This window comes from Homarus americanus, unplaced genomic scaffold (assembly GCF_018991925.1).
Source record: "Homarus americanus isolate GMGI-L3 unplaced genomic scaffold, GMGI_Hamer_2.0 scaffold24694, whole genome shotgun sequence".
In the NCBI taxonomy this organism is placed as follows: domain Eukaryota; kingdom Metazoa; phylum Arthropoda; class Malacostraca; order Decapoda; family Nephropidae; genus Homarus; species Homarus americanus.
In genome coordinates this window covers 10,237,447-10,473,894 of record NW_024732780.1, presented here as the reverse complement: position 1 = coordinate 10,473,894, position 236,448 = coordinate 10,237,447, and the positions used below count along the sequence as shown (strand labels likewise).

General features: G+C 40.0%; 11 protein-coding genes across 20 annotated transcripts in view; 6 read left to right on the top strand and 5 right to left on the bottom strand.

Moving 5' to 3' along the window:
- Nucleotides 1-499: 499 nt before the first annotated feature.
- On the bottom strand, nucleotides 500-3,962 carry LOC121868975 (poly [ADP-ribose] polymerase tankyrase-1-like; the record flags this gene model as incomplete). Its single annotated transcript, XM_042370008.1, has 5 exons — nucleotides 500-670; nucleotides 777-1,051; nucleotides 1,268-1,363; nucleotides 2,996-3,095; nucleotides 3,438-3,962. Coding segments are annotated over 5 exons (1,152 nt in total), but the record flags the coding sequence as incomplete, so codon positions are not given.
- Nucleotides 3,963-3,989: 27 nt separating this feature from the next.
- LOC121868965 (ankyrin-3-like) lies at nucleotides 3,990-10,927 on the bottom strand. 2 transcript variants are annotated; one of them, XM_042369998.1, is made up of 6 exons: nucleotides 10,819-10,927; nucleotides 9,739-9,928; nucleotides 9,270-9,368; nucleotides 8,642-8,740; nucleotides 7,175-7,461; nucleotides 3,990-4,490 (listed from the first exon to the last, which is right to left on the bottom strand). In XM_042369998.1, the coding sequence occupies exons 1-6, from the start codon at nucleotides 10,822-10,824 to the stop codon at nucleotides 3,990-3,992; spliced, it is 1,182 nt and encodes a 393-aa protein (XP_042225932.1). In that variant the 5' UTR covers nucleotides 10,825-10,927. The 2 variants fall into 2 exon arrangements, with proteins under 2 accessions (XP_042225932.1, XP_042225931.1); XM_042369997.1 differs by having other exon boundaries at nucleotides 9,739-9,934; nucleotides 10,819-10,926.
- A 697-nt stretch (nucleotides 10,928-11,624) lies between these two features.
- Nucleotides 11,625-29,911, top strand: LOC121869110 (ankyrin-3-like). 2 transcript variants are annotated; one of them, XM_042370303.1, is made up of 26 exons: nucleotides 11,625-12,056; nucleotides 13,704-13,893; nucleotides 14,481-14,579; nucleotides 15,081-15,370; nucleotides 16,401-16,554; nucleotides 16,984-17,082; nucleotides 17,300-17,398; nucleotides 17,939-18,222; nucleotides 18,749-18,931; nucleotides 19,032-19,131; nucleotides 21,629-21,724; nucleotides 21,941-22,215; nucleotides 22,356-22,461; nucleotides 22,864-22,962; nucleotides 23,340-23,435; nucleotides 23,548-23,831; nucleotides 23,959-24,055; nucleotides 24,225-24,323; nucleotides 24,476-24,768; nucleotides 24,939-25,132; nucleotides 25,415-25,529; nucleotides 25,777-25,881; nucleotides 27,507-27,671; nucleotides 28,238-28,368; nucleotides 28,520-28,612; nucleotides 28,916-29,911. In XM_042370303.1, exons 1-26 carry the CDS (start codon nucleotides 12,027-12,029, stop codon nucleotides 29,112-29,114), a joined length of 3,975 nt encoding a protein of 1,324 aa, XP_042226237.1. In that variant the 5' UTR covers nucleotides 11,625-12,026; the 3' UTR covers nucleotides 29,115-29,911. The 2 variants fall into 2 exon arrangements, with proteins under 2 accessions (XP_042226237.1, XP_042226238.1); XM_042370304.1 differs by lacking the exon at nucleotides 18,749-18,931.
- Nucleotides 29,912-35,434: 5,523 nt separating this feature from the next.
- LOC121869109 (ankyrin repeat domain-containing protein 29-like) lies at nucleotides 35,435-39,054 on the top strand. Its single transcript, XM_042370302.1, has 5 exons — nucleotides 35,435-36,171; nucleotides 36,353-36,491; nucleotides 36,947-37,045; nucleotides 37,277-37,372; nucleotides 38,105-39,054. The coding sequence occupies exons 2-5, from the start codon at nucleotides 36,428-36,430 to the stop codon at nucleotides 38,362-38,364; spliced, it is 519 nt and encodes a 172-aa protein (XP_042226236.1). The 5' UTR covers nucleotides 35,435-36,171; nucleotides 36,353-36,427; the 3' UTR covers nucleotides 38,365-39,054.
- Nucleotides 39,055-77,233: 38,179 nt separating this feature from the next.
- On the top strand, nucleotides 77,234-92,490 carry LOC121869108. 4 transcript variants are annotated; one of them, XM_042370300.1, is made up of 5 exons: nucleotides 77,234-77,295; nucleotides 78,089-78,330; nucleotides 87,975-88,068; nucleotides 90,577-90,737; nucleotides 91,321-92,490. In XM_042370300.1, the coding sequence occupies exons 2-5, from the start codon at nucleotides 78,316-78,318 to the stop codon at nucleotides 91,423-91,425; spliced, it is 375 nt and encodes a 124-aa protein (XP_042226234.1). In that variant the 5' UTR covers nucleotides 77,234-77,295; nucleotides 78,089-78,315; the 3' UTR covers nucleotides 91,426-92,490. The 4 variants fall into 4 exon arrangements, with proteins under 4 accessions (XP_042226234.1, XP_042226235.1, XP_042226232.1 ...); XM_042370301.1 differs by having other exon boundaries at nucleotides 77,234-77,299; XM_042370298.1 differs by having other exon boundaries at nucleotides 77,246-77,295; nucleotides 77,896-78,330.
- A 1,057-nt stretch (nucleotides 92,491-93,547) lies between these two features.
- Nucleotides 93,548-119,382, bottom strand: LOC121869107 (acidic fibroblast growth factor intracellular-binding protein-like). 3 transcript variants are annotated; one of them, XM_042370296.1, is made up of 10 exons: nucleotides 119,198-119,382; nucleotides 117,803-118,001; nucleotides 116,768-116,887; nucleotides 114,446-114,553; nucleotides 113,069-113,320; nucleotides 112,314-112,571; nucleotides 106,360-106,377; nucleotides 101,077-101,237; nucleotides 97,966-98,003; nucleotides 93,548-96,391 (listed from the first exon to the last, which is right to left on the bottom strand). In XM_042370296.1, exons 1-8 carry the CDS (start codon nucleotides 119,280-119,282, stop codon nucleotides 101,159-101,161), a joined length of 1,119 nt encoding a protein of 372 aa, XP_042226230.1. In that variant the 5' UTR covers nucleotides 119,283-119,382; the 3' UTR covers nucleotides 93,548-96,391; nucleotides 97,966-98,003; nucleotides 101,077-101,158. The 3 variants fall into 3 exon arrangements, with proteins under 3 accessions (XP_042226230.1, XP_042226229.1, XP_042226231.1); XM_042370295.1 differs by lacking the exon at nucleotides 97,966-98,003; XM_042370297.1 differs by lacking the exons at nucleotides 97,966-98,003; nucleotides 106,360-106,377.
- Nucleotides 119,383-120,406: 1,024 nt separating this feature from the next.
- Nucleotides 120,407-128,058, top strand: LOC121869106 (mitotic spindle assembly checkpoint protein MAD2A-like). The gene is made up of 5 exons (XM_042370293.1): nucleotides 120,407-120,511; nucleotides 121,689-121,835; nucleotides 122,460-122,589; nucleotides 122,761-122,867; nucleotides 123,731-128,058. Exons 1-5 carry the CDS (start codon nucleotides 120,433-120,435, stop codon nucleotides 123,895-123,897), a joined length of 630 nt encoding a protein of 209 aa, XP_042226227.1. The 5' UTR covers nucleotides 120,407-120,432; the 3' UTR covers nucleotides 123,898-128,058.
- A 145-nt stretch (nucleotides 128,059-128,203) lies between these two features.
- Nucleotides 128,204-152,283, bottom strand: LOC121869105 (protein FAM91A1-like). Of its 2 annotated transcripts, none has more exons than XM_042370291.1 (17): nucleotides 152,104-152,283; nucleotides 148,212-148,296; nucleotides 147,099-147,308; nucleotides 146,441-146,622; nucleotides 145,863-145,966; nucleotides 145,358-145,517; nucleotides 144,898-145,049; nucleotides 144,009-144,228; nucleotides 143,340-143,434; nucleotides 142,702-142,899; nucleotides 142,288-142,451; nucleotides 141,563-141,711; nucleotides 141,178-141,238; nucleotides 140,218-140,611; nucleotides 139,509-139,664; nucleotides 138,745-138,814; nucleotides 128,204-137,768 (listed from the first exon to the last, which is right to left on the bottom strand). In XM_042370291.1, exons 1-17 carry the CDS (start codon nucleotides 152,173-152,175, stop codon nucleotides 137,643-137,645), a joined length of 2,598 nt encoding a protein of 865 aa, XP_042226225.1. In that variant the 5' UTR covers nucleotides 152,176-152,283; the 3' UTR covers nucleotides 128,204-137,642. The 2 variants fall into 2 exon arrangements, with proteins under 2 accessions (XP_042226225.1, XP_042226226.1); XM_042370292.1 differs by having other exon boundaries at nucleotides 139,509-139,661.
- Nucleotides 152,284-152,927: 644 nt separating this feature from the next.
- LOC121869103 (lysophospholipid acyltransferase 1-like) lies at nucleotides 152,928-179,712 on the top strand. Of its 2 annotated transcripts, XM_042370290.1 has the most exons (11): nucleotides 152,935-153,072; nucleotides 160,194-160,255; nucleotides 164,226-164,371; nucleotides 168,924-169,093; nucleotides 173,289-173,403; nucleotides 174,147-174,294; nucleotides 174,923-175,112; nucleotides 175,326-175,528; nucleotides 176,258-176,455; nucleotides 176,592-176,746; nucleotides 178,086-179,712. In XM_042370290.1, exons 3-11 carry the CDS (start codon nucleotides 164,250-164,252, stop codon nucleotides 178,285-178,287), a joined length of 1,503 nt encoding a protein of 500 aa, XP_042226224.1. In that variant the 5' UTR covers nucleotides 152,935-153,072; nucleotides 160,194-160,255; nucleotides 164,226-164,249; the 3' UTR covers nucleotides 178,288-179,712. The 2 variants fall into 2 exon arrangements, with proteins under 2 accessions (XP_042226223.1, XP_042226224.1); XM_042370289.1 differs by lacking the exon at nucleotides 160,194-160,255 and having other exon boundaries at nucleotides 152,928-153,072.
- A 15,083-nt stretch (nucleotides 179,713-194,795) lies between these two features.
- LOC121869102 (BTB/POZ domain-containing protein KCTD9-like) lies at nucleotides 194,796-203,012 on the bottom strand. The gene is made up of 10 exons (XM_042370288.1): nucleotides 202,834-203,012; nucleotides 202,292-202,413; nucleotides 201,486-201,622; nucleotides 201,055-201,163; nucleotides 200,468-200,619; nucleotides 198,991-199,214; nucleotides 198,441-198,636; nucleotides 198,006-198,139; nucleotides 197,200-197,361; nucleotides 194,796-196,773 (listed from the first exon to the last, which is right to left on the bottom strand). The coding sequence occupies exons 1-9, from the start codon at nucleotides 202,879-202,881 to the stop codon at nucleotides 197,236-197,238; spliced, it is 1,248 nt and encodes a 415-aa protein (XP_042226222.1). The 5' UTR covers nucleotides 202,882-203,012; the 3' UTR covers nucleotides 194,796-196,773; nucleotides 197,200-197,235.
- A 6,020-nt stretch (nucleotides 203,013-209,032) lies between these two features.
- LOC121869101 (circadian locomoter output cycles protein kaput-like) overlaps nucleotides 209,033-236,448 on the top strand; it is a 113,504-nt gene continuing 86,088 nt past the window's right edge. Inside the window, 2 exon segments of the mRNA XM_042370287.1 lie at nucleotides 209,033-209,277; nucleotides 227,400-227,448. Coding sequence (XP_042226221.1) covers nucleotides 227,408-227,448 — 41 coding nt within the window. The 5' untranslated portion in view covers nucleotides 209,033-209,277; nucleotides 227,400-227,407.

Here is a 236,448-nt window from a genome sequence, read left to right as displayed (position 1 = left end):
ATTTGGGAGGTTTTCAATTTTTTTCTTCAGGATTACATAAATTGTAAGGGGGGGGGGGGTGTATACCTCCCATCATCCACTGGTCTTGCTGCAACTTTAATGCCATATGTTTCCCCATCAAATATTCGTGTAACCTTGGAAAGCCTTGACATTGGCTTCGGCTTCATGACTTTCTAAATGACTGGCATCGGCTTTGGCTTTATGACATTCCAATGGCTTCGGCTTCAACATCGAACTAGGAGGCTTAACTTCAGTCCCAAATGTATCCTCCACAGACCCCCCCCCCCCCCAAGGATATTCACTGACCCAGGCATAAATAATAACACCCCTTCCCCCTCCTACCAAACACACACCACTCTCATTATCATTCTTAAAAACTCATTAACCTACTCCCGACATCTCAGAAATTCCATTGTGCCTTAAGTCTCTACTACTAATACGAACAAGAAACGCTAACAACACCACTACATAACATCTTGGTTCTTGCACCACCTCCAGTACTCATAAAGACACCTCACAACCACAACAACCTCTCTCTCTCTCTCTCTCTGGTGGGATACATACCTTCCTGACCCTTCTTGTAGGAGGAGGCGTTCACATTTATTCCCTCCTCCAGAAGTTTCTTGACGGAGATGATCATTCTCAGTGACACAGACCGCACTAGCAGCTCCTGTGGGGGAGAGTTGTGCTGTTCTGACGAGGCTAACCTTGTATATGATAATAATAACAATAATAACAAAAATACCAATAACAATATTAACCCACACATACAATACCTCCTTTCCTTTACGCTTCAGGTAAAGTGAGACAGCCTTAAACCTGGACGCCTTGGCCAGGTCCAATGCGGTCCTCGTGTCACCATTCAGGGTGTGGACACTCACACCGTGCTCAACCAGCCACTGAACCGCCTCAAAGTTACCGTTGTCGGCCGCCAGGTGGAGAGCCGTGGACTTGTCGGCTGAGATCACGTCCAGGTCACAGCCTAGGTCACTCAGCGCCTTCAACACATCCACGTGACCTCCATAGGCTGCCCAGTGTACCGCCAGACGCCCTGTACCGGGATAATGTACCTTGATGACGTACCATTGATGTATTACTGTACCGCCTGACGCCCTGTACCATAATGATGCACCAATACACAAGGTAGGAAGTGATGAATGTTGCACAATGTATATTTTAACAGAGAGAAGAAACAAAGGGTGAATACAAGACAACTCTCTCTCTCTCTCTCTCTCTCTCTCTCTCTCTCTCTCTCTCTCTCTCTCACCTCCGGCCAGAGCTTGTGGGTTGGCCCCCAGGTTGATCAGCTTCACGGCAGCGTCTTTGTGTCCTCCCCAACACGCCAGGTGTAGCGGCGTCAGACCTGTCAACACCTGTTATGTTGATCATTGTAATATATTCTGTAACTACCACGACCCTTACTACCACGACCCTTACTACCACGAACCCTTACTACCACGGTACCACGACCTACTATGACCCCTACTGACCCTTACTACGACCTTACTATGACCCTTACTACCACGACCCTTACTACCACGATCCTTACTAAAGTGACCCTAACTACTACCCTACTAATACCACGACCCTTACTACTACGACCCTTACTACCACGACCCTTACTTACACGACCCTTACTACCATGACCTACTACCCGACCCCTACCACGACCCTTACTACACGACTACTACCCTCTTACTACCACGACCCTACCACTACGACCCTTACTTAGGACCCTTACTACCAGACCACGAAACCTAATAATTGACCCCACTACCACGACCCCTATATACCACGACCCTAACTACCACCACCCTTACTACCACGACCCTACTACTACCACGACCTCATTACCACGACCCTTACCACGACCCTTACTACCACGACCCCTACTACGACCCTACTACCACGAGTACCACGACCCTACTACGACCCTTAATACCACGACCCTTACTACCACGACTACCACGACTACTTACTACTACGACACTACTACCACCGCGATTTACTACCACCTTACTACCACGACCTCTACTACGACTTACTATCTGACTTACTACCGACCCTAACTACTACGACCTTACCTTACCACGACCCTTACTACCACGACCCTTACTACCACGACCCTTACCACGCGACCCATTACCTACTTCACGACCCTACTAATACCACGACCCTTACTACCACGACCCTTACTACACGACCCTTACTACCACGACCCTTACACCACGACCCCTACCTTACTACTTACGACTCTTACTACTTACTACCACCACCGTTATTACTGCGACTCTACCATCGCGACTCTATACGACCCTACTTACTACCCTTACTACCACGACCTTACACCGCGACCCTTACTACCGCGACCCTAACTACCACGACCCATTACCACGACCCTTACTACCACGACTTACTACCACGACCCTTACCACCGCGACTCATCCACGACCTACACGACACGTACTACGACCTTACTATTCCACTCACCCTACGACCCTTACTACCACGACCCTACTACCACGACCCGTACTACTACACGACTTACTACCACTACCCGTACTACCCCTACTACCACGACCCCACGACCCTTACTACCACGACCCTTACTACCACGACCCTTACTACCACGACCTACCACGACCCGATACCACGACCCTTACTACCACGACCCTAATACTTACCACGACCCTTACTACCACGACCCTTACTACCACGACCCTTACTACCACGACCCTTACTACCACGACCCTTACTACCGCGACCCTTACTACCGCGACCCTTACTACCGCGACCCTTACTACCACGACCCTTACTACCACGACCCTAGTATCGGTACCTTACTCCTATGGCTCTCCCCCTTTACCGAGACTTTCAAGTGAAAATTATACTCATTTTATATTACTGTGATTAAAGACAACATAGGAGTTAACACAGTTGCTAAAGTTAACACAGGAGTGAGTGTCAGTGTGGTGGCTCTCTCAAGGTGCCTCACCCTCCTCGCCTGGGTTGGTGCTCCTCGCCTCCAGGTTAGCTCCCTGCTTCACCAGCGCCTTCACCTCACGAGTCTTGCCCTCCGCCGCCGCCACCAGTAGCTGTCAAGGAGTGGCAGGAGGAGGAGTTTAGATGATGCCACGCTCTTTACTCACTCACTGAACACGTTCTTAACCAAAGGAGTTGAATGTGTTGCTTAAATTACCAATAGTTTTTTCAACGGAGTCTAACCTGACCTAACTTAACATAATCTAACGTAACCTAATCTAACCCACAGATAGCATTAGGTTAAGTTTGGTAAGGTAATATTAGGTTAGCATTAAGTTAGGCTACCGTTAGATTAGCATTAGGATTAAATTACAACACGAAATAAACTGGGGTTCTTTACCTTCACGTGATCTAAAATAAACAGTATTCCCTATGGTAAGACAAGATGGAGTTACCTTGTTGTTAATGTCGTTGTCTGGCAAACATTCGGCTTGCTCGGCCTCCCTGGAGCGTTGTGGGTCACAGGGGGAGGTGACTTGGTCTCCTTCGTTCACTAATGCTGCACAATCCAGACCCCACACCTCGTCAGTTAGTATCGGGTATAGGTTGGTGCCTTGGCTTACACCACATGTGGGAACTGAAGGTTCTGCATGCACCCCGTTACAGGTAGGGGATGAAGGTTCTGGATGCCCCCCGTCATAGGTAGGGGATGAAGGTTCTGGTTGCCCCCCGTCACAGGTAGGGGATGAAGGTTCTGGATGCCCCCCGTCACAGGTAGGGGATGAAGGTTCTGGATGCCACCCGTCACAGGTAGGGGATGAAGGTTCTGGATGCCACCCGTCACAGGTAGGGGATGAAGGTTCTGGATGCCACCCGTCACAGGTAGGGGATGAAGGTTCTGGATGCCACCCGTCACAGGTAGGGGATGAAGGTTCTGGATGCCCCGTCACAGGTGGGGGATGAAGGTTCTGGATGCCCCCTCACAGGTAGGGATGAAGGTTCCCCCTTCACAGTGGGGATGAAGGTTCTGTATGCACCCCGTCACAGGTAGGGGGTGAAGGTTCTGGATGCCCCCCGTCACAGGTAGGGGGTGAAGGTTCTGGATGCCCCCCGTCACAGGTAGGGGATGAAGGTTCTGGATGCCCCCCGTCACAGGTAGGGGGTGAGGGCTCTGACTGTCCCATAGCATCAACAAACACTGGGGGTCTTGACGCCTTCACCACATCAACAGGGTATACAAAGACACCCCCAACAAAAGGCGCACGCCTGGGCTGACCTTCAACAGGTAGTGCAAATCTTACAGGCCTCACACTAAGTCCTTCTCCATCACCAATTGTTACTTGAAGTGGGTATTGGGGATCTAATTGACCCGACCTTACACCAGCAGTAGAATTTAGACTCGTGTGACTACCACCACCATCGATGTCAGCAGGTGTTGAGGGTTCTGGAGTCACAAGTTCTCGCTGACAAACAGTCTCATCTTCAGTATTTACGCGTGTTAGTTCCTCCTGCAGAATAATAATAATAATAATAATAATAATAATAATAATAATAATAATAATAATATTTGTTTTTCTTCGAGGTAAAATACCCTTGAGCAAATATTAACATTTAGTGTACAGTATAAAGATCTTGCCACAGGACAAAAACAATAATTAAGGGTTTATAAAACGAACATGGCGGCCAAAAGGCTAAAAATATACAATAAACAGAGATGATAAAAGTTATATATAGAGAAATTTGGGAGTGGGTCACTTGATAGACAAAAGCTCTCAGTATAAAATGATATAAAACATGGAGTAAACATACAAATTAACTACAGATCAGGTAGTGGGGAAACCTGTCCCATAAACTGCCCTGTGACTTCATAGACCACGCCAACAAATTCCTCCCCTGCTAAGAACAGTCCTGACCGTTCCCTCCATCTAGGTTGTGAAAGCCTGCACTCGCTTCACACACCCATCAGGTACTCCTGGTAGGTCTCTCAGTTCGGGGTAATGGAGAGAGATCTTGTTCCTCATTTGATGTAGTTAGGGATTTTCATTTCTCATCTGGGGGAGTAAGGGAGTACTCAGTTGTTGGCTGGTGGAGCTGGGAGGCCTTATATCTCTCCTGATGTGGCTGCGAGTCCTGTCATCTGGTGTGTGAGGTGGTGAGAGATGTGAGATGTGACCACTGACCGCCGGGCACATAACTTATCACTGTCCTACACTTATTATTTCGGAGTTGAAATTGTCACTTTTGTATATCAGTTGTAGGTTGATCGTCAATCTTGTTACTACATTGTTGATGGGAGGATGTTGATAAACAGTCATTTAGAGCCATTTAGACTGGTTGAATTTGATGATCTATAAGCAAGTCGATAATTTCTGATTTAGATTTCACTTTACATAAAGCTGTAAAGGAAGCATCACCATGCAGGTACATACAGTTGTCTATGAGAGAAGGACAGGCGGCTATTACACAACAAATCAACACTACTCTCTAAACACAAGTGACACAATCATCAGGAATTGTTAGGTCATATTGATACATAAACCAAGACAAGAAGAGATTATTACCTGACCGGTTTAGTGATGAGTTAATGATCTGTTGATGAAGACAGTGAAGTCCTCAGTCAGTCAGTTCACTATTGTATAGATATGTGAACACGCCTGACGCCAAGACTCTGTTACCATTCATTGTACCATTTATTCACATGTCTGTATTACTACATATCATCATACCATGTCTGATATCTATGCTTATGTCTAATGCCTATGTTCACTCACTAGGCCCCGATATACTATGTCTGTACCGCGCTAGTCGAGTAACTAGAGGACCTCAGTTATTGTCCTAGTGATGTCTAGCAACTCTCCTTGCCCAGCTAGACAACATCCCTCAGATCAGCCTCGGCCTACCTACGGTCCGGGGTCCCTTGTGCCCGCTTCTGTATCGGTCGGCTATCACGCCAAGTCTTGTACACTTATTGAATATACCTACTGCTCGTGCTCTGGAGTTTCAAGAACCTTGTCTAGGATTGCATCCACTACAACTATAATGAGAATCTCTCGCAAGTTAATGTTCAAACGTGTGTGTGTGTCTAGAGGAGGCGACCGTCACTGTAAATTATAAACAAATACTCACTTGACTGTTGATGCTACCAAACACTCGCTTGACTGTTGATGCTACCAAACACTCGCTTGACTGTTGATGCTACCAAACACTTGCTTGACTGTTGATGCTACCAAACACTCGCTTGACTGTTGATGCTACCAATCACTCGCTTGACTGTTGATGCTACCAAACACTCGCTTGACTGTTGATGCTACCAATCACTCGCTTGACTGTTGATGCTACCAATCACTCGCTTGACTGTTGATGCTACCAAACACTCGCTTGACTGTTGATGCTACCAAACACTCGCTTGACTGTTGATGCTACCAAACACTCGCTTGACTGTTGACGCTACCAAACACTCGCTTGACTGTTGACGCTACCAAACACTCGCTTGACTGTTGACGCTACCAAACACTCGCTTGACTGTTGACGCTACCAAACACTCGCTTGGCTGTTGACGCTACCAAACACTCGCTTGGCTGTTGACACTACCAAACACTCGCTTGGCTGTTGACACTACCAAACACTCGCTTGACTGTTGATGCTACCAAACACTCGCTTGACTGTTGATGCTACCAAACACTCGCTTGACTGTTGATGCTACCAATCACTCGCTTGACTGTTGATGCTACCAAACACTCGTTTGACTGTTAATGCTACCAAACACTCGTTTGACTGTTGATGCTACCAAACACTCGCTTGACTGTTGATGCTACCAAACACTCGCTTGACTGTTGATGCTACCAAACACTCGCTTGACTGTTGATGCTACCAATCACTCGCTTGACTGTTGATGCTACCAAACACTCGTTTGACTGTTAATGCTACCAAACACTCGTTTGACTGTTGATGCTGTTAAACCATATTTATGAATGCCGCTCCTCGCTTGATGTACAGTCCAAGCCACTTCTGAGCCACACAGACTGGCGGCCTCGAAATTCCTAACCGGTAACGTCACTGAATCCAATACACAAACCAGGCAATTAATCGGTGGTCAGCCAATGTGTCAAGCCAACACTCACCTATGCAAAAATATACAAAAGCTTAGGGTCACGAGTTGGTTCTCTCGATTTGCCCTCCACTAAGTACCTACCAAGACAGGATTATCGTCATGTGGGTCTTGAAGGAAAGCCACCACGTTGGTCCACCCCCTGCGCTGTGCCCTGTCTTCCGGAGTGCAACCAGTGATGTCCACGGCACCAGGAGAGAGTCCGACCTTAACCAGCCTGTAAACAGTGTCCAGGTGACCACTCTCAGCAGCAAGGTGGAGTAGGGAGGCCTCGTCTTGATCAAGGGTGGTGAGGCAGCAGCCATGGTCCTGGAGTATGTCTATGATGTTCCCGTGACCGCCTCTTGCTGCGTAGTGACCCACGGTCTGACCTGTGCCATAGTGTGATAGATATATTCAGTAAAATTATAATACAAATTTACAGTGACGTAGAATGTACACTGCAGTAGATACATAATGCAATTAAACAAACATTGGCAAATAGTAAATTTGACCTAGTATAGCCGACAAAGAGAGAGAGGGCGTTTATAGAAGTGTGTGTGTGTGTGTGTGTGTGTGTGTGTGTCCTCTCACATGTCGACACAGACTAGTTCTTGTCTGGTTGCTCAGAGCCTTGCAGATTTGTTGTATCAGACCGAGAAGTTATGTACATTTCCTTATCTTTAATATATTCATATTTACAAAAACTAAACTAGATAAAACATAATCCAACCTTCAGAATATAATTGATAGGGACGTTAAATATATACAGAAAAAAAATTTTTATTATAGCCAGAGGGACCCAAAAGTTGACCTTGGGTACGCCGCGATCATGTTGTTAACGATCAGCCTCGTAATAAAAGAAAATATTACTGATAGTGAGTTCAACCACTGGTTCCCATATAGCAAATAATGTCAGATTAATTATTTACACAATTACAAACTTTACTTTAGTCAGGGGTTTAAATACAGTTTTGCTTGGACTAAATGAAATAGATAAAGCTATAGATGTTTTATACACCATACACATAGGACAACTGAGAGATAATATGATGGAAAAAGGAAACTTTATCGAATGAGACGACGGCAATGAAGAATGTTCATTATATATCATAAAGATAAGATACAAGAGTCAACTGTCTTATCAAACGTTATCTCTCTCTCTCCCACTGTGTTCTGGCTCCCCATAACACATAGAATTGTTCTTCCAAGGTAATATATCAATAGTAAGTTTATCTACAGTAAGTTCCGAAAAATATTTATTCATTTTTTATTCTCTGATGCCAAGTGGTCATAGAAGGGTTACACGGATCTATTATCAAAAACATTTTTCTCCTTACCCATTTGTTTTTAAAAGTAGTGTGTGTGTGTGTGTGTGTGTGTGTGTGTGTGTGTGTGTGTGTTTGTGTGTGTAGAAGCCAAAATTACTATCATGACAATCTATGAACCATATAAAGATTTTTTAAAGTCAAAATGCATTCAGAACTAAACATTTATTCATTTAAGATCAATAAAAGGTTATATACAGGCTGTGTTACCCTAAAGATAAGGTCAAAGGTCAACGCAACTTACTTATTTTGTCCTTGAGGTTAACATCAGCTTCACACTCAATGAGGGATTTCACGATGTTGGTATGACCGGCCTCTGCTGCCAGGTGTAGCGGGGTCCGACCTGTGCACAAGACGTTCTCAATCTCTTCCACAGAGTTACAACGCTACCATAATAATCTTCAGTCGATATAACATGTACTATCCCAGCTTGTACAATCATGAGCCATTAATCCCATTTTCTTGTATAATTTTTACCCCAAACTCAACTAAACCTAAATGATCTCTAATACCTTTCCTACACTTATCTCTCGCGTCAAAAACGTAGGAACGAAAGACGGATTGTGGGTGGGTGAGGTATGAATAATGATATGGCTTGTGATTGGGGAGACTGGCTAATACTTCACACCGAAGAAGAATGAGAAGAAGAGAGGAGTGAATGTTTCATCATTTACGTATATGACAATTTGGATTTCGTGAATGAGTTACTTGCAAGTCTTGAAGTTATAGGTTGTATAGATCAGCATGAGGGGATGGTTTGTAGTACTGTTTGCCCTATACGTATTGCCAAAATTGCAAGATGCACTTCTACAACATTGCAAGATGCACTACAACTACAATATTGCAAGATGGCCAAACATAATGTCTCTTACCATGGTCATCCAGTACATTGACCTGCGCCCCCCTGGCCAACAGAAGCTCCACTATGTTACGGTGACCAGCCCGAGCCGCCAGGTGGAGCGCCGTTCTCCCTGTGTGAGGTGAAGTGGGTGGAGGTTGTAATTATGGAAATTGAAGATGAAATTATAATTAACACTGGCGCTGAATTTGAAGAAATAATTATAATTAAACTAAAACTGAAATTGAAATTCATTTTTAAATTAATATTAAAGTAGATTTCCAAGTTAAAATTGAAGATATAATTGTAAATAAAACTGGAATAGTAAATAAACTGAACAAAAGTGAAGTTGAAATAGCAACTTTGACTAGTTATTATCAGTTAGGGTCGTTTGATTAGTCACAAAAGGTTAGGTTAAGTTAGGTTAGGTCTTCACTTCGTGGACTATGATTCAGGACCTTAGTTGTTGAAGCGTAGTAACACATTAAAACATCAACAATTACCTTCATCTTGGTTGCTCGTCAGGTGGAGGTCAGCCCTATGGTCACACAAGAGTCTGACTAGCTGGAGGTTCCCAGTGATAGCAGCCTGGTGTAGGGGCGTCCTCCCTCCCGGCTCAGTCTCCACCCCGTCCACCGGCACGCCCCCCTGTAGCGCCTCCTTCACCGCCTCCAGGTCAACCTCCTGCGGAGTCTGATCCTGTGTTATGAGAATAATTTTAAGGTTAAGTGGGGTCCTATCCTATTCTAACCACACCTATCCTAACCTAACTTAACCCAAGGCTGTGGTCCGTAAGCTTACACATACTAAAGAAGCAGAGGAACACAAACAAATGAGGTCTCGAGCCAGTGTTTGTGTGTCAGTCATGAGTCCCAGCCGTGATCTCCACAGACCTTTAGTATTGTACAGTGTTGTGGGTCATTATTTAGAGTCTGGTATCACCCTAATAGTGTTGAGTCTTACTTCTATGTGGCCTTGTGTTAGATGTGTAGTTTTGAACCTATTTTCTATGTCGGGTGTTGTGCAGGTATCCCCGTCTCGCTTACTGTTGTATTTACTTAGATTAACATGTTAAGTTCATAACCATTCTTGGGTTACGGTTTGTTAGTTCAAAAGTCATTGTTTTTTTAAGTTAATAATAAGTACTTTTAAATTGATCTTCATCTTGATATAATCTCTCGGTGCTATGATAATTTACTCAAGTGATGTCTTGATAATCTGAACTAATCTGAATCAGCAGACGAGTAAATGATATTGATTGATCAGTCATTTACGTCTTAAGTCTAATGGTACTGTTTTTTTTTTTAATGAATCAACCACAAATGACTCCTGGCCATAACAAGGGAACAGATATAAGAGAACTATATACGAGTATACAATATGACCCAAGTAAATAAAAGGAAGATGATGGTTAAATAAAGGTGATACAACTAAGGTACCAAACCTATCAATTCAGGAGCTAACACTTGAGTATGATGATGATGGTGATGATGGTGATGATGGTGATGCACTATGTTGGCTAAGACACAAGTCACCTTCCCGTTCACTTCCTCACCCACAACACCAACCCAAATCGTACTCACCATCATTTTACTCCTGAAGATACAACACTACCTCACCGCCCAACCCGAAGAAGGCAAGGACTCCTGACGCAGTATACATAACAGTTACTGAGACTTTATCGGCACTGATAAATGGTCACCCAAGTTAACTCTGATAACACGGTGATAGTAGAGTTTTTCCTCCTGTCTGATAAGAGAGGTAGACTTTTACTTGGTGTTTTCAAGTGCTGATCGTCTGAACATAGTTTTTGGCTTTTGAAATTTTTGATTGATTAACTCTGTGTGTGTGCGTGTGTGTGTGTGTTTGTTGGTTCTCTATCTATCTGTCTGTCTGTCTGTCTGTCTGTCTGTCTGTCTCTACTGCTCCTACGTAGCAATACCTGACGGCGATAAGGAAGAAGGAGGGGCAGAGTGTAGTATCAGCTGCTTCCACGAATTCTGTTTTAGTGTTGAGTATTTAGGGTTTTGTTACGGCCATGAAGGGTGGTGTTGGGATAAATGGGTCCAGTTTTAATGGTGTCTAATTTTAATGGGATCCAGTTTTAATGGGGTCCAGTTTTAATGGGGTCCAGTTTTAATGGGGTCCAGTTAAAATGGGTCCAGTTTCAATAGGGTCAAGTTCTAATGGTATCCAATTCTAATGAGATCCGGCTCTAATAGTCCCCAGAGCTAGTGGGGCCAGGCTAAACTAATCTAATTTAACCCAGCATAATCTAACCTCTCTCTCTCTCTCTCTCTCTCTCTCTCTCGCGGTACCCCGGTTGAGAAAGGCTGATAAGAGATAAGTGTTATCAGTATAGACTATCAACGCACAAAACTCACTCTTCTCCTACACCGAGGTGAGTTTGTCGCCAGGTGTCGCAATGGACCGCAGTGAGTCAGTGATCGAGTGCTAGGTTTTGCCGAGTCAAAATCTGAAGCTCGAGATCACAGTGAGTCAGTGAAGTGAGTCAGTGATCAGGTGCCTCAGTGAACCAAATAGGGCTTCACGGACTCAATCCCTGAACCTGAAATGAGTCAGTATGCTAGTAGACCAAACGGAGCTTCGCTAACTTATCACTGTATTTTAGTGTTCAGTGGATCGCGGTACAGGAGGTGAATCGCGGTACGGGAGGTGAATCGCGGTACAGGAGGTGAATCGCGGTACAGGAGGTGGATCGTGGTACAGTAGGTGGATCGCGGTACAGGAGGTGAACCGCGGTGCAGTTGGTGAACCAGATGGAACAAAGATGTCGTCGAATTACTTTACGGAAACCCTTGTAAGTAACAAATACGGTATCATGACACTGCCTAGTGAGGTGTCAGCAGTGTTAGTGGTGTCAGGAGTGTCTTAGTGGTGTCATAAGTGTCTTAGTGGTGTCATAAGTGTCTTAGTGGTGTCATAAGTGTCTTAGTGGTGTCATAAGTGTCTCAGTGGTGTCATAAGTGTCTCAGTGGTGTCATGTCTTAAGTGTCTGTCTTAGTGGTGTCATAAGTGTCTTAGTGGTGTCATAAGTGTCTCAGTGGTGTCATAAGTGTCTTAGTGGTGTCATAGCCCCCTGTGTGTGTGTGTGTGTGTGTGTGTGTGTGTGTGTGTGTGTGTGTGTGTGTGTGATTTCAATATAAGATTCCCTATTTTGTCTTGTGTCTATTTCCATTGATTTTTTATATAATTTGGTATGAGAAAACTAAGCAGATTACATGTTAAAGTCGACCATTTCCTACGGCATCTTTCTGACGGGTACTGGACGTGTGTGTGTGTGGGTGTGTGAGTCGGGTACTGGACGTGTGTGTGTGTGTGTGTGTGTGTGTGTATACTGGACGTGTGTGTATGTGTGTGTATGTGTGTGTGTGTGTGTGTGTGTCGGGTACTGGACGTGTGTGTGTGTGTGTGTTTGACTGGTACTTGAACGTGTGAATATTTCCCGGCACAGCGCTCCCTCCTCCATAACTTACCACACTGTTCGAGTCCATCAATTATCTCTCAAACAACAAACACTACCGTATACTTTTCACTTACAGTACGTACCTAAAGTATTTACTTCTTCAAAACTTAACAAATTAGTTAGAGTTTAGTAACAATGAGTTGTGTACAGATGTGGCAGTACGATTATTATTGGACCAAATATTTGAGAAATTAGAAAAGTATTAGAAGTTGCCGCTGGTCACAACACTGGCCAAGATAGAGTACAGGGTTGCCTTCTTATGTACTAAATCTTTCGGTCAGCTCAATTTTCGTTGTAGACAGTACTGAGGCTACGTGACGGAAACATTACGTAGACGAGTGTAAATACATTTTTTGGCCCACATTTTCTCACTGATACAGAGGAGTTTTAATGGAGAAAATTAATCAGAATTACCTATTTTTTTGGCAACATATTGATTGGTTAACTATCATGTATTTTACTGCATAAAATAACTAATGTCTTTTTCGGTTTTACATTGCGTATTACTGTTTATTTCGGCTGTTTGTCTTGCCTGTCTGACTGTCTGTCTGTCTGCCTGTCTGACTGTCTGACTGTCTGACTTAAAGAGTTTTGGAGCCTAAACATCTGGGCTCTATATATTATAATAAAAAAAACCAATTCATTGAAAGAATATAGTGACCCAAAGGCTAAGTAAATGTACACAGTAAACGAGAATGATACAGTTCACACAGGATAACGAGTAGCTCACATAGTTAACAATAGTTTGGAGTTAACAAGCATGTATAGTATAGATCTGTGTGTGCGTGTATGTGTGTGTGTGTTTGTGTCTAATAATAATATACAAACTTACATGTGATTTAGAGATAATGATATACGTTCAATACATTTACAGCCTGTGTGTGTGTGTGTGTGTGTGTGTGTGTGTGTGTGTGTGTGTATTGGGGGGAAGGATAAGCTTACAGCACCACCAATCTCACGCTCGTGTTTTACTTTATCCAGGTCGCTTCCATCTACAAGAACAAGATAAACGAGGTGCAGAAGGCGCTGACGAAGGGAGCAGATGTGAATGGCGGGCCGTTAGCTAGTAAATGTCCACTCCACTACGCGACAGAGGCCAATAATATCCCGTTGGTTAAGTTACTGTTACACCATAATGCCAACTTAGAAGTGAGAAGCAGCTTTAACGAAGGTGAGAGGAGGAGGAGGAGGAGGAGGAGGAGGAGGAGGAGGAGGAGGAAGAAGAGGAGGAGGAGAAGGAGGAGGAGGAGGAAGAGGAGGAGGAGGAGACAACGCCCACCTTCTGTCTTAGAGTCGTCAAAAGTTCGCGTGAATTTCCTGATATTTAGCAAACTTCAACTTACTATTAACAACCCTAACCAAACCTTACCTATAACCTCCCCAGGTAGCATTAAGAAGTATGTAAACATCAGGTGAAACAAGTTAGGCATCTAATATCTAGGTAATCCATTCACGGCACCCCAGTCCACCTACCTGTACCTAACTTTACAGATGGTGGGGAGAAAGCGATCGAGTGCAGTGCCTGACTATACTGCCAACTTAATAGCCAATCAGAAATAATGACTCACTTTCAAATGATGGATTCTGACTATAACTGATTCTGATACTGATTCTTATTGAGACATTAAGACCATTACCGTTTCTGGGTGATTCTGGATGATATCGATTCTGATACTGATATATATTTACTCGTAATGACTAATCTTAATTGATATTGATTCTGATTCGAACTGATTCTGACTCTTACTCTCACACTAGGAGCGACGGCGTTGTTTCTGGCGTCAAAAGCTGGTCACCTGGACATAATAAAGCTACTTCTGGAAGCAGGGGCTGACGTCAACACCTTAGACGACCGCAGTAAGCGAACCACTGAACCACTGAACTCCTGAACCACTGAACTCCTGAACTCCTGAACCACTGAACCACTGAACTCCTTTTTTTGTTAACCCTTAGACGATCACAGTAAACCCAGTATCGAATCCCTGAACCCTTGAACTTCTAAATCCCTGAACCCTTGAACTTCTAAATCCCTGAACTCTTGAACCACCGAATCCCAAACCCTAAGAGACAGACAGACAGATAGATAGAGATAGATAGACAGACAGACAGGTAGATAGATAGATAGATAGACAGATAGATAGATAGACAATAATGTAATGGATTAATTAGATATATAATTTATCACTGTGTATGTGTGTGTGTGATAACTATATATTCGTTATCTTTTCTTTCTATCTAATTAATTATCATCGTCCTTCTCTTTTCACCATCACCTATTCCATTTTCTCTTCCCACCTTCTTTAAACCAACTTTCTCTTCCTTCTCCATCTCACATAAACCTAACCTAACCACCACCAGAAAACGGACTCGCTCAGTACGCAGCTAAGGCAGGCAAAACACAGCTCCTCAATCTACTATCCACATACGGTATCGACCTGACCATCTTAGACGAAGACCAGGGCACCTTGCTTCACCTAGCCGCTGAGAACGGTCACCTAGACACCTGTAACTTCCTGCTAACTAAGGGCCTGTCTCTCACCTATCTGGATAAGGTGGGACAGACACCAGCAGACAGAGCTCAAAGGAGAAATCACCAGAAACTCTTTAGGAATTTGAAGAAACAAGAAAATTTGTCAAGTTCTTCGATGGTTCGTAACTTTTGTGTTTTTCTTTGTGTGGAAGAATGAGGGAGATTTTCGGTTGTTATTAGTGATATAATGTGAAGTGTGTGTGTGTGTGTGTGTGTGTGTGTATCTTCTTTTTCTTCTTCTTCTTCTTCCTCCTTTCTTCTTTTTCCTCCTTTCTTCTTCTTCCTCCTTTCTTCTTCCTCCTTTCTTCTTCTTCCTCCTTTCTTCTTCTTCTTAAAGTGTCCATGCTTCTGACCCACACAGCAGTACCGACCATACAGCTACAGAGAAAAATATACAGTTTATGCAAAGAGAGAGAGAGAGAGAGAGAGAGAGTGTGTGTGTGAGAATTATTTGTAGAATTCCACCTCCTAATCGTAAATTCTATATAAAACCTCGTAGCAACTTGGCCACCCGGTACCCAAAAGCACCTATGGATATTCGGGCAGTGGTTGTTGTCAGGGGTAGATCACGGCTTTCTTACAATAATTCGTGTAATCCAATATTGTCAGGGGTTCATTATTTTTATATATATAATGAACGTGAGTGGCCATCAGAAGGCTTCACAGTGACGAGCTGACTATTCTCGTCATCTACTTTAAGTATCGTAAATAAACTAATAATCGATTACCATTGTATTCTAATATTTAATAAGAAATAACAATGAGCTAAGCGAGTATACATTAAACCAGTGGTGCGGGAAACAGTGAGAGCTGTATATACACACCTAGAGGAAGAACACCTCTGACAAGATTCAAGATAGAGTTTTAATTTATACGTTCCGTTTAACTACCATAACCCTTCAACGAACAGCTGGTTGGAGTCTTCATAGAACTTCATTAGAGACTCGTAAACCTTCCCTAAGATAAGCTAAGTATCTGAGAAAACTGTTAGGTGAAAAATAGAATTAGTACGATAGGTTGTAGGCGGACGAAAGCCTCCATTTTTTATTTGAGAAATTTATTAACAATTGTGTGTGTAAACAATTATTGAGAGAGTGAGAGAGAGAGAGAGAGAGAGAGTAACCACCTGACCTAATACTACTCCCTAGAACACACAGGGAGTAGACCCCAACAGGCCCTCCCAGAGAAACGCCCGCCAGCCACTAATCGACAATGCTGCCAGAGGTTTGATAAGAGCCGTAAAGACGACACTGGAAAATGGAGATGACATTCATGCAAAGAGCAACAAAAAAGATGACCATGGTGGGTAAACTATTGTATTTACCTCTTCTAATTAACTGAATCAATTTCTTCCTTTCTTTACTGACTGACTGAAGGATTTTTCTGTAGTTGAAAGTCCTGTTTAATCTCTGGGTGCGTAATTTTTTTTGTCAGATTTGGCAAACTTGTAGGGGAAATTTTTTTGGCCATGAGACTAAGTTGTTTTCTATGATAAACAATGGGGTGACTGCAATAAACGAGGCTCCTATATGACTAAGTTTAACGCCTTATTTCTACCTAAATTATCATACTAGACTCAAGACTTACCTGATATATCTGTCTTCCTTCCTAGTCTTACCAATTTTGCACTCAGTAGAAGTTGTTTAACCTAAAGGAAACACTGACTAAACTGAAAGACAAATCCACACCTTACACAGACGAGACACTAAAAGGTCATTGGTCACCACACAGGAGGACGGGCGCTGCACCTGGCCGCGGGAGCTGGTTATGTGGACGTGGTGGTGGAACTACTGCGACATGGTGCCAGAGTTAATGATGAGGACAACCTAGGTAAGGCACTCTTCTGTTGTTGTGGCACTTCAGTCATCATCATCATCATCATTAGTGGCACTTCAGTCACCATCAACTAATGTCATGGCATCATTATAACTCTCACCATCACAATATAAAAACTAATAATAATATCCTTACAGTTATCAGCCCTCCAGTGTGTGTGTTAGTACCTGTATATAATATATAATAAACTAACCTGTATAACATTACCCAGGGATGACGCCCCTACACCACGCCGCTATAAATGGTCATGCAGAAGTCCTGAAGAAATTATACGCCTTCAACCCTAACAAGGAAGCCGAGGACAAGGAAGGTAGAACACTTAAACTTGATTACAGTTTACCCTATAAACACATCTGCCTTAGAGAGAATTCCTTAGACGAAATTTTATGCGTCTGTCCTGTAAATTTCATTTTTTTCGAATTTGTTCTCGATTTTTTTTTCTCTTAGGTGATGCCACATTAGTGTGTAAAGTTGGAGTAAAATTAACCCTCCAGTTGTCAAAAGTTCGCTCCTTCCCAAAATGAAGCAGCAACGACCCCAAACGAGATACAAAGCAACAGTAAATTCGGAGACTCATTCCCGCGATTCAGTTTCAGCACGGGAGCGAACTTTTGTCCGCGACTGTATACATAGGCACATACATACACAAGGGCTAAATTAGTCGAGGGAGGTTTCACACTAATCCTCGTATTTTATAAGCTATTCTTACTTATTAAAACAGGTTCTAAGCCTTTCTTTATGGGACACTTGACAACTGGAGCCTATTAAGAGCAGGGTCTAATAGGACTGGGGTCCATTAGGACTGGGTCCCTTTTAACCTATAACCACATAAACGAGACGAACATTACAGGGCGTCGGGCAATCCACATCGCCGCTTCCGAGGGCCACTTACCAGCAGTACAGACGTTGTTTAGGTGGGGGTGTAGTCTCGACCCGCAGACCAAAGACGGGTCCACGCCGCTCCACCTGGCCACCGAGAACAATAAACTGCTTGTGGTGAAATGGCTGCTGGACCACGGCGTCTCCACTACCACCAAGAACCACCATCAGGAGACGGCCGAACAATGTGCCTGGAGGAAAGGATTCAAGGACGTCATGGACCTTCTGCAGCAGCGCAAAGCAACGTCAGCCCAGGTGAGATATCCTATACCTGTGTTGAATGGTTTATCATGAAAAGGCCCAGGTCTAAATTACCATACATTCTGAACTTTCATTTTATTTACTAACTGATCCTAAGTGAATTTATCTAGTTAAGTTCAGTGTAATTTTGGCTCTTAACTGAAACAAAGTAAATATATCAGTTAAGGGAAATGTCTCAATAGTTTGGCGATATTATTTTTAATGTTATTTTTGCCTTATATCTTAAGTTAAGCAGTCAGGTACATTCTCACATCTTCACTTAAGAGGAATATTTATCGTACAAAATATTACGACACACCTGCTAGAGAGACACGCATTACCTACAGTATACACGAACTATAAGTACTTTTCATATTCACTTTCAAGTCATTTAGTTTACATACAAATTCTCAATCATAAGGTAAAATAAAACATATGTTCTTAATACTCAAAATATACATCTGTTCTTCAACTTAAATTCAACACAAGAACTCCCTATCAAAAAATATTCGTCCACCATTCCACATTTCTCTTTACACAGATACAAACCGAGATACAATCTTCCTCGAGCTGTCATGTCACGAAAAGACAGAATTTACCCAGAAACACAAGTCCACGGTCTCCTGGTGGTGCAGTGGCCCTGACACCTAGTAGGGAGGCACCCCAACGACCTCAGTCATTCCCGAGTACAGCACAACACACCCGATTGAATCTGTCAGCCCAGGTAGAGAAGAGAATCCCTTTAAGTCTCTACCTGTCTGTTATTAATTATCTTCTATCTATACCTTTCAGTCTGAGTTTTTATATCATAGTTTATATTGCAGCTGTTAATGGCAGCAGCTGAGGGCAAAGAGCGTGAGATAGAACACTGTGTAAAAGGAGGAGGTAACATTGAAGTGTGCAGTACACAGCCGGGGGAGGAAGGTAAGTCTTGTGTTTAGCGTTTATGACAGCGAAGTCCAATGTTTCATAATTTGTTCATGTTCAACCACTGTACTAACATTGTAACATTTACTTAGTAGTAGTAATAGTAATAGTAGTAGTGTTATTATTTTTCAATACTACGATTTCAGTTCTATACTTATTTCCATAGTGTACTCTAAACCGATGTTAAGTGAACGTATCTATTTAGTGTAGAGTCAAGTTAATTTTGATATGTTTTTTATGAATTATTTGCTATGCTTTTAGTCCATTATTCAAATGCCTCCTTAATATTTTTCGGTGATTATATTTGGCGTGTGTTTAACCTTAACATAACACTCAATTACATTTCTTACGACTTCAGTTAGGAGGAAAAGTTAACAGTAAGAATCTCTTAAGAATCCAAGCATAGGAACTCAATGCTATCGTATCATGTTATCCTCAATCTTATACAGAGTTCAGAAGGTTTAAGCTATCCTGTAGAGCTCAGGAGGTTTAAGCTATCATGTAGAGCTCAGGAGGTTTAAGCTATCATGTAGAGCTCAGGAGGTTTAGGCTATCATGTAGAGCTCAGGAGGTTTAAGCTATCATGTAGAGCTCAGGAGGTTTAAGCTATCATAGTGCTCCTCAAACTAGATACGCTATCTTTATCAACATTCTTACTGCCTATAACAAACTTCGTCTCTTTGGTACTTCCGAAATAGCTATCCGGGTCATGACTATCAGTATGTTATCGGGCTTCTCCTATCCTCTACCTGTGTAATATCGCTTAACTTTGGAAGGGTTTAAAATAATCATTAACTCGACTGTGTTCTGAGCGATGTTGTTTGTGAGTAAATGGAGTCTTTGTATACATATCCTGCTTGAGAGTGAAGGTAATGGAAGGTAATGGGTTCGCGGTAGAATGAGTCATTAGTAAAGTTGTGTAGTAGTAAAGTCGCGGTATTAAGAATCATGTAGAAGTCGTGTAGTAGAGATAAGTAGTGGCCAGGGTCGTAGTATTAAGGGTCGATAGTAGTAAGGAGTCGTGGTAGTAGGGTCGTGTTAATGTAAGGGTCGTGTAGTAGTAAGGGTCGTGGTAGTAAGAGGTCATGAAGAGGTCGATGGAGATCATAGTAGAGGGTCGTGTTAGTAGTAATGCAAGTCCTTGTCGTGGTAGTAAGGTCGTGGTAGTAGGAGTCGGTAGCAAGGTCGTAAGGTAAGGTCGTAGTGGCGTGGTATTAATGAGGGTCGTGGTAAGTAAGGGTCGTAATGAGGTCGTAGGTAAGGGTCGTGGTAATGGGTCGTGGTAAGTGGGTCGCAGTAGTAAGGGTCGTAGTAATAGTAAGGGTCGTGGTAGTAAGGGTCGTGTAGTACGCGGTAGTAAGGTCGTGGCGTAAGAGTCGTGGTAGTAAGGTCGTGGTAGTAAGAGTAAGTAAGAGTCGTAGTAAGAGTCGCGGTGGTAGATCGTGGTAGTAAGGGTCGTGGTAGTAGAGTAAGGCTGGGTCGTGGTATGGGGTCGGGTAGTAAAGGGTAGTAGTAAGGATCGTGGTAGTAAGGGTCAGTATCGTGGTAGTAGGGTCGGGTAGTAATTGGTAGGTCGTGGTAATGAGGGTCGTGGTAGTAAGGGTCGGGTAGTAAGGGTCGTAGTAATATGGGTGGTGTAAGGGTGTCGTGGGTACTAAGGTCGTAAAAGAGTCGTGGTAATGAGGTCGTGGTAGTAGGGTCGTGTAGTAAGACTAAGTCGCGGTAGTAGAGTCGTGGCGTAAGGGTCGTGGTAATCGGTAGGGTCGTGGTAAGTAAGTCGTAGGCGGTCGCGGTAAGTAAGGGGTCGTGTAGTAAGGGTCCTTGATAGTAAGGAGTCGTGTAATGGGGTCAGTAGTAGTAAGGGTCGTGGTAATAAGGGTGGTGGTCAATTAAGGGTAGTAAGGGTCGTAGTAAAGTGGCCGGGTATGGTAAGGGTCGTGGTAGGTGAGGTCGTGGTAGTAAGGGTGGTGGTAGTAAGGGTCGTGGTAGTAAGGGTCGTGGTAAGTAAGGGTCGTGGCGTGTAGTAGTAAGGGTCGTGGTAGTAGGGTCGTGGTAGTAAGGGGGTCGTTCAGTAAAAGGGTCGTGGTAGTAAGGGTCGTGGTAGTAAGGGTCGTGGTAATCGGGGGGTCGGTAGTAGGTAAGGGTCGGGTAGTAAGGGTCGTGGTAGGGTCGTGGTAAGGGTCGTGGTAGGGTCGTGGTGGTAAGGGTCGTGGTAGGGTCGGTCGTCGGGTAGTATGGGTCGTGGTAGTAGGGTCGGTAGTAGGGGTCGGGGTAAGGGTCGTGGTAAGGGTCGTGGGTCGTAGCAAGAGTCGTAGTACTATAAGGGTCGTGGTAGTAAGGGTCGTAGCAGCAGGTCGTGGTAGTAAGGGTCGTGGTAGGGTAAGGGTCGTGGTAGTAAGAGTCGTGGTACTATCGGGGTAGTAAGGGTCGTGGTAGTAAGGGTCGTGGTAGTTACAGAATATATTACAATGATCAACATAACAGGTGTTGACAGGTCTGACGCCGCTACACCTGGCGTGTTGGGGAGGACACAAAGACGCTGCCGTGAAGCTGATCAACCTGGGGGCCAACCCACAAGCTCTGGCCGGAGGTGAGAGAGAGAGAGAGAGAGAGAGAGAGAGAGAGAGAGAGAGAGAGAGAGAGTTGTCTTGTATTCACCCTTTGTTTCTTCTCTCTGTTAAAATATACATTGTGCAACATTCATCATTTCCTACCTTGTGTATTGGTGCATCATTATGGTACAGGGCGTCAGGCGGTACAGTAATACATCAATGGTACGTCATCAAGGTACATTATCCCGGTACAGGGCGTCAGGCGGTACACTGGGCAGCCTATGGAGGTCACGTGGATGTGTTGAAGGCGCTGAGTGACCTAGGCTGTGACCTGAACGTGACCTCAGCCGACAAGTCTACGGCTCTCCACCTGGCGGCCGACAACGGTAACTTAGAGGCGGTTCAGTGGCTGGTTGAGCACGGTGCCGACATCGATGCCAAGAACAACAAGGGCGTCACAGCACTGGTCCTGGCGAGGGAGGGTGGACAGTCAGTAGCTTGCCAGTACCTGCAGACTGTCCAGTGTGAGGCAAGTGACTGTGTAGTGACTGTGACTGTGTAAATCCTACCCAACTAAACCTAACCTAACCTAAAGTCACGTAACCTAATTTAACCTACCATAACACTGTTGGCCAAGTACTGTTGACATACCCCTATTGTATTATGCAGGAACAACTGATGGAAGCTGCGGCGCTAGGTGAAACAAATATGGTGAATCACTTGTTAACTACAGGAGTGAGCGTCAATGCCACCAGCCACAAGAAGCCGATCAAAGGTAAACGCAAGACTATATATAACACCTGAACATTAACCACCCTAATATTATTGCGACTTAACCTACACTAACCTAACCTAACCCCCAGGTAGCGATAGGGAGGTTAATCTTCAGGTGAAATAAGCTGGGGTGTCTAATCCTCAGGTGATCCCAGATTTATATTCTTATAGTAAAATATGTAATGATCGCTTACCTTAGTTCTTTCTCCTTATAGTCTTCGGTTAGGTCAGGCCAGGTCAGGTCAGGTTACGTTACGTTGTCTCAGATTTGGGTACGTTAGGTTGGTAAGGTTAGATAATTATGATAGGTTAGGATAAATCAAGGTTAGATTAAGGTAAATTTAGGTTAGGTTAGGTTATGTTGGGGTCAATATCGCTAGTGGCTATGTTGGTTGACTTTCAGGTAGCCGAGCCCTCCACCAGGCAGCTGACGGCGGCCATACAACCCTAGTGAAGGTGCTGTTACAGGCTGGAGCAGAGCCGAGCGCCACGGATGACAACGGTGAGGCCACACACACACACACTATCAACATACCTCATTAAGTAATGGCCAAAAATAACAATTACTTCACATTTATATTTTCAAGTCGTCTTATTATTAACCCTTTTATCTTCTTATGAAACATTTGACTTTACATTCAACATTTTTCTATGATAAAATACATTCCATCATAACATTTAACGTTTTATGATGTAACATTTTTACGAAACTGTCATATCGCTGAACATCTTCCTACTCATATTATTAAACATTTTACCAATCGCATTACCAAACATTTTAACATTCTTGAACATCCTAACATTAGCAAACATCACAAGGTTACATTATTTTACCATTATTATTAACATCTTCGGTGGTTTAACTCTGACGTCACACAGGATTACAAGCTGTGCACCTGGCCACGCAAGCCGGACACCTGCCTGTAGTGAAGCTCCTGATGACGTGGTTACCTGAAAAAAGTGCTGTAGCTAAAGGTAAGATCTCTCTCTCTCTCTCTCTCTCTCTACGTCATTAAAGAACTATGTATAATCACAGGTAAACTAATAACTCACAGGTAAACTAATAGAGGTAAACTAATTCTCACAGGTAAACAGCTAGTACACTGGGCAGCTATCGGAGGCCACGTGAATATTCTCGACTACCTGAAGAAGGAGAAAGTGAACATCAAATCTCTTACCTGCGATAATGAATCAGCGCTTCACTTGGCTGCGGACAATGGAAACCTCGAAGCTGTCAAGTGGCTGGTCCGAATGGGTCTTAGTTTAGATCAGAAAGACCGAAAAGACTTCACACCAGATGATTACGCCCTGCAGGAGGGTCATAAGGAAGTGGTTGCGTTCCTTCGTCAGGTAGTTCTTCAGCAAGACAAGGTAAGATGGAGGGAGACGTGTGGTCAGTTGCGTTTATTTCATGTTGGTGATGTAATTGATAAAAGTTATCTAGGGTGTTAGTACCATGTATTATTTTATTATTATTATTATTATTATTATTATTCAGTTCCTAGACGCAGCAACTGAAGGTCTACTTAAGGTCACAGAGAACCTGGTCAACGACGGGGTCTACCTAGACTGTCGAAGGCATAGTGACAAGTTTGGTGAGTAACTGTGTGTGTGTGTGTTTACATTATTCTAAGTGTATTCTCCTCTTTATTACTATATTATGTTGCAATAATACTGTCTCATGTGTGTTGTAATATTATCTTATGTTGCAATATCGTTCTGTATGTTGCAATGTTACACTCGTTAGCCTTGTATCTTGCACAGGTCGGACAGCACTTCACTATGCAGCCAGGAACGGTCACTTGGAAATCGTTCGTTTCCTGCTGTCCAGAGGCGGTGACCCCGAGGCGGAGGACAACTTTGGTAAGTATCCAGTGTTGTCATGTCTGGGGTAACACCGTGGGCTTATCTAAGAGTAATGAATGGAGAAGTCAAATTTGGTTAAGGCTGAGGGCAGGTAAAGGTAAGACGTAAAGGTAAATCTCAGGTGTTCATCAATATTTACCTCGCCACAGGAAACACAGCAGTACATTGGGCTGCTGAGGGAGGCCACGTCCACATCCTGAAGGTGCTGCGTGACAACAACTGTGATTTATCCCCAACCAACAACTTCCAAAACACGCCTCTTCACTGCGCTGCCAGAGGTATGATTAAAAGCTTGGGAGCCCTCAAATGGCTGCTGGACCAAGGTGTGACACTTCGCCTGAAGAACAAAGACGGGTGTTTGGCAGTGGATGTTGCAAAGAATGTTGGGAATATTGAGGCAGAGAGCTTGATTCACCAATACTGGCATGACAACAGGAAAAAGGTGGGAATTTTGAGGTGTTAAGATAGTGTTAATACACACACACACTCACACACACAACTGGTAAAAATCATTAATCAATCCCATTTCAGCCACAAACTCATCTCTAAGCTTTACCCCTACAAGAAAAAGGTATTGTTGACTTTGTGTGATTCCCATAAATTTTCACACAGAACAAACCAGCCATAACTCACCACACGTCGCAACAACAACAGGAGAGAGATAGGTCGCCACGTCGTTCCCAGCAGGAGCAGCAGAAGCCAAAGGGACTAGCAAGCCTTGGGAACACCTGCTACATGAGTTCCATCATCCAGTGTCTCTACAACACCTCCTGCCTCACCACCTACTTCCTCGACGACTCCTGGAGGTGGGATCATCGCTCTAGGGGTGGGGTAGGGTGGGGTTAGGGTCTCATAAGCGAGTGTGTTAAGAGACCTCCATCCTCAACAGGTCTCCGTACTGTGAGACTCCCAAGCACAGACTTAACCTAACCTAACAAAGTATCCTAACCTTACCTTACCCATCCCCAGGTAGCATTAGGGTGTTCAATCATCAAGTGAAATAAGATGAGGAAGGGGGCGTGGGAGGACTCTAATCTTCAGGTGACCACTACTATAATAATTCTCCTTGTATAACTCTCATTCCCCAGGAAGAACATCAACAGGAGTAGTGAGTATGGTGGGCAGGTAGCAGAGGCCTTTGGTGTAGTCATCTCAGTGTTGCAGGCCCGGGGTGACACACACACTGCCATGAGGGCCTTCAAGGTACGCGACTGGTCATATTGTAGCTATTTACCATAACACCATCTACCATAGGCGTACAGGTGTCTAAAACATACAGATATCCACTATAAGAATACAGTTGTGCCACTTAATGTAGGTCTAAACAAGTGAAACCAAACTTAACTTAACCTAACCCTAAATTAACCCAACCAAAACAAACCCAACCAAGCTCAAATCATACCTAACCTAACCTAACCTGGTAATATATTGCGTTTCCCACCTGACACAGAGTATTGTGGGGGACTATGACACAATGTTCAAGGGATGTGATCAACAGGAGGCACATGACTTCCTCTCGATGCTCCTCTATGCACTGGACAAGGATCTGCTTCAGGTAGGTCCTCTCGTGTAATGTGTGTGTATGTGTGTGTAGTAGTAGTAGTAGTAGTGTTAGTAGTAGTAGTCGTAATGGTAATAGAAATATTAAAGACATCATTATTATCACCATTATCATCATTATTACTACTATTATCACCATTTTCGAATGGTCTGAAAAATGGCAGATGAAATTCAACGTGGACAAATGTAAAGTACTCAGTATAGGAGATGTAAACAGGGAAACCAGATACCAGATGAACAATGATGTTATTGAGAAATCCGACTGCGAGAGAGATTTAGGAGTAATGATAAGTAGGAACCTTAAGCCAAGTAAACAATGTGTTTTTGCTCGAAACACGGCTAATAAAGTACTTGGGTTCATACAAAGGAGTGTTAGTTACAAGACTAGCGAGGTCATCTTAAGACTATATCTTGCGCTTGTGAGACCTCACTTGGATTACTCAGTTTAATTCTGGTCACCGTATTACAGAATGGATATAGAATCCTTGGAAAGAATTCAGAGGAGAATGACAAGTGTTACGAGTTGGGGATTTAGAATATACTGTAGTTAAAAGTCTACCCAGATCCCAACAGGTAACAACAATAAAAAAAAACAAAGACAATCGGACTATAAAAGGGTAGACAAAGGATGAGAGCTTTTGTTGTGTATAATAAATTACCATAAATTCCTTAACAAAATATTCAGCTATCTATAATTTACCCTTAACCATACTTAACCTAAACATTAACAGTATATACATATTGATACAACATACAATAATTTGAAGCAAGTGGACGTGGGGGAGGCAATACAAGATTACAAATACTTAAGTGCGGAGCTGAGATGGCTGACGAGTAAGGCTGAGTATTGTAGAAGACGGTAGGTAGTCACTGTGCCGTAGGTTTCCAGGATAGGTGATCCTGTGGTCACTTCCCAGAGTGAAGTCCTCTCTCCTCGAACTCGAGCTGACAAAGAAGACTTGGAGGAGGTGACGCAACAACCAGGATATGGAGAAGGGAAACCCCGGAGTGGTAACTAAGACGAGTCATACTCGTGTTTCGTCCCTAGATGGCGTTGCTCGTGGTGCTGGGTAGGTAGATCATGACAATTGAGGGCGGGCTTCGTAACACAAGACTAATCCCGGGCATTAGGAACCTTGAGTACAGAGACAGGTTAAAGCGTCTTAATTTGCACTCCCTCGAGAGACGTAGAGCAAGGGGGCGATATGATAGAGGCGTATAAATGGAAGTCAGGGCTAAACAAAGGGGACATTACAAAGGTACTCAAACTATTCAACCAGGAGCGAACTCGTAACAATGGTTTTAAATTAGTCAAATTTAGATTTAGGCGGGAAATAGGTAAACACTGGTTTGGAAACAGAGTAGTGGATGAATGGAACAAGTTACCAAATATCATCATTAACTCGATTACACTGAATAGCTTCAAACATAGGTTGGATGCTTATATGAGCAATAGGGGTTGGGTGTAAATGGGACTGCCCAGTATGGTCCAATAGGCCCGCTGCAGTTTCCTCCATTCTTATGTTCTTATGTTCATTATCACCACCATTATCACCACCATTATCACCATTATCACCACCATTATCACCATTAACACAGCCATATATATCCCCCCCACAGAGGCCAGGTCAGTCACACATCTCTGAGCTCTTCATGGGCCTCCACCAATTAGTGATCACCTGTAAGGAGAAGAATAAGATCATCTCTCAGGTAGAGGAACAGTTCTCTAACCTCACCCTGGCAGTCGAACCGAAGAGAGGTCACTGGGACACCTGTAAACTGGAGGTAAAGAGGTCAAGTTGGGTCAATGGGGTCATCTTAAGTTATTATTAGTGATTTTTAGTCCAATTGACACGATTATTGTGTCACCTGTACAGACTAATTGACTTTACCTGGACAGACTAATTAGCTTCAAATTTGCACACTAATTAACTTCACCTATGCACATTAATTAACCTCACCTGTACACACTAGCCTCACCTGTACAGACTAATTTCACCTGTACAGACTAACTTCACCTGTACACACTAATTAACCTTACATGTACACACGAATTAATCTCACCTGTACACATTAATTAACCTCACCTGTACACACTAACCTCACCTGTACACACTAACTTCACCTTTACACACTAATTAACTTCACCTGTACACACTAATTAACTTCACCTGTACACACTAATTAACCTCACCTGTACACACTAACGTCACCTTTACACACTAATTAACCTCACCTGTACAGACTCAAAAACTAAAAAATCTTATAAAAATTAATAAAAAGTCAAGCTTCGTTTTGACGTTACATTCCTCAGCAGAGTATAAAGACATCCTATCCCCTCCCTCCTGCAGGATCTCCTAGCGAAGTACTACAAGCCTCACACCATCCAATGGGAGTGTCCTGACTGCCAGACGACCCACGAATGTTACAGTACCACTCAGATCCTTCAGCTGCCTCAGATCTTAGTGTTGCATCTGAGCAGGTGAGGAACTCTTGTATGTATGTATGTATGTATGTATGTATGTATGTATGTATTCACCAAAATAAATCAATAAAGAACTCGTGTCTAGTTTGGTCAGATTAATAACAACATTGATCATAACACACTTGTACTGGGGTGATTTATGTTACAGATTTAACCGCGACTCCAGAGATGGCGTCAAACTGAGGGTCACTTTCCCGCCTGACATCCCTCTCATGACGTCTTATATGAAAGAAGGATCCAGGTAACTTGATTTATTTACATATTTAACTTTTTAATATTATATCAATATTATAAATAGATTCAGGTGATTTATTTTCATATTTAATTTGTTTTTAATTTCAATGTAACGAAGAGCTGTGTTTACATAAATATTTTAGGTCTGTATCCTTTCGGTATGGCAGTTTAGGTTGAGAAGATATATCATTGATCACAACCAACCCATTACACCACAACTCCATAATACCACTATATTACTACACCGCTATACCACTATACCCCACCACACCATCACCAAAACTAACACCTCTCATTATTCTGTACACAGGGAGACAGCCTACAGTTTGTACGGTGTCTGCTACCATCAAGGCACAATGTCGAGTGGTCACTACACTGCCACCTGCCGGGATTGGGCCAACAAGAACACCTGGTTCAAATTTGACGACGAGAGAGTTACCAATCTGAGAAAGACCTTCCCATCCCACGAAGATGCTCACATTTTGTTTTACGAGAATGTGGGAGCTTAATTTAGCCTCTGAGAGTCTTACTGGTGCTCACGTCTTGTAAGGCTACACCGTCATTTGGGGCTCGTATAATTGTTGTATTAGAGCACAGACGCTTAAAAGAACACTCTCTCTCTCTCTCTCTCTCTCTCTCTCTCTCAGCTTACAATGTCAAAAGTGAACTACAATAGTATTACTTTTTGCACATACTGTAATCAAGATACTTACTTAAAAATGAGCTCCTATCATCTATACGTTACTTTATTGAGCCCAGAGACGTAATAAATGAGCTCCTATCATCTTTAACTTACTTTATTGAGCCCAGAGACGAAGTAAATGAGCTCCTATCATCTTTAACTTACTTTATTAAGCCCAGAGACGAAATAAATGAGCTCCTATCATCTTTAACTTATTTTATTGAGCCCAGAGATGAGGTGAAGCTGCCAGCGAATATGAAATGACCTTGATTGAATGTCCAAAGCAACACTGTCAGGTGTGTCATCTTTCAGTCAGCAAGTCTTGTGTCAGCCAGGAGGTCTTGCACTAGTGATTGACGCTTTATAAACCTCGTCAGGCTCTTTAATAATGCTTCCTCCCTGTTGAATGTTATAATACTTTACGCCTAAAATTACACAAAGGGTGCCCAATAAACTAGCACCCGAGTTACGTAATATATGAAGATGAAATGTAAAAAAAAATAATAATAATAATTCTTATAAAAAATTGTATAATTATTAAAACTGGATAAATTACCCCTAAATAATTATTGTTAAGATCATGATTATTGTTGATTTACTGACAGCTATTAATGTAAATAATTTTCATTAAAGAGTTAAAAAGAAAAATATGTTTGTATATATTCCTTCCAAGCTGTGATAAACCTGTGTATATTCCTTCCAAGCTGTGATAAACCTGTGTATATTCCTTCCAAGCTGTGATAAACCTGTGTATATTCCTTCCAAGCTGTGATAAACCTGTGTATATTCCTTCCAAGCTGTGATAAACCTGTGTATATTCCTTCCAAGCTGTGATAAACCTGTGTATATTCCTTCCAAGCTGTGATAAACCTGTGTATATTCCTTCCAAGCTGTTATAAACCTGTGTATATTCCTTCTAAGCTGTTATAAACCTGTGTATATTCCTTCTAAGCTGTGATAAACCTGTGTATATTCCTTCCAAGTTGTGATATACCTCATTAAAGTTGTTTTAAGTGGACAATAACGGAGGTGATTGATGTATACCTAAATAATGACGTGAGGGAGGAACTACACACCTCGTGAGGACAGAGAATAAAGAGGTTACATTAGCTGTACCGACTCTCACATTATTTCCACATTTCATAAGATTTATTTTAATTATACAATACACTACTAGTTTCTTAAATCGTTAGGGTTTATAAAGTTTTTATTGTATATTTGATTTATGTTTGTTTTTTCAATGGTTTAGTTGTGGATATTAGTAAAGTATAAATAAAGTTCTTCGGGGGGGGGTTTCTCTTGATAGGCGTTCTTAAATCAGTGAACTTTCTCTCCAAACACCACTGACTTCTTTTGGTACTCAGTGACATCACCCATGCCCCATTTACACCACTCATGCCTTAGATGAGGTATGGGTGATGTGTCTGAGGCATGGATGATGTGACTGAGGCATGGATGATGTGACTGAGACATGGATGATGTGACTGAGGCATGGATGATGTGACTGAGACATGGATGATGTGACTGAGGCATGGATGGTGTGACTGAGACATGGATGATGTGACTGAGACATGGATGATGTGACTGAGTACGGATGGTGTGGAGGCTGGTGATGTGATGGACATGATGATGTGACTGAGACATGGATGATGTGATGAGACATGGGATGGTGTGACTGAGGCATGGATGATGTGACTGAGGCATGGATGGTGGGACTGAGGCATGGATGGTATGACTGAGACATGGATGTTGTGACTGAGGCATGGATGATGTGACTGAGGCATGGATGAGTGATCGAGGCATGGATGGTATGACTGAGACATGGATGATGTGGGAGGCATGGATGGTGTGACTGAGGCATGGATGGTATGACTGAGACATGGATGATGTGACTGGAGGCATGATGATGTGACTGAGGCATGGATGATGTGACTGAGGCATGGATGATGTGACTGAGGCATGGATGATGTGACTGAGACATGGATGATGTGACTGAGACATGGATGGTGTGACTGAGACATGGATGGTGTGACTGAGGCATGGATGATGTGACTGAGACATGGATGGTGTGACTGAGGCATGGATGATGTGACAACAAAGAACTAAGATGAGGGACATAAAAGGACTGGATTATGGAACCCCCTATACCGTGAACCGTCCCTGGAGATGCTCTTTGGTGTATCGTTTTCCGTTTCGTTTCACTGAACCATAAAAGCCATCCCTCTGACTACTCCTAAAGTTAACAGAGATCTATCATTCTGTAGCTCTTCACAGTCTGCTTGGTTCTTCACTGAATAACTTAGCATCGTCTATTAAACATAAGGTTCCATAATGTAGGGTGCCTATCAGTTTAGCTAAGCAGAGTGTATGTAAATTGTAGAAATAAACTGATCCAATGGTAAACAGTAAGACAATTGGGCTAGTGGAGTCAGCAGTAGTTTATTTCACCTGAAGATTAGACACCCTAGTTTATTTCACCTGGACATGAGGCACCCTAGCTCATTTGACGTAAAGATTAGGTGAAATAAGTTAATGTCTAATTATCAGGTGAAATAAACTAGGGTGTCTAATATTCATGTGATCCTATTACTTGTTTTGATATATTACGTAGACTTAAAAAAATCCAATTAAATTCGGGATAAGGAAGATAAGATAATAGCAATGGCAAAACACAAGACCTTCTTTATCAGGTAGACTGCCTGCTCTCTCCTCAAGGTGTGTTGACGTGTGGACGATAGCACCAACATACAGTACACAGAAGACGTGAGAATACTTGTTGTTTTGGTTATTGAAGTGTAGTGAATAGTGGATGATATAATGAAGTGGTGAAGTGTAGTTGACAGTGTAGTGAAATAAATGATGTGCTTGTGGTTGTAGTGAAGGGAATGAAGTGGTGCAGTGTTTTGTGGTACGAACAGTCAAGCGAGTGTTTGGTAGTATCAACAGTCAAGCGAGTGTTTGGTAGCATCAACAGTCAAGCGAGTGTTTGGTAGCGTCAACAGTCAAGCGAGTGTTTGGTAGCATCAACAGTCAAGCGAGTGTTTGGTAGCGTCAACAGTCAAGCGAGTGTTTGGTAGCATCAGCAGTCAAGCGAGTGTTTGGTAGCATCAACAGTCAAGCGAGTGTTTGGTAGCATAAACAGTCGCTGAGTGTTTGGTAGCGTCAACAGTCAAGCGAGGTTGTTCAACAGTCAAGCGAGTGTTTGCAGCATCAACAGTCAAGCGAGTGTTTGGGCCAACAGTCAAGCGAGTCAGCATTCAAGGAGTGTTTGGTAGCATCAGCAGTCAAGCGAGTGTTTGGTAGCATCAACAGTCAAGCGAGTGTTTGGTAGCGTCAACAGTCAAGCGAGTGTTTGGTAGCATCAACAGTCAAGCGAGTGTTTGGTAGCATCAACAGTCAAACGAGTGTTTGGTAGCATCAACAGTCAAGCGAGTGTTTGGTAGCATCAACAGTCAAGCGAGTGTTTGGTAGCATCAACAGTCAAGCGAGTGTTTGGTAGCATCAACAGTCAAGCGAGTGTTTGGTAGCATCAACAGTCAAGCGAGTGTTTGGTAGCATCAACAGTCAAGCGAGTGTTTGGTAGCATCAACAGTCAAGCGAGTGTTTGGTAGCATCAACAGTCAAGCGAGTGTTTGGTAGCATCAACAGTCAAGCGAGTGTTTGGTAGTGTCAACAGCCAAGCGAGTGTTTGGTAGTGTCAACAGCCAAGCGAGTGTTTGGTAGCGTCAACAGCCAAGCGAGTGTTTGGTAGCGTCAACAGTCAAGCGAGTGTTTGGTAGCGTCAACAGTCAAGCGAGTGTTTGGTAGCGTCAACAGTCAAGCGAGTGTTTGGTAGCATCAACAGTCAAGCGAGTGTTTGGTAGTGTCAACAGTCAAGCGAGTGTTTGAATACGTCAGTCAAATCCACCTCAGCAATTTTTATGTCTTTACATCTCCGGATCAAAATATTTCACTATCACTGCACATGATTTACTTACTGAACAGTCGGTACTTTCATCAATTATTACGCTAAATTTATTTTTTCTAGTTTCAAAACCAAGTTTTGAGTTGCACATTCCCCTAAAGCTTGCACGACGACCTTGCACCTTTTCCGTTTCGTTACCGTTTGAGTGACTGTCTTGAAGATTACGAGATCATATGTTGCTAAACGAGTGAGGTTTTCTGCCACACCTTCTTCAACATGGACATTTGGGTGGGTGTTTTTATGGATATCAAATGATTTTTACCTTCAGTGCTTTGTAAAAATTAGAGTTAATTTTACCGCCACACCGCCCCGTTAAGTACAGTACTACGGTGTCCCTCAGGACTCGTTTAGTTTAAAACTCGGGTTGAAACACGACGACTCTCTTCAAGGGAAGATGTTGTTTAATAATACGGGCGTGAATGTTGAAGGGGATCATATATCGAAATATTTATGCATTCAATTATTTTACACTACAAACATTTTTTTCATGGATAACATATCTTAAGTTCCTGTTCACTAAAAACAAAATATAATCAATTTATTTAACATTAAAAGTTTCCTCAGGGATATGCCATATAAGATAAGCGATGGTGCTGCCATCTGTACCGTGAACACATTACTAAAATGGTCGAGTACCCAAACGCCAAATACGGCCTTTATTTTAGCCTTCCTCTCATTCCTTAACCCTCATTAGTCCTGCCATTTTCCACTGACGTCAGTCGAAGATGCCAGTTATTCAGTTAATCATTTAACTATAATGATGATTTTCATATTGATTTATTAATAACAAATATGCAATATTTAATGAGTTAATTATTAGTTATTCAGAAGTGATTATGTAGCTTGTTATTATTTATTGTAACTCATGAATTTAATTTAGGTTCGTAATCAACAAACAATTGTTTTGGTTACTCATATTTCCCCAGTTTCTGTCTGAGGAGTAGCTTAATGTACACTAGCCTCTCCTGTCAGGGATAATTCTCCATATAAACATCACCATATCCCTATTTATTATACGGTTTCAGTACAACCCAATACAATTTAGATTATTATACAATCTTAAACTAATTTTACCTTTTCCTGTCAGCTACATACATACATACATACATACATACATACATACATAAATACATACATACATACATACATCCATCTAAGGTGAGGACTGTCATCAGGTTAGTGATACAACACACGGCTACAAGTGGATGACATGACGTCATGCAAGGTGTGCACAGAGGAGTTCTCCCCCGGCCTTAATGAACCGCTGCTGCTCCCCTGCGGCCACACCTTCTGCAGGCAGTGTCTCACCCACATCCAGGCGTCTCCCAGCCCCCGCTGTCCCACCTGCACCACTCCCTTTCAGCACGTGGTCCTGCACAACCTGCCTATCAACGAAGACCTCATGACCTACGGTGTTCCTCCCCAACATGCGGCTCTCACCGACAGTACTGCCAGGTGTGAGTCACCTGTGTATGATTTTATTAAGGAGGTGAGTCTGTTACCTGTTGTGTCTCGGTCAAACTCTGCTGTGTTAATAGTGTAAATAAGGGAGTGACGAACATAATGTAAAATGATAAAGGAAATAGAGAAATTACACACACACACACACACACACACACACACACCTTACCTTTACCTTTACCTTAACTGGTCTAGATAGAAAGTCATTGTTTCATTCCTTCTCACTTGACCTCACTCTCTCTCCAGCTGTTCCCTCAAGCAGGACTACGGTCTCATATTATTTCTCCTGAAGACAGAGTCGGTCTTGGACGCTGCGGCAAAGAGAGTGGCCGCTCTCAAGGTCTGGAACCAGTATCTGATGGACAAGCGTCAGTCAGCGGTGTTCCTGGACGATTTACAGCTCCCCGACAGCAGTGCTCCACCTCACACCCCCAGCAGGAAGGACTGGCAGTCAGTCCCTAACACGCCTGTGCCGCACAAACGTTTTACAATCTCACCTTTTCCATCCCCGCCTTTGCGGACACCGACTGTGTTATCCAAGCCTGTGCCAACCACTGTGCCACCCCCGCCTGTGCCACCACCGCCTGTGCTATCCAAGCCTGTGCTAACCACGCTTGCGCCACCCCCGCTTGTGCCACCACCGCCTGTGCTATCCAAGCCTGTTCTAACCACGCCTGTGCCACCCCGCCTGTGCCACCACCGCCTGTGCTATCCAAGCCTGTGCTAACCAAGCCTGTGCCACCACCGCCTGTGCCACCACCGCCTGTGCTATCCAAGCCTGTGCTAACCACGCCTGCGCCACCCCCTGCCTGTGCATCCAAGCCTGTGCCAACCACTGTGCCACCCCCGCCTGTGCTATCCAAGCCTGTGCTAACCACGCTTGCGCCACCCCCGCCTGTGCCACCACCGCCTGTGCTATCCAAGCCTGTGCTAACCACGCCTATGCCACCACCGCCTGTGCCACCACCGCCTGTGCTATCCAAGCCTGTGCCAACCACTGTGCCACCCCCGCCTGTGCTATCCAAGCCTGTGTCACCCCCGCCTGTGCCACCCCTGCCTGTGCTATCCAAGCCTGTGCTAACCACGCTTGCGCCACCCCGCCTGTGCCACCACCGCCTGTGCTATCCAAGCCTGTGCTAACCACGCCTGTGCCACCACCGCCTGTGCTATCCAAGCCTGTGCTAACCACGCCTGTGCCACCCCGCCTGTGCTATCCAAGCCTGTGCCACCACCGCCTCTACCATTCAGGCGTTTTTTAACCACGCCTGTGCCACCACTGCCTACGTTACCCAAGCCTGTGCCACCACCGCCTGTGCCACCACCGCCTCTACCATTCAGGCGTTTTTTAACCACGCCTGTGCCACCACTGCCTACGTTACCCAAGCCTGTGCCAACCACGTCTGTGCCACCACCGTCTGTGCTACCCAAGCCAACCTCCCCTACTGACACAGTCCCTCAGGTATAATAATAATAATAATAATAATAATAATAATAATAATAATAATAATAATAATAATAATAATAATAATAATAATGAAATACTGCTGACACCATTACTAACACTACCTGCTACTAACACCACCACTACCTACCACTACTACCACCACTTCTACCACCACTACTAACATCATTGCTACCAGTCCGGGGAGAGAGGTCACCTGGGCATTAGGAAAGGAGCGCGTCTGGTGTCCTCCGTCAGTGGCCAGCTGGTAGGAATGTCACAGCTGGTGAGGATGAAGATTAAACTCACCACTACGGGACACAAGGCTCTCCCAGATGGTTAGTCTCTCCCAGATGGTTAGTCTCTCCCAGATGGTGAGTCTCTCCCAGATGGTGAGGCTCTCCCAGATGGTGAGGCTCTCCCAGATGGTGAGGCTCTCCCAGATGGTGAGGCTCTCCCAGATGGTGAAGCTCTCCCAGATGGTGAGGCTCTCCCAGATGGTGAGGCTCTCCCAGATGGTGAGGCTCTCCCAGATGGTGAAGCTCTCCTAGATGGTGTTTAAATATACGGTACTTACACCATTAAACATGTGTGTAGAATGAGCTTTACCATGTATACAGTTGGATATACATTTACGATTATCCATGAACATAAGAGATTTGTCAACATACCTATATATACATATACGTATATAGGATACTTTTAACGCAATATATACACGTGTGTGAGTATACAGCAGAGTCAGATGTATACATGGATAAACCAGTGTCTCTATGTATGTGTATCTGTACAGGTAGGAACTCACTCCACCTGGCGGCCGAGGACGGTAACAAACAGAAGGTGAAGAATCTACTGAAGGCAGGAGCTCGAGTCAACAGCTTAGACCATCAGGGTAAGAGTACACGGTCACCTGTGTGTGTGTGTGTGTAATTTCTTTTCCCATTTATTTTACGTAAGGTTATAATTATTTTAACAACGAACTTAATTTAAACACTTATTTTTCACATATTCTTCTGTTATATAATTTCTCCTTCATTGTATAAGAACTTGTGAATAATATTAAACATGAAATTTAATGATGTGTTAGATGATTGAGGTCTCTCGTATCTTCCCGCTGACGAAGGGTTTACGGCACTCCATCTGGCGGCCTGGGGAGGACACGAGGAAGTCATCACTGTCCTCTTGAAACAGAATGCTGACCAGGAAATATTGGCACAAGGTAACCTCATCCTTCCTTCCTTCCTTCCTTCCTTCCTTTCCATTGTTTCTTCTTCTCCTACTAGTCTTCCTCCTCCTCTTCTTCTACTTCTTCTTTTTTCCTTTCCTTCATCATCTCCTCTTCCTCGTCTTCTCTTTCTTTTCCTACTCCTCCTCGACGTCCTCTGTCTCCTCCTTCCTTTCCTCCTCCCTTCTCTCCCTCCTTTCTTTCTTTCCTTCCTTCCTTCCGTCCTTTCCTCTTCCCTTTTCTTTTCATTCCTTGCTTCCTTCATTATTTCCTTCACCTCCTTTAATTTCTTCTTTCTTTCCTCCTCTTCCTCACCTGTTTTCTTTCATCTCCACCTCTTCCTCCTCCCCCTTATCTGTTACTCTACGTGAAACAAATTTTATCTTCACTACACTTACCTTATACAACAGTCATACATACGACACCATTCTCTGAGCTTGGAATGTCACCTTTAATATAATGACAATGCTAATGATTTGTAAACACACCTGAATATACATTATATATGACAGGTAACTACTATGCATACGTGGGTTTGTGGTGATCTTATGAATTCTTTTGGTTTTGTTTATAAGTTGCAGAAGCATTATACCATACTTGTGCCTAGTTATACTTTCGAATATATCATTTATTTACACACAAATCTAATATATCAATGAGTAACGTATCAATCTATCAACCAATAATATATCATCAATCACTAAATACATCATTATCATTGGTCAGGTCGGCGGGCGTTTCACTGGGCAGCTGTAGGTGGTCACGTCCCAGCCATGAGAGAACTTGACAGATATGACAGGCAGAGCAAATTCTCCCTGACTGAGCACCACAAGACGGCACTCCACTTAGCGGCAGACCACGGCAACCTAGAAGCCGTGAACTGGCTCTTGAAACACGGGGTTGATCTGGAACTTGAAGATGAGAATGGTCTGACGGCTGAGGACTATGCCAGAGACGAGGGCATACTGCTGTGGTCACCTACCTGAGACAACAATACCTACAGCAGAAGCCAGACCTGCTAATGTAGTAGTGTAGTAGGATAGTATTAACATAGCCAGGTGTGCTAATGAGATTTCATACATCGCTTCACCTGTCCTTCCTCTTCATTCATAACATTCATACATTGTGTAAGTTCCCACTTGTCGAACTCTCATCATCATTCACCTTTTTCATCCTTCACTTTAATTACCTAGTATATATACCAACCTCTTAGCATATAAAAAATACCTAAGTGTTATCTTTGGTGTAGAAACCAGGCCCCTTCATCAATTATAATTAAGAAAATGAACTAAAAAAAACGTTCATCACAATATTTTTTTTAAAAGACAAAAAGATATCACACAAACTTTAGACTGAAGTGTTGTTCCAATACTTATTTATGTGATTTAATGTAGTTTTGTTTTTTTATATTAAATTTTCGTCTACACACACACCGTCAAGCACATAGTTTAGTCGTGGTAGTTTCCCCTTAAGAGTTACAAACCTTCTCTTTCCATTCACTATTACACAGAGGATCCCTGCTGTCCCATCACTACCACCGTTCTAGTCATGGGATGGAAAAACTTCACCTCCCTATCCTCTCTGCCTATCCCTTTTCCCTTCCATGTGTTTACAAAGTCCCTTGTTGTTTATGTTTACAAAGTCCCTTGATGTTTGTGTTTACAGAGTCCCTTGATGTTTGTGTTTTCGGAGTCTGTTGATGTTTGTGTTTACAGAGTCCCTTGATGTTTGTGTTTACAGAGTCCCTTGATGTTTGTGTTTACAGAGTCCCTTGATGTTTGTGTTTACAGAGTCCCTTCATGTTTGCCTTCCCAGAGCCCAGCAATCATAATTTCTTCCGAAGTATTTTCCAGGTTACATCAGTACATATTGTATAGTATTACCCTCAACTCACCCCTAAGAGTGTTTTAGAAAATGAAATACGAACTACATTGCCCAATACTATAGCTGTTAACTGATCAAAGTACCAAAGTATATTAAAATGAAAAAGTTGCACTGTGGAGTAGCGAGACTCATGAATGTTATAATAATATAACTAATTAAATGTTACTGTATCTTGCCCTTTGTTTTCGGAATAAATTGTTTATTTATCCTTCAGGGTAATTATAGTCAGTTCATGTTGTATGTATGTACTGTATGCATGTATAATGGCTGCCCCTCGAGTAACGAGGATGGCCGGCCCAAGGGCCACCTAGGTGTGAATTTGTTTAAGGTGTAGAAGCTGTCGCCAACAAAACAACCACACCCTGAGTTAACGAGCTGCATGACCCGTGTCTAGGAATAGTCCGAGAAGACCGGACAACTCGCCAACTGCACTGGCTAACCATTACCCCGGAACATGATCCGCAAATCGATTAACATCCAGTTTCCCAATTACTGCTGGGTAGACAGAGGCAAATGGCGTAAAGAAACTTGCCCATAGTTTCACCCTGCCCGGGGATCGAACTCGTGTCCCCTCGATTGCTCGGCGAGGATGCTGACCATTATACTAAACACAGTTAAAAGCATAGGTAGTAGGTATTAGGCAGCTACCAAACAGGTAGGTACTACCGCCTGGGAAGATATTGGAAGCATAATGTGTTGTCTAATGGTAGACCCTGCTGCCATATGGCATCACGAAAATTGTGACCAAGTCCCAGGTTGCTGACCTGACTTTCTGCCTCATTTACACACAATTGCAGGGTCCCAATTGTTTCTCTTACTATTGACAACACAACATACATAATGTATACCGTTTCTCTCTCTTGAATTATTTTTTTCGATTGTGTATGTATTATTATTATTATTATTATTATTATTATTATTATTATTATTTTTAATTTGCTATTAATTCTATTAATTGTTGTAATAAAAATAAGAGATATTATTATTATTTTTATTTATTATTATTATTATATTTTCGCCCCCCAGGCCCTGATGTGGGTCAGTGACCTGTGCCCAGGTGGGCTAATCCCCGTTAAAAAAAAAAAAAAATCAGTTATATGTCGTACTCTCTCTCTCTCTCTCCCTCTGCTGTTTCCTTTGAACCTTCCCCAGTTAAGATATAAAGCTAGTTACTCGAGTTATACACAACAAACTAGACTAAGGAATACAATGTAAATATTGCTCTTGTCATAGTTATACCTCACCAAACAATGTCTATTTTCTCTGAGATTAACGGATGTCATTTTATGGTAAACGTTACTAAATATACCAAATAAATGAATACATACGTTGTGTAATAATAGCTTTGAATATTATTATACTTTTATGAGTAAAATATTTCAGAAATATTTAAAGCTTTCTGGATAAAAAGTTTAGCGGCCAAGGATTAGTTTTGTTCAGTCAGGGCGTACTTGGAGGGGTCACAATGTGCCAAAGTGTTGACTGATTCCGTCCTGGTGTGTGGTCCCCGAGTCTAGTAGTGGTCCCGCCTGGTGTGTGGTCCCATTGTCCTGTGGTCGTCCCGCCTGGTGTGTGGTCCCCGGGTCTAGACTCGGGGACCACACACCAGGACGGAATCAGTCAACACTTTGGCACATTGTGACCCCTCCAAGTACGCCCTGACTGAACAAAACTAATCCTTGGCCGCTACACTTTTTATCCAGAAAGCTTTAAATATTTCTGAAATATTTTACTCATAAAAGTATAATAATATTCAAAGCTATTATTACACAACGTATGTATTCATTTATTTGGTATATTTAGTAACGTTTACCATAAAATGACATTCGTTAATCTCAGAGAAAATAGACATTGTTTGGTGAGGTATAACTATGACAAGAGCAATATTTACATTGTTTTCCTTAGTCTAGTTTGTTGTGTATAACTCAAGTAACTAGCTTTATATCTTAACTGGGGAAGGTTCAAAGGAAACAGCAGAGGGAGAGAGAGAGAGAGAGAGAGAGAGAGAGAGAGAGAGAACGACATATAACTGATTGATGCAGCCTGTGCTTTTAACTGTGTTTGGTATAATTGTCAGCATCCACGCCGAGCAAGCAAGCGGACATGAGTTCGATCCCCGGGCAGGGTGAAACTTTGGGCACAGTATGTATGTATGTGTGCATGTATGTATGTGTGTATGTATGTATGTATGTATCATGGTCTCAGAGAACATCCTGCGCTTGTGCTGTTATACAAGCGTTTATGTCCACTAATCAAAGTGGAGCGATACAGATTATATTCAAAGACTTAATTATAACGAATGCCAACCAATATGAACTGTAGCAAATCTACCCATCATTTTATTTTTCTGTTTGTGAGAAATTACTGTTGTTATTAGTGAAAAAAATGAAGTTCTGTTTGAGTTCATCTTCAACACAAATTACCCTCCGACAAACTTATCAATGGTTATTGTAGTGTCTTCTTTTCGCTTCAGTGGCTTATATAGCCATAATTTTAAGAAGTGGATGATACTAAATTATTATGGATAAAATTCCAAAAATAGTTCGAGGATGATGTGTTACTAAAATAGTCGATATATATGTATAAAACAAGGACAATATATTATTATTATATTTTTTTTTTGTACTATCTGGCAAATATTATGTAATGAATTTTTCATTTCTTTATATATAGAGAAAAGCTTACATCCCATGCCTTCCAATTTCCGTATACTTTTATTTATATAAACAGTTAAATATGTATTTATTTACTCGTTTAAAAAAAATAGTAGAAAGTAAATTTTAGCGTCACTTGGAATGAGTTTACCCACAACCAAGGTTCGATCACCTCGCCCACCCAGAAGCACACACGTTGCTGCCACTCGGAATCCGGTATGACGATTACCTCCACATACAGGAACACACAGCTCAGAGTCCACACCGCACACTAGGGGGTAATTAGCCTATATCCACTATGGGTACAAAGGTAGGTGCTATGTAGTATTAGACATTGAAGTAGGTCAAAAAAAATTTCAGGGGGTATGCTCATTTAGTCACCAACCCGTTTCGTCACCACTGTTTTCAACCCGTTTCGTCACTTCGTTCGTTCCCATCAACATATACACGAAATTAACTGTTGCTTGGGAAAGAAAATAATAAAAAAAATCACTAAGACAATATGTAAAATACTAAAATTAAAAAATAAATTAAAAAAGACATTGTTAATACACCTGCAATGGGAGAAAGGTTTAAGAACAAAAGAATTAAAAAATAAGAGAAATTAATATGAAAGAGAATGAAGAGACCCACTTCCTGCAATCGACACTGATGCCCTGGGTGGTGCTCTTAATATTTAGTTCCTCCATTGCATGAAAAGGCTGTTGATAAATATTTTAGATATTTTGAGAAGGAACAGTGGACAGTACTGCTTTAGTCTGCGTTTGGTGGAGAAGCTCAGGAAGTCTATTTGTCTACGGCAGAAGATGAATGTAGTAACTATGAGGAGAAGTGTGCTGTGCTGTGCTGTGCTGTGCTGTGCTGAAAGAGTATGTGTTGGTGCGTGAAGCTTATAGACTTAAAGTTTCGTAATTCACATAAGCATGACATTCAAGAGTGACTTAGAATTCGCAGGGGAGAAGGCTAATAAAATGTAAAGTGTGTGGACAAACATATGGCCACACACTTGAACACTAAGTACGTCCTCGGCTGTGTGAAGATAGAACCTCTTAGGGGCAGGTCCAAGCACACTGTGTGTAAAATGGCACAACACTTCATCTCTAATGGCAAGATAGCCGACATATTAAGATTACATCCACTTTTTTGCACTCAGTAGCTATAACATTCCCCATGTATAGAACCAAACACACAATGTGCTTGAATACTTCTCACGCAAATGTGAATAACAAAGTGTGCGGCCAGACATATTGCCTCACACTCCTGTTCTCACGCAGTTGTGAATAAGTTACCCTTTATGTATAGAACTAAAAGAATTTATTTGAAATACCGTGTAACATCCAGTGCCATAATATCCTGACAACGGGGGATAATTATTCTGACCCTTTGTAAACCATACTCTGTAATCCTTTTGCGCCACCGCTCACAGGATGAGTATGGGGTGCACAATAAACTAGCCGCTGTAAGTGGCAAATCTAAAAATTAAATTAACAATCGCCACCACCACCAGACTGAACATAACCAGTATACCATTATCCTGCCCTGGATACACACATACTGTATTCACAACTGTATCTAATACCTTACGCCAGTACAGTACAATACAGTACAGTAGTCTGTCGTCTACAAAAATAATAATAATAATAATAATAATAATAATAATAATAATAATTTCACAGCAGTAATACAAAGACAGATACAAGATATCATTCTCAACTTAAAAAAAATGAAAAAATATATATAGATTCTTATTACTTACATACACACAGACACATAATAAATATGAAATTTAATACACACGTGTCAGAAGAGAGCTATTGTTTGATTCTTGTAGTCTAGAGGCTATTGTTTGATTCTTGTAGTCTAGAGGCTATTGTTTGGTTCAATGTAGTCTAGAGGCTATTGTTTGGTTCATTGTAGTCTAGAGGCTATTGTTTGGTTCATTGTAGTCTAGAGGCTATTGTTTGGTTCAATGTAGTCTAGAGGCTATTGTTTGGTTCAATGTAGTCTATAGGCTATTGTTTGGTTCATTGTAGTCTAGAGGCTATTGTTTGGTTCTTGTAGTCTATAGGCTATTGTTTGGTTCATTGTAGTCTAGAGGCTATTGTTTGGTTCTTGTAGTCTAGAGGCTATTGTTTGGTTCAATGTAGTCTATAGGCTATTGTTTGGTTCATTGTAGTCTATAGGCTATTGTTCTTATTGTAGTCTCATTGCAGTCTATAGGCTATTGTTTGGTTCATTGTAGTCTAGAGGCTATTGTTTGGTTCTTGTAGTCTAGAGGCTATTGTTTGGTTCAATGTAGTCTATAGGCTATTGTTTGGTTCATTGTAGTCTAGAGGCTATTGTTTGGTTCATTGTAGTCTATAGGCTATTGTTTGGTTCGTTGTAATCTATAGGCTATTGTTTGGTTCTTTGTAGTCTACAGGCTATTGTTTGGTTCGTTGTAATCTATAGGCTATTATTTAGTTCATTGTAGTCTATAGGCTATTGTTTGGTTCATTATAGTCTACAGGTTATTGTTTAGTTCATTGTAGTCTACAGGCTATTGTTTGGTTCGTTGTAATCTATAGGCTATTGTTTGGTTCATTATAGTCTACAGGCTATTGTTTGGTTCGTTGTAATCTATAGGCTATTGTTTGGTTCATTATAGTCTACAGGCTATTGTTTAGTTCATTGTAGTCTATAGGCTATTGTTTAGTTCATTGTAGTCTATAGGCTATTGTTTAGTTCATTGTAGTCTATAGGCTATTGTTTAGTTCATTGTAGTCTATAGGCTATTGTTTGGTTCATTATAGTCTACAGGTTATGGTTTAGTTCATTGTAGTCTACAGGCTATTGTTTAGTTCATTGTAGTCTATAGGCTATTGTTTAGTTCATTGTAGTCTATAGGCTATGGTTTGGTTCATTATAGTCTACAGGCTATTGTTTGGTTCAATGTAGTCTATAGGCTATTGTTTGGTTCATTATAGTCTACAGGTTATGGTTTAGTTCATTGTAGTCTACAGGCTATTGTTTACTCGTGTCTCAAACTTAGCCAACTGTGAAAGCAAAAAGAAAAATAGACGCAAAAATAAAATGTAAAAATGCTCTGAGTTTCCTCACTTTATCTCTTCCTCTACCTTTATGTCTTATCACTCACCCACACATCCTGCGGAAGGTTCTTCATATCAGTGGTTCATTGATAAGAGAGATATAAACCGGAACTATGTAACGATAGCATCTTACTCTCCCTGAAAAAAAAAATTGTACTGGAAAAAATATCGAAATTTTGTCAAGGAAAAAAAAATAGTCGATGGAAATAAAATTATGTTTTTTTTTTATTGAGCAATTAAAGTTAAGTTAGGTTAGGTTAGATTAGGTCAGGTTAGGTTTTTTTTATGTTTGGTAATTCACATAGATTGGAAGTTGTACTGTGTGATCGATGGTGGTGGTGATAGTGGTTGAGGTGGTAATGGTGATAAGTGTTAATGTTGGTTGATGTGGTAGAGGTGGTGGTGTAGGTGATAATGGTGAGATTCGTGATGGTGACTGTGGTTGTTGTGGTGGTGTTGGTGGTGGAATAGGTGGTGGCAGAGGACATAATGGTGAGAGTGGTGATGGTGGTGGTGATTGTGGTTGGTGTGATAGTGGTGGTGTGATAGTGGTGGTGGAATAGGTGATGGTGTAGATGATAGTGGTTTGTGGCGGCTGAGAACTTCCTGATGCTCTCGACAACGATAACATATCACCTGCAGGAGGATGAAAAGACGTAGCTTACTATCTGGAACTGTACACCCCCCCCCAAACACCTCAGACGTCGACAACAACTATACACCCCCCTCAGACGTCGACAACAACTATACACCCACCTCAGACGTCGACAACAACTATACACCCACCTCAGACGTCGACAACAACTATACACCCACCTCAGACGTCGACAACAACTATACACCCCCCTCAGACGTCAACAACAACTATACACCCACCTCAGACGTCAACAACAACTGTACACTCACCTCAGACGTCGACAACAACTATACACCCCCCTCAGACGTCGACAACAACTATAACCCCCTCAGACGTCGACAACAACTATACACCCACCTCAGACGTCGACAACAACTATACACTCACCTCAGACGTCAACAACAACTATACATCCCCCAGACGTCGACAACAACTATACATCCCCTCAGACGTCGACAACAACTATACACCCCTCAGACGTCGACAACAACTATACACCCACCTCAGACGTCGACAACAACTATACACCCCCTCAGACGTCGACAACAACTATACACCCACCTCAGATGTAGACAACAACTATACACCCACCTCAGACGTCGACAACAACTATACACCCCTCAGATGTCGACAACAACTGTACACCCCTCAGACGACGACAACAACTGTACACCCACCTCAGATGTCGACAACAACTATACACCCACCTCAGACGTCGACAACAACTATATACCCCTCAGATGTCGACAACAACTGTACATCCCCTCAGACGTCAACAACAACTATACATCCCCCAGACGACGACAACAACTGTACACCCCCTCAGACGTCGACAACAACTATAACCACCCTCAGATGTCGACAACAACTACACACCCCCCAGACGTACAACAACAACTATACACCCCTCAGACGTAGACAACAACTATACACCCCCCTCAGATGTCGACAACAACTGTACACCCACCTCAGACGTCGACAACAACTATACATCCCCCAGACGTCAACAACAACTATACACCTCAGACGTCAACAACAACTATACACCCCCAAACGTAACAACAACTATACATCCCCAGATGTAGACAACAACTATAACCCCTCAGACGTCGACAACAACTATAACCTCAGACGTCGACAACAACTATACACCCACCTCAGACGTCGACAACAACTATACACCCTCAGACGTCGACAACAACTATACACCCTCAGACGTCAACAACCATACACCTCAGACGTCGACAACAACTATACATCCCCCTCAGACGTCAACAACAACTATACACCCTCAGACGTCAACAACAACTATACATCCCTCAGACGTCAACAACTATACATCCCCCAGACGTCGACAACAACTATACACCCTCAGACGTCGACAACAACTATACACCCCCTCAGACGTCGACAACAACTATACATCCCCCAGACGTCAACAACAACTACATCCCCTCAGACGTCGACAACAACTATACACCCTCAGACGTCAACAACAACTATACACCCACCTCAGACGTCAACAACAACTATACATCCCCTCAGACGTCGACAACAACTATACACCCTCAGACGACAACAACTATACACCCTCAGACGTCAACAACCACACCCCTCAGACGTCGACAACAACTATACATCCCCCTCAGACGTCAACAACAACTATACACCCCCAGACGTCGACAACAACTATACATCCCCTCAGACGTCAACAACAACTATACATCCCCAGACGTCAACAACAACTATACATCCCTCAGACGTCGACAACACTACACCCCCTCAGACGTCAACAACAACTATACACCCCCTCAGACGTCGACAACAACTATACACCCTCAGACGTCAACAACAACTATACACCTCAGACGTCAACAACAACTATACATCCCCCAGACGTCCAACACCATCCCCAGACGTCGACAACAACTATACACCCTCAGACGTCGACAACAACTATACACCCACCCCAGACGTCAACAACAACTATACACCCCTCAGACGTCGACAACAACTATACACCCCCTCAGACGTCACAACAACTATACATCCCCTCAGACGTCAACAACAACTATACATCCCCTCAGACGTCGACAACAACTATACACCCACCAGACGTCGACAACCATACACCCTCAGACGTCGACAACAACTATACATCCCTCAGACGTCAACAACAACTATACATCCCCTCAGACGTCAACAACAACTATACACCCACCCCAGACGTCGACAACAACTATACACCCCCAGACGTCGACAACAACTATACACCCACCCCAGACGTCGACAACAACTATACACCCCCAGACGTCGACAACAACTATACATCCCTCAGACGTCGACAACAACTATACATCCTCAGACGTCGACAACAACTATACACCCCTCAGACGTCGACAACAACTATACACCCTCAGACGTCAACAACAACTATACATCCTCTAGACGTCAACAAACAACTATACACCCCCTCAGACGTCGACAACAACTATACACCCTCAGACGTCGAACAACAACTATACACCCCCTCAGACGTCAACAACAACTATACATCCCCCAGACGTCAACAACAACTATACATCCCCCAGACGTCGACAACAACTATACACCCTCAGACGTCGACAACAACTATACACCCACCTCAGACGTCAACAACAACTATACCCCTCAGACGTCGACAACAACTACACCCCTCAGACGTCGACAACAACTATACATCCCTCAGACGTCAACAACAACTATACATCCTCAGACGTCGACAACAACTATACACCCTCAGACGTCGACAACAACTATACACCCTCAGACGTCGACAACAACTATACACCCCCCAGACGTCGACAACAACTATACATCCCTCAGACGTCAACAACAACTATACATCCCCCAGACGTCGACAACAACTATACACCCTCAGACGTCGACAACAACTATACACCCCCTCAGACGTCGACAACAACTATACACTCACCAGACGTCGACAACAACTATACATCCCCCCAGACGTCGACAACAACTATACACCCTCAGACGTCGACAACAACTATACACTCACCTCAGACGTCGACAACAACTATACCCCCTCAAACGTTAACAACAACTATACACCCCCCAGATGTAGACAACAACTATACACCCCTCAGACGACAACAACTATACACCCACCTCAGACGTCAACAACAACTATACACCCCCTCAGACGTCAACAACAACTATACACCCCCTCAGACGTCAACAACAACTATACACCCCTCAGACGTCGACAACAACTATACATCCCTCAGACGTCGACAACTATACACCCCCTCAGACGTCGACAACAACTATACACCCCCTCAGACGTCGACAACAACTATACACCCACCTCAGACGTCGACAACAACTATACATCCCCTCAGACGTCGACAACAACTATACACCCTCAGACGTCGACAACAACTATACATCCCCCGACGACGACAACAACTATACACCCCCTCAGACGTCGACAACAACTATACATCCCCCAGACGTCGACAACAACTATACACCCCCCAGACGTCGACAACAACTGTACACCCCCTCAGACGTCGACAACAACTACATCCCCAGACGTCGACAACAACTACACCCCCAGACGTCGACAACAACTATACACCCACCCTCAGACGTCGACAACAACTATACATCCCCCAGACGTCGACAACAACTATACATCCCTCAGACGTCGACAACAACTATACATCCCCCAGACGTCAACAACCATACATCCCCAGACGTCGACAACAACTATACATCCCTCAGACGTCGACAACAACTATACATCCCCCTCAGACGTCGACAACAACTATACATCCCTCAGACGTCGACAACTATACATCCCCCAGACGTCGACAACAACTATCACACCCCCAGACGTCAACAACAACTATACACCCACCCCAGACGTCGACAACAACTATACATCCCCTCAGACGTCGACAACAACTATACACCCCCCAGACGTCGACAACAACTATACACCCACCCCAGACGTCAACAACAACTATACACCCCCCAGACGTCACAACTGTACACTCACCAGACGTCGACAACAACTGTACACTCACCTCAGACGTCGACAACAACTATACACCCACCTCAGACGTCGACAACAACTGTACACTCACCTCAGACGTCGACAACAACTATACACCCCCCTCAGACGTCGACAACAACTATAGATCCACTATACACTATATTTATAGTGTTAGGACAGGCCAGGAATCCAATGCTCTGTTCGTTCATTTGAGGGATAATAAACATTGCATTGACTGGGATAATCCCTCCTCAATATTACCTTGTAATTCAATTGACAGTAGGAACTTTATAGAATCTAATCTCATTAAACATACCGAATCCGTTAACATGAATTTGAGTAATGGTATGTACAAACTGGATAATTTCGTAATTAAGAAGCTTTGTAACCAGGCGAGAAGGTTGGGTCAGCCACCCTCTGACCTGACTACCGACTGCTGTGGTGCTTTTTGAAGATTAGTAGTAGGGTCATTACCTAATACTTGACCATTGTGGACTTGATCTCACTCTCCATATATATATATATATATATATATATATATATATATATATATATATATATATATATATATATATATATATATATATATATATATATATATATATATATATATATATATATATATATATATATATATATATATATATATATATATATATATATATATATATATATATATTTGTTTGTTTTTTAGTTCAATTAAGATTCAGTAACTCGGTATAAAAACCCAAATTAAACCAATCCAGAGGAAGAATGTGGTTTAGACCATATCTTTACTGGGATCTCGGAGACTAAAATTTAAAACTTATAAAACAAAAGAACGTATAAAAGTCAAAATAAGACTTACAGTAACTAAACACACAACAAAAAATATAAACCAAAATCTTAAACAAAATCTCAGTATTGTTGAAGAGAAAACCTTAAGATATATAAGAACAATACTTAATAATTTAGTGTTGAGAAAACCTTACAGAATAAAAAGAGATTCGAAGGACAAAACTGATAATATGAAATAAGACTTAGAAACAACTTCAGAAACAAATGACAAACGAATGTAAACAAAACCATCTAAAAAAAGGAAATACAAGGAGATAGAAGATAATAATAAAAAAACGATAAATAACGGACGAAAAGATAAGGAAAACAGATAAATACACAAAAGGAACATCTATAAAAAAAAAAAAACGCGATATTTTTGAGGCACAGAAAACTAAGACAAAGATGTGTATTGATTATAGAAGATGATGTATAGAGGGAATAGAAGAAATGCATGATAATAATAGATAGGAGGCAAAGAATACAAGGGAAATATAGATCAAGTAAATAATGAGGAAAACACAAGACAGACAGACAGAAAGAAAGAGAAAGTGAGACAGAGACAGTGAGAGAGAGAGAGGAAACAATGAAATATACACATAAGAGTAGATGGATGTATGATGGAGGAGAAGGAAGAGAAGATAAGAATAAAAAACAAGAACAGAGATAAAGAGAAGAAGGATTAGGTTAGGTTAGGTTAGGTTAGGTCTCCTTTAAGTCGTTCAATATTTCGATTTCAGATCAGTAAGAGTGCAGCGACTGAGTGGGTACAACAGTCACCTCCTATCTTATGAGTCGTTGGTTCGATCCTGAATCTTTCCACGTCCCTTCAGCTGTCACTGGGCACCTAACTATACAAGTTGGGAACTGTCAGCTATGTTGCATCCTTTTAAAGGGAACTGACTTTGACCCTAAACTCACGGTCACACAGCTACTGGTATTCCTGGTCTGGGTGACTTTTGAGAGTGATTCTAATTTGCTCAAGAAGACCAAGATATTTCATACACCTTGATGTAATGCTCTTAGGACAACACAATCTGGTGCGTTGGTTACCGTCAGAGGTCAAGTAAGTGTTGGGTGATTTATTGTTATTTAGTCATTAGTTATAGATTCCATATAACAATTTATTTCGGGGTTTGTTATTGTTTTATACAATGTCGGATTTAGACCTGCGACATGGGCAGCCTCTTTTAGGAGCCCCCTTCATTATAACTACCCAAGGGTGGGTGGCGACTGAAGCAGCCTAAACATCTGTGAGTTCGGGGGCGCTGCTAAGCGACCAATTTTTGAACACTTCTGGAAAATTTTGAAGCCATGATGGAATAGATAAACATGAATTTAAAAGAATAAAAAAAAATAATCCAAATAAACAAACAAATAAAAAATAGCCCAGATATGTGGAGGCTGGGCACGGCCCTGAACCTTCTTGCCTCCTGAATCCGGCCCTGGTTTTATAATTATTATGATACAAGATTTTTTTTATCCCCAGAGTAAAGGTTACTATAGTTTCTCACTGCTTTCAACCGCCAGCTGACAAATGCTTAGTGAACACGGTCTAGATCAGTGGTTCCTTATATAAGGGGCGCGAGGGTGTCATCTTTTTTCTTTATTACGGAATTTTCTAAAACTCTCTAACTAAATGTTTATTAGTAGGTTACAATCTTCCCCTCATGCGTGAGTTAAGTGGATAAAATAGTTAGGAGGTTATGAGTTAATTGATCTTCAAAGTAATATAAATTTGAGAAAATAGGAGGAGGGGAAGACTGGTAAAAGGCCAAAGAGGAGCATCATGTGAAAAACTTAGAGCCTGGCTAGCTCACACCTGCCAGAGCCTCGAGTACCAGTGGACGGCTGGGCGAAAATCCAATGCTATCACTGACCCGCGGTATAACTACTACTACTTTCTGTCACTCTGAATCGAGTATGACGATCATCCAGCTATGATACGATGATATAAGTTATTAAAGATTTCACCTTCAAGAGTAAACTCTAAGGTGACAAGAGAGGCCGATACGGGAACTGCAGGACAGTCCACACATGATCCGCATGTGGAGGGCTACATCTACTTTAATGCGGAAGGGGGCGACAGCAAAGACTTTCTGGCACTAGCGCTTGTCTGCCTCGGTTTGCAGTCGGGCCAACTCGAAAGTAATCGTCTCCCAGGTGAGGGAGTCGATTTGGCACTTTTTTCAGGTTTGTCAGAAGACTACTATACCTTTTCAGTTACCCGCCAGCGTTACGTTTACTATTCGTTAGCTGACTATAAGGTACCTGCTCTGGCAGTTTACTGTCGTCCATCATTAACATGGTCAGTCCAGCGTAGTTGTTCATGGACAATGGTGGCCTGAATGCTCCTACAGTTGATGTCAGCAAGAATACTGGCATTTTTTTCTTGTCTTCCCAGCGAACTCGGAGGATGGATCGTAGATAATGTTGGTGAAGGTTTTCACGTATCAGTGACAAGTGCACACAATCGTTCTGAGATATCGCCAGATAAACACAAGTTCGGACCACACAGCCTGGTGTACTGACAGCCTCCCTGCTTCAGCTGTTACTTCCCCACCTGGTGTACTGACAGCCTCCCTGCTTCAGCTGTTACTTCCCCTGGTGTACTGACAGCCTCCTGCTTCGGCTGTCCCACCTTGCTGACAGCCTCTGCTTCAGCTGTTACTTCCCCACCTGGTGTACTGACAGCCTCCCTGCTTCAGCTGTTACTTCCCCACCTGTGTACTGACAGCCTCCCTGCCTAGCTGTTACTTCCCCACCTGGTGTACTGACCCCCCTGCCTCAGCTGTTACTTCCCCAAATGGTGTACTGACAGCCTCCCCTGCCTCAGCTGTTACTTCCACTGTACTGACAGCCCTGCCTCAGCTGTTACTTCCCCACCTGGTGCTGACAGCCCCCTGCCTCTAGCTTTTTCCTCTTACTGACAGCTTCCTGTCTCAGCTGTTACTTCCCCCCTGGTTTACTGACAGCTCCCTGCCTCAGCTGTTACCTCCTGGTGTACTGACAGCCTCCCTGCCTCAGCTGTTACTTAATCACCTAATGTACTGGCAGCCTTCCCTGCCCCAGCTGTTACTTCACCTCCTGGTGTATTGACAGCCTCCCTCAGCTGTTACCTCCATTCCTGGTGTACTGACAGCCCCTGTGCCTCCTTTATTTCTTCGCCTGGTATACCACAGCCCACTGCCTCAGCTGTTACTTCCCCACCCCGCACAGACACTCCCTGCCTCAGCTGTTACTTCCAAATGGACACAGCACTCCCTGCCTCAGCTGTTACTTCCCCCCACCTGGTGTACTGACAGCCTCCCCACCACTGTTACTTCCACCTGGTGTGCTGACAGCCTCCCTGCCTCAGCTGTTACTTCCTCTCTGGTGTGACAGCTTCCTGTCTCAGCTGTTACTTCCCCACCTGGTTTACTGACAGCCTCCTGCCTCAGCTGTTACTTCCTCTCCTGGTGTACTGACCTCCTCCCCAGCTGTTACTTCACCTCCTGGTGTGTGACAGCCTCCCGCCTCAGCTGTTACTTCCATTCCTTGTACTGACAGCCTCGCTGCCTCCTCTGTTACTTCCCCACTAGCATGCTGACAGACTCACTGCCTCATCTGTTACTTCCCCCCCACGTACAGACAGCCTCCTGCCCTCCTTCTTCCCCACCTGGTGTACTGACAGCCTCCTGCCTGCTGTTACTTCCCCAAATGGTGTACTGACAGCCTCCTGCCTCAGCTGTTCCCCCCTGGTGTACTGACAGCCTCCCTGCCTCAGCTGTTACTTCCCCCACCTGGTGTGCAGCCTCCCTGCCTCAGCTTCTTCTTCTCCTGGTGTACTGACAGCTTCCCTGCTCAGCTATTTACTCCCCACCTGGTTTACTGACAGCCTCCCCTGCCTCCTGACTGTTCCTCTCTCGGGCAGCCTCTTCTTCAGCCATTTCCTCTCCCTAATGTGCTGGCCTTCCTGCCCAGCTGTTACTCACCCCTCCTGGTGTATTGACAGCCTCCCCTGCTACTTCCTGGTGTACTGCGGCCTCCCCGCTGCCTCAGCTGGTACTTCCTCACCTGTACTGGCAGCCTTCCCTGCCCAGCATGTTACTTACCCACATGGTGTGCTAACAACCCTCCCTGCCTCAACTGTCACTTCCCCATCTGGTGTACTGACAGCTCAACCCAGCTGTTACTTCCCCCCACCACGTACTGTAGCTCCCTGCCTCAGCTGTTACTTACCACCCCCACGTACAGACAGCCCTCCTGCCTCAACTGTCACTTCCCCATCTGGTGTACTGACAGCCTAACCCTGCATTAGCTGTTACTTCCCCACCCCACGGACTGACAGCTTCCGTGCCCCAGCTGTTACTTCACCTCCTAGTGTAATAATAGCCCCCTTGCCTCAACGGCTACTTCGCCACCTGAGGTACTGACAGCCTCCCTGCCTCAGTTGTTACTTTCGCACCACGTGTACTGACAGTCTCCCACTACCATAGCACTTACTTCCATACATGGTGCACTGTCAGCCCCCCTGCCTCAGCTGTTACTTCCCCTTCTGGTGTACTGACAGCCCCGACTTACAGCATTTCACCTTGTAAACTGACAGCCTCCCCTGCCTCAGCCGTTACTTCCCCACCTGGTGTACTGACAGCCTCCTGCCTCAGCTGTTACTTCCCACCTGGTGTACTGACAGCTTCCCCTACCCCAGCTGTTACTCCCACCTGGTGTACTGAGCGCCTCCCCTGCCCTCAGCTATTACTTCCTCCTGGTGTACTGACAGCCTCCCCTGCCTCAGCTTATTTCTCCTGGTGTACCGACAGCCTCCCCTGCCTCAGCTGTTACTCTCACCTGGTGTACTGACAGCCTCCCTGCCTCAGCTATTTCCCCACCTGGTACTGACAGCCTCTGCCTCAGCTGTTACTTCCTCACCTGGTGTACTGACAGCCTCCCCTGCCTCAGCTATTATTTCCTCCTGGTGTACCGACAGCCTCCCCTGCCTCAGCTGTTACTTCCTCACCTGGTGTACTGATAGCCTCCCCTGCCTAAGCTGTTACTTCACCTCCTAGTGTAATGACAGCCTCCCTGCCCCAGCTATTACTTCTCCACCTGGTGACTGACAGCCTCCCTGCCTCAATTGTTACCCCCCACCACGTGTACTGACAGCCTCCACTGCCTTAGATCTTACTTCCCACATGGTGTACTAACAGCCCCCATGCCTAAGCCGTTACTTCACCTCCCAGTGTAATGACACAGCCCCTGACTTAGCTGTTACTTCCCTCCTGGTGTACCGACAGCCTCTGCCTTAGCTGTTACTGCCTCCACCTGGTGTACTGATAGCCTCACCTGCCTCAGCTGTTACTTCCCCACCTGGTGTGCCGACAGGCTCCCTGCCTCAGCTGTTACTCCACCTGGTGTACTGACAGCCTCCCCTGCCTCAGCTGTTACTTCCCCACCTGGTGTACTGACAGCCTCCAATGCCTAAGATGTTACTTCCCCACCCTGTGTATCTGACAGTCTCCACCGCCTCAGTTGTTACTTCCTCACCTGGTGTACTGACAGCCTCCCCTGCCTCAGCTGTTACTTCCCCACCTGGTGTACTGACAGCCTCCCCTGCCTAAGTCGTCTCTTCCCCACCTGGTGTACTGACAGCCTCCCCTTCCTCAGCTGTTACTTCCCCACCTGGTGTACTGACAGCCTCCCTTGCCTGAGCCGTTACTTCCCCACCTCGTGTACTAACAGCCTCCTCTGCCTAAGTCGTCTCTTCCCCGCCTGGTGTACTGACAGCCTCCCCTGCCTCAGCTGTTACTTCCCCACCTGGTGTACTGACAGCCTCCTCTGCCTCAGCTGTTACTTCCCCACCTGGTGTACTTACAGCCTCCCCTGCCTCAGCTGTTACTTCCCCTCCTCGTCTCCACTTCCCTTTGTTAATATGTGAGTCTATCACAGTAATGTGTTGCCACAAAGATTCAAGGTTCACGCAGCGTCTGCCAAGAGATTCACAGATAAACACGAGGTGGGCGGAGTTAAGAAGAGGTGTTACACTTCCTGAATGATGATTGGCTACCTGAGGTTGGAGGATAGTTATGCTATTGGTTGATATAATGATTATAAGAAGTCGGAGTATCTTTGGGGACTTTCATTGGAAAGGTAGTAATCTCTTCTCTTGTACTAGAATGTGATTGGTGGACAAAAATGCTTGTAGAACAGCACAAGTGCAGGATGTTCTCTGAGACCATGATATAGAGTGTAGTGATGTGTTTGTTCCGTCAGTAGTGAGACAGTAAGCACCAGCTTCTGTGGTGCTGGTGTTGTCTTGGTGGTGATGCGTCCACGTCTGCTGGTATTGTGTGTGGTGCTGTGGTGGTCCAGCCTGGCCATAAGCAGGGCCATGGAACAAGTTGTGCCGTGTCAGGTGTACCCCCCGGGCCACACCTGGGCCACACTGCCCACCGTGGTCAGTCTCCGGCCCACCACCACCACCTGGACCCTTGACCTTCACATCATGGATAAGGGGCGGCGTGTCTTGGCGTGTGTCCGTCTGAAGGCCGACGAGGAACATGTCTCCGTCACCCACAACTCAGGCGCTTGTGAGCACAACGCCTTCGCGACCACACTCTGGCCCCTCCACGCCTTCACCGCCTCCTCCTTCACTGACATCTACTTGGACTCTCGTAGACACATCATACATCTACAACTCTTGAGTCAAACAGAAACTGACATCATCTTCAGGAATCGGGAAGAACTGCCAGACGAAGTGATTGTCAGTGTTCCTGACCCGTTAGTCACCGTCAGCTACGAGTGTCCTGGCACGTGTAAACGTTTCCCAACACCTCGCTCACAACCAACACAAATACCCATCAGTGCAACAATCTTCGCAACATTTCACATCTATCCTTTTCAAGATAAGTTATCACTGAAATTCGTTGCGACAGTCAGTAGGTGCATAGGTGGCCAGGAGAGTGACACTGTGAACCTTCCTCTGTCGTTTACAGGACGTGAATGGATAAAGTTAGAAAAATTGGGTGTGAGTGACAATACATGTAAATTTCTTATTAATGGTGAACAAAAAACAATATTTTCTCTAAAGGATTCGTGTCAAAAGATTACCCAAGTGAAAATGTCTGTCGAGGGAGACTCACTGTGGACGTCCGGGTGTGACCCTCGACCTCCTCTGGTCACCACAACACCAACAGTGACACAGGAACCTAAAACTGCCACAAACGTTTCCAGAACAAATACAATGACAACAAAAGTGACACAGGAACCTAAAACTGCCACAAACGTTTCCAGAACAAATACAATGACAACAAAAGTGACACAGGAACCTAAAACTGCCACAAACGTTTCCAGAACAAATACAATGACAACAACAGTGACACAGGAACCTAAAACTGCCACAAACGTTTCCAGAACGACAACAACAGTGTCACAGGAACCTACAACACTAATTTTTGCCTTAAGAGTTATTTTTGGTGTCATTGTTGTTGTCGTGGTTGTCAGTGTAGCCAACTTGGTGCTGACGGCCACACTGACAACTGTTTAAGGTATAACCTGATGAACCAGACTCCCTCACTACTGTTTACACTGGAGATGTTTGTACCGGCAAGTGTAACAATGAAGGTGTGAGGAGCCACCTGACGGGGCTGAAGACGTCCCCTGAGGGAGGAGGGTGTTGTCTCCTTCAGGTCATTTAGGGACTTCTCTTGAGACCTGCATCCTTCCTCCGGGTTCTCTAGGTAACTTTACCCTATCTGAGTCATGCCCGGAGTAACCAAGCTGCCCAAGAAGTCATCACCACCTGAGTCGTGCCCACAGTACACAGGCTGCCCAACAGGTCATCAGCACCTCCGTGCTGACCTGACCTACACCACCAATCACTTGTTCATCAGAGACGTCCCAGTTTAACAGTTACGGAGACTGAAATATTGTCCTCTTGTGATCACTTGAAGATTCTCCCTCCTAACACTATTTGGAGGGTTAGGTTAGGTTAGGTTAGGTTAGGTTAGGGTGGTCAACATTCAGGTGATCTTTCTCTTATGCCATATACAGTTCCTTCATACCTATGTTAACAATCACTGACCACAACCCTGACCAACTCACAACTCACAATATCTACAACTTCAGGTCGTCACAGTGTCATGTCACCTTTTAAAATAATTGTTATAATATATTGAAGAGTTTGAGCATACAGTGTTACCTTCAACACGATACATCAGACTATTTGTATATATTAACACTTTGTTCTCGGCTCATTCCTGTGTACTGAAAGTAATTCTCTTGGTGTACTGACAGCCTCCCCTGCCTCAGCTGTTACTTCCTCACCTAGTGTACTGACAGCCTCCCCTTCCTCAGCTGTTACTTCCCCACCTGGTGTACTTACAGCCTCCCCTGCCTCAGCTGTTACTTCCCCACCTGGTGTACTGACAGCCTCCCCTGCCTCAGCTGTTACTTCCCCACCTGGTGTACTGACAGCCTCCTCTGCCTCAGCTGTTACTTCCCCACCTGGTGTAATGACAGCCTCCCCTGCCTCATCTGCTACTTCCCCACCTGGTGTACTGACAGCCTCCCCTGCCTCAGCTGTTACTTCCCCTCCTCGTCTCCACTTCCCTTTGTAAATATGTGAGCCTATCACAGTAATGTGTTGCCACAAAGATTCAAGGTTCACGCAGCGTCTGCCAAGAGATTCACAGATAAACACGAAGTGGCGGAGTTAAGAAGAGGTGTTACACTTCCTGAATGATGATTGGCTACCTGAGGTTGGAGGTTAGTTATGCTATTGGTCGATATAATGATTATAAGAAGTCGGAGTATCTTTGGGGACTTTCATTGGAAAGGTAGTAATATCTTGTCTTGTCCTAGAATGTGATTGGTGGTCAAAAATGCTTGTAGAACAGCACAAGCGCAGGATGTTCTCTGAGACCATGATATAGAGTGTAGTGATGTGTTTGTTCCGTCAGTAGTGAGGCAGTGAGCACCAGCTTCTGTGGTGCTGGTGTTGTCTTGGTGGTGATGCGTCCACGTCTGCTGGTATTGTGTGTGGTGCTGTGGTGGTCCAGCCTGGCCATAAAGCATGGCCATGGAACAAGTTGGGCCGTGTCAGGTATACCCCTTGGGCCACACTTGGGCCACACTGCCCACCGTGGTCAGTCTCCGGCCCATCACCACCACCTGGACCCTTGACCTTCACATCATGGATAAGGGGCGGCGTGTCTTGGCGTGTGTCCGTCTGAAGGCCGACGAGGAACAAGTCTCCGTCACCAACAACTCAGGCGCTTGTGAGCACAACGCTTTCACGACCACACTCTGGCCCCTCCACGCCTTCACCGCCTCCTCCTTCACTGACATCTACCTGGACGCTCGTACAGACATCATACATCGACAACTCTTGAATCAAACAGAAACTGACATCATCTTCTGGACTCGGGAAGAACTGCCAGACGAAATGATTGTCAGTGTTCCTGACCCGTTAGTCACCGTCAGCTACGAGTGTCCTGGCGAGTGTAAACGTTTCCCAACACCTCGCTCACAACCAAGACAAATACCCATCAGTCCAACAATCTTCGCAACATTTCACATCTATCCTTTTCAAGATAAGTTATCACTGAAATTCGTTGCGACAGTCGGTAAATGCATAGGTGGCCAGGAGATTGACACTGTGAACCTTCCTCTGTCGTTTACAGGACGTGAATGGATAAAGTTAGAAAAATTGGTTGTGAGTGACAATAAATGTAAATTCCTTATTAATGGTGAAGAAAAAACAATTTTTTCTGTAAGGGATTCTCGGTGTCAAAAGATTACCCAAGTGAAAATGTCTGTCGAGGGAGACTCACTGTGGACGTCCGGGTGTGACCCTCGACCTCCTCTGGTCACCACAACACCAACAGTGACACAGGAACCTAAAACTGCCACAAACGTTTCCAGAACAAATACAACGAAAACAACAGTGACACAGGAACCTAAAACTGCCACAAACGTTTCCAGAACGACAACAACAGTGACACAGGAACCTACAACACTAATTTTTGCCTTAAGAGTTATTCTTGGTGTCATTGTTGTTGTCGTGGTTGTCAGTGTAGCCACCTTGGTGCTGACGGCCACACTGCCAACTATTTAAGGTATAACATGATGAACCAGACTCCCTCACTACTGTTTACACTGGAGATGTTTGTACCGGCAAGTGTAACAATGAAGGTGTGAGGAGCCACCTGACGGGGCTGAAGACGTCCCCTGAGGGAGGAGGGTGTTGTCTCCTTCAGGTCATTTAGGGACTTCTCTTGAGACCTGCATCCTTCCTCCGGGTTCTCTAGGTAACTTTACCCTATCTGAGTCATGCCCGGAGTAACCAAGCTGCCCAAGAAGTCATCACCACCTGAGTCGTGCCTACAGTACACAGGCTGCCCAACAGGTCATCAGCACCTCCGTGCTGACCTGACCTACACCACCAATCACTTGTTCATCAGAGACGTCCCAGTTTAACAGTTACGGAGACTGAAATATTGTCCTCTTGTGATCACTTGAAGATTCTCCCTCCTAACACTATTTGGAGGATTAGGTTAGGTTAGGTTAGGCTGTGGAGCTCGTCAGTTAGGTTAGGTTAGGTTAGGTTAGGGTGGTCAACATTCAGGTGATCTTTCTCTTATGCCATATACAGTTCCTTCATACCTATGTTAACAATCACTGACCACAACCCTGACCAACTCACAACTCACAATATCTACAACTTCAGGTCGTCACAGTGTCATGTCACCTTTTAAAATAATTGTTATAATATATTGAAGAGTTTGAGCATACAGTGTTACCTTCAACACGATACATCAGACTATTTGTATATATTAACACTTTGTTCTCGGCTCATTCCTGTGTACTGAAAGTAATTCTCTTGGTGTACTGACAGCCTCCCCTGCCTCAGTTGTTACTTCCTCACCTAGTGTACTGACAGCCTCCCCTTCCTCAGCTGTTACTTCCCCACCTGGTGTACTGACAGCCTCCCCTGCCTACGCCGTCACTTCCCCACCTGGTGTACTGACACCTTCCCCTGCTTCTACTGTTACTTCCCCACCCGGTGTATCTGACAGTCTCCACCGCCTTAGTTGTTACTTCCTCACCTGGTGTACTGACAGCCTCCCCTGCCTCAGCTGTTACCTCTCCAACTGGTATACTGACAGCCTCCCCTGCCTCAGCTGTTACTTCCCCACCTGGTGTACTGACAGCCTCCCCTGCCTCAGCTGTTACTTCCCCACCTGGTGTACTGACAGCCTCCAATGCCTAAGATGTTACTTCCCCACCCTGTGTATCTGACAGTCTCCACCGCCTCAGTTGTTACTTCCTCACCTGGTGTACTGACAGCCTCCCCTGCCTCAGCTGTTACTTCCCCACCTGGTGTACTGACAGCCTCCCCTGCCTAAGTCGTCTCTTCCCCACCTGGTGTACTGACAGCCTCCCCTTCCTCAGCTGTTACTTCCCCACCTGGTGTACTGACAGCCTCCCTTGCCTGAGCCGTTACTTCCCCACCTCGTGTACTAACAGCCTCCTCTGCCTAAGTCGTCTCTTCCCCGCCTGGTGTACTGACAGCCTCCCCTGCCTCAGCTGTTACTTCCCCACCTGGTGTACTGACAGCCTCCCCTGCCTCAGCTGTTACTTCCCCACCTGGTGTACTGACAGCCTCCCCTGCCTCAGCTGTTACTTCCCCACCTGGTGTACTGACAGCCTCCCCTGCCTCAGCTGTTACTTCCCCTCCTCGTCTCCACTTCCCTTTGTAAATATGTGAGCCTATCACAGTAATGTGTTGCCACAAAGATTCAAGGTTCACGCAGCGTCTGCCAAGAGATTCACAGATAAACACAAGGTGGGCGGAGTTAAGAAGAGGTGTTACACTTCCTGAATGATGATTGGCTACCTGAGGTTGGAGGTTAGTTATGCTATTGGTTGATATAATGATTATAAGAAGTCGGAGTATCTTTGGGGACTTTCATTGGAAAGGTAGTAATCTCTTGTCTTGTCCTAGAATGTGATTGGTGGACATAAATGCTTGTAGAACAGCACAAGCGCAGGATGTTCTCTGAGACCATGATATAGAGTGTAGTGATGTGTTTGTTCCGTCAGTAGTGAGGCAGTGAGCACCAGCTTCTGTGGTGCTGGTGTTGTCTTGGTGGTGATGCGTCCACGTCTGCTGGTATTGTGTGTGGTGCTGTGGTGGTCCAGCCTGGCCATAGGCAGGGCCATGGAACAAGTTGTGCCGTGTCAGGTGTACCCTCCGGGCCACACCTGGGCCACACTGCCCACCGTGGTCAGTCTCCGGCCCACCACCACCACCTGGACCCTTGACCTTCACATCATGGATAAGGGGCGGCGTGTCTTGGCGTGTGTCCGTCTGAAGGCCGACGAGGATCATGTCTCCGTCACCCACAACTCAGGCGCTTGTGAGCACAACGCCTTCGCGACCACACTCTGGCCCCTCCACGCCTTCACCGCCTCCTCCTTCACTGACATCTACTTGGACTCTCGTAGACACATCATACATCTACAACTCTTGAGTCAAACAGAAACTGACATCATCTTCAGGAATCGGGAAGAACTGCCAGACGAAGTGATTGTCAGTGTTCCTGACCCGTTAGTCACCGTCAGCTACGAGTGTCCTGGCACGTGTAAACGTTTCCCAACACCTCGCTCACAACCAACACAAATACCCATCAGTGCAACAATCTTCGCAACATTTCACATCTATCCTTTTCAAGATAAGTTATCACTGAAATTCGTTGCGACAGTCAGTAGGTGCATAGGTGGCCAGGAGAGTGACACTGTGAACCTTCCTCTGTCGTTTACAGGACGTGAATGGATAAAGTTAGAAAAATTGGGTGTGAGTGACAATACATGTAAATTTCTTATTAATGGTGAAGAAAAAACAATATTTTCTCTAAAGGATTCGTGTCAAAAGATTACCCAAGTGAAAATGTCTGTCGAGGGAGACTCACTGTGGACGTCCGGGTGTGACCCTCGACCTCCTCTGGTCACCACAACACCAACAGTGACACAGGAACCTAAAACTGCCACAAACGTTTCCAGAACAAATACAACGACAACAACAGTGACACAAGAAACTAAAACTGCCACAAACGTTTCCAGAACAAATACAACGACAACAACAGTGACACAGGAAACTAAAACTGCCACAAACGTTTCCAGAAAAACAACAACAACGGGGGCATCTTCTTTATTGACTTTAACTAATATTATAATTCCAATAAGTTTTTCCTTTCCTTTTGTTGTCATATCGGTGTATTTCATCGTCAAATATTTCAACAAGAGTCAAGCTGTGACCAAAACATCATCAAGCACTGTAAACCCGAGGTCCAACCTGGGAGATGAGAGCCAGGGCGGTAACGTAGATACCTACAGGTTGCCTCCTGCTGTTCACGGCATTGTTGGGGACACAAACAGTAAGCCTGTGCTACAGTCTACCTTCTTCAACCACATCCAGCCTGATCGTTCCCTCATGAACTGTCCTTCACCAAGACCCCAGGAAGGACTATCACTACACCCGTGGACCACACACCAGGCGGGACCACCACTAGACCCGGGGACCACACACCAGGACAGATTCAGTCAACACATTTATGATGAACCTGACTTTGGCATTTGTGACTTCTCCATGACCTTACCTGTTGGTCCAGTTACTTCCCCACCTGGTATACTGAAAGCCTCCCCTGCCTCAGCTGTTACTTCCTCGCCTGGGGTACTGACAGCCTTCCCTGCCTCAGCTGTTACTTCCCCTCTTGGTGTACTGACAGCCTTCCCTGCCTCAGCTGTCAAACGTTATGACAGCATCAACAGCATGTACTCACCATTCGAGGAGAGGAACGGAGACCGTCTCAGTCAACATATTTACGAAGACGAAGTAGATGACAGCGTCCAGACCTCACGTTTGGTACAATGTTCCTGTGATGACAGCGGCCAGACCTCACGTTTCGTACAATGTTCCTGTGATGACAGCGGCCAGACCTCACGTTTGGTACAATGTTCCTGTGATGACAGCGGCCAGACCTCACGTTTGGTACAATGTTCCTGTGATGACAACATCAACGGCCTCTATTTTCCACCAGACGAGATAAAATGACGAAGGTGTATGTTCATCCTGAAGAAGAAAAAACACTGATGAAACGGCGAGAACCAAGTGGAGACGTTAATCTGTTTTTTCTTTGAAGCGAAGATTGAGAAATAAATGACCTTTACTGAAACGAGAAAAACATTTATTATATCATTTAGACACAATTACCAAGTGTTTAGTAAACATTAAACTTGTCATTACCAAGTGTTTAGTAAACATTAAACTTGTCATTACCAAGTATGTAGTAAACATTAAACTTATCATGGTCAAGTTCATAGTTTAAGAACTTAATGATTTAGAAAATACTGGTATTTTTTCACTTGCTTTATTCTCTTCTTTTTCGTTTATGTATTTATCATGTTTTCAATTATTGTATTTAACGGTACAGTACCTGGTCTTCCTCTATCTGTTCGTAATGTAATGTACAAAAGTGTTGATGGACTGTACAATACTCTGATTACATTAAAGAAACAAAGGTGATTCTTATTCACAAAAATATAGACAAAGTGTTTTAATAATTATAATAATAATAATAATAATAATAATAATAATAATAATAATAGACCTTACACAACAAAATTAAGCTTGAATTCTTAGTTATAATGTATTACTGCGCTTCAACAACTAAGGTCTTTGAGCTTGTATTTTGTTGTAAATACACAAGTGATTAACAATTAAGTAATATGATAAATGCAACTCTGGTTTGTAATATACTTGTCATTAATAATATTGTTAGTCAAGTGAATCATATCAGAAAAATACTATATTGTTCAATGCTCTTTTGTTAATATGCTAATCAAATTGCTCTCATCTAATTTCTTTTCACTTTCATGACATATTTTTCTTATCGATAATATAATCTATATTTCAACTTTTGAGTGACAATTATGTAGTTTGAGGAAAAACATTCAGTTGATTCATATTACCTTATTATGAACTTAACATGTAGTAATAAATAATATAGTGTCCAAATATATCATTACTGTCAACAAAACTCTTTATCTAATAAAAAATAAAAAATAAAATAGTTTTTAAACCAACTAAGGAAATTTGAGTATAATGTGAAGCTCCGGGCGAGAAGAAAACCATCGGAAATTTGTTAAGTTTTCCATAACAGCTTCAAAATTCTCTCCAACTTCTAAAATATATATATATACAGTTAATTGAAACTTGGGAATTTTTAAGTTCAACTCCATAATTTTGACAATTCTAAGACACTTTTCTTCAATGGCATTTCTGGCACAAATTACGTATAAGCGAGATATTTTACATTTTATTATGTTATGTTGATACGAGGCGGTAGACTCCCTGAACACTGAGGCTGTGGGGTTCCCAGGTTAGGTTAGGTTAGGTTAGGTTGGTCAACATTCAGGTGATCTCTCTTATGCCATATACAGTTCCTTCATACCTATGTTAACAATCACTGACCACAACCCTGACCAACTCACAACTCACAATATCTACAACTTTAGGTCGTCACAGTGTCATGTCACCTTTTAAAATAATTGTTATAATATATTGAAGAGTTTGAGCATACAGTGTTACCTTCTACACGATACATCAGACTATTTGTATATATTAACACTTTGTTCTCGGCTCATTCCTGTGTACTGAAAGTAATTCTCTTGGTGTACTGACAGCCTCCCCTGCCTCAGCTGTTACTTCCTCACCTAGTGTACTGACAGCCTCCCCTGCCTCAGTTGTTACTTCCTCACCTAGTGTACTGACAGCCTCCCCTTCCTCAGCTGTTACTTCCCCACCTGGTGTACTGACAGCCTCCCCTGCCTACGCCGTCACTTCCCCACCTGGTGTACTGACACCTTCCCCTGCTTCTACTGTTACTTCCCCACCCGGTGTATCTGACAGTCTCCACCGCCTTAGTTGTTACTTCCTCACCTGGTGTACTGACAGCCTCCCCTGCCTCAGCTGTTACCTCTCCAACTGGTATACTGACAGCCTCCCCTGCCTCAGCTGTTACTTCCCCACCTGGTGTACTGACAGCCTCCCCTGCCTCAGCTGTTACTTCCCCACCTGGTGTACTGACAGCCTCCAATGCCTAAGATGTTACTTCCCCCCGTATTGCTCCTGCTTGCTGTCACTTTCCTCACCTGGTGTACTGACAGCCTCCCTGCCTCAGCTGTTACTTCCCCACCTGGTGTTGACAGCCCCCTGCTTCAGCTGTTACCCCCACCTGCTGACAGCCTCCCCCGCCTCAGCTGTTACTTCCCCACCTGTATTGACAGCCTCCCTTGCCTCAGCCCCCACCTTTTGTAATGACAGCCCCTGCCTCAGCTGTACTTCCCACCTGGTGGTGACTGAGCCTCCCTTCCGCTGTTACTTCCCCTGCCTCAGCTGTTACTTCCCCACCTGGTGTACTGACAGCCTCCTCTGCCTCAGCTGTTACTTCCCCACCTGGTGTACTTACAGCCTCCCCTGCCTCAGCTGTTACTTCCCCTCCTCGTCTCCACTTCCCTTTGTTAATATGTGAGCCTATCACAGTAATGTGTTGCCACAAAGATTCAAGGTTCACGCAGCGTCTGCCAAGAGATTCACAGATAAACACGAGGTGGGCGGAGTTAAGAAGAGGTGTTACACTTCCTGAATGATGATTGGCTACCTGAGGTTGGAGGTTAGTTATGCTATTGGTTGATATAATGATTATAAGAAGTCGGAGTATCTTTGGGGACTTTGATTGGAAAGGTAGTAATCTCTTGTCTTGTCCTAGAATGTGATTGGTGGACAAAAATGCTTGTAGAACAGCACAAGTGCAGGATGTTCTCTGAGACCATGATATAGAGTGTAGTGATGTGTTTGTTCCGTCAGTAGTGAGGCAGTGAGCACCAGCTTCTGTGGTGCTGGTGTTGTCTTGGTGGTGATGCGTCCACGTCTGCTGGTATTGTGTGTGGTGCTGTGGTGGTCCAGCCTGGCCATAAGCAGGGCCATGGAACAAGTTGTGCCGTGTCAGGTGTACCCCCCGGGCCACACCTGGGCCACACTGCCCACCGTGGTCAGTCTCCGGCCCACCACCACCACCTGGACCCTTGACCTTCACCTCATGGATAAGGGGCGGCGTGTCTTGGCGTGTGTCCGTCTGAAGGCCGACGAGGAACATGTCTCCGTCACCCACAACTCAGGCGCTTGTGAGCACAACGCCTTCACGACCACACTCTGGCCCCTCCACGCCTTCACCGCCTCCTCCTTCACTGACATCTACTTGGGCTCTCGCAGAGACATCATACATCTACAACTCTTGAGTCAAACAGATGATGACATCACCTTCAGGACTCGGGAAGAACTGCCAGACGACGTGATTGTCAGTGTTCCTGACCCGTCAGTCACCGTCAGCTACGAGTGTCCTGGCGGGTGTAAACGTTTCCCAACACCTCGCTCACAACCAACACAAATACCCATCAGTCCAACAATCTTCGCAACATTTCACATCTATCCTCTTCAAGATAAGATATTACTAAAATTCGAATCAACAGTCAGTAAATGCATAGGTGGCCAGAAGAGTAACACTGTGAACCTTCCTCTGTCGTTTACAGGACGTGAATGGATAAAGTTAGAAAAATTGGGTGTGAGTGACAATACATGTAAATTTCTTATTAATGGTGAAGAAAAAACAATATTTTCTGTAATGGATTCCTCGTGTCAAAAGATTACCCAAGTGAAAATGTCTGTCGAGGGAGACTCACTGTGGACGTCCGGGTGTGACCATCGACCTCCTCTGGTCACCACAACACCAACAGTGACACAGGAACCTAAAACTGACACAGGAACCTAAAACTGCCACAAACGTTTCCAGAACGACACCAACAGTGACACAGGAACCTACAACACTAATTTTTGCCTTAAGAGTTATTCTTGGTGTCATTGTTGTTGTCGTGGTTGTCAGTGTAGCAAACTTGGTGCTGACGGCCACACTGACAACTATTTAAGGTATAACCTAATGAACCAGACTCCCTCACTATTGTTTACACTGGAGATGCTTGTACAGGCAAGTGTAACAATGATGGTGTGAGGAGCCACCTGACGGGGCTGAAGACGTCCCCTGAGGGAGGAGGGTGTTGTCTCCTTCAGGTCATTTAGGGACTTCTCTTGAGACCTGCATCCTTCCTCCGAGTTCTCTAGGTAACTTTACAATTTCTGAGTCATGCCCGAAGTAACCAAGCTGCCCAAGAAGTCATCACCACCTGAGTCGTCCCTACAGTACACAGGCTGCCCAACAGGTCATCAGCACCTCCGTGCTGACCTGACCTACACCACCAATCACTTGTTCATCAGAGACGTCCCAGTTTAACAGTTACGGAGACTGAAATATTGTCCTTTTGTGATAACTTGAAGATTCTCCCTCCTAACACTATTTGGAGGGTTAGGTTAGGTTAGGTTAGGTTATGTTAGGTTAGGTTAGGGTGGTCAACATTCAGGTGATCTTTCTCTTATGCCATATACAGTTCCTTCATACCTATGTTAACAATCACTGACCACAACCCTGACCAACTCACAACTCACAATATCTACAACTTTAGGTCGTCACAGTGTCATGTCACCTTTTAAAATAATTGTTATAATATATTGAAGAGTTTGAGCATACAGTGTTACCTTCTACACGATACATCAGACTATTTGTATATATTAACACTTTGTTCTCGGCTCATTCCTGTGTACTGAAAGTAATTCTCTTGGTGTACTGACAGCCTCCCCTGCCTCAGCTGTTACTTCCTCACCTAGTGTACTGACAGCCTCCCCTTCCTCAGCTGTTACTTCCCCACCTGGTGTACTTACAGCCTCCCCTGCCTCAGCTGTTACTTCCCCACCTGGTGTACTGACAGCCTCCCCTGCCTCAGCTGTTACTTCCCCACCTGGTGTACTGACAGCCTCCTCTGCCTCAGCTGTTACTTCCCCACCTGGTGTAATGACAGCCTCCCCTGCCTCATCTGCTACTTCCCCACCTGGTGTACTGACAGCCTCCCCTGCCTCAGCTTGCCATTCTACCTGGTGTAGCACAGCCCCCCCTGCCTCAGCTGTTACTTCCCCACCTGGTGTACTAACAGCCCCTGCCCTCAGCTGCTACTTCCCCACCTGGTGTACTGACAGCCTCCCTGTGCCTCAGCTACATTTCCCCACCTGGTGTAATGACAGCCTCCTACTTCCCCACCTGGTGTAATGACAGCCTCCCCTGCCTCAGCTGTTACTTCCGCACCTGGTGTACTTACAGCCTCCCCTGCCTCAGCTGTTACTTCCCCACCTGGTGTACTGACAGCCTCCTCTGCCTCAGCTGTTACTTCCCCACCTGGTGTACTTACAGCCTCCCCTGCCTCAGCTGTTACTTCCCCTCCTCGTCTCCACTTCCCTTTGTTAATATGTGAGCCTATCACAGTAATGTGTTGCCACTAAGATTCAAGGTTCACGCAGCGTCTGCCAAGAGATTCACAGATAAACACGAGGTGGGCGGAGTTAAGAAGAGGTATACTACCCGGTCTTCCTTTATCTGTTCGTAATGTCCTACAGTGTTGATGGACTGTACAATACACTGATTACATTAAAAAAACAAAGGTGAATCTTATTCACAAAAATATAGACAAAGTGTTTTAATAATAATAATAATAATAATAATAATATTAATAATAATAATAATAATAATAATAATTATAAGAATAAAAATAATAATAATAATAATAATAATAATAATAATAATAATAATAATAATAATAATAATAGACCTTACACAAAATTAAACTTGTATTCTTAGTTATAATGTATTACTGCGCTTCAACAACTAAGGTCTATAAGCTTGTATTTTGTTGTAAATACACAAGTGATTAACAATTAAGTATTATGATAAATGCAACTCTAGTTTGTAATATACTTGTCATTAATAATATTGTTCGTCAAGTGAATCATATCAGAAAAATACTATAATGTTCAATGCTCTTTTGTTAATATGTTATTCAAAATGCTCTCATATGATTTATTTTCACTTTCATTATATATTTTTCTTATCTTTAATATTATTGTGACAATTATGTAGTTTATGTAGAAAAAACTTTATATTCATTAATATTTGTTTATGATGGCCTTAACATGTTGAAATAATTAAGATATTGTCCAATTATATCATTACTCTCAACCAAATACCTTCATCTAATAAAAAAATAGTTTTTAAAGCAACTAAATTTTGAGTATAATGCCAAGCTCCGGGCGAGAACGAGACAATCGGAGATTTGTTAAGTTTACCATAACAGCTTCAAAATTCTCTCCAACTTTATATATATATATATATATATATATATATATATATATATATATATATATATATATATATATATATATATATATATATATATATATATATATATATATATATATATATATATATATATATATATACATACATACATATACAGTTGTACCCCACTTAACGCGGTCAATTGAACCCAGAGGGTCCCGCGTTAAGTGAAATCCGCGTTAAGTGAACAACAGAACATATGGGATTAATTCCAATAGAAACCAGCCCGACCCCCAAACTCCACTTTTTGACGACACATAACTATGTTGTAGTAAAAATTCTATCTTAACTTTATGATGGTATGAAAAAACAAGTAATATAGAAGAGGTTAGGTTAGGAAAGATAAAGGTTAACATAGGAAAAATAAAGAATAGGTTAAAAAACGAAAAATTTTGTGGAACACTTACGGTAGTAGAAGAGATGGGTCGGCATACGGGGATGGAGGCTGGTTCCGAGGCAGAGGGCAGATTACTGGCCCTCAGGTGAATCACCATTACTAGGTGAATCAACATCACTGTCACTTACAGTTGTCAGGGCTTCCCTGACAAATCCCTCAAAGTCAACTTCACTTTCACTATCACTGGCTTGGGCTGGCTGTGGTGGGTTGCGGGCGAAGAACTCGGTTATGCTTTGCTGACGGCTGGCTTTGATGTTGTCATGATACACCGTGATGTACGGCTCCATAGCCTGCACCAGTCGGGTATGGAAGACTTCATAGCGTTCATCGTCATTGTCGCGGGAAAGGACGGACTTAATTTTTTCTGCAAACTCTATGGCACACTTAATATCACTATGACTTAAACTAGGTTCTTCGGAGAATGACGCACCTTCTTCCTCCTCTTCACTGGCGTGTTCTTCTTCCAACATCTCGTCGGCAGTCACTTCAGGATCTTTGATCACCTCCAGGATGTCTTCGTTGGTGGTCTCGGAGAAGCCTTCAGCTGTAATATTGAGCGCAGCTTCTCTGGCAAGGTCCACTGCTACTGCAACAGTCTGAACCTGACCAGTCACAGGTTCACTCCTCCTCTCACCTGGTATGCCATGCAACACATGTCTCCATGCGTGACGAATCGTAGCAATAGTCAGCAGATCCCATGCCTCCACCAAGAAGTCTACAGCTTGTTTAACGTTAAACTTCTTCCAAAATTGTTTGACGAGAAGTTCTTGAGTCACCGCCTCTTGTTCCTTGTCCTCGTCGCTTTTGCTCTCGCTGTCGGTGTCACCCAGCTTACGCAACTCATCCTTGGTGTTGGTAGAGTCGTTCAGGAGCTTGAACTTCTTTGCAGAGTATGCAGCTTTCACATTGCAGATCAACTCCTGGTCCATGGGCTGGATTAATGACGTAGTGTTGGGAGGAAGGAAGACCACTTTTACGTTGGGGTGACGATCCATAAGTAGGGGCGAGTGTCCAGGTGCGTTGTCAAGGAGCAACAAAATATTGAATGGAACATTCTGTTGCTCGCAGAATTTCTTCACGTCGGGAACAAAACAGTTGTCAAACCAGAAGAGGGACAGAGAAGAGGACATCCACGCCTTACGTGCGGTTAGCCAGTGGACATTAAGCTTGTTCATGTCCATATTCTTGTAGGCGTGCGGCTTGCGGGCTGTGTGAATCACCGATAACTTTGGTTTACAGGTACCGGAGGCATTGGTGGTAAACAGGACGGTGATGCGTTCCTTCTGCAACTTCCGACCCCTTACCTTGCTGGCAGACTGGACAACGAAGGTCTTGGAAGGTAACTTTTTCCAGAAAAGACCAGATTCGTCCATGTTAAACACCTGGTCGTCACTGTACTGTCCTTCCTCCATAATCTCACGTAAAAACGGAGGAAAATCTCTAGCCGCCACACGGTCAGCACTCGCTTCCTCACCACCAATGTTGATGTTGGTGATCTTGTTCCTCTTCTTAAACCTATGCAGCCAACCAGAGGAAGCATTGAAGGGTTTGGGCTCTGCAATTCCCAGTTTACGTGACACTGCTGCGTATAGCTCACGTGCGTACTCCTGCACTGAGCGCGTGTCCACCGCCATGTTGCGTCGCGCCTGACGCACCAAATAACTCACCAGCAAATTTTCCACTTTTGCCAGCACCCTGTTCTGGCAATACCTGATAGATGAAGCACCTGCAGACTTTGTGATTTTCATGTGCTCTTTGATCTTGGCTGCATCCTTCTTGATCGTACGAATCGTAGATTCGTTGACGCCATGCTGGCGCGCGAGATCAACTTGCCGTCTTCCTTTCTCCAAATCTTGAACAATTTGGTACTTCACCTCGTAGCTTAATGAACGTCGTATCTTCTTTGGCTTAGTGCCGCTGGGTCCAGGTAAGGAAAGGTCTCTCTCTGGGGGCGGTGGTGGTCCGGCGGAAGCCATTTTACGGAACAATGGATGCGCGTTTACACGGTGTGGCCTTGAGGGATGAAACTGCCGCAGCTAGGTCAAGCATCGTCTCTCCTCCCTCCCTCCCTCCCCGGGGTGGTCACGTCATAATACTTTAAGCCAATTACAGCTAGCAGCAGAGGGGGGTAGGGATGCATGGCCAATCACAGTCAGATACGTCATATGACGTCAGTGATAACGCAACAAAGACACACACTGCGCAACCTTACCGCGCGGCTTGCCCAAGCGAAGGGAGGAGGAGGGAGAGGCAGGCAGGCGGGTGGCGCGTGGGCAAAATCTAAAAATAGCGTCTCGAGCCGGACACTCACCGCGTATATGATGAAAAATTCCGCGTTAAGTGAAAGTTCAGCTCTGGCGAGGCACCGCGTATATGATAAAACGCGTTAAGTGAAACCGCGTTAGGCGGGGTAATACTGTTGTTGAACTCGGTAATTTTTACAATTCTAAGACACTTTCATACGAGGCGGTAGACTCCCTGAACACTGAGGCTGTGGAGCTCCTCGGTTAGGTTAGGTTAGGTTGAAAACTGTTGTTCCGACGGTTTTTGTGTCTTGAACACTTTTTACCTTGATTTATATAGCCTTATCTAGATCTTGAGATGGGAGAAGAGCGATGGGGCCTATCTCAGAAACTATTGATTTTCCGTCAGAAATGAAAGTCACCTTCGTTCATAACACAAGAACCATCGGCAAAACATAAGTATAAACTTCGATTTCGCTTAATGGCAACAAGTGAAAATTTACCTCTTATATATGTATGGACTTAAGAGTAAATGGTTAAAGACTTTATTGATGAAGCACAGAACTACAGATAAACAAACGATCAATACAAAATTATAAGGAACATCTGACAACAACTTCACCAGACTGACGGGCATATAAATGGTAATTATGAGCATTGTACACTGGCAAACTTGTATGAGGTTCAATACTGTTCACAGATTGATTCATCATACACTACAATACTACCATGCTGTGTATTTTATTTCGCTTTGTATATATCTTCTTGACAACACATCAACTCCCACATACTAAAATAACTTTGTCATCTGCAAACACTGACATCATCATATCAGAAAGTCCTAGCGATTACTAACACACACACACACACACACACGTAGACAGAATGGTGTTAGATCCGGATTTCACAGCGAGTCATTCTATCTGGCTACGGAGTCCTAGTCATCATTCTGCCAACAAATCGGAATGGTCATGCACACATTCCTCTCCCTCTACGGTAATTCAGCCACTCACCAAAGATCCGGCTCAGGCGCGAAGGAGAGTTATGACGCTCCCTAGTAACCTCTCGTGCCCACCATAGTGTTCCTGGCTTCCTTTTGTATACCTATTTACTTCACTTTTATTCCATCATAAAATTCGAGACCCTTCCTCCTCCTCCCCCTCCTCCTCCTAAGAAAAATTTGACTACGGAAGCACAGTGATAACACGAAGGGAAGTCCCGTATCTTATCTAAGAGGACATCCTTAAGCGACCTTCTGGGAAACTGAACATGTAAAGAAATAAACATGAGGAACTAAACTGGATTGTAGAGAGAAAGATCAAATGAATGAGACACAAACAGAGAACGACGAAATATGGTTTGTTTTGAGGGTTTTTTTCAGCATCACAAAATATTCCACCAATTACATAGATCTATCACAAGGAAGCTGTGAAGGCACTATCCCTTACACCATCAGAAGCCTTACTTTCCAGCTCAATGGTAAGTGCGATAACCAAACCAAATAAAGAGCTGGCTAAGTCACTATCACCCGATACTGGTAATATACCCAGTATCTATCCCCAAAGGATCGTCGGAAATTTTTGCAATGTATAGTTGTATGTGACAGACCCAGCATTAGCAGCATCCATACGTTGTGGCGATTGTGTTGACGGAACACAAATTGATAAGATATATACACTGGCCAAGATAGCGACAAAAGCTTCTGAGAAAAAATTGTGCCTCCTTGGGTCAGCTGAACCTTCTGAGAGGTGCAAAAGGCATGTTGGCAGCTGCTGAATCAACATGCTCAAGAATGATTGGTAGCTTTTTTTTTTTACGGGGATTAGCCCACCCGGGCACAGGTCACTGACCCATCGGGGCCTGGGGGGGTGAAAATGTAATAACAATTCATAGTAAATAAAAAATTTAATAAAAATACAAATTTAAAATTAAAATAATAATAATTCACAGTAAATAAAAAAATTAATAAGAAATACAAAATTACAAATAAAATGGTAATGATAACAATAATAATAACAACAACACCGTAATAATAATAATAAAGAACCATAAAGAAATACAAAAATGAAAAAAATTAATAGTGAGAAACGATATACTGTATGTATGTTGTGTTGTCAGTAGTAAGATAAACAATTGAGACCCTGCAATTGTGTGTAAATGAGGCAGAAAGTCAGAGCAGCAACCTGGGACTTGGTCACAATTTTCGTGATGCCATATGGCAGCAGGGTCTACCATTAGACAATATATTATGCTTCCAATATCTTCCCAGACGGTAGTACCTCCCTGTTTGATAGCTGCCTAGCACCGACTCTTTCAAAACAATCTTGATAAAAAAGAATTATCTGGTCACAGTTGGCACAGGTGCAAACACTGGAGAAAAGAGCGGACTTTGGTCACTGATGAAACAACTGAGGACAGAGACAGCAACCTCAGGTGAAGACCTGTCCCCTCTTTTGACTGGGAAGCAGTCAGTCATTCAGTCCAAGAAGTCAGTCACATGTTACAAGATCTTACTGCAATATGTTCTTTCTTTCACAAGTCTGGTTTAAGCTCACAAGAGTTACGAGAAATAGCTGCTGAAACAATCTAGCTTTGTTGAGACTACCAAGGAATTTTGAAGTTGGGTGGACTGAATTCACTTCGGACCTACTGTACAGAATGCCGTTCTGGTGTCATTGAATGTACTTGTGTTGTTCAAGAAATCAGCAGAAAAAGAAAGTGGATTTCTTAGATTCCCAACAGATATTAACATCCTTTCTCTTTTCTCACCTGATCAACAGCAGCTGCAGTCTAACAGTGTGACTTGTGGGCGTGGGGAACACACAGATAACGTAACAAAGAAACTATTTTCCATGAATGAGACACCATTACTAGGGGTCTGGGATGCTACCTTGAAAGACCAGTTAGTACAAGGTGAGAATGGTGAACTGTGATTAATTGAGATGAGCTTCATAAATCAGCTGCTCGTTGATGCAAGGAACACCACAAGTACGTCACAGATCACCGAGACAAAAGGAATTCAAAACTGAAGTGATTAACTTACTGGTAGAATTCTTGACACAGATTCTCAATTGATAAAAACATTATTTCCATAATTCAGCCATTTTTTGTCGAGTCCAGATGCCGACCAAAAAACAGTGCATCATGCTATTTGCCCAGACTTGGACCTGGATCAATTAAGACTTGAATATGGAGAGCTCATGGAACTAGAGAACCTGGAGAATATCAGCAGGAAGTCATACGACAGCAGCACCTTCTCGAATTCTAGCTTCAAAACCTCACAGTGCTGATGTAGAGCCTCTGATGAGCCTGAGCAACATTTTGAAGTCTCCTGGAAGGTCACGTACGAGTGTGGAAAACAAACCTCCATATCTATGTACCACTACAACAAGCCACTTTTGTAGGAATGGGACCCAAAGTTAGCAGTTCTCTTCTGGTTTAAGAAAACTTCAAATGGAATGAGAGACAGGTGCATGGAAAAAGAACAGATCTACTTCAGGAAACATCCCAGAAACAAAAACATCTAAGATAATTCGGACAGAGAAACAGACGAAGAATCCTCAAAGAGCCAGCCGAAGTTAAAAGAGAAGTTTAAATTTAAAGTCAACACTAAGAGCTAGTTAGTTCAAAACCGTCGCTGGCAACTCGTAACTGTACTCGTCTCCTCGCCGAACTTGGTTGAAACTGTTCAATCACTGAACACCGACTCACTCAGTGTGTCGTGAAACGTTGTGTAGGCGGTAGTGTGCCGCTCCGCCCCGTGTACGTGTGTGACTGGGAAAACGTTTATGTTTCTATTAAAGTAAAATTATATAACAGAAACAAAGTGAACGGAACATTGCATAATTTGCCTAAATCTCTTGAACTAATGAGAGTGAGAATGACTGAGACACTAGCCTGGGAGTTGAAATAATATTGTACCTGCGTCGAGAAGCATGTACAGTATTTCAAAGTTCGTACGTTAAGCTGACCACTTTACGAGTGATATATGAATGCATTTTCACTAGCAAATTTAAGGAACAAATACGTTATATTCACAATAGCATCAAAATACCTATATACCTTTCAGTTAACGCCGGTTAGACAACAAGATTTACTGTACGATGTTTTGAGTACCCCCTCCTCCTCCCTCCCTCCATTTCGAGTCCGTTTGCCGAGCGAGGATATGCGGTATTCGTTGGTCATTCCGTTTGTTTCACTTGTTAGTCCGGGAGATATCGGGTGTTTCAGCCACTTATTGAACTAGGAAGCGGAAATTTAAGACAATAATAGCCAAGTGCAGTTACATTTTTTGTCCATATTGCACATCCCACCCCCCCACATATTGCTACTTGCTCTTGATTTATATATTCATTCCACTAGGACCTAGGTTGATCAAGATACATAATTAAGGAAAATTATGTTAGGATATGAGAGAAAATGGTGTAATGAGACCGTCTTAAAATTACCCCCCAGACTTGTAAATATCTAGCAACTCAAGAGGTCCTGGATTTTTTTTTTTTATACAATACCTAAATCTACTGGAATCCCAAATATCAAATTATCTAACCAACAGCAACAAAAAACTGACATGAATGAATAAACTGAATTTTAGAGGAGTGAATCCAGTTTACAAATTAGATTATTGGGTCTGGTTTACTACAAGCGTGACTCGGGAAGTTAGAAATCGGCAAATATTTCTTCGGGTTCAGATAATGAAAATCAAAAACAAGGAAAGTCTCGGGAAGCAAGGGTGAACCCGGGCCCAGGTCACCAAGTACACTTACCCTACAAATTACCAAAATGCAGATAATTAAGGTAAGGAATTTTATTTTTACAACTATACGTTAATCTCATTAATTCATATAAGAGTTTAAGGCATGTATATCCCATTAAAAATATATAACACACACACACTTTCCCCGGAGCCGTTGTCAAGATGGTGGTGTTGTGGTTTGCCTCTCCTATGGTCATATATCGGTTCCGTAACATATGTTGTATACGGTAACACATCATCATCTCATATTATACTGTAACTGGGTAATATGCTCTTCGATACACAGTTATTAAGAGCTAATTGTTCCCCCTACTTGTATATTTTGGGAGGATAAATGGATATATTACGGTAAAGTATAAAGTATTTGCAAAGTCATTAACTGTTATTATTATTAAACTTGAAATGGGAAAGAAATATATGAAGAGAGTTGTGGAATTTAGATATCGTACTAGGCTTATTGCAGTCTTGACTTAGCTATATTTATACAACTTAAATTTTCAAATAACCGTAGCATAAAACTGGTTAACTAAGACAAATTTCACATAAATTTCCACATAAATTATACTCCCAATGCATAGCAATAGCAGTTTCCTTATTGGATAGATACTTAGAATAATTGTAGTTAAATTATTTGTCTAAGTCAAATAACTGCAAGTCCTATTGTGTATACTTTTTGTTCGATTGTACTCTCTCTCTCTCTCTCTCTCCCTTTGTATTTCACATAAGGAAGTCGTGAGTGTCCGGAGGGAAAAAACACGTAGCGTGGATGGGAAAGATGACCGAGCGGATGTGACGTCATAAAACAAGTCAACTCGCAGGATTTTCACTTTTATTATTAAAGGCTGAATACCATGACACTGCCTACAGCTGTGACGTAATGACAGTGGTGAGGATGATGTAGCGGAGTGAGTGCCTGGCATAACTTGTGTAATGTAATACTTCCGTAAACTGCGAGGGGGGTTTGTGTATGAAATAATTATAAGACGGGTTTTGTCGCCTTTGTTATTTAACCCTTTCGCTGCGTTTCGCGTTCTTGCCTTTTTATTCTGCCTACCGCCAGACGATTTTATTCAGCTTACGGTAACCTCCCGTAGCCAAAACATTAAGTGCGAGGAACAATTTATCATATTCAAATAACTGTAAAGAAATAATGATAAATGAAAATGATGAAATGATGATAATAGTTTCATCTCACACTTAAAAATGCATGTTAACGCACGAACGATTTACACATTCTAGTCAACATTGAATTCTGTTGTATTACAATTGTAAATGATTAGCATCTGTCAGGTCTAAGATATTGAACGTAGGTATTTAAATGCTAATTATCTTTTAGGGACGTTGTAGTGGACGTCTCCCCTACAACTGCCTACAACTGCGTAGCCACAGCCACCACCTGCTACCGCCTTCCCTAGCAACCAACCAGATGTTACAGTATCCTAGCAACGAAACTAGGTACCGGCGATTTCTCGGGTTTTCCCAACATGACTCATAGCGGCTGCTGGGTATATAAGCTCTGTCTCTCCATTGAGATTGATTCTGACCATTCTTCTTGAACAAGCAACACCTCCTCCTCCGCCGCTGCCTGGCTGCCTTCGCTTCTCCTCGCCTGCCTGGCGGTCCTCGCTCCCGCCAGCGAGCATGGCGACCCACCAGCTGTCCTTCTCTGAGCTTCCTCACCAACCAGCTTATTCATTCTGCCCATCTTCCTGAACAAGCAACACCTCCTCCAGCAAGCTCCACGCTGTCTATCACATAACTTATATTATACAAGAAAACCACATTAGAGTTTCCTTCCATCCTGAGTGCTAGACAACATTAATATCTCGATACCCCTACAACGTAGTAGTGGGGAAAATTTAATTATAATTTAGTCCATATAAGAAAACAAGATATATTTGTGATGTGTTAATTGTACTGCCAGGGCATCAGTCAGTGAGATTGGTTCGTTCCGTTTCTTAAGCTGATAATGGCGTTGTGTGTTCAGGTAAGAAAACAAAAAAGACATGAGAATAAATAGAGAAGTTGAATGAGCAAATAACCAGTACAAGAAGTGATAACAAACAGCGAAAGAAAAAAAATTAAATGAAAGTGGAAGAGCGAAAGGAGACGACAACAGCCAGACGAGTGAAATTGGTCAGCAAAATATACAGTAACTTCAAATATTTCCTCTCCCTTTTTTTTTTCATATTGCGTATTTTGTTTCATCCGTTTTACTCCATATATTTGGGAGCAACTGATGGGTACTGTAAATGTTTTTTGTTTTTTAATTACTGCTATAAAAATCCTAGTGCCTCGTTTTGGCTAAAGATATAGATAAAAAGAATAGGTTATGTGAATATTCTATTGTCACTGCCTTCCTGTTTCCCATTGTATTATTTACCTCACTTCCCTACCTCCTAGTGCTCACCGACCACCACCACTATTACTACTACCACCACTGCCACTCCCATAACCACCACCATTACCACCACCAACACGCGTCGGTATGCCGTCATCAGCCCGGGAGGTAGAAAGGGCCCACCACACAGACACACCTAAATATTTCGACTTGTTCTCTGTTACATCATCGACACACTTCCTCCCGTGTGTTATCTTATCTACTATTATATTTTGACTGCTCTTATATTATGAAACTAATCAGACTGCAAGATATTTGGTCACTCATATGAAGAGCTTTGGCCAAATGTTCGATTGCGCAAGCATTTTTCCCCGTTAAGTTTAGTGGGGGGGGGTTTTTTTGCGTGTTAATTTTTTAATTTGATATATCGTGTTATTTTTTCCCCAAGTTAGACTGGGAATAATAATTTGCTCTTTTTTTTACGGTAGAGTCTCACCACAATTTAGTTCTCATTTAGTTGTTAACTTGTTACGTTCTTTAGCTTGTGTGAACCAGCTTAGACCTAAATGATTTTCTCACACCTCCAGCTTAGGGGAAATAAATAGCGTGAGAACTCTTGACAATCCTGAGTTTTCAAGATAAATTAAAAGATAAACAATAATCTATATAAGAAATAGTGCTGAATCATCATTTGCTTTCTCGTGAGAATCAAGAATGAAAAGGTTTAAATAAAGCGAAATGCTTAACGTTCCACAAAAATACGTGCCCGCTGTCAAAAAGATTCGAGCGTAGAACTTTACCTAAACTAAAGACAGGAGAACCCATTTAACACTTATTTTAAATTCCATACCAAGTTGTGTGAGTGGGAACTTGTTATTGTGTAATGTTTTATTTATGAATGAACCACAACAAAGGGTGGAGCAATAAAAAACGGTACTGTGTTGTTTGTTGTTGACACAGGGGGGGTCCACCGTTACTTTCTCTCATTGTTATCGTCTATTGTGTGTGGAAAGAGTTAAAAACGGCGAGTCAAGCTCAGTCCGTGTCTTAGTACTTACTTACGTTCGGAGAAAGTGAGTGAGAGGGAGAGTATGCGTCGGAGTACAAATAACAATTCATTTTGTCGCCTGGCGTTACAAAAGAAAAAAGTATTACGTGTAAGCGGTGTGTTTTACCAGCCACTTCCGTATGGTGTGCCTAAGTGTTATTTATATATTGCAAGTTTCTTATTTGACGTATCAATGATCGTCTTACTTCAATTTTTTACATCGCTATTTTTTCTTGGAAAACTGTAACTTTCATTATTTGTTATTATAAAGATTAATGGAGACGTGAATGCATGATTGAGTGATAATCTATTGAAGCACCTTCCATTTAGTTTGTCACCTTATCAATAAATTTCCTCTCTCTATTACTTCGCTCCTCCGCCATCCTTTTTTTTTTCCTGTACACCATCAATTATATTCCATTCAGACAGATACACAGAAAGAAGTTTACTGCCTCAAGAAATAGAAACGTAAACTGTGATTATCTTAATTTTTCTAAGAGATGCAGGGAGGTATTACCGTCTGGGAAGATATTGGAAGCAAAATATATTGTCTAATGGTAGACCCTGCTGCCATATGGCATTACGAAAATTGTGACCAAGTCCCAGGTTGCTGCTCTGACTTTCTGCCTCATTTACACACAATTGCAGGGTCTCAATTGTTTCTCTTACTATTGACAACACAACATACATATATTGTTTCTCACTTTTGATCTTTTTTTTTTCTTTTTTTTGTTTTACTGTTATTATTATTATTAATTTATTATTTTATTTTCAATTTTGTAGTTTTTATTATAAATTTTATTTACTGTGAATTATTATTATCATCATCATCATTATTGTTATTATTACTGATAATATTACATTTTCGCCCCCCAAGCCCCGATGTGGGTCAGTGACCTGTGCCCGGGTGGGCTAATCCCAGTAAAAAAAAAAAAAAAAGATACTGACAAGTACAGACATTACAGACGCGGACAGATCATAGTGTTATGTAAGGCACGGTAAAGTGGAGGAGGGAGGGAAAGTGATGTCTGGAGCGTGGTGTGGCAGCCGACCACTGCCAGATGGCTGCAGCTGCTACGTGCTGACTGACACACGTGTACATAAATAACATGTACAGTATACACTTAAGTCCTTATAATTGTTGCCCCTCGTGTAACGAGGATGTCCGGCGCAAGGGCCACCTAGGCGTGAATTTAGAGTTGTCGCCAACACAACAACCACACCTTGAGTTAACGAGTTGCATGACCCAGTGTCAAGGAATAGTCCGAGAAGACCGGACAACTCGCTAACTAACCATTACCCTGTAACACGATCCGCAAATCGATTAACATCCAGATTCCCAGTTACTGCTGGGTAGAAGGAGGCAAGTAGCGTAAAGAACTTGCCCATAGTTTCACACTGCCTAAGATCGAACCAGGCTCCACTCGCTTGCGAGGCGAGCATGCTGCCCATTACACCAGTCCTTAAACGCGAATATTGGAAGAGGAAGAGAACGAGATAAAAGAAGGAAAATTTGAAGGAAACCCGACAGAGATAAAAAAAGGGGGGGTAATAGAAAGTGCTAAAAACAAAATAAAATAAAGATAAACGGTTATACTACAGAACGTACCAAGGTTTTGAGGAATACTTCTTAGTGCTGCGTTGATGTTACTTTCACACATACCGTACATATACAGTATACTGTACTTACATAAGCTTACACGTTTGCATGTATATAAAAATGTATATGCATATAAATATATACATGCATGTACACACATACATAATGGAGCGGAAACTAATTTCATGACTTATATACTGTACACGATATCTCCTATGATCAAAGTATAACAGGAACTGATATATCGTAGTTGAGGGCTTGAGACAGACAAGCGCCAACGCCGGAAAGACTCTGCCGCCGCCCCTCCCGTACTGCCGGTCCCGTATAGGCCTTTCTAGTCACCAGATATGATCAGATCAAATGCAAGTGATAGGGGGGGGGGGAGGTTCAGTGGAAGGATAACTCAGAGCTCACCAACGAAGGTGACATCCCTAATAACTCATATCGTATCATAGCTGGATGATTGGCATACTCGATTCCGAGTGACAGCAAAATAGTAGTGCTGTTGCAAAATGTATCCCACCAAACAATCAGCGTAGCCTCATTATAAGAAAATATATCCTTGGGAAAACATAAATTATGATAGAACATGTTATTTTGGCTAATATTCTTCTATTCCTTACTACAGCTAAAAATACCCAGGGTAGTTTTCAGTTAATTATTCATCAAGTAAAGTGTTTAGGTTGCGAGAAGAATATTGTTTGATTTATTAGGGAAAAATGTGCGAGTGAAACCGCAGGTAATGGCGTAAAGCCTGTATGGTGTATGGCATATTTCTCATCCCCGCGTAGGAGAGAGTGTCGACGGTACGAGGCTTTCCTCCCCTTCACCACCTCCTACGTGGGCGTTTTTCCCTTAAAGAGTCCCATTGTTTTAGCGCGTCTCTCATGAGGTCTAAACACCACCTCAGTACTATTGTTGTTCGTACTCTGTGAAGGATATACGTTGAGGAAAAGCAGTGATTTCTACAAACGGTATAGCTTTTTGCAGAGTTGATTAGCTCAGCGAACGTAATAGTAAGTTCAATCTAACGTATTGTGTTTCGTAACAGATTATGATTCATAATTGCTAAACAACTATTGTGTGTAGCCGCTGTAAAATTTAACAGAAGCATTACTCAAAAGTGGCTATTGTGACGAGGATGAAGATGTTTTATGCAGGTAATTGCACCATTCTCAAACCTATAGTTACTATGGTATCATCCCTCTCTAAGATTTTCGAAACTATCCTAAACTCTTATTTTCTCCGCCACCTTGAACGCCTTTCTATTTTGTCGGATCACCAGTATGGCTTTCGCCAGGCGAGATTTACTGGTGATCTGCTCTCCTACTGCACCCATGTTTGGTCATCCTCTCTTAGGGATTATGGGGAAACTTTCGTCGTGGCCCTCGACATCTCCAAAGCCTTTGACAGGGTATGGCACAAGTCTTTGCTTTCAAAAATTCCCTCTTGTGGTTTCTCTCCCCCACTTTGTTCTCTAATTTCTAGCTTCCATGAGAACCAATCCATGGCAGTTGTTGTCGAGGGATCGATCTCTCGCTCTTTCTCTACCAGTAGTGGTGTCCCACAGGGTTCTTTTCTTTCACCAACTCTCTTCCTTCTTTTTATCAATGATTTACTTCACACTACGACTAAGTCTATCCATTCTTACGTTGATAATTCTACTCTTCACTCTTCTTCACATTTCCCCTTCCCGCCTAATTCTCAAACGTAGGATCTGTTTCTAGAACTGATATCATTTCATCTATCAAAGCGGATCTGTGCAGCATCTCCGAATGGGGAGGTAAGAACTTGGTTAAATTCAACAGTAATAAAGCTCAGTATTTACCAATTACACTTTCCAAATTAGATGATCTCCACCAATCACATTTCAGGACGCAATCATTCTGCCAAATTCTAAAATAGATATGCTAGGCCTCACCATCTCTTTTAATGTGTCATGGAAGTCACACATCCACAACATTGCTAAAGCTGCCTCCCGAAAGCTGGGAATGCTGTACAAAGGCCGTAGCTCTACTTCACTCCTGAGCAGTTGCTTCAAGTATATAAGGGATTCATTTGCCCTAACTTGGGGTACTGCTCTCATATCTGGGGTGGCTCTTCTTCTGTCCATCTCTTCGCCGCAATGTTGCTTCACTCTCTCTCTTTTACAGGTACTTTAACGGGCAATGTTCGGTGGATTTAGCATCCTGTGTACCGCCGGTAAGGCCGTGGGCTCGTAACATACGTCTTGCCCACAGTGCCCACCGTTTCTCTGTGGCTGTCGGTCACACTAGAATAACCCGTTATAGTACATCCTTCTTTCCTCACACAGCCAAACTGTAGAATACTCTGCCTTCGTCTCTGTTTCCATACTCATACAATCTGTCTCGCTTTAAAAAGCTGATTTTCCGGCATCTTCGTGGTGTAGTTTAATATAACCTTTTTCTTTTATGTTTTTAATTTATTTTTAATCTTATTCAACGACATTTTTTTATATATCTACTGCTTCTGTATATACGACCCGGGTTGCTGGTAACCAGTGGTGGAAGCTGAGAAGCGGCGAAAGGGGTGTGTAACGCGGGTATTATTGTTTATTCATGCACTACGCTGTCTCACAAGAAGTTTGTACTCTGAAAACAAGTCACATATGTATGAGGGAGCAGCGAAAGTGTTACTAAGACAAAAATGGTCATGGCATATTATAAATAATAGGACTTTATGCAGGCAACACGTCACATTTGTCAACTCAGGAAGTTGAGAGAAAATCGGCATAACTGTAAAAAGTTTTAACAATAAATACTTTTTCACACTATAATTATCACTGGATTACTAAGTTTTCCTTGAATATTATTGAGATTGACAAATATTATAATTAGTTAGATGCTCAGGATGATTATGTTTACTTATTTTTTACAGTGGTTACCTAGAGTATGAAGTTACTTAGATTAGGTACTGTTACGAGTTGGGGATTTAGAATATAGTTAAAAGTCTACCCAGATCCCAACAGGCAACAACAACAACAAAAACAAAGACAATCGGACTATAAAAGGGTAGACAAAGGATGCGAGTTTTTGTTGTGTATAATAAAGTACCATAAATCCCTTAACAAAATATTCAGCTATCTATAAGGTACCCTTAACCAAACTTAACCTAAACATTAACAGTATATACATATTTATACAACATACAACAATTTTGATGCAAGTGGACGTGGGGAGGCAATATAGGATAACAAATACTTGAGCGCGGAGCTGAGATGGCTGACGAGCAAGGCTGAGTAGTGTAGAAGACGGTAGGTAGTCACTGTGCCGTAGGTTTCCAGGATAGGTGATCCTGTGGTCACTTCCCAGAGTGTATTGCTCTCTCCTCGAATTGGAGCTGACAAAGAAGACTTTGAGGAGGTGACGCAACAACCAGGATATGGAGAAGGGAAACCCGGGAGTGGTAACTAAGATGAGTCATACTCGTGTTTCGTCCCTAGATGGCGTTGCTCGTGGTGCTGGGTAGGTAGATCAGGACAATTGGTGGCGGGGTTCGTAACAGTACTGAAATATTTTTTTTGAAGCACGGAAATGCACATAACGAATGAATTATATATCTTTCTCATTAACACCACTAGCCTAGTAATTATTGGTCAGGTTCAGTAACTCCTCCTAACCATGTAGCATATTACGGCGTTTATTGTAAGGCGTTTTAAGAAGCATCTATACTCCACTTTTTACTTTAACTCTTTACCTTTATCCTTATGCTTGAGCAGTCGGTCAGGTCTCTGTTACACGCTGTTGGCAAGTACTGTGCATGAACTGGCTCCTGAATGTATTTGAACCTGCTCCAGTGTTGGTCAAGTCTGGTCGTGAAAGAGCTCACACTCGGTGCCGTCACAACACTCTCTGGCAGATTGATCCAAGAGTTCACAATTATCACTCCGAAAACGTTTGCCCTCTCTGTTTATTGGACTTGTGGCTTCAAACTGGAGCTGTGACCCCTTGCGGGGCGGGCATCCGCCAGCTCCAAGTATGGATCCTCGACTGAGACTCTGAGAGTGAGAGACGAGAGTTAGTAGTGCTCTCTAAATATCTAATAAGGAAGTTTAACTGACTCACACACACACACACACCAAAACACACATACCCATTATTTTCAGCCGTCTCAAAATTTTACTACTGAGTGAATGTATTAAAAAAAATATATTCATAGAAAACGGGTCTAAAAGCAATCATAGAAAACGATTATTGTTCAGGAGTAACTAATTTTGTCATAACTCCAGCTAATACATTTATTTTAACCTAGCTCCGTTCCAAGCTTGGACACCCTCCCCCCCACACACCCCGAGTTCCGTACCCTTCCAGATTAATTTTCAGAACATAGTAATGGATAGACTATACTGTTTACTGAACTACACTTTTTGAGCAGAACAGAAATAACACTATTTTTTTTATAAGTGCAATGATTGAATGGCTCCTGAGGCTTTATTTGGCTCGGCAATTACTCTGCGGTTTACAATAATTTGAGAATATTCACTTCATATATTCTCTCTTAATTCATTGTCATTCGTCCACTCATATTGTATATGTTGTTGAATGTGTTCTGTCTAGGTATTCACTTTCCAAAGGAGACCCAAAATATCTACTGTATATGGTTTGCCTTTGTCATTTTACACAACCCAGTTTCAACTATCAACAACAGTAGGTGTATCCATTATGATTTCCAACAGGTGCTGCTGCTTTTGGTCCTGGCGACGGTGGCTGCCGATGCTTTCATCTGGCCTAGATGGCTCCCACGACCCACTAACAGACGTAGGCCTCAAGGTATGTACTGTACTGAACAGCAATTCCTCCACGTATTCTTGCCAGACGTTGACTTCAGTTTATACCCGGGGTCAGAAGCAGTATTGATCCCAAATTAAATAAAACAGCACACCCCCACCAGACGAAACAGGGTTAGTAAATTCAGAGACTCATTCCCATGAATTAGTTTCACCACAAGCGTACCAACTTTTGTCAGTGACTGTATTTTATGGTTGCAATCAATAGTTAGACAATTCTAAGACACTGTTCTTCTATGACGTTTCCTATGCAAGTAAATTATATATGCCAGTATACTGCCCTTTAGTGTGGTCACTTAATCCTAGGGTTACTTAACTTACCTCTTAACTTGAGGTCCCTGCCACCAGACCACAGGACAGTATGCGTAGTGTTCTTTAGGTAGATGGCAGAGCAATCCAGCGAATGTGAGTTCGTGTTTTTCATTAATCAAGTAAAGAGAGTGGAAGGAAGGGTGAAGCACCAACCAAGAATTTAACTACTTTATTTCTTATATAAAAAAATATTGCCTAAAGTCATAATACAAAAATAGTTTACCTTCCCCAAGCATTAATTAATGTCACTGCACCATACACAAAAAATCCCGACCTTCTCCAAATAATTGTGACCAAGTCCCAGGTTGCTATTCTGACTTTCTGCCTCATTTACATACAATTGCAGGGTCTCAATTGTTTCTCTTACTTTGACAACACGACTTACACATATCACTCTCCTCTACTGTATATATTAGCCTTGTCAAGTATTACTCCTTAGTCTGTACTCACCCCTGAAGATGTGAATTACACTAAAGCGCTTGGGAACTTCGTGTTTTCTTGTGGTTATCAGCATATGCAGGTACTTGGATCACGCGCACATACAGTGATTTAATATATATATATATATATATATATATGTGCAAGTAAATCACTGTAGGTGCGCGTGATCTAGGTATATGCTGATAATCACAAGAAAACACTTAGTTCCCAAGCGCTTTAGTGTAATTCACATCTTCAGGGGTGAGTACAGACTAAGGAGAAATACAAAACAAGGTGTATATATACAGAGGAGGGTGAGACCAGGTCCACAATGGTCAGGTATTAGGTAATGACCCTACTAATCTTTAAATAGCACCGCAACGGTCGGTAGTCAGGTCAGAGGGTAAGGCCATAACTTATCAACTTGAATTACGTTAAAGATTAATATACTAATGAGGGCAAATATGGCACAACAAAAGCAAAAAACAAATTGACAACTCGGCACAACTTAGCCCAAGGTTCAATCACAGCCTTCATCTCTTTATCCCAACAGTTCAGGAGTGAAGGTTTGGGATTATACACATTACAAAATATTTAAATAAAATTGAATAACCAAAAATTGACCATAATAAGTGTGTAGGCTCCATCATGTACAGATACAGATAAATTAAATCAAGAGAATAAAGAATCAACATAATCCTCAGTAAACCACTAGGTAATATGTACACAGTAAATAAACAATAAAATACTTGGTAATATCATCCTTGATTGCAATTTACACCCATAAATAATACTAGAGCAGCAATGAATAGTTAACACTCAACTAAACCCGATTTGAAAAGGTATCCATCACTGACAAACTCACACGGCCTTCCACCTCCAAGGCCACCAATAATTGACATCAGCAAGGTAGGTAGATAACAGGTAGCCTCACTCCCATAGGATCTACGCTAATGAAAATAAAAATGAAATTTTTATTTACGTATTTTTGAAGGCTTATGATGGTATTAAAAGTTGTATCATAAATGTATGGAATGGAGACTTTTTTTAAATTGGAGCCACTGATTAAATATATAAAATAAATATAAATATCTTACTTGCGACGCTTGCGACCGCTGGATTCCATCCAATGACGCTGATTGGCTAGCGATGACATCACTTATTCAGCTCCGCCCGCTTAGTTACATCAAACAGTAGAAGCAGATAATAATACCTCAATATTACAAATGCATGAAGTGGCAAAAGGGGCGTGGCTTAGCAATCTCAAGAGTAGAGTTACCAATTAGTGATTTCCTATGGGCCTGCATGAGGCTGCCTGGTATCTACCTACCTTGGACATCAGTCCATACAAGGTAGGTAGATAACCTATCTACCTACCTCGAGTCCATATTCCAGGGGACTACAACCCTAATACTAATATTAATTAACTCCCACATTAAGCTACAAAAATACCTACGTACACACAGAAAATATTTTAATGTATCAAGCACCAACCCTGCTCACACACAATTACAAAAAAATATCTTATTTACACTACCTAAGGGTAACATGCCTAAAAAATATTTCACTATGCACAGTGCAACGCACCACTGTACATTATGCCATGCATAACAATAGATATATACGTACTGTATACTGTATATATAATAATAATTAAAATCATAGTTCATGAGACCTACAATATACAATACATTTTCATCCCTCCTTGGAACTCCCCTCCTCCTTGGTCACATACTTAGTTGTGACAAAATGTTTTCAGGGTCATTGTGGTGGCATGAAAAGTCAAAGGAGCGTCGGCAACATACCCGCAAGACGCCAAGATCCCCAGCAGCAGGCAGGCAGCGATCCCAGGCCCCCAGCCGAGCCACCCTCACTGTGGTCCGTGCTGCAACCCAACTTGGTCTCCCAGAGGATCCTGAAGTTAGTATAGTACCTCTTCCTCCACCACTCCCTCTGACTTTACTGCTTTCTACTCCTCTGCTCTCACTCCTTCCACCCTTACCACCTTCTCCTCCAGTAAACAGGAACCTAAAAACCTGTAGGAATAGTCTGATAATCTGATTCTTGCTAAAATAAATATCCTTCACTATTATCAGACTGTATTCCTACAGATTTTTAGGTTTGTTATAAATTACACGTCCTAAAATGTTATACCCACTGTAATTACTGTAGTATTTAGTGTACAGTATTTGAATAAAAAAATAAAAATATAAACTTTCTACTTTGATGGGCTGCAAGAATTCAATTAAATGGAGAGAGCATACACTGCCTGGGCCAGCTAACTCATAAAAATACTTTATTATTGGTCTGTTGTACTGCACTAATGGTTAAGTAAGCAAGTAGTAATAGTAATACTGTACATCTTAATCATATGCATGGCAGAAAGAGTTTGATCAAGAGCTAACAAACCTTGATAATGATTATATAGGACTACCCATCTGCATGTTCTTATGGTATCAATTACCATCCAATTGTGATACTAAACTGAAATTCTCTTCCCCAGTTTACTCGTCACCTGTGCCTGACAACAGATGTCTGCCCATACTCGTGGCAGTGGGTAGAGGGTAACATGCTTAGAGCCATTGTGAGGTGGTCCCTCCTCAGATAGTTAACTTTATGTATCTTGAAAAAATACAGTTAAAAAAAAATATATACGTATATATATACAGTACATATTTATTTTTTGTGGGGGGGGAGGGTTAACAAATTTTAGTTTAATACTTTTTAACGTGCTGGGTACAAAATTATCAGAGCAAGCGATAAATACTGTGTACAGTATTTTAATGTTTGTCAGCTGTACTAGACTCTGTTGGGGATGTGTAAATGTTACACTTAAGACTACAGTATTATGAAACGTCATTAATACTGTACAGTACTGCACCTGCAACCAAATATAACACGTCATTATACAGTAATATTATACAGAAGACACCCGAGTAAGAGGAAAACACTGTACACTTAACAAAATTAAATCAATTAAGCTTTTTTAATTCGGGTAAAGTATATGTTGAAGTACATTGTGGGTATACTGTATGTGGCATAGTGATATATTTTACTAAATCTAAATGTAATTTTTAATAATGTATTTGCTGTTCTATATCCAAGATAGACTAAAGTGAGTCATGAACATTCTAAAATGAAAAACATTTACTGTACTTCCAAAACCTTTATTTGCAATTTATACTAAAGCAAGTATTTCACATTACATGAAAAAATATTGTGGCTTCAAAACTATATACAGTATTGACTTAGTTATATGCATATCTTGTTTTGTTAATTTTTATTACATTGTTGATTATTAAGTAGATCATTATATTCCTAGTACAATAGTGACAGGAGATTTATCTAAGAGAGGAGAGAAATTATTAGGCTCTTGTAGATGAAAGTCAGATAGACAAGAGTGTTTCCAAGGGTCCAATTATATCTGCATGTGTCTACAATATGTATACAGTAGTAATCTTTTCCTTACTGTAGATCAGAGAGTAAGATAAAGAATTAACAAACGCTAGGTAGTAGGAACAATCAGACGCTGCATCATACATTGCCATGTTTACTTTCTTGTGATAATATTATTTACCTGTTGATTTAGTAATAATTTGGGGCAGTCATCAGCAGCCATTAGAGGATGTGTTGTCCCTCTGCTTTACCAAAATATATCAACTTTTTTATTTAATGTCTGTTTCCATGAACTTTTCCCTCACTACCGAGTTATTTTTACTGATGTTTCATGTAAATATTGGCAATATTTGTGGATGTAATCTATTTCAGGTACAGTTGCCTGCATCTATACCCGGTACAGTGGTTGGCACATTTTGCAGAGATGTGGCAACTCTGTGGAATGCTTATCTATCATCTTTAGTCTGACTACAAGGGCCATTCTGGATATTTTAATACAATGTCAACAAACACATAGTTGACTCATTTCACAAAATGCACCAGCCACTGCACCAGGTATAAGTGCAGGGAACTGTACCTTTCTTGCGTTCAAGAGTATAATGATGCATAGAAATTCTTCCCTTCGACAATGTGATGACTCGACACCTCCAAACCTCCCAAATGTCAACTTCCCGATACCAACTGATGAGTGTTACTGAGCAACACTAGATGACTGCAAGCATGTCAATTTAAGTTGAACAAAAGAGTGAACAAATTATTTAGTTTCTGCACAAGTTGGGTCATTATTTTGGAATAGTCCAGTTGCTTTGGAGAAAGAGTGTTGATTGTCTTGAGTTGCATACTAGAGTAGATGTAGGAAGGTAGAAGGATACAATTAAGAAATTTACAGACTGCATAAAATAAAGATACAGTAAAGGAAATAAAAAACTTTAAAACAGTTAACATTAAGAATGAAGTGTATCTGTCTCGGTGGACTGTAGTCTCACTGGGGCCAAAGGCAAGAATCATCATAGCAAAAAAGGGTTCCTTTCTCATTCTCCCAAGGTATGGCTTCCATAGAAGTGTTATACTTCTCAATTGTAAGCTTTCTGCTGGAGAAAGAGCACATCTCTCCTGTTAAACAACACACAGGAGAGATTCTGCAAGCACAGATGTTAATTCGTTTTAATAACAAGTACAATTTGTAAAAAGCATTTTTGGCACTTTTCAAGTTTCTAACAGAAGATAGTACAGAGTAAGGATACTGTAAGTACATGTATTGTCAATATTCACTAACATATACAATATTTTCCCTGACAACACATAAAGACATGAGGGACGCTGAAACAATAAAGAGTGATGTGAACTTATATATTCATAAAATTCCACACCAAAAAGTACCACAAAGGCACATACAATGTTACAGAAATCCATCACTTCTAGAAGTACAGTATATTCAAAAGCATGTTGATTTCAGTATAAATGCTGTAGATGAAAACTAAGATTTCTATCAATATAAAGTCTCTCTCCAAATTGAGCTACTTTGGCACTTCTAGCAAGTTTACCAATTGGCAGAACATTGCTTTGTTTTATAAACCCAAAAATTAAATTTTAACGGCAATGAATTCCTCAACACAACACTCATTTAAGTGTAGGCAACAGCCCTTACATTGCACTGTTCACCTGGCAGTGTTTGATGCACCATTTTAAATATAGATTTCCCAGTTGTGTAGAGCATAAGGTTCCCTCTTTACACAAAACAGATGTGTCCCTAAAAGCTTTACACCTCTCAGAATTAAGTAGTACTGTACAAAGAAGCCACTATATAACGGGAGATACATTGCTAGGAGGAAAACTGTTTGCATGACATGATAAAAAACAGTAAAAAATGTACCAAAAATTCCCTCTTCAAATTTAATTAACACATCCATGTATATACAGGAGCAAAATGCCGAGCTTAATGGCAAACACGAGGAAATACTACCGAATAACCACCAGCTGTCTGTCCCTCCTCTTGTCTACTCATGGCCCTCAGTACCATTTACCCAGTAGTACAATACTCCGACTACAAATAATCACAACACTTGACAAGTATTATGCATACTGTTTCATATACTGTATGTTTGTTTAAAAATAAAAATTAGTAGGGGCATTAAGTAATATAAATACAGTACTTGTAAGCAGAGCAAATTTCACCGCCAACCGTTAATGCTGCCAGCCAACCCTCCCTGCCTTCATATGTTAAATTTCTTGCCAAAGTTTAATATCTTTACACACTTTTTGACTACTGTAATAATAAAATAAGTTAAATATAAAATTACAGTAGCTACATCTGCACTTACTTGTGAGTGATAATCTCTATTGAAGGTGGTGTACAAACAAAGCATGAAATGGCTTCAAGCAGACCTTGCATTGTGTGGTATAAAATGGACTCTTAACTAAGCTGTCGTCTTTTATAGTAGAAAGAGACATGCTGTATTAGGGTATACCTAACTAGTAAATTCATACAGTAAATGAAATGGTGAATAAAACACCCCTCCAGCCTACTGTACATTCAAATACAGATTGAAGTGATTCCTAAAACAAAGCACCATTGTTATACAGCAGATATCTGGCATGAAATTATATCCATACTGAAAAATAGTTTAAGTCTTTGTAGGAAATTCCCATTCCATGTTTCTCTACTGACAGAAACACTGATTTACAATAAAGAGAATTTGACATTATACACTATGTACAATATACAGTATATATATATATAACAATAAATAGGATAACAATTATATTTAAATCACTCATCAATAAATGTGAGCTATGTACAAACTTTTTTAATGCATAAAAATTTACATGGGTGATGGATCTATAACTGTACAGTACAGGGAAAACTGAACACCAGGAACCTTTAGTCATATAAAATGTTCACTCTCTCTCTTACAAGACTTTACCCACAGTGATGCAGGATGGGTTTTGTCAGGAGCAAACACACGCACACACACTATCCCTTCATTCACTGTCATTCATCTTTCTGACTTAACATAACAGTGAGTAGTTAAACAATTAATTGACCCAAACCAGAGGATAACAGAGGTTGCTGTTTCACTCTGTCTCTTTATATAAACAAGATTTTTATGGGAGGTGGGTCAGGTGTTGGCCAAAATCAAGTTGGCTTATTTTTGGAATGTAGATCAAAGGTCAAAATGTTTAAATTTAAAAGAGTATATACAGTACATACCTCAACAGCATGCTGGAGAAAACTATAATTAGATACCTCGCACACATGTCAGGTTCAGTCAAACTTAATCAACCTGTAATTTGTTTTAATATTTTGTTGAAGAAGGAAATCTGGCCATAACCCCTTCCCCAACTGAACAGCCAAGATGTAATGATACAAGTATATGTATGTATAACAGACACATTACAAGTTAAACAGAGTCATCATAGCATATGGAAAGGAAAGGGCTAAGCCATGACTTTGATCTTTTTCCTACATTTGCCAAAAACAAACCTACTATAGTTCTCCCAAAGTCGGTTAACTAGTTCTTTAGATATTTTATTTAAACTGAAACAGACGACCACACCTTCTGACCCTGGATCTGTACACTGGTGAGCACTTTGCTAGTTCTACCTCATGATTTTCACCAATGAAGATCCATAATAAATACTCTTTTTGTACTTTTCACTCAATACAATAAATAATGGAATAATCCTTACAAACAGGCCTTTACACATTACAGTTCTGAACATTCAATGAAAGATTTGATGTTCTTAAATTTCCATGCTACAGCTTATCAATCTGATAACTATGTTTTCTTTTTTTCTCAATAAACAACTGCAATAATTAAATTCTGATCTTAGCAATGGATTAGTTCTCCATGCACATGCAAATGAGTATCATAAACACACTTAATACAGTTTATGTAATTCAAATACAATAACATGAAAACTATCATGGACATTTCTCTCCTTGCTGCTGCCTTCCTTGCATTAGGATTTCTGTACAACTTACAAGTATAATTATATATATATAAAGATCTGACTTGAGTAGTATGTGTTAGGCATTAATATCAGAAGAATCTGAGTAGAGAAAGCTTCTTAAAATATTTGTTCAGATCATTTTGAAGAGGTTTGAGTTAGATAAAACTGGAAGTCGGACGAGAATTTCTGAGTTGCTTTCTAATCTAAACTTGCTTGCCGACGACCTGTGGGGGAAAGAGTTAAGCTACAGTACAACATTCAGATTAAAGATAACAAGGCTTTTGACATGAAATCTGCCATTGTTCACATCCACAGCACACTCAGGCATAAATTCTATAAATACTACCCATAATATTTCTCATGGTCATCTACACATGTTCCCCCTCACATAAGCTTCCCATCAAGAGGCTTGTCACTGGAAACAAAAGTAGGAAAAGTACAAGATGTCATTTAGGATATCAAAACATGTGACCCTCAGTACGGGGTTTTCCGGCCTCTGGTTTTCTCCTTTACTAACACTGGATACACCAACTGCCCAAATGACTAATGAGATAAATAGTGTATATTAAAGTCATTCTCAGTCATATATTCTTAACAAATATTCAACTCATCTCAATAGTTCCCTGTGGTAGAACACATACCAGCAATAAATACTAAAGTTATTTAAATGGAGATAAAAAAAGAAGTTTATGAAATATTTAATGTTGAACTGACAACTTTATCCTTTATCTTCTCTATAATATACAGCTGTAACACTAAACAAAATCTCACTACACACACACACTTGTTTCATTATAGTGCCTGAATCTCAAACCTTACCCCAGGTGTCAATCATTCACTCTTACCCTCACTGTTACTTCTACATATCACCAATGACTGAAGAGTTTGGGGGAGACTATAAACTTAGGTATGCTAGTTAGTAGAAAATGTATGAACAGGTTAGTTATCATGTCACGTCAAGGGTTCAAGACTGGTACAATGGTGTTTTAGAGCCTAAGTGTGTGTGTGGATATGTTTACGGAGAGTCTACACATACACATGCTCACAAGGCTCCAAAGCTATCATGCCAAATTTGAACTCCCGAGATGACTCTTTATTTTACAGCAATAATTCAAGAAAGTCGACAGTATAAAGTACTTGACTAATTCTAAACAGCAGTACATACTTGTATCTCTGAACTAAGTAGCAACATGCAGCACTAAAACACATAATAAAAACTTGCCTCTATATATCAATCAATTTCATATCCAACTATAACTATATCATAACAAATTTACCATAATACCTGATTTACTGATTTAGACACACAAAAAAATCACCAAATCAAAAATAAGCAAAATTGGTTAGTTTGCAATAGGTCGATGCACAGTCACAGTTTTAACCACACCATCAACTATACCAGATTATATTAACTCTTCCCAAAATCTAAATCCTGAAGGCAATCTCTAGGCTATGAGAAGATAATTAATATTAACCAGATGATCACTTCAGTAATTTAACAGTGTAGTAGTGGGGTCTAGCTAACTACCTGTGTTCTAATACTAAGTTTTCTCTGTGAAGAACCGTGTCATTTGCAGTATTTCCTCTTCTACAGTTGCCACATAGCCAAAACCTGGAGCAGTCATTATCTATTTTTTTTATATATATACAGTATGAATTTGTGCTATCAATTATTTCATTTAAGAGAAAAAAAACAATTACAGATTAGATAAAAAAAAGACTTGTAAAGTATAAAATGGGGACATAAATAAATCTCTGACTACTCTAGGCCAAGGCATTGTGTGGAGTTCATACTCACAGCCTGTGTCAAGGAAATTTTGCTATCAGAGGCCCTTCCTGGAAATAGTTTGAGACATGAGTGAGATCTGAAAACAAGTACAGTTTCTGTATGTTGTGAGGCATGCTAAAGAAACAGGTGACAATCAGATAAATTGTTATAACACTGGGAACAACGAGAGGTGGGCCAAAAGGTCAGGTGTTTACAAGGACAAATGACACTGTTTTGAAATATGAGTCATTTCTTCCTCAGATATGCCAGTCAAATGATAACAGTTGCTTTTTACATCTGCCTGAAGGTCAACTTGAACAGGACTATAAAACAAAAATAATTGAAAAAGTAACAAGTGGCTACACAAGTAACACAGGAACAACACAAGCTGCAGGTGTACCCTATAATAACACACTCACTGAGACGTGTCACCACCAGAGGAGCCAACAGTTCATGGACATAAAAATGGACAGTTTGGAGATTTGAGTCACACAAGTGCAGTCTCTGTGAGTCTCTCTCTCTCTCTCTTATACAGAGCCATTGCCATCTGTCATACTATAACAACAATGTACTGTATCTACATCAAGGTGGTTTGTGGGGATCTCCCTCAAACAACATCGTTAAGAGATATTTTATACTCCTTTACACCCACTCTCCTCACAAGCTTTCTATCATTCCACCTTGTTTTTTGGACCAATCCACCTTTTTTTAGAATCCATCCACCTTTAATAGGATCAATTCACTGTTTTTAGAATCCATCCATCTTTTGTAGGATCAATCCACTTTTTTCAGGAACCATCCACCTTTTGTAGTATCAAACCACCTTCTGGGTAGAGGGGGAGTTGTTCTTCCAGCCTGTACTCCTACCTTTCCTTCCCATATACAGTACATCTTTCATATATTTAACCTTACAAAGGTCGCCATCCCAACTAAAGCACCTTTTTATTTAATCTCATGAATCATCCCTCCACTATTTCAGCGTTTCCTTGTAAAGTTACGTCTCCCATGTCAGTTTCTCAAAAGTCATTCTCAACTGCTTTCTCTATAAATAAACTTTCTAATCCAAACTCACAATATATGATTGTTAAGTTGTATGAAACTCCTTGTTATATTAAGAGCTGAGATGTATCATTTATTTATTCCTGAATGTCTCTTTTCATATCCTCTTCTCCTCCTGTTCCCTTATCAAACACACTGCACCATTGTAAACTTTAACCACATTCACTGATCCCTCAATGATCTTCTTCCACACCATGACTCAACTGTGAAGTTTATGATTCTCAATAACTCTCCTTCCTTCTATGTCCTACGGTACCTGAAATTTTCCTCATCATGCTCTCTCTCCATTCAATGTTTTCTTGTTCACACTCTTTTTGGACAAAAAAGTAAAAAAAATCACCCACTGAAATTTACACAATGATAGCATTTTGGGTTACAAAACAAATGAAATTATTTCGAGAGTTATTATGACAAGTAAGTGCCAAAATTACAACTTTCCGACCCCAGACTATTAATCCCCGTGGTGAGGAATACTGTACCTATACTATACTGTAATGTGGCCAATCAGTCAAGGAAAAGCATCAGTGTATGGATGTAAAAATGAAGGTCATAACATAGGTGGAGGTGAGTGAGTGACCGGTACACAGATACAAGGCACCAAAGAATATGTTTTGGAAAAATACTTAAAGTAAATGTTGCACCAACAATTTATAGGAAGGCTAACTCAACTATTACCTTATATTAGTGTACCTGTGCTTCTTCTACCTGTGTTTACTCTTCTCCAGGAAGTGTTAGTTTATATTTTACACTATTTACTCAATTAAATAAAGGTCTGGATACTTTACGAAACAGTAACTCTGAGGTGAGAAAAAAAAAATAGTAAAAGTCTCCCTTCCCAGGACCCTTGCCCTTAAACACCTACATATAACTTTAAGACCTATTGAATTTTTTGGTTTGGATCAGCGTTGTTTTGATCAACGTTGCAGTTATCAGGAACAAAACCCCAACATTATGCGAGGACTGCCTGTAAATATATCTGGGTGTCTTGAAATGATGATAATAGCCACAAATCACCATGTTGCCTCCACCAAGCACCAGAATAACCGCTCTGGATATTGGACATTCATCCTTATGTCTTACTCTTCCTTTACACTGTGGTAAATCAAAAGTGTATGATAACATATGTAGAATGATCGTCTTACAGTAAAACCTCTATTTAACGAACTATAAGGAGAGGAAAGTCCATTATATCGAGGATCCATTAAACATAAAAACCCCATCTAACGAAATATATAGCGATGAAACTCCATTACATCAAGGTTCTGTTAGCTGTGAAACCCCTATCTCATGGATTATAGGGAGAGAGAAGCCCGTCAGAGGGAGGTTTCACTGTATAAGTTCGTCACTCCCTCTCTTGTCAGCTAGAGGTTTCACATTACTACTGGTTCTCTGGGTAATTAAGCTGTTGATAAGCTACAGAATGATGAAGGTCTCGTCTGGTACGTTATGATGTACAGTATAGCTTATGGAGAAAGTTGCCTACTGTGTGAAGTCTTGTAAGAAGGGACACTACTCATTGAAAGCTTTTGGAGATTCTACATATATTATGAGTGTATCTTGCTCCCAACACAAAACTGACTTCTTTAACTGCACTACTTACTGGATACAGTACTGTAAATATGTAACCTTATCAACACTGCTGAACAAGAATTTAAATGCAAACTTAAACTTGGAGCCAAACCACTATCTAGCAAAACAAGCAAACAAACAAACAAACATACAACACACACACACACACACACACACACACACACACACACACACACACACATACAGGTACTCATATACAGCCTGAAAAACACTTGCTTCTGACAAGGCAGGTAAGACCAATAATAAATTTTGTTTTACTAAGAAAAGCAATACATAAGTTTGAAGATGTGCGCACATGTAGATAGATGCATACAAGTGAGTGCTCACAACATGACTGCAATTTGTGGTGCTTGATTGAACTAGATACGGTGGTGCGTGGTGCAAGTCTGAGCTGTCTAACAACATTTCAATTTTCAGAACAAAAAGTGCAAAAATATATTTACAAGCTAAAAAACAAGCCTGAAGCACTGAAAGATTCACTACTAAACGTACCTTTACATAGCAATGGTCATTCCGACGGCACTTTTTCTTGGACAGTTGCCGTGCGTGTGAGACGGAGAGGTGGGGCGTGACGTCATGAGTGGTACAACTGGCATACGCAGACTCGCATAGTGTTCATGTACCTCTGCCAGGTCATCCGTAGAGTGTGGTTACTGCAAAGAGTTGTATAAATCAATGAAATAAAAGGGCTACCACTCGTGTAATTTACATTTATATTATTTCACGTACTTTTGAGTAAGATATCCACATGAAAGCAAACATCTCAATACTGTACCTACAATCTCTTATGTCCTACCTCAAGTCTCCAGGAGAGTTTAAGTCTCACTTATCCCTTACAGTACTGTACATATAATACTGTAGTTCTTTATATATTACAATATTTATTGGGGATCTAACTAAAGATTTAATTAACTTATATTTTAAACTTTTTCTCAGTCAGTGTTTAGATCACTAGTAAAAACTACTGTACCTAATAACATTTAGAAATGATGTGGGACCATTTAATACTCCTATGATTATATAAATAAATATGCAGTAGAGTGAAGTACTTTTAACATACACCTTTCTGTGCCACTTTCTTACTCATGACACATATTCCTGGACTGTACATTTTCACAAACCATCAAGTCAAAATCCTCTCATCCCAGACATACAGTTTCAGTCACTCTCACATCTCCAAAAACAAAGTTAAGTCTCCTAACAATAGCATCCTACCAGGGAAATAGAACCTAAGTGAGTCAAGTGGTTAAGTAACACGAACTACAAAACCTTCTGCTATACCAAAGTGCATAACATTCTGTAATAATTAAACGATAATGAGTTGCTTAAGCTGACTAACTCACGATCAAGATAGATATGATAATTAACAGACTACAACTACAGTACAGTATATGCAAATGAGGTTTACTGATTGCATGTAAGTTAAACTATCTGGACGATTTAAACTAGAATACATTAATAATACCTAGAAAGCTGACTAAGTGTACTTAAATCACCCACACTTACATCTCAATTCAATTACAAATCATTTAAGTTCTTCATTTATCCCATTTCTCAGTCTGTACACAAAAGCTTACTTTTGTTGACACAGTGTAAAATCTATTCTATGCCTTTTCATACCTAGTTAATCTTACCTTCTTTACTACTCATTTTTTATTCCTTACTTATATAATCATTCTTTTTATCTTTCTCTCTCTTACTCTCTGTTATATTTCTTAGCTGTACCTTTAAAGTTATTCACACTATTCATGCACTCACAACACTTACTTACTACCCATTAACTCATAACAGACTCACTCACTCGTACACAGTACTCACAACTAAATTACTCATGCACTCAACTCAAAGTTAATCATACCCTCATAACTCAAGCTGTTCATTTTATCCATGTATTCATAATTCATAGTTATCTCATTTTATTCATGCATGGATAATTCACAGTTAATCGTGCACTCAATACTCATTGTTATTCATGCATATCTCGTAGTTATTTATGTTACTCGTAGGTACAGTCATGCACTCAAAACTCAAAAATAATCATGCACTCATAACTCACAATATTCATAACTTGTAATACTCATGCACTCAGAACTATAGTTACTCATGTACTCATAACTCACATCACTCATCCACTTATTACTCAAGGTTACGTATGCACTCATAAACCCCAGTTACTCATTTTAAGAGTGAATTCACAACTCATAGATCCTCATGCATTTTACTCACTGCTACTCATTCTAGTCACTTGTAACTCAGTTTACTCAGGTGTTAACAAATCATTACAGGTATTGACTCATAATTACAGTACAGTACAGTAGTACCCCGATTTACGCGGTCAATTGAACCCAAAGGGTACCGCGGAAAGTGAACAACAGAACATATGGGATTAATTCCAATAGAGACTGGCCCGACCCCCAAACTCCACTTTTTCCGACACAATACCTATGTTGTAGTAAAAATAACATCTAAATTTTATGATGGCATGCTCACACAATTAATATTTAAGAGAAATACAGTCGCCAGGTTAATGTCCATTCAAATAATGAACTCAAATCCCCCCCCCTCTTCCCAGCTCACTAGCTCCTACCTCTCTGAGAAATGTTTGGGTGAAAACTCTAGATTTTAACGTTTAGTAATAAATAATACCGCAGACTAAAGTTAGGATAATATAATTGACATTTCTGGATTCCTTGCAGGCCAGGGAATATTTTGAATGTAAACTTCATATGTTTTGCACAAAAGATAAAATATTTGCTTTGTGTAAACCAAATTATTACTTTAGATCTAAAATTTGTATGTCTAATGCAAAATCCATGATGTTTATATTCAAAATGATCATCATATTGTAAGAATTCCTGCAATGTAAATTATATTCTGGTCGAGTAATTTGTATGAATTTTATGAGCTAAAACAAATATCTTCAGTTAATAAAAAAAAATATTCTTCACAACACTATCTGTCAATCAAAGTACCCCACCTTGCCTCCCCCCCCTCCTCACACTCACGCCAGCTGGGTCGGTCGGTCCCAACCTTCCCCCCCACCTTCCCTCCCTACCAGATAAATGTATGGGTGAAAACTCTAGATTTTAACGTTTAGTAATAAATAATATCTAAGACTAAAGTTGGATAATATAATTGACATTTCTGGATTTTTGCAGGTCAGGGAATATTTTGAATGTAAACTTCATATATTCTGCACAAAGGATAAAATATTTGCTTTGTGTAAAACAAATTATTACATCAGATCTAAAATTTGTATGTCTAATGCAAAATCCATGATGTTTATAGGCTATTCAAAATGATCATCATATTGTAAGAATTCCAGCAATGTAAATTATATTCTGGCCGGGTAATTTGTATTAATTTTATGAGCTAAATAAAAAAAAAAAAATTATACTTCACCGCGTATATGAGTAGATGCACCGCGGAAAGTGAAAGTATGGTTCTGGCAAGGTACCGCGTAAATGAGAAATCACGGAAAGTGAAACCGTGTAAAGCGGGGTAATACTGTACTGTACTCATACAATTACTCATGTACTCATATGATAATAGCTTGAGGAGGCCAAAGGCGACGGAACTACCTGTAAAACCCCTGCCACGTTAGTAGTGTCGCACTGGATAACACCCTTCTCACATCTGACCTGGCCTGGAAATTGATCCTTGGACGCAGTAATGAGAGGCACGCAGATTACCGCTGTGCAGTGACATCAACACATGCCCAGTAGCCACAAAAAATAAAAATAGCTGCAATGGAGCAAATAAATGTCTACATCATCGAACACAATCTCGAGGAATGTTTGCCTTGTAGCTGGTTTAGAATCAAGCCAGTTAAAACGATCAAAAGACATATATGGTAGTTTTTACTGTACTCCTAGAGAAAAAATACTCCACTACATGGTAAATATATTCTGAATAGACACACCCGGTACCAGGTAAATACTCACTGGACATTCCGAGCAAATATTTCACAGTTTGTATATTAACATATTTTCGCTTCATTAATAAATCCTAATATACTACCAGAGGACATTAAAAGTCATAACAAATGTAAAATAAATAAATAAATAAATAGAAACAGAACGATGCTTGAATGTCTAGTTCTCTAGTAAGAGGTGCAGATGAATCAGAATTAAACAGGCATACCTCATAAGGCAAAGCACAAACTACCAGCTGAAAATATATTGAATCGAGATTAAATAAGTGAGAATGATGTTGTATACAATTAAGTTTCCTTTTAATGAATGATATAACTTCGTACTGGAAGAAATATTCGTTGGTATTTCTGGTACAGTACGATATTTTGCACGTCCAGTGATCTCCGCAAGAGGACGGTACATATGCGTAAACACTGGACGGAATATAGCTCCCTCGAGAGTGCATGAGCCACTGTTATTGTCCTCTCACCATCATGCCATCTACTGCATTTACTCATACACTCAACTCAGTAATTCATCTCATACATGCAATCTCAACTCAGCAACTCATCTCACTCATAAATCAGATATATATGCACCCATAACTGATATTTGCTCATTACCTCCAGAACTCATACTTACTCATGCTCTCATTACTATAAGTTACTCATACTGTACTCATACTACTTTCATAATTCATAGTTACTCACCTACTCATACTCATTTATACTTACCTACTCAGGCATTCATGACTTATAGTTACTCATTTGACTCATACGCCCATTATTATTCATTGTTATAGTTATACTCATGAATTATGTTACTCATGCTCTCATAACCAATAACTCTTCATATTTACTGATGCACCTACAATTCACAGACATTCATTTTACTCATGCAGCATAAAATAAAGCACATCGTCCACAACTTTGGTACGAAAACACAATCAACAAAAATCAAACTCCTCTACAACACAGTAATCCAATCAAATTTTCAGTCATATCTCCTCCTACATTAAGTTGTAAGCCCCAGCGTTTCCGAGATCTGTTGTCGTTGTCTGACAAGTTTCTCCGTACTTTTACAGGTAAACAACCATGCTCTGGGAGGGTGTGTGTGTGTGTGTGTTTAATTTTTGGACACGGGAGGGAGGCAGGGAGGGAGGGTGGGAGGCAGGGTGAGGGAATAAGGTGAAAAATAACATTCCTTTAAAGACATGACCAAACCACGTCTCGTTCCTTGTTACTGGTGTGTATATATTATTTTTAATTAGTGAAAAGTAACTGAAGATTTCAAAATTTTATGCATAACATCATTCACAGATTAAAAAATTACACTAAGGCATCCAAAATGTTGTCAATGAAGATGAAACTGATGGGGGTTATGTAGGAACACTCTCTTTACAGTACCTCCTTCCCACTCCAACCAAAATCAATGCCTGTGATAACACCGGTACCTAACCCCCATCCTATTCCCACTGAACGACGAGGTAGCATTTCTGACATGTTGACTACCCCCCCCCCCTCCCCCAAGGTCCCTCAAAAATAATACTGTATCATCGTCGCTGAAAACTCATGTCAGAGCCGGGAAATAAACTCTGGTCTATGAAATTCAATGCAACAATCATGCCCTATACAGTATAAGTATATCTCCTTACAATTAACACTGCATTTATCTCACTATGATTGATCTATAGGATTATCACATGACTCTTGAGTGCCTAACAATACAGTATATACACTTTGGAGTCCCCGTGTGCAGGTGCAGTTAATGGTAAGAGCTAATGTGCAGAACTATGTACAACTGATTTCTTTATAAACAGTCGAGAACAAAAATATTCTCAAGATGCAGAAAATTTTCTCACCTTCTTCCTCTAGGTTTTCTTGTTGGGGAATGAGGACAAAAGGAGTAAGTTTCAATGCAAGAAATTTCAACATGCAGTCATACAGAAGCATTAGACAAAATCATACTAATTAAAAGGAGATTATGCCCAAATATCACTGTAAAAGCGGTACATAAAAGCTGGAATTTAAAAGGTATGATAATGATAACAATAATAATCACAATAATATTCAATAGTGTACACATAACTCTGAAGGTATCTTATACTACAGTACTGTACATGGTGTTACAGGCCAGCAGCAGAAGATACTGTATAACAATGTGTGAGGTGAGACTAAGTAATAAACACGTGATGTGGACCTCTGTCGGGTGTTCCCAGTCATGAGTTTGTTCAAAGAAATAATAAAATAATGGGATTGTGCAGTTCTTCACGTTGCATAAAATACATCAGCCTCCATGCAGCATGTGTATGCATGCTCTGTGGGCATATAATAATTCTGCATTATGCTGCCATTGCATTATATATCTAAAGCAGTTACAAAAATTTAGGGAGCAATACAACCATGGCTGGTGCTCTTAATAAAACAAACTACTGTAGTATCTTGATATGGAAGGAAGTGGCAGGAACAGGTAACTGAGTTTTTGGACGGGGGGATTTAAGTAGTGCTTGGTCATTAAATTATTACATCAGTTACACTAATGGGGATAATAAATAACACAAGTAAGGAAATGAATGTTGGGTCGAAGATGGAGAAGAGAAAATAATAAATCTTGAGTAACAATTAAACGTGAAGTTCTCGTAAACACTTCAGACAGAGGCGGTGATGAGGAACACATCTGTGACCCGGTACTGTACAATATATCAAATGTAATTCCCTACAAACCATAGCTTTAATGACTTTTCTACCGTAAGTATCATCTCAACTGATGTAGACTTTGTGGATTAAAACCATATCCCTAAGTGGATCTCATATGCATAATACAGTCTAGTACTATGAACTACTATACAAATAAAGTACACATCACACACAATAATGCTTAACCTTGAACAAATGCCACAGCACTCTTCTGGGATCAACATCGGACAAAGGTCTATGTATCATGCTAATGTCTCATCATCTTATAGTGTGAAGTATCTTATTGTTTAATTGTTTAAAAAAAAATCCAATGTATAATGTGTTCAATAAGCATAGTTGAGGAGAACCCAGGGAACTAAGTCCCATTTCTTACAATATTCTGAAAGGACCAAAGGCTACAGATACACAAGTAGATTGTACACGGGCCTGGAGTTGTCTGTTGAACTTATCATAGGAATAAACTTAAAGAAGTGTACAGTATATATGTTGTGACAGCTAAGTGAGTTAAACAATATACAGTACAGTACACACATCCCCTGAGTTTGGGGAAATTCAGACAATGGGAATCATATATTAGGAAATGAATTACAATCTACAGTGTAAAATTAACAACTACTTATACTGTATGAATGGTCTACAGTTTGTCCTAGTTCACATTTCATACAGCTTAAGGTCATTCAATTGCACAAACATTTCATTCTTGCATCCCTGTTTAGAATACACCTAGTGCTGGGCTTACATTATTTAGATTACACTTTGTCATATTTCAAACCTTTCAAAACTGTGCAGTGTTTCACCCTTGTGCTGTGACTTGCCATTAAGCCATCACCTGGAAGTGTTTTGACAATCTGATATGGTTGAACAGAATCTTAATAAAAAAAATTAAAGAAAGTATTAAAGCAGCTGCACCTGTACAGTAAGTGCTTCTTGGTTGTCTCACTATAGCTATACTGTACTGTGATGAAAAATACCACCATGTTATAGGTACGCATTAACTGCTAAGCTGAAATGAGTTCGAGTAAAAATATGAACTGACATAATATTTATACTCCCCACATTCATGCCATTCCATCTCTTTACTGAATATGTAAAACGAATATTTTCCATATTCACCGCCTCGAAGAACAATGACGTAAGGCTATTTGCTTAAATAAACACTTATGGTTACTGTTTCTTCCAGAGTACTTCTGAGAACATTAATTGTCATTTATGCTCAGAAGACATTGTATTATTTAACACAGGAATAAAACCTCAAACATTAAAAATTTCCATTTAATGGCCATTTGTTACTTTGGAAAAAGGTAAAATTTAGCTAAATTGCTAACTTTATGAAAGCTTATTCAATTAATAATTATTTCAGAGCAACAAACACTTTTCATATTGTTCTAAAAGTAAAACTAAACAGTGACACTAAACCTTGGGGTGGTTGTACATAGCTTATTTTCAGCATTCCTATGATTAGTTTAGCATTAAATATTAAAGGGTTTGTTGCATTCTTAAGATAAATTCTATCATATCTTGGACCATAAAATTTTCTGTATGAATACATCACCAATCACATAGTAGAAGTCAAGGGGGAAATACGGTTCATTGTATGGAGATCTGCTTTATGGCAAACATCGTAGAAACATATATCCCTTAAGTACACCGGGAGATGCCTATACAGTACTGTATATGATCTCGCTGAGTACTAACACTGTCACGATACGATGACCAGTGACCAAAAGTTTGCATCAGTAGGAGATATATTCAGGTATGATCATGAATAATGAAGGATAGCAAGCAATACCTGATGGCTGGGGATGAAAGATCAAATTAACTGAGAATATCCCCTAAGTAACAAGAGCCATGACCTGTACAACCTGACAGTGTAAAGGACTGAGGCATAAACTGATACAATTTACTCCTAACTGGATTCCATTATTTAATTCCATCATTCAACATTATCATTTACTGTACTGTCATGTTTCGTTTTTTTTTTACATACTGAGCACCACAAATTTACTCTTCTATAAACTTATGGTTGTGAATGATGTGTTTAACTGTACAATATATAGAGTTTATACTGTATAACTGTTATGATGGAGTATAAACAGACAGCTTGTGGTGGCTCTGTGCACAACTCACAGTAGTTATTTTATTTATTTTTACTCTCACAAACATTCTTCTATCTCAAACAAACTCCAAGACCAAAATTCAGTAAGAGTTTCCTAAGATGGATGAGGATGCAACATACCATCAGACATTCAATAGATAATGGGCTACTTCTAAAGTTATACCAAAACCTTACATAAAAGATTCAGCTTAAGATCCCATTATCAAATTTACACACCCGGAGGCCCTGTGAAATACTCATCAAAACACAACATGACGTTTACCTGAGGAATGATTTCTGTAAAAAGTGAAGGTATATGCATGATGACCACAGATGGATGGACACAAGGTCAACTCAAAGTACAGATGATTTAAAATTATAATAAGCATTAATTGGCAAAGGTTTTATTAGCATAAATCTTTATCTGGGGCAATAGCTAAATAAATATCTAGAGGAATACACCTTTTCACATATCCGTTGAGACATTGTTACATAACTATTTGACAAATTTCATACCCGAATGACAGAACACATATCGAATGACGATCTAAAATAACTGTTGGTTCATGCTAACGGAAATGACTGACATAAGTTATGAAGTTGACATACGTAAACAATAAACCGACAGTCTACATATAGTTTGAGAATGTAACAATTGGAGAATGACATACCACCAACAGTTATTTTAGATTGTCATTCGATATGTGTTCTGTCATTCGGTTATGAAATTTGTCAAATAGTTATGTAACAATGTCTCAACGGATATGTGGAAAAGTGCATTTTTTAAATTACCAACATAATGTAAGAGTTGGTGTGGGGAAAGTGATCATCATATGGCATGTTAGGGTGTGGGAGTAGAGAATTCCACCACAGGGGACAGGATAAGTAAGCTGACAAACACACGAGAAGTAAAATGACTGACACGGCCAAAGACATGAGACTTAGGGGTCAGACAGAGAGTTGTACCTTCACCCGATGTGGTTATATGAAGGGGATCTTGGGTGACAGGAAGGCAGTGATGTAAGAGGTTTCCAGGATGAGGTGAGGGCGAGGAGAGTTATTTACTAACATCAAAACAAGAAGAACACTGTGGGGTGAGGTGAAGGAGGAGAGTTCTTGTGAGGATGAGAAGTAAATGGATCATGCCAGGAAGGTGTGTTTAAACAAGGTAGATTTTAAGGGACTTTTGTTGTGGTCCTATACTAACAGGGACCTCCTAGGGGACTGAGGCACCAAGATCTACAGGTAAATAGAAAGATGCCACAAAATCCAACAACGACATCTTTTCTTCAGCTCAACATTACTTCTAAGTTACTCTAGTTGCCTTTCTCTTTTAAACCTTTCGTGGTATCTTTCTGAAATGTGGCAAAACTGAAGTTGTAAGCTACACCAGGAAATTTATTGTTGTTTAATAAAGAAAACTACTGTTACACATACACACACCTGGACCTTGCTAATCTGTGCCAATGTGTTTATTTAAAATATTTATCCGATATTATGACATACACTACAGGTACTACATTTGCAGACAACTTATTCACTACCTACACTAAAAACATTATGTTCCTCATTACCAATAAGAAACATGTTTAATACAAGAATTAGTTCAAAGGATATTGTAAATTAGGATGCCATAAATAACAGACCTCCACACTGATCATCGATAAATACGCTTACATAGAGACCAGTCAGTCTTACCTCACCAAACAATGATCGAGACGACAGTGTTACAAGTACACTCACAAGTCTCCTGCACAAACTGACCTGCTGTTAGTGGTACCTGCCTACTGAAGTGAAGAGCTTCATAGTCATCAATTAATAGGAAATAATTTTCATGGGGAATTGGATTCAGGATGGAGTGACTATTACAGGATCTAATACTGTAACATCACATCCCTTACATTTTTTTGTATAGACGACAGAATATCTTCCATTATATCCCACTGACACGAGCCACTGTCTTGGTTTCACAACAATATGTTACAAACTGCATAAGACAGTTATAGTGACTCAAGTGAATCATCCATTACAGGTCATCATACCTTCAGAGCCAAGAGGTGTACTGTACAGTCTATGGTAATGTCATGAGAATATCAACCTCATAAAGAGTAAATACTTCCAGGTGTTACTTTGTTCCCCCTGAGTAATATAGTACTATTAGGAATACTGCACACAGCTGAATAGGAACTAGCTTAAAAACTAGTAATACTTTTGATATGCAAGATGTACAAGATACTCCTCCTTAGTGATACCTCCTGAGCCTGATATAAGCCAAGTTTGAACCAGTTACCCTTCTTAAAGCTAATGAAAAAGCAGGTTCAGTCACCCACATATACTCTGCTCAAAATCAAGCCCCTAACTCTCTCATAACACTGTCCATGAGCATAAAATTTCATGATAGAACAAATGATATTCAAACGATAAGTGGAACATTTACACTAAATTATAGGTTTCCTCTATGTCACTTGACGATGGCACGATGCCCAAATTCTATGGGGACGCCTCATTTAATATTTTATTTGGGTAATGCAAAACGATTTTCTTCAGCTCAGAGGTGACGCCGTAAACAAGGGATTAAAATAATTAGATTTCTCCAATATTCCTCAAATAATAACGTAGAGATGTGAAGGAACATAATACGAAGGTTTGTGGGAAGGCTAATTTGACACTGATGGACTGTACTGAGAGTCAGAAATGCAGGAGGTGGGTCCTTGAACATACACAGGTGGGAGGCTCTAATTGATGGACTTTTCCATTAAGGATAGCTGATCCAAACTCAGGCTACAATGAATACTGTACCGTCAACTGGGTAAAAAATATAAATATAACCAAAAAAAATCGACTATTGCATCACTTCATCAAAAGGTTGCACAATCTATCCCAATTACAATCAATTTCACTATTTAAAGAAGGCCTCATTACTGTTCCTCTTCAAAGGCTAGACAGCATCATCAACCACTCTTACCTCACTATGCTGTTGGCACATTCAAATATTATCTTTACTAACACAAAATAAAGCCTTACCTAGCCATGATGTCAAGTGCACTGCCAGCATCAGTATACACCTGAAGGAACACCTCGAGCTCTGTCACTTTCCACCTAGACTGACGACAAGGATCTACCACCTTCTCCACGGTGTCCACGAAGAAGTCTCGCATGTCACGGGAATTGTTGAGGGAACACCCGATGTTGATGATGCCTCGGGAGTACACTTTGAAATTGTTCTCAACTTCTGAACACATACGGTCCGGGATCTTTCCGCGAAGATGGCTTAAGGTCACACTGTTAAAGTATAAGGTCAACAAAGTCTATAAAAAGCGGCACTTAAATGATATGATCAGACTTTATTCCTACTGATTCTTAAGTTCCTGTACTATATAACATTATGATCTATTAATTTCATTTAGTTTTCAAAATACTTGCATGCTTTCTTATTTACAACACAGCTACATAATTAAGATTCCCATACTCTACTACAAGTAATATAATACAGTACAGTACATCCTGGAACCGTAAACAGAACATAAGTAAAATAATATCACTTTATTTTCCATCTTTCAATAATCTCCGAAGTAATGACTCCTAAAGAATCCTAACACCTGCTTCACGACTCATTGAAAAATATGTATGAAACTCATCTACAACACAAAGGTCTTAATACCTAACCAGCCCAGGAAACTGAAAACACTTCTTGGGGAAACTACCACTGAACTACACTCAACATCATCAACCACAGAAATATAAAAAAGCCCAAAACAAAATTCTACCACAGGACTTACTTCCGGTGTTCCTTTTCACGGTCTAATAAGAGTTTAAAGTCCCTGAGTTCAATCAGGAAGTCTCGGTCAAAATCAGTGTCATCTCGTCCATATGAGCCAAGATTGGTACTGGGGTTGAGAGGACCGACAGTCGTCCAGGTGGTCATCATCAGCGACGCACACACATTAAAGTCCTCAAAGGTGAGATAGTTCAGTTTACGTTTACTCGTCTCAAAGCGGTTGTTGACAATGAAGACAATAGCTGCATATTTCCTGAAATAATCCATTATATGTTCAACTGTAATAGGTAAAGGAAAACCGCAGTAGGCTAATAACTTTCTCGATTGTATCTAATTATTTATCTACCCAACACTCTTTACTCCATTACATTTCTCTAACAGGCTGTATAAAATGTCTTATTATACAGTATCTGAACTCCATCTGTCAGTCTCCTCCAAACTGATCATCTCACAAATATTTAACATCTAAAAAACATGAACCTTTAAGGCTTCTACCCTTGTAAAGTTTTTCTAAGATACATTACAAAGCTGTACAGTTCATTGTATTGTTAACTGTTCAGGCTCCTGCAGAGTGTTTGAGGGTTGTCTCTATATCCTGTAAGCATTAAAGAAATAGTTGAACAAATATAATCCTACAATATTTTGTTTACCTTTTATAGGTTTTGAAAATCTAACAGTAACAGTCAGCATGTCCTGAAATACCCCATAATAATGTTATTATATCTAGAAGTGACTCTTACACCATATAAAAAAAATATAAATACAATAATAATAAAAATGCCAGCACTCTTATGCCATATTTTCTGAGGCCTTAACTTGTAAACACTCCAACTAAGTTTAATAATGTTATATTTCCATACATGGGAATTATTGCATTAATAGATTTATGGCTACACACAGGTAGAGACCAAGACATCTTGAAGACACCGAATGTTTTCTTGTCATTAAGTTAAATTATATTTCATACTGATAAAAAAACTCTGCTGAATGAATATGGAATTAATTCAATATTATTTGTAAATCACCAACCAATATGATACATAAGTGAACTATCAACCTACACTTTGACAGAAGCCGAAACCTCAACACATTGAAAGTACTAAGTCTCACAAAATGACAATTAAATATGTACAGTCATCTGCACTTATACCTGGTACAGTGGCTGGTGCATTCTGTGAGATGTGGCAACTCTGGAATGCGTATCTTGCATTCTGGGAGTTTTGACATGATGTAAACAAAAATGGAGTTGCCACATCTCACACAACATACCGGCCACTGTACTAGGTACAGTATAAGTGAAGGCGACTGTATGTGACAGTTAAGCATTAATTTGTATTTATTAGAAGCATGAAAATACAAGAACAAAGAGTAAACTCACTTGGCAAGGACAGTAGGCAGGAGGAAGATTGACTGAATATTGGCGACGACTAAACCGTTCATCTCATCCAATTGTTTGTAGATCCGTTTTACATTATCAAACTGACGTCTAAAAAGTTAAGGACACATTATAATCAATGAAGCCAAGAGCTTTTACTAATACCGCATTGCAGTCACGAACGGAAGTCCTCTCATCTCTCCTGCTGATCCACGACCCGAGATTCAGACTCGTGAGCCCGAAGCAGTAGACACCAATGTACGTACTGTACTCTATTATTATGTCCGTAAATGGTTCAGATTCACAAGTCTGAATCTCGGAGTTTGTGGAGCATCAGAAGAGGCAACAGGATTTTTGCTTATGACTGTACATGTATTGTACTTGTACCTGTATGCACTGCTTCTGAAGACATATTTTGTGTTTGAATATAACCATACAAAAAATCAACAATTAAGTAATACAGCAAGCCCTTCAAACTTGCTTACCGGGGACATTTTTCATTTTTACTTGTGTACAAAGAAATGTATACAGGGGGTATTCCCTTTCCCTTTGTGTTTGCCCTTAGGACAAATATTTATTTTACTTGTATTGTACATAGGTGTGTGTGTGTGTGTGTGTGTGTGTGTGTGTAGACAGTACACACAAAAACACATACAAAAATATAATAATGGGAAAATACTGTCACAAATAATCAGAAACAAATGTATATTAATAATGTTGAGTCTACCCTCAAGTCTTCTCCGTGCTTTATTAATAACAAAGCACGGAGTGGACTTGAGGGTAGACTCAACATTATTAATATACTGTACATTTGTTTCTGATTATTTGTGACAGTATTTTCCCATTATTATATTTTTGTATGTGTTTTGTGTGTACTGTCTGCACACACAAACACACACACATATATACAATACAGGTAAAGGAAATTACTGTCTCTAGAATGAACGTCTCCCTGTCCCAGTCGTGAAAATGCTGGCAATTTTAAAACTACCTGCAGACATTCTTGGGTACATCAAGGGTGTCATCTGTGAATAATTGATGACAGCGAAATAAAAATCCGCGAATTATCCAAGCGCACTGTACTGCAATCCTATTATATTAAGATATTGATAAATACGTACAATAAACTCTTCATAAACTGCATCAATTGGTTTCTCGGTGTGTTGGCTAAGTTATTATCCAGTTATAATTATATTTTAATGAAGAACATTACAATAAACATGTCTACACATTTCAAATCAAAGAAACTTTCAAACTACAGCATAGTACAGTACAGTACAGTTGTTCTGCTTTCAAATGTTATACTTTATACATTTATTACACACCAGCATCCCTTGCTATCTAAATGGAATAAGTTCCTTGAAAACCATTTGGATATCATATTTTGGGATTGGGAATAACATAATACAGGGAAAGGAAAAAATAGGGTTCGGTTTCCCAATGACAAGAAAGTCCTCAATTTTATACCTAAAAAACAATTCCATTCATGAAAAAAAAATTTTTAGCACCTAACAAAATGCTAAACTAAATACAACACAATACTGTACTGTATACAACTGGTACATTACCATATATGAGGGCAGTGAGAGCTCACAACAGGGGAAGGAGAGGTGCCTTAAGTAAGAGCCTTACCAATTTTTTATATAAGCGAATACTGTATAGCTTTTGGATAGAGGTGTATGAACAGAACTTTCAGATCAGCAAATATTTGTACAGTATGGTGAGCAGTTATATAGTTAGGGATACCTGTACTGTAATATGTAAAACTAATCATTAACCTCTGTACTATAACTATCCTCAGTACCCTTATATGACACACCTTCTCCCTCCACCCATATAGAAGGTGAGCTCTTGATATAAAAAGTTCCTTGACACCACACAATCTCTTACCACATACAGTACAGTATTAACAAATTGCACCGTAACATACTGTAGTTAATAATATACTGCTCTTTCACACACATATACCTGTACCCCCTTCATTATACAGTATTCCATTTTGTCTCCAGCTTTTCTCTGCATTGACAACCATTTAACTCCAGTATTTCCTAAACCTCCCTTCCACTATTGCCTGCATCTTCTTTTCACACGAGTCAATTTTCCACTTCAAAAAATAAATAACTGTCCAAAAATAATATATTAAAGCTCAATTACATATTTATTTGTATGAGAAAAGATTACATGATTTCTAGATACATTACAGTATTCTACTTGTATAGTACAATAGTTCTATTCTTATCCTCTCCTCACACTGTTAGTTACAACAAGAGAATTACTGCACCTTTATTTTATACTTTCTTCCTGGCTCTGATAACTGTACTGTACCTGCACGACCGTAGCAACACACCAGTCTTCTCGGAGACATCATCGAGATCTTTCCGTGTTCTGCCAGAGAGTTTCTTGCCAATAATTTCACGAATAACTATGTCATCAAACTCATAATATCTGTAATAAATGAAAATGAATGTTAGTAATATTACCTTAGTACTGTACAACATATGTAATTTTCCTCAAATTATCAAGCATCTTATCACCTGCTTGTAGAAGATACAGTAATGAAGGCAAAAGCGTTCTACAGAAAAATGTTCTAAGTTTGAACAAACTAGAAGAAATTACTTTTATAATAATGTACGGTACAGTATTGTACTTCTCAAAATATAATTTTTTTTTTTAGAAAGACGCCTTTTACAGAAATGTTAAACTATACAACGTATAAAAATCTTAAACATTTAACTTTGATCTGAAATCCAAACAAAATATGAAGGTAGGTAACGTGCCATTAACTATGACATGTAACCTCAGTAGTCAAACAAACAAACTGATACATCATCACCACTTCCATGTGTCTTGGTTACCAATTTGAAGTACAGTAAACTTACCAAAAACTTCTCAAACGCTATAAGCACTATGCAATCTGAAAAATGAGCAAAGAATCTGAAACCATTCCGAGATGCCAAGCCACATTCTGCTCATTCTCACATCCATAGTGGCCAGGTGCTCGAGAAGTTTTTGTTGAGAGTACAGTAAGCCCTATAGGTGGATAACCGTCCAATCACCAACCCACTTTAACAAAGTGGGAACTGGGCCTTATTTGTATGACTCCTAAGTGCCCTCTTTGTTGGCAAGGTCACAACTCCTTCAGGTAATCAAGGATTACCATCAAGGTAAAAAAGTTCAATACATGTACAGTCCTGTACAGCATACAGTCTATGCTGTGCTGATTAACCGATTTTAATTAATCAATGAGCTACCTATACAGACCCCGTACCTGTAGCACAAAAAGAAATATCAAAATCCACCAACTTTGGTATAAAGTCTCCCATTAACCACAGCAAGCAAAATGATCACTAAACTTCTTACTTTTCAATGACCATCTTCTGAATGGCAGGTTCCAGTTGAAATGTCCATTCCTCTGCCAGCTTGGTGGGTGTCAATAGGAGCTTCTCCAGCATACCAAAGGTGCGGTAGTGGTCAGCTGTGTCGGAGGCGAGAAGCTCTAGGGTGGCACCCCAGGTCTCTAACTCTCCCCGTTGTTGCAAAACCGATACAGTTTCTCCCACTGTGGTCAAACAAATAATAAAATTACATCTATAAAGTGGCAAAACTAAAAAAATAATTAATTATATTAAAATAAAATGTAATTTCTGTGAATACCACTAAACATTTTTTCCAAAGATGTTTTACAAGAGGTGACAACTTTTTATTTTAATTTTTTTTTCTCTATGATCAAAAATCACCTGTAGTGGGCAGGGCATGATGGATGAGGTAAATTGCAGGATAAAACATGGTGAAAAAATGATCACACAACAATTAAAATTGTCTCTACAAGAATTTTACATGAAGAAATCAATTATTAAATACTCTTCCAAAAACTCTGCCGTCTGTTTGTTTACAACCGACTCGCTTGGTCTGAACGTTCTCTCGCGTCACAAAAAACGTAAAATTACACCTTGATGTTTCAACAAGCTTTCTTTCATTGGCACCAGATGTCAAAATAAGTACTTTCTGTTTAATATGGCAGGGGTCTGGGGGCTTATCCTAGAAGTTAGGTTAGGTTCTATTTGGCTCTATGCATTGTTGTATCGTTTTTATTACTTAGTATCATCCAAAGGACATTTATAGAAAAAAATTAAAAAAATTTGAACTTCTGGTGTTAGCCAGTTTTATCCTAATTTCCGTGGATGTACTGAACTTCACCTTTTTTAATGGATTATTTTAGTTTTGGACATCCAGGGAATCTTATGAATTTAACCACTGGAATCTGTAGCTTAGAAAATGTTAAGACCTGGAGCCCCCAGTTAGGAGGTTAAGTCTGGCCATTTGAGAGAGAAACGTCATAAAAGAAATGTAACTTAGAATTGTCTAAACTATTGAGTGCAAGGATAAAACTTCTAAGATTCCCGTGCTGTCCGAAAGTAAGGCTTTACTTCTTCACTTGAACTTTATTAAACCAGCTACCGGCAAGTTGGTGGTGCAGCGGTAACACTTCAATATATCAAGGGTTCGAGCCTCGGCCAAGACACACGTGAGAAGGGTAACTCTCACTACCAAACACCACAGGTTTCCCAGTCCCCGGTTTCCTCCTGTACTAACACTGGATAAACCTTCCAAACGGCTAGTAAGTTGATAAATGGTGAGTATGATATTAAAAACACAAAATTTTGAGGACGAATAGCAGTGCATAACAATTATTTCCGTAAAAGTTGTAGGCCTATATTAAAGACAACTAACTCTCTTACTATTAATAACACCCACCTGAGTAACCCTGAACCCATAGCTCATACACATCCTGGTCAATGAGAGTGTAATTCCCCACAAATATATCCACCTCTGGGAGCATTCTGGCCGTGTTGAGGCTGTGTTGAGGTCGTGTTGAGGCTGTGGTGGGGCCGTGTTGAGGCTGTGTTGAGGCCGTGTTGAGGCTGCAGACGACAGTAACCGACGTCGTCTCAACCTCAAGATTGTCGTACTTGTTTATGTCGTACTAATGTTTGTGGACTATGCTAAGTTATTTAGAGAAACTAATGGACTGTGAAGAGCTACAGGATGATCTATGTGAGCTTTAAGAGTGGTCGAAGACATGGCTGTAAAGATTCAATATTAGGATGTGAAAGAGAATGCACAAGGTCATTGTTACTATCAAGGTATAAAATGTTTTGTTATATTATTACTGCGAGTCAACAACGAAGGTCTTTAAATGCGCAACTATAATATTAACGAATAATTACCTAATTTAGATCATAGAAGTAAAGCATTCAACCACACACACACAGAAGAGAAATATTTAAGGTGCTACATACTCTTGATAAACACCGAAGTTTGTACTGCAAAAACAGTTTATAGTGATAGAAACAAGAGAGCAATATCCTTATAGCAAAAAACAGACCAACAGCCCAACAGTCAGCATGAAAGTGGTGGAATGATAGTCAACAAAAATAAAATCGATATTAATTCAATACTTTCCAGGGCGTGAAAATTCCCATTGAATGAGTTTATGGATTTTTTCGCCCAAGACAATGAAATAAGACTGTTAGTTATCGAATAATTGCCTTGTTTTCTTATAAATATTTTAAGGACTTGCAATTTTACAACAAAAAATTTGAAGTTAACTTTCCATGAGGGGAAACACTTCTTTATTACACGTATTTGTATGTTATCGTACCTCTGACAACCAAATTCTGTCAGCTGAGAGGGAAAACAATTGCTGAGGTGCCGCTTCTTCTACATCATCACAATTTAAATTCGTGCAAATTTGTCCGGTTTTAATTACACATAATATATATTTACATATATAATAAACTAATGGATTATTTTTAAAGCAAGATTTTATGGTTAAGTTTGATGTGTTGAGGAAACTTGGCACATATGCACCGTGTAACCAATAAGCAGCCTTCCCTCTCGACCAATCACATTCGAGGAGTGTACCGTGTAGCCAATAAGCAGCCTTCCCTCTCGACCAATCACATTCGAGTACACCACGCGAGGCAAATATGGAGGCCGTGAAGCAAGAGACCTGCAACAACTCTATTACTTTAAAAGGCTCTGCACAACTTGTCTCAGAGTTTTTTTGTAAGTAGTTCTATTATAAAACCTTCTAGGTGTATGTATTCTCGTTATTATATGATTGTATTCTTCTGGTATATCTTGTATTAAATCCTTGTGAACTTTAGGTAAGCTGTGTCTTGAACTGGAGTTGGTATATTCAGGAACCAGTTCATGTCCAGTTGGTAGGTTAGGTTAGGTTAGGTTAGGTCAGGTCAGGTCAGGTCAGGTTAGGTTAGGTTAGGTTAGGTTAGGTTAGGTTAGGTTCTATTAGCGTTTTGTAAATGTCGCCTCTTTTATAATGATAAGTTTCCATGCACAACATAAATATGGTTAGGTTATGTTTACAGCTACACAGCGATCGACTCACTGCGAAATATACGCCAGAGTCACAGTCAAATATAGTTCTCGTGTTCGCCGGTAATGAATGAGTGGCCAATCAGAGCGCACTCACGGTAATATAACGTAAGTAGGAACTTACCAGTCACGGCAAAATATCCACTCCATCCCCCGGCTAGGCAGTTAGGTAGGTTTGTTAGGTTAGGTTGAGTGAGGTCTTCTAACAATGCTTTTGCTGCTTTTTTTTTTTTTTTCTTATCAGCTAAGGTATGGTTAGGTTAGGTTTAATTTTTGACATAACCTCTTTTTTTAACACATTTACACAAACTACCTGAATAATAGGTCGCGGGTCAGTCGCCAGTAATTACCTTGCATTCTTCTTAGAGCTTAGATGTTTTAGCTCAGGTTTATTTAGTTCATGTTTTACTGTACTGTACCGTATATTGTAAAGAAAACTCTATACTAGTCTTGTAAACTCCTGCACAGCCTACCAGTGGTCATCAAGAGAGGAACTGCCATCTTTCCTGTGGGGATTTTTAGTATAATTTTTGTTAGTTTCATTTAATTTTTTCTTCACAGTATTATTAAAAAATCCCATAAAATATCAAAAATTATAGTGGAGACTCTTGACCATTGTTTATTGTGATTAGATGTGATACAGTTAGCAGTCAGGTGAGAATACATGTGGTACCTGGTGTAATTAGTAGAGTCGTGTAAAGAATGTGACTGATTGGTATGGTGAATGGCATATATTTCTTGACCTTTCCATGTTAGGCAAATTGTTTTACGATGATGGATAGTTTTTTTAATTTAGCATAAGAATTGTTGAGTATCTGTATAAATGTAATGTTTTCCTACTCCCTAGACTATGGCATCAACAGCATCCTGTACCAGCGAGGAATCTATCCCCCTGAGTCATTCACTCTCAAACAGCAGTATGGACTGACACTCTACACTACCACAGACAAGGGGGTGAAAGACTATCTCAATAATGTCTTGGCACAGATTAAAGGTGAGACCACAGTTTACTGATGACTTTTAAATGAGTCTTATCATAGTACAGTACTGTATAGTGTGCATTCATGGTCAGATACAGTACAACTTGGCCACTCTTTGGTGCTCTCAACCTCACCTCTGGGATACAAAGCCTGCCGCTAATTAGCTCTCACGTGAATACCTTTATATAACTTTCTGTAATGTTTTGTGGGTCCCTATGTTATTTTGGGGTGATCTCATGACCCCCCCACATACCCCTTTGTTTTTCAACCTTTCATGATGTGTTTTCATTATGTAATTTTGGAAAAAGGTACAAGAATGACTTAATTTGTTTATATAGACACTTATTAAAACTGTCAGAAGGTAGTAATTTTATCCCTGTGGTCATTTTTAGCGGGTAATGTTGAAAAGGATGAAATAATGTATACCCCCCTGATCACGTGAAGATTAACCCCCCAGCGTATTTCACCTTAAGATTTAAAGCCTTAGTGTTACCTGGGCGTTAAGTTTGATGAGATTAAGTTAGCATTAGTTGATTAGTCTAAAGGTGAAATAATCTGGGGGAAAGGGGGAGGTAAACTTCATCTGATTTGAAAAGAAATATTTTGGAAGACATAACTCATATTTTCATAACTACCAGACTGGCTAGAGGCTGGGAACGTGCAGAGGCTGGTGCTGGTGGTGACAAACGTTGACACAAAGGAGGTCTTGGAGCGTTGGGACTTTGATATTCAACATGATCCAAGCTATGGTCCACAGTCTATCAAGGAGTAAGAATGACAATACCATACCAGTGTTTGTGGTTACAGAAGATAACAGTGAAGACAGATTTTAGTTGATGAAATAGACCTTTTAAACTTGATATTATTCATTACCAGGGATTAATTGACCAAAATTGCATGCTTATTCATAGTTTTAATTAATTGTATCACACTTTATAGGGGGAAGGTGACTGGCAAAGACCTGAAGGTAATACAGAAAGAGATGCGAGATGTGATTCGTCAGATCACTGCTTGTGTCACCTTCTTGCCTCTACTTGACTGTGTCTGTAAGTATCAGCTTTATCTTGTAAATGTTTGAGCTGTTTTATTTTGTTAACTTAACAGGTATATGACTAGCCCAGTTGAAGAGAGACAAATGGCCAGAGGTGCATTTCCTAACTGGAGTAAAGGACTAGGATGGTATTGCCTTTAGGATATGGCACCACATTTTTTAACACTACTGTAGTCATGTATTCAAAAGATTAGATTGGGACATATTGGGACTATAGTCTTTTCACTCTAAGCCTATAATTGAGGCTTAGGGTCAGTTTGTAGCAAAGCAACTGATTGGCTGGAGAACAGACACCGAAAGAGCCACTGCGGTTCTTCAGTATTTAATCTATCATATTTATGTTATATTTTAATAGATAATAACTTCTGTGTTGATCTCTGATAATTTCCCCACTTGGAGGAAGCAAAAATTAGCTTGTGAAATGCACTGGAAACCATAAAGAACATGAACAAATAACTCCTCACCATGTGACATAATGCACTGCAGGTATTGCTGAATTATTATTATTTTCTTGAATATTGCAGGACAAATATAGCTTCTTTTTGTTGATTGAATTATAATTTTAAAGTTCTGTAATACATCATTTACACTCTGATCATCAAAAAAATGTTCCTGGAAGTATATATGTTGATCTGTGCAAAAGCTCAAGTGTCACCAAAAATATGCTTCTTTTGTCAGACTGGTTACCAATATAAAATGGTAGTTGAAAGAGGTAGTTGATTTGTTATTTGAGTCCCCAGGTTTTCCCTGAAGACTGTACAGTATTGGGCAAGATTAAGTCTTTGTCTGTAACCAACAATTAAATATTGGAAGAACACTCATATACATACTTAATAAAGTATTTTCTTCTACTTGCAGGTGCATTTGACTTATTAGTGTACACACACAAGAACGCTGAGGTACCAGAAAAGTGGTCTGAGTCCGCTCCGTGCTTCATCTCCAATTCTCAAGAAGTTCGTCTTAAGTCTTTCTCCACATCCATACACAAGGTGGAAGCCTGTGTGAGTTACAAAATTGATCAATGAGAATTTGTGGTTTCCTGAGAAATTATTAAAGTGTTCAGTTGCCGGTTACTTTCCTCAACTTTACGTGAAAAGAATTCTGAGGTGAATGTATCCTGTGGTATTTTGTATACAAATAATTCAGTGCCTTTTTGTTTGTTTGAGGACAGCATTGTGTTTGGCCTGCTGATCTACTTAAAGGACTATATTTGTGTAACAATCCCCTACAGTCCCTGATAATTACCTGCTTATGAACCAAGATCCTATATTTTTCACATTTCATTCACTTAAAAGTCCATATTCATGCTGGACCTAACAGTAGTACTTTTACTCACTGATAGAGCTTTAAACATGAGGTTTTCCTCGTCTTCCCTTCTTGTACAAGTTACTGTCTTTTATGCAAAACCTAAGTTAGTAAAAATATTGAAATTCTGAAAAGGTGTCTCGGGAGAATTAACTCATCAGTTCTTGCAGTTGAATCGCATTTGTGTGCTTGAAAATACAAACTGGTGTTGGCCAGTTTATTGTGTGGGTCGGCCTCATCTATGTGATTGGTACATTTTGGGGGAAGAAGAGAAACTTATAATTATCTGTCTACAATATTCTATCTTAACTAAGTGGGAGGTAACAGGTATTAATGCATTTTAGGCTAATAAGTATGTATTCATGCCAGTATGTTTTATTTTTATTTTAAGAAACCAATTTATCACAGATTTACTTATTTATTTTTTGTTTTTATGAAGCATAGATTCATAGATTATTCACATATGATGAGGTTGATTGAAGCAGTGTGTGTGTCCCCAGATATCTCCTTGGGCAAGCAGGAAGTAAACCTGTGTGTGGTGCTGTGGTAATTTTAAGTCATAATGTTTGAGGGAGGGTGTTATTAAATCCTTCAATATTTTTTATTTAATGAAAACATAGACCAGCCATTTCTACAGCTGCTCAATTTGGGCCAGTACTTATGAGAAACTGGACATGCACTGGGCAGACTCATAAGTAATTTTAATGATAAATCCATGGGAAACAGTCATTGGTTATAGATGAGAATTTTAGGTGGTGGTAATCACTAGTGGGTGGTCATTAGGTAGCTGGTAGTCACTGGTTGTTTGAATACAGTACTGTAGATGGGAATGTTTGGGTGATGGTAACATGTTGTGTCAATGATTTAAATTTTACTGTGTATTCCTTATGATTTAATGAACTACAGTATTCTTTAAAGTTCATTCAACGAGAAAAAAGGACTGATAATTACCCAGTGCTTAGATATTTCCTGAAGTAAAACAGTATTATTTTAGCAATATTTTTATTACTACTGTACTTATTCTTCTATGTTAACAAGGGTTTAAAAGTGTATACTACCATAATTTGACAGCATTTGTTGATACCGTAATTATCATGCTGTCACTGTAGACATTCATCTGTTTTGGTAAAATGGTGCTGTACACTATTTAAAGATGATTTGCTTGGTGATAGATACTGTACCATAATTATTTAAGGCAGAACACTGGGGCACATACTGAAACCTCAGATTTTACTTTGTGGGTTATGAAGCCCTGGAGAAAAGAAAGCTCTCTTAAATTCTTTTATGTAAAGTTATCATCAGCTTGTTACTTTTATTTTTTTTATTATTATTAGCCTAATGTGCAGCTGTATGATTCATGTCTGAGCAGAGGGAAACTTTCTGTCTTTGCTGGTGTTTGTGTGTACAGGTATCCCTATTTTACTCAATGTATGTATGGAGGCAGTGGACTGTAACTGCTTTGCCAACCACACCCCTCCTCCCAATGTGACATCATGGCAGCCACATGTCTCTTGAGTCAGCTGGCTGGGTCACTGCCTGGCTGAGTTATGTCACAGCACCCAGAGGATGGTTTGAGTGTGGAAGGAGTTATTGTATGTACATAAAATATGTGCTATTGTATTGTATGATATGCTAAGCTTCAATTTTATTATCAGAACATTTTTATTAATTTGCTTATTTATTTATTTTTCATTTTTAACGTATGCAATTTGAAATGTGTTCGAATTGGGCTCATCTTGCACTCACGAAATCATTAAAGTCTGAACCACATTGTTTATATAGAATTTTTGGTGTTAATAAATCACACATTTAGCTTCAAACCGTTATAACAGTCTCATTATTATTATTATTATTAGAGAGTACTGTATTCAGTGTTTACTGCCCTGTTGTTTGACCTCTGTGCATTGCTGTTATTCCACCTCCAGTAATAATTTCGTTTAATGTTAAATTTTCATGAACGCAACCCCATCGTTAAATGAGGGATGCTGGTGTAAAAAAAATCATCTGTACAATTCCAACACTACTGCTAATCCACCCACTCAGGTTGGTAGAAGCATACTGACCCCTGGTATGAAAATACAATTTCTAGCTTTGTATTTTTGCATTTCATTCATCATTTAATAGCAAATTTTGCCACTTATTTTCAATTTTTTTGTCCCAAACCTTTCACCAATCCTACATCTAGGTCCCCCTCCCTCCCCCCTTCATCTACTGGCTCTTAACAATACCGCCTCATGACCCATTCTCGGATGTATGGCCTGAAACAAATAGGTTCAGGTCTTTACACGCACTGATAATAAGTGATGACTTCTTGGAATTTAGGTGTGGCATTACCTGGCCTGTGACCTTATTTCTCACAGTAGATAATGCTGTGCTCTTTTTCCTCTTCATATAATACCATGAGTAATAACTTTCTTTACCTCTTGGTCTCATAAGCTGTCTTCTTTGCATGAAAGCGAGAGAGAATCTTAGGACCTGATGATTTTTTCTTTCCACTCATTCCTCCACCCTGACACCAATCTTTCTTGTGGTGCTGCCCATTTCTTATGCTTTGTGGGTTATTTTTTTGTCCACGGAGCATTTCTAAAATGCACAGTTTTTAAACTCCATAATTGTTTCAGTAAATGTTGAATCTTGACAGTAGAACCTGCATTCATTCATTTTTGCAATCTCTTTCCCATTATTGCACATAGATTAGAATAAAAAACAGCAAAATATTGATCATCTCCTTATTTTGTTCTTCGCTTGCAGTTTTGTCAGATTTATTGTGTTATGGTAATATTTAATTTCCCTATAAATTCTTATTCTACTCAGGACACCTATGCACCACCTTCGTACACAGACCTAACCTGTTTACACATAATGGGTAATGAACATATTTAAGACAAATGGTTTCACTCTTGTAAGTCATTTTCCTGAGACATATGTGTTTCCCTTGCACACACAGGTATTGGTTACAGTATCTTTTCATACCTGATGTGGTTATTTTATCACTATTATTCTTCAGGCCCATGATTCTCATATCTGTACATTGGTTGTCATTGTATTGCTTGTATTTAAATGCCCTTCATCTTTACAGTACTTTCTTGTTTGCTTTAGCAATATGTGTACATTTCAACACATACCTTAGCATCTGTTCTGTTATCGATATTCAATACTTTTCACGTACTCTGTTATGCTCCTGTAGTTTACATACATTTCAACACTGATATTGTAATACTCTTCAAATTTCCTACTTGGTAGAGAGATTCACTTTAAAGTTCTATAATATTAAGGGACCATGTGAACTGTGGTAAGCCTAGACCAAACGAAAAGTGGCATTTTCCAGTATGTCTATGTTACTTTGCCTTTTCACAACTGAAAATTTATATTAGTATTTCCAGTAGTGTCTCAGTTCTATGGAATTTCCTCTGTTATGTATTTTTCAGTTTGTGTTCATGTCAAATATTTTGACATTTACTTCAAGTACTATATACGTAGTGTATTTATATTTTATACTTTTTAAATACAAAAAAATTTTGAGTGAAGTTTTTATGTCCCATTAATATATATATATATATTTTTTTTCTTGAAATAATTTTTGCCACTTACTAGCTGTTCTGCCTGTTGGTCTATTCAGTGTTAGTACAGGACAAAACCGGAGACCAAGAAACCTGTGGTGTTTGGTCACACTGGATAACACCCTTCTCACGTGTGTCCGGGCGAGGCTCAAACTCTTGACTTATTGGTCCACAGGAACTTGTTCTCGGCCAAAACTGTAAATTTAGGTTTACCTGAGAAAGATGCCTCGATACTACATTTGTACTCAACATGGTTCTGGTGCTGAAGTGTCACCCTCAAATGGCATCCTTGAGTTTGATATACATTAATAAAGATGAATCATTTAAAAGCTTACTTTTCTCATAGCAGCCAGTGCAGTTGGTTGCAATGGCTCACATTTTGTGCAATGCAGAGGGTATGCAGTAATTCACGCAGAGTGATATGAAACAACTGTATGCATTGGAAAATTATAAATAAAACAAAGAAACTGATCATATAATTTATGGAATGTGATGTTACAGATGATGTTTTACCCCCATAAATGAGAAATTGAAAATTTAACCATTTTAGTTATGAGAAGAAAAATATATACAGTACCCAGTAAATTATTTAAGAAGCATTCACTTTGGTCTCGATTATCATCATCTTGTCTTATGGGTAAGTACAGTACTGTGCTGTGCTTCCAGTGACACATGTATACGTATATATGTACACACTGTCTCACTCAAATGATTATATATGAAAATAAGCAAACTACAATGTTGTGCTACACAGACCACCATCAGCAGGTTTTTTTTTTTTTGAGGAGGGATTCCATCTATCTCATAGTAAGCAAAACAAAAAGTACTCTATGTCATACAGTAACCACAGCAATACTAAAAATCCTGATTTATACTAATTAAAATATAAGTTAAGTTCTTTAGTAACAAATCGTTAATAAGGCGTTTCACTTCCCGGGGTGGCAAGGTAAGAGCTGTTAGCTTTGTCCTCCATGGGTACACCTGAGCGACAAGTTCAAAAGTCTAATATAGAGCCCATTATTGCAACCCTGTACAGACCCCAGAAACACCTGTCATACCTCGTGGACTGAGAATACAGCAGTCACCTGTCAGTACTTTCCATGACCCAAATACGAAAGATAAAAATAAAAAGCTTGCCTAATGAACTTGCAAATCCCTCAAAACCTCTTGTATTACAATAATGTATTGTGGAATACTTCAAGGTACTTCATTGTTAGTTAATTTACAGATAACTATAATGGATTTATGATAAAGTAAAAATTTTGTGCAAAATACAATAATAAAAACATAAGACAAATAATAATGATATAATGCACTGTATATATTTAAAACACAAAACAATGCACATAAACAAGACATACGAACTATACACACAATATTGGATTACTCTGCAAAATACACTAAACCTGTACTACTAATGAACTTAATGGTTTCAGAGTTGACATAATACTGTTTTTGGAACCTATGAATAATGATTTATACTGTGCTTATAGGCCTATAAATTTAAGGTTCAAAGCTGACAGGTCACTGATTTTTAGGCCCACAGACACAACAAACATCTTCACAAAAACAGTGCGGTATATACAAAGGTTCCAAAAGTAGGATCACACAAACTCTTTAAAGTAAACGTTTTTAGAATACAAATGATGCAGTATTATGGAGTTCTGGTCCTAGTCAAGGCTGATCCCTTGTTATAACTAAGCATTTTCAAAGAACCTACAATCTACTGTGAAAGTTTGGTAGTCAAGTACGTCTCAGTAGACTGATGAAGCAGTAAATGGTAATCACTGACTAGCCTGCATATCCCTTGTTCATAATTACCTATCGTTACCACCTCCAACACCGTGTGACCCAAGTCTACGTAAACTCGATAAACAATAGTATTATAATGTCTAACCAGTAATAATTATTAATACAAATGTGAATTGTAAATATCTAAAACACAAGACAAATTATAGCTCATCACAGACAATAGTTGACTTTCATCAGTTTCAGAACTGTATGCTAAGATATGGATACACAAAAGAAAACTTACTACAAGTATAGTTAAAATTGGCAATTCATACCACAGAAATAGGATACATACAAAGAAATTACATATCAAGGAAAGTTTTGATAGACAGAGGAAAAAGCTCTCAGTATCTTCATGCAAGAAAACATTAGTACAAATGACTCTCCACTCCTCATAGGCACATTCACAAGCATATACAGTATTATTAAATAAATAATAGATTCTAAAATAATTTTCAACTAGTCTATTATAAATATTTCTGTTTTACTTAACGTAATATGATGAGATGCAGTGAAAGGAGGAAAAACAATTACTCTTGTACCCACACCAAACTTATTGATTAATTTGGCCACTTACGAATCCCCAAACTTTAACCATTTATTCACTGGACAACCACCAAAGTCCACACTGCTATACACTATACTGTATATATACGTATTAAAGTTTTTTTTAACCAAAACTATTTTACCATTACTGTACTAAGCATACCCATATTACTTTTGGCTATTATTCCACTAACAAATGGCTTACAACCCCATTAACAAGGACGGTGATTTTCTAGTACAGTTTTTGATGGTAATAATGGTTCTGTTGGGGGAAAACCAATATCCAAGTGATTAAGCTCTTTTAGTTATGTTTTTAAACCCTGTTGCTGTTTGTGCAATAATTACCTTAATTTGGACAACACTATTTTTCCCTCACTGCATTACTGTATATACTGTACTGTATGTATCTTTTACTACTATGTACACAAGTAGACCTGAAAGTACTCACATGGATGGAGTCTGGAATCATACCATCAAATAAACTGCTCTTACTACAGTCAGAATCTAATGTACTTTAAATATCTGGATCAAGCAGTGATCAGTCAGTCGCTAAGCCAATGATTCTCAACTTGTTTTAATCAGAGGCATTAGTCTGTGGGCAAGAAACTTACAGAATTCAACCCCCAACAAATGATAATACAAAATGGATGAATGTTTTAACAGAACAAACATAATGTACAGTACACATAATAACATCTTGTATGATTTAATATCTCATACAGTAGCATGTTTTATTGTAGATATAAACCAATTTATTTAAATCCCAAAGAAAAAGGTTTATGGACACAATTTGAGAGCCACAGTTCTAGTCAAGTTCTATATCATACAAGAGGCAGCAACATCTCTTGATCTTAACCCTCACACTGGCTGCTGACACAGGTTGCTTTACTAAGAGTCCACATTGCCCAGACCTCCCTCCTGCTGGTTCATATCAGGCACAACAAATGCTCACATTGTACACAGTCCAAAAATTTCTATAGAGAACTCATTGATCCTGCTGTTTTATAAAGTAAAAAAAATCCAATTCTGGATGACGAAGCCAGTGAGTGAGTGAGATTTGCATCATCAACGAGTGAGAGGGTAGGATTTGTCCAACTGTTGATAATATGAGAGGGTTAACCTGATTCCTTACTGCACGATCTAATGACTTAACTAGTACTACTGCTGTTATACATACTGTACTGTACATATGGCACCTAAACCATGCAGTATGGAAGGGCCTAATATCTCTTGATTCAATAGATGCAGCCAAATCATTGATAAATCCTCAAAAGTTTCAAAGAAGGTACAAGGTTCCATAACACCTGAAATTGCTTACAGGGTATACTGTAACAATACCATTTGCCAAATACAAGTAAAACTAGCAACTGTTCAGAACAGACCAGTAAAATATATTATGTATAATTTATCTTATACCACAGGAACACAGGGAAAGGTGTAACAGTGTAAAGCCTCACACAGTACAACAGAATGGGGATTGATGGCACAGTAATGTGTCCCAGATGGTGACAGTTACATCCTGCTGTCACAGTCATTGGTATTTTCACTTCTTTATACTAAGCTCTATAATGACCTTATGTAAAGAATTATTACATCAAATAATATAAATTACATATAAATAAATTACTATAACACAGATGATCATCCTCTCAGTCACCTGCACTGTCACAAACCTCTAAACACTCTGGAATATTAGTCAGTCATACTGTTCATGCCACCATAAGTTTATCAGAGCAACTGCATATAGGAACTAATAAAGTTATGCTACTACTAAATCTGAAGAGCCAACATACACTAGTACACACAAGTTGCCATTAATCAAAAATACAACAGAAGATTTAGTTCAGGCTTTGTATGTGAGGGGTAGGGTAGGGTAAGAGTACTAAGGACTGTCGTCACAACATCAGTTTCATTTCTAAAGTTTCAACAAGTACTCAATGAAGTTACTGAGCAATGTGAGGCCCTAAATTCTGACCGTCATGTGTGTTGTCAAGTTTATTGAACTTTATGCATGATACATTTGTAAATCCACGATAAACAAAATTTCTCCTTTCTCAAACCACAAGTTGATTATTTTTAGTTATAGCCATTGTCGAGTCTCACGTTCCAATTTTTTTTACATTAACTTAAAAAAAATACTGATTCTCATTTCCTTAAACAGTAATTTCATACACCTTTACTCCTCCTACTCATTATATCTGGCAGAAATATATCTTCTCGAGAGACATAGAACTCTTGTCTCATTTCAGTGCTTCCCTCCTTAACCTGTGAGCAATGAGTAAGTGCTTCCCTGGTGACACAATCCTTCAGGAAACATCATGAGCACAAGAGGGTAGAAGGTGGGTGCACACTGACTGAAGCAAGAATCAATGATGTACTATACAGTATGCTTCAATAAGAAACACCTGATATGATATGAATTGTTGTTATATAAATATTAAGAATGAGGCAGTGTTGTATTGAACATAAATAAGTGCGGAAGAGCTGTGATGTCTGAGTTTCCGTGGTTATGGACTTGAAGTTACAAATGGCAGTGGAAGGATTCTGCAGTAAGTGTAAGATAGAGTCAAACGTGACTGGGTGAATGGTCTTACAATACTCTGAGAACAGACAAAAACAGTTTGTATCAAGAACTTTTGAATCTGTACCAATAACTTAAATGTTGGTAGAGACTGATGTGGTGAATTTTGCTAAAACTTGATATGGTTAAGAGTTACAACAGGCACTGGATCCCAACATTTCATAGAGGATGTTCCTGTAATTTCTTCTGCTAAGTTACTAAAACTACGGTTATAACTGTGACCCTACGGTGATCAAAATGTCACTATAGCGATCAGGGAGGCACACTACTGATCCTTACTAACAGGTACAGTAACTTTGAGGGTTGTTAAAAGGAGTGTTGATGACTCATGCAGGGAGAGTGAAGCCATTTACAAACTTTATGAAGATGGGCACTATCTGACACGTACAACTAGGCGTGGTTACTTCATCTATACTCCGGTACATTCTTCACGTTTACATCACACGTACCTCTTACTTATCAATTTCAAGTGGAGTGGAAGTCTCCTAGTCAACCAGATGTGATCCTAACTAAGATACTGTAACACTTTGCTGTGAAAAATAAGTCTTACAATGAAGGGAATTATCAGGGACAGCACAATCATCTTCTCAATGTTCAATTTATTAATAACATTTCTGAATCACTTAAGAAATGTTTTATGTTCTCCCTGGCTGAAATGTTCAATGTAAGACAGTTTCTCCATGTGGCACAAGTCACTTACTCAAAATTCTGAATTCTTGACCAATATTTACAGTGATACCATAGCCATTCACTTATGCTATCTCAACTTTAAAACATTTCTTAACTTCACTTGTCTCTCTCTCTCTCTCTCTCTCTCTCTCTCTCATATCTCTAAACAAACAAGTACTTAAGGCTTTCCATTTTGTCTCTTTGATGATCCTACTTTGGCATTCAGTTCAAGGCAACACAGCTGTCATTCATTACCAAATTACAGTACTTATACTACATATGATACACACTCTCTAATGAAGAACTAGCTATGCCAAAAAATGTGCTTATCGTGTGACTAAGTTTCTTTGGCGACCTCTATAGTCAATACTGTAATATGAATGCATGACTCTTGGATAATTCAGTGGAAAAATTTTTACTACTAGTCTATGGAAAATGGAAAAAATTTCCAGAGATTTAACTATACGTATATATATATATATATTAATCTATCTACAAAATCTTCCCTTTTCTATCTTTATTCAAATGGTCTTGCCAATTCTCGCCCATAAAAATTCAAGTTTTCTTTTTAGCCAGAATTTTTTTTTTAATCAAAACAGACCACAGTTTTCTATATAGCCAAACAACTTAAGTACAATTTACTCTGCCACATATCTCAAAATGTTATCTCATGGCACCTAATCCTGTTTTTGTGTATCAATGTTTCACTAAAATACTTCTGGTCATTATTTGGCAGTCTCCTAACAGCCTTATCATTATTCTAAGTTGATATTCTTGTTTTTTTTATCCCATGTACAGTTGCTTGCACTTATACCTGGTACAGTGGCTGGTGCATTTTGTGAGATGTGGCAAATATGAGTTTGTTTACATCATATTAAAACAACTGGAATGGCCCTAAGGAACCTCGCAATAGTAGCCAGATAAACATTCCAGAGTTGCCACGTCTCATAAAATGCACCAGCCACTGTATCAGGTATAAATGCAGGCAACTGTACCATTAATGTGTAATTCCACTACTAACATGTCTTTGTCAGTAAGTTGTCTAACATTTCATCATCTTACACCAACCTTCCTTAACTTTACTTATGCTTGAAAATGTTCTTCATGTATTGAAAATGTGCAGCCCCCTATTATCTTCTGCTCTATCAATACATTTCTTATTTAAGCTCCCCCTTAACACAAAGCTCCCCTCTCACTGCATATTTTAGCTCCCACTTAACACAAGGCTCCCCTCTCACTGCATATTTTAGCTCCCACTTAACACAAGGCTCCCTCTCACTGCATATTTTAGCTCCCACTTAACACAAGGCTCCCCTCTCACTGCATATTTTAGCTCCCCCTTAACACAAGGCTCCCCTCTCACTACATATTCACTTACTAACTTCCATTTTGATGAACTGTCTCAAATACCTCTCCACTGTTGTTCTGATGACTCCTGACAAAACTTAAACTACCTACTGGGAAGACTACCCCACAGCAGACTGTACAGTGCCTGAAACAATTCCTCGTACACACAACCTTTTAAGGGACTAGTGAGGAAGACGAGGCGCCCCGGGCCAGAACAGGACGAACAACAAAGTGGCCTGAGATGGTCTTTATTAAATCATTATATTGGTATCAAAATGACTAAACTTTTAACTGCATTTTTTTTATTATGTTGATTATCTACTTCTCCCTCGGAGCGCCTCATATGATCTCTGGTGAAAAAGAGGTTCCTTTGCATGCTCATATGCACTCACAGTACTGTACTATATATCACCACTGTCACACCAGCCAAAACATTCATTTTCTTTACCAACATTAGTGTTTCCATTACACGTGGCTCACCTCCATCTTAGTACTGTACTGGTCACAAATTTCCTTCTTTCTCTTTTTTTTTTTATATGCAGCAGATTGATGATTAACAAAATTACAGGCATCAGAGCTGTCAACTACAAATCAAGCCAGAGTTGTCATCTCTGGCCTAACAGGAAGTTGACAGTTCTAATGTTTATACTTAAAAATAATACAATACTACAGTACCTCTTATCCTCCTTTAACTTTTGACTCGGTGAATGGCAAAAAAAAATTAAATAAACAGAGAACATTAAGTTTCAAGTATAACAAAATAGTAACTTTAAAGATTGGAATGATATAAATCACACGGTAGAACAGTACGGGGGAATGTGAGGAAGATGATGTAACACATTCACTAAAGACAAGTGACTGCTGATACAAAATGATAACAGTTCAATGATGATATGTAATATAAATTCTTCTTTGCATAATATTTAAAATTTTAATTCGGCAGTAACTCGATCGCTGGGGACACAATGAGGAATACAATGTAATGTTGATTCTACGGAGAACACTTATCATTTAACCTAACGCATCATACGTTAGACTCCATTAGGTTAAATTTATAAATCATTCCTCGCAGTGTTGCCAGCTAGAGCCTCTGCCTCATCACTAATGTTGTGTCTTCGTTTAAGTCTCTCCAGTCATAAATCTATAATGTACAGTCGGGGGTCAAAGGTTCACTACCTCCCTAACTGAAGCAGTATCGACCCCAAATGAGATAAAACAGTAAACCCGCACCAGAAGACAGCCGGGAAAAGTACCGTATGTTCGAAGACTCATTTCCATGACTCGGTTTCATCAGCGAACCTTTGTCCGCGACTGTACAGTACCGGTAACTTCAATATAAAGTTAACTTGGATTCTGTTGTGTTCTTCATTATCTAGTTTAATGATTGTTCAGTCACATTAGAAGTATTTCCTTTAATTTATAAAGTATTACAGAATTTACTGAGTAATTTGGTATAAAAATCAATTACCTGTACATACTGCAAAGTTGATTAGAGAACAATTCTTTCCACAAAAATACCCGCAGCTGATCATCTTCACGCCGACACTGTGTCAAGGATGAACCCAACCAGTGTAAAAAATTTCAAACTTCAGCTGTTTAAAACTTCACGGAAACATTTCTATACAAACTGATATTTTAAATGTTTCGTTGGATGAGAACTCCAGTGGAAGCCTCCCTGAAGAAAATATATAAAAAGCATAAAAAATAATCAGTGAAGAAGGGCAAGATGCAGAATACCAGAATACGTAGTGTGAAGACTTACGAGAATGCCTCAGTGGACGGAAATGCATGGAAAATCATAACACTTGGAGTTGTAATTTGTGTTTAGGGTTGTAGTAATACCTTGCACTCACTGACACACAAGGTAAAGTATTACAACAGAGAAGATATAACCAACCTTGCAACTTAACTTTGTAGGGCAATTTATGTGACGTCTGTGGGATGTACTGTAAGCGTGGGATATATATGCGTGTGTGTGTGTGGCATGTGTGTGTGGCGTGTGTGGCATGTGTGTGTGTGTGTGTGTGTGTGTGGCATGTGTGGCGTGTGTGTGTGTGTGTGGCGTGTGTGTGTGTGAGGCATGTGTGGCGTGTGAGTAAGAGTGTGAGAAATAAACGTGATCACATGCTTTACAGGGTTAGTGGAATGTGTACATGAACTGTGCGTGTGGTGTTGAGCGCAAAGTGATGAAGACAAAAGGGAACATTAACCTAATCCATAAAAGTTTTAACCCTGATACAGCACTACAGCTCCTGGTCTCCAACTGTGCGGCTGGAGTCAGATAATTTGCATTGTGATAGGACGTGTTCAGATTTTAAGAACATATTAGTCAAACAAATGGAATCTGCTAATGCCTTTCTATTTACCATAACTAGTGCATCCTTCTCGTCATTAAGACCTATATGTTCCAACTTGTGGAGATTAATAACACTATGTTACAATATGAACCACTCTCTCAACATCAACTCTACTCTCATATGTAAACAACACTCTTAATATTGGAATACTTGACCTAAAACCACATCTTGTTCACATTCTACTGTCTTGCTGACAATCTACAAAATTAGTTCTAAACCATAATACAATATGGCATCATCTTAGCTCTCAAGTCCATGAAAATCCATTTTTTTACTAAGCTTGTTTTTATTCCCCTGAAAATCAGTAGTTACTCTGATAGTAAACTCTGTTTCACTACAACTACAGTACTTTTGTTTTTATTCATTTCTTTTTTACATAAAATGTTCAGCATTATTAGAATTCTCTAAGAGTGGAAAAATTCACTCAATAACCCATCAATAATACTGTTTCCAAGCTACAGTATCCACCGGACTTTAACCACAAGCTTACAAAAAAAAGCTTCAATGAACTTGCATTTAAAAAAAACTAAACCTTTACCATGATATCTTATCAATTCTTTATCTTTAAATTTGATCACACCGGTTAATGTTAGAGACCTTGCTGATGCTAGTTATCAGGAACCTTCCCAGGGACTGAGTGTTCCGTCAGCAAACAGTAAAGGTGTGGTGGGCAGCGGCAGGTTTGAGGCACCTTCCCGGCAGCCTCCCCGCTGCTGAACCTCTGGACACACGCCCTGAGCCTAATGATATAAAACACAGTCAGTGTATATATGTGGACATTTGCAAATTTAAGATATGAGGAAGTGTGAGAAGGATTTCTACTTGATGTTTCAACCCTTTCCAGTCAGTTTCTATACTGTACTTGCCTTACACAATTCTTCTTTATGAATTCCTCTCTTTCCTGAAGTTTCTATAGCCACTGATTCACAAATTCAATATGCTTGCCCATTACAACTACTTCCTGAAAGGGATATTTAGAGGCAGGAGTCACTACTGATTGTATAAAGTCACAAGTTGCCCTTTATCTGGTTACCCATACTGGAATCACAAGCATCACACTGAACAATTGTCTCCCCATCTGCAGTGTCTCTCCTGCTACTGAAGCTAAGTACAGTACTTTCCTCTAATATTCTAGTGCTATAAGTATTAGTAGTAGAACCTGTCCTCAGCATTATAGTACAATACTGGGTTTATACCTTTGATGTTTATACTCTACTAACAATCCCATTTGATTTCAGCCATCATGTTGGTATGGGAGCCAACTGTACCCACATTGTATCAGGAAAAAAAAATTATTTGACAGTGAATAACTCAGTCTAGCCCCTAAGATGCCTTGGTGAGGCCTCAACTATAACTACAGTAAAGTGTGTATCAAGTGTTGGTTCTGGGTTCATTGGACCTCCCCCTCCAAGCTCAGGAACCAGGCTTCAGGACAGTCAATTCTTTGGCTTCACTATTCTCTACTTCATATAAAATCAATCTGAAGATCAAATAACTAATTCAGTGAAGGAAAATGTTATACAGGTACTTATCTCCCCAGTGACAGACAGACACAAAACATATCCCTAATACCAGTACTTGTCTCATAATTCTTCTCTCAATTACTCAGTTAAACATCTGATTTTGTTTTGCATGTGACAGTTTAATTATGTTATCCACAACATATCTACAACAACTTATTTTTAAAGAATATTTATACAACACAAATATACGTACCTTATTGCCACTAATGAATTCCCTTAATTTGCGAATGAGAATCCTGTTTGAATCACTGAATTTCTCGACGCTGGAAAAGACAAAGTCATATCTAGTATCTTAATAAGGTAACCATATGGAAATAAAGAAAATTATTCAAAAATGGATGTATTAATGAATAGCTTTATGTATATTTTAAAATCACATTATAAAGAAAACTAATTTATCCTTAATGTAACTGGAGATACATACCAATGAAGTGAATCCTATCTACATGGTGTGAACTTTGCGATTCCAATCAGCACATTTTCCTTCTATAACCTGCTTATAATTTACCAACACTAACTATAAAGGAAAACATTCTTAAACTACTAAGTAATCTCATTAATGATGAGACTTATAATAAAACCCAAGTATCTCTCTAAATCTCAACAACAAGGAAACTGATTTAGCCATTTCTTGAGTCTTTCTTTCCCTTTTTTATTCTCAACAGCTATTATCATAATCATCTTCATCATCCAAAGTAAATTATCTTGGTTTCTTCATCAACTTATTTAATATTTACCTAATATGTTCACCTTGTATCAGTACCAGTATATTCTTATTTAAATGCCTTTCTGAAGACTCTTTAAACACATCTTATTCACATATTCATTAATTCCGTTATCAATCTTCCTTATTTCTATTACGGTATAGTGTTTTAAGTTGTTAATATCTACTGCTCTTAATGGACTTATTTTTAGCCTAAAGTCTCCCCCTCCCCCTCTCTCACCCTCACTACTGACCTCTCCTGACTGAAGAGCTTGTGTGAGATGATCTTGTGGGACACCTGTTGATTGAGGGAAGCATCAAAGAGAGGAAGACCAAAGTGACATTCCAGCAGGTGCCACTGATCCATGGAAGGTCCGCCCAGTTGTAGGGTCATGTTCTCACGTACACTACTGAAACACACATGTACAATTGAGCTAAATGACTATGACTTCTTATATCATCATGTGAAAAATAAAACTTCCTCAAAGCAATTACAGTATATGGGGAAGTATTCACAACAATACAATCTCGCATAGTATCAATAAAATATGTGACTACCTGCTAGTTATGTTAGATTAGCTCGTGTTACTCTTGATATACGAGAATATTTATCAAGTTCTTAATATACAGAGGCAAGTTCTTTGTTAATTTGGTCCACCTGCAGAAACAAAGCTAATTTCTGAAGATAGGAAATTGACTATTGTGCTGTTCTGCTTCAAAACCATGTATTGGTTACTCTTTCCTGAGAAGACATACACAGTCTTCAATATAATGGTATTTTCTATAATACCATCACCTATAATGTACAGTATAGATAATGATGTTTACCCATCACTGGTGGAGAAACAACCATTTTTTCTGGGAGCACAGTATGTCTGGTAATCTCTAGTCCTGAGCTAAACAACACCATTACTGTCACAGTACTGTACATCTACTTTGGATAAACTCTAACAGTCTACACACCTTCGAGCATCTGAATTCTCCATCTTGTCTAGCACAATGCTGGAAACATCATCAAAGCTGACCACCTGAGGAATGGAAGCACCGCTTGAGTCTGCATCAATGCCATCAGAATTGCCAGTGCTATTACAGCTGGCAACACTGTCTGAGGTACCATCTGAAGCAACCTTACTGCATTCTGTGATACTGTTACTGATGGCTGAGGGGTTGGTGATGAATGATTTGTGGGGCGTGCTGGAGGACCCCTGTGGCATGCCGGTGGTGATCTCGGCCGCAGTGAGGGTCGTCACGCCAGGAGTGTCAGCAGAAGGGAAAGCCACCAGTTTGATGAAGCCAAAAGTATGTTGGAGGTCCAGCTGCTTTGCCAACATCTGGACAGCTGGGTGATTTACTATTTCTAGAAAAAATGCAAAAAGATAAGTACAATGCTCGAAGAGTGAAGCAAAGAACAAAATAAATATATTTAACCCTTAATATATGGGGTCCCATCTCTGGTGAATAAAATCGTCCCCATAGTGAAGGAGTCAAGACAAGCATATGTAATCAACATCAGATACTAGAGTCAGTTTATTCCTGCTGAACATCACACTCTACTGAAGACTTACTGTTTCCTGTTAATCCCTGTACTAAATGTTCTCGTGATCAGATCATTGTGGGATTCTTACTCATCATCATCATCACCATTCTACGGCCATTTCCCCGTGCTTGTATAGTCAAATATGCATTCGTAACTTATACTGTACAATTAAAATCTGGGGTTGGCACTAGTAATCCAGAGACACACACACACACACAAAATAAATGACTGGTGGAAAAGGAGAAAAACCTACAACACACACACACAATCTTCTAACAATAGCAATGAATCTTACAAAAAATAATGACAGTACCATAATGACTATGGCTTAAATATAATGATACAGAATAATGAGACTGTTAAAATAGGTTAAACATAATACTTACTAGAACTCTCCAAGGGAAATGGGATATGCTGGATACAGACATCATGGTACCAGCCATATGCCTGAAACATTTTATATTCAAGATCATTAGTTCTCAAGACATATGTTTACAAAATTTATGAACTAATATTGATATGCTCAGGTGAATGTTATTGTGGAAGTTGCATCAGAATATTAAGATTAGACTTTTGAAGGATATAATATGCATATAATGGTTAAAACAACCATCAATAAACTCATGAGCATTTTTTGGGGAGGTGTTTCCAAGTCCAACAAAAGATGATTAATTTACCACCCTAAAGAAATTTTTCCCGATTAAAAGTAAAATTAGAGAGACAAACGGACAGACAGAGAGATATCCACACACGGCGTCTCTGGTCACTCACCTGAATGAAGACGGGTGAGTGCATCAGCGCCTCGTTGACAGTAGTGAAGAGGGCCGCGAGAGGGACCACAGTTGGGTCGTGGCCCCAGGGAGTAACCAGCACCTTTTCGTATCCTACCAAACATTCAGGCAATCGACGTAATCGTTCGCCTAACCAAACAGACACCAATGAAAATACAAACACTTCACAATCCATTTGACAAAATAACATCAGGTAAGTCCTCGTGTAATGTCGGCCCGCTTAACGTTGTTTCGTATAACGTCGCGTTTTTAAGAACGTAACCCCGACGTTAAGCAAGGACTTACTGTAGTACATTAATTTAATGATCATATATAATAATGTGGGGCCATGTGGAAGGGAAGTACCAGAGCAGGACACATATTTTACATGAGTAAGAATAAATGAATGACACCAGATAAAGGTTTAAAATGTGTGTGAGTGTGTATGCTGTTGTTGCTGGCTCCATGGATTAAGAAGGAAACAAATTAATAAAGAATCTTATACAGTCAAGAGGGTGTACATGACACACCTAACCCCCTAAAATGAGACTTCCAATTAGTGGCCTCAGGATTTCCCATGAGTCCTATATACTGAACTTACCTGAGTGTCAAATGTATATATAATTACAAGAGCTACCAGTCCTTCAGTTTTGTTTTGTGTATTGACTAGACTTAAATCTAAGCTTCCATTACATATGTATAATTATGTAGATGATAGTAACTTACCCTGAGGAAGCAGTAATGATGGAGGGCCTGAGCTTGTAATATGATAGATGAAAAGCTTGAACCAGATAGAGTTGACCTCTGGGATGGCAGGTCCAAAATGGGGTGGTGTCTCCCCCTCTATTGCTGAGATTTCATAACTTAAAGGTGCCATGGAGACCAGAAATCTGTGCACACACAACAAGAATCATTAAAATAGCTTCAGTATTGTCACTATCACTGACAAGGTTATTAAATGCAGATGTAACATAACTATTCTGGAGTATCTTTTATAAAGGATTTCATTTTGTTCACCTCCCTCATTTTGTGTTCATGTGCTCCTAAATATCATTTTTTAACCTGTAAGTATTTGTTCAGACTACAATTCAGTATAAGAATATAAAAACACTTCAGCTGATGTTGTTTAATGACACTCACTGATAATTCTTTTTGAGAAGACGGGCCGTCGTCGCTGGGTCAAGATTACTCAAACTCTCCCAACGTATTAGATCCAGAGCATGAGGGACGTCCTGGCCAGGAGAACACAGATCACGGTTGTGACGAAGGAATGTGACAGAAGTTCGGAGTGTAAGAGCATGTTCAAAGTAACGCTGGGCCTCCCCTTCAGAGTCTGATCTGTGAAATAATAATGTCATGTTATTGTTGACAATACTTTATTGCCTGTATTACAATATAAAACTGAGATAAACTTAATTTCTTGGAAACAATTCAATCATCAATAACACATATATTATCTATTTAAATAACTTCTTAAGGCCATCAAACCATCTCCCCAGCCATTTTCTGTTGCAATCAGTCTAACCTACTCTTATTACATTAACAATAAAGAAAAATTACACAGAAGATGAACCATTACTTTGTAAACATTTGCCTGAGTAGTCCTCTTATGAATCTTTTAACAGGAGAAAATTTTACCCCTCTAAGTCCATTCAATATTTAGAGTACAGTACTGTGCTAAAAATGAGAACATTATCTAATTTAAAGAAATTAAATATAAATGTTCTCCACTGGTAAACGTTGGAGGTACCTTGTGGAGCCATAACCCATCCACATACCTTTGTATCTTGTCCAGTTCTGTGAGGAGCGAGTCCAACCCTTCATCCAGCATCTTCCCCACCTCAAACATGGTAACAGCATGACTCTTCAAACCCTAACATAAAAAGAAAGATAACATTGAGTTTCAAATCCGTATAATATCAATAGATTATTTTTTTTTACTATAACTGGTGATTTAAAAGACCTAATGAATGCAAAACCCATACCCTGATTCACTGAACTTATTAACACATGAGTGGACTACAGTACATCACAGGAGGTACAAGAGACCATCCACAGTGGAGATGAATTGTGTATGAAAGTGAAAGACTAAATGATGATTAAAGCCTCAACTGTGAATTAACTTTGAGTAAATGAAACATCAACTAAACACTCATACAATCCTGAAACTGTGATAAACATAAGTCATTTAGAGCGTGTGTATGAACCTAAAACTTATTGTCGTGCTAACTCTAAACTTACACATTAGTTCAGCAATTTATAATTAGTATGAGTTATTTTTAAGACCAAAGACACAATAGAAATTCCTTCTTTAAACCCATTCACAAACAGATTCTAGAAGCAGTATCACACACATTGTGAAACTCAAACATGACCCATATATTCTTTCAGTGTTATGCTTTAATAATAATAAAAAAAAACATTACAGTATTATCAATCCCATATACCTGTGACAAATTTCCCATCATAAGGAAGGCCGTGAGAGTAGAATCATACAAAAACGCTATCCTCTTGGTTTGGCCGCCGAAGGCAAAACCTGCAGCCAGGGGGTCGTCAGTCGGAGTTCTAGGAGTACATGCCCCCACGTCATCATTCTCCCCCAAGGAAGTCTCTGCCAGTGCTGACTCTAACTCCAACAGCAGTAAGTCATCTGCTGTTGTAGGCAACCTGTAAAAATCACATAAAATATCTTAAAAAGGTCACATGCATTATCTTCAGCCCTTCAAACAAGTTCAGATATTTATTACCAGTAGTCTGACAGTGTTATCTTGATGAAAGAAAGTGACAAGTTCAAGCACATTCATACATGCTAACACCACCACACAATCACTAAAAGAGACAAATATAATGTAAGAGATGTGCAGGTAGCCAACATCAAGAGCTACATAGGCTCTCCTTTCAGTCCACCTAACCAAACCTAATTCCTGGTGAAATAAATGGGGTGCTTAATCTTCAGGTGATCCAAGAGATGTTCTGCTATGCTACTACAGTATTCTCCCATCATAAGTCACCAGCAGCACAACCATTCCAATAACAACTTGCTCAACTCACTCCTTGTTGGCACATACCTTTTGCTTCACCGCTGTGTCCAACTCAACACATAAAAAATCCAGGAAAGTTTGACAATGCTTAAGTGTATCTGATGGTGATGGTAAAGTTAACTCATGCACAGCCTCTTTTGGGATCCACTGCCCTGCCAAGGTCTTTGCATAACCAAGATTCATTTCAGTCCACCTGTCTAAGTATCATGATAGGGTACGGTCAAACTACAGTAATGAAACACAAGAGGGTAGAAAATTGATCCTTCAGTAAAATTAAAACTGAGGAGAAATTTACTTCTTTGTAGTGGGAGCCATGGCAGATTCCCAAGACGGGTGCATCTCCAGAGTCGATATCTCGGCGTTCTTCTTGTGAGCAAACCCCAAGCGACAGAATAGCGACACAGCCACCTTCACCAGCGCCAGGTCAATCTCCAATACTTTTGCCAGCTGTATGACGTAAGAAAATGAAGTTACCTTAAATCAGTCCACATAATAACACGAATTAATCGAAATATTGAACATATCACACAATGACACACACATAAGTCAGGTCAGGTCAAGTTACATTAGATTATTTTTGTTAGGTTAGGTCACAGTTTAAGTTTGGACAGGCTAAGCCACATCAGTTTAGGCTGGGTTAAACTTGGTTTGATTAAGTGAGGTTAAATTAGGAATCCACTGTTATGAAAACATACCCAGGAATATATATAAAGTATAAAACATAATAATAACAAAACACCACAACATCAACGTACCTCAATCACCGGTGTATGCTCATCAATCGACACAAAGATCTTGTACATGAGGCTCTCCAGGTAGTCCCCAAGTACGCGGTTCATCACGAAGCCTTCCAGCGGGGGAACAGATATACAGTCGCTGTCACTCATTGGCACATCAAGGTACACCAATCCTTTCCTGTACAGTGGAAGGAGAACCAGTCATAAACCTTCTTATATTGTATTGTACCCTTTAGCCTCTTGAGTACGATGACATAGCCACTTAAGGGTCAAGTCTTCGTCCTCAAGGGGTTAAGTCAAGTAATTTACTGTACTCAAGGGGTTAAATCATCCTCAAGGTGTAATTAATGGTACTGAAGGGGTTAAATCACTCTCAAGGTGTTAATTCATTACACAATACTCAAGGGGCTAATTCACTGTACTTAAGGGGTTAAATCATCATACTCAGGAGGCTATGTCATCATATTCAAGAGGCAAAGTGAACTACATTAAATTCATACCTAGGAAAAAACCCTCTACTCACGTATAAAGACTATGTACACATTCCCGATCCAAATCTCCTGCTTTCTGGGAACCAACGTCGATCAGGGAGTCAATGACCACCTTCTCTCTCTCCTTCACCAGACTCTGAGAAAATGAGGGTTTATTTATTTTTTTTGACCAATTAATGCAGTGTTGCCAGAAATAAGACAAAACTTCAACAGACAGAGTAAATATTTTTTCTGGTGGTACTGCATCGTGTAGTCTAACCTGAGCTCACCTATAGTAGCACTTTATTTCCCCCCGATTCATCCACTCACAAGTACAGTAAGGTTCCCCCCCTTCCATAACAAAGCCCCAAGTCTAATATGATTTACTCCTGGTACTTCACATAAGTCAACATCATCCATCAGTTGCATCACCTTTTCCAGAAATAACTCACTGTCATGCTCTTAAACTATTGTACAGTGTATAAAAAAATATAAATTAACACCTAAAATACAAAATTCATAACAAAATACATTAAAATACAACAGCTTAAGAGATACATTCATTACACTACTCAGTAAATATTCCTATAAAGTAATAACATATGTGATTCAACACCCGCGTACAACCAACCTTGATGTCCTCTTCCGTCACACACCCGACACACACCAGCCACCAGGGCTCGATGGTGATCTCCGAGGGCAGCGCAGGTAACAAGTCTCGTACATTTTTTTTGCGGAAGAGCTTTCGACTGGAACGGCACTGGTTCATGAGATCTATGTACTGGTTCCGTCCTATTCCTAACAAACGTAGACCTGAAAGGAAACGAATTGGTATTTTTTAATGAAGGTCTTGTACAGGGTGTGGCATAGGTCGTGAATGATAGGAAAAATTAACATTCTCTCTCTTTTCGTTTTTAAGTGAGGGAATAAAGAAAATCAAAAGAGATGCCAGAGAAATTAACACTAGAGGAATGAGTCAGTTTGTTAATCATGTTTGGGAAGCTAGAGTTGCTACCCACCAAGCACTTGTAAAAGAACTCATTTGACAATAACCGTATGCCCGGGTATTATCGAATAAATTACGAGTGTGTGTGTTTGTGTGTGTGTGTGTGGCAGTTTGCAAAGAAAAAGTAACTACACAAACACAACAGTAAGAAAATACATAAATCCTCAAACCCTTATGCCTCAATTGTTGCTGAAATGACCATGTCCAACTGGCTGACTAAGTACGGCAAAAACACATCATATAAAATCAAATCTTCCTCAGTCCCGGGATCGATAATACTTACAATCGGCAGCAGTGAAGTTTGGAAGGGAGTCGTAACTCTTCTCCGCCGTCATAATATCTGTGAGGATGGAGATGTAATACTGGAAGGGTGTGACGCGCAGACCCTTCACCACCACGTCTGACAGATGGTATGGGTACATCATCAGGTGAGACCGACTGTACGCCAACACCTCCTCGTAGTAATTTCTCTCATTCTTGACGATTTGCCGCACTGAGGTAAAGGAAAATAATGGATCTCTTCACGTCCTTTTAATTACATCCAAGAATATTACTGTCTGAAGCAGGAATATTATTAGTGACGTGAATGTTTGGTAATTACATGAATTAATGGAGATACTGTAGTGAATAGGTCAAAGGGATGGTTCTATAACAGATGACGCTATAGCACAGAGACCAAATATGGAAAACACTCATTAATAAACTTCTAAAAACAAAAAAAATCATCAATATTCACTCGCATTGTAACCTGTAGAGACAGAGACCTATCCCAGATCACTTCATACGACTACACCAATAAAACTGACACGAATACTGAAAAAAAATTTATATATTCTGCACATAAAGTAATCAACAGGCTTACCACCAATAGTTATAGTCTATGGGATAAAATAATATAAAGGCCTCGCTGAAGTCAGGAGCTACCAGGGTGAGTCAGTACCAAGCAGGTGTACTGGACTGAGGTAGTTATGGGTAATTGCTTAATGTGCTCCATGGGTTAGCTCGTCTGTCAGGTCACTGCTCCTACTTTACACCACTACTTCCTATGTATGTACTTTCTTCCTCTAATCTCCTATTACTTCCTTCCTTTAATCTACTACTACTTCCTTCCTTTAATCTACTACTACTTCCTTCATTTAATCTACTACTACTTCCTTCCTTTAATCTACTACTACTTCCTTCCTTTAATCTACTACTACTTCCTTCATTTAATCTACTACTACTTCCTTCCTCTAATCTACTACTACAGTACTTCCTTCCTTTAATCTACTACTACTTCCTTCCTTCCTCTAAACCACTACTACTGTGCTGTGACCTAAACCACATCTCTCCCCCCCCCCCCCACATGACTGTTGTAGTGACACACACACACACACACACACACACACACACCTACCCAGGTTTCCCCGATACCGCTGCTGGGTCTTGATGCTGTACTCTGCCACCTGCTTCTCATACTCCTTCTGAGAGTTACCCAGCAGCTGAAAGAAGAAGAAGAAACAAGTGAACGTAATGAACTGGTTAACTTCCGTCATACAGAACCTGACACTTGTACCAGCTAAGGTTACTGATCTTGGACTGATGAATATAGACACCGTTAATTTGGATCCCCTGAAGATTACGAAGGTTAGACATCCCCTGAAGATTACGAAGGTTAGACACCTCCAGCTTATATCACCTGAAGATTAACTACCCTGAAGTCAAATTGCACCTAACCAAACCCAATCAGATAAGTGCTTGGGCGGTTAATCTTCAGGTAAAATAAGCTGACGTGCCTAATTTTCCTCCTTTTTTTTTTAATGCAGATAAAACAACTCTGATCTCAAATCATTCCCAGCAGTGTAAGGAACATCGTGTGTGTGTGTGACTATACCGAGCAGCTGAGTCCTCTTGTTGACACAGGTGGATATGCTTAATACAGTAACACTAGAATACTGCACTGAGTCTCTGTTTAACCTACAGTGCACTATACAGCCATCTCACTGATTACATGTATATATAAAAAAAATATTACATCATACTTCTGTTACAATTGTAAGCAAGTAATATGCAGGTACTGTAGGTAAAAAAAAGTATTTGTTTGAAGATTATTGACCCTAGTTTATTTGGTTAGGTTACAGTATATTAAGTTAGGTTAGTGTTAGGTTCGGTTAAGTTGTTAGGTTAGGTGATATTCAAGTCAAATCTTTAGTTGCATTGTAAACATTTTATATCAACAGAAACACAATTTTCGAAAACAAAGAAAAAATCCTAAAAACAACTTTAAATGTTAGTCACAGACGATAATAAACAACATGTTGTAATGGATCAGTTGTTTACACCACACACTTCATCAAGCAAGTTAATGAAACACTGTAGCTACTGTACACATACCATGGTTACACAACAATGGGCACAGTATTGTTGGTGCTACTAGAGTATGCTGCCTTCCAAGCTGGTGTTGGTCAATTGAGATATTTGCATCTGTAGCATCCATTAACCTAACCTGGCTGAACCTAGGTTAGGTTAAGGTTATGCTAAGTTCGTTAAGTTAGGTTAGGTCAATGGACGCTTAGTGTAAACACAGTATCCTGGTAGACCGCATACTATAGTAGCACTGTACTGTATTGTTCATTTCACAATTACTGTATCAATCTCAAGGGACAATACACAGCTTCAGCTGCAGTGCAGCAAGAATGCAACCTACAAGAAGTACTGGAAAAGTACTGTACAGTATACTGTACTTGAAAATACATTACTGTACAGGATACCTATTGTGGGTAAAAGTAAAGTACAGTTCTGTTACTGAGGAAAATTTACTCCAATACAGTATACTGTATTGTAAGTACAAAGTGACCAACTAAAATGAAAATTTAATACTGTTTTCTTAAAATAGTATTATTGCTTGATGATATATTGTATATCTGTTCTTAAATCACAACTTAATTTTACAGTGGCACCAGAAAATCAGGTCACACAGTCCCAGGACACAATATATAGCTACAGTATATACCTTATAAATGTACATCATTTTCCTCAGCCATGAATAATTCCAGATACATTTCCATTATCTAATGAACAGCTAGAGTGGTTATCTTGCTAATCATTAATGTAAACAGAAAAAAAACTTCTAAACCATCACAAAATTATCAGTATTCAGGACAAAATACAACTCTGTCATAAACTTATCAAGTGACTAACAACGTGACAGTGTTGACTACCAGAAACCCTGACCACTGGACAGGGAGAGGGAGGGGTAGAAGGAAAGGGAGAGGGGGAGGGGGAGAAGGGGAGGGAGAAGGAGAGGGAGGTAGACTGGCACCTGTAGTCAGCACCTGATAGGTCTGAGTTAACATCTGTAAGCTCAGGTCAGTTAAAGCCATTAATAATAACAGTTAGTACAGACTAATCAAGGTTAACACCAGTGGGCAGTGTGGCACTAAGGGATTTTATTCTGACTAAAACTAATGATTTTATTTAGCCGAGAGAAACCCTTGCCCCCCCTAGATGGTTGAAATGATAACCGTGGTAACATGTTCTTATTACCACCATGCTATTGTACTATTCCAGATGTTACTAAATGTTACATAATACTTCCTTGAGATAAATGTATACAGTAGTATATATCAGGTGCCTAAAAGAGAGCTCAGGTTCTCAACTGGTTCAGCCATGTTAATATTGTTATTATTATCCACTCTGTATCTGTGTTCTTCTGGCTAAATAAACTGTTTCAATTCAATTCAATACAGCTCTGGTCAACACTCGCTATAATTTATCATCACTAATATAAACAAACATACAGTATACCATTACATACAGTACAGTATATATCTATCAGTTGACCTGTTGGACCAAGAGAGGCAGTTCTTGATTATACTCAGCCAGGATCACCCGTGTATCTTTCCAATCTTTAGTGTACAGTAATCCCGTGTTTTTCGCGTTTTTCTTTTATCGCGGTTTTGACCATTCGTGTTTTTTTTACCTAAAAAAAAATATATATATATATATATATATATATATATATATATATATATATATATATATATATATATATATATATATATATATATATATATATATATAAAATATCCTTTAAAAACAGCAATTTGAATTTTGTGCCTTTTTCGATATTCCTGTGTGTGGTGCGGCAAAGAGGCGCCACCCTTTCCCACCTCAGACACCCGCTGCTCCGAGAAGCCTCAGTCCACACGTGCCTACCGTACTGTGAACGCTACTGTGATTACCTCTTCTGTTTGTCCTCCCACGTGGCTCCGGGACGTAAGCCAGCCTCATCAAAGGCAAATATTACTAGCAAAGACTCTAAAGTGACCAAGAGATCAAGAATAGTGACGACCTTAACGGAAAAAAACAGTTTTAATGGACAAGCTCAGAGGTGGTATGAGCTATGGCTCGAGATGTGGTGAAGACTGACAATTCATTTGTGTCTTTTGTCAGAATACAAGTCTTCAAGTGGAGGAATGTGGGTGGAAGAGGACTGGCTGGCTGGCGTGACTGATTGAGGATGGGCAGACGTTGGGACAGCAGGTTGTCTTAAAAGGGGGTAGCTAGGTTAATTTAGGTAAGGTTAATATCATACGACTCTTTTGTACACATCCATCATATTCTTTTAAGACAACACAAAACCAACCTAATCTAACCAAACCAAACCTACCCTAAACTTACCTAAAACGTTTGGTGAATTTACATAAGGTTAGATTTGGTTTAGGTAGATTGTTTCGCCTGTTTAAAAAAATTGAACCACATGATATAACTGTTACCAATATAAATCCTTGGCCATACGACAATGATAATTCACTGTGATATTACATTATATTTCTCACAAACTTTTAAAACTGTCGTACTGAAGTAAATTTATCGGAATAAGGAGATAATGAACATCTACAGATTATCAAATGTATAATAAAACCACATAACCACTATTCAGTATTACCCAAGCCTGTAAAAAAATAAAGTGGCGACTCTAACATCATCATCTTTCCATTACCTTAAAAATCTTGAAATATTATATAATAAGACAATCCCTGTGGTAGCCATAATGATATTTTACTATAGAAATTACTGTCTTCTACTGTCCATTACTGTACACTGGTATACCAAGTGAATATACCAAGAAATATACTTAAAAGATTATATCAACCTGGAGATGAAACTTGACAAAATTAACAGTTAGGAGTGGTATAATAGTCTACCATAGAGTATACTTAGTTAAGATATATACGTCTAAGAGATGAGACTTCTGATAACATTAACAACATAAAGTTACGAGTGAACACAAACTTTTATCTCACCTGCTTCACATTGGTGGGTAGTTTGTCCCATGTACAGTTTTGAGCAATGTATGTCTCTATCTCGGACGCCATGGTTCCTCCCGGTTAATAGTTGTCCACACCAAACACTCACATATTGTCTTCACTCTCAATTAAAATTTATATTATTTGAGCTTCAATGTTTATGTGGAGGGAAGTATAGACGCCAAGGAGACTGTGGCGGCCATGGTTATTTTATAGATTCTGATCCCTTTTGTTTTATGTAATTTACCAACTTGTAAAGCTTCTATATTAATTGTTTTATTTACAGTTAATAAGAAAAAATCATTTGAGTGTTAAGATTATGTCTAATTTATCTTTCCGTTTCCTAGATTGTAAATCTTTGAAAGATTCCAATGTCCTCTAATTATAGATTGATTTTTAAGTGTACAATAACAGTTCGATTAAAATATTCTACAGATAAAAAGTTTTCCATAATAATACCTTGAGAATGGTGTGTGGTAAAGGTGTTCATAGCAGGTCAAGGTCATGTGTCAGGCGAGAAGGGATCGGGGAAGGAGTAGGATCAACGCGTGGGTTTACACCCCAAGGTCACCATCGTCTATATATTCAACTTCCAACGCTCCTCAATTTTTCAATTTTCATCATATTTATTTTATTTTAATCTCTTTTTATTAAACTTCATAACAAGCTTATATCATTTATAAAGAAATTCGAGTCTTTAAAAAATACAAGTGTAAGATAATAAGGTTTTAGAGACATGTGTGAGTGATAGTGGTGTGGGCGACACTAAGGCATCATATTTATTATGGTGTATGACGGCAGCAACAGCAGTGTTACCTCGACTCTCGAGTATAGAAGGTGTTGGGGCGCGGCGCTCCTCTTACCGCTGCAATGGCACCGGACGTATCACATCACTGGGAAGAATTTTACTTGGGTTCCCGGAGATTCCAATTCATTGCCGACAACTTCGGGATGCCCATTGACCAGGTAATGCTGTGAGGTGTGTGTGTGGTGTTGTCTTGACGCCGAGACACTAACTTATGAACAATTTTAATCCATGGGCGAGGCTGTGGGGTGGTCAAGCACCAACTTGTTGCAGCAATTAAAACTTTAAATTCAAACGCCAGACAAAGGTATCAGTGCTGTTATGGCGCGGGTAAGGGTGTGGTACAGGAGACATGAACTTGAGTGTGAGGAGGGTGTTGTAAGTGTGTGTGTTTGTGAGAGGTTGTGACGGACAAAGGGAGGCGACTAACAATATCCCCTGGTGTGTCACTTGACCGTGTCGTAGTCCCCACTTACCTTTCACCTCGCCCTACACCACCTACCTTCCCCTACACCTCCCCTACATCACTCACCTTTCTTATACCTGGCGAGTTAAAGCTGAGGTATATCCGTGTTTCTCGCTTACTACGCAAACCGTTTCTGTATAAAAAACTGTCTCTCTGAGTTTCGTAACTTAGAACAAAGTGGGTTTGGTTGGTATGATATATTGTGTATTTTAATGTTCATGGGCGTGGTTGTTTGTTAATTCACAGCTTAATAGTGTTGGTGTAAAGGAGGATAAATTGCTCTAATGTGTTTGCATTCACTTTTCCAGGTGCACTTTTTTATAATGATTTATTGCCACACAAACAGTAATGTTAACCTTTATAAGTGGTGGTAACATTGGTATTATAAGAACTGTACAGGTGCAGTACTTGGCAGTTACTAATATAAGTAATAGAATCCATTGTTGGCTGCTGATGACCACACACATTTGAGAATGGTTATGTAACCCCCGTGGGTCTATTAAGACTTGTTTATAATGTATCAGGTCACAGGATTCATTTTTCTCGTAATGTTTGTGAAGCCTTCATGAGCGGCTGCAGGACGTGTTTATAGTGTCTCTGTGCTGAAACATGAGTGTCACACCAACTGTGACCAAGTGAGATGATCTTAAACATTGTTGAGGAGTTAACTGGCGGGACACTGATGTCTTGGACCTTTAGACACTACTGCCCACTCTCCAGGAACACTATCATGCCAAATCTAAACCCCCGAACTGACTCCTGTCTCCGTGTTATTCCAAGATAAACAAGAATAGATGTTGGTATGCAGTTGGTACTTGTTTGGGTCACCAAACATCAGTAGTCATTATCATAGTGATGTTGTTTAATGATATAAAAAGTGATAGCCAATTTTTGTCTTTCACTTCACCATCGTGGAAACAACAAATCCTCCAGTGATAAGTGGAAACTGAATCGTTGGTCTGTCTGATGACAGTTTTAAACCATGTTTTTTTTGTTTGTTTTTTATATGAAGTCGGTACTGTTTACATCCAAACGTGAATGTAGTGATCACCAAGTTAGGTCATTAGGTGTTACTCTTAGTTTAATGTTATGACCTCCAGCCAAACTGTATGGCAAGCTCATTCTACTCTCAACACTCACTGTTGAAAGAAGTTCTGCTTATGTTACGTCATCACAAAGTGTTGAGGCAAATAACAGACACGGACTGTGAAGTGTGATTCAGCTACTGTACAGTGCACCAAGAGGGAGTGGACGTGGTGTATTAAAGAAGCAGAGTTATCTCCCATGTGGTTGAAACTGGCTAGGTTTGATTTAGTTACATAATCACAAGGTGAAGAAAGATTGGCAGCCAGACAAGAGTCAGCATCACAGATTCGTCTTCAACAGGCTAGTGCTGCGTCCAGTTGACCACCTTAGTACTGATGAATTTTGTGTTATAAGTCATAATGAGGTGGTGGGCAGGTGATATGTGAACTTATAGTTACTTAGTCATATCAAAAAAATATACATGTGAATGAGAATGTGTGACCATTGTTTAGTGTAATGTGAGTGAGACTGTTGCCTGAACCATCTGTGAAAGCTAACATGAGCCAAACTAATGTCATTTAAGGATTCTATGTTACTAGTATATATTTTGATGAATTTCTGTTAGATTAGATTAGGATATGTTCTTGTCACTTGTAATTGAATTAATGTTGTATGTAATCTCACACATCGATGCTCCCCGTGGTATGTACAAGTTCCTTTCCTACAGACGTTCTCAAGTCAAAACACATACCCTCTGTGCATGCTGTACTTACAGAACAATGTTTAAAATCCCACTATATCATAACTTAAATCTTTACTACATAAAAATTCACTTAATTTAAGAGAAAATAAGAAATACAGTAAATGAAAGTAAAAAATAAGTCACAAGGTAAAGGTTGTAGGCAGCTACCAAACAGGGAGGTACTACTGCCTGGGAAGATACTGAAAGCATAATGTGTTGTCTAATGTGCCTGGGTGAGCTAATCCCTGTAAAAAAACTAAAAATAAATAAAGTATAACTTTATGGGACCTCGTTCATATAGGCAGGTGTTCGTAACTCTGGGACCCCCTGTAAATGACACCAGTATGTATATTTTGTGCAATTTTAGTAACGAAGTATTATCTGAAAGTTTCCTCTCAAAATTTAAGCTACATTACCAAGGGTTAGCCCCATTTCTTTTATATTTACCATGGTTTTTTATTTATTATAGGATGCTATCAATCGGCAAGTGTGTGAAGGTTAGAAAATACCAGAAAGGGGTGACTGATAAAGGAAGGAAGCATAGTGCCTATATTGGTTGTGGAGACAAGTGGCTTATCAGAGCATTGACCCTCATCTTGACACACTACTGTTCACTTACATAACTCATGACTTTGAAATGTGACCTTAGTGTTTGACCAGACTGTACCACCACTTGTATAACTGTACTGAGAATCCACAACAGCAAAAAATTGTCAGAGATAACTTGTTTGGAATAAGAGTTGTGAAGTGTTGTAATAACCTGCCAGAGATATGACTCAAAGTGTGAGCTCATTTATGGACAGCTTAATTAACCCTGGCACATGTTCTGGTATTTTCTAGAGCACATGGATGCTCAGTCCTTGCCAACAGCTTGTAATAGAGGCATGACTGACCACTCAGGTAGCTAGTCAGCCAATCAATGACAAAGAGTGTTAGTTTAGATGTGTTAGGTGTTTTGAAAGGGGAATGTGCTATGAATAGTACTGGAGCCCTAGACTCAAGTTAACATTTATGATTTTTTCATTTTTTTTTATTCCCCCCAGAAAAATCCCCAAATCTTTTTGAAGTAAATCTCAGCAATTCTTCTCATCTTACATTTTCTTATTTTACTTTCAATTACTTTGTTTCATTCAAAAAGCTTTGTTTATTTATTTTTCAAGTGAAGTTCATTACTGTACCATTACTGTATGTGAGAAAACTTTCATTAAAATAACCCTTATGAGTGTAATAACCCCAACTAATAATACATATTAAACTTATGGCACTGTACAGTACAGTGTAGTACACCTGTACAGTACTACAATTTTGGTGCAAAAGCAGTGTCACTGAGATAGTTTCTAGAGTATTCACACCTTAATTTTTTCTGATTACTTACCAACAACACTTGTCTCCTGCCAACTATAGCTACAGTAAGAAAATTGTGAGAATATGTCAGTTTCTCACCTTAAGTTATTGTATCCACCTGTATAGCTGTACTGGTATGAGGAATGATTATAGATGAGGAGAGTAATTATTGCTCGGTGGTACTGTACTGTACAAGAGCAACTCTGGGGGTTTTGAAGAGGATTATTTTAATTTTCCATTAAAAGTAATACCAGTAGCAAGCCTTTAATTAAATTCCTGTGCTTAACTTTTAAAAGATCCAGCTTTCAAGCCTCCCGCATTTCTTTCCATTCACTAGATGACTGCCAATAATTTATTTGGTACGATTCACTCAGTGCTGTGATGAAGTTTAGGCCATTATTGTATTCCCCTGTGAACCCAGATACAGTACTAAGGACTCCACTGCTTGTCATCACTGTACTGTCAAGATGCCAAATATTCAAACATCCGCCTTTCATGTTAGGAGGTGCTGGACAAGATGTACCTAAACATAGAAGGCCACATTCTCAGCAGCATGACTATATTTAGCATTGCTGTCATGTGTCTTCTCTTGCTCCCCTCCATTGCCTTTACTGCATTATTGAGAGAAAATCCTGTTATGAATGTGTGATTTTCAATGGAGTTTTTTGTACTTCTCTTCCACATGCTGTACTCATTAAATGTTTTATAATTCACATGAATAGGAATAAATTGATTCCGGTTTCAGAATCTGTTCAGCTGTATTTAGTCAGAGTACAGTTATCCTTTATGATATCTCAAATAGCTGATTTAATATGGCATCGTTTATGAGTCCGGCTCAGTACCTGTCGTCAAGGGAGTCTGTGATGCCTTTTGTCTGCTGTACAGTACATTATTTTTTTCTGCAGACAAAATTCTGTACAGGTATTTATAACTACGGGCCTTATTATGTAAGGGGGACAGTTTTAAAACATTAGCACAGACTATTATACTCCACATGCTAACCCACACAGGTGAGACACATGAAGCTTGGCAACTTTTGAATGGTGTCTTATGAACTTGGCAGTTAACATCACTTATCATGCGTTGTTGTGAACAGAATCAAAATACAGTGTGTGCTGGGTTCTTGTTTTGTGAGTACAAAGCAGATCAAAATGAAATGTGCAATTGGCATTTAATTAATATCTGGCAACATTCGCTCAGCCACACCTATTGTGATAAACTGTAAGGCTAGTGGGTGCTTGGTCACACTATTCTCATGTTATAGGGATGTGTATTTACATGGCGATAGGTGTATTAAACCAGCCATTACTTGGTGTCACAGTCATATTCACATCCATCCTGGTGACTGCAGCAAACCTTGCTGACACTTGGCAGTAATCACCAGTCAGTTGTCACCCACAATACTGTACAAATTTATTGTGTTTATCAAAGCAGGAAGTGAACTTTTTTAGTCTTTATACAGCGTCTTTAAAATGTTTAGGATGTGTATATGTGATAAACTGTGAGGATTGTTTGTATGGAGTTATGTTGGTCCAGTGTGTCTTGCCAAGTGCAGCAGAATGCTTCACATGTCAAAGCTCTATTAATAGACACTGAAGGTAGGTTTATTAAGATAAATACATACTCTACTGTTCAACTTTTTTCTTCAGTATGCTTATGGAGAACAGTACAATATTTATATTACTGTACGATGAACTGCAGTACTGTATATGTATTATCTTCTTATTGACATAGCTTACCTTTTTTTTAGCTAGACTAATTTGTTTCTCTTCCATTTTATTTTATACCCACATACCTGGGTGTGATTCTGTACACACATGTTATGAAACAGGCAAAATAAAGTGAGTACCTGTAGTATATAATGATGATGAAAAATACAGCACAGAAAGTGTAATTCATAATACTGTACTGTATCCTGAAGGTGTCTTGTGGTACAATCATCTTGACTTTTGGTGTGATCTTCTCAACCAAGAAGCTTTAATAGATGCCCTGGAGTCTCACTCAAGTGAATGGTGAAAGAGGTCTTATGTCCAAATTTTAATGCAGTACGGTATACCCAGATTCTGAATATATTGTATAGTACTGTATATAAATACTGTAATGATATACAGGTACTGAAGTGAAACAATATATTAACTAATCTTTTGCCAATATTTTAACCTTGATACAAACAATACATCCAATATGATACTTGTGTACTGCACTATTTTAATGTGTGTGTGTGCGCATGCGTGTGTGTGTGTGTGTGTCAGTCAATAGATATCCTGTTGACAATAAAAGATTACCACATAAAGGATATCCTTCCCATTTAGGTTGTTAACAAAACATGATATTAAAGTATTGACATTTTTCATTAAAAATATCAGGGTGGGGGGATGATAAGTTTAATATAAGTACAGTATCTAGGATGAACTGTATAGAAAATATTGATGGCAGGCAGCATTTATAAATTAATGGGCAGAAGGAGTGTAATGTTTTTGTGTTTTTTGTTTCTAAATTGAGAGTAGCATTTGCAGTACTATACTGTATGTACACACTTTTAGTTACTCTGATAACATTGTTAACTTTACTATTAATAGATAAAGAGTATGTGGAGTTAACACCATTCAAAGATAAAGAGGAGAAAGAATAAAGTAAACAGTAAATTGAGGAAGTGTGGAGGTTGGAGGTGTGCACGAGGGGGACCACTAAAGGTGACCTCCCCTCTCACACACTTACATTGACCACTTTTATAAACCATCGTTGTGGTGGAGAGCCTGATGGTGTACTGTACATAATGACTTTGTTGATAATGTAGGAGATAGTATTGATAGTTGTTCTGTTTTGTCTTGTCAGCTTGGTGTGTGTGTGTTGGGTGATAATATTGACTGCTTCTTCCTGGTGTATGATGGCACACTTCTTACCCACTGTCACTATAAGGTTCATTTAAATATCCTTCACATATAAATGGCCTAATGTAGTTCTGTTTGTCCTGAATATTTTCCCCTTCCTAACAATTTGAACACCAAGGAAGTCATGTCAGGTACTTGTGGGTTCTTTTGTCCAAGCTTGTGTAAATGATGGATGTTTTTTTAATTATATTTCATGTTCCAAGTTTCATGTTCCCTACTATAATGGGAACCTAGGTATTGTGCCAGCTTAGTAGAAATAATAATCTGTTTTTAAAGTTTTGTACTGGTTTCATAAATGCTTTAAGTGAGTACTGCTGGGAGTGTGTTAGTAAAAGCACCATTGATATTAATCTTTGAGAATGATGAGTTAAATGTCTCGTATGTTTTTTTTTGTTTTTTTTTTGCATAGTTGAGTAAATAAATGCTTCAATCATTGGTGAGCGAGTCAAGTATTTATAACTAGTCATTAAGGTCAAGCTCTTTTGTTTCCTTCTGGTCTACCTTAATAAAATATTATGTAGACTAGTGATATAATTCTTGGTTTATATGTATGGTATTTGTATATTGTATGTATGCAGTAGTATGTGTGTATGTACTGTATTTGTGTGGTGTTCATTTTAATACAGTACTTGCAGCCACACATACACTGTTTTTGTGAGTACTAATTGTGATGTGTGTGCGTCATGTCAGCACTGTTAACTAGACCTCTTACTATTTGCTGCGTGTCCTTTTTTTTTTTAATGTTCTTGCTGTGTTATTGGTAGATGTGGCTGCATTTGACACTGACTCCTCCCCCCCTTCTGTCCTCTCTAGGCCTTGCAGGATCTAGTATATGCTTCTTCTGTGGGGCCTTCTTCTAAATACCTTCTAAGCTTGTAAGTGTTGAACCAGGATGTGTAATCTTATGCATGGTAAGTCAGCAAGTAGTGGTGATAGTTTTCATCCTGTTATCCTTTTTCTCTTTGTTCACCGGCCGGTATTAGCTAATACCTGTACCCTATTGTGTGTGTTTGCTGGTGGTTACTGTACTGGCACCATTAATTAAAACAGAACCGCATGTAGTATTAGATATAAAATGCCCGTTAACTTTATCCTTTAACTATATACTCATTTATATGGTAAGCTGCTCATTGACTATATAGCTACAGTGTATTCATCGTGTAAACTGCCCATTAAATGACGTATTTATATTTTGAAGAACGTTTAAAAGGGTTGTACTGTACTTTAGGTAGATGTTCATTAATACATCACAGAGTGTACACCTTGCACATTGTACAATGGAGGAAAACAATATACATGTTTTTAACCCCTAAAAAAAAATGCTTCTATTTTTTTCTGGTAATAAATTTTCAGATAGAGTTCTCCTGAAGCTTATTCTTGGGTTTACTATTTTACCACTGTAATAATGTTGTCTTAATATTTTGTGTTACTCACCTGGGAAGTATTATACACCTCAGTGCACACCTTTGCTTTGACCATCTTGAATATATGCTGACGTCTCCTTGGCTTTGCATTTTTTGGGCAGGGTGTGCAATTATTTCACACACACTCCTACACACCCCTACATTGTTATATTTCTTGTCATGTACACTTGCTGTATGTCCAAATAAAAAGTACTGTACCAAAATGTCCTTCATGGCTGCCAGTTTGACATTTTACGTACTACTTGAGAAAGATAATGAAAACTGTACTTTTAAATATATTTTCCATGATACTGGCTGGTGTCTTTAGTAGGTACAGTATTCTATTGCCTTGGCAAGATGTGATGCATGATGGAGTTTTCACTGTATTGTACAAAAAGTAGACTGTGTGATGTAGCTCCATGCACTTCCTCTGTGTTTCCATTACAGTATTTTGAGTCATTCCATATTTCTTTAATGAGCATGAATTATACATTTGGGTTATATTTTTAGTCCATCATTTTACTAATTAATGATGCTTACGAATGCTTTTTGAAGGTGTTGGTCGTATAGCAGTATTGCACATATCTCTCACCACCGTGTCCTGGGTTTGATATCGGGAAGGGTTAGATGTGAGAAAGGTGTTATCCAGTGTGACCATACCAAACATGGCAGGTTTTCTACACGTGCTCTGGTTCCTCCTTTATTAAAACTAGACACTGAACTTCGTAACAAAGAACAGACCTAATGGCTAGTAAGCTGATAAGTGGTGGAAATGGTAAATTAAATAAGATATACATTACATTATTCTCATATGCTACACGACTTCCCATAAGTACCTGTTTATGTATCCGAGGACATACCCTTTGATTAGGCAACTATTGTACTGTATTGTCAACAACCATTAAACAGCTGTAGCAGGAGATATAAGGCTGGGGAACGTCAGTAATGTTATCTATGGGACATCCTTCAGGTAAAAATATTGACAGGGAATCTCTCTACACTTGATACTCAAGCCATGGTGGGGTGGGGGATCGTTTTTGGCACATGGTGAAGTCAATATTATTTAGTAACAGAGGATATTGTTTTACTTTATATATTTGTACATTTGTCTTGTTATTGGAAGAGTTGGAGGTCCTAAGATGTCTGCCCAATTTGGAATAGTATGATATATTGACTGTGGATTATAACACAGTCAAAGTTGGTTGTAGAGTAATATTTGCATCCTTTACCATACAGTCCTGTGATACATGACTTTATCTGAAATGCTTTCAATTGAATTATTGTATGGTGAATAGAAATCACTTTATGGAGTTTACATTCTTGTGGTACACCGTATAGTGAAAATAGTCATCAAGCATTCGTATTACCTTGTGCTTACATTGTACTCTTTTTAACTTCTCAATGATGTACAGTACTCAGTTATACCCACTGTGATACTAGATTTGTCTTGAGTACTGTACTGAAGTGGCTGAATGTACAAGGGAATCAGATAGCCTTCCTGTTCACCTGCATTTCTTAACAACATAATTATTCTCCTTGTTCTACTTACAGTGAATAGTTGAAATGTGTTTGTGTGGGGGGGGGGGGTATTACTCAGTGGTATGGTTCTTTAATACTCCACCAGAGGTTTCTAGTTATCCAGTTGACCATCATTTGTGGCTTGTTCTTTTATTGTCCATAGGTGGTTTCTTTCTAAGTAACTGTACAGGTTTTAGTTGTTCACTAGGTGTCTCTAGTTTTCTATCTGTTTTTTTAAGGTCTCTAGGTGTCCCAACAGTGGTTTTTAGTTGCCTGGCAGTGGTTTTTTGGTGTTTATTGTTTTCTAGTTAACCACCAGTGATTATTAGTCCTTTCATTAATCATTCGTGGTTTCTGGTATTTTTAGTAGAGATGGTTTCTAATTATCTATCTTATCACTTTGTACATGAAAATAGACTGGTTTTAGTTCCCTAGTTGATTACTAACTGTGTACATGAAAATAGACTGGTTTCTAGTTATCGAATTGATTACTGACTGTACATGTAGTGAGAGTGTTTTTTAGTTGAGGCAGGAAGAGCTGTAGAGTGTGAGAGCAACAAGTTACACACATGTGCCTGGAGAAGTGTTATCACCAATGGCACAAGTGTAGTCATTCATAAGTCAGTGTTGCATACAGTACTTTATCAGGCTAGAGTTAAGGGTCGCCTGAAGGTTAGCCATCCACCCCACCCACCCAGATTATGTCGCCCTTAACGTTAATCTAACATAACATAACCGTACGGAACCTTACCTAGCCAAACCTAACCTAACCTAAACTAACCTAATCTAACCTAACATAAACTAAACTAACCTAACCTAAAAACAAGATTTATCACCCTAATGCTAACCTAACCAAACATAACCTAATCTAACCTAATTAACTGAATATAACCCTAACTTAACCCAACCTAATCTAATTCCACCCCTCCCTCCCCTGCAACATTATGGTCTTTAATCACCAGATGCAATTAACTAAAGGGGACTTACATGAAAACTACCAAATTAATAAGATTCAAAAAATACCTCGTAACTTCCTACCCTATATCTGTTATTATCAGTACCGTAATTAACGATCTGTACCACACTTAACGATCTGTACCACACTTAACGATCTGTACTGCATTATAAAGTACAGCATTGGGGGTCGCAAGATTCAGTAACCGAGGATGACGGCGGCATTTAACGACGCACCCATTGAGATTTTCTGAGCCCAGCCTGTATCCTGTCAGCCCTTCCCTCTCATTCACTCACTCATTCAATCCATGTTCATAACTGTAATATCCTCCACCATTCACTGTTACACCCATGGCTTAAGGCCCCACTTGGCTGAGATGGTTATTCGGGCAAGGTCACTCATATGGTGTGAGGAGTAGGAAAAGGAAGGCACTATAGGGTACTTATACTTCCTGCCATAACTTTTACTACCATTTAAGATACCTAATACTCCACTGTCGTTGGTCTATAGTACTACCAGACATGCTCCATTATATTGTTCCTTTATATCTCGTGTGGTATGGCTTCTATCAACCTCGCCGGGAAGGTCGGAGAATCTATCCACACTGTATGGTATGAGACTTCACCCCCCCACCCCCCCCCCCCACACACACAAATGAGCACCTGTTATCATTTGTCTATAGGTGTTAATGTGTGTGTGGCTAGTCAACCTCCGCACCTCTCACAGTATGGCGTAGGTGCATGGTGATTGTTCTTTTTTTATTTTCTATGTTTGGTTTATTTTGATATTTGATTTTTACTCTTTTTGTCTTGTTAAATTACTCTCTCTCTCTCTCTCTCTAATTCTCTCTCTCTCTCTCTCTCTCTCTCTCTCTCTCTCTCTCTTATTCTCTATTCTCTCTCTCTCTCTCTCTCTCTCTCTCTCTCTCTCTCATATATATTAGTAACAGCCATCTCGTATATATTTCAGGTCAATTTTATCTTGGGTCAGGTGATGGCTCTAGTACTCGCCTATATTTTCCGCGTGTACTGTCACCCCTCCCGCGTCTCTGCCACAACACGTCACTGGGGCTCCCTGGTCGCCGGGCTGGGCATCTCCTACTTCTGCTTTGGAAGGTACGTCGATGTGTATCATTCCCTCGGTAGTTTATGCCGGGCGAACACGCGAGGGGGAAGCGTGGATGTGTCTGAGCCTTAGTTGATGTACTGTAGAAGTGTGGGATTTGTGGATCGTGCGGATGTTACTGTAGTCTCCCTTTAGTCTATTTCACCTGGGATATGGGGTTAGGTTAGTGTTAGTTAATTGTAAGGTAAAGAATGATCTGTGGGGTGATTAATCTTGTAGTGGTTGTTATACTTTACTGGAGTATGTAATGTTGCTTTGTTGCTTACACAATATAGGTATGTCATTCACACACACACATGGACAATGGTCACCACAGAGATAAGGGCCAGCACATTCAGGCACACACATCCTCACTGATACAAGACACCCCTCACCAAATCTTCGACCATCTTTTTATTTTGTTCTGATTCTTGGTATATAAGGCTGTATCAGTATTTATTCCAGCTGACTGACCTATTGTTACTGAAATACAAGGTCATCTAAGACTGACATTTAGTAATATAGTTAACTTGGTATTAAACTTTTACAGGATCATCTACAGGTGTGTTGGTGTGTGTAATAAACCATTAAGACTTTTGTTGGTGTAATTGTTAAGATGAAGCTGTTAAGGACCATTAAAATGACACCAGTATGACCAGTGTAGGTTACGTAGATATGCCATTTTGAAATAATAGGTCATCTTTGATAACGTATTCAACAAGCAAAGGTTAGCTGGAACTAATACTCAAGTTATGTAAGTTTCCCCGTGTATAAACCCAGTTTCAACCATATTGGGAATGATCTTCACAAGAATAGGCTTTTATTGACTGAATGGCTGAAGTGTTGTGGAATGACATGCAAGCAGATAAGTGGTCTTAACTGGATATACCAGTTTTACTATGAGGTAGTTTCTTAGATACTGTATACCATAGTGCCATTATCATCATTGTGTTGTGTAAGGTGTCTTGGTAGCCTATCACACTAAGTTTATGTGTAGATCTACTATCAGGGGTTTGATTGGTGACTGATAAATTATCTTAATGAAGTGTCAGGGAGGATGTGACATTGAGAGAATTTGTTGTTATTGTGTTTAGATTTGAATCATCATCATCATCAACTTCATATGTTATTATCATCATCCATCATTATCATCAACTTCATCCATTATCATTCTCATCATCGTCAATAGTTATTAGTCATGTTTGGAGAGCCAGTGAAAACAATGCTAACCTTTCAAGAAGTACAATAAAAAATTCTCCTCGTCCTTCTTTTAACAAATAAAAGCTAAATTTCTGTCAGACATTCTTCATCTAATAAAATTCCTGAAAGTGTCACAAATTGTCCCACTTTTGTACCTTCTGCCCTTTCACTGTATACATTTGATAGAACGGTTGGCGACCAGTTCACTCATCATGCGAGGGCCAGACCAGCACTATTAGAAAGTAACAGTGGTAGACAGGAGCTGAAATGTTTAGGTCAGTAGATAGAGAGTGAACAAGTTGCCCTGGTTTGAATGCAACAAGTGCAGCCCTGTGGTGTAGTGAAGGCATGGGAATACAAATTACTGGTTACATTATCTCCAGTACACTGCTGCTAGTTATTGTTATGTTTCTCCCGTGATACTGGACAGTTTATCCTACATTTGTTTAGTTATGACCAATATTTCCCTGATATTTGGCAGCTGAGGCTTTTGGGTTATCTAAGTAAGGGGAATTGGGATTTGAATGTATAATATTGTTTGATGTGTTAAGTGTTAATTTTTATTGTTTATCTGACTGTTAATGAAAACCAATCATACCTTTAACCCACAAGTAGATGCCAGATACCCTGTACTGTCTTACCAAACATTGAAGGAATTTTGGCTTAATCTGTGCAGTTTGCTTGTTTGTGTGACAATTACAGTAAGGTTGTAAAGAAGAACATGGTGTGTGTGTGGAACTGGCTGAGTTACCAGTGAACCTGTTTTGTTAAGGGGATCATCTTTTTTTTTGTAGTTTTTTGTTTTGTTTTAAACCTTTTACATTTATGTATTGTTCCTCACTGAATATTGTTAGTATATAGAGCATGCCATTGTTATTGTCATAGATAAGCACAGTCAGAGAGAAAACTGCAGTAGATGAGTAAGAGTGGGATCTAATATACATAAAAAGAAGGGAATTATGATTGAAAGAATGTTTTAAGTTTGGGAAGAGGTGGGACATAATAGTGGTGGTGATGTTGTTGTGTGACAGTGTCTAAAGGGAAGCACTGTGTCTGTCTGTCTGTCTGTGTGTGAGCTGTTAATCTTTGTACACTACAGGTATCTCAATAATATTCTCCATGAGTAACCAAGACCTATTGCCCTATATGTACATTAAAGTATAATATTATATAAGTGTATTTGTGGATAGTTTAATTATATAGTGGTGATAGATATTGTGTTATTGTAATCTTAAAGTGTCTGTGTGTAAGTGTTATAGGATCCTGTATGAAGTGATTTCTATTTGGAAGATTTAAAGTAAGAATTTGTTTCTATGACAGCATCTGACTATCACTGCCATGCCTCTCACTCTATAGAAAATTATGAATAAGTAAAACAAAGTAACAAAAATTTATGAATGTTTAAAAATTAAAGATGTATTGGATAAGTTTTTGTTCTTGTCTATTCTTAACCAAATGAACTCTCTCACACACGTCATTATTGTCTGCAGTAGCCATGTCTCTAAAGTGGTGTTAGGTAAGTTGTAACGTGATCAAGTGTTTGTTGTTGTAAATTTGACGACTGTATGTTAGTGCTGTACTGTAGAAGAATGTTGATACAGTAAACAGGTAGCTATTTAAGGTGCTAGAAACAGGTTCTTCTTCTTTTTTTAAGTGAGTATCCAAAGTTCACATGTGATAAGTTTGAGTTAGGTGATTGGTGCCATAATTTACACTCTGGCTGTGGTCATCAGTCCCATTAAGGGATTAGGATCTTGATATTCCTTTCAGTACCTGTAGGGTTAATAGAGAGTACTGTACTGTATAGTGTTAGATGTGGAGTAATGTAGTGTACAGGTCAGGTAATGTCAGAGGCAGAAGTGTTCTAGAAAAGTAATTTGGTCAATATTTAAAAATTTGGAGGTGTATAGTACAAGATTCATATTTGTTTACCCAACTGTAGCTGGGCTTGTGGCTAATTGAATACCTTTCCTGGGTGTCTGACTGACCCACCCAAAAAAGAGAAAGTTTTGCCCTCAGACAGTCAGCCTCACACCAGAGTACGGTACAGTAGAGGAAGGTGGCCAGTGGTGGCCAAGTGTGAACACACCTGCTGACTACAGTACTACTTTATTACCCTTGTTATGGTTCACACTTATACTGACTTTGATTCACCTTTACTATCTGAGTGATATACAGAGAAAAAAGAGTATCTATGTCTATTATGTGAAGCTATGTTATGACTAATTAATGGTTATTATTTTGGAACATGACCACCACAGCTGTGTGTTGGATAAAGCAACACCTGGCAGTAGGAGTTGTGTTGATTATCACAATTGTGTGTAATTAACCAGTATGTGTGCTACTACCAGAGCTCTCACACACACACACACACACACACACACACACTGTACTGAAGATATAATCCAATATCCAATAAGTACTTTATAGTGAATATGATTGTACAGTATACAGAATCCCTCCCTCTATGACACAAGGGCTGTGACCTCCCTGGGTGCTCAGTATAGACACCTGGTACTGCACACAAGTTGTCATGGTTGAGGGAACTGAATAATTCCAATACTGTTCGAGGAATAAATTACCTCAGAATGACCCACAGAGAACAAACATGATAGATTTTATGGTTCTATGTAAGAGTAAGAAGAACCTGCCATGCTGAGACAGTAACATGCTTGACCCCAGCCAATTTTTTAGGTTACCAAGTAAAATATTTTTCTTATGCTTGACTATTACCGGTAAGCTTCATCCAGGTAGACAGTGACCAGGCTGTTGCAATAGCAGAGATTAATAAGCCTCCATCATCCAGTTGTAGGCTTATCAGAGTGTGTAGCATGGCCTTACTGATTGGTGGTAGTTATACAGTACAGTACTCACATCACTCTCCTGTATTTTGTAATTAGCACAGAAAATGTTTAGTGTTTGTATTATATTATGATAAACTTAAGAATTTTCATAAAACAAAACTTTACTTGAATTATGATAGTTGCTGCAACTCTTCCTCTGGACTTGTGACACTCTGCTGTTAATACAACTGATTGATGGTAATTTGTTTGTTTTAAATACAGTATACTGTAGAGGGGAACAAATGATACAATTAAAAGTGTGGTTAAGATATATTGCTTGTAAACAGTCTATCTTACATTAGTATTTCAAAGAGCATTACAGTACAGTACTGGTATATATTTACAATTATTAAAAAAAAATAATTCTCAAGACTAAGAAATTTGCACATGAAATTTGATCTCCCAGTCAACCACACTCGCACTGATTACATGTACTTGTACTGTGTTATGAGAGAGATAACTGTACTCAAGATGAAACTGTGTTATCATTACTGTGTTGTGAAGCAGAGTACATTTACAGGCAGGTGTTGTTGGCACTGCTGCTGGTGGTGGGATGCTATGTGCTGATGCTGTTGCTTCCCATCACCCTCATCCATCACATGTCTTTGGCAGCTTCCCTCACGTTCTTATCCACCATGCATATACAAAGGCAGATATATGAAGATGGAGCCTTTGTCATTGACGTCACAGGTGAGTGAACTTATTTAACTCGTAGGAATTTTTTTTTTTTTAGGTGATGTGTTTAATGTACAACTGCAGCACAAATTTTGGCCTAAAGTGAAGTGAGCGGTTTTGAGGTTTTTGGATCGGTGAAGAGTGGACACATGGGACTGAGGTGTATACAGTAAATGTTTTTGTTGATGTCACTTCCTGCAGAGAAAAGCAGAAAGGTATATAATTAATCTTCTTGATGGAATTTCGAGTTTTTCACAACTTACGGTAAACTTTGTATCCTATATTAACTTATCCTTTGTACTTTAGATCTCTTGCTTGGTAATCATATTTCACTATACAGTAATGAGGACAAAAATTATCCCCTCTTGTGATATTTTTGTTCTTGGAGTTTTTAAGAATATTACTGATAAGAGCGCCAGCATCTGACCCAACCAGAAATTTAGAGAGAGAACATGGGATTCTGATTAGAGTAGCCAGGTCCCCCGTTCACAGTGATCTTAATCAAGGGTGAAAGGTTACGGTATGTCTGAGATTCACAAAAGTAACATGAAAATTAATATTGGAGATTATGAAGGAACATAGACTGCTTGTGTGGGTTGTAGAAGGTAGAATGAAACTATAATTATTGAGGATAAGTATAGAATGAAAATCAGAGAATGATTCACTTATAAACGAGAATTCTCCAACCAAGTCATTCCCTGTTGTAGTTCCACTGTGTAGGTCTTTCTTCCCTCTTCTGGCTCTCACTCTCTCTCTTCCTCCCCAATTCTCCTTCCTCCTCTTCCAACCTCCCCCTCCCTCCCCCTATCGTTCATGAGGTGTGTTGGCTCTATGATACAGGGTGGAGCATATAACCTTGACTTGTGTTATCTGGTAAGTTACATAGTACATAGTGTTAGACCAGTTGTCATCTGAAGCTTATCACAGACCTTGGCAGTTACATGCTGGCCAACCACACCAGGTCAATGGCTGTTACAGTGTTCCAACTTGGCTGAGTCTCCTATGCTTAACCTGGCCTGGGTGTACTGTATCTTGTTCTATGTTTCAAGTAGAACAGTGGTAATTGACCTTTATTGTCTCTTTAACCTAACCTTACCTCTAGTTTTTATCGTTTCTAAAATATTTTGACATTTTTTACTTTCTTTCTTTTTAGTTTTGGTTGTCTAAAGTCTTCCCACATTCATACGTTTATCATCTTACGTTGTCTTCTGTTATTTCTGTACCTTACGCTCTCTCTCTAACTCTACTCTTTTCTTTATTAAAACAGAATTCAATATCCTGATTCTATACTAAAATCATCCTTCACATTTTTTTTTCTCATTTTTCTTTTTACACATTTACTCCTTCATTAATCTTATTTATTGTCTTAAGTTTCAAAGGTAAGATTCTCTCTCATAACCAACCTTTCCTTTTTTTATTCATTACAGTACATTAATTTCTATATATCCTGCAATCTGTTTGTCTATTTATCTTTCATATCCATAATACTATTTACTGTACTTCTTTTATATTAGGAATTGAAAAAGTGAAAGTGTTTCAAAAGCCCTCAAGACTGACGTATTCAAGCATACATTACTCGCCGGCAACAACCCCCCCCCATACTGTTGTGAGATTGATATGTTATCATTTGGTGTTGACGCGGCTTGGCTGTTTGATGTCTCGCCCTCATGAGACCTCTCAATCAATCATCAACTCCTCCGTTATTCTAGTCTTGTTGCCTTAGCCTCTCACTTCCCTCCTGAACACTTTTCAACCCGACCCTGTGACCCCCACGCCCCTTATCTTTGACTTTCACTCCAATCGTTTATATCCTCTTAACACTTCTCTTTGGCCTCCAGAGGAGAGGTACAAGTTCTCCCAGTTGGGCTATACTGTATATTATTCATGCAGTGACTCACCTTCTTGTTTGTACCTCCTTCATGCAATTCTCAAGTAGTTCCTTTCAACAGCCTGAATTCGAGTATATTTCAGGGCGCCATTTCCACCAAGTTCCTCTGTGACTAACATAGAAAACTTTGATCTACGAAAATTTTCTTCTAGTGCTGCATATTTACCTCACATCTGCTACATTCACCTGGATTATAATTTTTTTTTTAGGAGGGGTTTCATCCTCACTCCCTATCTATCGTGTACCCCCTCTTCACCTATCTTACACAACCCATCGCTATATATTTAGTGCCTTAACCCCTTCCTCAAGTAAATCCTCCATGTGTATGTTCACTTCACACACGCACATGCTCTTCACTTTTTCTTATTTAATAGTTTCATTGCATGTAACAATAGCAACATGCCATCTCACAGGCCACCTCATCCCCAGTTCCCCTTCCCAGTGAGGCAAGCTGTTGCTAAACCGAATCTTGACTTAACGTTAAGTGAGAAAGGGTGCAAGATTTTTATCTCCAAACAGAATTAACGTTACGTGAATTAATGTTGAATGAGGGATACCTTTACTGTGTTCATCTAAACCTTCAATGTCATTTTTATTGTTTTGTCATTTTCTTAATCAAGTAAAGTCAGTTTAAGCTTAACCTAACCTATCTATGGCTTCATCACCTCCAAAGTAAAGTCATTATTATATAAATTTTATAATTATAACATTGAATTCAGTAGAATTCCTTGGTAACAAATTGTCCAGTGACAAATTGTCCGGCCACCCATAATTACACAACAGTTGGTCATCTCTCAGAATTGACACCTCACAGATGACGTTGCCTCAGGGATTGTGCAGCTGTACAAGTTTGGCTTTGTTGTCTTGCTAATTGATCTTGTCAATATAGTATTGATTTTGGCTTTTGAAAGTAAAAAAATTGGAAACAGATTTGTGATATGTAGATTTAAAGTTGGAAACAGATTTGTTAATCTGTCAATTTTTCGTTTTAAGATCATAAAGTTACTCCTATCTTATCACAATCTGATTAACACTGTTCACCATTGACAGTGCCGCTGCATCTGTGTGAGAGGTCATTGCATCATATATCTTTGGGGCAGTAGATCAACAGTTCTCCAGGGCTGTTAACATATGTAATTTAAATCCCCTCCCCTTTTTTCTCTCCATCTCTGTCTCTCTTCTCATATTTATACCATTTTATGTCAGTTCTTATAATTTGCCAATATAGCTTCATATACTTGTCAATCATGGTTAAAGAGTAACCCATCACCAGGGGTTACCTATGGGCTTGACTTGGTACAATACTGATTGGTCTCCTATCAAAGTGGGTAGGAGAGTCATTGGTAGATGGTGTTAGTCTTCACTTTACCTGTCGACAAATAGGTCAACAGGAGGTTTACAGGGATACAGTGCCCAATTACCCATCCATTGAGAATATGTTCCATTTGTTAATTTAGTCAAATACTTAGCGGATTGATATCGAATTTAATGTGTGTGTGGGGGTATTTTATCAAGCATACCAAGGCAAATTGATAATATAACCAACATTTTTAACTTCATTCCAGCCTTACATCAGCTTAATTGATAATCACCGTCATTGATAGTGTTGGTTTTTTTTAGTAGTATGACCTCATTTTACACTGTCATCACACACACACACTTTCTCAATATGAGTCTCCTCCAATTTTAACTTTTGGCTGCACAAAACTCAGCCTTTGTAAAGATAACTGTTGCTATAATGGTACTTGTTATTGTCTCTACTTGAACATTGAACTAAGTAATTTTTTTCCCCTCCAGCTTATTGACTGAGGAAAGATAAACACTGAAAATGAGAGAGAGAGGAAGAGAGAGATAATAAAGAGTGCTTGAAAGGATAGAAATGAAAAGTTCATTGTAAATGCTGTGAAAGAACAAATGACTACTTGACTGAGAAATAGTCACAAGTTGAGGTGATTACTGCACTGTCTAGCTTGAGGATTGCTTTTGGTTGGTAGTTTGGCAACATATATATTTTAACCTCGGGAAGTAGAGAAGACAGCTTTTCACAGGTCATTCAGTTTTCTGGAATGGTTTAATTTAGTTGTATCATCTTCTGGGTAACTTTAAAAGGCTTAATATGCATGAGGGTAACTTATTATTTTTATTATTTTAATATTTCAGACATCTGTAATCTCATCCAATATGAACCTCAAGTGAATTTTATCTGGCACACATCTGGTACAATATCAGTCCCAAACATTTCCAGATCTGTGTCCCAGTGACCTTGTTTTGTGTATTATGGTTCATCCCAGCGAATTCCTAATCGTTCATGTGTAATTTCAGGTCCAATGATGATCATTGTGCAGAAGGCAACTGCTCTGGCCTACAGCCTTCATGATGGATTGTCAGGGCTGAAGGATGAGCAGCTCACCCCATTGCAGCGTGAACTAGTCCTCAGGTTGGTTGTGTCCCTTGAACCCACCCACCCACCCCTACCCACTCACCCCTACCCACCTCAGATGTTTTTAGCTTCATAAAGTAGTGTGAAAGTCAATACAGTAGTAGTTATATTATTCCCTTTCCTGGAAGTTTGTATGAGTGCTGGTGCTGGGTGGTGTTGGCTGTCCTTCCACCACACACTTTCTCTGGTACACGGCTATCTTATGGGAATGTTGCAGCAGTAAGAGAGGGTGGATGACAGCTGATATAAATAAATGTTTCTCATGATTCCAAACACCTTGCAGTATACAGTATAATGGGAGAGGACTTACAAGACTAATTGAAAGAGAGAGAGAGAGAGAGAGCACTGTGTTGTATTCATTCTCTCAATTTATCACAAAACAAGGATGGTAAAATAGAGATTGATGGTGAGTAGTGTAGAAATGTTTGGAGATGAAAGAACTGCTTCCATGTCAGTAGGAAGGCTTACCACTGCTGTTTAAAGTTTTCATTTTTTTATTATTAAACTGAGTATGCTGGACAAGTCAGCCTCATATCACATGTTCTTTCACTCATTTTTATGTGATACAAAGGAATCAGAAAAACTAGCCATAAAATTCACAAATGAAAGAAGCAGAAGATAGAAAGTTACATTCATATTAACTCAGCTTGATGTGATTTGAACCCAAGTTAAAAAGCATTCATCAAACCCTAGTGATCATTAGAATTACCAGACAAACCGTTGATGTATTTTCTTAACAGGAAGAAGCCAAGTGCATTAGAGTACTTCAGCTACATGCTCAACTTCCACTCGGTGCTGGCTGGCCCATTCTTCATGTTTGCAGACTATCAAGACTTCATTGAAGGCACTCACTATGCAAAGCGTGCTCTTGACACCACTGCTGCCACGGTAAGAACCTCAATAAGTACAGTACAGGAGTTTTTATTGAGGAAGTTCACCATCACTCTGGGTGTCTTCTATGATTACTGTAGCATTAAGTTTATTAGATTAGATCAGTCATATCTGTTGATTGCTGTTATAAATTGGGGGATATGTATCTAAAAGAATTTCCAACATATAATTAAATAACACTACTACATATTTTAAATGTCTGCATGAATATAAACTGAAAATGCAGTGAATGTGTACAGTACTTAGACAAAAATTTAATGAAAATCAAAACTTATTTGTATATCATTTGCCACATCCAGCTGCGTCATAAAATTTGATGAATGGCCACCATCTTTTTGACAGCCTCCATGCATCTCATCGCCTCAAACTTAACATCAATAGGGGAGGCTTTACAGGGTTTCTTAACTCTTGGGGGTATTGCTGCTGCTCATTTTCACTTTCCGGTTGCTTTCCTGACATCTCTTTAATAGGGTAAATCATATGGAAATTGCTGGGGGTTCTGTCAAAGTGTATACAATAAGTCTTATTTTGCTTTGATTCTTAAGCCAGCACAGCATAGTACATAAGTGGGTTCTGGTTATATTCATTATTGTACAAACCATAATTGTAACTTTTTCTTTGACAGACTTCACTAGACAGCAACAGGAACAAGAGTCCTACAGACCTGAAAACAATGGATGCTCAAAAGACAGCTTCCAGGCCTGAAGATGAACCTGACCCAACCAGAGTGTCCCTCTACAAGGCTGGCCTGTCTCTCATCTGTGCTGTTGTCACTGTCTGTATCTTGCCAAACTTCCCAATATCCTTCCTCACACGTAAGTCCTCATAGATACTCCATCTACTCATAATCTGTCTGAGATGCTAGTTGTAAATATCAAGCTCTTTATTCTCTGGGTTGATAATATTTCACATTATTCTTTTGTTTTTTCACTTTTTTCTTATTTGTTGGACATGTGTGTGTGTGTGACATTCATCAATATATCGGTCACATTCATTCCATCACCATTATTATTCTTTTCCCCAAACAGAACCTGGCTATTTTAAGTCTTCATATCTCTACAAGGGCATGTACATAGTGGCCGTGACGTCATTCACTCGTCACGTGTACTACACCGCCTGGCTCGTCGGCGACGGGATCTGCAACATGTCGGGCATGGGTTTCAACGGCTACAACAAGGACGGTTCTGCCAAGTGGGATTTAGTCTCCAATGTAGATGTAGTGGGTGTGGAGGTAAGTCACATTGTATTTGACTGAGAAACTTATCAGGTAGGAAGTTTACTAGAATACACGCCTATATCGGGAACTATTATACACTGGCAGTTTAGCCACACTTACACTGACTCTGGCAAACCATACTAAAGACTTGTCAATGTCATTTATTATTATGTTTGAATAGTGGAGAACATTGTGATTATATTAATGTCATATCTCATGAAAAGTAAGTTATATTCTGATCAAGTGAATGAGAAACATTGAGTTAAGGGAGATAAAGTGTGTGTGTTTGCTTTTAATTCCATCCACCCAGCATTATAGTAAGGGGGTGGGGGGCTTGACAGACTGCATAACAACAAGTGAATGTTATGTGATGCTTGTGTGCCCTCCCTCCCACACCTTTATAGTAATTCGTTGGCATTACACCCTGTGAAACTTGGCTACCTACCCATCCCTATGTTACATTCATCTGGCTATACACTATGTGATGATTCTCCTGTCCCACCCCATCATTATCCTGAATGATTTAGGGGACATTGTTGCCTCTATCATTGTTTTTATTTTGGTTGTATGCACAATAATGAATTTTAATCCATCTCCTTTGATACAGTCATATGGTTCTCTTCCATGTGAGGATATCTTACCCCACCACCCACACATCATACTTCAACCATTCCTATTTTATCTTGTGCAAGAGTTTTACAAAAAGAGCTTAGTTTAATTTTCTTCTACAATGTCCCTTTAAAGACTGGGCTGAGCCTGAGAGACACCCTCGAAGCATGGAACAGTGGAACAATGAAGTGGCTGCGCTTCATGGTGTACGAACGTGCCGGGGCACAGAAGACGCTGTTCACGTACATGCTCTCCTCTATGTGGCATGGCTTTTACCCTGGATATTATATCACGTTTGTCAGTGGAGCTTTCTTCACTATTGCTGCAAGATATGTAAGTATTGTTGATCATTTTACTCTGAAGAATAATATGCAATGATGACTTAGATATCGTACAAATCTTGCAATGATTTGTTCTGTACCGACTGATATCTTGAACCGGAAGCATTTATAGTCTCCCCGTGTTTTAGGTGCGGCGATCTGTTCGTCCGAGGGTGATGAGCCACGGGCCAGTAGTGAAGTTGGCTTACGATGCTGTGACCTGCATCACCACACGCTTGTGTCTTGCCTTTTTCACTTTCCCATTCATTCTACTGAGATTCTGGAGCAGTATTGCTGTCTACAGGTACTTAGATCTTTTAAAGTTATCCACACTCTTAGTTAGGAATGAATGAGGTAGTACATTCCATCAGGTACATATTATTGTTTTAATAGACTCCTCTCCTCATTGTAACCATTTTATGACATGACAAGTATAACATGTGGTACAGTACAGTACTTGACTTTTCTCACATGTAACCTACACATCTCAACACAGACTTGTAAATTTTTGTATCAGGAATAATGAAATGCTTAATAGTTGTGTAAACTGATATACAACTTCTTTGTTGAGGCACCAATCATGAGCACACTTTTATATTGTGTCACTCATAAAAACAAACCCTCTACAACATACATAAAATGCTTCAGTTCTGTCATGAAGTTAGTGCCGCATATTCTTAAGTATAAATTTTCCCAGTGATCCAAAATTTACACAGATATAGAGGTGAACTGATGACCTAACCTAACCACTGTACTGGTTGTGGAGGCTAACATGCCAGTACACATGCTCAATAAAGTATCGTCACAGGAAAGGCTAGGTGTTGACAAATCCCACTCCCTCTATGATATTTACTCTGTTTTTAACTGATTGTTTTACACTTGTACAACCCAAACAAGCAACTTATGTCCCCTCCCACCCTTTAGTTACCAAGGGGTGAGTATGCTGTAGTGTGGAGCCCTCTTACATCTTAATATTGTGACGATCCAATCAACACATAAAAATCTTAAATTAGTTCATATCCATCCTAGTCCACACAGTCTGGCAGAAGATATGGAATAGAATTACAGAACTGGATGATGAAATAGTGAATTGGAAATGAAGAAGACCCACCAATGGCAGCCAGGAAGTCAACAGTAAATTACCTATGAGATTTGGTATCAGTACAGGAATTCCCCACTGTTCAGTATGTTGTTGTTCCTCACCTTTAATGATCGGGTTAGTACTGTATTGAGTATATTCTCCCGACATTTTAAATTATTTATCACTCTCTCATCTGTTTTGGTGACCTCAGAGCAGCCCTATACAGTACTTAGAATACAATAGTTTGGGGAAGAGTTGAGTTGCTTCAGGAATGAGTGAATCAGTTATCATGTCTTTTTGTACACTGATAATTTAAAACCTATGAATAGAGTGACAGAAATATGAAGTATAGGGGAGTGTATTGACATGTGTAGTGACCGTACTGTATGTAATGGATGGATGGATGGATGGAGATTTTCCTTTGGTGGCAATGAGATTTTTAGATGTAAGCAACAGCATCTTGGTCATTGTTGGATAAAAAAAAGTATACCCCTGTAATATAAATTTATGAATTGTTTATGCTGCTGTAGTTGATTTTTTAATTCGACTTTTCCTTTTGCAGAGATATCTACTTTATCCCAGCCGTCTTGGGGGTACTTGTGATAGTACTGCTACCAATAGTCCTCCCTCCACCGTCACGATCCTCATCCTCCGCAAAATCTTCTGCGGAGAAATTGAAGCCATCCGTCAAGTTGGAGGACGCGGGGGTGAATGTTACAAATGGTCTTGAAGGTGGTGCCACCAAGCTCCTCAAGGTCCAATAAGTGCCATGAACTGTGGTAACTCACTGTATGTCATGTTCTGCATTCTCTTCAAGTTGCCATTCATTGTTCAGTGGTTGGTCACTGTTCACATAAGTTCTCTTTCCTAAATGTGTAACTTTGTTCGTGTTACCTAAGAGAAAGAAGATGACGATAAAATTAGGTAATTATGACAAATTAGTATATAGTTTAAGTGTAGGTAATTAAGGTTTGTAAGTTTTTGTTTGTATTTTGCGCCTTCTGCTGTCGTTACATGGCAGGTTAGCCCATGATGCACAGTCTCCCTTCTCTGCAGGTTGCCCCAGATTCCTTCATCAACACACTTGTGCGTTTCAGTTATTATCAACATGAATCTTGGTGTGACTGACACAGGTGTTTCATGCATTAGTGTACCTCATTGTGTGATCTCCCTGGTGAATTATCAACATTATTACACACTGTTTGATTAAGCTATCCAGTTTATTGTGTCCTTGTTCTCTTCTGCAAGTGAACTTCAGCATCGTTGTAACATCGAAAATGTATAATCACAATAAGTGTAATCACGAAGTTGTTTCCTTCAGCGAGTCAGTCGGTCTGGATTGGTGTTGACATAATTGGCCGATGAACTTAACAGAACTAGTAAAGTATTATATTTATCCAAGATACAATCTGGAACTTTGTTTTGTTTCATTCTCTGTCTTGTCAACTGTTTTCCTCTGTCCCGCTGAAGACGTCTCGTTGGCACCAAGGAACCGGTGGTATGATGGGGAGTCGTACGTGTTGATCACTCCGTATGAATAATCAATCGTCATAGAATTCAGACTCATTGGTGATCATTATTTACAATCAATAGTGTTTTTTATTTTTAAATCTATATCTTACCTTCCTGACTAAATTCCTCAGTGTGTTTGAGATTTATGCTAATTAAGAGTGCCAGTGTGAGCAAAGCCTTTAACCTTATGAAACTCTTGTATCTGTCTGTCTCGGTCTCATGAGATTGTAACTGCTCAGAATTTGGCCTTCAGAAATTCTAATAATCATATCTAAATCCTTGTAAGATTAGGTTTTTGGTCAGTTTTGGGGTTGGAGAGTATTTCTGGTATATTATGGACCAAATCAGTCTTTAAAATGCAAGTTTAATATGTAGGAAAGTTGGCAAAGCTCACATGTTTTACCAAATTTGTAGTGTGTAGTGAATAATGCGAATTTATTATTTTTAAGGATTCACTGAACCTTGGCTTGAGTGAATCTATGCTCTTACAAAGTTTTGACCTTACTTACCCGGTATATGAAATAATGAGTCAATATTCACAAATATACTTCCTGTATAAAATATATACTGTACCAATTAGAAGAATACAGTATATTGTGTTATAAGCACAAGTTCTGGAAGATGGAAGGCTTCATGCAAATTGCAGTGATTTAATTTTTAATAGTTATAGTAATCATCAGACAACTATACAGGGTGATTCAACAAAGAGTACATTAAATTGGAGGATGAAATTCTTGGATAATTCTAAACCACAATGTCTCTATGGTAATATGTCAGATTCTGCATAGTTTCCATGTTACAATACATTTAAGATGTATTAATGAGAGTGAATTTGAAGTGAAACCCCCTGTGTTTTTGTAATCATTTATTCACAGATCTCTATAGTGTGACCCCTCTTTGTTACATCCTAAAGGAAATGTTCTAAGTTGCCCCCTTCTGCCTCAATGCAGGCCTGTACACGTCGTGCCATTGATTGTCTGACATGTCCCAGATTGCCTGGACTATGTTTAATTTGCTGACACGTATCATGAATATTTGGGCATATGCAGAATCTGACATTTTACCATGGAGACATTGTGGTTTAGAATTATCCAAGAATTTCATCCTCCAATTTAATGTACTCCTTGCTGAATCACCCTGTATAGCAACTTTTTAAATTACAAATACTGTTTGTTTATTTTAATAGTAACATTAGTTATATTAGATACTGAGTTATGTTTGCCATTTGTTTGATATTGTATTTTACCAGGCAGAGCTTTTTTTGTAAGATTGGTTTTCAGGTGTGGCTCAGTATGTCAGCTCATCTGACAGTGTTTGTGCCTCATTTAAGAACATTTTAGCTTGTGACCTCAGATTAGTAGCTACAAGATATATAAGGACATCTATAGTACCGGGTATAAGAAAAATATATAGTTATTTTTTTCACTTTCAATTATTGTTGAGTGAGACATGGTTCCTATGTTTCTAACAGTGGCAGTGTCCACATCAAGCTCTTGTAAAATGCTCAGGTTCTCTATAAATTACAGGTGAGGCACTTATGTGGCCAAATGAAGTTTTGGAACATTTCCCTCTGGGGATTTAAACCTGTTCTTGTAAGTGACAGTGTTTTAGGCAGCCAGTAATGCAAATGTTTCACTTTGATCAGTCAGTCTTCAAAGGAGGTGGAAACTAGTTATTGGCCTCTTAACCACCCAGCAATCCTTTCTACAGTTAACTTGTATTAAATTGACTCTAAAGAAAAATTGCATGAAAGCCCCAAGAAATTCCCTGACTTCTCTCATATCAATCATTTGTAGAAAAAAAAATGGCTGACATCAAATGGATATTATTATTTTTTCTTTTATCTCGGTTTCTGTAAAAGTAAACATAAATGTGATAGTGAATTTTTATAGTGTGTCAGTAGAGTGAATATTCAGTGATGGCTCAGCTGCACTGTAACCACTATTATACTACCCCTCCACTTTTCTCACGTCTCAAAAATAATTACTGAGAAAAAATATTATGAATATATTTGTTTATAATCACTCACTTTTGCTATGTAAGGATATCATGTAAATTTTGCCAGCTCACTTTGCTTTATCTGTAGGCTGAAGGTATTGTTGCTTGCACTTAAACCTGGTACAGTGGCTGGTGCATTTTGTGAGATGTAGAAACTGTGTGGAATGCTTATCTACCATCAATAATGTGGCTACTTTTGCGAGGTTCTTTAGTGTCATTCCGGGGGTTTTAATACAGTGCCGACAAACTCGGTCTTTACATCTCAGAAAACGCACCAGCCACTGTACCAGGTATACTGTTAGTGTTGGCAATTGTACAAGATATTGCCTGGGACAGAATGTTTAACGCAGCTGATGTTATAATTAATTCCGGTGCGACCTTTGGCTTTTGTGGGCATTGGAAAAATACGTTCACTAAGTTGTGAAAGTTTTAGGAAAATCAGTTTATAACTGGAAGTGGATCACTATTTTGTTGGTACATATTTGGGATTGTTACATGAGGTGGGTGGTGACTTGTGTTGATAGGCTACATCCTCTTTATTCCTCACTCACACACTGACATAACCTCTCAGAAACAATAAAGCCAAATACAGTATAACTCACTGACTTGAGTGTTAAATAATTCACATCTATATTATGGTGATCACTGAGCAGGTAATGAACTGTACTATGGCTTTATGATCGGAAAAGGACAATCACTTATTTCAAATTTATTATATATTTTTTTTAGTTCATGACATTGGACAATCACCCTTTTCTCAGTAAGAGTAGTCAGTGAGATATCCTATTGTGTTATTGACAATCATCACGGAAATGAATAATTAACAATTTGCAAAACGTTCTCAATCACTACCATGTTATTACGTGGTTAAACATTAGCTAATCACTCATTACTGACCCAAGAATTGGTCTGTCTCCTTTTGACTCAAAAACAAGTTTGCCACATTAATCAAGAATCCAATCAGTTTGTTCATATCCATATTTGATAATCAGTATAAACCCAAAGCTGCCAATTATAACTCATTTTTAATCAAGCTCATTATCACTGATTCTCTGCCAAACCTCTCATGCCTTTGTCAGGACAGCCAGTTATTACATACCAACTGGTCCACAAGTGTAAGGGGACTAGTGCCATCTGTATGTATCTCAGTCTGTCTGTTTAATGCATTGTTTACATATAGTGTGCTCATATTCACCATGGCAATCGTCTGGTATTATCTTAGGTCAGGCCAAGATTGTAGGTTTAAAAAGTCTTCACCCACTGTGAGTTGGCACTGCCAAGTGCAGTGGTCACCCAGAATGTAGAACTCAGCCCTGTTTGTTACAGCTTACCAGCAACAAGGCACCACAGCTTGATAACCAGTCAGTTTACATTCAAATAAAATGCCGACCAGTTATTACTGATACTGTATAAAATGTAGCCAGTTGTTGCTGACTCAGAAGTAAACAAATTCTTACTAACTCAAAAACCAGTGGCCGTAAGAGCCAACACAGGGCAGAATGTATTGGAAAAGTTCAAAGAAATGGTTGTGCTATAGCAAAAATTTTACTTGAAAGTTAAAGCAATGTGCTGATGTGATGAAAATGTTAGTAAACAGGAGTTCTCATGAATTGTTACCTTGACAGCCTCCCTCTCATTATGGTGTCTGGCTGTGTACTTCAAGGCAGGTCATACAGTGGTACTGTGTAGGACTGCAGTGACAGGATTCTCCTTGATAGATTCTCACACCTCAACTTGGGGTCATCTGTATTTTAAACCAGTCAGTCACAACATGGATAATACTGTACATTGATGGGAAAAAAGAACTCTTGGATTTCCAAATGTATACTATAGGTACCATGGCTGATGTGATGTATCGAGTTTTCTTTGTATTTGGAGAATACATATGAAAATTGTTCTTGAGATTTCCTATTTGGCCAATTGAAAGTAGAGTGTCTTCTAATAATGTTTCCCCACCTTCTTTCTGCTTATTTCATCACACCATTGCACATACAGATACTGTACTCTACTATAGATATTCATAGTCTCATTTTTATATACTGTACAAGCTGTGACAAAAATTACCATCACTAATAATGTTTGGTAATGCCTTGAAGGATAAATACAGTGATCCCTCGGTTAACAAACGCCTCGGTTAATTAAATTTCGGTTAACGAATTCCTTACAAATTTTTCCCAACATGTTTTCGCCTGCTCACCAGCTGTAATATTAGTCCGCCAATACAGTAATCGGTTTTAGGGCTTAAATTTGTTACCATTTGAGTAAATATCAAGAAGGTTGTAATATTCAATAATTTTCCAAGTCTAATATTAAAGTTTTTGGTCATTTTAACATAATTGAAGTACAGGGAACTAGTTTTTAGCGTGCCAAACAACCACTCACCACACCCAAAATGGCGACAGTGTGTGTTCCTGCTCAGTGGAGGAAGCTTCTTGCTTGAGACTCTCTTGAACATAAACTATTTCTACATTTTTACAGAACAATTATTGTTCATTCTGAAGTTTATTTAAAGAAAATAATCTTGAATTACACCAAGAGAACTAAAATTTTATGGGTGAAATGGTGGTATGGGGTGACTTCTCTTCCACCCCAATGCTTTCTCTTCTCCCTTCTCCTCCACCCCCATTCTAATTCCCATCATCATCATCATCAACCAGGAGCCTTCTACATACACGCCTCAAAGTAATTGTACTTTATGCATTTATTTTTAGTTTGTATGTAATTTTCGGTGAGCTGGAACCAATTGCCCAAAATCCCATTGAAACAATGGTTTCGGTTAACGAATTTTTCGGTTAACGAACGACCTTCTGGAACGAATTGTGTTTGTTAACCGAGGGACCACTGTACTCTATTTTCATGTCTTCTTCCCAGAAGGTTTCCTTTACTCTTGTTGTTGAGGTTCATGTGATGTGTGAAGACTTGTTAGAAAAAAAAAAATTGCTCAAACTTAGGATAGCATCTCCAAGGTCTTAAGACAAATATGAAATGAAATTCAGATTCCAACAGAGTCTGAAAATGTAGCTGGAACTCAAAGTAAATTTGCATTTGTGTTGTCAGTTAGAAATTCAAGAGAAATTTCATTAAGATGGTTTTGTTGCTTGGGAATACACAGGCAGTTTTACAGCAGCTTGTAATGACTGTCTAGGTTCTCCAAGTTTGGAATTTTGTCTTGTTTTTAAGTGAAATGACCCTTAAATTTAGATGTATCACATTCATTAACTTGTTACAAGGAAAATAAATTTCTGTGGACATGGAATTAGAATTAATAAGAAGTACCGCACTATGTTCAATATTATTTTTTAAGTTCACAAAATGAGCACTATGAAAAATGTGGATGGTGGAGTCATCCTGGCAGAAATTCCTCTCAGTTTTAATGCCAGCACAATATTAAGAACAGTGAATTTTGAAGATTTGTTAGGTGTCAATTTTAGGGGCCTACTCGGTCATGTTGGTGCTGATTGCATGTACATCCAAGGGAGAATTTTTAAATGCATTCTTTTTATATTCATATTCTTGTAAAGCTTATACGTAGTTAGTTTTGTACGTAGTGCCTCTAGTCTTAACTTTGTTTACGTTGTTTTCATTGTAACGGTCGTCTTGCACGGTGAAGCTGTCATCTTGAAACTATTTTGTAAAATGTAGAGTACACTAATGTACTGTAGTTACCAAATGGAAAATAATGTTTTGGAACTACAGTATTTTGTCTAACCCCCACAGGTGCAGGTTTCATGTGTCTCTTTATATAGGGGTGTGCATAACATATGCTGTAAAAGCATATTCTTAAAAAAAAAAATTTTAAGAGCTCACACATATGAGGAAACTTTGTTACTTTGTGCAAACCACCAACTGTTTGGATCTCCTCTTCACAAACTCAACCTACTAAGCTTATACAATAATTTAGCTAATTAATAGATATATCAGTGTATGATACAACATTCCTACTACACACATTGTTATAATTATTGTATTGTTATCTTTCCTTTTGTAAAAGAAATTGTACCGTACCAAGTGTTCATACTATACGTATATGACCTTAGAAGCCTAAAAGTGTAGTCTTTGATCTCTTACAGTAGTTGGTTATTAATGGCTATAAATAACCAGAATGTTTTTAAGCCATCACAAGTAAATAGATTTTGTATGTGTATAAATGCACTGTAGTTATGAACCAAGTAATCCTGTTATATTCATGATGAATGAGTCAGTATATGTTCTAATTTTGTCTTTAAATATTATTTATTTATATTTTTCCTTGAAAGGAATTCAAAATTGATGTTGGTATATTTAAGGTATGCCATGCCATCTTCAGTTTTGTTATTAATATACTGTACTGTACTGTACGGTACTGTACCGTACCTTAATCAGTGAACTGGCTGGTAAAATAGTATGTTATACTGTATGTGGACAATCCATCAACTTCATTGCGAAGAAGGATACAGTATATGTTGCAGCGCGAAGAAGGATACAGTATATGTTGCAGCTATGTATTATCATTATTTACAAAGGGTTACCTTCATTGTAAAAATTCAAAGGAAAGGTTTACTGTTATGGGACATTTTAACTTTTTTTATTTCATCTTTTTTTATTTCATCATCCAGACTGCCTGTCATAAAATCCTGAACAGTTCACAATAGACCCTGAATTTGAGGGTCACTAGTGGAGACTTGAAACCAATAGGTTGTCATTTTATATGTGAAACCCAAGTAAAGGTTTCCATGTTTAATTATAGACTTTTGCTGTGACAGTGAATATAGATAAGAAAAATCTAAAATAATTTGTTTTTTCAATTTAACCTAATTGACAAAATCTTCATTGTCATGTCAGGTGAGGCTGCATATAATTTTTAGGGTCAAAATCATTACTCCTACACATGGGGCAAGTACAGTGATTAAAATAAATACTACCATCTCTCTCAGTCATTTACCAACAGTTTTTCTCAAGAGACCTAACATCAAAATGGGCATGAATCATCACCATAACCCCCAAAAAACTAAGTTAATTCCATAAACTTTTGTTCATAATGAAATCCTGAAATAATTTTGAATTTATTACAAAGCAAACTGACTGCCAGGCTGTGATGACTTATCCTATACATTTTCAGTGTTGCTTACCAGACTGACACTGAGTTACAGTACTAGAAAATTATATTGTGATGTTCTCAGTGTCGGTGTTTTAATTGGAATTCTCTGGTTGTGAAACAAGGATGATATGAGAAATGTTTTAAGGATGCAGCTGACAGTTTCATCGTCAATTAATACATTCAGAGTCTTCATTTATATTTTTGTATGATGTCCTGTGTTAGGACTACTGTATGTGTAGAAAGTGTCTGTCCAAATTACTTTTGTTTTCGTACAGTATGTAGAACTATTTCACATTTGTCAGCATCATTGTTCCTATGAATCAGTACAAGAATGTGGCAACAATGTATTTTTCAATTTGTACACATTGTGATGTAACAATCTCTTTAAACTGCTAAAGTTTTTATATTTATGTAATATAATAATACAATATGGTTCTATTTCGGAAAAACCTTTCGTAAATTGAATCACATTTTTCTCATAGTCCCATTATAAACACTGAGGCACATTCCTACAAAAATAACTTCCCCTAAACATCTTAAAATGCCACAACACACATTTCTAATGACAATAGTTGGTGTACACAATCATTATATGGTAGTGCCAAAATAAACATAGTGAAATACATGCAGAATTGAATAGTACAGTAATGTTATTTTATATTGAAAGAAAAACTGATGAGGTTGGAAACAAGATGGACACTGAAATGCTAAGCCAAATTACATGTTAATTATATTACTTCAGTAATATAAAATTAAGTGACTGTAAAATATGGTACACAGAGTTATGATGCCTTCTGTGTACCTGTGCTGTAGTACATACAAAACACCAAAGGAATGGTTCAGTCAGGTATTTAAAGAAAATGTTCTAACTGCCATTGACAGCAGGGCAAACTCAACTCTTACCTGTACATTGGTACAGTACTGTTGTTGTGTTTGTTCATATTTGTACTTGCACTTAACGTTTTACTGTATTCTTTCCACTCATTCATGGAAAAACTAATACTGAATACACAGGCATACTGGTGGTGGTAGAAAAAATGCAGAATTTTTGCATTTTTAATTTTTATTTAAAAAATGAAAACTCATAACTTATGGCAGTTTTACTCATAAATCAAGTGTTACTTGATCCCACCTCTCATAACTTTGATTTTTGGTAAATCAGGGTCTACCTGTATATAAATGCTGTAAAACTTCTGTCAGTGGTGTTGATTAATCAGGGCAGTTGAACCACCTAAAACAAATAATTTTTCAAGAGTATCACAAATTGCAAAAATATGTAGAAAGATTAAATGCCCACTACACAGCGTGTAACTACTCTGTTTTCTTATAGAAAAAAAAAATTCAATTGTGGGCAAACTAATTTGTTGTCACAGCGTTTAGGTTTCTTTGTTGTCAATTGCCCCTATATTACTCAAATTACCAACTGCATTTAACCTTTAAGTCTTCCCTTCTGCCTTTTATGCTCAATATATTATTATGCAGTTTGTCATGAAAAGCTTTTCCTCATTTATGTTTTTATGTCAGCTACCTAATCAATTAATCCTTTTTTTAGTTTATCTCTAAATTTTACATCAATTCTTCATATGTTTGCAATGTACAGTGTGTGTATTTGTATGTTTACCCTTGGATGTTTTGTTCACTTGGAAACTTATAAACCTTGAGTGTTTTTGTTTTTTGTCATACCTTAGAGCTTCTTTGTAATACATCCTGTGTACAAAATTTCACCAGATTAGCTGCTACAGTATTCTCCTGATGCTTCCCATAGGTTCTCACATTCTCCAGTTCTCAAGCACCCCATGAAAATATTCTCCAAATATTGCAGGTCTCTCAGAAAACCCTTACATCTTTAGTGAATTAGTTCAGTAAACAGATTTTTTTTTTCTGATCTTGTCTCACCCAGATGTACAGACCAGGTCATTTACTCTCTTTGCACAATTCCTGATGCATAGTTTATTTGCTCCATATCTTTTCTGTACTATAATCTATCATGTAGATGGCACATTCCATAACCACTCTCTATATTTTCTTTTATCATTTACATTGTATTGTAGGAAGCAAACTAATCACTTTTAATGTTTCTTTCAGCTAATTTTGGTGGTAACTTGCTATATCTATTACCCCTTGACCCGGCAGGATTCAGTCACAACCTCGGAAACACTTGGTCCTTATTAGTTAGTGTGTTTGAAAAGCAACATTAGTGCATCCATGTCATTCACCGTAATATAATAGATGCATATTGCTCAATACTGTATATTCATTGCTGAAACATACCATTCTATATTTCATTATTAATATTGGCAGTTTGAAGGCTTTTCTTGGACTGGATGCACTGAATGTTTTGGCTTCGTTCTTTTTTGTGTGATGTGAAAAATATACCATTTTGTAGGTGTTGTACTGATATGGAGTTATTTATGCATAATAATTGTACTTTAATTTTCACTGGTATTTAATGTGTCAATTAGGTGCTTGAAAATTTAAGTTCAAATATCAGAATACTGTACTGTACAGTATGTTACATTTTAACAAAACCAAACACTTCAAGTCCATCATCATCACTGTTGTAATGAGAGACAGGCAACTGTTTCTTTGACACACAATCATTTACCACTTTAAATATTGATGATGGGCTTTTGATTTGGAATATCCTTGGCTCTCTATATTGTACTGATTGGGGGATGAGATGGTAATGCTGTAAACAGGTTGTGTTTTTTATCCTTTAAGAAAAATGTTTTACATGTAAACTCAAGGTTATACTAGCAACCAGTCTAACCCAGATAATGAACAATAAAGCTTTACAAAACCACATAGTGTTCTTTGTTCAAGGCAGAAGGATTCATGTGTGTGAGACAGACTTAAATGTGTTTGGTAAATGTCCAACAACAATACCTCTCTAAATATGTCCATCTTGCCACCGTGGAACAATGTGATCAACTTCTCAGAATTTAAGAAACGTGTAATACCTGTACAGCAAAATCCCATTCTAACAAAATGGGTCAAGATGGAGCATGTTCTAAAATAATTTTGGGGGAAAATAGAGAAATGGCAATTCTTTCTGTTGATACAGATACTATACATCAAATTTAGGGAACACTGTTTAAATAATTGTAAACGTTTTTCTTGTCACCTTCAATAACACAACACAGTGTATACAGTAGTAAAATACTGAGATTTTGAACTAAGCAAATTTTTGCCAAAATGTTGTGGTAATTTCAGGGCAAAACACTCTTCTTCTTGAAACTGGAAAAGAGAATTTATGCTAAATAATAACAGTGAAAGGTCATATAAGGTATATGTGCTCATTAAACCCTTGGAATTTTTTATTTTTTACAGTATTATGGTTTAGTCAAACTGCTCAACGGTGACAGAAGAATTTTCATGATGAAAATAAAACTACAGCATGTAAGTGAATGATACATTAACTGGCAGAGATGAACAGGACATTGTAAATATATAACTCTTCTACAGCATAACACATCAAACAATGCATTGATACCTCAGTTTGTCTAAAGAAAATCCTAGTGTATGGAAAGGCTAAAGAATTAGTATAATACAGTACAGTACAGTAGTTGACAATGGAAGTAACTGAATTACCGTATGTATTTTAATTACCTGTAGTTAACAGATTTTATCATTTTTATTGTGTTGGGACAAGAATACAAACATTAATGCCCTCAGAAATCTTTGGAGTATTAATATATAATTATACACTTGTAATTGCCATCAATGAAACATCAATATGTACAATTGCCTACAAATAGTTTCAGCAAGTAGAAAATACAAAATGAATGTGAATATTAAGGGCGACTCCAGATGTACAGCTCAGTTATGTTTTTGCTGAAACCTTTCGTACAAAAGTTCTCTTGGAATGAAATTTTGGCAATACTGGAATGGTTAACCCAAACATGGATTTACATTACAGTATATATAGGTTTTACCCTCTTGTCCTTCCTCTGAACAAGCAGGAATAACCATCCCATGCTTAATACAGGTACAGTCAACAAAAAAATATCTTCAATTGTTCAGTGTCATACATTATAACACAAGTGATAAAGAATACTGATATGGCAATGACCATAAATGGATTTGGCAGTTACAGTACAGTACTCTATTCCTGCCATTTGCTATAATGATGAATTTCCCATTGTGTGTTGTACCAAAATGTGAATAAAAGAAACAAGATCAATACAAATTGAATATACAACTGAAAGCATATCTAAGGAACATTGTCAAGTTGTCACTGTTATAAACACACTTCATGCATGCTTATCTTCATAGCAGCATACATTAGTAGCAGTATTCTCATTCTTACTGTCAATTATGTGATAAATTTGAAAATATATTATACTATAATATTGGTGAATTATGAAAGCAATAAATAGGTATAGAGAGTTAAGGGAGATTACAGTCACATGACATTACAATACAGGTATCCCCAGGTTATGGAATTTCACCCTTACGGAATTTACAAATTTCGACCTTAATTTCAGGTCACAGAAAACAAATTTGCCCTTATGGAATTTTAAAACTTCTCAAAAATTTTAAAAAATTGCAATTTTTAATCAAAATTTTACCAAATTGGCAAAAAAAATATTGTGAATGCACCTGTGGTGGCCACAAGGTGGTTGGAAAGCTTCTCACCTCCCAGTTACCAGCATTCACAACACTGGAGCTGCTCAGTTAAGAATTCTTTCCCCCAGCTTGTGTTCAGTTATGTGTGTGTGTGTAAGACTTTATTTGCCCTTATGGAATTTTGTTTAATTTATTAAGAATTTCAAAGAAAAAATTGCAATACAAGTATAGAACAATAAATTTCACCAAAATTATAACATTTAATTCTTGTGAATTCTGGCTTGGCTCTCTTACCTCCAACTGGTAGCAGTCACAACAACAATGGCGCTGCTTAGTTTTGAATTCTTTCCCCAGTTTGTGTTGAGTTATGCATCTGTGTTACTGTGTACCCTTATTCAGTGAGTGGAAAAAGACCATCAAGTTCAAATGAAAGCAGTGGTGATAAAAGGTTCCATAATGGAATTACATTGGACATAAAACTTGATGTTTTAAGGAGGTTACTCCCAGTAACTCTGATCCCACAACCTCCTGCAGCGCTCAACATCGTTTCTGGTAAGTAAAATTCAAGCGTTTTCTTCATTTATCATCATGTTACATCCTTGAATGACTTATTGTATGTGGTTAAACCATCTGATTTCATACATATACGTATGTGCTTGTGTCACGTGTTTGGGGCCTCAAGAGTTTTCCAGAGGAATGCATTTCAACTTTTATAATTGAAGTCGATGGGAAAAATGGTTTCACATTACGGAAAGATTTTCCGGAACCTAACCCTTCCGTAAACCGGGGATGACTGTGAAGGGTAATGATGGAACCACACGTTGTATGTGAAGTCTCCATTTTAAATGGCATGCCTATGAAAATAATTAATGGCATTGCATCTTACAGCCGCAGTTTTAATCACCCTCTTTAATTGACGGGGTTGTCGTGACAACAACCGTAGTTTCAAAAGTGTGAGTGAAGTGATCTGTCTTTATCCATATGTATTCGTGCATAGTGGCATAAAAGCATTCTGTTGAATCTTAGGCTCCCTGTACTACACCGAAGAAACCATGGAAGGCTGTTACTCTTGAGACAAAAGATTGGACTTGAAAAGATCTTGGTCTGGCTGCTTCTACTGTGGCCACAATTTACAAGCATACTGAGGAGATCAAACAAGCAGTTGGACAGTAGTGATGAGGTGGACAACCCTCCTCATCTTGCTGAGTAAGGCCCTAACTCAGCCCTTATGGTGGTGAGCCCAGACTGCCCTTCCATATTATTTTTTTTTCATGTGTTAGGTAGTAAATTAGAGTACAGGCGTAGTTGTGTTCTATTTATCATTAAGTAGATAAGTTTTGTTTTTGTTTGTGTTAAGGTTTTTGTGCTTTTAGAGTATGATACTGGGGTATTTTTGTAATTGGGAACCGTACCCTAATTTCCCCATGTGTTTATCTATTCGTGATAAGAATATTCGTCAAAAAAAAAAATTATTTTATTTTTTACAAAAACCATTCATATCTCGAGGAATACCTGTACTACTGTATATAGTTCATCATGTATATAGACTGCTGTATCATTTGAATCTCTACCTGACACTAAAAGAGAACTGTGAATACAAGAGTTAAGCCACATTGAAATATTTTTTAGCCATTTTGTGAGTGAGTTTTCGTCTGAAAAATATTCTGTAAGCTGGTGAGTTTCTGGACTAGAATTCTTAAAATGGATAGAACCAAAATCCACCGGGAGAACATTGTCACCAAACTTAATGCAACATTTATTAATAAAGTAAACACATTTAAGATACTGTAATTTATTAAACTTTTTAGCAGTTTTGTAAGCAGGCAAGTATGGCACCAAAATTTGTAAATAAATGCACCTCTGGCATACCAACCACACGATTAAGTTGATCCATAATGCATCAGCAAAGGGGGGCAGGCATATAAACATTACCTTCGGCGGTCCCACACGGAGGGGAAGAGGTTTGGGCGATTACAATTGTTTGCTTGAAGGAACAACTCCTACCTACGAGTTTTCAAGGAAGTAGGGTATTTAAAACACATTACAGCGGTGATCAATAAGTTCGAAACTACAGTAATCCATATTTACCTCAGTTCCTCTCATACTACGTTATATTCCTATATGGAAATAGTTTCTGTTATGAGTAAAACAGTAAACTGTAGTGAGTTCTGTTGTCCTTGTTTTTCAATGGGTTATTATATTGAAAAATATTTGAACTTGCAAAGTTGTGTTATATGACGCAAAAACACATTTTATGCAATAAATAATTTGTGTTTGTGTGCAGATGCACACACACACTCACATATATAAATTACATATGTATATGTAGGTGCACACATTCATATATATATATATATATACACACCACAGGTTGCCGTGGTAGTCCGTGCCACTTGGACGTAGTATGTCTCATTTCATCACACATACACACAAACATTTCAAACTTGAATGTGCTCTCTCTTACACAAACTACTAATATCGTCCACTTCCTCATTACCAGACAACCACAATTGCTCCTCAATTTCTTAGGTACTCAAACTGGTGGGGTTGCTTAGACACACGTCTAATCTCGGCCATGACTGAGTACTGTAGATGCTGGCAGGCCTAATATAATTTATGAGTCAAGGTCGCCTTCCTACATTCCAGCTGATCAATTGGAATGAGTCTAATTGTCAGTAAGATTCAATGTATGGGTGGGCAAATTATTACCACACATGGCACACCAATCACATCGAAAGGGTTAAGAAATGCATATCACAATCATGTGAACTAACCCCACCGAAACAACACAAGTCATAGTGTTCTTTTCTCAACCCATTGTACCCAGGAATGAAGAGAGTTTTTTGTTGACTGTAAAGTACAAACAGCACAATAATGATATCTATTACAAAAATACCTGAAATAAGATATTCTTCATTATTGTCTTCTGGAATCATATGATCCTTAGAAAGAAATCAAATACCCTGTACACACCTGGCATGATTCATTACACACACACCTGCTCTTATTATCACTATAAATGTGAGGTACCGTGTGATTGTGAACATTATAAATTGAACAACTAGGTGGTGGAAGAAGGAAGGTGTGAGGTGTAGGTAAGAAGACAAGCAGAGGGATGGCAAATGTTATGGAGGGTGTAAAGACCGATAAGAAATTGAAGGGGGAGGTATTGTGAAGTTTTCTGACTGAAGCCTACCTCAATGGAACAGTCGAAGCATTGATGAAGCAACAGCACTAGGGGTTGCTAGGTAAGGAGAGCTGGAGTGAGGAGGCAAAATAAAAGAAGACTGAATGAGCTACAAGGAGAGGTTGGAGCAGAGAGGATTTAGATTTGAGAGATAGTGGAGGAAACATGGAGGTGGGCAGGACATGTGCAGTGCTTGGGAGGGAAGTTAGTGAAGAGAGCGAAAGAGACATACATTGAGAGGAGAGAGTTATGAGACCCTTGAGAAAGGCAGGTCATGATGGAAACTGGAGGCAATGAAGAGGGAGATAAAAGAACTTCACCTCTAAAAAGAGACAAAGAGGAAGATGATGTGGCAACATCTCATTCATAGACACACATCTCTTGTGGTTCATCAAAATATACTATGAAATCACATATACACCCAATCACATACAGTAGTAACCCGATTTACGCGGTCAATTGAACCCACAGGGTACCGCGTAAAGTGAACAACAGAACAAATGGGATTAATTCCAATAGAGACTGGCCCAACCCCCAAACTCCACTTTTACAGACACAATACCTACGTTGTAGTAAAAATTACATCTTACTTTTATGATGGTATGCACACACAATTAATAATTAAGAGAAATATCAATAATATTAGTTTTTTTAACACTTACATTAGTAGAAAAGATGGCTGGGCACACAGGGATGGGGGGTTGGTTCCGAGGCAGAGGGCAGATTATTGGCCCTCACCTGTATCACTTGTCTCACTATCCACCACATAGGCTTGCAGGGCCTTTTTGTAAAACCCCTCAAAGTCCATATCCTCACTATCACTGACTTGGGCCGGCTGTGGTGGGTAGCGAGTGAAGAACTCGGTAATGTTTTGATGACTGGGCGACCTTGTGCACATCCTGCCCGCGCCGCTTCCCGCGTATATGAGTAGATGCACCGCGTTAAGTGAAAGTCCGGTTCTGGCGAGGTACCGTGTAAATGCGAAATCGCGGAAAGTGAAACCGCGTAAAGCGGGGTATTACTGTACTGTACTGAGGGAATATCATTATAAAATTATATTACTTCAATAATTTTGCTTACCTATTTCTCAATATTATTTCCACAAACCTGGGGAGATTATTCCTTACAATACATTCAAAATTCTGGTGCATATACATGTTGAAACAATTCTTTGTCTGTTGCTCAAATCACAACAGAAAACATAAAATTTACCCTCCAGATTTCTCAACAGTGGTATTGTATGTCTTCAAAACTCTTACACTCTTTGGTTTATAGATTCTTGTTATTTATTACAAGGCATTATACTATATACTGTTAAGTAAAACTTTTGTAGAAAAAAATATAAATTTATTAATATATAAAAAGAACCCTTACACCTAGCAGCTTTACCTCCAATATAAGGTGAAAGAAAATTACTAAATTTAACCAATTGTCTATACACACATTCACACAAACTGATATACCTGAATTGACACAAATGCTGAAAGTTGGTACAAATAGCTCATAAACTAGCCAAAGGCCACTGTATTTTAGTGACCAGCACTAAAATACCATAAAGAACACTCCACAACTCTGACCAGCACCCACAATCACACACCACAGCATGCTGCTACCTGGGCCCATAACTTGAAAAGTGCAGCAAGCTGTTCCCTGAATACAGCATGCTACTATCTGGGTGCATTAGATGTGATACTGCATAGTGCAGTGTGGACCCAGGAACACAGCACACTACTTTTACACAATAAACTTCAAATATAATCACTCTGCATCTACAAACCTACAATGTACAGATTACCTATAGTACTATACTGTACCTGATTTGGCCACAAGAACACACTCTTAGCTGTATTCAGCCTGAGCAGCAAACAAGTATTATTGAACAAAAGTCAGTAGAATCTCTTAACATCATACAGTAGTTTGGATCCAGGAAATGACCTTGACTGTTAATGATCATAATCTTTACATAAAAAATTATCACAACTACAGTAATCATGCACACATTAACTTAATGATGAGTAAGGAAATGGATCTGTTCATTGAAGTTTTAACCAACAGACTGCACATCCATAATCATTCCTTACAATGGGTGGACATGTTCTCTATCCATAACAAAAGATGAAGGCTGTTATCAACCAGCTCTCCCCACACACTACATGACTAGTACAGTACCAGCAATATGACGACAGGTTAGGTGAGCTTATGAATTTTAAGATGATAAAACTCTTATTGATAATTAGTTTTTAGTACTTTAAAACTCTCCACAGTTAGAGACAATAATTCTGATGTAAAAATAATTACTGAAGAAAAGGAGAACTGAGAACAAACTTTTATAATGTTCTTCACTTTTGGGGATTAAATCACAGTATTTTGAGAAGTTCATTTGATGCTATTCATTCTTTAAACACATTTATATACCTCATTAATGAAGAAATAAAAGTTCTCTTCTTTCCTAATGTAGATGAATGAAACACAATATCCTTATCACCCACTGATAATTCTCATGTCTACTATCAAACACAACCAGTACTAAAATACGTGTTATCAAAGCCAGACAAGGAGAGTTTGCAAGTCCACAACCTATTAGACACAAAGCTCGGCCTCCTGCATTACTCTTCAAAACAAATCATATTACCATAAAGAGATTCTACAATACTTATAACTGACTGGTTTATTTGTGAAAGATTAAATCCATCTGTTAAAAAGTGGTACGTTGAAAACACTTATATTATTATGCACCTTATACACACCGAGTACAGACTGAATCTTCACCATCAGCCTCGCCCTCAAGTACGTCATCACAGCCTGGTCTGGTCTCACATCACACCTGCGAGGCTCCCTTGAGCTGTTAGGTTTGTAAATTTCAGGTCATCCTGCACATATTAGTGCTTGGTGTCTATCTCACAGACACTGTAAGGAAAGAAAACAGAAAATAACACCATTATAGTACAGTATATACAACAAAAGGTATATAAATGATGATGATCCAAAATATATCACAGTAGATTACTGATTTGTTTAGATGCCTTTTAATGGCCAAAAACATTTTAGTCCAGGGCTGGTCAATTTAAACCAAACAAAAAACCATTATGTCATGTTAGGTGCCGTACTTTACAATCTAAATATTTACTCCAGTGCCTCAGCTTCTACAGTATTCTATCTTCCTCTGTAAGAATAACCAAAATATTTAAAAACTTTTTATTCTTTCTAATTTGTATTCATTTAACTCCAAATTATATTCCAGCACCACTCATATAATGGGCTACAACACATAAGACAAAAGAATAGAGATGTGACTGGAAAATTTAACAATAGTACTGTATCATTCTACCTAACCTGGCAGTAGCTGTTAACTGGAGTCACTGGGTGCCGTCACAGGTCACACGTCATGGTCTGTGACATGTGCAGTGGTGTTAACATGAGCTCAAATGCAGCGTCCTTCAAATTTGCTCCTCGTAAATTTGCCTCTTGTAGATCACTCCCAGACAAGTCACAGTTCTAAACAGTAAGGGATACAGTATACAGCACTGTATATGAAATAAATGTGAAGAAAAATTAGAATATTTCTCATCCTTAATTCTCAAAAGTAAATACAATACTTGTAAGAGATTTATCTAACAAAATGAAAGGACTACTCTCACCCCTGTTCACCCGTTTGTGGTGGTGAGTCAAGACTGCCCTCCCATAAGGTAATGTATCAAAGTTATACAGTATTTTATTAATGTTTACCGTGTGTTAGGTAGTAAATTACAGTAGTTGTGTACTATTTATCATTAGTAAGGTAGGTTTTTTTGTTGATTTTGAACTGATTTCATGTTTTTAGGGTATGATATAGTCTCTATTTTTTTCATTGTGGTACTGAATCCTATTTTTCACATATGTTATTCTATTCTTTATACTCTGTACTTAAATTCGCCTAATGAATATTTTTTTCAGGAACCTAACCCATTTGTATATCAAGGAATATCTGTACTGTATAGAAAAATGACTTCCATGAGTATATTCTAGTACTGTACTGTACATCAGTCATAAATGCAAGCTTTGAATTCCAGTTTGATCAAAACATAACCAGTTGGTACACACAGTACAATCTATCTGAAGAAAAGTAGGTAATTTAAAAACTCTGTTCTCTTTTCACTCACCTCCAGGTCTGCCCCAGCAAGGACAGCTGCACGCAAGTCACAGTTCTTCAAGTTTGCATTCTTCAGTGTGGCAACTCTCAAGTTAACACCGGCCAGCATGCTACCCTCCAGTACTGCCCCACGTAGGTTCACACCTTCGAAATCGTCCAAATTTATAATAAATTTTCTTTCTTAATTATACTACAGTATTTAGTCCGGCATATTATACATTACAGTAATGGTTAATGCCTAAAAAGTTAATTACTCTCTTGTCAATAATACAATAAGCAGATTACATTTTAAGAGAGATGTTTATTCACCAAAGCTCCAACAGAGAGACAACCATAACCTCATATCTCATCAAAACAAGAATACTGTTTTAAAAGTTTGAATTACCTAACCTTATCTATAAGACAGGAACATGAAGACAAAACTGAACTTCACAAACTAACTTGCCTTCACAATTGGACCGCGTTCCTGCCGGGTCCTCAAAGTTACACGCTCGTAAATTTGATGACTCGAGGTTTGCACACAAGAGTCGCACATTGAGCAGCTGTGCCCCTTCTAAGTTGGCACCACAGAGGTTAGCACGTTCCAAACAGCATCCATTCATGTTGGCTCCCGCTAGGTTACATCCTGACAAATCTGCAAACTGAACACAAGATAGAAGAACAAATACTTTTTCAACCCACAATTTTAAATTCATATGAAAGATACAGTAATGTAGTTTGTGTGAAGTTATACAGAGAACAATGACACAGTGAGAGAGGCATGATAACTGACACTGTTCCTACCACCTGGACAGTGACACAGATGATGAATGGGTAGCAGAAGACTATGCAGTATCACATTTTTCAAACATGTGTCCATACTAATTGCTCAGTCAATGATGAAACACTCAAATTTATTCAGAATAATGGTACAATTTTACTTATGAAACATGATGAGGGATCACTGAACAACATCCTCATATGGAAAAGTTTCACCAGGTTTCTCTAAGACATACCTTAAAGTTAATATTTCTAAGGTCAAGTTTGGAGAGGTCAGCTCCTCGTAGATTGATCCCTTGAAATCTAAGTTCGTCTCGGTGGTGCGTGGTGATGAGCGCCTCTACAACGTGTCGTCTGGTGAGAGGCTCCAGCTCCTGTGTCTCCTCCCGGGAAGTGATCAGAGCCTCCAACACTGGCACGGCCGACTCCATTCCAAAAAACCGGGCCTCCTCTAACACTCCTATAAAGATGATGACAGCCCTCAATAACTAACTAGATATTTGGTTAACCACAGAATATTTAATGTTCTCATAAGAAGTGATATTTGGGAAACAAAGGCACTGTACTGTATTATAGTAGATACACACACACACACAGGGTCTAATAAAAGATACTGTAATTGTTACCATGACATCGAGATAAACTGTGATATCAATGATTTTAATGAGGATACACTGTGTGAACATACTAGCAACATATTTTTTATTTAAACTAAAGCCTTATCATTACTGTATTTGCATTGAGGTGATGTTGACATATTTGTACTCTCATGTAGTGGCTACAGCATGGCAGTTGTGGAGAATTCATATTACACAAAAATATATAAACAACTGCTCTACAAAGACAGAAAATTTTTGCCACTTTTGTAATTTTTTCCTAAGTACTGTACTATACAGGTATTTGTAATAATGAAAATATGCTAAAATAATGCAATTTTTTTCACAACCAGTATGATTACTTATTTCACTAACTTATTCATTACTTTCTAACACTCACAAAGTTACAAAGTGTACAAATATGCTGTCAATGTGTTATGAGTCTCCTTCAATCACCATATAACTAATTCCTCAAACTCAATGAGGCCAAGTAGACTTGTCTTCACCAGCACAGTCACTCAGCCAGTTGCCTCATAGTACAATTTCTCTCATTTACTCTCATGTTTTGTGAAAAATTAAATTAAATGAAATTATTCTGTACAATATTCTTAAATCTCATATGCTAACTATGTACAAAAAAAGGTGTAGAGTTGTAAGTGGATGTGTGGAGTTTAAAGTGAATAAAAGTTTGAAAGTGTTGATGCTGCCAGCAACATAGAGAGTGTGAGTGTAGATATTGTGTTGGCATTTCATACTGTTCACTCTCTAAAATCTCATCCAGTTTATATGTACAGGAATAAAATTACATCTGTACTGTAGTGTACAGCATGTACCACTTACAGTAGTATTACATTTATTAAGGTCTCGTAATCATTGTGTGCACCATAATTGTTTTGGGGGAAGTATTTCTTTTCACAGGAACGTATCTCAGCTTTTATAATGGGAGTTTACGGGAAAATTTTATCAATTTATGAAAAACCTATTTAGGAAAATTGTTTAGGAACGGAACCCTTTTGTAAATGGTGGAATCCCTGTACAGTACAGTACAGCACAGCACAGTATTATTAATACTCAAGATAAGAATAATTCAATGTTCTGGGTATTAAAGATACCTCACCTTCTGGATTAATACCAGGGTCAAGAATCAAGGTCCCATTTCTCAGGAAGTTCAGGAGAGGCTCAAAATATGTATAGGAACGATCGATGAGGTATGCACCGTGGGCGTCCCGATTACTGGGCAACAAACTACTGTCCTCGCAGTTAAACATTCTGAAATATACATCCACCTTAAGATATTTATAGTAAAGATTAACATACTGATGAATGCAATAAAACAAGTGGGCTATTGTCATCTTACTCTCTTTATTAATACAGTACTGTATGTATATCAGTTAAAGAAAGAAAAAAAAAGACAACCGTGCATTAAAAATTTAACCCTCATTGATATACTATACAATATCATAATCAAAATCATAACTTTCTTCCAATATATAATTACAGAACAAATACAGATTTAATTACAACAAAATACTTCAACAATATTCCAAAGTGGTGACAGTATCATAAAGAAAATAACATAACCTAAGATATAAATACCCATATAGTGTAACTATTAACTACTTTACCCAATTATATACATATAGACCTAATCTACCTCATATCTGACACTAGACACGGGCAGAGGACGAACCAAGAGTCACTTACTTGGCTAACATTGAGTTGGGTTCCTTGGTGACCAGTGTGGCCCGGGTGGTGGTGAAGATCTGTCCTCCCACGTTGAGTGTAACCCAGTCATTTGTGGCCGATGATCCACCTGTAACAGTACACAGTGGGAGTCGTGAGGTGTAGTCTCTTAATGTTTAAATTGTGTAATCTATATATGTTTACTGAGAGTATCTGTTATAGTTTGGGGATTATAAAGGCAACAAACTACCCAATCTTTATTTCCAACCATCATATGCATCCTGATCTCCTTCTGGACACACTTGCCATATTATAAAAAATCTACCACACAACTCCCAAAATTTACAACATTTATATATATATATGCCTAATGACCCTATATATACACACACATACTTTGATCTATCACAAAACCCAATATTCACACCAGATATCTGCGTACTGATACTAACTACAAGCAGATGATGGTCCAACTACAGACACTGGAGTCACCCTGGACCCAACGTGACCTGGCGGCCGCACACCTGGGCTGGGCTGGATTGGCAGATGGAAATCTTCACCTTCAGACACGTACAAGATGTCATCATCTCTGTGAGTTTAACATTTTAATTTTAGTGTACAAACCAAGTCATTTCAAATGCCCTCACCTAATCACAATAATGTTACATACTTAAAAAATACAGTATCCAAAGAATTTAGTACTTAACATCTACAGTATCAAATTGTCACTTAAATACAGTACAATATTATAAAATAGTGTCCAATGCTACCCATCCTATCAAAAAACATTAAATTTTACTGTATTATTTAGATGAATGTTTACAGTAGCTCTTCATTCTATCTTCCTTTATATACCAAACTGTACTGTAAAATACTACTTCTGCTTCTAAGAGAGTTTCTGATTCTTTTCCCACAATCTTTTAATTATTTCATGACCTCACTTTGTGTATCTTAAACTGTGTCAAGTCTTTAAATATTTCTCACTCAATCCTGAGTCTTTTAAAGGTACAGTATTAACTTGAGAAAGACAAGGCCTTATCTATACATAACATAGCATCCAATGGTGAGGGAGTCTACATATATCATGAATGGTTTTTGTATGAAGGAACATAAAATCACCAAAGAACAAAATCTGTATACAGTAGATGTAAAACAATACTCTAAACATCGCAAAATTAAAATAACAAATCACAATAAACCACTACCACCGAGCAGCTCACATTGTACCAGTATAACATGAAACACACTGCTTCCTTACCTGATGAGTCTAATATCATCTATGAGTCCTCCCTGGGGTGTGTAGATGTTCATGGCTCTGATGCCCAACTTCTGTGATGCTGCAGCAAGTAGTTCCTCCAAGGAGTGTGTTACCAGCACCACCTAGCAATATACACCACACCATTATTATAAACCCTGTGTTAGTCTTAAAAAAACCCTACCTAACCAAAAACCGGACAAATATCCACAGCCTTATATGTATACCTGCACTGTCTATATACTAATGCACATGCTGAAGCACTGTGCGAAGTCATCAAAATTTTAAGAATACATTATTAATTAAATTACGTAAATTCAGAAAGAAAGTAATTTAGTATTTTTGAGTAATTTTCCTCACTCACGACACCTACATTAAACTAACATATAAACCTCTAGTGAAGTATTATCCTCCTACACAGTATATCCTGCCCAAATAAATTGTATCTGACCAAATTAATTATTATCAGCTCAATTTAATTATTGGTTTGATTGTCTTCCTCACTAACTGACCAAGAGAGCCAAGTTGACGCCCACTGTCCTTACCTTACCATCCACCCCAGAGCCGTTCCTGAAGAGAATTACTCTCTTCATGGTACCAATTGTCTGTACACATCAACACAACCGCATATTAACCAAAGTACTCGCTAAAACACTACATTGATTAGGGTAAGAGGTGAGTAAAGACAACTTCTAACGACCCCGAATCGGCAGTGACTATTTCCCGAGCGATAGGTGGAGGAGGAGGAGGATATTAATGACGTCATAAGAACGTCACAGCGACGTCATCGATGTATATATTATGGTAGGCAAAGTTCTACGAAGATAATACTTAAGGCAGGATGAATATCTTTACTAAGCTAATATTTCAGGAACTGTAACCAGGAGTTCATGAGAGTGAGTCTATTAGGGAAGTGAGGACAAAGTACACAGAATTTAAACATGTAAGACACACAAGGAAGTGCGGCTGCCACTGCACTAGACTGACTGACTGACTGAATAATAATAATAATACAGTAATAATAATAATAATAATATCGGCATACCTGTTTACATTTGGTATGGTATATATGTATATAGACCACACAGGTATACACCAAGGACTATAAACAGTACATTATCCTTGGGTATACACAATGTACTACACACTCTCCAAAAAGTATCTTTACTATTTTATGTGATACAATATGACGAAACAACGAGACTCGCGGTGCTCATTTTGGATATCATCAGACCCCTCTGTAAAGACACCTACTGAACATACATGCAGATATACAAATTCCAGTGTATACCAAGGTAGTGTGGGGGAAGGGATACAACAATCAAGACAATTTAATAAACTGGAGTCGTCATGTCGTTATATCCTCCCAAATTTTGTTCCATTATGCCATCCTGCTGGGCATACAATATGTACCGAGAGACAGGAGAGATTCCAAAACACTCTAGTGGTAAGTGTTGAGATTGTAATTAAGTTATGTGAAGCGTAAGTGGATTAAATAAGGAGAATTGCTACAGCCATACGGTGTTGTCCCTAATATTCGGTATTGTAGTTTCATTCCCAATTGGGTTATAGCAATTTTGGTTCACTTGAAGTTATATCTCTTCAGTTGCAGCAAATTTTTCTAATACCACTTCCGTTGCAAATAGATAATAACGGAGATGGTAAATTCACTAAGAAATTCCTGTAAATCTGCAGTCACTTTTTTGTTTGTTTACAACTGAGTAGTGTACTATGACGTCCATGAAATAAACTCGTAATATTACACCATGATGCTTCAATAAAGTTGCTTTCATGGCACCAAATATCAAAATAAGTACTTTCTATTTAATGGCGGGGGTCTGTCCCCAGCCAGGAAGTTAGGTAGGTTGGTTAGGTTAAAGTCTATCGGGCAGGGAGTAAACTCAAGAACGACTCATTTTCGACTTTAATGAAGGTCAAATTAGAATGAATCGCACAAAATACCATGGGAAAAACCTAGAGTTCTGGTCAAAAACCAATTGGTAGTGAAACTGCAATTTTACCCTATATTCATGGGCGGGTCCCGCGTCTGCAGTATAATTTAGTTACTTTCGAATAATGTTTGATTAGTGACATCGCTTATCACTGGTATAACCAGTAAAATTATCATAGGGTTGACCTTAAGCATTAGAAACAAACAAAAATAATTCATATATCATTAATCCTGAAAATCTAGGGATGGCCAATGCATAGTTGTCTGTCCTGGCTCAGCCTTAGCAACGTAATTTAAATAGTAAAATAAATACTGCAGGCGGTGGTTCCAACTCCAAACCAATCAACCACGTCTTCAGTGAAGGCTTTCTTTCTAACACTTGGCGGTGAATGATGAGCGTGTATCCCCCGGACGCCTATGTCTATATTTGCTCCATATTATGTCAACCTGCCGGCCATGAGTGCACCCGGAGGGACATGAGAGATTCTATAACATTCCAGCGGTAAGTGTTGAAGTTGTAATTAAGTTATATCAAATAAAAGTGCCAGTATAGTATAGGTACTGCCTTCATGTCTTTCCCAGTTTCCCCAAAGGTATCGTGTGTAATATGCCCGGGCCCACCACTCACAGGTGGAGATAGTTAAAAGTGTATTGTGATGTACCCACAGTAATGTTACATTGTTTTACAAAATAGGTAAATAGGTAGTAATCAAATTGCCAGCCTGGTGTTAGGTTTTTTTTAATTTGTATTTAGCGTAACAATAATTTCATGCAATATAAGGACGTCACCCCTACTTCTCCAACTGAGGCTCAGGAAAAAGTCGTTACCCTGGAGTGTTTCCTCAACAACTGTTTGATTGTTATGTAAAAAAAATGATATTGGCTCTTCTTTTAGGTTTACAAGTATACATGTTCTGAAATATGATCATAGCGTTCTATTGTTTCTACATTTTACATTTCATGGTAAAACTTTATTACAGTTTTTATTTATGCAAAATAATTTCACTTTGAAGCCAAAGTGGAGAATTATAATTGCTTCTTAAAACAACGATGAATACGTTACGTTTTCCTATGAATGTTCGCAACAGTTAAACACTCCAGTGTAGTAAAACATCACTTGATCACAAGTTGTTGTTTGAAAATAAATGAACACATATATATATATATATATATATATATATATATATATATATATATATATATATATATATATATATATAAGTAAAAATAATTTCCTTAACATTAAACTTTAATTATCAGTCAGTCAAGCAGTTGGCGAGAGGATTGCACCTTTAGAGCTAGAAAGCTTTTGTGGATAGACGTACCGTACTGCACATGTTTTATATTTCAGAAAATGCCGTATAAAATATATTGAGAAGTTTCTTGACGGTAACAAAGTGATCGCTGTATACTCTAACGCTGTTACATTTGGTTGGTGTGACCTACGAGGTCTGCTCTTGGAATTTTGGCCGAATACTTTTCTCGTCGTTTCAGGAGCAAGTCCTTGATTTTTCCTTTTTTTTATCCTCTTCACCACTGATCGACTCGTTAGCCGCTTGGGCTGTTGGTCACGTCTCTGTTGGCAAGTATTGAAGGAGCTTGTTGGGTACGGGTTATTTGGTTCACACTCAGGATGGGATGGAGAAAGGAAACTCACAGTGTGCTCTCTGTATACATGTATTGGATTTACAATGCAGCTTGGTCCTGGGAAGTGGCAGCGTGGTTACAAGCGTGATGTAGAGCTGGTCCAGCTTGTGGGTCGCCATGCTCGCCGGCGGGAGCGAGGGCCGCCAGGCAGGGGCGGAGGAGGTGGTGTTACTTGAAGAGTCGGCCTAGACACGAGGTGCGGCTGGATTCGTGGGTCGGCTCGTCAGCGACCAAAGGTGTTTGTAGGGGAGGAATCCACTACAAGCTCTCACTCGGTGCCGTCACAATGAGCAATAACAGCCGGTATACTATAGAAATTTTACTTTTTCCACTTTCTGAACGACTAGAACAGTTGAAAACCCTCACATGACTTCCCCAATACAAACAAAACTCTCATTAGACTGTTCCTCATGTCGTGTTCCTCAACATAGTACCGAGCATTAAATTACGTGATGTGTGACGTCATGTGCAATGGATTCACAGTGCGAGTCAGTGACTATGTAATATTTAAGACTGTAATCTTAAGTGTGTATAAGGTTATGTGTATATAGATTCTTTGAGTGATTGAAACAAGGAGATTGTCTCAAGTTCCAATATATCAAAATAATAGAAAAAAAAAGACTTGCACATCAAGTTATCAAAGCCTCGAGGGTACAAATGGAACAAAACTTATGTAAGTAACTATGGGTATTTGAGGGTGTAAACATCATACCTAACCATATAAACAGGATTTGGGATGGTGTCCAGTCAGGTAATATGGACTTATTTCGATGGGCTTGTCACTGATCACCGTCACAAACATGACTCCAACTTCTCAAAGGTTCTGCTGTACGTTTATTTTTCCTCCTGGCTAGTGATGTCAGAATGCGTGTAACTGATTCACTTCAAGCTGTACAACGTAAGGATAGAGCCTCAAAGGTTCATGTGTTGGTCGAATTACTTTTCTGTTTACCATTGTTTGTATACCCACATAGTTTAGTCTTATTATTATTGGTCAAATTTAACTTATGCAACACTTGTGACTGACCAAATCTAATAATATTGAAAACAAATATCTCGGTTTCTTTTATTTCCTGTGGAAATATCATAGAAGAAAAAGTTTTTATAATTGTCTAAACATTACGAAAAACATATTAATAACAGCGAGAGAAAGACCAGTGCATGACTGAAATTTTACCTTATTATTATTATTTTATTTTTTATTACTATGACTTATTATTATTATTATTATTATTATTATTATTATTATTATTATTATTATTATTATTATTATTATTATTATTATTATTATTATTATTATTATTATTACATTTTCGCCCCCTAGGCCCCGATATGGGTCAGTGACCTGTAAAAAAGAAAAAACTACGTTCTTATTTCATACTAGAGAAGAGGATTTAACGTTCGAATTTTTTATTACGAATACATGTCTTGGCTTCTTGGTGCTACTTTATATGAAGGGTTTTCCTCTTGAAATAATTACAGTATTATCTTATGGCTGGCATATGTCCGTGTTCAGACTATCCGTAATGCTAAAAGAAATTATCTTATTTATCATTTCTTGTTGTCTCCTTAAGCTGTACTTGGTCATCAACAAAGTTTGGTGCCTTTTTTTAATTAGATAGAAAATTATGATATATTTTGGTAAGTCTTTATGAGATTTTAAAGAGTTTGAAGTATATCTTTTCTTAATGAGTCCGTATGGCCGTATCCCCTACAGCGGCTATAGTGAGGGTCGCTTACACACTGATACTCGGAGTACATTCCCGCCATAACTGCCCCAGAGCTGATAGTGCATGCGTAAAAATAATCTTTTATGTAAGTAATTATTTCGGCGAGTATCAACTAATCTCTGACATATTAATTAATTACGTGTTTTTTTACATGATTATTGTAGTTTTTTGTATTTATTTATATAGACTAATGGTGGTGTTTTTTAATCATAAATTTGAGTCGATTTTTATAATATTGGAGTTTTTTCACGAAGCAATCGCGCACATGGTTATAAACAATTAGATATATGTATAAAGAGATATTGCGTTAAACAATGACTTACACAGATTGTCACATTTAAATAAGTTAAAAATGTTAAAACGAAATAAAAAATATCTTGGTTATAAAAAACAATACCCAGAGAAAACTGTATTTAAAACAAAAGTTTATTCTCTCTTGCTTAGAAAATACAGCTGAAATATATCTTAGTGCATATTTGATAAACCGTAATGTATTAAACTGTATCGTAGTTCCACTTAATGATGTTCTGTGTATTGTTTAAGGTGCAAATTCAATAAAATCAAAACAACATACGAAAAGATGACTGTAAATACGGTGTTTATGTCTCTATTAATGTAAAGGTATGTAGTAATGTATTACTGAAAGGCGAAAATAAGTTAAAACACCATCGCAATTAATTATTCGTATTATTAATGTTTTACGAGACAATTTTGTGCTCATGTATGTACTTTGGCGTTTTGTTATTAAAGTTTCATCTCTCCGTACAGCGGTAACGCGCATAACTCACCAATATATCAAGGGTTCGAGCCTCGCCCGGACACACGTGAGAAGGGTGACTCTCACTACCAAACACCACAGGTTTCTCAGTCCCCTGTTTCCTCCTGTACTAACACTGGATAGACCGCCCAAACGGCTAGTAAGTTGATAAGTGGTGAGTATGATATTAAAAAACAAAAAAATATAAACTGCATAACGTTGGCATTGAGTGAAAAACTTGTATCGTCAATATCAATATTTTTATATATTGAAATGACAAAATTTTGACAAAGAACTTCAAATTACATACACAAGTAGAAATATATCGATTATAACATGAAAAATGGTGAAAATTAAAGAGTAACTGTTTTGATGTATTAAACCCAGGTCGTCAAGGTCGTTTTCGCATTTCAGGAGGATAGAGAAGGCGTGAGGGAGGATGGAGAACGAGAGTGAGGGAGACTATAGAATTTCAGACTACATCTATAATTAAAACGTATATCCCGATAAAAAAGAATATAGAAGATTACTAAACATTTTCTGCGCTGATTTAGTTAGTGGAGCTCGTTTTCGTGTTTCAGGATGAGGGGGGGGTAGGGGTGGGCGGTGGGGAGGGGTGGGGGGTTGGGGTAGTCAGGCCGCTGCTGCCCTCTGTCAACACACCAGGGCAGTCAACAATATGGCCTCGAGTGAGTACCTGTGTATACGAAGCTCTCCTTAATTTGTGGTGTCGCGCGTGATTATTAGAGGTGTTAGCACCATGTTTCATATCACATAGGAAATAGAAGAATAGTGTAGTGATAACCAGGGAGCAAGAGCACTGTGGTGGTGATGTGAAGTGGATTTACGGGCTAAAAATGTACTGCTAGCGGCCTGCGAAGGATTCATATCATCTGACTTTGTGGTGAGTATTAATGTTTCTTTGCCTCTTATAGCATGTTATAGACGTATTGGACGTATTTTATAGCATTTTCGAATATTTCTCTCTATATAGGAAGGCTTAGCGTGGTATAAAGAGCGTGACAAGGCAGGTAGAGGCAACACGCTAGACTGTTCCTTGTTGTATAACACCTTAGGACTTCTGTCACTTACCGAACGGGCCCTCTCATTCAGCTACCTCTCGGTGCCTGGTCTGTGGGGCCTCGTGTGTGGGGCATGATGTTTGGGGCCTCGTCTGTGGGGCCTCGTGTGTGGGGCATGATGTTTGGGGCCTTGTCTGTGGGGCCTCGTGTGTGGGATCTCGTGTGTGGGGCATGATGTTTGGGGCCTTGTCTGTGGGGCCTCGTGTGTGGGGCCTTGTCTGTGGGGCCCCTCGTGTGGGGGCCTTGTCTGTGGGGCCTCATGATGTTTGGGGCCTTGTGGGGCATGATGTTTGGGGCCTTGTCTGTGGGGCCTCGTGTGTGGGATCTCGTGTGTGGGGCATGATGTTTGGGGCCTTGTCTGTGGGGCTTCGTCTGCTAGGCTTGGTGTGTGGGGCCTCGTCTGTGGGGCCTGGTCTGTGAGGCCAGGACAGAAATTGGCAGGAAAATGTTGAAACCACACACACCCCTAAATAATTCCTACTATCAAAGCTTCGTAGCAACTGACTAGCTTAACTACATAACAAGTCTCTCTCTCTCTCTCTCTCTCTCTCTCTCTCTCTCGTACAGGTAATGATTTAGCTACCTGTGTGACGTGTCAACTTTTAATATTATTACTTGATTTTAGTGATGGTATTAGTATTATTAATGCTCTTGTTTTTGTTATTATTAATTTACAGTGCTTAGGTAGTGTGTGTGTGTGTGTGTGTGTGTGTGTGTGTGTGTGTGTGTGTGTGTGTGTGTGTTTACGTGGTATCTCAAGAAAATCTATCGTGAGAATGCTTTTGTGACGACGCACTCACACACACACACACACACACACACACACACGCACGCACGCACGCAGATGTCATAGGTCATCATAGCCCCTACCTGACCACTCGCTGTACTTAACCAGTCTCTTTACTGGTGATTACAGTGCACCATATGTGTTACAAGCTACCGTATATAGTATTCTAGCTCCGTATGTGTTAATAGTATAATTGTTGGTAGAGTACCGTATGTGTTAACTGAGCGACGTTAATAGTGTACCGTATGTGTTAACTGATCGGCGTTAATAGTGTACCGTATGTGTTAACTGATTGACATTAATAGTGTACCGTATGTGTTAACTGATTGACGTTAATAGTGTACCGTATGTGTGTTAGCGATTGACGTTAATAGTGTACCGTATGTGTTAACTGATTGACGTTAATAGTGTACCGTATGTGTTAACTGATCATTAATAGTGTACCGTATGTGTTAACTGATTGACGTTAATAGTGTACCATATGTGTTAACTGATGATTGACGTTAATAGTGTACCATATGTTAGTAGTGAACAAAACAACACCTTCCAGCCTATTGCACTTGGTGTTTAACTTTAACGCTATCTGAATTGGGGGGTTAGAGTTGGATTTTATGTTAGTTTTAGGTTAGGTTAGTGTTATGTTAGGTCAGGTTAGGTGGGATTGGGTTGTGTGTGTTAGGTTAGGTCAGGTTGGTGTTAGGTTAGGTCAGGTTAGAAGTTAGGTCAGGTTGAGGTGTTAGGTTAGAGTCGGGTTAGAGTTAGAGTCGGGTGGTGTTAAGGATTGGGTCAGGTTAGAGTTAGGTCAGGTTGGTGTTATGTTAGGTCAGGTTAGAGTTAGGTTAGGTTGAGGTGTTAGGTCAGGTTAGAGTTAGGTTGGTTGGTGCTAGGTTAGGTCAGGTTAGGGATGAGCTAGGTTGAGGTGTTAGATCAGGTCAGGTTAAGGATTAGGCTAGGTTGGTGTTAGGTTAGGTCAGGTTAGAGTTAGGTTAGGTTGATTATTGGGTTAGGTTGAGTTGGAGTTGAGTTGGTGTTTAGGTTAGATTAGTGTCTTTAATCCTCAGGTAGCATTAAGTTGTTTAATCATCAAATTGACTTAATTAAAGGTAGGTGCATAATCTTCAGGTGATTCCAGGTGGATGTGGATCACAATACTCTCCTGTCCTAAAGGTCATTGGTTTCGATCCCCAGAGCACTCACAATTCACCTACAGATGGAAATGGTTAAGGTTAGGTGGGGTTGGTTGGGTAAGGGTTGGTTGGGTTAGGTTAGGATAGGTTATTGTTTAAGTTAGGTTACTGTTGGTTAGGTTAGGATAGGTTATTGGTTAAGTTAGGTTACTGTTGGTTAGGTTAGGATAGGTTATTGGTTAAGTTAGGTTACTGTTGGTTAGGTTAGGGTTGGTTAGGTAAGGTTAGGATAGGCTATTAAGTTGGGTTTCTGTTGGTTAGGTTAGCTTAGGTTACTGTAGGTTAGGTTACTGTTTAAGTTATGTTAGGTTATGTTAGGATAGGTTGGGTGAGGGTAGGGTAGGGTTGGTTAGGTTAGGTCAGGTTACTGTACATTAGAATTAACTCACGGACCATATAATGAATTTAACACTGTCGTAGTTAATATGTTCCAGGTTAAATACGCTCTTAACATCTATAATTATGGGTAAATTTTTTTAACTTACTGTGAATTTAACGTCGTGTCGTAGTTTACAGTAAAGGCGTGAGTTAATTTAACATCGTGTCGTAGGAGTGAGTTAATATCCTTTCCTTCAGTTATAGAGAAAAAAATTAACTTAGGTAAGAATCTCCACTAAAACTCTTAACGACGCCGTAACTTACTGAGGTAGTTAGACTCTGAGGTAGTTAGACTCGTTACGTCATTCCGGTAACTCGTTAAAGGTGAAAATTAACTTTAGAGATTGTTAAGGTTTTTTGGTGATAAAGTTTGTAGTAGTGGGGGGAAGGAGAGGGGAGAGGGAATTGGGTGGGGGAGTGAGGAGGTGGGTGGGTGGGGGGGGTGAGGGAGGTGGGTGGGTGGGGGGGGAATGAGAGGGGAGAGGGAGGGTGGGTGGGGGGTGAGGGTGGAGTGGGTGGGGGGGAGTGAAGTGTGGGTGGGTGGGTGGGGGGAAGTGGGGAGGGTTGGTGGGTGGGGGAAGTGAGGGAGGGGGTAGGAGGGGGGGTAATGAAGGAAGTATCTCACCTCTCACCTGGAATCTGACCTCAAAAGTGTGGTGAATTCCTTTTAATTACTCCATGCAATTTAATTAACGCTTGGAGTGGGAAGAAGAAGAAGAAGAAGAAGAAGAAGAAGAAGAAGAATATATATGTATAAAAAGGATGAACCTATGATCAACACACACACACGTTCGTTAACCTAACCTAACCTAACCTACACACTTAAAAATGTATAATGACGTGTACACAAAAACACCTACATGAGTATAATTACGTACACAACTATACCTACATGAGTATAATTACGTACACAACTATACCTACATGAGTATAATTACGTACACAACTATACCTACATGAGTATAATGTCGTGTACACAATAACATTTACACATGTACACCGTATCATAGGAGTCAGGTGTGTGTGTGTGTGTGTGTGTGTGTGTGTGTGTGTGTGTGTGTGTGTGTGTGTGTGTGTTCGTTCACCTGACGATTAAACACACCTAATCCTTTCTTTGCTTGGTGATGAGGTTAGGTTAGGTTAGAGTCAACTAGGTTAGCGCTAGGTTAGGTTAGAGTCAACTAGGTTAGCGCTAGGTTAGGTTAGGTTAGGCTAGGTTAGGTTAGGTTCGCCGATGCATTATTCTATCCTCAAATGCTTCGAATTCACGAGTCCGAATCCCGGGGTTCGGGGTTCAGGATGAGAGGTGAACTGGACTGGACTCAAAACACACGTAAATATAGTTATACCGGGATCACTAACACACCTTATAATTCACGGTATATACAGTGTGTTCCGTATATACCTTTCATAAATCAGTGGGTATATTCCTGAGACATAAATAAAGATAAATTACTAAATGAAAGGTATGTACGGAACACCAATTATAATGTAATAGGTCTGGTATATGGGTGTGGTGGTCAGGATGTACTCAACTAACAATGTACTCCACGTCAGAATGTACTACTCCGACCACCCATGTACAGTACACCACCACCACACTCAGTACATGTATAAAATATAATTAAGTATCACAGGTGTAAATAATTCACCTGATTTAACCTTTGACCTGTCTGAAGAGGGGAGGGGGGGGACAGGTGACAATGGGATGGTGTTTCCGGGGGGTGGAAGGTAGGAAGAGAGTCGAGGAGAAAGAGAGGGAGAGAAAGAGAGAGAGGGAGGTGGAAGGTAGAAAGAGAGTCGAGGAGAAAGAGAGGGAGAGAAAGAGAGAGAGGGAGGTGGAAGGTAGAAAGAGAGTCGAGGAGAAAGAGAGGGAGAGAAAGAGAGAGAGGGAATTTGTGATGAGTTTGCTGAGACTATTGAAAGGGTGACGATTAGTGTTTAATTGTTTACAAGAAGGAGGAGGAGAGGTAGAAGAAGGAGGAGGAGGAAGGGGAAGAAGAGGAGGAGGAGGAGGTAGAAGAGGAGGGAAAAGAAGGAAGAGGAAAAGGAGAGAGGAGAGGAAGGAGGAGGAGGAGGAGGGTCTGAAGATGTGAGAACGTATCTTAATTGGAACCAGAATTTAGCACAGGTACATGGAGAGGGCCAGGATTACAGCACAGGTACATGGGAGGGCCGGGGTACAGCACAGGTACATGAGGAGGGCCGGGGTGCAACAGGGTACATGAGAGGGCCGGGGTACAGCACAGGTACATGGGGCCAGGGGTGCAGCACAGGTGCATGGGAGGGCCGGGGTGCAGCACAGGTACATGGGAGAGACCCGGTACAGCACAGGTACATGGGAGGGCCGGGTGCAGCACAGGTACATGGGGAGGGCCGGGGTGCAGGACAGGTGTGGGAGGGCCGGGGTGCAGCACAGGTACATGGGGAGGGCCAGGGGTGCAGCACAGGTACATGAGAGGGGCCGGGGTGCAGGGACAGGTGCATGGGGAGAGGCCGGGGTACAGGACAGGTACATGAGGAGGCCGGGGTACAGGACAGGTACATGGGGAGGGCCGGGGTGCACTGGGTACATGGGAGGGCCGGGGTGCAGCACAGGTACATGGGGAGGGCCGGGGTACAGCACAGGTGCATGAGGAGGGCCGGGGTGCAGGACAGGTACATGGAGGGCCGGGGTACAGCACAGGTACATGAGAGGGCCAGGGTACAGCACAGGTACATGAGAGGGCCGGGGTACAGGACAGGTACATGAGAGGGCCGGGGAAATAACGCACTATAGTATCTGTACTAGTTAATCAATCAAGTTGTTTACGTCAGACAAAGAATAGTTCCTTCCCGTGAGCCTTGACTTGTAATCCAATTGGCTGTTAGGAGGTGCTGACGTCACCATCTAACTCCAATTAGCAGCCGGAAGAGGGTAGTTATTGACGTCATCTATTACGTTTTGGCTGTTGATATGAAATTTAATGAGTGACATCATCCATCGAATTCAATTAATTGGCTTGACGAGAACACGAATTAGTGATGTCACCACGGATGAAACTGGTTGCGTACTAAGACAGTCAACTGGCCTCAACCTCAGACAGTTCAAAAATAACTGTTTGTAAATTATAAGTGGATGCTGCTAACTTAAACCAGTCCTTACCTAAAACAGTCTTATGTAAGTGGATTATTTTTTCTCCAGACCAAACCAGTCTAACAGCATTTTAGACTGTCTGGCTTGGTGGAGGTTACGTAACACAGTCAATTATTATTAGTAGTAGTATCATTATTTTATTATCATTATCATTATTATTATTATTATTATTATTATTATTGTTGTTATTATTATTATTATTATTATCATTATTATTATTATTATTATTGTCATTATTATTATTATTATTATTATTATTATTATTATTATTATTATTATTATTATTATTATTATTATCATTATTATTATTATTATTATTATTATTATTATCGTCAGTGTTATCAGCTTACAATCGGTACAAACTAACAGAGGGAGATAAAACGCGTTATTAGAGCGATTATGTAAAAAATTATGATAAGAGAGAGATAGAGAGAGAGAGAGAAAGACGAGAGACAAAGAGACATTTTATAGTGGTTATATATTGTAGGTCAGGACACACACACACACACACACACACACACACACACACACACACACACACACACACACACACACACACCTCACCTCCCCCCCCTCCTCTGAGATGAGTAAACAAGCATACTATTGTTTTGTACTGTAGTTCTAATGACCCTTAATTCTTAATGGGTCTCGAGTCTTCGTGGTTAGAGGTTAGGTTAGGTTGGGTTGAATTATTACACTCACTGTCAACAAACATTACAGTCAGTTTATTTACAGATACAGCTGGCGAAACACATTCCTTCATCCTTACACCCGCATAACACAACACCCTGTAGCCTAACCTAACCTAACCTCCTCTAACCTAGCCTTACTTAACCTAACTTCACCTCCTGTAACCTAGCCTTACTTAACCTAACTTAACCTCCTCTAGCCTAACCTAACCGAACCTAACCTAACCTAACCTAACCTAACTAACCTAACCTCCTCTAGCCTAACTTAACCTAACTTCACCTCACTTCACCTCAATTAACCTAACTTCACCTCCTCTAATCTAGAACCAAATCTAACCTAACCAAACCTAACCTAACCTAACCTAACCTAACCAAACCTAACCTAACCAAACTCCTTCAAAAAAAACAAACACCTGTATCACCTCTCCTGTATCATAATATCCCGACGGTGGTGAAGAATGTCTTACCTGAGGGAGAATTGGGGGTGTTGGAGGGTACAGGTAGGAGTTGTTGGGGGTACAGGTAGGAGGTGTTGAGGGTACAGGTAGGAGGTGTTTATATAATGCTCCTCACGTTCTTCAGTAGCCTACAGCAGGAGGTATCTAACAGGGTATATATACTAGTGAAGGCTGACCTCACCTGACCTAATTAATTGACCTCTGAATTGACCTCTAAATTGACCTTTTAATCCTTTACCCTTTTAAAACTTTTGTGTATTTTTTAGAAACTATTAAAAAGTTTGTATCTTTTCTCTCTCTCTCTTTGTCTTTTTCTCTCTCTCTTTGTAACTTTTCTCTCTCACTTTGTCTGCCTGTCTGTCTGTCTGTCTATATGTCTGTTTGTGTGTGTGTCTGTCTGTCTGTCTGTTTGTCTGTCTGTCTGTCTGTCTGTGAAGTTCAATATTGTGAACTCTGGGTGAACATTTTTCGAGCATTTAATAATTCATGATTTTTTTTCTCGGTAAGTCTAATGAAATATAAGACCACTGGGAGAGCTTTAATAACATACATACATACATACATACATACATACATACATACATACATACATACATACATACATATACATACATACATGCATACATACATACATACATGCATACATACATACATACATACATAATAAAATAATAAAATATCTCTCTCTCTCTCTCTCTCTCTCTCTCTCTCCAACAATTAATTTAAACCTGCCTGGCGTATGATAACATTACGACCACCAGTAGAGGCATTTGGTAACGCAGGCGATACCTTGTCCACGGGAACTACTAACACACACACACACACACACACACACGCGCGCGCCTTTTTGTATACGACCTCTCCTTCCTCAGCCACTCTCCTCCCCTCAGCCCACTCCTCCCTTCCTCATCCCTCCTCCCTCAGCCCCTCCTCTCCCCCTCAGCCCCTCCTCTCCCCTCTCAACCCACTCCTCTCTCCTCTCAACCTCCTCTCCCCTCTCAACCCCACCCTCTCAACCACTCCTCTCCCCTCAACCCACCCCACCCCTCATTGCCCTCCCTTCACCTAACCACTCCCTTGACCAACACGTTGACCTTGGAGAGCAGACAAGATAAACACTGGGCAGATTGAGAAGTTGTTTACAATTATTGAGTTGAAGGTAATGTTAAGCCTCTCTGTTTCGTTCATATTAGTACAGGTTATATACCCGTTCATATTAGTACCGGTTATATATCCGTTCATATTAGTACAGGTTATATACCCGTTCATATTAGTACCGGTTATTACCGTTCATATTTACCGGTTATATACCCGTTCATATTAGTACAGGTTATATACCGTTCATATTAGTACAGGTTATATACCCGTTCATATTAGTACCGGTTATATACCCGTTCATATTAGTACCGGTTATATATCCGTTCATATTAGTACAGGTTATATACCCGTTCATATTAGTACCGGTTATATATCTTGTTTTGATCTCGTTTAACAAAAAGTACATCGCTGTTATATATTTCATGATCTTGTGTAGGGTGGGTGGAGGGTGAACACGAGATTGGCCTGGTTGAACACGTGTCTGACCTGGTTGAACACGTGTCTGACCTGGATGAACACGTGTCTGACCTGGTTGAACACGTTTTTGACCTGGTTGAACACGTGTCTAACCTGGATGAACACGTGTCTAACCTGGATGAACACGTGTTTGACCTGGTTGAACACGTGTCTGACCTGGTTGAACACGTATCTGACCTGGTTGAACACGTGTTTGACCTGGTTGAACACGTGTCTGACCTGGTTGAACACGTGTCTGACCTGGATGAACACGTGTCTGACCTGGATGAACACGTGTCTGACCTGGATAGACACGTGTCTGACCTAGTTGAACACGTGTCTGATCTTCACTACAGCAGTTTTGGCTACACTCCTGACGGGTTATGATGAGACAGGACGGAAGGGTGTGTGTGTGTGTGTGTGTGTGTGTGTGTGTGTGTGTGTGTGTGTGTGTGCGTGTGTGTGTGCGTGTGTGTGTGTGTGTGTGTGTGTGTGTGTGTGTGTGTGTGTGTGTGTGTGTAGGAGTGAAAGGATTTGCTTATCACTGAAGGATCATTAATATACAATGATTGGTGTTAGTAAGGAATCTTGAAGGACCTGAAGGAATCTTGAAGGACCTGATGGAACCCTGAAGGACCTAATGGAACTCTGAAGGAACCTTGAAGGACCTGAAGGAATCTTGAAGGACCTGAATGAATCTTGAAGGGCCTGAAGGAACCTCGAAGGACCTGAAGGAACCCTGAAGGACCTGAAGGAATATTTAGCCCTTTGAAGATGATGATTTAACCCTTTAATTATTCTTATTTAACCCTTTGGTGACGATGATGATTTAAACCCTTAACGTCGACGATTTAAACACGGGCACATATTATTAAACCCTTTGACACTGCTGATTAAACCCTTTGACACTGCTGATTAAACCCTTTGGCACTGCTGATTAAACCCTTTGGCACTGCTGATTAAACCCTTTGGCACTGCTGATTAAACCCTTTGGCACTGATAACTTAACCCCTTGACACACACACACACACACACACAGGAGGAAAAAACACCATAGTCTACCCTTACGTTTGCTTGCTACTGTGACTGCTTACGTTTTCTGTGGTCCAGTCCGTCTTTGGGTTACAACAGCCGATCCACGTCTATCCATCCATCTATCCGTCTATTTATCCATCCATCTATCCATCTATCTATCTATCTATCGCAACCGGACCGTCTCAACACCCACACCTCCACCCCCACCTAACCCACACCTCCATAGATAGATAGATCCTGAGGCGCAATACCTGGATGATGTCACTTTGAATCTGGACGACAATTGAGTGATTTATTCTCTCTCTCTCTCTCTCTCTCTCTCTCTCGCTCTCTCTCTCTCTCTCTCTTTGTGCATCTCACGGGAGAGAGAGAGAGAGAGAGAGATTTAGTGTCATGAGTCAGGTAAGGTTAGGATCAATACATACATACATACATACATACATGCAATACATACATACATTCATACATACATACATACATTCATTCATACATACAACATAAACATTAACGACGTAAGCTGTGACGTCACTCGTTGAAGGCTATGCTCACTGATGACGAAACGAACCCAATAAACCCACGATTGAGTGTGTGTGTGTGTGTGTGTGTGTGTGAGTGTGTGTGTGTGTGTGTGTGTAAACGGAGGTATGTCATTTGTCTTGTGTAGTGGAAGGGATGGGAAGGAAGAAGGACGGTGGAAGGGGTGAGAGGAGGATGGGAAGGATGAAGAAGGGAAGAGAACCAATCAGCTGATCATCTCAAAACCCAAATGTCGACTCAAATTTCCCGCCACTTCTCACCGTTTCATTTTTCATCTCTCGTGGTTAACTTATTTATCAATTGTTATTTCTGGTTAATAATAGACAGGACTTTTAACATTTATTTCAAGATAAACAGACAGACAGGTTGATATAGATAGCGCAGGTATACAAAATATGAGAGGAAATAGTGTATATATATTATCTGCCTAACCATAACACTAGGTATGGGAGAAATGTATAGTGTAGTGTCTCGTGTAGGGGGGCCGGAGCCGCACTGACTGGTTTATCATCATACATCACCTTATGTAGTGTTAAGCGAGTTGCCAAGTACCTCTTATTTTTTTTACTATAATAGTAATAATAGTAAATAATAGTAATACTAATAATAAATAGTAATAATAATAAAAATGTGTAATTATTTTGTTATTATTGTATTATTATTATGATTACACTAGACAACAAATTAAAAACAAATCCCGTAACATGGTTCAGAGCATACTATTTTTCCTGTGATTCCTGTTATTTTTCCATGTCATCACTAAAATTCAATAAAGAATGAAAACAATCATAAGACACAAAGAATATTAAATTAGCCACTGTATGGGTATTTGTTATTTTATTTCAACCATATATATGTGTAGTCCCCCATCATGGCAGGATCCTATCTTCCCTGGTGCCTTTCATACATAAGTCTAATGTCCTGATGAACTCGCTCTCCCTGTTCACTAACCTGTTCATTCTAAGTTTTTGTATTTTTTTTAAGAGTTCCTTTACAAGTTGGCAATAGTTTTCTTCCTTTTTGTTCCGAGAAACTCCTTGACTACAGATGTGAAGGATTTCCATGGAGCTAGTTCATTATCATTCAGTTTCTTTTCAAAGTTGTCATCACTAAGTAACTTGCCTTATCTGTGGGCCAACAAAGATACGCTCTTTGACTTTAGCATCACTTTCTGAATTTTCCCCTCAAGTACACGAATCCATCACCTTGTTTGTCCACAGCCTTCACAAAACTCTTCATTAATCCCAACTTGATGTGTATAGGAGGTGGAAGTACATCGTTAGGGTCTACTAAGGGAGTATATTTAACGTTGCCTTTACCTGGAACAAATTCTTCTCTCTCTGGCCAGTCCTTTGTGTTGTAGTGTTTCTCTGTTGTTCTACTGTCCCATAAACACAAAAAACAGCAATATTTCGTGAACCCTCCTTGAACGCCGAGTAGATTTATAACCTAATCGCCACAGATCTGCCAACTATACCCCTTGTATTTAATAGCGGTCAATATTTTCTCCATACTATCATAAGTTTCCTTCAAACCTACAGAAGTGCTACTGGAACTAACGGCTTCTGGTTCCCATTATACAACAATACTGCTTTCAAACTAAACTGGGAGGATTCTATTAAAAGCCGCCATTCCTTTGAGTCATGTTTTCCTCCCAACTCTGACATCAGTCCATCTACATCAGTACAGAGGGACTCCTGCATACTGTAACATGAAGATAATGTAATATTTATTTTCCTAAAAACATAAATTCTTGTCTGTTTCACTAGCAAGTTCCATTCCTGCAGTCTTGATGCTAAAAGTTCCGCCTGCTGTTTTGACAGACGGGGATCACGTATAAGATCATTCAGTTCACTTTGTTCTATAAGACGTAAAGTTCATTGACAGTCTGGTGAATGAAAGGAAGATCATGGGAGGATTCTGAAATTTCTTCCTCAATTTCCTCATCCGAAGTTGAGAGCTCTTCCAAATTACCCTGTGGTGTAGGTAGGCCGTCTCAGTGAGGAACGGGCTTTATTGCCGAAGGTACATTTGGTGAACTAACACAGACCCTCGACGTTGTATTCTCTCCATTCTCCTGTTCAGTATTGCTAACCATGCTTTTAATATATCCCTACTAACATAAGTACATATCTTATATTCCTACACTACATATTACACATGTATCTTAAAAACGCTACCTGACTGATATTGTTTATTTGCATATTTGAAATCAGCTCCACTAAACTAATAAACTACAGCGTATTGATCTATTTTACCGAACCCTTGTCAGCTAGTGTTATTATTATTATTGTTCACACACACACACACACACACACACACACACACACACACACACATTCCACCTCCTGACGGCTGACACGGTGCTGACATTCTTGTTGGTGCTGATGAATTTCCTGCCCTCCTCCTCCTCCTCCTCCTCCTCCTTCTTCTCCTCCTCCTCCCACCTCCTCCTCCTCCTCCTCCTCCTCCTGCCTTCTTCTTCTCCTCCTCCTCCTCCTCCTCCTCCTCCTCCTCCTCCTCCCTCTCCCTCCTCCTCCTTCTCCTTCTTCTTCTTCTTTTTCTTCTTTCCTGACTGCTGACATTTTTCTTGCACTGCTGACGATTTTCTGGTGATGCCGACATTTTCCTGACGTTGCTGACACCATTACTACTACTGGTCACATTCTTACTGCTGCTGACATTACATAGGTTATATTTACGTCTCCGCTGATGATGCTGACACTCCAGGTGGTACGGTGCTGACATTCTTTTATATCCTGGACGACATTCTCACTACCGCTGACACTTCCTAAATGGTGGCTGACATTCATACTGTTGCCTCTGCTGACAGATTCCAAATGGTCCTGACACCCTCCTCTCCCCCCAGCTGACAGACAACTCGCATTCCTCCTGACACTCTTGGTGGTGCTGACATTTTAACCCTTGCTGACACTTGGCGATTGTTTTAATAGTATGTCTAGTGAAAGTGGTCAGGAATCTGCCTCTCTCTCTCTCTCTCTCTCCTTCTCTCTCTCTCTCTTTCTTTTCCTCTCTCTCTCTCTCTCTCTCTCTCTCTCTCTCTCTCTCTCTCTCTCTCTCTCTCTCTCTCTCTCTCTCTCTCTCTCTCTCGTCTTCTCTTCGTCACTTTATCTTCCTTCTATCATCTTTTTTCTTTCTTCTCTCTCCTTCCATCCCCTCTCACACTTCCTTCTTCTTCCTCCTCCTCCCTACAAGACGTGAAGCCACACAGGTCAAGGTAGAGTTGAACGAGTGTAATAAAGTCAAGTTCACTGCCGCTGCTGTGCCTCGCAAGCAAGATGTCACAGGTTCGATTCCCGGGCCGGTGGAAAGTTGTTCGGACACACTTCCCAGCCTCCCTTGGTCCCTGTTCACCCCACTGTGACCCTGACACCAACTGTGACCTCTGATCCAACTGTGACCTTAAGCTCTGACCTAACTGTGGACTTGATCTCTGACCCATTTTTGGCCTTTACCACTGACCCAACTGACCTTGACCCTTGACATCTGACCTACCCACTGTGACCTTGACCTCTGACCTACCCACTGTGACCTTGACCTCTGACCTACCCACTGTAACCTTGACCTCTGACCCAACTGTGGCTTTGACCCAACTATGATCTTGACCTCTGAACCTCCTCATTGTGACGTTGACCTCTGACCCCCATTGACTGAGTTAGTGAATCAGTGAGTGAGTGAGCCATTTTTTTATTATTTATTGGGCACTCCCCTACATCCTTGTGTAAGGTGAAGCGCAGAAGCGTTTACAGCGCCCAACAGGGAAGCATGCTAAGTTCATGCTTGCCTTTATGTCTCACGAGGGCGTAGAAGCCTGAAGAGTCAAGGGCGTAGAAGCCTGAAGAGTCAAGGGCGTAGAAGCCTGAAGAGTCAGTGGTTTATGTCATGCAGTTATTGGAAGCTCCAACAACTTTCCCTGAATACGAATTCGCAACTTTCGATTTACACCAGGTACCTACTTTACTGCTAGGTGAACAGGGACTAATGGGGGCTAGGAAGTAAGTCCAAACAACTTCCACCGGCCCGGGAATCGAACCCGTGACAGCCAGTGAGTCAGGTACGGGAGGTTGACACAGGTATACAGTGCACAGTGTTAATTAGCTGAGCCAGGTGATGACGTTCATACACACAGGTACGCACAGGTAATTACAGGTGATTCACTCGCTGGTAACCTACTTAAGGGAATGGTGCTCCTGCCTCACCCAACCTAACCCAACCTAACCTAACTAACGCTAACCAAGCCTAATTTATCCTAATCTAACCTAACCTAACCTAACCTTGCGAGAATCCATCTTTGTGGTGTTAAGTGAGTGTTGGTAGAGACGTTTTTTCTACGTCAGTTTAAAAGCAAAAAAAAAAATTATGATGCATTGTGAATCCATTTCTTTTGTCCTAGGTTAGGTTAGATTAGGTTAATCAGTTAAATACAACCTTTTTAACCCACCTTTCTATCATAGGTTAAATTACCCAGATAGATACGACCTTTTTTAACCCATCTTTCTATCATAGGTTAAATGATTAAGTTCATTAGGTTGGTTAGGTTAGGTTGGTTAGGTTAGGTTAAATGCATTCTAACTTCTACATATTTTGATAAGCATTAACCCACCTAACTGCGTTTGAGAATCCAATTTGGTCATAACCCAGAAAGTTGAAACTAAGCTTTTGATCTGTTAAGCTGTAGACAGATCCTAGGTCAGAAAGCTGAAACTAAGCTTTTGATCTCCTGTTAAGCTGTAGACAGATCCTAGGTCAGAAAGCTGAAACTAAGCTTTTGATCTCCTGTTAAGGTGTAGACAGATCCTAGGTGTAACATGGAGGCCAGTCTTACCTCATTAAACACTATATTCAGCTTTAGGTGAAGGTGGCGGGTAATGGTGTTGACGATCTGGCTATCAAAGGCTCATAAGTTTAAATTACCACGTAACTCTGTGTGTGTGTGTGTGTGTGTGTGTGTGTGTGTGTGTGTGTGTGTGTGTGTGTGTGTGTACCCTGTGGTCACGGTGAGGTAATTTGAGGAGGAAGATGAGGTGAAACAGTAAAGTGAGAACACCAAGGAAGGAGAAGAGGAGGAGGAGAGGAAGAGGAGGAGGAGAAGAAGAAGAGGAGGAGGAGAAGAAGAAGAGGAGGAGGAGAAGAGGAGGAGAGGAAGAGGAGGAGAAGAAGAAGAGGAGGAGAAGAAGAAGAGGAGGAGAAGAAGAGGAGGAGGAGGAGGAACAGCAATTATGATGATGGTGATGATGATAAAAAGAATAAGAAGGAGAACGGAAGAAGAAAAATAAATATAGGGGAGAGAAGAAGAAGAAGAAGAGTAAAGAAGAATAGAAAAAGGAAGACAAAGAATAAAAATCAAAGATGGAAAAAATAATATTAACAAGAAGAAGAAGACGAAGGAGAAGAAGAACAAGAAGAAGAAGAAGAAGAACTACTAAGAGAGAAATCAAATGAGGAAGAGGTATAAGGATCAAGAAGAAGAAGAAAAAGAAGAGAAGGAAGCAAGAGTGAGAGAGAGAGAGATAGGCGTGCAAAGAAGAGGAAGAGAAGACGTGGGAAGCAGAGGAGGAGGCCAGAGATGATGTTGACAATGGAAAGAAGAGATATAAGTACGAAAATACCCTCTGGCGGTGTGTCTGTCTGTGTGTGTGTGTGTCTGTCTGTGTGTGTCTGTCTGTCTGTCTACTTGTGTGCGTGTGTGTGTGTAATAATAATAATTAACGGTTTATTGAAAAAGTTCGGCAGCCCGATGGTTGAAAATATACATTAGACAAAAATGACTTATTACATACAAAGATATGGGGTAGGTGGGTGGGTCGTTGAACAAAAGTTTTCATTACTGAAAGGAGAAGGAACAATGATTGAACATACAAATTATTATAGTTTACAGTTGATGGCCCGGGCCTAGGCTGGTCATTGAGACACCAGGTGGTGTGGTGTTCACGTGGTGTAGTAACTCGTCCTCGGGTGTTGATATGAAGGACCTCACGTGGTCATGGGGACACTGTGTGGTGTCACAGTACCTCACTCTGCTGGGTGGTGTTGTGTTATCTCGTAGTCAGGTGTGAAGCCGGCCCTCTGTTGTCCCCAGGGTGGACTGATTAGCACCTCCTGGTCAGATGGTGGTCAGTTCCCAGTGGTGCTTATCTCACTGGTGGGTCACGGCTCTCACTGGTACTGTCTGGTGCTGAATTAACTTGCTTAAACACTGTTCATCACTGATCCCATTTATTTCCGAAACGAGATTGTCACTTTTGATTATGTTGATATCCCGGTGGTGAGGATGGGTCGGGGAGAGGGACTTGGGGAATGGGCCCAGCAGGAGCAGCGCCTGAATAGGTCTTGACCCTCCGGTGGTCAAGGATGTAGTGTGTCTGTCTGTCTGTCTGTCTGTCTGTTTCTATTTGTGTGTGCATGTCTGTCTGTCTGTCTCTGTGTCTGGGTGGCAGTGGCTAGGATGACTGAGAGATGCCTAGGGTGAGAGGTGATAGTGCCTAGGGTGAGAGGTGATAGTGCCTAGGGTGAGAGGTGATAGTGCCTAAGGTGAGAGGTGATAGTGCCTAGGGTGAAATGTGAGAGCATTTGGAGCTAAAAAGGGTGACAGGTTTCTCACCCTGATTCCTTAACCCCAGAGACTAAAGTGAGCTATAAAGGTGATTGTATATCTATCAAGGTGACAAGTGTTGAAAAGACTACCAGCCGCACCCTATCACCCTACCTGGGAAAAAAAGGGTGAAAGATAACAGGAATACACACTAGAATGATAAATACTGGCATTAATACACACTGTCACACTTATATCACTCTTATATGCCATCCAGTGTGGTCATCGCGTGTTATGTAACGTGGGGTGTCTTGGTGTCCACGCGATAAGTCTGAAACGCCTGGGTAAATTGTGTTGAAACTTCGTAAAGTCGTTGTTCGTTCCTAGAGCTTGGATAAGTTCGATAATTGGCGCGATTGGTTGATTTTCTAAGCTGTTTTAAGCTTTTGAGGAAGGTTGTGGTGGGGGGAGGGTGGTGAACAGAGTGTTCGAGGATATAATGGGTGTTTGAGTTGGTGAACTACGTAGGTGTGGGGGTTTGTTTGTTGGTTATTATTATTATTATTATTTATTATTATTATTATTATTATTGTTATTATTATTGTTTTATTATTATTGTTATTATTATTATTATTATTATTATTATTATTAGTAGTAGTAGTAGTAGTAGTAGTTATAGTTGGTACACACACACACACACACACACACACACACACACACACACACACACAGGTGACACAGTTTCCGGGAAGGACAGGTGTGTTAATGAACTTACTAGGTTTCAAATTTATGTAAGTGTACCAACCCCTTCACTCCCTGTCTGTCAGTCTGTCTGTCTGTCTGTCTGTCTGTTGGTTAGCTTGTCTTTATTTTGTTATATCTTTCTGTCTGTCTGTGTCACTGTCTACTGCTGTGTCTGTCTGTGTCACTGTCTACTGCTGTGTCTGTCTGTGTCACTGTCTACTGCTGTGTCTGTCTGTCTGTTCTACTGTCTACTCGTCTGTCTGTCTGTCTATTTACTTTATTCCTCCCGTTAGTCTACTCAGTAACTGTCATCTGTTCAACTGTCAGCTTTAACCTCACCAGTGGGTCGTGTGTGTGTGTGTGTGTGTGAATTAACCTAACCATTTGATATGTTAATAGAGATTTGGTTGTTGATTTCGTCTCTCTCTCTCTCTCTCTCTCTCTCTCTCTCTCTCAGCTACATAAGGAAGCCAGGTCGAGCTCCCAGTTAGTTCCTCATCAAATGCTAAGGTCATACACACACACACACACACACACACACACACCATTAATTATTACGCTTGGTAATTTTACATGTAGAAACTTTTTACCTGGATTTAATTTTTCTCACAATTTAAAAAAAAATACTTTTTTTTTTCTTCGAGAATTTTATTTTTTATTTTTCCCAACAACATGAGTAATTTACCCGTATTTATTCCCGTATTTTTTCCCAACAACATGAGTAATTTACCCGTATTTATTCCCGTATTTTTTCCCAACAACATGAGTAATTTACCCGTATTTATTCCCGTATTTTCCCCCACAATATCAGTAATTTACCCGTATTTATTCCCGTATTTTTTCCCCCCACAACATGAGTAATTTACCCGTATTTTTTTCCTTGCAGGGGATATTATGGCAATGTCGCATGAACTTATCGAGACATCACCCGGCAAGTGTGAGTCCAATTATGTTGTTTGTTGTTGTTGGGGTGGGTGGGGGGGTGAGTGGGGTAGGGGTATTTCGAGGTGTGGGTAGGGGATCGGAGGTGTGTGTGGGTAGGGGGCATGATGTATCTGTGCCCACTACTACTTAAGCCAAGCACTAGAGTGAGTGGATGTTTGGATTTTTGCTTGATAGAGTGGGGGAATGGAGAGGGGAGGGGGGAGAGAGAGGGGTAGGGGAGGAGAGAGAGGGGCGGAGGGCAAGTAAAGGAGAGACATGACCTTTCTTTTTTCTGGGGTGAAGCCTTAAACAAGTGGCACTACTGGCACCATGACCTCAGTGCCAAGAGTTTCACTGTAAGGCTTCCTGTGACGGGGGTAGGGGGGGTGGAGGGTAGGCTTCATGTCTTGGGGGGAGGGGGTAGGTTTATGTCTTGGGGGTGGGGTGCTTCGTCTTGGGAGGGGTAGGCTTGCGTCTTTGGGGAGGGTTAGGTTTGCGTCTTTGGGGGAGGGGTTAGTTTGCGTCTTAAGGGGTGGGGAGGGTAGGCTTGCGTCTTGGGGAGGATCTCGGTGGGAGGGTAGGTTTGCGTCTTTGGGGGAGGGGTGGGAGGGTAGGTTTGCGTCTTGGGGGGAGGGGGGTAGGTTTAAGAACATAAGAACATAAGAAAATAAGGATTCTGCAATAGGACGGTTGGCCTGTGCATGGCAGCTCCTGTCGAGAGTTACTACCACTCTCTATCATCCATGAATCTATCTAGCCTCCTTTTGAAACTTTCCAGAGTTCCCGCACTTACTACAAAGTTACTAAGCTTGTTCCACTCGTCCACCACCCTATTTGTGAACCAGTTTCTTCCTATCTCCCTCCTAAACCAAAACTTATCCAACTTGAATCCGTTACTCCGAGTCCTATCCTCCTCTGATATTATAAGAACTTTATCTATATCCCCTTTATTGATTCCTTTCACCCACTTAAATATTTCTATCATATCTCCCCGCACTCTTCGTCTTTCTAGGGAATGCAAGTTAAGTTTCTTTAACCTATCCTGATATGGAAGGTTTCTAAGTCCCGGAATCATTTTCGTCATTCTTCGTCAAAAATCGACTCTAGTGAATTTATATCCATTCTATAATAGGGATACCAGAACTGGAACCGCATAATCGAGGTGCGGCCTGACTAGAAGCGCAAGATATAGTTGCAATAAGACCTCTGCACTTGTTACTTATAATTTCTAGATATAAAACCCAATACTCTGTTTGCCTTATTGAACATTAACGCACTGTTTTCTAGGGCCGTAGACCGTTTGCGTCTTGGGGGGAGGGGGGTGGTTTGCGTCTTGAGGGTGGGGGGGGTAGGTTTGCGTCTTTGGGGAGAGGGTAGGTTTGCGTCTGGGAGGGGTAGGTTTGCCTTGGGGGGAGGGGTAGATTTGCGTCCTTGGGAGGGGGTTTACATAGGGTTTTAATAGGGGTATAATCTTGAGGGGGTTAGGTTAGGTCAGGTCAGGTAAAATTAGTGTTAGGTTAGGTTAGGTTAAATTAGCGTTAGGTTAGGTTAAATTAGCGTTAGGTTAGATTAATCTTAAGGTGAAATAACCTGGGGTGGTGATTCTTCATGTGATCCGACGCTTCTACCCCTGAGCCGACATAAGGGATTGAGTCATAGAAAACGGGTCCCAATTTGAAGCCCAAACTCCGTGTATTATATGACCAAGGTACTCTCCTCTGCACTAAAATTCACGTATATACACTATAAACCACGTATATCAATTCTAAACCACGTATTATCACCATAAACCACGTATTTCACCATAACCACGTATTTCACCATAAACCACGTATTTCACCATAAACCACGTATTTCACCATAAACCACGTATTTCACCATAAACCACGTATTTCTAACCATAAACCACGTATTTCACCATAAACCACGTATTTCACCATAAACCACGTATTTCACCATAAACCACGTATTATCACCCCCCCAGTACCGTTATAGTGTCGCCCTATTGAACCCCGACCTCACTTATTACTTTTCAATTGAACACGTCACTGCATTAAATCTGTCCACCCCACTCCTCCACCCCTCCATCCCACTCATCCCCTCACTCCTTCCCTCCAGCCCACTCATCCCTCCTCCTCCCTTCAGCCCACTCCCTCCTTCCCTCCAGCCCCGCACTCATCCACTCGCACTCCTTCCCTCAGCCCATCCCTCCTCCTTCCCTTCAGCCCACTCACTCCCTTCCCTCAGCCCACTACATCCACTCACCTCCTTCCCTCCAGCCTCACTCCTTCCCTCAGCCCACTCATCCACTCACTCCTTCCCTCCAGCCCACTCGCTCCTTCCCTTCAGCCCACTCATCCACTTCACTCTCTTCACCCCACCCACTTCAGCCCACTTTACTCACTCCCTCCAGCCCACTCACTTCATCCCACTCACTCCCTCTGTCCAGTCACCATCCCTAATGGTACTGTCAAGATACCAGGTACTGTCCAAATACCCGGTACCTTCCCCCTAAAGGTACTGTCCAGGTGGTAATTAAAGGCATATCATCGCCCTCGCCAGGTGATGCCATTAATTAGTGGCACTGTGTTACCTGAGATATAGGTGATAATGATGTCGCCCCCCCTCCCTCCTACATACACCCCCCGGACACTGGCCCCCCTGACACTGACCCTCCGGACACTGACCCTCTCCCCGGACTGACCCCGCCGGACCTGAGGCCCTCTGGACACTGACTATCCCTCTCCCCCCCCAGACAGTGACCCTCCCCTCCTCCAGACACTGGCCCCCCCCCCGGACACTGACCCCCAGGTGGAGAGGAACAGACAGAGAAGAGAGAGAGAGAGGGAGAGCAGACCAGGAGTAAAGTGTGTGAGACAGTTTGAACAGCCAGACAGACAGGCAAAACAGATATATACTACCTAACCTAACTACAAAACAAATGAATATCTAAAGAAAAACATTAAAACTGACTGACAAACAACAACACTAAACATGGCGTCCAAATAGCTCTGAGACTCTAGGTAACTCATCCAACGTTCGTCCTTACTCCAATTAACACACGAAAAACAACATAAATTGAGTGTTTGTAGTCTGAACATCTTTTATTTTTTTTTTAGGGGGTGGGTCGAAGATGCCAGGCAGGTGTGTTTTGATATTGTCGGATGGATGGATGTGGATGGGTGGATGGTAAGAGATAGATTGGGTGGGTGGATGTGGTGAGATGGGTGGGTGGGTGTGGATGGTGGAGATGGGTGGATGTGGTGAGATGGGTGGATGTGGTGAGATGGGTGCTGGGTGGGTGGGTGGGGTGAGGATGGGTCAGGTGGATGGTGAGATGGGTGGGTGGGTGGATGGTGAGATGATGGGTGGAGTGGGTGGATGGTGAGATGGGTGGGTGGGTGGATGGTGAGATGGGTGGGTGGGTGGGTGGATGGGTGAGTGGGTGGATGGGTGGGTGGATGGATGGATGGATGGATGGGTGGATGGATGGATGGATGGATGGGTGGGTGGATGGATGGATGGGTGGGTGGATGGATGGATGGATGGGTGGGTGGATGGATGGATGGATGGGTGGATGGTGAGATGGGTGGGTGGGTGGATGGATGGTTAGATGGATAGAGGGATGGGTGGTTAGATAATAATGACAGTAAATATATACGTAATAATAATAATAATAATAATGACTAAATATATTCGTAATAATAATAATAATATTAAACTTCATCATCATCATCATCATCATCATCATCATCATCATCATCATCATCATCACCACCATCATCATCATCATCTGCACATCAACCCGGGCTCGTCAACTCCGAAGAGAAGAGAGTAGAACCTAACAATACGCTCCCGAGATCTAAATTATTGTTTACAGGAGGCACACAGCTGATCCCGTGACGTCACAACATGGCCGATGCTGTTTTGTTATCAAGTCATCTATTCTCTTGGGTTCTGACTCTTATACTGACGTGGGTGTTCCTATTGGCTGGTAAAATAGAGTTAATAATGTCTTAAGACTTTTTTACCCTTTATATTTATCTTGGAATCTGGATTAAGTTGGATTTGTGGACGAAGATGACGTGTGAGGTTATTATTATTATTATTATTATTATTATTATTATTATTATTATTATTTTTATTTTTATTATTATTTTTATTATTATTATTATTATTATTATTATTATTATTATTATTATTATTATTATTATTATTAAATCTGGAGACATTTTACAACAAAAGTATTCGTATTGAAAGGAAAGAAAGACGCAATATGTAATGAATAGATGGCGTTATTAATCTCTCTCTCTCTCTCTCTCTCTCTCTCTCTCTCTCTCTCTCTGGTTGCCTGAGCTTAACAGGCTGGCGTAAGTGTGACGTCATGATGAGTTAAGTGACATGGAGGGTAAGGGAGAGGAAGGGAGGAGAGAGGGAGGGAGGGAAAGAGAGATAGAGAGAAGGGAGGAGGAGGGAGGGAAAGAGAGGATGGAGGAGGAGGGGTGAGAGAGAGAGTAGGGAGGAGGAGGAGGAAGAGGAGGGAGCACATTACCCTAACCATGTTACTAACCAGCACTTCATAACCCCGATAAATGGGACCACCTGACCCTCTATAACCCCGATATTAACCACCACCTGAACCTCTATAACCCCGATATTACCACCACCTGAACATCTATAACCCCGATATTAACCACCAATCTGAACCTCTATAACCCCGAGGCATTCAACGAAAATTGGACACACCTGAAACAACGGGGTAGCATCATACTATGCCACTATGACGCTTATATACATGAGACTGCGCCTAGGGTACAGGTGCCTATGGGAGTACATTGGTAACCCTGAGCCTGGCCGCACTGTTTGTAAACTTTGTGGCCAACCCGACTCTCACACCCTCTCTCACTACATCCTCACTTGCCCTATGACCTCCTCCTACAGGTCCCCAGCCGTTACCAACACCTCTTCCCTCCCTGACCAGATATCCCTCCTCCTAGTCACTGGCCTGGCACTTGACATTATTAGGGACCTGCCACTCTTTGCCATAAACAGATAAAATGTACCGGGAACTTTCCCCCCACACTCTCATCATTCTCTCACTTTATGTAACTTGACAAAACCTATGACCCTTCAGGCTTTTACGCCCTTAATGTACGAGTCATAAAGGCAAGTATGAACTTTTCATACTTCCCTGTTGGGCGCTGTAAACGCTTCTGCGCTTCACCTTGCACAGGATGTAAGGGGGTGCCCAATAAACTAGCCCCCTCGGGGAAAAATCTGAAATCTATAACCCCGATATTACCACCACTTGAACATGTGTAACCCCGTGCAGTTGGGTAAGTGTCCGATCTACCTGGGCTCTACACACCTTACCATACACCTACTTGTTAACTCAGGGTGTAGGTGTGGTTTTGGCCGAGGCTTCTACACTTTAATCAGGTTTACCTACACTTACACCCTCTGAGGTTAGGTTACGTTTACGTTACGTTAGATTACGTTAGGTTACGTTACGTTAGGTTTGAGAAATTACTTTAAATAGGGAAAAAATCTTAAATAGAAATTCACTTTAGGTAAAATAGTGAACAATGGTAGTATGGTAGTGGACGATGGTAGTATGGTAGTGGACGATGGTAGTATGGTAGTGGACGATGGTAGTATGGTAGTGGAGGATGGTAGTATGGTAGTGGACGATGGTAGTATGGTAGTGGAGGATGGTAGTATGGTAGTGGACGATGGTAGTATGGTAGTGGACGATGGTAGTATGGTAGTGGACGATGGTAGTATGTTAGTGGACAATGGTAGTATGTTAGTGGACAATGGTAGTATGTTAGTGGACAATGGTAGTATGTTAGTGGACGATGGTAGTATGGTAGTGGAGAATGGTAGTATGGTAGTGGATGATGGTAATATGGTAGTGGATGATGGTAATATGGTAGCAGATGATGGTAGTATGGTAGTGGTGGATGGTAATATGGTAGTGGACAGGTATAGTAGTGGAGGATGGTAGTATGGTAACCGATGATGGTAGTATGGTAGCAGATGATGGTAGTATGGTAGGTAGCCGCTCGCCAAGGTCTCAAGGTCACATAGAGGTGGACACACGCTAAAAGTACACCAGCCCTCATTCCTGCCCCAGTTCCCCACATATATACACGCGGAAATATATACACACAGTACATACATTCATACACCTACACAGGCATACATATAATGGCTGTCCCTTGTGTAACGAGGATGGCCGACCCAAGGGCCACCCAGACGTGAATTTGTTTAAGGTGTAGAAGCTGTCGCCAACTGCACTGGCTAACCATTACCCCGGAACACGATCCGCAAATCGATTAACATCCAGGTCCCCAATTACTGCTGGGTAGACAGAGGCAAATGGCGTAAAGAAACTTGCCCATGGTTTCACCCAGCACGGGGATCGAACCCGGGTCCTCTCGCTTGCGACGCGAGCATGCTGACCATTACACCGCAGTACATACATACATACACACCCATACCGTCTAGAATACACCCAGGCCCTACACCCATATATTCTCGTTCCCTACACTTACTCTCCTACACCTGATCTTGTAGAGGAGTAGCCATGGGTGTAGTGAGGGTGTGTAGGGGTGTAGAAGGTGTGGGTGTGTAGGGGTGTAGGAGAAGGTATGGGTGTAATGGTGTGGTGAGAGAATGTAGGGGGGGTGAGGTGTGGGTGTCTGTGTATATATATAGTGTAGGAAGTGTGTGTGTGTGTGTGTGTGTGTGTGTGTGTGTGTGTGTTAGCTAGTCTAGTATGCAAGTATAGCCATTCAACACTCACTACTACTACTACTACGTGGCCTCCAGCCTCCCCCAATAGCCACACCCTTGCCGCTATTTTATTGCCTTAGTTTTAAATATCCTAATACATAAGTAGTTACCCTAGCTGTGTTGAGCCGCAGATCTATGCGGCATTCAGTGACTATTGCCTCATAGTCAATATCTGCAACCGTTGTCGGCTTTGGGGCTGAAGATTTCGTTCCCCTGAGACAAAGCAATGCAGACCTAAGCAGAGAGAAGGACAGTCGACATCTCAACCAGGCTGTAATGTAACTTCTAGGCTGCTGCTTCCATTCAGATAACACCTCCACGAGTCTGGCATAGAAACATCTTGCACTTGGTCCCATCCCACCAGAGGTTGTGAACGCTAGAGGAGTGAAGCTGCCTTGATCAACGTTCTGAATTCTCTCCCCATATGCCCTTCTCTTGTCGTTCTCGTTCCACCTGTGTGCAGCATCGAGAGCCAGGTACGGTGACATGCGGCCATGGGGTTGAAAATCCTTATATCAAAGAATGGTCGCTGTCCCCGCGTCCAGAATCAATGAGTACTGACGTCAACACGGACTTCGTTGCATGTGTTTGAAATCCTGTGATGGAAATTCTCAACATCATGGGAGGGGGGGTCGGTTCTACCCTGACATCATGGCAGATTTCCTTCAACATATTTGCTGTGAGGTCCCTTACTTCGTCATGCCTCATGCATACAAAGCCCCCTTTCTTGCACACCATGGCTTGGTCGATGTCATAGGAAGAGCCACACAAGCATTGGGAGGGCAAACCTTCTACTGGCCAACCGTACCTTAGAGCAATGTTACCTGTGAATTCATGTTTGTTAAGGCTGAAGCCTTTTGCCCTTATCGGTAACGTTGTTAGCTAGTTCGAGGCGCCCGCCTCCTGCACTAGAGCTTTTCTTCAAGTTCTCTGACAATTGCAGCAACAGTTGTTGCAGTTTGTCACTTTGGGTGTGCTGCCGATCTGTCGTAATGGATCGTCGAATCTTGTTTAATTCGTTGGTAGCCTCCTGACTTGTTGCATCCTGAGCTATTATGTGCTCAGTGAGAGCTGTCGTGAGCGTGACAGTTCTGATGTTCGGTGGCAGCAAGCTCCTCTGGATTGGTCAATCACCATTCCTCCCAGTCTCGGTGGTAGTGCAAGGAGTGACCTTTCTCCTGGGGTTAAGTGAGGGTGTTTCACTAGTGTTGGGATGAAAGCGACCTTGATGGCTTCTTCCAGAGGGCGGAGGAGGGGTCCGATATTGGGGCTACTCTGCTACTAGTACATCCTTGTTTTAACCCACATAAAGTGAGGGAGGTGTCCTTGCTTTGAGTGATCCTAGTGTGTGTGTGTGTGTGTGTGTGTGTGTGTGTGTGTGTGTGTGTGTGTGTGTGTGTGGAAGAGAGACTATGGTCGTTTAAATATAGTCTTGGTGGTGTATGGATGGGGGTGACCTTGGTTTAACTGACGTCATCACTTTGTCATTGTTTTTTGTCTTGTTTTCAATATATACCCCCCTTACCCCTTACCCCCCTACTGCTCTCCCTATCCCTCTCCCTCCTCTCCCTACCTCCCCCTAACCTCTCCCCCATCCCTCCCTCCCCTCCCCCCCGCCCCCCCTCCCCTTGCCTCACTCCTTACTCTCTTATTTATGTTACTTACTCTTGCTTACTTACTTTCTTGCTTACTCACTTACTTCACTTACTTTCTTACTCACTCACTCCCTTACTTGCTTTCTTACTTATTCACTCACTTTAATTACTCGTTATTTTGTTTCACTATTTAAATAAACTCATTTATGACATAGAAGGAGGAGAGGGAAGAAGAGAGGAGGAAGGAGAAGAGGGGGGAGGAAGAAGAGGGGGCAGAGGAGGAAGGAGAAGAGGAGGGGGAGGAAGAAGAGGAGGAGGTAATGAGTGAGCTATTGCTTATGGTACTTTGGAGGTACTCTCTCTCTCTCTCTCTCTCTCTCTCTCTCTCTCTCTCTCTCTACCCTCTCTCTCTCTCTCTCTCTCTCTCTCTCTCTCTCTCTATCTCTCTCTCCCGTTACCCCTCCTTCTCCCCTCCTTCCCCCCAGACTCCGCCATTGAGATTATCTCCGAGGTTCTACCTCTGAGAGAGAGAGAATCATGGTGGTAGTAAAGGGCCATGACCGTGACCCGGTTCTAACCAGCTGCGACGAGAAGAGGAGGCGGAAGAGGAGGAGGGAA

Bases quoted from the DNA above. Each gene is read 5' to 3' on its own strand.
- LOC121869110 (XM_042370303.1), top strand. From the start codon at position 12,027: ATGTCGTCGAATTACTTTACGGAAACCCTT. The intron at 17,083-17,299 runs GTAAGGCACTCT...AACATTACCCAG, and splicing joins TAATGATGAGGACAACCTAG to GGATGACGCCCCTACACCAC. The intron at 28,613-28,915 runs GTAACTTGATTT...TTCTGTACACAG, and splicing joins TATATGAAAGAAGGATCCAG to GGAGACAGCCTACAGTTTGT.
- LOC121869106 (XM_042370293.1), top strand. From the start codon at position 120,433: ATGGAGGCCGTGAAGCAAGAGACCTGCAACAACTCTATTACTTTAAAA. The intron at 120,512-121,688 runs GTAAGTAGTTCT...CCTACTCCCTAG, and splicing joins ACTTGTCTCAGAGTTTTTTT to ACTATGGCATCAACAGCATC. The intron at 121,836-122,459 runs GTGAGACCACAG...CATAACTACCAG, and splicing joins TGTCTTGGCACAGATTAAAG to ACTGGCTAGAGGCTGGGAAC.
- LOC121869103 (XM_042370289.1), top strand. From the start codon at position 152,977: ATGGCACCGGACGTATCACATCACTGGGAAGAATTTTACTTGGGTTCC. The intron at 169,094-173,288 runs GTGAGTGAACTT...GTGTAATTTCAG, and splicing joins CTTTGTCATTGACGTCACAG to GTCCAATGATGATCATTGTG. The intron at 175,529-176,257 runs GTAAGTCACATT...GTCCCTTTAAAG, and splicing joins TAGATGTAGTGGGTGTGGAG to ACTGGGCTGAGCCTGAGAGA.
- LOC121868965 (XM_042369997.1), bottom strand. The intron at 9,369-9,738 runs GTAATTGTTGAT...CACCTCACACAG, and splicing joins GACGAGCAACCAAGATGAAG to GGAGAACGGCGCTCCACCTG. The intron at 7,462-8,641 runs GTAAGTTGCGTT...ACTATGGCACAG, and splicing joins TAACCTCAAGGACAAAATAA to GTCAGACCGTGGGTCACTAC.
- LOC121869105 (XM_042370291.1), bottom strand. From the start codon at position 152,175: ATGGCGTCCGAGATAGAGACATACATTGCTCAAAACTGTACATGGGAC. The intron at 145,050-145,357 runs GTACGTTGATGT...TACGTCATACAG, and splicing joins AGCATACACCGGTGATTGAG to CTGGCAAAAGTATTGGAGAT. The intron at 140,612-141,177 runs GTAAGTATTATG...CATTTTTTCTAG, and splicing joins ATTTCCCTTGGAGAGTTCTA to AAATAGTAAATCACCCAGCT.
- LOC121869107 (XM_042370296.1), bottom strand. From the start codon at position 119,282: ATGCTCCCAGAGGTGGATATATTTGTGGGGAATTACACTCTCATTGAC. The intron at 118,002-119,197 runs GTGGGTGTTATT...GTTTGACCACAG, and splicing joins ATGGGTTCAGGGTTACTCAG to TGGGAGAAACTGTATCGGTT. The intron at 113,321-114,445 runs GTGAGTTTACTC...GGATTATTTCAG, and splicing joins CTGCCTACTGTCCTTGCCAA to GAAATATGCAGCTATTGTCT.
- LOC121869108 (XM_042370300.1), top strand. The intron at 88,069-90,576 runs GTATGTACTGTA...AAATGTTTTCAG, and splicing joins TAACAGACGTAGGCCTCAAG to GGTCATTGTGGTGGCATGAA. The intron at 90,738-91,320 runs GTTAGTATAGTA...TCTCTTCCCCAG, and splicing joins GTCTCCCAGAGGATCCTGAA to TTTACTCGTCACCTGTGCCT.
- LOC121869109 (XM_042370302.1), top strand. From the start codon at position 36,428: ATGTCACAGCTGGTGAGGATGAAGATTAAACTCACCACTACGGGACAC. The intron at 36,492-36,946 runs GTTAGTCTCTCC...GTATCTGTACAG, and splicing joins ACACAAGGCTCTCCCAGATG to GTAGGAACTCACTCCACCTG. The intron at 37,373-38,104 runs GTAACCTCATCC...ATCATTGGTCAG, and splicing joins CCAGGAAATATTGGCACAAG to GTCGGCGGGCGTTTCACTGG.
- LOC121869102 (XM_042370288.1), bottom strand. From the start codon at position 202,881: ATGAAGAGAGTAATTCTCTTCAGGAACGGCTCTGGGGTGGATGGTAAG. The intron at 200,620-201,054 runs GTAAGTGACTCT...TGTATATTTCAG, and splicing joins CCCAACTCAATGTTAGCCAA to AATGTTTAACTGCGAGGACA. The intron at 197,362-198,005 runs GTGAGTGAAAAG...CTTACTGTTTAG, and splicing joins TTGCTGGGGCAGACCTGGAG to AACTGTGACTTGTCTGGGAG.